Below are 211,193 nucleotides of genomic sequence, written 5' to 3'. Positions count from 1 at the left end.
GTGTCTGCCAATAAAGGCAGAAACTTCTCCTTGAGATGGAGAATGTAAACTCCCTCCCTCCAAATTATTATAGTTTTGAAATTAAGGGGCTCTCAGGCAAAGATATGGGAATTAGGAATAACAGTTCTTTACTAGGAAAATTAAAACAGAAATGCAGTATTACACAGAACAATCCCAACCCTGCCAGAGTCAGAATCCAAGCTGACACCCGTCAGTCAGTCAGGGTGTTGGCACAGTCCCATTCAATGGTGGCTGCATCCTCCTGCAGGGGCAGATGTGGTTCAGCTGGAGCAGTGCTCCTGGAGAAGGTGCAGTTTCCTCTGAAGCTCCAGGGATGATGTGGAAAGGTCTGGTTTTCCTCTGGAATCCAGTGGAAAGAAGGTGCCTTGGTGTCCAAAATGTCAGTTTTTATCTGGGTAGGAAAGGCTTGGCTCCTCCCCTGGCTGGAGCATCTCCCAGTGGGATGATGGAATTTTATCAGTCATGCCCTGGGACTCACTGGCCATTAACAGGAGATATCTCCTGGAGGGAGGATGGGCTGTGGGAAGATAAAGATGATTGCCCAGCTGGTTTAAAGATGGCCCATGAGCAGATAATATGTGCCAGGAGATCAGGGTCACTGTGACAGAATTCACATTTCTGATCACATCCTGTATTGCAACCCAAGACACTGGGCATGGTGGATTTGAAGGTTTTCACCCAAAAAAGGCTGTGTTGACCCAAACCCACCCTGTTTCCAGGGGCTGCTCCTCCCACAGAAGATCTTTGATCCACGTGATCCTGTCCTGCAGGCCTTGAAGGAAGGTGACCTCTCCATCCTCCTGTGCCAAGTTTAATTAGCCTCAGCACTAATTGCATCTCTCTGCCAAGCCCATTTCATCCATTGCCAGCCTCAGGATCTTTGTCACGCCTTTGCCAAGAAATGCCACAGTTCTCTGATCTCTTCCTTGGGAAAAACTATTTGCATTGATGGCACATCTTTCAAATCACTCCTTTTCCTTGGCAGGACAGCAGCACCCATCCACTGGAGAACATTGAATTATTTGTGTCCAAATAAATCCTTTGAATTGGGTTTTTTGGACCACAAGTATCCAACAGCATCTGTATGACTCTGCTTCTCCTTATGTAAAGCAGATTATTGCTTGTGAGCCTTGCCAGGAAGGGCTTTATGATACCTATATTATGGATATCAAACACATGGGAGCTGGAATTGATCATCACCACACCATTTGTCATCACTTTGATGTGCCCTGTCCCCAGCACAAGGGTTTGGGTGCAAATGCCACAGGGTGCAAATCGAAAGTCTTGGAGAAACCTGAATGTGTGACACCAAAATGTCCCTACATCAACAGTTATCCTGAAAAAAAAACCCACCATAAATATGAAGTTTCTCCTAGAGTCATGCAAACAACATAAAAATCCTCAATATTTGCAGCTCTCCCACGTTTTTAAATTTACCTTTTATATCCAGCATTGCCTTTCTCCCACTTTCTGCTACTTCTTTTTTTCCAAGTGCAATGCAAATCTGACACAAGCAATAAATAAAATTTTAAAAAAATTTAAAAAGCTAGAAGGACAAGTTATTTTAGGCCAGCATGAAATGATCCTTTGGCAATAAAATTGGATCTTTGCATTCAGCTGATGGGCTGATGGAGCAGTCTGCAAGGCAAATCCTCAGCAAGGCATTGCTGGGAGGAGGGATGTGTTTAGTGTGATGAACTTGTTGCAGATGGGTTGAAGAAACCTCTAGTGAAGGTTGTCCTTGGAAATATCACATCAATGGGGTTGGTTTTCCCAGGTGTCTTCTTGCAGTTCCTTCCCTCTGGATTTACCATTGTGCTCAGAGAAACCTGCAGCCTTGCTGGGATACCATGTGGGCTGGGCAAATAAATATTATTAAATATCACAAATATATATATGTAATTAAATGAATTAAATATTAAAGGAATAAATGTATAAGTATTTTGGAGGGTGTTGGGCTGCTGGGCATCATTTAAACTCCAAACTTGTGCTTGAGTTACCATCAGCCCTACTGCCATGGTGGGGTTAAAACCAACAATCAGCATGGCTCAGATCTGGCCACTGGATGTGCTTGCTGGGCTGTTTATTGCATTTATTCTTCAACTTCTGGACAAATATCTGGGCTGTGGTGTGGTCCACCAGGATCAATAGCTGGATAATTCAAGCTCTCTGCCTCAATGTCTTGAACTGGCTGGTACTGGCATCAAGAAAATACCAGGCAGCACCAAGACATGGAAAGGAGAAATAAAAACCCAGTCAATATGGGAAGAGGTTAACAAGGCCATTGGAAAAGCTGTGGGTAAGAGGTACAAGAGGAAAATAAGCAAAGGAAAAGCCTTATTGGCTGATGAATAAAACTTATCTCTTCTGGATGAAAAGCCAAAGGATGCAAAAAAATGGCAGAAGGAGAAGTTGAAATCCTGAAAAAGAAGAAATTTGGGGGTTTAGAATCTACCCGGTTTCAAAAAAATCCAAAGAAATGAGAAAACAGAAAAGCAAAGGGAGATTCCCAAACAACAGCAAATATTTAATTTCTTGTGTCCAACAGGAGCAGGAAGCACAGGGAACAACAGAAGAGAAGGAGAGGGAAAAGAAGGGCAGAGATGGACATCACCAAGGGATTGCAGAGGGGAAGAACCCTGCCTGGTGGGATTAACACAGAGCAGAGCAGGAGGGAGTTTGCCACCAAACACACGTTTTTAATATGTTGGCAGCCAGTTGCCACTCTGTGCCAAGTAAAGGCAGGTGTCAGAGACAGTTTGTGTTCTGCTTGCTGAAGCACTTTGTGTCATGCTGGCGACTCTGATTTCATCACAGGGAAAGGCAGGTCGCTGCTGCTCAGAATAATTAACCGCTGGTTTATTCCTCCCCTTGGAAGAAGCGACAGGAAACGCCCACTCAGGTGACATTTCATGGAGCCGAAGTATTGCAGACTTCAAGCAGTTCAGACAGAAAATATCAGAGTTTAGGATTTTTTTGGGTTGACTGGGAGGTGAGCCCAGAGTGCCTGGGGTTGGAACAAGATTGTCTTTAAAGGCCTTTCCAACCCAAATTATTATGAAATTCTGAGATTCTACGATAAAGTCACTCATCAAACCACACTGGTCTGGGTCTGATGGGCAAGATGTGATGGTGAAGAGACTGGATTTATAAACAGGCCGAAATACTTATTTTTAATGGAACTTCCTCTTGTCTTGATATCAGAAGATGCTTGTAGCATTGACAAATCTCCCTGGTTTGGCTTGGCTGCCCCAGACCCCCAGCACGGATGTTCCAAACCCCTGCTGTAGTCCCCATGTCCGCGTTACTGTATTAGCTAAATCTGCCTGGTTTTGGCCCGAAATATAATTGAGGGCGTGGACAGCTCAATTTTTAGGGTTTTGGGGTGAAAGTGTAGTCAGAGGGGCTCCCTGCAGTGGGGTGCGCAGGAGCTGGGTGGTGCCGGACGACGCGAGGTGACGAAGCACCGAGCGGGAGGGAAATTCCCGTTCCACCGGGAGCAGCTGCGAGCTGGGACGGGACGGGAGAGGCTGGAGCGGGATCCTGGGGATGCCAGGAGGGGCGGGGTGCAATAGGGACAGGGTCAGTAGGGCCGGGAGTCAGTAGGACTGAGACCGGGATGGAGATAGGATGGGATGGGGATGGGGATGGGGATGGGGATGGGGATGGGGATGGGGATGATGGGGATGGGGATGGGGATGGGGATGGGGATGGGATGGGATGGGATGGGGATGGGGATGGGGATCGGGGCTGGGATCGGGATCGCGCACTCGGATCCCGGGCGCGCCCCCGCCTCCGGCTCCGAGGGGGAAGCCCCGCCCACCCCTCCGCCCTCAGCCAATGGGAAGCGCCGAGCGAGCCCCAGGCGGGGCAGGGACAGCAGCGGCCGCGCCCCCGCCCTCCTCCCCTCAGCCAATAGACAGCGCGGAGCGCTCCGCGGGCGGCGCTGATTGGCCGGGGCGGCGCGGTTGCTAGGCAGAAGCGGCGGCGCGGGGCGGCATGGCGGGCGCGCTGGGCGTGGGGCCGGGGGTGCTGGCGCTGCTGGTGCTCTGGGCCATGGCGCTGCTGCTCGTGCTGGCGCTGGGGCGCGCCGGCCGCGCCCGGTGAGCGCGGGGACGGGGCGGGACTGGGCCCGGGGATCGCGGGGCTCGGGCCGGGCCCTGCCCGGGGATCGCGGGCTCGCCCCGCCGGCGCTGAGCTCGCCCCGCTCTCCCGCAGGGTCGCCGCGGTGCCGGTGGCGCTCGGAGCCGCCGCGCTCACGGCCGCGCTGCTGCTGTTCCCCCGGGAGGGCGAGAGCCCGGCCCCGGGCGGCGCTGAGGAGGTGAGGCGGGTGTGGGGCCGGGCGGGCGGTGCCCGGGATGGGCTGGAGGGCGGCGGCGGCCCCGGCTCCTGCCCCGGGCCCGGGATCGGCCTTTTCCGTGGGAATGGCCCCGATGGTCTTTGCTGGTCTCTGCAGCCCCGGGAATGGTTCTTTAACCCGGGGATGGTGCCCTGAGGCCCCGGGAGTGGCTTTTTCCTCAGGGATAGCCGCGGTGCCATCCCCGGTGCCACCCCCGGTTCCATCCCCGGTGCCATCCCCGGCGCCATCCCCGGTGCCATCCCCGGTTCCATCCCCGGCGCCACCCCCGGTGCCACCCCCGGTGCCATCCCCGGTGCCATCCCCGGTACCATCCCCGGTGCCATCCCCGGTGCCATCCCCGGTTCCATCCCCGGTTCCATCCCCGGCGCCACCCCCGGTTCCATCCCCGGTTCCATCCCCGGTTCCATCCCCGGTGCCACCCCCGGTGCCACCCCCGGTGCCATCCCCGGTTCCATCCCCGGTGCCATCCCCGGTGCCCGCGCTGCTTTTTGCTCTCCTGCCGCTCCGTCCCCAGCGATCTCCCGCTGGCACAGGCTGTGCCGCTCCTGGAGCCCGTAACTATGAATTTATCTGACTAAATTGCTGGTTTGTACACTGGTCCTATCCCGTGGGGCTCGGCTCCCCTTTGCACTCCAGCAGCCTCTGCTCCCTCTCTGCCATTCCCTCTCCTGATGGTTTCCCTCCAGTTCTGCAGCCTTTCACTTTTCCCTCGGCTCTGTTTCCAGACTAAAGCCCAGTAACAGCTCTTCAGCTCTCTTGTAGGTTCTTGCCGTGCTTGAGCATGAAGCCATCTGCATTGCCAGCCACAGGGATCTCCCCCAGATTTTGGATCAGGCTGTCTGAGCTGCCACCTTGAGCTCTCCCAGAGCTCTTTGGGCTTTGAATACACAAAGTTTTGTGCCCTTTCAGGTGCCGTTTCCTCTGTTCTATTATTAATGCATGTTAATTATTGCTCTGCTGCTTCTTGTTCTGTGTAAATCCCTACTAAAAGATACTTGTAATGTTCTTTTCTTCTCTCTGTGTCACATCTGACCTGCTCGTGTGAAGGTTAGGAGTGAGATGAAGGGCAGCCCAGTGAGTGTTTGTTGCCTGGGAGGCAAATGGAATTGGAAAGCTGATTTTTTTACGGATCTTCAATTGGACTGGACCTGCCCTGCCTATCAATAATACATGACCTGGGCTTTCTGCACCAAAACTCTGCTAATTGGCTAATTAAAAAGTGAAACGTGCAGAAGGAGCCGGCGCTTGGCTCACCAGAGACTCTCTGCAGGAGCACCAGGGCTGAGCTAATGCGATGGATAAAGCTGAGCTGGGGCTGAGCAGAGCTCTGGGGGGTGTGGGGAGCAGAGAGGGGATTTCATAAACAGCCTCCTCGCCATGGGCTTCTCTTTGTCTTGCCTAGCTACCATAGCTTTTTTTTTTTTTTAACTGTTATTTTTTTCTTTTCTCACTATCTCCCTTCTGAAAGAGAATTGGTTTGTGGCTGGGGAGAACTGCTTCAGGGTGTGACTGCTGTCTCTTCCCTGTGCTCAGTTCTGTGTGCTCCACATTAACATTCCCAGTAGCTTTTTGCAGGGATTCTTGTTCTCATTTGCCACACACTGTGCATCCCAGAGAGTGCCCATGCCAGGGATGAAAAGCAAGGGGAGAAATGTGGGGGAGGTTCTTTTTTCCAGGACGTGGTGAGCTCCCTCCAGGCTCCTGGAGCAGGCTGGGGCTGTGACGTGCTGGGATCTTTGTGTTTCTCTTCCTGCAGATTGTGGACACCTTCCTCATCGGCCGCTTCATCCTCCTGGCTGTGATGAGCCTGGTCTGCCTCGGGTGCCTGTTCCTCCTCCTGATTTACCACCTCATGGAGCCTGTGTATGCCAAGCCACTCCACAGCAGCTAGAGACAGCAGTCTGTGCAGAGAGATCCTGATTTCATGGCAGTGAAGCAGAAAGAGACACCAGGGAGCTGTTCTGGAGGTGACCATGAGCTCAGAACGAGCCAGTGAAGAAAGTAAAGTCTTTGCTTCATCTTAAAAAGCAAAGTTTGGTCTGAGCATGAGCCCCTTCCTCCCCAGGGAGTTCAAGCCTCTGCATCTGCAGAGGTGTGTGAACCTCTGAATCCTGCTCTCATTTACAGGAGAGCTGAGATTCAGGCACTTGGTGCTGCTCCTGATTCAGTGCATTGAACTGAACCGAGGTGGTTTGTTATTGTTACCCACAAGAGATGGTTTGTTATTGTTACCCACAAGAGATGGTTTGTTACTGCTCCTTTTTCACTGTGGTTTAATAAAAGTCTTTGAGAAATCCCCGACTCTGGCTTTATTTATTCCACAGGGATGTCACATTTGGCCACACTATGGTGACAGTGCCCATGAGAGCTGCCTTTTTCTGGGGCAGACTTGGGGATTTGAGGAAAAACAAACAAACAAACAAACAAACAAACATCAGTTTGTGGTTGTGGATTGTTTGGGATGGTCCCTTGGACTGGAAATCAGGGGCTTTGGAGTGGGGAGTGAAGAACATGCAAAGTGAAGGCAGAACCTGCTGAACTCCAACACATTCCCTGTCCCTCTTTACCCCTCTTGGGGGAGAAAACTCTCTATGTGCTGCAGGAGCAGCAATGGGGTCAAATCCCATTTTTATCCCTATTTTTGGATGGAGCCAGGGAGCAGTCTGCTGAAACCTTCAACCTGTGCTGAGATGAACCTGTAAGCTGTGCTCTCAGTGGCAGCAGTCTGTTTTCTCACATGAAATCTCAAAAGGCTTTTAAATTGCAGGAGAAAAGCATTTTTGGTGGCCTGAAGCATCCTGTAGCAGGGAAGAAGCCTTTGCCCTCCCTGCTGCACTGGTCACAGAGTGAGGGGGGCTCTGTTGTGGCTGATGCTCTCCAGCCCCACAGGGATGGAGCTGCTCAGCCTTCCACAGGTGAGCAGGCAGCAAGGGCAAAGCCAGTGAGACAGCCCTGAGCAGTGGTCAGGATCAATACAGCCAAAAACTTCAGGGCAGAAACTCTGATTTTTAATTTTTTTTTCCTGTTTTAGAGATTTTTAAAATTTTTTTATTTTGACCTGAAGACAGTAAATTAAAGACCAAACTGGCTTTTTCCAGCCCTGCCCTGACAGCTGTCAGTCACCAAGCAGAGCTTTCAGGACATGAAAGATTGATAAGGCAGAGCCAGTGGGCGTGGAGGTGATGCTTCCCCAGCAGAAAATGCCCCAGAGCACTGACTCAGTCAGCTAAAAAATGTAAGTACAGCCCCAAAAAAAGCAGAGAAGAGGCACTTCTGCTTTCCAAACTGCAGCCATGCTCAATCCCTTCCTGTCCTGATGCCCTGTCCAAGGGTTGAGGGAATGCTGAGTGTTTGTGCAACACGAGCACATTGGGGTCTCTTGGTGATTTTGATGTTATGCCTGAAACAAAATTCATATTTAATTCATCATCTTAATAATATTTAGGAACAGGGAGTTTGGCAGCTCCAGCTCTGTGCCTCCTGTGTTGTTGTGTCCCTGTTTGTAGGGTGATTTTGGGAGCCTCACTGAGGCCACAGAGACTTCAGTCCAATAAATGGAAGGGAAACCACAGCAAAAGCAGCTGGGGCACTAAAACCCCAACCCTAAAAGCAGAAATGTGAGACTTCTCCCCATGTTGCACTGTAATTAAACCCAAAGAAGGGCTTTTTCTGTCCCCTAAAACTGTCTGTGACTAAAATGAGTTGAAAGGCTGATAGTGCAGCAGTTATTTTGGGGAGAGCAGACAGCCATGCTCCAAGAGAGAGAGTAGCTCCTGCTCAAGGAGGCCATTTCAGCATTTTCCCAAAAAGCCCATTAAATGGAGAAAGAGCCTCATGTGCTCTCACCCCCACTGAGACATTCTGAGCTTCATCCTCATCCTTCACAACCCTTGGCAGTGGGGAGCAGCCAGCTGGATGAACTCAACTCTGTGTATTTATTTATTTTGGGGAGTTCTGCTCCTCCCCGCACAGGGGCTTTCCAAACGGTTCCTGTTTATTTTTGGAAGAGGAAAGACCACGTCAAGGAATTGGTATGAGCCAGAGCTGCTTCCCAACCAGCCCCAAATTGTGATTTTTTGCTTCTATCCCCATCCCAAAGCTCCAATTCCTGGAGGATAACCTTTTGCTGCCTCCATCCAGCAGCCTGACCCTTTATTTTGGAATTAATGTGCCACAGGAGGGCAGGTTTGTCTTAAACCCCAACCTCTCAGTTGCTGGTGAGGATTTTGGGACTTTGGAGGATTTATAGCCAATGAGCCCTGCTCCAGCCTAAACTCCAGCCTAAGCTCATCCAGCCTTGCACTTGCAGGATGAGAGAAGCAAATCTGCTGTGTCCCAAGGTGCAAGCCCCATGCAGGCAAAAAGTCAGGCTGAATCTCAGCACAAGAGAGCTGCTGTAAGATCCCATGTGTGCAGGATGAGGGCAGGCTGGCTGCTTTCAGGTCAGGGGGAAAACCAGCCCTTTTTTCCCTCTACATTCTCTGCCCTGTTCATCAGAAATGAGCAGGGATGCCCCTGCACCAGGATGCCAGTGCCCAGGTAGTGCCAGGCTCAGCAGCCTGAGGAGGGAGGGAGCAGTGCCAGAGCAGAGATGGAAGGAGCAGGAGTGTCTGCAGGGGAAACTCCTCTCCTTGATTTAAGGTCCTTGAACGACGGCAATTCCTCATGTCTCACGCTGCTCTCTGCTGGCACTTAATTACCCCCACTGGAAAAACTGCCCTCAGATTTCCACCTTGACTTTGCTGACTTCAGCTTCCCTGCTGCTGGATCCTGATTTGCCTTTGGCTGCTAATTAAAAAGCCCTTCAGCTTTTGCCAGCTGCTCCTTGCATAGGTAATTACAGACTGTGCCCCAGCCACCTCTTCACCTTCCCAGCAGACCAGCAGCATTCCTCCAAAATCTGAGCAGCCTCTTTTCCCAATCTGCCTCCTGGTGAATGGCAGTGCTGAGGGACTGTGGGGTCACTGATAGAAAATCCCAAATTCTGCACTTACCAATCTAAAGAGCCCTTTGGAGGTGGGATTTGTCCCATCTCAGGACAGAGGTGGACGTGTGTCCATGTCAGTGCCAAAGGGGCTCGTGGCAGAGGAAAAGCAGCAGCCCCTTGTCCAGCAGAGGAGGAACAAGGCAAGTTGTCTTCCAGGCTCCTCCCAGAGAAGCTCAGCTCCATTAAAACAGTTTTTTTGGCTTAGGCAAACCCAGGGGATCCCCTCTCTGCCTTCCCACTCACCCTTCAGTTCCAAAGCTCGGTGAGATCTGGAGTTTTCTTTGGCATTTGCCTCTTTATATTTTAAGTTTAAAACTGCCATGGGCTGTGTGCCCTTTCTCCTCACTCCTGGCAGCACAGCCAAGGCAGTTCAGACTTTCCAAACATAAGTGGGACACGGCCCAGACCTAAATTTGTCCTGGAAAAATTGTAAGCAGCTGAAAGAACATGCAGGAGGGGGAAAGGCAAAAAAAAAAAAAAAAAAAAAAAAAAAAAAAAAGGAAGAAAAGGGGGAAAAAAATCCCCAAACCAAAATACTGTTGCAATAAGCCCACATGTGTGTCACGACTTATGAGATTTTTTTGCTTGAAAATGTATTTTAAGGTGCCCCCTCCACAAGAGGATGGTCATTAATGTGAAAGCTCCACCACACATGCACTGACAGAGCCATTCCCAGCCAGTGGCCAGGGCACACTGCAGGGGCAGCTCTGCTGAGGACAGACCCTCTTGTGACACCTCTGCCTGTGGCTCTATCAAGGTTTAGCCCAGCAGGACTGATGTTTTCCTGGGAAAAACAGCAATTTGGGATTGTGGGTTTTTTTGCCTGCTCCATCATTTTTCCTGCTTTTTTTTCCCAAGGCCCATTGAGCATCATCAGTGAGGATGGAGGGGATCAAAGGCTGTGATTGTTTGGCCACCTCAAACCTGCAGCAGCCACTCTCCTGCTCCCCTGTGCCACTCCATCACCTTCAGAGGTTTACAGGGAGCTAGTCCAACTGGCCAGCAAGTTTCCTTCTTTTTTTCCCCCCACCCTTTTTTCCCTTTGCTGATGAAATCAGCACTTAATAAAATCACATCAGGCCCAGATGTTTTCTCCTCGGGTCAAGATCCAAGGAGGTGAAGTCAATTAGAGCTGCAATTTATCCCAGGAATACAGAGCCCCCAGCACCGGGCTCTGCTCTGGGCAGAGAGCTGGAGCCTGGCCAGGGACGATCCCCTGGGTGGAGAGGGGATGAAAACACCTCCCAGAGGATGCACTCACATCCCAGAGCATGAAAACACCTCCCAGGGACTGCAAACACATCCAGAGGACTACAGTCAAATCCCAGGAGATGCAGTCACATCCCAGGGGATGCAAACACCTCTCAGGGGATGCAAACACCTCTCAGGGGATGCACTCACATCCCAGGGGATGCAAACACATCCCGTGGCTTCCAAGCGCCCCTGCTCCGTGCACATCAAAGTCCCCCCCTCCTTTCCCCCCCCCGAGCACACAGCTGGCTGCACAGCTGGCCTGGCTTCAGTCAGTGACACCGTGGGGGTTCTGAGCCCCATCCCCTGCAGCGGCACCGCCTTCACCTCCCGGGGTCCCTCCTAATTAAGCACCGGACCGAGAGCAGGCAGAGCGTGTGAGCAGCTCACCGTGGTGTGGGGGTTGATGCACGTTCTTCTTTTGGAGCCAAACGGTGTGATTTTGGAATAGTAATAATCAGGAAAAACATTGGGTTTAGTCTTTTTTTTTTTTTTTTTTTTTTTGCAGTGGGATGAGTCAAGGAGTAAACCCAGCTTGATTTGGGCCCAGCCCAGGGATGTTCCCTGAGTAGAATAAGCAGTGCTTTGTTGGTGAGGCAGTGCCTGAAGTGATTTGGCATCACCGCCCTGATGCAGATCCTGGAACACCAAGCATCGGGATGGGGCAGGCTCACAAACAAGAGACTGCACACGGAGGAAAGCAGGAAGAGGGGTGTGACCACTGCCCCGAGACTTGGCTGAGCCCCATCAGGACACGGCAAGGAGTGGCCACGCAGGTTTTGCACCTTTTTATTAATAAAACGGCCGATGGTGAAGAACTGACCCAGCACACCGAGTGGCCGGGGCCCTTTGCCTCCCCCTGGCCCGGCTGGGCTGGACGCAGCCCCGGGCGGTGGGTGGGGGCTCCGCGGGCCGGGGCCGCAGCTCCGCCGAGCGCCCGCGCTCCGCCCGCCCCGCTCCGTGCGCCCCCGCCGCTCCTCCTGCGCCGGGCTGGGCTCAGAACTCCTTAAACCTGCGGGGACACAACCAGCGCTCAGGGCATCGTCCCGCGGCCGTGGGATCCGTGGACACTGCGGGGATGCCGGAGAGGAACGGGAGAACAGCGCTGCCCCATCCGCACCGCGAGGAGGAGAAGAGGCGCAAGGAGCAGATCCAGCCACTGTTTTGTCTCCGGCCAAAGCTGAAATGTCCCCAAAAATCCTACAGCGTTTGTGCCTCTCCTCTGCAAGCTGCTCCAAAGGCAGTCCCCAAAGCCCTCAGACATTGCAGCGCTGCCCCAGTCTGAGCCAGCTGCTCCCCCAGCAGAAACCGGGCACGGACGCTGCCAGCCCCGGGACAGGCATGGCCCTGACCAGCCCCGGCAGCAGAGAGCAGAGCCTGGCAGCCCTCCACCGGCACCGAAGGAGGAGCTTTGGGCTGCACTTACCGCAGCACGAGGCCCAGAATTTTGGTGTTTCACCTGCAAACACAAGATATAAGGGACGGGACGTTCGCAGGGGGCCGGGCTCTGGCAGCCCCACTGCCAGGAGGGGTGGTGGCCCCATCGCTGGATGTCACATGGGGATGTTGGTGGCAATCAGAGCCAGGCCAGTGCTGATTTGGGGGTTATTTACACTCGCTGCAGTGATTCACATACAGATTTGATTAGCCAGCCCCGGCTGTGTGCAATCAAGCTCAGTAGTACAGGTGGGCAAAGCCTGTAAATTCAGTTGTTTCAAGGGCATTAATCAATCCCGATCGATTTGGCATCTGGGCCAGTATGTCCTGAGTCAGCTGGACACAAGGATGCACTGCCCAGTCACGTCTCCTTCTTCCTCCTTCCTCCCACCCACCCATCCTCCTGCACTCTTCCCTGGCCATTGCAATTTGATCTTTTGATTCCCAAATCTTGATCTCAGCCCTAAATGATTGGGGGAGTGGCTATTTCTAGGCTGAGCCTGCAAAGTGAAACTCAGAATCAGAGCAGATCAAGCTTGTGTTTGCATTTAATCCTCAAGGCTCGAGTGAAGATACTTACACCGAGCTACTTCCCATCCATCACTGACTCTGTTAGCTGCACACTAGAGCTACAAAGACACAAGGACACTGTGTTTAGCACCCCAGGTGTCTTTTGATGGCTAAAAGCCCCCAGGTGCTGCCTTGGCTGGAGGTGGAAATGTCTCTGTGGCCACGGGAGCGAGAGGTGGGGCGGGCGGCCCCGCCATTCCCACGCGGAGATGCAGCAGCGACAGCAAGGGATAACAAACATCTTTCTGGAGCAGCACCAGCACTGTGTTTGGGCATGGTGGCACTGGAGGCTGCCCCAGGGAGGTCACTACATACCCTCTCTGCCTCGCCATGGGGCCACACCAGCCACGAGCCTCTTTGAGCACCACACGAGCCAGGAGCTGCAAGAGGAAGGGTGGGAGATCACTGCAGGGCTGGTGGCACTGCAGCCTCCAGCCTTGCCCTGAGTACTTCCATCACCAGGGGAGCAGCTCTTCCTAGCAAAGATCATATGAACTAAAGCTGTGCAAGGTGGAGGTTGTTGGGAAAAGCCAAGTGAAAGCAGAGGCTTGAAGTCAATACAGGCCTTTGCAGTTTGCCCTGTGCCTGGATGTCTTCTGAGAACCATCTGTGCCCTCCACCAGTGAGCAGGCAGCTAAAAGCCTGTGACACTGCAGGGTACAGAGAGGAGTCCTACCAAGCAGAGACTCACCAGACAAGCCAGGACATCAGCTGCTATCAACATGTAAAAGACATTATTCCAGCCCGTGGGAGAGATGAGCCCTGCGAGCAGCGGCCCCAGCGCAGCACCTGTGGGACCACATGAGCCATGGTACCCCCTGACTGAGGGGACCAGGACACTCAGCACCCCCTGATTGAGGGGACCAGGACACCCAGCACCCCCCTGATCACACACAAGGAGCCACCAGGACATCCAGCACCCCCTGATCACACACAAGGAGCCACCAGGACACCCAGCACCCCCCTGATCACACACAAGGAGCCACCAGGACATCCAGCACCCCCTGATCACACACAAGGGGGCACCAGGACACCCAGCACCCCCTGATCACACACAAGGGGGACCAGGACACCCAGTACCCCCTGATCACACACAAGGGGGACCAGGACACCCAGCACCCCCTGATCACACACAAGGGGGACCAGGACACCCAGTACCCCCTGATCACACACAAGGGGCACCAGGACACCCAGCACCCCCTGATCACACGTGAGAGGGGACCAGGACACCCAGCACCCCCTGATCACACACAAGGGGGCACCAGGACACCCAGCACCCCCTGGTCACACACAAGGGGGACCAGGACACCCAGCACCCCCTGATCACACACAAGGAGCCACCAGGACACCCAGCACCCCCTGATCACACACAAGGGGGCACCAGGACACCCAGCACCCCCTGGTCACACACAAGGGGGACCAGGACACCCAGCACCCCCTGATCACACACAAGGAGCCACCAGGACACCCAGCACCCCCTGATCACACACAAGGAGCCACCAGGACACCCAGCACCCCCTGATCACACACAAGGGGGCACCAGGACACCCAGCACCCCCTGGTCACACACAAGGGGGACCAGGACACCCAGCACCCCCTGATTACATACAAGGGGGAACCAGGACACCCAGCACGCCCTGGTCACACACAAGGGGGGACCAGGACACCCAGCACCCCCTGATCACACATGAGAGGGGACCAGGACACCCAGCACCCCCTGATCACACACAAGGGGCACCAGGACACCCAGCACCCCCTGATCACACACAAGGGGCACCAGGACACCCAGCACCCCCTGATCACACACAAGGGGGACCAGGACACCCAGCACCCCCTGATCACACACAAGGGGCACCAGGACACCCAGCACCCCCTGATCACACACAAGGGGGACCAGGACACCCAGCACCCCCTGATCACACACAAGGAGCCACCAGGACACCCAGCACCCCCTGATCACACACAAGGGGGCACCAGGACACCCAGCACCCCCTGATTGAGGGGACCAGGACACCCAACACCCCCCGATCACATACAAGGGGGCACCAGGACACCCAGCACCCCCTGATCACACACAAGGGGCACCAGGACATCCAGCACCCCCTGATCACACACAAGGGGGACCAGGACACCCAGCACCCCCTGATCACACACAAGGAGCCACCAGGACACCCAGCACCCCCTGATCACACACAAGGGGGACCAGGACACCCAGCACCCCCTGATCACACACAAGGGGCACCAGGACACCCAGCACCCCCAGCCATACACACCAACAGATCCCGTGCCGTCGATGATGGCCGTGACAGTCGAAAGGGCTTTGGCATTTCCTTTGAGAGATTCATGGGTGCCCTGCAAGGATAAAACAAAAGGAGCAAAAGGAGCTTGGGGTGCACAGCCAGCATATCCCAGAGTGAGGCCAATGTCCCAGCAATTTCCTTGTGTCAGACCCAGCCATGGACAGAAAGACCAAACTCAAATGCTGCCTGCAACAAAACCATGGCAAAAAAACTGGATTGCCAACAGTGGGCAGAAATTCCCAGGGGATCTGCCACCAAATAGTTCCACTCTGCTTGTGTTCAGAGGGAGATGCAGCAAAGCTGAAACACAGTCTTGTGGCCAAGGTGAAAAAGCAACAGGAAAACCCCTGTGTTTAAGGGAGGGTGTGGAGCACAGCAGCAGGTGTGACAGCTCAAAGGTAAAATGGAAAAATCCCAGCAGAGCATCCCCCTGGGAAAGAGGGAACAGGCTGTGGGTGTGCCAGGCAGTGTGGCAGGGTCTGAGTGCACCTCTTACCAAATCTGCTGACACTGCTGTCGTGATGAGAGCGTAGGGCCCGTTCACCAGAGCACCACAGACAATCAGCATGGCTGCAGAGGGAAGAGATGAAATCTTTAGGTGCAGGGAGCAGCAGGACATGGGATCCACCATCCCCAGCCCCTGTGTGGACACTGCTGCCCCATCTGCTGTGCATCTCCATTTTCCCATGAAGATCCCACCCAGCAGGCAGTGACATTCATCCAGCACCACCCTCCCCCTGAGCCTGGCTCAAGAGCAGGAATGAGGGCAGGTGAACCCACAGTGTCTTCCTTTGCCACCTCAGTGACAGAGCTGGCTGCACCAAGCTCCTCACCTATTGATGTGCCAATGCCATTCTGACCCACATGGTTATACAGGAACAGCTGGAAAAGAGACACAAGGTGAACCAGTTATGGCTACTCCAGCTGTTTTACCAAGCAGCACCCTGGGGATGGGATGGAGAATGTGGGGACCTGAATTACTGGGATGGGGGTCTGACTGCACCCCTGACCTCTGCATCCCACTGCCATGATGAAATACCTGGCAGCTGGCAAACAGAGCTGCTGCCACAATTTATGGCCAGTGAGGCTCTGCAACCAGACATAATTTGCCCCAATGATGCTCTTGGGGCCAAGGATGTGATGCAGCCCCTCTGCTTCCCAGCGTGTGCCAGCTCCTTCAGCTCCCATCCCAGAGCCAGCCAGGATTGGATTACAGCTAATTAGCCATGTTGTGGAAGCAAAGCCAAATGAGGTCTGTGCAGGTGTTTGGGAAGGATGTCCAAGCCAAACTCCAGCAGAGCATGAGGCTGTTGGCATGGGGGCTTTGGGATGAAAATCAAAGAGACAAAAGCTGGACCAGCTCGGTGGGACCCCAGAGGCTTTCAGCAGAGTTATGGCAGGATGGAAAAACCTACAGGGCTTTTTTAATTGTCAAGGTCTCTGCAATCCCTTCCCAGCCCCTAGAGCTGGACATCCTTCCTGGGAACCTCTGGGCACGTGAATCAATGCCAGCTCTCCCTCAGCCCAGCGCGTGACCAGCTCATCCCGGGCGCTCAGGGGAGGAAGGCAGCTGTGACTCAAAGGAGCCAGAGCAGAGCAAACCCTCGTGATGGGGCTCTGGGCCTCGTGACAGCTCACCATGGGGGCAGCCACCACCAGCATCACGCAGCACGTGGTGGCCCTGCCGCCTGTGTAGTCAGAGATGAGGCCAGCGAAGATCCCCCCTGGGAGAGAGAGCCACAGGTGTCATCACACCACCCCACAGGCACAGCTTCACCCTGGCTCAGCCCAAAATCCAACGTGATGCTCTTTCATCCCACATCTTCTGACCAGTATGCCCCCAAGGTTAAACATAACAACATGAGAGTGAAGAGCTTTGACTTATCCCTTCCTCCCTGCAGATGGTTTCTCAGCACTTCCATGCTTGCAAACTATATGAAAAGGAGTGCCTGAGCAAGCAAGACCTGGGGAAACAGGCTGTGATGGTCATCAAAACAAATGGATGCCAAAATAAAATAAAATTGAGGGGTGTTTGCTGCCTGCTGAGTGCTGTGAACACTGAATAAACCTCCCAGGGTAAAGAGATGGTGTTGTCTGTGGGGGGGACCAGACAATTGTCTGGATTGTCCCTAAATCACCCCTGATCCACCCCTCCATCCCGGTATGCTGACAAACCTAAAATGCCCCCGACATCAAAGAGGGTGGAGAGGTCCCCAGCTTCCTTGGCACCAAAATGAGCTGTGAGGGAGAACAGAGAAGAGAAGAGCAGAGGGGTGAGGAGATGCTGCCCTTGCAAGGCTCCTCCCACCTCGCTGTCCCCAGAACTCACCCACGTTGACAATGTAGAGGGGCAGCCAGTACAGGAAGGTGTAGCTCACCAGCTTGGCAAAGAGCAGGCACAGGGAGAATTCCACCACACCCTGGGAGGAGAGGAGGGGACATCAGAGGAGCCTCCTTCCCCAAACCTCCTCTGGATGGTTTTTCCCATTTTCTGCCCTGTGGATGCTCTGAGCTGCTCTGGCTTTGCTCTTTCCCCCATCCCAGCACTCACAGGTATCCGAAGTGCCCCAAGGAAGCTGATGGCTTCAGGCTCCTCAGCTGGCTCCTTGGGGCTGCTGGAGTGGTGATCCACACTGCTCTGGCCTGAGAGGCTGAGTGGGCCCTCATTGGAGGTGACTGCTTCAGGATCCTTCTCACTGGTGGTCACTCCCCCAGGATCCTCATCACAGGCAGTCTAAAATCAAGCCAAAATCAGCAGATGTGGCTCTCGTGGCTGGAGGAGGCTGAAACATTGGCTCTGCTGCTGGGGTGTGACCCAGAGGATGCTCAGTGGAAGAGCAACAACCACCCCCTGTGACAGCTGAACATTGCTCTAATTCCTGCTGTTACAACCTGATGACCCAGTTGTTTCACTGTGCCCTGAGTGACACCCAGCCCAGGACAGGCCCCTTGGGAACCAGCACAACTCACATGATGCAGAGGTGGACTGCAGTCAACATCCTCAGGGTCTGCAGGGACAAAGAACACCCTGTGAGGAGAGCCTGGACCAACCCCACTCCACCTGCTCTCCCTCCAGCATCCCACAGGGGCTGGGACCCCCAGATCTAGGCTGCATCTCTGGGTACCCTCTTCCCTAGTAAAAACCCAAAGGACTTCCCTGACATTTCCTAGAAAGACAGGCTCAGAGGAGTGTCTGGTACAGGGGATGAGCCTGCCTGGACAGCCCCAATGATGCTGAGCATCCCCTTGGCAGTCAGATCCACATCCCTGCTAGCCACGGGTTTGAAATAAGTATTTGGTATTGCCAAAAATGCTTAGAGATGGCCGAGTTGGAAAATTGTACACATTACACACGTTATCTACTGTGCCCAAGATCACAACACTCACACTCCACGAGGAAGAAGAAGCAGATGATGCCCACAGCAGTGATGATGATGCCAGGCACAACAAAGGACAGGCCCCAGGCAGAGGAAACCCAGGCACCAGCGATGAGCGACCCTAAGATGTTGCCAACGGAGGTGTGGGAGTTCCAGATGCCCATGATCAAACCTCTCCTGAGGGGACACAGCCGGGTCAGTGGCACTGGGGTGGCTGCCAGGGCCAACAGGGACCAGGACTGGCACGGGGCACGTGGGAGACAAACTCACTTTCCTTTGCCAAACCAGTTTCCAACGCATGCCACGACAGCAGGCCAGCCAGTCGTCTGCACCAGCCCGTTGCAGACCTGGCGAGAGATGGGGAGCATCAGCCACGGCGCAGCCCCTGCAACTGGGCTGGAAAACAGCCGCCCCTACTCTAAAGCTGCTAAGAAAACACCTGGTTTGTTTGGATTTTTCCCTGCTGGGACAATCCTGGCTCCCATGGCTGAGCTGGGAGTGGCTGGTGCTGCCAGAGCAGCTGCCTGCACTGCTCACAGACGGGCACGCCCGCGGTTTCGGCGCCCACGCCACGCACAGCCAGCTCTGGAAACGCTCAGTGCTGCCCTGCTCGGAAACTGGGCCACCCCACACCCAAAAAATTGGATGAGGCCACGGGGATAAAGCCTGGGGCATCCTCCAGCACAACACACCTGCACAATGATGAAGTACCAGAGGACGTGGATGTCCCAGAAGTAGCCGAGGCCAAAGAGGGAGGTGAAGAGCCCGCTCAGCACCATTCCCCCCGACAGGTAGTAGCGCAGAGGGAGGCGCTCCCCAAAAATGCCACTGCAGAGAGGGGAGAGCACGACAGAAGCTGTCACAGGCGATGCCAGCAATGGGCATTACCACACTGAGCCAGTACCTGGATCCTGAGCGGATCCCTGGCTGCTTTCCTGCCAGCATGACCCCATCCCAAAGGAAACCAGCTCCTGCCAGGCTGGTGCCAACTGGTAAATGGAGGAAAAGGCCCGGGGTACCTGATGAACATCCCAATGGCATAGGCCACCAGGAAGGCATTATCCAGCGCCCCAAAAAGTTCCTTGTAGTTGTCCCCATCTGGAAAACAAATATTAGGGCCAGCTCAGCCTGGCCCCCATCTTGTGTCCCCTCCCCGTGGCTGCTGGCTCAGCCTTGTCCCCCATTCCCACAAGCCTGGTGTCCATGGGGACTATGGGGGCATGGCCAGGTGCCATCAGCACTGGGACCTCGTCCTGGCCTGGATTTCACCTCCCACTGCTGCCCTTCAGCCCGGGGCATGGGACACAGTTCATCAATTAATTACCTCCGGAAGCTTAATAAGCAGCTGGCCACCTGCCAAACCCTGGCCACGACCTGGTTTCAGGGAATGGGGGAGCCCAGCTTGGCTGCCACAAGTGTGGGTTTTGGAGAGCCTGGGGGGCTCAGCCTTACCAAAGGGGGCCCAGCTGCACCATGTGGTGCTGTTGGAGTCATTGTGGGGGTTTGGGCCCAAGGCTGAGCAGTTGGGGTGCAGCTGGCTCTGCAGAGAGAGAGAGAGGGGGTGAAATCGAGGTGCTGTCACACCCCCTCCCCATGTGCCCTCTCCAGGCTCCCTGGCCCCAGGCTGGGCTCACCTTGACGATGCTGATGGGTTTTCGGGAGAGGTGGTAGCTGGTGTAGGAGAGGAAGGTCAGCACCAGAGTCAGTCCCCGATAGCTGTGAGAGGAAGGAAGTGCAAAGGTCAGGGACTGTGGGACAGCACCCAATGGGACCCTTCTACTGCATAGGTGACCTGAACCAGCTCAGCTGAGCTGGTCAGGGAGCAGACCCCCCCAAAAATCCCAGGATGTGACTTTGAAAGATCAGCTGAGTTTTGAGGAGAGCATCAAGCAGTGTTTCCACCTCCTCAAGCAGTTCCATTGCACCAAAACACGGGGTGAGCAAGTGCCTTCCTGGTGTCACGAGTGGAAACTGTGCTGATTCATCATCACTCCCAGGGTTAATCAAAGATAAGCAGGAAAAAAAAAGCAGGGGGCAATACCAGCTCCCCTTCCTCCATCAAAACCCCTCCATCCATTCTCTTTGCTTGGACTAAATGCAGGGAAGTGGGGGAGTCTGGGCTCAGGAAATGGGGATTCTGTACCCATCAGAGCTGACAGATAAATCTTGGAGAATCCCAAAAAGGATCTAGCACTCTCTGGAGCAAGATGAGTATCTCTGAAGGAGCTATCCTGCCTTCAGGAAGGGTTTTATGGCAGCACAGGGATGCAAGTGGTCAGGGGCAGCTGCAGCACAGACATGTCACAGGGCTTCTCCAGGTTTAGAAAAAAAAAAACAACTTTTTTTTTTGTGGTTTTGGCCCATTCTGCTCCTCTTTGCAGTTTCACTTCTCCCTGGAGCTGCAGCAATGACAGATGCCCTGCAAATCCAGGACAACTTCCTGTGCTGTGGGGCCAGCTCCAAGGCTGCACTGTGGCTGAGAAACTGCTGCTTCCAACCTCAAAAAATGAATAAATCACCCAAAATCACTGCTAGTGACTGCAGGGCTGATCCAAGAGGAGCAGAGAGGCCACGGTACAAAAAGGGAAGATAAAATTCATATGCAGTGCCCCCACTGAGCCAGACACTTGGGTGTTGGGTTTTTCTTTTTTGTTCTGGAAGGGAAAATTCCAGCAGATGGAAAAGCAGGGGGAGTGTCTGGCAATGGGCTTCCAAAAAATTCAAATATTAATTGAAATTATATGAGCAGCAGTCCCATCACCCCATCAAAAGAGAAGGCAGCAGGGGAGGTCTCTGTGTTGGCCACATCCCACTGAATTTGGAGTGAGGGTCTGAGACATCTGGAGGCTGGTGGGTGCTGCTGCCCATCTCGAGGTTCCCCCTCCCCAGGCCGAGTCCAAAGCCCTGGGCTGCAGTCGGTGTGGGCTGATCCCATCTCACAGTGGCTCCAGTGCCTGAGGGCAATGCTGGACCCTGGGGGAGTGACCCCTAATCCATGTCCCCACCCCAGGTCCCGTTCCTGTCCCAGTGGCAGTCCCCAGACAAGTGGTCTCCAGTCTGGTGCTGGTCCCAGTGCTGGTCCGGGGTCAGTCTCCATCCCAGAGCCAGTCCCAGCTTCAATCCTGGTTCCACCTCCAGGGATTGCCAGTCCCCAGGGGAACGACATCCCCTCCTCCCTAACCCAGGGCTGATCCCTGCACCAGTTCTGGTCCCATCCTGCTGTCGGCTCCTGTCTCCAGGGCCAGTCCAGGAAAGAGTGAGGTCCTTCCCACAGCCTGTCCCAGTCCCGGTGCCGATCCCCTCCCTGCCCGATGTCAGTCCCTATCCCAGTCCCAGTCCCAGTCCCGATCTCAGCGCTGGTCCCTGTGTCCAGTTCCAGTCCCGATCCCGGTCCCTATGCCCAGCCCCAGTCCCGATCTCGGCGCTGGTCCATGTGTCCAGTTCCAGTCTCAATCCCTGTCCCTATGTCCAGTTCCAGTCCCTATGCCCAGTGCCGGCCCCTATGCCCAGTTCCAGTCCCTATGCACAGTGTCGGTCCCGATCCCGGTGTCGGTCCCTATCCCAGTTCCAGTCTCGCTCCCGGTCCTTATGTCCAGTTCCAGCCCCGATCCCGGTGCCGATCCCGCTCCTGGTGCCGGTCCCTATGCCCAGTTCCAGTCCCGAACACGATCCCGATCCCTGTCCCAGTTCCAGTCTCGATCCCGGTCCCGGTGCCGGTCCCTGTCCCAGCCCCGATCCCGGTTCCCCGATCCCGCTCACCGGCTGTCCCGGGGCAGGGCTCGGAGCAGGCGGACCCCGGGGGCGAGCGCTGCCCTCATGGCGAGCGGCGGCGGCTCTCGGGCCCCCCCGGCTCCTTTTCACCGCCCCCGGGCCGCCGCTCCCGCCCCGCCGGCCCCGGTCCCGCCCCGGCCCTGCCCGGCACAGCCCCGGCTCCCCGGCCGCCAGGGGCGAGCCGGGCTGGCCTCGCTCCCTCTGGAACAAAAACCCCCTTCAAACCCGGCCGGAGCGAGGGAACAGCGGCGCTGGGCAGCGGCACAGCCCCGAAAGGACCGACCAGCCCTTTTCATATCCCCTCAGGGCCCTGTGAGCTTCCCCAGGTGCTGTATTTTCCAGCAGAAAAAAAAACTGGATTTAACTTTTCCACTCGCACTCCCAGCAACCCCCGAACAGGCTTCACTGCCCTGATGGTGACCGAACAGCCCCAGACATGCCTCGGGGTATGACGAGCCGTGAACTGTTTATAGTGAATAATGTTATTGTACCTAAAGCCAGGGATTCCAGGAGTCCTTCTCTCCCCCCACCTCCTTTCAAAGTATCCCATTTATCTTGCTAGCAGCAGATTGAGGATGAGGAGCAGCAACTTTATTTATTCCTTTAACTAAGCCCCTTTTAGGATCACTCCAGAGAGGTGGAACAGGGATCCCCAGGGCCTGAACAAGTTCCTTGGGGACTTGCCAAGTAACTGCTTGTCCTCAGCTGCCCGAGAGCTGAAATCAGTTACAAAAAACCCATTTGCAGCTTTAGCCCTTTGCTTCCTTGCCCCCTCACAGGACACATCCTGCCCTTTCCAAACCCACTCCAACACCCTGAATTAGGGCTGCAGCACCTTCCCCTGACGCAAGTGGATGTTTATTAACAGCATCAGTGACCACGGATCCCTCAGTGAATGATTCTCCAAGGGGAACTGAGGAGCAGTTCCTGCTCTGTGCCACCTCTGGACCAGGGGTGGGTTTGCTTTGTGCCCAATGGGATGGCAACAGGGAAAAGAAATGATCCGGCACGCTCGGCCACCCATCCTTCCTGCTGTGGTTAATATTGGAGAGGGCGGCCAGCAAGGACTAAATATTAATGACAGGGTAAGGAGTAACCTCTGCCCAGGACCACAGGCAGCTTTGGGAAAACCCATCTTGCTCCAGTCACTCCTGCAAAGGCCTGCAGATTTTTTTACTAGAAAAATACTCCTTCCTTTCAGGACCAAAGTAAAGGCTATGGGAGCCTGGGTGAGGTACAAAGCTGTTTGGGTTTTACTGGAAGAGAGGTCCTCACATAGAAAAGGAGGAGGGAACAATAAATATCTGGCTCTGGAAGGTGATCCAAATGGCAGGGGCTGGCAGAGCCCTAGGAAAAGGGAGAGAAGGGAGCAGGGAAAGATTAGAAATTCTCCCCTAAGAGATACCGACCCCTGGCACCTCATTTCTCCTTTCACACTTCAAATGAGACAAACAATCCTTGAAAACAGTTTATTCCATAGTCAAATGCTGGAATGCAAGTGCCTGCCATAAACCAACCCCACAGAGCAATTGTCTCGTTTACCTCGACCATCGCCCTGGCCGACTGCACACCTGGGGCAGAGTGGGAGAGGCACAGCACAAACGGTGCTGTGAGAGCAAAGGTGACAGTCCTGGCAGCTGGCTGGAGGGGCAGGCAGGACAGGGCCCAGCCCCGCTCCTGCCACAGCAGGCACTGGGACACCGAGCTGCCCTGCTCACCGGCGCTTCCCCGCACGAGCACACAGAGCAGCCAGCGCCTGCAGAGGCCGGGGGCCTGCGTGGGCGTAGGAGGAGATCACCGACTGCAGCACCTGGCTGTAGGCTGAGCAGGACACAGAAACACTGTCAGGGCACCAGAGCTGCACTTAGGCCTGAAACTGGGCTTGGCTCTAGCCTTTCACCAGAGCCATTGGGCTTTAAGGTAAATCAATATGCCTGTAGCTATCCACACACCCGTTTGCACACTCTGCACTCTCCTGAACATAAAGCAGTACACAAGCCAAAGATTATTTCATGAACCCAAATGCCTCTATTTTCCCTCCCAGATGATTCCCAGTTGCCCAGGTATTTTCCCAAGCTGTGCTCAAGGTCCATCACTAAGGAAGGCCTTTCCACACCTTTGTACATCCTCCCAGCAGAAGATTCAGCATTTAAAGCAGAGGACTGTGTGTCCCTAGTGAGATGCTTTGCAGCATTTTCCTCATGGTTGTGTCCACGTGGCTGTGTCACAGCTGTGTCATTTAATACACTGTAGGGGCTGGTGCCTTGCTGAGGATGCCACTACCCTCCTCCTTAAGGGACAGAGGTTGGGTCAAGCAGCAAAGCCCCTGACTTGCCCTCTCCAGAGCATATTTGGAGGAGCATCTCTGCACAGCAGCCCAGGAGCATGGAAACACCTATCCTGGTTTGATTTCTCCCTGTATAGTCAGGCCCAGATGTCTCCTCTCTGAAAGCAGGAGCTCCTACCTTTGTGGTTTTTGTAGAAGGTGCAGTTATTGGCACAGGTATCCGGGTGGGAATCCCAGAAATCAGACCCACAGGAACACAGTGGGGGCAAGTCGATGTTACAGAATTTGACTTTCTCTCTCATCTGGGCTCTCAGAGCTTCAACATACCTGCAAGGGATCAAACATTCACCTCTGCCAGTGCCACCTGGCTCTGCACAAGGAGTACAGACTGGCTGTACCTGATGTGCTCCTTGTCCCGCTGCTGTCTGTCCCTCACTCTCCTCTCCTCCAGCTGCAGCTGAGCCAGAGCTTCCCAGGCTCCCTTTCCTGGGGAGGGCTCCTGCTGCTCAGCCATGTCTCGCATCCTCTGCTCCTCTGCCCGGCGCTGATCCTCCTTCTGCCTCTTAATCCTGCAGGAACACAAATCATTAGAGAAGGAGCTTCCCCATCCCAGCCTCCATTCCTGCCTGTGAGGTCAGGGCACAGCACTCCAGGTGATGCTGCTGCTTTCAAAGGCAGAAGTAATTCTGCACCAATCACAGCATTAAATACAAATAAATATAAACAAATATATTGGCTTTAAACATAGAATGGTCAAAAAAGCTTCCCAACCCTCCATTCTTCCCCTCATATGGCAACACCAGCCTGTGAATGCTCTCCTGCCCTCAAACTCTTCCTGCCTGCCTGTTTTCTCACCATCATGGACTTCCTCTTCCAGCTCCTTTCTGCATCACATCCACACGTGCTCTTGCCACTCACAGTTCCCCAAAGCTGCATTTCTGTCCTTAAACAAAGCATGTAGGCTGGGCTCTTTAATAACCCCCAGAAAGGATCAATACCTTGGCTTCCCAGCTTCCCACTCTTTCTGATTATGAGGCAGCTTGGATCCCTCTGTAAGCACCTTCCAGGACAGAGAAGTGAGACAGGGCTGGCTGCAGCAAAGACATCCCGAGGATCCCACCTTTACTCCAAAACAGGCTTTAAGATGTACTTTTAACCAAGTTTTCCTATGTTTCCTCAGTTTCTCTTGCACCTACTCAGCTCTCCAGCCCTTTAGTGGGACCTGGGTTGTGTAATTCACAAACACGTTCCCTGACAAACAGCAATCGAAAAGCACAAAGACTTTACACCAAAGTATCCCACATTTTATTCCCAAATGCAACAAAGTGTCCCAGGCCACTTCTTGCCAGGGGGCATTAAAACCAAAATCAAGGCTGGGAAGAAGCCAGGACAAGACATTTCAGACCTTAGTTCATGTAGGGGGTCAAATCTTTACATTCAGAAGGAAAGTGCTGAAGTCAAACTTCTCTGATTGAGTTATAAACTCAGAAATAGTTTTTAAATGACATGTAGAACCTTAAGTACAGCACTATAAATCTGCTCCAGAAACTGAGATCAAGGCCAGCTTGGGGCTTCACACCCTGTAATTACAAACCCAACTCCCCTCTGCACACACTTCAAGGGAAAAAATAATAATAAAAAGGTATCACACAAACTAGGAAGTCCCTGGGTCCTTGCCAGCACTCACAGGGTAGGACAAGCTCTCCCAAACTCCCAAGTGCCATTGGAATGTCAGGATGTGGCTCATGGAACACTGCTTTAGACTTCCCTAAAAAATGCCCATGAAAATCCTGCCTTGTGCTGCCTGTCCCAGTCTTCTAAAGCCTGATCACAGAAGAGCCAGGATGGTAAAGAGAGCCAGGAAAGCAAGGGGAAAAACACAAATTAGAGGATCTTTCCTATTTTGATGTGAATTAGCAGAGCTTCTGCTTAGTGAATCCCTTCACCAGAAAAGCTGAGAAAGCTTCAGCAAAACTGATACTTCTACATAGATACCAAGTGTTCAACTCTGGAACAAACACCTAGAAATCATTTTATTACACTGTGCAAGTTTTTATAGCTGCGAGGGTGAAGGGTTTGATACTAAAAATACCAAGGATAGTTGCAGCTTAGCACAATGACATGACCCACCCCAAAGTTTCTAGACACAGGCTTAGGTTCCCAGAGTCATGATTTGGGAAGGTGCACTTCTTCCAGCCCCATGATTTGGCTCCCAACTCCTAAATGAGCTGCACAGGGACTTCAAACCTAGAGAGAGAAGTGCTAAAGGACTGAACACAGCTCAGGTGTCTCTGCTGGGGGGTTGGCTGTGTGAATCCCACATACATCAGTGCCTGACAAACCCACCAGACTTTTCCAATGCTCTGAAGTGCACTGATGGAGGACACATTAGTGCCTGCTTTACACCAGACAAACCCACAAAACTTTTCCAACCTTCAAAACTAGAGAGAGAAGTGCTAAAGGACTGAACACGGCCCAAGGGTCTCTATTGGGGGGTTGGCTGTGTGAATCCCACCCCAGGGGAGTTACACACCAGTGCCTGCTTTACACCAGACAAACCCACCAGACTTTTCCAATGTTTTGAAGGACACTGATGGAGGACACATCAGTGCCTGCTTTTCACCAGAAAAACACAAAGGACTCTTCCAACCTTCTGTAGTGCACTGATGGAGGACACATCAGTGCCTGCTTTACACCAGACAAACCCACCAGACTGTTCCAATGTTTTGAAGGACACTGATGGAGGACACATCAGTGCCTGCTTTACACCAGAAAAACACAAAGGACTCTTCCAACCTTCTGTAGTGCACTGATGGAGGACACATCAGTGCCTGCTTTACACCAGACAAACCCACCAGACTGTTCCCACCTTCTGAAGGACCCTGATGGAGGAGGTGACCCCAGCACCTGCAGGACTCACTGGGCCACTCTGTGCTGCCTGTCTCGCTGCCGCTGCTGCTCCCTCGCTCGCTGCCGCTCCAGGGCCATGAAGAGGCGCCGGCGCCGCAGGAACTCGCTCTGCCGCTTGGGACAACAACAGAAGGAATTTGGGAAGGATGGCTGGGATAAATATCCAGCAATGTCAGTGCTCAGCTGGAAATGTGTGATTTGCACCGTTTAATTAGCGGCTTGCCTGCAGTTTTCTTTTGTCTTTACTCAGAATCAGGATTAAAAATATGAAGGAGATGAATTTTCTCGTGTTTGGTTGTTTGTTAAATCTTATCTAAAGTACAGAGTTCTGCAACACTTCTAGCTATCAGCTAAAAGTGAGCAAAATGGAGGTGAGTTTAGCTAGTTACAAGGTCTCTTAAAACTAAACAGTCCAATAAAAAATATAACACCTATATAACACCTATATTATTTATACTTTTGACCCAATAACCTAACTCCTGTGACCCACAGTGCAGCACCAACTGTCCAACCAGAAACTACTACCTGAAATCATGAAAAGAAAGAAAGAACACCAAAATAAACAACACCCAAAATTCTCCATCTTGTCCCATACCTATAACTACATTATCAAAACTTCAAATTTAAAACCCTTCACCATGTGAAATCACACACTTCTATTTAACTACACACCCATGACTCTATCTCCATCACTCAAATTTGGAAGCCTTCTCCAAGGCCCCAGGTCAAAAATAGTGTCCTCCAGGGGGTCAGTGCCAGAAAACACAAAATGTTCAAAAATTCCAAGTTTCTGCAATCCAACACTCAGCCTCATTTCTGGAGGATGGAACCTCACTCTTTCCCCAGAAGATCCTCAAACACCCCTGAGTTCCCATGACCCAGGATTGGGAAGCTGGAGAGATGACACCAAGGTAGGAAAGACCAAGTCATCTCAAGAATTGGAGAGCTTTGTATTGGCATCCCTCCACTGTAGCTGCCTATGGATGGAAGCTCTGCCCCTGGCAAACTCCTCAACTCTCACTTCACTGAGGGGAAAAGAGCCAATTCCAACTTCAGCCTGCTTGAATTTGAGTCCACCTGGACACTGGTGCTCCCCTGCAGTGCACTGGAACCCTGTATCTCCTCCAAAAGATGAATGTATGACACCAAGCTGGATTCTTTACATGCAGGAGAACTACAGAGGTGGCAAAACCACTGCTGAGACAAATCCAGGGCCCTGCAGGGAAGAACTCCATATGGATACTTAGGGTTTAGTGTCTGGGTTTTGGCTGATCCCACTGATGCAGCAAGGGCAGGGAAACCTCCTGGCTAAAGCTCACATCAAAAGCCCTCCTGCTGCAGGGTACAGAGATAGTTTGAGCTCCATGACTACCAAAAGTTTAATGCATATATTTTTCCTCATGACTGCCAAAATCTTTGGGCTGAGTTTGTCCACATCACTGGGTGGAGAGAGCCCAGCTGGAGATAAAGGAGGAGAAGAGATCACCAGGCTGCCAGTGAAGAAAACCGGATGGAAAAAACCCAGGCAGAGGAGAGTGCTGCAAAACCAGTTATCTTGGATGGATCAGAGCCAAGGAGATTAAAAGCAAGGGGAAAGGGAACAGCAGGGTTAGGAGGAACAGCCTGAGAAGCCCCAGCTGTTGTCACACTGGCAAGAAACCACAACCATATTTGGGATCAATTGGTTGGAAAACATTTGTAAGAAACAAAAAACATGCACATTGTTCAGAGCTTTATGTTGCAAGCTGCAAGAAAGGTGACAAAAGAAGAGAGAAATGTTCCTCTTCATGGCAGGAGGAAGCAGGAAAATAAAAGTTATTGGCTTCAGGCAGCCAAGACAAACATCATCACTCTGTATCACCCAGATTAGCACGAGCCAAACTGTCCAGGACAGGCTGTAAACCCTCACGGTGAAATCACCCACTTGGCCTGAGGCTGGGCTTGAGGCTATTCCCAAAATCAGAGAAACCTTTCTGTTCCAGCCTTGTATTTACACAAGATAAAGTTGGCTTTGTTCTTTCTTTCTTCTCTTCTTTTTTTAAGCATTTTTGACAGCTTCTTGGACTCTCTGCAACTACAGCAAGCACCCCTTGGTTTTGCCAGGCACAAAGAAAGGAGCCTGTTTCTCCTTCAAACTTCTGGTGTTATTAAGGTCCCAGATTTTGAAGGAGGAGTAGGTAACAGTTGCACTTAATCGGGACAGATTTTAAAAAATAACCTGGTAGCTTTGCCCAAGACCTGAGACACCACAGAAGCTGACAAACTAAACCCAGTAGGGGTTTCTTGCATCACAGCTCCTCTGAGGCTTCTTATTTGAGCCAGAAGCATTCCCAACACCCAATCCCTTTCAAAGAAAACCACAAGGGCTTGGCCCCCCTGGACAGACCTGCTTCCTGGTTTCCTCTTGGTCAACACCAGCCCAGAGTTTGAGGGGAGGTTGGTATTCACTGTGTGGCCTCCCAGGAGGCCCAGGCAGGCTCGAGTCCTTCACTGACCCATCACAGACCTGAGACACAATGGAAGGGAGCAGCATCAGCATCACCACAGCTCTTTCTTATCTTCCCCCAGCAAAATGCTCTTCACTGGAGGCAGGGCCTCTGTGTGATCCCTCCAGACCTCAATGGGATGACCCACCTTGGAAATGGGCTTTACCTGGCATACAGGTTGGCCATGAACAGGAGAGATGTGCCACATCTGAGCACCAAAGCTTAGTCAAAACACCTCTAATGATATCCTTGGAGGAGGGTTCTGGTTTAGTTTAAATATGGATGCACATCTCCCCATCCTAAACTTATTATGAACTTCTTGATGTGTGAAAAAACAAAACTAGATGTAAGGTGAATTCCACAGCCAGCATCTCCCAAAACCTCAGTGTAAACCTCAGCATAAACTTCTGCTGTGTCCCTATCTGCCCAGCCAGGATTTCTGCTGCAAGGTGGATTAATCCCCTGCCATAAAACCTTTGCCAACCACCCCAGGTAATCAGGATGAACCATTTCCACCTCCCAGATGCTCAGAAAAAGCTGCCTAAAAACAAAAGAGAAAAGATAAGTACATCAAGCCCTATTCAACCCCTCCTAGGGCAGGGCCTGCCACCTCCAGGCACAGGGATTGCCACAGCCATCTCCTTCACCTGATACAAAGTTTATGGATTTTTTTGCTTGGTTGTTTTTGTTTTTTTTTTTTTTTTTCCCTTTAAAGGAGGTTTCTGACTGATTTGATCTCTTCCACCCTCGGGTCTTTCAGCATGGTCTGAGCATGGCTCTGGGTATGATGTGACTGCACACCCTGGGTTTCAGCTTTCTCCTGGGCAGCTGCCAAGTGGCATCACAAGCAGGCAGGAATCCAAGGCCACAACTGTACATGAAAGCAGGGAATGGCAGTGCAGACCTCACTGAGCTCCAGTACTGCTCCCAAGCCTGCCCTGAGGACAGCAGGCTTAAGAGTTAAGCAGGCCTGAGGGAGCCACTGCTCTACCCCAAGAGCAGCAGCATCTAATGATCTGAACCTCTTAAGAAAAACTTTGCAGGAGCCTTACTTTTTCCAATTCAATTTTGATGTAGAAGTCATCCTGCTGCCCAGTGCCATTTGCAGCTGTGCCCTGCTCCAGCAGCTCAGCAGGCAGATCGTGGTGTCCTGCCAGCAGCAGCTCCTCACTCTCCTCCATGGGCACCACAGCTCCCAGGCAGGGCTCTGGTTTCTGGAGAAGGAGGACATGGGTGTAAACAAGGAATAGAAATCTGGCTGCTTTGGTGCCAAGGGAAAACTGAACACCCTTGGAGCAGCTTTAACAGACAGGAGGCTGTGTGTGCTGTCACTTGGATGTGATCTGGCAGCACCATGTGTTCAGCAGCACCATGGGCCACCAGAGCTGGGAAATGGGAAATTAGCAGGGTGACTGTGCCCTCCCCAGCTGCAGAAGCAGTGGGACAGGCGTGTGGGGTGAAGGGAAGGCAAGGCAAAAACCTCTCCAGGCATTATTTCACAGTGGCAAGGAGCTGGGATCTCTGAGCAACACCAAGTACAGAGTACACTCCTTCAGATGGGAAGTGGGCAGGCTCCCCAGTGGCAATCCACAATATTTTGAGAGGCAGCAGATTGTTTCCTACAAAATAAAGAATTAAAATGCCAGAAGCAAGCTTGAAGCCAGGATAATTTTTTTTTTCCTTGCTTTCTTTTTTTCCTTCAGCATGGTGGGAAGAGAAGCAAAGGACTGCTGGCAGAGGGAAAGGATGGATGAGTAGGAGAACAGGTGATGCCAAGAATTGCTTGATATGGCTCTGCTGCTGTTTGGGAAGGACAGAGAATAGTCTGGAGTCAGTCTGAACATGGAATTATTTGATAGGCACAGGAGTTACTCCAACTCCATTATGACAGAAACATGACAGAAGAGCTGCTTTGGTAAGGATAAGGGATCAGAGGGGAAGGGTTTGGAAGGTTGCTCTGGAGCACTGAAGGTAGAAACACAAGAAACTGGAAAAACACCACCAACTTGCTGGAATGAGACACTGGGGAGAAGAATTTGGGTGCTGGAGAGCTACAGGTGTCCACCAAAGCCTGAAGGCAAAGACTCAGTAACAGGACGAGCTGGAACACTGGACAGGTCATTTCCAGGCAATTATCATTCTGGTATCTGCTTGGGAAAGCACACAATTAACTCTTTGGATGCTTTTAACTTGAAAAGAAATCTTGGGGAGAGAGAAAGAGCAACAATTTCAGGAACATGGATTATTGATCACAGGGAATGCAATGATTTACAGAGAGAAAGGGAAAAGAATAAAAATGCAGAAAACAGGACTGAAGGAAAAAAAAATCAGCCAAAGACTTGCTTAGAGTTAGTAACAGTAGGGAGAAAAATGCTGGGAATATTATTGGGAAGAAAAAGTCAGGTTATTCCTAAAGCTGGTTTTTAAGGAGGATGGACCTGCCCTGGGCTGCTGCCAGGAGTAACACCTAAGGTGCTCCCTGAAATCTATGGAGGTCCAGAAAAGGGCACAAGGAGTGTCTTTTTTTTTTATTTAAAGGAAAGGAAATGGAAATACCAAATAGAAGACTTTAGCCTCAAGAGTTTAACTGTGACTTTTGAAAAAACAAGAGGAAATCACCTTGCAAACTGCCTGTAAGCCACAAGAAAACAAGATAAGCAGCAACCAGCATAAATTTGTCAAGAGCAAGTCAGGTCAGGCTAAGCTGAATGTCTCCTACAAGAGAAGGAAGAGGCCTCAGGCAATGAGCAGCAGAAGACTCTGGGGTTCAGCTGAGCTCTTGACGTGGCCTAATAAAACTGGGGTAAAGCAGAACCTGTCAGATGAAGTCTGATGTGGGATGCACAAAACTGATTAAAAACATGGCCCAGATTTGGTCTCAGGAGTTCACAGCACAGAAATAGGGTAAGAACTAGGTGGGCTCTGCTCTTTGATTTCATTATCAGCCTGGATGAAGGAAGAAAGAAGAATCTTGATTAAGCTACTGACTCCACTTGCATTGCAGAAGTACTGGGTGAAAAACCCTTGGGTTCAAACCAAAGAAATGGGCTGGAATACAAAGAACAAGGAAACCCAGGGAGCACAAAAGCACAGGCAGCACTACAGGGGGTTAAGTCCATGGCTATGTCTGTGGCAGCCTTTTGCACCTGGAGAGAAGGGAACACACTGCTGTCCTGCCAGGCTGGGAACAAGCCAAACCTTCATACAGGGAGAGATTCAGATTAATATGGGAGCTTTTTTCTCCTCATATATCATGGAGTAATAAAACAGAGCACTGTAATAAATCAATATTTTCCTCCCAGAATAAATCAGTGAAGCTGTTAAACTTCCTTATGTGGATTAACTGTAGCTGCAGTGAGGCTGGGATGGGAAGATGCTCCCAAATCCCTCCCAGTGTTTCTCACTCCTGTGGATGACTTGCCCAGGACCCCCACAGATCTCCTGTAACCCTCTGGCTCAACTGGGCAGTGGCTTTATTATTTATGTTAGGTCATGAATCCACTCATCTTACTGAATATATTAATGGCTCAAACAAGAAGGATGTTTGCTGTTAGAAACAGGTGACAAGTTTTTTGAGACCCTAATTATTGTGTTTCTCTGAGTCCTATTTGCAGAGCTGACTAACTTAATCAGAAATTCAAGAGCACAAATAAGAGGAAGAGCCAGACCAGCCCTTCTATAAAGGGTAGTTTCTAGATAATCAGCAAATATCTATTTCACCTTTGGTGAAGCTGAGAAAGAGAAGGGAATGAAGATTTACAGGATGGTCAGGAAACTGGCTCCAGAGGCAATATGTCAAAACACCAGGCTGGGCTGCTCCTGGTGTTCTCCAAAGTCCATCAGTTTAAGAAAGGTCTTGGCAAAGAGACAGGGAAAATAGCCACAACACAAAGGTGCTCTTGAGAACTGAAGGAGCAAAAGCAGGATGAAATTCAGCAGAACAAAAGGTGGGACTGATCTCCTTCCATGCATTGGTTCAAGGAAAGCAGCTGCATGCCAACCGTTCTCTAGCAGAAGCCAGCCCCAGGTGAGGAAAAACCCTCCAGATCTTTGCCACCCACACAAAACAAGGGGTTGATGCAATGGAAACAGTTGTTGAGGTTTCAAGAAATAAAGGCACCTTAAGGGAAGGCTGGTCATCTCATTCCTCCCAGATACCAGATCACAATCTCAACCTTTAAAATTCTTTTTTGCATTCTTGAGCTCATCTCAGAAATATTTTCACACATTTTATCCTGCTGCCTTCTCTAAAACGGGTTGCCCAAGAGGTGTACCAGGAAAGCACAGTTTATTTCATTCCTGCTGGAGAAACTTCCTGAATTATGGTTTGTATTTTTTAGTTAGAGCCAAACCTTCAGCAGCTTGCAAGGTGATTTCTCTGCCCTCACTCACCTCCTGCCTGCCGGGGGACACGGTCCTGCGGGACGCCAGCCTGCGCCGCACCTGCTGCACTGCCCTGCTGAGCTGCACCCAGGGGAGAGGCAAAGAAAACACAGCACAGGTTCAGCTGCACAGAGACATCTCCCAGTCACTCTGCTCCAGCCAGGGAGCTCCAGCAAGGCAGCACGACCCAACACACAACCAGCCAAGGGTTTTTCTCAGCCGCCCCGAGGTACTGAAATCCTGATCCAGGCAACTCATCTGCTCCCAAAACATGCTGCTGAGATGCCACATCCCAAATTTTCTTGCTTGGTATCCAGCCAGAAGTGATTTTTCACCCCAAGGTGCTTCAATTGGAATAAATCCCATGGTGCTTCAAGTGGAATAACTCAAACTCCTAGGCGAGCACACAGGCTTTCTAAACCACCAAATGCAATATAAACATCACTATTAAAAAAAAAAAAAAAAAAAAAAAAAAAAAAAAAAAAAAAAAAGAAGCTTAAACAGCCCTGAAGGCAGTTTTTCCCAGATTTTGGTCTACACGAGACAAGCTGCAATGAGGTGGCACCACCTAGTGCCACCTCTGTGCCACAACACGGCTGGGAAAACACGGTGCCTGTCAGCAGCCAGACCAGTTCAGCCACAGCATCTGGGACAAGGCACCCAGCTGGATGCTCTGAGGAGCACAGCAATGTTCAGGGTGACAATTCTAGATGTTTCACTCAATATCTAAACCCAAATATTAGGGATGTGCTGTAGAAGAAAAAAGAAAACACGGCCCTGTTCCCCACTTCAACACTGAGGATCCAAAATGCTGAAGCAGCGACGAAGTGCAGGAGGGGCAGGGCTCACCTCGGCAGCTTGCTGCTGGAATGGCTCCCCATGCTCTTCTTCTGGCTGGGCTGGGCCAGAGTCAGCCCTGGGCCCACAGATGATGGGAGCAGGGAGACTCTGCAACAGGCAGGTGTTCTTCCAGGGGGTTGAGTACTGCACAGTAACACAGCTCTCCTTCTCCGCCTGCCAGGAAAAAAACAGTGCGGTCTCCAACCATCACTAGGCAAGGTGTCAACCACAGTGACATTTCACCACCCCTGGGTGAAGTTTCTTGGGAGGGAGGTTTAGGCTCTCCCTGCTGAGAGAACACAAAGAACCATCAGGCTTTTGGGGCTGAGGGCATTTGCAGGCTTCCCGCTTGGAGCTGGCAGTTACATGAGGACATCCCCAGTCAGCCATGGAAACAGCCCAAACACCCCAAGGGTGGCCAAAGCTGGTGACACGTCAGTGCATTCTCTTTTCTGCCACAGTCAGATCCTGGCAAGTCTCCCCAGCACTTGTTTGAGAATAGAAAGAATTAAATATATTCCCAGGATAACCCAAAACAAGCCCATGGGGAAAAAGGGAATGTGGAGAGAGAAAGTGTTATTTGAAAACCATTTGGCTGCTGTGGAAAAGAGATCAAAAAGAGACAGCAGAAAAACTGCTTTGCTTCAAAAGCAGCCAGGACACATCCACATCATTCCCTGGCTGTTTTTTAACTCCAGGCAATGCCACAGAGAGCTTCAGAACTCTGTTCTCCTGCTGCCTGAGGGAGCCAGTAACCTTTCCCTGGGGAGGCTTCAAAGCACCTCCAGCCAAAGTGTCACACTGACCCAGCTTGCCTGGACACTGTTTGCCACCACAGGGTCTGAAACCTCCGATTTTTCTCGTTAAAACCTTGACTTGAGGTGTTGACAGAGTTTGGATTTTTGCCACTTTCTGCTGGGTTTGGAGAGCTCCTCCTGACAGAGGCTCACTTACTGCTTCGTAGGCCCTCTGCAGCTCCTGCCGGCGGCGCAGCCCGAGCTGCCGGTTCACCCTCTGCCTGACCTCGCCCTGGAATCTCCTCAGCCTGGCTGCCTTCCTCCGCTGCTGCTCCTTCAGCTCCTCCTCCACACGCAGTGCTGACACCTGGGACAGGTGGGAGCACATTTCACCAGGTTTTGCCAGACTGTATCCCTGTATTCCCATTTCCCCCATTCACAGTGACCAGGCAGACAAGCAGCACCCAGAGCAAACCTCATGTTTTGTTTCAAAATATGTGGAACAACAGCTTGGACAATATCTACTGGGTTATTATGGGCTGGATTGAGTCTGACTAGAGATACAGAGCATGCACACCTCTGCCTTTGCCTCTCTGCAACACACAGGGGAGGGAGGAAAGAAAAGGAGACCCATGGAGCAGCTCCCAGCTCCTGCTCCCGTGAAAGGGTGCTCAAATAGCCAAAGCCTGGATCCAAAAGGAACAGACCAGCCCCTCATCCTTTTAATGTTCTGCAAGGCTGGAAGCACACCAGGGAAGCAGCTCATAGAGCACAGCACTGCTCTGCAATGTCATTACCATCTGAAGTGAAAGATTAAGAGCAATGACCTGAAAAACCCAAAAACCCCATTTTATTCTCCTTACAATTCTGCCAGCAACTCTGCAATACCACCATGGTTTGAACTAAAACAGCACTGCTCTCCTGGCTGCCAACACAGCAAAAGAAACCAGAGATTGAAGGCAGGGAGGAAAGGGGTCAGGCCAAAGATGAACTTGGAACAGCAGGGTCAGCACAGCCCAAAAAAACTCCAAAATGGGGATAAATCCACACTGTTAGGGATGAAAGCAAGACAGTGCTCCAGGGAACAGCCCAGTGCCAGCTCACCCACTGCCCACCTCAGCAGCAACTCTGATGCATGAGGCATTGCTATGAATTAATTAGAAGTGTACTAAATAAGCTCAGATAACCCTGGGCAGCTTCATTCACCTCTGGATGCCTCACACGGGGGCCCCAGGAACATCCAGGCCCCCTGAAGCTGCCAGGAAAAGTTCAGCTCCCCCAGAAGTTTCATAGAGCCAAGATGGAAGTTCTGAAGAATATGGAGATGATTGATTTCCATAAATTATTGCAACCTTTCAGGATTTAAATTACAATATAGAAATAAATCATCTCAGAAGGGCAGGAGCTTCTATAATGTTCAGACATTAATTACAGGGGACTGAACTCATCATCCAATATTTAATGCAATTTTAGTCCTCTTAGAATAACCCTCAAAACAGAAATCCCTGAGATAAGCATACATGAAGATTTCCTTAAGTGTTTCTAATGGGGTACAGTAGAGATTGGCTCCAGACCTGGAAAAACTCAGCTTAATTTTTTTTTTTTTTTCTAATCTGCAACACAGAATAAAATATCGACTCCCTGACATCCTTTAGGGATGAGTGGGAAAGTGAGAAGCAGCACTAGCTGGATTCTACAGCTGATTAATGTTTAAAATTAATTAATTTCTCCTCACAAAACACAGTTTATTGGAGAGGGATCAACTTAAACGTTGAGGGCTTGTGCATAGGGCAGGTCAGACTACACAGACATCACAGCGGTTTCTGAACCCGCTAAACCACATTAAACCAAATTGGCTTCTCTCAGGCTGTGTATAAGATCACTTTTGGCTCTGTCTACCCCGGGGATTTTACTGGCACATTGAAGGGTTTAAGATGCCCTGGCACACGGTGCCCTCGGCGCACTCACAAAGGCGGGGCTCTGCTGCCCGGGCCCGCTCTCCACCCAGACGCCCACGGGGGCCACGCTCGGGTTCCTCTCGGCCAGCACTCGCCATCTGCGCTGCGGGGCTCCCGCGGGGGGCCTGCCCGGGGGCTGCGCGGCCCCGCGGCGCTGCTCCTTCGTGGGCAGCCCCATCCCGGCCCCGCGGCGCTGCTCCTTCGGGGGCAGCCCCGGCCCGGCCCCGCGGCGCTGCTCCTTCGGGGGCGGCCCCGGCCCGGCCCCGCGGCGCTGCTCCTTCGGGGGCGGCCCCGGCCCGGCCCCGCGGCGCTGCTCCTTCGGGGGCGGCCCCGGCCCGGCCCCGCGGCGCTGCTCCTTCGGGGGCGGCCCCGGCCCGGCCCCGCGGCGCTGCTCCTTCGGGGGCGGCCCCGGCCCGGCCCCGCGGCGCTGCTCCTTCGGGGGCGGCCCCGGCCCGGCCCCGCGGCGCTGCTCCTTCGGGGGCGGCCCCGGCCCGGCCCCGCGGCGCTGCTCCTTCGGGGGCGGCCCCGGCCCGGCCCCGCGGCGCTGCTCCTTCGGGGGCGGCCCCGGCCCGGCCCCGCGGCGCTGCTCCTTCGGGGGCGGCCCCGGCCCGGCCCCGCGGCGCTGCTCCTTCGGGGGCGGCCCCGGCCCGGCCCCGCCGCGGGCCCGGCCCTGGGAGGGGAGCAGAGGTGAGGATGTGTCCCCAACCCGCATCCTGCCCTCAGCCGCGGGCACCCCAGCCCCTCCCGGTTCTCCACTGGGACCGCAGCCCTCCGTGGCTCAATGTCCCCTCTGCCCCCATCCTGCACCCTCCCTGCCCACTGCCCCCACAGTTATCCAACCCACGACACCTTCAGCTCCCCCCTTCCTCGAGGGCCCTCAACCCTTCGTGCTCGAATCTCCCACCTCAAACAGCCCCTCCCCAAGCTCCTCATGGCCCCCCACCCCCGTGGGACTCCCCCTTCCCTCATCTCCTCATCCACCCCAGGGCACCTCCACGGCCTCGGGTCCATCCTTCTATATCCCCCCGCCACTTCCATAAGCCTCAGCACCTTCTTTCCCCGTCCCCCTCCTCGCCCGGCCCCTCGCCCCGCGGAGCCCTCAGGCCGCACCAACCGCCACTTCCGCCGCCACCGGAGCTTTGAATCCTGGCGCCACTTCCGCCGCACGGCCGCGCCCCGGAACCCCGGCCACGCCCCCGGAATCCCGGCCACGCCCCGATCACATCTCGATCACAGCCCCGAATACAGACCACGCCCCCGGGAGCCCCGGCCACGCCCCGATCACATCTCGGTCACGCCCCCGGAATACAGGCCACGCCCCCATCGTACAGGTCACGCCCCATCTCCTCTCGGTCACGCCCCCATGAGTCCCGGCCACGCCCACATCGCCCCGCCCCGCCCCAAGCCAACTGCAGGCCGCCCCCAGCCCCAGCCCCTCGCCGTTCCGATGTCCCAGGTTCGAGTCCCGCCTCGGCTGGAAAGGGGGTGGTGGAACCGTGTTTGCCTCAGAGCATCCCGAAACTGCCCCCTGAGCATCCCTGAACACCCCACACAGAGCAACCCCCTGCAAATCGCTCCCAAATATCCTTATAATGTCTCCCCACAGCATCCCTGACTCTGTCCGAGTATCCCCTTACATCTCCACGCAGCATCCCTCCCCACAGCGTGACCCCAAAGCATCTGCCTCCCTTAATGTCCCCCCAAAACTCCCTCAAAGCCTCTTTCTGTAGCATCTCCCTATGGCGTCCTCCCCAAAAGTCCCCCAACCCCCTGCCCTGTACCATCTCCCCCAAAGCATCTCCCTCCCTCTGGGACAGGATTCTTGGAAGCATCGACCCCTTTTGGGGACCAGGAAATCTCCGGGGGGGTGGGCGGCGGCTCACTGGGGTGATGAGCTTGGCAGGTCTCGGGAGGGGGGTGGGAAATGGCTCCGGGCATCCTGCCTCACATCCCGCTGCCCTATTCAGCGATGCCCGGGGAACGAGCGCTAATTGGCACGGAGCTGGAATGCAGCCTGGATGCCACCAGGCTTCGCTTTAGAGCCTGGGAAGAGGGGGAAAAAAAGCCGGGGGAAGGTCCTTTGGGGTAGGGGTTCAGCTTTGCAAAACACCCCTCCTAAAGAGAGCCCCAGCTTAGCTTAATGGGGTGTTCAGAGGCCAAAATCCCATTGGATTGTCCGCGGAGGGCATGGCAAACCTTCGCTGGGCTCGATGGAGTGATGCCCCCTACCCCAAGCGTGTCCCGAGGACTGGGAAAACCTGGGACTGAGGGTCTATAACCGGGGAAAAACTGCGAATCTGAGTGGTTTTTCCTCAAATAAATGTCAGCTCGAGGCCGCCGAGGAGGCGAAAGCCACCAGGACACAGGGCTCTATTGAGAAAGGAAAGAACAAAAAAAAAAAAAAAAAAAAAAAAAGGAAAAAAATAAATTAGCCGGGCGAAGCGCCAAGCCGGGAGCTCCGAGGGACGTGCCCAGAGTGGGGAAGCGGAGCAATTCGGGGGGCGAGCCTGCCCGAAATGTGGGGAGCGCCGGCTGCCCCGCGGGGCCACCCCGCTCCCCCCGGGCTGCTGCCCGTGACCTGGCTGCTGGCGCTGCACGCAGGTAGGGAGCTCTCCCTTTTTCCCCGGTTTTTCCACCAGTCTTGGGGGTATCCGGATGGAGGACGAGGGCCGGGGGGGTGATGAGGGTGGTGATGCCCTATGGGGGGGGTTGGAGGGAGGGATGTTGTGCTGTGGAGCGTACCCTCTGCTTGGGAGCTGGGAAAAAATGGGGGCAAATTTGGGAACGAAAACTGGGGAAAACACTTTTGTGGAGTCAAGCGGGTCCTGATGTGGGGGAGGATTTGGCACCGCCCCCACCCTGAGTTTCTCCCCAGTTTTTTTTCTTCCCTGAACCCCATTTTTTTCCTAATTTTTTAGCATCTCCGAATATTTTCTCTTACCCATCCTTCATCTTTCCTCAAAAAGTCATTTTTCACCCCATTGCAAGGCTTACCTCATCCCACTGCAACCCTGGTTTTCTCCATTCTCTAAATTGTCACATTTTGGGATTTAATGAGCCCCAAACCTCCCCATCCCAGATCTGGCAACACAAAAAATCACCTTCAACAATTTTGTTCCATTTTGCCAAAGTTTGCACCCAAAAGCAGCCCTGGGGAGGCCCCATTTCTCTTCAGATGAGAAGGATGGATGAAAAACAAAACTGAATTCTTTTCTGGCTTTGATTTAGGCCATAAAAACATCCAGGGCTGCAGCAAGGACACCCCAAAAAATGCTACAGAGCTTAAAAGAAAAAAAAATAGGGATTTGTGCCACAAAATAGTGTGAAAATGAGGATTTTCAGTGGGCTTTTTTCAACAAAAGCCATTGAAAAGGGCTGGGAGATCTCCATCCCTAAGCCAAGGATGCTGTAGGAAAACGAAACGTTTCCTGATTTATTAATGAATTCCCAAATTTCTTTCTCAAGAGTGGAGAAAAAATTAGGAATCAAGGGAAGAAATGGTTAAAGAGCAGCGATTTGGGGAGGGGGAGGGATGCACTGAGGGCCACATCCCCATCCCATGCCTTGGCCTTCCCTGTGGGGTGAGGGTTCCCCGAAATTTGGCGAGTGGGGGCGTTTGCGGGGCCGAGCGCGGCGCTGCCGGGGAGGAAGGACGCAGGGATGGATGCTGCATACCAATAGGTCCCATGACTTTTCGGGCTTGTTTAAGGCCTTTCTTGCTCCTGCTTCACCCAGCCCAGCTGCTTTTCCCACTCTCCCCTCCCCGTCAATATGGGGTTTGTTCGCTGTCGGTGACGGTATCCGTATGGGGCGCTCATGGATGGGATCTCTGGGATGTCAGCAGGGGGATGTTAAGGTATTTTGGGGAGGGAGAATGTTTTGAGGAGTCCCCTCCTCCAGAAAAATCATGTTTTTACACTTTTTCCCTGCCTTTTTTGGCTTAAAACCAGCGATGAGGAGCAATGCACGTGCGCAGACTCCCGTGATGCAGCGTTGCATCTGAGGGGGCTTTGTCTGCATCCAGTGGAGATGGGGGTGGGTACAAAATCCTTCCCCCACACCATTTTTGGGGGAATTAAGGTATCTTTGCACTGATCCGAGCACCGACATTTCTCACTCCCCATGCAGCTTTTGCAGGGCAATGACACAACTTTGCCAAGGGCTGCCTCGACCTGCCTCCCACTCCCTGCATTTTTGAGAGTGATGTGTGCGTTTTTGCAAAGGGTTGCATCGACCTGGCTGCAGGAGCACCCCCCCCTGCATTTTTGGGGGTCATAGATGAATTTCTGCAAAGGGTTGCATTGACCCAGGTGCAGGAGAGCTCCTGCCCAAGCCCTGCACATTTTGGGGACACCAAAGGCATTTTTTGCAGAAATAGCAACAAGAGGTGTGCCATCCACACCTTGTCCTTGCATTTTTGGGGTGATGCATGCATTTTTGCAAAGGGTTGGGAGATCACCATCCCTAAGCCAAGGATGCTGTAGGAAAATAGAACATTTCCTGATTTATTAATGAACTCCCAAATTTCTTTCTCAAGAGTGGAGAAAAAATTAGGAATCAGGGGAAGAAATGGCTGACCTGGCTGCAGGAGCACTCTCACCCCCAATGCAGCTTTGGGGGGTGATAATACATCTTTACATTGACCCACCTCCCATGCCCAAAGCAATTTTGGGGGTGATTCCTTAATTTTTACAACATTGTGTTAATCTGAGTTCGGGGCAGCTCCTGCCCCTCACGCACTTTTGGGGTCACACACAAAGGTTACAGAACCAAGCTGGGCACTTTGGGGGTGCTCAGCCCAGCTCCAGCTTGGGGTTTCCCTGTTTTCTCCACGCTCGCACCCCTCTGTCTCTCCCCACACCCCAAGGTCTGCTGGCAGGGGTGAACATCACCAGCCCCACGCCGCTGGTGCGCGGCACGGCGGGCAAGGCGGCGCTGCTGTCCGTGCGCTACGCCAGCGCCAGCGCCGACAAGCCGGTGGTCAAGTGGCAGCTGAAGAGGGACAAACCCGTCACCGTGGTCCAGTCCATCGGCACCGAGATCATCGGCAACCTGCGGCCCGACTACCGCGACCGCATCCGCGTGCTGGAGAACGGCTCGCTGCTCATCAGCCCCCTGCAGCTGGCGGATGAAGGCGCCTACGAGGTGGAGGTGTCCATCACCGACGACACCTTCACTGGCGAGAAGACCATCAACCTCACCGTGGACAGTAAGGGCAAGAAGGACATCCAGTGGAGACTGGGTTATCCATGGGAGCACATACTGGGAGGGTTTTCTCCAACAGGGAGGTGGTTTGGGGGGTTTAAACCGCCCTATGTAGCCAGCTTGGTGGGGTTTTGGTGTCTCTTTCTGTTCCCTGAGATATGGCATCACCGTGGTTCCTCTTCTTGCCCGCAGTTCCCATCTCAAAGCCACAAGTGCTGGTGGCCTCCTCAACGGTGCTGGAGCTCAGTGAGTTCTTCACCCTCAACTGCTCACACGAGAATGGCACCAAACCCACCTACACCTGGCTGAAGGACGGGCGGCCGCTCAGCAACGACTCCCGCCTGCTCCTCTCCCCTGACCAGAAGATCCTCACCATCACCCGGGTTCTCATGGCTGATGATGATGTCTACAGCTGCCTGGTGGAGAACCCCATCAGCCACGGCCGCAGTGTCCCCGTGAAGCTCACTGTTTACCGTAAGCCAGCCCTTCTCCCCTCCTGCACTCCCAGGTTTGGCCATCCCTTGCACATGCTTTCAGCTAAAATTTTTGGGGGGTTGTCTCCCCTCATTCCTCTCCTGCAGGCCGGAGTTCTCTTTACATCATCCTGTCCACGGGTGGAATCTTCCTTCTTGTCACCCTGGTGACAGTTTGTGCCTGCTGGAAACCCTCCAAGAAGTACGTGTGGGGATGACATGGGAGACAAAGGGGGCTGTCCCATCTTGTCCCATCCTGTCTTGTCCCATCCTGTTTTTTCCCATTTCATCTCTTCCCATCATAACTTGTCCTGTCCCATACCGGCCTCCTCATCTCCTCTTGACACATCCTACCCCACACCATGCTGTGCTCTGCCATGCTGTGCCATCCTATCCCATCCCATCCCACCTTGATCCATCTCTTCTGTCATTCTATTCTATTCTATTCTATTCTATTCTATTCTATTCTATTCTATTCTATTCTATTCTATTCTATTCTATTCTATTCTATTCTATTCTATTCTATTCTATTCTATTCTGTTCTATTCTGTTCTGTTCTGTTCTGTTCTATTCTATTCTATTCTATTCTATTCTATTCTATTCTATTCTATTCTATTCTATTCATTATATTCTATTCGTTCACATCATCCCATCCCGTCCTATCCCATCCCATCCCCCTCTCCCTCCCTGCAGTATTTGACCGTTCCCTGCCTCTAACACGATGCCAGTGCTGCCCCACCCCCTTATCCCTTTCCAGGGAGAAGCGACAAGCGGAGGCACAACCAACCTCTGACTACGCCGAGCAGGATGAGGAGCGCCTGAAGCACGAGGGTGAGTACCGGCCTCGGCGCGGGGGCAGCGGGCTGGGGGAGCCCCAGTGCTCCCGCATGGTGAGCAGCTCCTTGCTTCCACACAGCCGAAGGCATCCCACGGAGCGGCGAGCACGAGCGCAAGAACCCCGTGGCTTTGTACATCCTTAAAGATAAGGTGAGAGCCGGTAGCGCCAGTAGCACCAGTAGCACGCCGGCAGCGTTCCAGCACAGGGTGTCGCACGTGTCCCACGCGTTTCTGCTCTCGGCTTTTGGCAGGACTCGCCAGAGGCGGAGGAGGATGCGCTGCCCGAGCCCCGCGGCACAGTGGAGCCAGGTTACACCAGCTCGCCGGTACCAGCGGCCGGTCGCTCGCCAGGACCAGTGGGGCGTTCGACTCGCCGTTACCACCGCTCGCCAGCTCGCTCACCCGCCTCGACCCGGACCCACAGGTCACCCCCGGGCTCTCCCGCACGCTCCCGCGGCGCCCCGCGGCTGCTGCGGACTGCGGGCGTGCACGTCATCCGGGAGCAGGAGGAGGCCAACGCCGTGGAGATCAGTGCCTGAGCAGGGCGGACTGTGCGCGCTTTGGTGGCAGCGTGCGAGCGAGCGGGGACACCGGCACGGCCACGCTGCCGCCACCGAGCGAGCGGGGACACCGGCACAGCCCTGCTCCCACCGCTGGGCGTCATTCCGCTCGGCGTAAAGTCACTAATTTCCTATTGATCCCACCCAGAGCTCCCCTCTTCCGTCCCCCATCTTCCTGGGACATCGCTTTAATGGCTTTCTCGCCGGGACGAGTGTGCGGGGAGCGTGCAGAAAGCACAGGCGTGTGCGGAGAGAACATGCAATCAGTGCACGGAGGGAGTGCCAGAGGGTGCGCACTAAGCACTGCACAGAGCGGGCATGCATGGGGCGTGCAGGAGGGCGAGGGACTGTGCACATGGCGGGCAGGCACGAGGGTGTGCAGCAGGTGTGCACACAGTGTGGAGCCCGTGGGGAGAACACGGAGCGTGCAGCTGAGACTGCACAGAGTGTGCCCAGAGCGTGTGTGGAGTGTGCAGAGAGACCACTGAACCTGCATGGCCTGTGTGAGCGTGCCAGCACAGGGTGTGTGTTCCAAGTGTGCACAGAGTGTGCATGGAGCACGTGGAGTGAACAGGCACGCAGCATCTGCATGGAACATGCATGAGCAAAGAGGGTGTGTGCAGTGCTTGCACAAAGCACACAGAGTGTGTGGTGTTTGTGGAGAGAGTGAGCACAGAGTGAGCAGTTGAGTGTGCTCAGAGCAGGCATAGGAGTGAACCTGCAGGGCTGGCACAGGGTGTGTGGAGCCTGCAGTGAGTGTGCACAGTGTGTGTGCAGTGTTTGCACAGGGTGTGTGGAGCCTGCAGTGAGTGTGCACAGTGTGTGTTCAGTGTTTGCACAGGGTGCGTGGAGCCTGCAGTGAGTGTGCACAGTGTGTGTGCAGTGTTTGCACAGGGTGTGCATGGAGCCTGCAGTGGGTGTGCACAGTGTGTGTGCAGTGCTGGCACAGGGTGTGCATGGAGCCTGCAGTGGGTGTGCACAGTGTGTGTGCACAGTGTGTGTGCAGTGCTGGCACAGGGTGTGTGGAGCCTGCAGTGAGTGTGCACAGTGTGTGTGCAGTGTTTGTACAGGGTGTGTGGAGCCTGCAGTGAGTGTGCACAGTGTGTGTGCAGTGTTTGCACAGGGTGTGTGGAGCCTGCAGTGAGTGTGCACAGTGTGTGTGCAGTGCTGGCACAGGGTGTGTGGAGCCTGCAGTGAGTGTGCACAGTGTGTGTGCAGTGTTTGCACAGGGTGTGTGGAGCCTGCAGTGGGTGTGCACAGTGTGTGTGCAGTGCTGGCACAGGGTGTGCATGGAGCCTGCAGTGGGTGTGCACAGTGTGTGTGCAGTGCTGGCACAGGGTGTGTGGAGCCTGCAGTGAGTGTGCACAGTGTGTGTGCAGTGTTTGCACAGGGTGTGCATGGAGCCTGCAGTGGGTGTGCACAGTGTGTGTGCAGTGCTGGCACAGGGTGTGCATGGAGCCTGCAGTGGGTGTGCACAGTGTGTGTGCACAGTGTGTGTGCAGTGCTGGCACAGGGTGTGTGGAGCCTGCAGTGAGTGTGCACAGTGTGTGTGCAGTGTTTGTACAGGGTGTGTGGAGCCTGCAGTGAGTGTGCACAGTGTGTGTGCAGTGTTTGCACAGGGTGTGTGGAGCCTGCAGTGAGTGTGCACAGTGTGTGTGCAGTGTTTGCACAGGGTGTGTGGAGCCTGCAGTGAGTGTGCACAGTGTGTGTGCAGTGCTGGCACAGGGTGTGTGGAGCCTGCAGTGAGTGTGCACAGTGTGTGTGCAGTGCTGGCACAGGGTGTGTGGAGCCTGCAGTGAGTGTGCACAGTGTGTGTGCAGTGTTTGCACAGGCTGTGTGGAGCCTGCAGTGAGTGTGCACAGTGTGTGTGCAGTGCTGGCACAGGGTGTGTGGAGCCTGCAGTGAGTGTGCACAGTGTGTGTGCAGTGTTTGCACAGGCTGTGTGGAGCCTGCAGTGAGTGTGCACAGTGTGTGTGCAGTGCTGGCACAGGGTGTGCATGGAGCCTGCAGTGAGTGTGCACAGTGTGTGTGCAGTGCTGGCACAGGGTGTGTGGAGCCTGCAGTGAGTGTGCACAGTGTGTGTGCAGTGTTTGCACAGGGTGTGTGGAGCCTGCAGTGGGTGTGCACAGTGTGTGTGCAGTGTTTGCACAGGGTGTGTGGAGCCTGCAGTGGGTGTGCACAGTGTGTGTGCAGTGTTTGCACAGGGTGTGTGGAGCCTGCAGTGAGTGTGCACAGTGTGTGTGCAGTGTTTGCACAGGGTGTGCATGGAGCCTGCAGTGGGTGTGCACAGTGTGTGTGCACAGTGTGTGTGCAGTGCTGGCACAGGGTGTGTGGAGCCTGCAGTGAGTGTGCACAGTGTGTGTGCAGTGTTTGCACAGGCTGTGTGGAGCCTGCAGTGAGTGTGCACAGTGTGTGTGCAGTGCTGGCACAGGGTGTGCATGGAGCCTGCAGTGAGTGTGCACAGTGTGTGTGCAGTGTTTGCACAGGCTGTGTGGAGCCTGCAGTGAGTGTGCACAGTGTGTGTGCAGTGCTGGCACAGGGTGTGTGGAGCCTGCAGTGGGTGTGCACAGTGTGTGTGCAGTGTTTGCACAGGGTGTGCATGGAGCCTGCAGTGAGTGTGCACAGTGTGTGCAGTGCTGGCACAGGGTGTGTGGAGCCTGCAGTGAGTGTGCACAGTGTGTGTGCAGTGTTTGCACAGGCTGTGTGGAGCCTGCAGTGAGTGTGCACAGTGTGTGTGCAGTGCTGGCACAGGGTGTGTGGAGCCTGCAGTGAGTGTGCACAGTGTGTGTGCAGTGTTTGCACAGGGTGTGCATGGAGCCTGCAGTGAGTGTGCACAGTGTGTGTGCAGTGTTTGCACAGGGTGTGTGGAGCCTGCAGTGGGTGTGCACAGTGTGTGTGCAGTGCTGGCACAGGGTGTGTGGAGCCTGCAGTGAGTGTGCACAGTGTGTGTGCAGTGCTGGCACAGGCTGTGTGTGGAGCCTGCAGTGAGTGTGCACAGTGTGTGTGCAGTGCTGGCACAGGGTGTGTGGAGCCTGCAGTGAGTGTGCACAGTGTGTGTGCAGTGTTTGCACAGGGTGTGTGGAGCCTGCAGTGAGTGTGCACAGTGTGTGTGCAGTGTTTGCACAGGGTGTGTGGAGCCTGCAGTGAGTGTGCACAGTGTGTGTGCAGTGTTTGCACAGGGTGTGTGGAGCCTGCAGTGAGTGTGCACAGTGTGTGTGCAGTGCTGGCACAGGGTGTGTGGAGCCTGCAGTGGGTGTGCACAGTGTGTGTGCAGTGCTGGCACAGGCTGTGTGGTGCACATGGAGAGAACGAGCACAAAGCAGCTGAGCAAGCTTGGGGGTGCACACGCACACGGGGAGCACACATGTGTGTGCAAGAGCACAGTGCCTGCCCACAGTGGCACACCCCCATGCATGGAGCATGACATGCACTGGCACACAAGCTCGCCCAAGGGCACAACATGCATCAGGCAGTCTAAACAGGGGGCTCCTTCCTGCCTCCCCAGCTCCCCAGCTGCAATGTCCCCTAAACGTGGGCTGGAAGCCTGGGCCCAAGCATTGGCCCTTTGCCACGGTAGGATTTTCTGTGAAAATCCCCGGGTTTTAGGGCACACAACGCTGTCTCTCCCCAAGCCTTCATGGGAAATAGGTTTAGGATGAAAAGCAGAGAGTGGCTGGCCGAGTGAGCCAGGCCCTGGGGCACCCGGGGTGGGTGCCAGGGCACCCCGCAGTGCTCGGGGTGCACTACTAACCAATAAACTAAACGTACTACCCATCTGGTGGTGGCACCCTTGGGTGTCTTTGTGGGACAGCGGTCACCCAGGATGGGGGGACACACGAGAAGTGGCTGACAGGTAAGACCACACAAACCCGATGCACCTGGCTGGCACTCCAACTGGCACTTGACCTTGGAATGTTCCCTCTGGTACCTACTGGTGGTGTCCTCAGCTGAGAGCCCATTTCTTCTTAATTTGTCTTCCTCTGAATGTGGCGAAGGAAAAGGGGAATTTATTCTGACTAATTAAATTCATTAACTGCTGGTGTCCCCCACTCTGCTGTGTCCGGGTGCTGCCGCCGTGGCCGGGCAGTCCCAGTGCCGCGGGATGGCCGAGCTGTTTGTGCTCACCGCCACCTTCCCCCTTCGGCATTTCCCGGCCCCCGCATCCGGCTATTGTCCCCCCCCATCCGGAGCCGGCTCCAGCCCCGGTGCTGGCGGGGAGGATCCGGGATTTCGGGAGGAAACGGGAAGGCTGGCCGGGGCTGGCATGGCGGGCGGCTGGGAGACAGCGCTGGGCCTGGGGCTCTGCCTCGCCGCCCTGCACCGCGGAGGTGAGTGCAGACAACAGGGGCCAAAATCCGCTTCACTCTGCCCCCTGCCCCACCCCGGATCTGAGACCACGCCACTTGGGGTGCCTGTTGGCATTCCCCTGCCTCCTTCTCACCCGACAGGCTGCCGCCTCCCCAGCGTGGCCACGGCACCCCAAACGTCACCTGGTAAGCACACCTGGTGGGTGGGTGGCGCAGGTGGGGGGACACCTGAAAATCCTGTTCCCCCCACCCACAATGTGCCCTCCCCGCCGCAGTGCTGCGGGACAATTTCCGCTTGCAGCCAGGGGATTTGGTGATCACAGCGGGGCAAGCGTTGGAGCTGGATTGTGTCCCCCCCTTGGGGTTCCCTGAACCCTACATTACCTGGAAGAAGGACGGGGTGACCTTGGACTTGGTAGGCGGCAGGTACGTGGTCACCAAGGGGAAGCTGCAGGTGGCATCGGCACAACGGAGCGACTCCGGTCTCTACATCTGCGTGGCGGCCAACGCGGCGGGCAGGAGGGAGAGCCGGGCTGCCCGCGTCTCCGTGCTGGGTAAGCCAAGGGTCTCCCACAGCTGGTGGGCACGTCACACCCAGCCACGGTGCCATGTCCTTGATGTCCCCCTGCAGAGAAGCCGAGCATCGTGCGGCACCCCAGCGACGCCGTGGCGGCGGCTGGCAGCACCGTGGAGCTGGGCTGCAGCCCCCGAGGCGACCCGGCGCCGCAGGTGCAGTGGCACAAGGAGCACGGAGACCTGCCCTGGGGCAGGTAGGTGGTGCCAAGGGGGAGCTGTCCCATCCCCAGCGTGGGGATGAGGCTGATGGAGAGCTGGTGACCTGCAGGCACGAGGTGGACCGGGAGCACACCCTGCGCCTCTTCGCCGTGACGCCCGCCGATGCCGGCGCCTACGTGTGCACAGCACAGAGCCAGCTGGGCAGCGCCGCCGCCACCACCTTCCTCCACGTGGAGGGTCAGTGCGGGGCCTCCACCAGCACAGGGCCATCTTGGGGTTCATGCAAGGGGATCCATCTAACAGAGTCCATCTAATGGGGTTCATGCAAGGGGGCCATCCAAGGGCAGTCTGTCCATCCAAGGCCATCCATCATCCATCAAATAAAGTCCATCCAGCTGAGTCATTTGATGGGATCCATCAAAGGGGGTTCTTCCAAAGGTAGGTCCATCTAAACACATCCATCCAACAGGATCCATCCAAGAGTTCCATCTGAGAGGGTACACGTTAGGGGATCCATCTTAGGAAATGTATTGAGGTGGGAGTTTACCCAAGGGGATTCATTCAAGATCACGCACCTAAAGGGGATCCAGCTAACCTGGTTCCTCCGAGAGGATCCATTTAAGGGGATCTCTGCAAGGTGGAAGTACATTAAAGGAGGATAGAACAAGAAGTATCCATCCAAAGGGTCCATCTAAGAGGGACATATCACTGGGGTGTATCATGGGATGCCCTCCCATGTCCCCAGGGGCAGCACATCAAAGGGGACCCATTCAAGAGTTGTCCATTCCAGACAGACCCATCAAAGGGTGTCTGTCCAAAAGGGTGCATTTGAGTGAGTCCATCCAGGGTCTCCACGTGCAGGTATCTGAGGTAGGTGTCTGGGCAGGTGCCAGGGGACCTTGCTCCTCCCTGGTGCTGCCATTCACCCTCTTCTGCCCCACAGACCGGCTGGCAGCGGGCCAGCAGGACACTGCCCCCCGGGAGCTGCTGGCTGTGCGGCTGCACCTGGACAACGGCACTGCCCTGCCCACGGCCGCCGTGCAGCTCCGCTGGCAGGTTGGTGTGGGGCTCAGGGGAGGGGGGATGGGACACATCCCCTGTCCCACATGAACTTGGAACCCTTCCTGTAGCTGCCTGGGCTAGGGTGGTTCCAGCTTCGGGCTGCTACGGGAGTCCAGACAGCTCTGAGGGCTCTCGAGGCAGAGGGTCAGCTACTCAGCTAGCAAGGAGAGACTTTGGGAGTTGCTGTAGAGGTTCTGAAAGTATCTTTATTTCTTTGAAGGGTTCTACCAGCAAAATCCAGTTACTAGCACAGGAAGAGGTCTTAATAGGTTTTAGGGGAATTTAATTTCTAACCAGTAAAATTATAAGTTGAAAACTATCTAATTACTTTAAGATTCTAGGTGAGAAAAGACCAATCATCTGGTAGAGTTAAAGACCAATAGAAATCCTAAATGATAACAGGGGTTTTGGTAGGGAGTGGGGGCATCACTCATGAAAGGTTTCATTGTCTCAGGGCACAGAATCCCAAGGGCCTTTTTCAGGGACTGTTGTATCATCCACACTTCCCATCCCCTGCAGATGCTGATGCCGGTGCCGGTGCCCGTGGGCTACATGGTGCTGTACCGCAGCCTGCTCCCGGTCAGCACCTCCTGGATCCAGCACGACGCCGGCAGGGAGCTCAGCGCCGTCATCCCCGCGCTCCGCAGGGGCTACAAGTACGAGTTCAAGGTGCGACCCTACACTGGAGGGACCCAGGGCTCGGACAGCAACAGCAGGCACCTCTGGATACCCGAGGAAGGTGTGTAGTGTGTCCCCTGGGATGTGTGGGTGGAGGATAGGGAGGTCTGTTGGGGGTCCCAGGGGTCTCAGCATCCCTGTCCCAGCAGTGCCGAGTGCAGCGCCCCAGCGTGTCACCATCCGGGCTGAGACGGGGAATGGCACCGTGGTCGTGAGCTGGGAGCCACCTCCTCCTGAAGCCCACAATGGCGTCATCCAGGGCTACCAGGTCTGGGGCGATGGGGTGAGAGGGCAGGGCTGGAGGGTCAGTCTAAGGGGATCTATCCAAGGGGGTCTATCCAAGCAGGGAACCATCCAATAAGTCTATCCAGGAGGTATTTCAGCATGGGTGTTCATCCAAAAGGGCCAACCAAGGTGGAGGTCCATCCCAGGGCATCTGTCTAGTGGTATCCAAAGCAGTTCATCAAAGAAGTCCAGCCTAAGGGATTTGGCCAAGAGGGTGCATCAAAGGGAGACCCCATCAATGGGGGTCTATTCAAGAAGTATTCACCCAAGGAGGTCCATCCTAGGGGCATGCAAGGGAGCCCATCCAAAGGGGTCCTTCCCAGGGGAGTCCATCAAGGAAATTCATCTAAGGGGACCTATCCAAGTGAATCTATCCATGGGTGATTCATCAAGGGATATTCATCTGAAGAGGTTGATCCAGGGCGGTCCATCCACAGGGGATCTATCCACAGGGGATCTATCCACAGGGGATCTGTCCACAGGAGGGCCATCAAGGCTAACCATCTAACAGGACACATCTTGGTGCCTGCCAGGTCTGGTCAATGGGCGAGGGCTGGCAGCGTCCCACCAACAGGACAGTGGACGGAGCCACCCGCCGCCTGGAGACCCTCCTGCCACAGCCCGGGGCCGAATTCTGTGTCCAGGTGGCAGCTTTCAACAGCGCAGGGCTGGGGGTTCCCAGCAACACCACCTGCGGAGTCCTGGGTGAGCTGGAGAGCAAGGTGGGGTGCTGGTGGGGGCTGGTGAGGTGACACGAGGTGACACTGATGGGACCCTTGCAGGGCTGGCAGCGGGGAGCAGCAGGGTGGTGCAGGCGCTGCAGCAGCCTGCTGTCATCGCAGCCGCTGGCTCCATGCTCTGGCTGGCCCTTCTCGCCCTCCTCCTCCTCCTCTGCCAGCGCCGCGCCAGCCAGGACGCCGCCGCTCGCCACAGGTGAGAGCCACGGGGTGGGGACACGGCAGATCCCTGCTGTGGTGGGGATTGATGCGCTGACAGCAGCTCTCGCCCTGCAGGCTGGTGGCTGGTGACTCGCCGTGGCTTGGTGCTCCCTGGAAACCCAGCTGTGCCCCCCGAAACCTCAGCAGCAGCAGCAGCCTCAGCAGCCGGCTCCTGGGCAGTGATGGCAGGGACCCCCACCCCTCCAGTGAGCCCCCTGGGGACTGGGATCCACCCACAGCCATGGGACCCCCACCCCTCCAGTGAGCCCTATGGGGACTGGGATCCACCCACTGCCATGGGACCCCCACCCCTCCAGTGAGCCCCCTGGGGACTGGGATCCATGGGACCCCCACCCCTCCAGTGAGCCCCCTGGGGACTGGGATCCACCCACAGCCATGGGACCCCCACCCCTCCAGTGAGCACTATGGTTGGGGTCCCCACCTGGTGCTGTAAAGCCCCCACTCTCTGCTATGGACCCCCCAACCACGGCTATGGGACCCCCATCCATCCCATGTGATGCCATTGGATCCCCACCCAGTTCCATGGAACCCTGACATGCTGCAACAGGACCCCCAGCCCAGGCCTAGGACCCTCACAGGGGACCAGCAAAGTGTACCCCAGACCCCCACCCTACTCCTGGCACCCCCAGTGCTATGGGACCCTCACCTTGGTGTCCCCCATTGTCTGTCTGCAGGCAGCAAGGACTTGAGGACACACAGACCCAAGGGCAGAGGGGACAGGGGACACATGTCCATGGGTGCCCTGACCTCTCTCACTCTTCCAGCCCTCTCCTTGGAGCCGCCAAGCCTTGGCCCCCCCACGCCCCCCACCCACAGCAGCCTCCGTGGGGGACACCCAGCGCCCCTCAGGGACATGGGGTGCTGCGGTGGGGGGCACCCCGGGGTGCATTCCTCGCCCAGCACCCCAAACCCAGCGCCCTGGGAGCGTGTACACAAGAGAGGTGGGTGTGGGGGGACGGGGGGGACACAGGGGACACCAGGGAATGGCCCATGGCTCTGTGTCCCTCTCTGCCCCCGCAGAGCTGCACCAAGTGCACAGCACCCCGGTGCTCATAGCTGGCCCCAGCCACATCCCTGGCACTGCAAGTGCAGGCGAGTGCGGGACAGATTTTGGGCTGGCAGCCAGGCAGCCTCAGCAGAGGGGACACGAGGGTGACGCCGCCGCTGCCGTGATGGACAGCAGGGACCCACGGCTGCTGATCTTCAGCTCTCCAAAGCCACCTCGGGGCAGCTCTTCCCTGGCCTCTGGTGACAGCAGGTCACCAATGACACCCCCGAGACCCCCCCGTGCCTGGCACCCCCCGGTGACACGGTGAGTCTGGCTGTCCCCATCCACATGGGGCCCTGCAACACAACCCTTTGCTGTAAAACCCAATGTGTCCCTTGCACCCGCAGGTCCCCGGCCTCTGTATGCCCCAGGGACACATCTCTGGTCTCCAGGCACCCCAAGGACATGTCCCCAGTCACTGGGATCCCCAGGGACACATCTCCAGTCACTGAGAGCCCCAGGGGTGTGTCACCGGCCACCAGGAGCCCTAGGGACATGTCCTTGGTCACTGAGCACCCCAAGGACATGTTCCTGGACAGCAGGCATCCTAAGGATGTGTCCTCAGTCACCAGGACCCCCAGGGACATGTCACCAGCCACCAGGCACCACAAGGATCCACCACCAGCAACCAAGCACCAGAGGGACACAGTCCTGGCCACCAGGCACCCTGAGGACACCTCTCTGGTCACCAGGTGCTCCAGAGACCCCTTACCAGTGGCCAAGTGCCAGAGGGACATCTCACTGTCTAGCAGGCACCCCACAGACATGTCCCCAGCCAGCAGACACCCTAAGGACACATCCCCAGGCACGAGGCTCCCCAAGGAGATGTCACCAGCCACCAGGGACTGCAGGGACAAGTTCCTGGCCTCCAGGTATGCCAAGGACATGCCCCCAGCCAACAAGTACCCCAGGGAGCTCTCACTTGTGATCATGCACACAAGGCACATGTCCCTGTGCAACAGGTACCCTGAAAAGATGTCACCAGCCTTGAGGCATCCCAAGGACACACTGCCAGCCACCAGGCACCCCAGGGACACACCTCCAGCCACCAGGCACCCCAGGGACACACCTCCAGCCACCAGGCACTCCAAGGACACATCTCCAGGCACCAGGCACCCCAGGGACACACCTCCAGCCACCAGGCACCCCAAGGACACACCTCCAGCCACCAGGCACCCCAGGGACACATCTCCAGCCACCAGGCACCCCAGGGACACACCTCCAGCCACCAGACACCCCAGGGACACATCTCCAGCCACCAGGCACCCCAGGGACACACCTCCAGCCACCAGGCACCCCAGGAACACATCTCCAACCACCAGGCACCCCAAGGACACACCTCCAGCCACCAGGCACCCCAAGGACACACCTGCAGGCACCAGGCACCCCAGGGACACATCTCCAGGCACCAGGCACCCCAGGGACTCACCTCCAGCCACCAGGCACCCCAAGGACACACCTGCAGGCACCAGGCACCCCAGGGACACATCTCCAGGCACCAGGCACTCCAAGGACACACCTCCAGGCACCAGGCATCCCGAAGAGGTGTCTCCAGTCTCTGGTCACCAGGACATATTCTTGGGCACCAGGTACCCCAAGGACATGTTCCCAGCTCCCAGCCACACCAGGAACATGTCCCTGGAGACCAGGCACCCAAGGGACATATTCTGGCTGCCAGGTACCCCAAGGATGCTTCCCTGGCCACTGGGCGCCTCTCACCAGCATTCAGTGACGGGGTCCTCACACAACAGCAGGTGGCTGAGGTCCTGGAGATGGACCAGGACACTGCCTGCTGCAGGTATTCCCCGTCCCCCTGCGACACTCCCATGATTGCAGCATCCCCTGGTGCCAGCAGCACCCCACTGTGTTCCCACAGACCCCCAGCACCGAGCACACCACGGTCCTTCTCACCCCTGCACACCTACGGCTACATCTATGGGCCAGCAACCTCTGAGCTGGGTGAGGAGGAGGAGGAGGAGGAGGAGGAAGAGGAAGAGGAGGAGGAAGAGCATACAGCCACGAGGGGCTCTCCAGGAGGGTCACTGCTGAACGGCTGGGGGTCTGTGTCAGAGGACAACTTTGCCAGCACCCGCTGCAGCCTGGTGAGCTCCTGTGACAGCTCCTTCCTCCTGGACGCCAGCTTCGCCCGGGCGCTGGCCGTGGCTGTCGATGGCCTCTGCTGCAGCCTCGAGGACACTGATGGGCTGTATGGGGGTGAGTGAAGGGTCCCTGGCCCCCCCTCTGACCCTGAGCACTGTCACCTCCTCAGGGAACATGGCTCCATCAGATGCCACCATCTCTTGCCTTTTCCCTGCAGGTCTGTCCCCACCGCCGTCACCCTCAGAGCAGGTTTTCCCACCCGGAGGCCACACGAGCACCTGGGACTGGTGGACAGCACTGGAGGTCCCACAGAGGACCAGGACAGAGGCAGCCATGAACAGTAGCTCACAGAACGGTGTGTAGTGCCCCAATGCCAGGGTGGTGGGCACTGGGGGTGGTGAGGTGTTGCAGGGTGTTGGAAAATGTTTCCTTTGCTTTCCAGGTGGCCAGGGGTCAGGGACTGGCAGCCCCTGGGCCAGGGAAGGTGCTGAGCTAGGGACAGGAGCATGGCAGTCCCCAGGGCGCAGGATGCAGCAAGGCCAGAGTCCCCTGGACTCAGCAAAAATCCAGCTTTATTAGGCAGTTCCCCAAACAGGGGCTCTTTACTAGGAAAAGGTAGTGGGTGGGTGGGTGTCCCTCCTTATTCAGCATTCTTGTCCTTCCCAAGTGCCCTCCTCTTCCACAGTGTCCCCATCCCTCCTCAGTGTCCCCACTCCTTCCCAAATTCTTCATTCCTCCACAAGTGTCTGCATTCCTCTAAGTGTCCTTGTCCTTCCTCAGTGTCCTCCTCCTTCCCCAGCATCCTCATTCCCTCTAACTATCCTTCTCCAGCCCAAGCACTGTTGTCCAGCCTATGTCCTTGTCTTTTCCGTGTTGACCCCCTGACCATTCCCATTCCTGCTGACTATTCCCATTCTTTCAAACTGTCCTGCTTTCTGATACTTCAAGCCCTTCCTCAGCATCCTTGTCCCACTTTGTCCATCCTTGTCTCTCCCAAATGTTCTCATCCTTCCCAAGCCACCTGAGTGGCCTTGTGCTCCCTCTAAACGTCCTTGTCCCACCTAATCATCCTCATTCTCAGGCTTCTCAGCCCTCCTGAGTGTCCTCATCCTTCATCAGTTGTTTTGTCCCCCATGCCAAGTGTCCTTTTCCTTCCCCACTGTCCTCATCCCCCTGCAACCATCCTCCTTGTCCCTTTACTACTGTCCTTGTCCCTCCCAAGCAATCTTATTTTTCCGAAGTGTCCTCTTCCCCAGCAATCCTCAATCCCTGAAAATCCTTCCTCCATGTCCTCTTACCTCCAGGCATCCTTGTCCCCCAGCCCTATTTGTCCCTCACCAGCACCTGCTGTGTCCTTGTCACCCCTGTGTAATCTTGTCCCCCGCCAAGTGTCCCCTTCCCTTTTGATCACCTCATCCCTCCCAGACGTCCTTGTCCTTTCCCAGTAGCCTTGTTCCTCCCAGCTGTGCTTGTCTCCAGGATCCTTGCCCCACTAAAGCATCTTCCTCACCCCTCCCCAGTGCCCTCACCCCTCTTCTGCTCATCTGCCCCAACTGTTTCTGTCCCCAGGGTTCATGTTCTTCCCTGAGCATCTTCCTTGTCCCTCCCCAGGGTCCTCATTCCTTGTGAATTCCTTGCCCCACCCCAAGAATCCCTGTTCCCCCTCACGCTGACGCCCACCGGTCGCGACCTCTGTGCAACCCTATTTCCATGGAGCCACTCAGAAATTAAAGCACATCCCTCCGTGTCCCCTGCGTTCCCATCCCCATGTCCCCGACTCCGTCACCGACTCGCCCTCCCTTTTATCGCTTCTCGTGCGGCGGGCAGGGATGCGGGGCCCCTCCCCTGCGGCCGTGGCCGCTCCCCTCGCCGCGCTCCGCCGGTGTCCGGCTGCGGCCCGAGCCGTGCCCGCGGGAGCTGCCGGAGCCGCGGGACGAGACGCTGCCGGTGGTGGAGCAGCTGCCGGACACCGGCCCGCGGGGCAGGCAGGAGGCTTTGCTGTAGGGGACGGCCTCGTCTGCAGGGAGGGCACAGGGTCGGGGCTCGGCGGCGGCGGCGCAGCCCGCGCGTGGCGCAGCCGGCGGCTCTGCCTTCCCGGCGCGGGGCGGGCGGGCGGTCACCCTGCGCTCAGCCCCGCTCGGCTCCAGCTCCGCACGGGGCCCGCGGCTCTCTCCGGGCGGCGGCAGCGGCGGCGGCGGCAGGTCTGCGGCACAGAGGGGCGAGAGGGCTGAGCTCCCCCGAGCCTCCCCAGCTCCCTGCTTCGAACTCCCACTCACCTCCCGTCTGCTTTTCCCGGCGGTAGCGGCTGCATTTGGGCTTCAGGCGGCTTTTGGAGATCGCACCGCGGGTTTTCCCTTGGGGGGGTGGGGATGGCAGCGTCAGCCCTCCCAATAGTGGGGGGCAACGAAACCCTCACCCACCCAAACTGGCCCCTCAGGGCTCACCTGTGCCAGGGGGGCAGCGGGCTCGGGGCGGGTGGCCCTCGCTGGGCTCCGGAGTCACCGAGGGACTGGGTGCCTGCGGGGGGGTGCTGACGCCGTGCGGGGGTCTCCTGGCAAAGAGGGGGGTGGAGTGAAGCCAGGGTAGGGGGAGTGGGATGGGGGCTCAGTGACCACCACAGTGCTGGCACAAGCCCTCTAGAGCTGTGCCAGAACTGGGAGAAGCCACGTGGAATTGCCACAGCTGGATGGCCCTGGGCTGAAGCATCACAGCTGGATAGAAGTGCCACAGCTGGATCACGGCTGGGGTGACAAAGTGGAGCTGGGTGAGTGCAGTGGCACAGCGAGGGTGGAGGACCACAGCCTGGCAAGGTTGTGATAGCACGGCAATGGCACATCTGGAGCACAGCTGGGTGGAGGCTGCTCAGCTGGGATTACAGCCACACAGCTGGATTGCAGCAGCACGGCTGGGTCACCACACATCTGGATTGCAAGCACACTGGCAGACTGCAGCTGCACAGCTGAATCATGACACACCTAGATCATAGCACAACTGGATTGCAACCATGCAGTTTGCAGCTGCACAGCTGGGTCATAGCACAGCTGGACTGCAGACATGGAGCTTGATTGCAGCTGCACAGCTGGAGCGCAGTGACATGCCAGAATTGTGATGGCACAGGTGGATCATGTCAGAGCTGGGTCATGACAGCACAGCTGGGTGATGATGGCCCAACTGTCCGGTGATGGGGCAGCTGTATTGCAATGCCCCAGTCAGCCCACAATGTCATGGATGTGTCATGACAGCATGGCTGGAGCACAGCTGGAGAGCAGATGTGGATGGTGACACCATGGATGGGTCACAAAGAGACACCTGGACCGTGGTAGGACAGACATCCAGACCCCAATGGTATGGCCAGACCATGGTGGCACAGCAGGACTAGATCATGATAGTGGGGCTAGATTGTGATGGGGCACCCAGGCCATGGTGGGACATCCAGAGCCTGATCCAGATCCAGGACCTCGGTGGCATGACCTTGGTGACAGCACGGATGACACATCTGGTCCATGACAGCACGGCAGAGCCAATGGTGACAAAATGTCTGGGTTGTGATGGAACATCTGGACCATGGTGAGGCATCTTGACGCCAACAGAACATCTGGGGCCCCAGTGAGACACCTGGACCCTAATGACACAGCTGGACCATGATGGCATGGCAGGGCTGGGGAGTGACAACATGGCTGAATCTCAATGGAACACCCAGGCCATGGTGGGACATCTGGACCTTGGTGGGACATCTGGACCCCAATGGGACATCCAGACCCCAATGGCACGGCCACAGCAAGCAAGGCCCATCTCCTACCGGGGCAGGAGGGAGCTCTCGAGGTCGCGGAGGCGCGGGATGTCCTCCGTGGTGCGGGGTGACGGCGTCAGCGTGGCGGTGGAACGGCAGCCGGAGGACGTGGTGGGTGAGGATGCAGCAGTGGCACAGGGGATGTCCTCACCAGGGTACCACACCTCCATCCCCAACCTGCAGGGTGCAGAGCACAGGGTAGGTGCTGGGAGCAGCATGCCCAGCCCCCAAGCCCCCACACTCACCCTCCGGCTGCCTCTTCCTCTTCATCCTCCTCTTCCTCCTCCCTCTCCTCCTCCTGGGCACACTGGCTGAGCTCACTGGCTGAGGGTGGCGGGGGCAGCAGCTCTGTCCAGTTCACTGCCGGCGGTTTCACTGCTTGCCCCAGCTTTGCTTTGGCCCCTGTGCCAAGGAGGGATGCTGGGGGGGCTGTGGGGAGGGCACCGCACCACGAGCACCCACGTGCGCCCCCACCCACCCGACCACCCTACCGTGCTCAGCCCGGCCACGGGGCACCTGGCAGGCTGCAGCATCCATTGGCTGGGAACCGCCCCCAGGGTAGGAGGTCCCATACTGTGAGAAGGGACGGGGGAATGTGCAGGGCTCCTCACTGTCAACCTCGATGGTGCTGTAAACCGGCCCCTCGCCAGCCCCCGCTCCAAACTGTTCCGTCTGGGCGATGTAACGGGTGATGCCGGCATCTGCAGAGGGTGACCAGCATCAGCAGGGCAGATCCTGACCCCCTCAATCAGAGCCACGCAGCCCCACGCTGACCCCTCACCGTTGTAGTATCTCTCAGTAGACCCCAAGCAACCGGCAGCGCTGGCTGTGCTGCCACCATGCCACGCATCCACCAGCCACGGGAAAGCAGTGCCGGCAGCTGCCCTGCAAGGGGATGGGGTGAAGGAACGCTGCTGGTCAGCCCTGGGGCTCCCGAGGGGCAGGGGATGCCGGGGAGCGGGGGGGGGGGGTTACCTGGGGTTGCTGCGCGCTGGAGCAGGGAAGGAGACTGTGGAAAGAGATGGGGGTGAGGGCAGCGAGAGGCCGAACTGGGACCCCGCAGCACTTACGGGCTTACCGGTGGGTGTGTAGGCAAAGGATGCTGTAAAGAGAGGGACGGTGGGTGTGGGGTTCTTTGGCTGAGGGGTGAGGGGTCCCAGGGGTAGCACCGCCCTGTACCAGTGAAGTGGCTGAGCTCCTTCTTCCTCCGGCGGCGGCTGTAGAGCCAAGCAGCAAAGGCAGCGAGGATGACCCAGCAAGCACCACCAACACCGGCAATGAAGGCTGGCTGCCTGGCTACCTCTGCTAACTGCTCAGCCAAGCTACTCCCGCCTGCTGGGGCCGCATCTCTCTCCACCAGGGGGGCTGCAAGTGACACGGGGAAGAGGGACAGACCTGCGGGGTGCCAAGGAGCCACCCCCAGCACTGCACTGGGTGACCCCATCATGCCCCACCCACGGGTGCAAGTTGTGACAATGGGGGACTCACCGATGTGGATGGGGACAGGGGCACTGCGGGCACCCACACCAGCACTGGTGGCAGCAGCAACTTCAGCGCGGTAAGGGACCCCGGGGACCAGACCCTGCAACACTGTGGCCAGCACCGTCCCCTCCACGCTCTGGTTGATGTGGAAGCGGCTCTCATTGCCCAAGCACCAGATCTGGTGGGGACCAGGAGGAAAAGATGGGGAACACCCATAAGCGCGCCGTGACATGGTGTGAGGAGTGGACAGAGCGGACCTGCCACCTCCCTGCTGCTGTCCAGGCTTACCCGGTAATCACGGATGACACCATTCTGCTCTGCCAGAGGTGGTGGCTGCCATGAGATGCGGACGCTGGTGCCGTTCCCAGCCACACTGACAGCTCGTGGCGGGGCGCTGGGGGCTGCCGGGGGAGGACACACGGGGTGTCACCTCCAGGCTGTCCCCGGGGAGCCACACCCTGCATCCCTGCACTCACCCGCCTCAGGGGTGCGCAGAGCTCGCACCGCGCTGTCGGGACCATGGAGGTGATGGAAATAGGGTCGGACCTTGACCTCGTAGTCCTGGCCCCGGCGCAGCTCGGTGAGCAGGGCCCCCCGCTTCCCCGGCGCCCACACCGTCCGCGCCTCCTCCCAGCGCCCGCCGCGCTGCCGGTACAGCACCCGGTAGCCCTGGAGGAAGGGCGTCTGGTGCTCCACCTGAGGACCCGAGGGAAGGGTGGGATGGGGGGATGATCGACACTGGGAGCCCTGTACCAGTAGGGAGGCTCAGCACTCACGGTCCAGGTGAGATGGACAGTGCCCAGTGGCAGCACCATAGGTTCCTTCAGGTGCACAGCCACTCGTGCCAGCTCCTGCTGCACCTGCTCAGGATCCAGCCCTTGCTGCATGGGGTTGGTATCTGCTGGAAATATGAGAGGGTGGAGGGTCCATGCACATCTCCACTGGTGTCACCAAGGGAAGGAGCCATGGTGACAGCACATACCCATGGCAGGTCCATGGGAAACTCCACTGCCATCACTGGGCAAGGATGGACCCAAAGATTTTGGGTGCATGGGCACCTCCATTGGTGTCACCAAGTGGAGATGGACCCAAGAAGGGTGGGGGGTTTGTGACACCTCCACTGTCACTGCTGGGTCTCACCTCGGGTGCGCACAGGCTCCGAGGCGCCGCTGGGGTCGCTGAGCCCGTGGGCGTTGACCGCCCGCACCAAGAACAGGTAGACAGTGTCAGGGACAAGGCCGGTCACTGTGTGGGTCTCACCCTCCACATCGGCTGCCACTGTCTGCCACGGGCCACCCGCCGCCTGGCTGCCGGGGGACAGGGGTGACTCGTGACAGGGTGGTGCCAGGCCACCACATCATCCCTGCAGCCACAGAACAGGCTTGTGTGATACCTGAACGCCTCCACTATGTAAGAGGTGACATCGGTGGCACCACTGTCCTCGTTCGCTTTCCAGCTCAGGGTTACACTGCTTTTGGTAACATTGGTGACCACAGGGGTGGAGGGTGGCCCAGGGAGGAGACCAGGTGCAGGGGAAGGCAGGGAGAGGTTGGATTCATCACCTGCAGGGAGATGCATGGAGGTCTGGAGTGGCTTTGTCCCCAGTGCCACGGTGTCCCCGCTGCAGTGACATCTCCATGACCCACCTTGTACCTCCAAGGAGATGCCCCAGCGTGTCTCGCCCTCTGGGCTGGTGGCCACACACTCATAGAGCCCGGAGTCTCTCACCTGCAGGGGGAAGAGCTCCTGCCCCATCACCCTGAGCACCCATCACCTCGGCACCCACCACCCTGAGCACCCACCACGCTTTGCACCCGCCACCCTGAGCCCCAGCACTGCTTGCACCCACCACCAGAAGCATCCACCTCCCTTTGCTCCAGCCCCTGCCCCCCTCCCTGCCGTGCCCCACGGTGCCCCTGCCGGGGCCGGCTCACCCGGAGGCCGGTGATCTGCAGGGTGCCGTTCTCCAGCAGGCTGGCACGGGGCTGGACACCTACCAGGGCACTGCCATCCTTCAGCCACCCCACGCTGCCTGGGGGGTCGTGGGCCCCTGCCCCACAAGGCAGCCGCACCGTGGCCCCCCCTGGCAGCACCGTCCGGTTAGTGGGGAGCAGGCTGATCACCGCTGGGTGCAGTTCAGTGGGTGCTACAGGGACCAAATCAGGAATTGTTGGGTGCTGGGGTGGGTGTCAGTCATGCACTGAATGTGCCAGCTCTCCACTGGCACTGGACTTACCCCCTGTCACCTCCAGGCCTGCCCTGGCCAGGACACTGCCGGCCACGCTGATAGCCTGGCACAGGTAGTGGCCAGCATCACTGGGCCGGACGTTGATGATGGTCAAAGCACCGCTGGGGCTCACCCAAACACGGCCAGAAGGGACTGGGGGCTGGCCCGGGAACAGCAGGGTCTGAGAGGGAGGGGCATTAGTGGGGGGATGAGGGAGCGAGAGGATGAGAAGCAGGAGATGAGATGAAGACAGGGTTAGGGGTGCGATGGGATGGGATGGGATGGGATGGGATGGGATGGGATGGGATGGGATGGGATGGGATGGGATGGGATGGGATGGGATGGGATGGGATGGGATGGGATGGGATGGGATGGGATGGGATGGGATGGCATAGCATGGCATGGCATGGCATGGCATGGCATGGCATGGCATGGCATGGCAGCAGGGATGTAACAGGGATGGTGAGGATAGGTAGGAGTGAGGATTGGTACTGGTGTGAGGTTGAGATGGGATGAGATTGGGATGGAGATGGGGATGGGGTGGGAATTGGGATGGGGATTATGATGATAGTGGAAACAAGATGGAATGGAAATGGTGATGGATTGGGATGAGGACTGGGGCTATGATTGGGTGTGGGGTCAAGGATGAGGGAAGGAGACAGACCTGGCTCCCCTCCTTCTGCCAAAAGACAGCAGGTGGCGGGTTGCCCTTGCTCTGGCACTGGAAAGTCACGCTCTGGCCAGGGGTGACAGCTTGGTCGTGGGGCCCAGTGACAAGCTGGGGGGGCACTGCAGCAGTGTGGGGAGAGATAAGGGCTTGTCTGGGCACTGCAGCAGCACCCAAGGGCGCTCCCCAGGGCCCCCTTACCGTGCACAGTGAGGGTGCCCGATGCCTCCGACCTGCCCACGCTGTTATCAGCCACGCAGGTGTAGGTGCCCTCATCCTCCACCTGCAGCCGGCTGATCCGCAGGGTGTTGTCTGGCAGCACCTCCCACCTGGGGAACCCACCAGGCTGTGGCACCAGCACCGTGCACCAGGAGGGCGTGAGGTGCCATGGGGTTGGGATGTAGTGAGGATGCAGGATGTGATGGGAATGTGGGATGTGATGGGTACAGTGGAAATCTGGGATGCAGGAAAACAGGAGATGCAACGGGGATGTGAAATGTGGAGGTGTGAGTGTGATGGGGATGGGGGATGCAATGGGAATGTGGGTTGCAGTGAGGATATGGGATGTGATTGGGATTTGGGATGTGATAAGAATGTGGGATGCAAAGATGTGGGATACAATGGGGATTTGAGGTGCAAAGGGGGATGTGGGATGTGATGGACATGTGACAAATGGGAGTGTGGAATGCAATAGGGATGTGGGATGTGCTGAGGATGGAAGATGGGCCAGGGTTATGGGATGCAATTACTTGATTCTATGAGGATGCCAGGTGCTCCAAGCACACCAGGCTGGCACACACTGATGCCACCCAGCTGCACCACAGAACCCTGGCTGCCCCTGGTGTCCCTGAGCCACCCCCCTCGCCCCTACTCACCTTCCCAGGGGCATTTCACCCTCCTCCTTGCGCCAGCGCACCGCTGGCTGCGGATCCCCCACCGCCTCGCAGGCAAACTCCGCTGTCCCCTCCACCAGCACCACCTGGTTGTGGGGCCTCTTGCCAAATGCTGGGCGCTCTGTGGGGTGGCCATCAGTCCCACCAGGATAGCACCCAGCTCCCTTACACCCCCAAAATTAGATCCCCACGCACCAAAGACGACCAGCTCGGCCGGCTCGCTATCCCTCTCCCCCACCACGTTGGTGGCCACGCAGACATAGACACCAGCATCGCTCTTGTGAGTACTGGCCACCATCAGCTTCCCACCACGGATCTGCAGGAAGTAGAGCTCATCCCACATCCCCATCACATCTCACATCCACACTATATCCCATGTCTGCACTGTATCCTGCATCCTCATCACATCCCACATCCCCAGTGCATCCCGTATCTCCAGGACATCCCACATCTTTGTTGCATACATACACATCACATCTCCCATCCCCAAATTCTGCACCCCCATTGCATCCTGCACCTCCATTGCATCTCATACCCTCACTGCATCCCAAATCATCATTGCATCTCTCATCCTGACTGCATTCTGCATCCCCATCACATCCTGTACCTTCATTGCATCTCACATTCCCATTGCACCCACACCATCATCACATCCCGTATTTCCATTGCATCCCAAATTTCTGATGCATCCCATATGCCTATCCCATCCTACATCTCCATCTCATCCCGTATCTATCACATCACTCAACCCTCTGCTGCATCCCACATCCCCATCACACTCACTGCATCCCCATCCTCACTGCATCCACATCCCCATCGCACCCTGGATCCTGTAACATTCCCATCTCCCTTGCATCACCTTCAGCCCCGTTCTGCCCCTCTCACCGTCAGCCGCCCGTCCTTGTCGCTGACCCGGACTCCGTTTTTCTTCCAGGAGACGCTGGGCTCGGGGTGCCCGCGGGGCGGGACGCACTCCAGCACGGCCGGTTCTCCCGCCGCCACCACCACGTCCCCGGGCGGCTGCCGGAAATCGTCCCGCAGCACTGCGGGGACACAGCGGCCTCAGCCCCGCAGCCCCGCGCCCCCGGGCTGGGGCAGCACCAGGGCCATCGTCTGCTTTTCATTTATCTTCATTGATTTTACTTTCAAATTGATTTACTTTCAAATGCTTGCAAACATTTTCATTTGTTCTCATTTGTTTTCATGTATTTCCAATTATATTAATCTCTTTTCATTTCTTTTACCACGTTTTCATCTATTTTCACTCCTTTTCAGTAATTTTCACTTATTTTCATTTATTTCAAATTGTTTTCAGTTTTTCATCATTTCTCTTCATTAGTTTGCACTTATTTTATTTTTTCATTTATTTTCACTTACTTTCAGTTATTTTCACTTTCCTTATTTAATTTCTCTTTTTTTCCATGTTTTAATTTATTTTCTGTTATTTACATTCATTTTCACTCACTTCCTTACTTTTATTTTCATTCATTTTCTTTTTTCATTTGTTTTCACTTAGTTCCATTTATTTCCAATATTTATCACTTCTTCGAATTTAGTTTTATTTCTTTTCACTTATTTTACTTATTTCTAATTATATTCAGTTTATTTTCATTTCTTTTCCCCTCTCCCCTTGGCAGCAGAGAATGTGAGAGCCCCTTGTTAAACAGCCACTGGAGCAGGCTGGGCTCAGGGATGATACCAGAACCTCAAATCCTCCCTCCCGACTCACCGGCCACCTCCAGGGAAGCATTCCTGCTGGTGGCCTCCCCCAGGTAATTCCTGGCCACGCAGACATAAACCCCCTCGTCGGGCTTTCCCCGCCTGCCGTGCAGGATCCGGAGGAAGAAGAGGGATCCTCCCGGGAGGAGCGTGCGGTGGGAGCGGGGATCCTCCCGGTCCGTCTCCACCCTCTCCCCGTCCTTGTACCACTCCACCACCGGGGCCGGCCGCCCCTCGGCCTTGCAGCTCAGCGTGGCCGGCTCCCCCTTGGACGCCAGCACATCCGTGGGGTGCTCCACGATGCGGGGAGCCGTGTCCTCCAGCTGGCTGTGGGATCCTGCGGGAAGATCAGGAGGGGTAGGGATGGGGTTGGGGGGATGAGCATCCTTGGTTTGTGTGGTGCTTTCCTGGCTGGCTCCAGACCCTGCTCTGCTTGGAAGTGAGAGATGAAGAGTGGCCAGGTCCCAGCCCAGCATATCCCAGGGTGGTGCCGTGGGGAGGGAGCAGGATAAAGGAATCACAGGATCACCAGGTTGGAAGAGACCTTCAAGATCATCGAGTCCAACCCAGCCCTAACACCTCAACTAAACCATGGCACCGAGTGCCACATCCAGTCTTTTTCTAAACACATCCAGGGATGGTGATTCCACCACCTCCCCAGGCAGGCGATTCCAGCACTTTTTTCACTCTTTTAGTAAAAAACTCTTTCCTAACATCTAATCTAAATTTCCTTGAAGCAGCTTAAGATGAGATGGGGAGGGTGTCAGGAAAGGCCAGTGGGAAAAAGCAAACTTCCCAGTAACGGCCTTTTCCACCCGGTTTCCAACTGGGCTTCCCTGAGGAAATGGGACTGGGGCTAAATTTGCCCCAAACAGGGATTTTCCATCAGCTGCAAGTGACTTTCTGTAGCAGAGCTGGTCATTCAGTGCAGAAAATGCTTAATTTTAAGTCTTAAAGAGCCCCATATTGGGGTTGTGGTGCTGTTCCAGAAAAAAAAGGCCTGGCAGGACACGGGAATTGATGGATGGTCATTAATATTGGCATAATTAATGCTCATTAATGCTGGGGTGTGTTGGTAGTTCGGTCCCCAAGAGTCACAGTGGCACAGGCACACATGCAGCTGTGCACAGACACACGTGCAGCCATGCACTGCGTGTGTTTGCGCACAGGTGCATGCATGCACACATGGGCAGCCATGCAGGGATGTGCACACACACATAGAGGCACCCACACACAGGTACATTACACACACGTGCATGTGTGCACATGTGCATTACAAGTGCAGGGGGGTGTGTGTGCACACATGCATTGCACACACAGATGCATGTACATGTGTGGGCAGTCATGCCCACACGCACACACATGCAGTCACACACAGAGCTTGGCACATGCACATTCACATAGCAGGGGAGTGCGTGCCCTGACATGCACAGATGCATTCACATGTGTGTTCATGCAGGGTGTGCACACACACACCTGCACACATGCATGTATTCAGGTGGCGGGGTGTCCGTACACACACATACGTGTGTTCAGGCATGCAGAGGCACATACACACATTCACACAGGAGTGTGCATGGACACGTAGGTTGCACGTGCACCGGGGCACACACAGGGACATGCACATCCATGCACATCCATGCACATCCACACACACTCAGGTGGGGCCATGAGCCTACACTTGCACACACATGCACACTGTACAGACATGCACATGCTTGCACACATGCACACTGCACTTAAATGCATGCATGCACACTGCACACACACTGCACAGACATGCACACACATGCATACTGCTCATAAATGCACACATGTATACTGTACAGATATGCACATATATGTACACTTCCCAAAAATGCACACACCTGCACACTGTACAGACATGCACACACATGCACACTGCCCATAAATGCACACATGCACAAATGCACACATGCACACTGTACAGATATGCACATACATGCACACTGCCCATAAATGCACAGATGCCCACATGTGCACGCTGCACATACACACCACACACGTGTCTCCTGTTCCCCCACACCCTGGGGCAGGGTGTGGGCATAAGGGGCTGCGATTTGGGGTGCCCATGGGGTTGCCATGGGGATGGGCTGTGGCTGCCATGGGGACGGCAGCAATGCTGCAGGGTACTGGGTACCCCCGGGGGGCACAGCAGGAACTGAGGGGGCCGCAGCTGGGCCCGGTGACTAATTGGGACAAGCAGGGGGTCAGGGCAGCCCCCTTCCTGTGCCCGGCTGGCTATGCAGGGGTAGGTGGTCCCGTGAGGTTTGGGAACACCCCCGCCCCCTCACCAGCCACCCAGCGCCAGCTGGAGGGGGACAGACTGAAAAGAGGGGAGAAGCTCAAAAAAGACTCAAAATCCAAGCAGATATCCCCTCCCTCACTCCTCCTTCACCCCACTCTGTCTCAGTTAGGGGTCATGGGGCTGGCTGGGGGACATGGGGAGGATTAGGGCACACGGAGCTGTTTGGAGGACACCGGGATGGTTTAGGAATGTAGAGACAGTTTGGGAACACGGAGCCAGTTCCAATTTGCAGTCTGGGGACTGACTTGGGGACACAGGACTGGTCTGGAGACATGGAGTCTCTCCTAACTGTGTCTAGGAATTGGTTTGGGCACACAGGGACAGTTTTGGGACACAGGGCTGGTCCTGGTTTGGAGACTGGGGATGGATGTGGGGACATGAAGGCTGTCTGAGGACACCGGGTTTCCCCTGGTTTGGCATCTGGGGACTGGTCTGGGACACGGGGACAATTTGGGGATGCCATGTCTGTCCCAGCTCGTGGTCTGGCAGTTGATGTAGGAACACGGCATAGTTTGGGAACAGAAGCTGCTTGCAGTTCAGGATTCGGGAACACAGGACTGGTTTGGGAACATCGGGACTGTCCTGACTTGGGAAGAGTGGACTGGTGTCGGTTTGGGGTCGTGGAGACGATCTAAGGACACCGCATCACTCCCAGGAGTCGGTGTGGGGACAGGGAGCTCCCGGAATGGGGACACGGGGTTGGTGCGGGGACACTGGGTCAGTTCAGGAGTTGGGACATGGGCAGGTCCCGGTTTGGGGATAGGGACAGGTTGGGAATCCAGTGTCGGTGCTGGTGGGATCCCAGCTGGGGCTGGGGTCTGCGGGCTGCTTCCAGCATCGCGGCTGGACCAGGAGCAGGAGCTCCGGGACAGGGGACAGAAAGACCGGGGACCACGTACCGTTACCGGGGGCGAGATCGGGCAGGTGCAGCGCGGCGATGGAGCGGTTGATGCCGAGCAGGAGCGAGGAGTTGGAGCCTTCGGCTCCCAGCGAGTCGGCGAACAGGTTCATCTGCAGCAGCGTCTTCAGCAGGTACCGCAGCATCCTGCCCCGGCTCTGCCCGGCTTGGCTCGGGTCGGCTCTGCACGACACTACCCGGCACGGCAAAGACTGGCTCAGCTCAGCCCGATCCGGCTCAGTCTGATCCGGCTCAGCTCAATTCGGCTCTGCTCGGCAGGCTCGGCTCAGTTCAGCACAGTCCGGCTCAGCTCAGCCCGGGCAGGCTCAGCCCGGCAAGACTCAGCCCGATCCGGCTCAGCTCAGCTCAGCTCAGCTCAGTTTAGCTCTGCTCGGCTGGGTTTGGCTCAGTTCAGCCCAGTTCGGTTCAGCTCAGCCCAGTCAGGCTCAGACCGGCAACACTCAGCGCGATCCGGCTCAGCCCGGTCCAGCTCAGCTCAGTTTGGCTCTGCTCGGTTGGGCTCGGCTCAGTTCAGCCCAGTTTGGCTCAGTCCAGCCCAGTCCAGCCCGGTTCAGCCCAGTCCGGCTCAGCCCAGCGCGGCTCAGCCCAGCCCGACTCAGTCCGGCTCCGCTCAGCCCGGCTGGGCTCGGCTCAGCCTGCGGCACCGCCCCCGGGTGGGGGCCGGGCCGGGGCGGTGCTGGGCGGGGTCATGGGGTGTCCCTGTGCTCCCTCCCCGTCACTGAGAAGCGGGATGGGGATGAAGGCGGGGGGTGTCCCGTGTGGGGTGGGGGCTTCATGGTGGAGTGGATCTGGGATGACTTTTGAGGGGACAGAGGAAAGGGGGGCCCTAGAGCTGCAGGGGGAGAAGGAAGAGACGCAGCAGCTCCCTGGCTTCACCCCAAATTACGTGACACCACTTGGGGCTGCTGTCACCCCCCACTCGGGACCCCCCCTCACTGAACCCTGAAAGGCAGCATCACCCCTCGCCTCTCGGGGTTAGAGTGAGTAACGCACCCCAACACCGGGGTGCGCAGGTAGGGACAGGGACATTGTGGGAGTGCTGGCCTTGAATTTGCTGGGTGGGGAAGGTTCGAAACACGAAGGAATCAGCACATGGTTCCATTGGATCTGTAAGTAGCAATTGGCCACTTAATTATTGTGTTGGGGCTGATGTGGAAAGCAAGGAGCCTCAGCGAGCCCCCGGGTGGGGGGGGGCATTTGGGGGAATTTGTTAGGGAGGTTCATTATGGGTGGGGATGCTGTGGGGGCTCGTTATGGGATTTTGTTACAGCGGCACTTGGAATAGAAGAAAAACGGGAAGTCGGGAGTGTGGGGAACTTGGAGGGGGGTCAGGGAAAAAAAGGAGCTGGGGAGGAGAAGGGGCAATGTGGGAGGAGTGGGGGGGACATACCTCTGGGTATGCACAGATGGAATATTGGGAGGGAGAAGGGACCTCACATACGCATGCACAGCAGCAAGTGAAATGTGCCCACACGTGCTTGCACATCTGGATCCCCAAGGGCATTCACATCTGGAGGACTCTTGGAGCACAGCTGGGGAGGGGGGAGGCTTTTCCACACACATCTGGGGCACCAAGGATCTCCAGGATGTTCGCATCTGGGAGGATTGGGTGGTCTGGGGGATGCAGCTGCATTCAGACCAACAGCTGGAGAGGTCCCCGATGTCACAGCTGGGCATACAGATGAAGGCACAGGGATGCTCAAGCACAGCTGGGGAACCAGGTGGTTTCTGTTTGTGCACATCTGGAGGCACAAGGTAAGCACACATCTGGAGAGCTTGCCAAGGCTTGTTTTTTCACACCCAGAGCTGTGCTGAGGCTGCAGGTAGGTGCACATCTGGACTCAGCCTCACCAGCATCCTCTGGGCTCTTCATATCCCACTGAATCTGCCAGGTGTCCAGTGGGCAATACATTATTCATCTGTCCCTTGGAGCCGGGCACAGAGAAAGTAAATAAATATTAATTTAGTGGGAGCACAAAGCTTTTCCGCTTCTCCTGCTGGCAAAGTGGCAGCACAGGGATTTCTCAGTAGGATCAGGAGGAAAAATCGTATCCAAGGAATAACAGGTTTATCCAAATATTACCCGAATAATTCTCTGGGATGGGAATTGATGGCAGTGCTGGAATATCTAAAGCTATGTTTCCCTGTCTTCTTCTTTGTGTCCCTCTGAAAAGCTGACCTGAGGAATGGGACATCTCCAGCATTGAACTACAGGATAGAAAAGAGTGTTAATCCCAGGAAAGCCTTTGGGCCTCTTTTCATTGAGTTCTTGGAAAATGGGAGAATTTTTAATGGGAATCCTGGAGGTTTTGGGGGCCTCGGGGATTAAAGCACCTCTGTATTAATCCCACTAAGAGGCCTGAGGCTGCAGCGATGGGGTCCCAGGGGTGACACACGCGCATCCGATCCCTCCTCTGAGAGAGCTTGTGATGGGGAATGGAGACAAAGGAGCCGCCTCATCCCGATGGATAATCCCCCTCAGATTCATCCCCGTTAATCAGCTGGGCAAACAGCGAGTGCGGGGGCATCGCCTCCTTGTTAGCAGATTTATTCTCACTGCCACGGCGTTTAATTGATGCTTGATTTGGCGATTAGCGGCTGTTTGCCCAGGCTTTGCCCAAATCACCCTCCTCAAAGTTTTTAAATGGGGGGAGGCTTCCTCCACACTTTGTTATCCTCATTATTCTACATTGGTTTTGCTGCTTTCTTATTCCTCCTCTTTCTTCCCAACCCTCGTTAGGCGGCATCGGGGGGCTGGAGGGGAAGGGGGGGAAACTGAGGCACGAAGTTTGGCCATAATGAGGAGCGACAAGATATTTGTCTGGGCAAATGAGCGGCTGGGTCCCCCCTCCTCGCTGCCAGGGAGGAATCCCTGGCAGCCCCGTTATTAACATTCCCCCCGGGAGCCCCCCACCCCAAGCCAGGCGCTTGGCCGGGAAATGCGGCTTTTTGAATATTTATAAAGGTTGTGGCAGCACTTGGGGTGGGGAGGAGGGAAAGGGGGGCACGGGGACTGGTGGGGGGGTGGGGAAAAACAATGTTGAAGATTGAGGGTAGTGGGGATGGCAGGGATGGAGCTGGAATCCTTTAGGGATGACACTGGTGTGGTGTAGGGAATGATGCTGGGATGGTGTTGGTGGTGACACTGGGATGCATTAAGGGATGGCACTGGGATGCTGTCAGGAATGACTCCGGGATACTGTAGGGGATGATGGTGGCATGCTTGAGAGGACAGCGCTGGGATGCTCTAAGGAATGATGGGATATTTTAGGGGAACGTAGTGGATGTTCTAGGGGATGAAAGTAGGATCCTTTGGGAGACGAGGATGGATACTTCAGGGAGTGACAAGACTGGGATTGTTTGAGGGATAACAGTGTGATGCTGTAAGGAAAGATGCTGAGATGTTTTAGGGCAGCATATGGGAATGACTGGGATACTTTAGGGGGTGGTACTGTGATGATTTAGGGGATGATGCTCGAATGCTTTAACAAATAATGCTAGGATGTTTTAGAGCATGGAGCGTTTTGGGGGGCACACTGTCATGCTGTGGGGGATGACACTGGGATGCTGTAGGGGATGATGTTGGGATGGTTTGGGGAATGGCACTGGAATGGTTTGGGGAATGCCACGGGGATGCTGTAAGGAATGACACAGGGATGGTATGGGGGATGACACTGGGATGTTGTGGGGGATGACACTGGGATGCTTTAGGGGAGCAAACTATTATGCTTTAGAAAATGTCAATGGAATGCTTTACGGGATGAGTCTGGGATGCAGGGAGGGATGCCAAGATGTGTTAGGGGATGATAGTAAGACACTATGTTGTAATATACTGGAATGCTGCAAGGAATAATGCTGGAATGCTGTAGGGGATGGTGCTGGGATGCTTTAGGGGAATGATCCTGGGAAACTTTAAGGAAGTGCACTGGAATGGTTTAGAGGATGACAGTGAGAGGCTTTAGGGGGCAATTCCAGGCTGTGTGAAGGAATAACGTTGTTCAGAATGAACATGCTGGCATGATCTAGAAGATGACACTGGGATGTTGTAGGGGTTGATGCCAAGATATTTTAGGGGATGGTGCCGGAATTTTTTAGGGGATGATGCTGGGATGTTTTAGCAGAGCTTAGTGAGGTGCTCTAGGGGATGACACTGAGAAGATTTAGGGGAGCACACTGAAGTGCTTTAGGGGATGATGCCAGGGTGTGCTAAAGGATAAAGCCGGATACTCCAGGAAAGTGCGCTGGCATGCTTTAGGGGATGCTGCTGGGATGCTTTCAGTGAGCAGATTGAGATGCTTTAGGGGGTGACCCATGGAGCCTCTGTGCAACCGTGTGGGGATGCCTCAGAGGACGGGTGTCAGTCTGTCTGTCCTCCGCACCTGGCAGGCGCAGGAGGCCGGTGGGTCGAGAACTCCTCGCGGGCATCCCAGCCCGCCTCATTACCAGCATCTTTGGAAAGCCGGAGCCCATGTGTTCTCGAGACGAGCGGCTTGGGGTATATTAACATCCCATTTCCACCTCTTTAATATAGAGTTTGTCGAGATCATTTATCAGCCGAGCCTCCCTTCAGGGCCAGGGGAAGCCGGGCAGAGCTCGGCAGCTGGGTCATGGCGAGAGGCGAGGGATGCTCGTCCCCGAAGGAAGCCGATGCCGAGTTTAACAGGTAGTGGCTCATGTGCGAATCGCTAGTTTGGGACCGCCACATCATTGGGAAAGGCTTTATCAAAGCTGGGCTTAATTGGGTGGAAGGCTTGTTTGCATGGCCGCTAATGGGGGATCAGAGGGCCGGGGACCCAGCGCTGACGGCCTCACAAAGGCAAGCAATTACTTGCTTGTCTGCATTATGTATTAACCCATCTGGGGTCGGGATATTGGCTGTGAAAGGGAGACAAAGAGGGGGGCGTGCCGGTTGCCCCCGCGCCGAATTAGCCCGCCTGGGTCCCCTTTGTGCAGCGGGCAGAGCAGCTGGATCGGGATGCAGGCGCTCAGGATGCTGATGGGCACCGGAGCGCGGCAGCAGGGCGCTGCCTCGCTCGGCATCCCCGCGTCCTTCCAGATATTGCATCGAGCGTCTTTTCTCTCCTTTCATCAGTTTCCTGCCTGCGGCCACATCTCAGGATAATGACAGCTTTTGCTTTAATTAGCCACCGCCGCCACTAATAAGTTTATACTTCTTTTCAGCAGCGTATTTTGGCGGCAGGAGGTTAATTACAAGCAGGTCAGTAAATTGCAGAACACACTGCTCTGGGTCTAATGACTTGTCCGCTCGGCTTTTTGGCGGACTTTTAATCAAGCCTATTGAATTGGAAGGTTGACTGGAACGAGACGGCGGGGGAGAGTTGGGGACCAGGGTGTGTTTCCCCACTGCTTCCCCAAGCTGCTTGTCCCGCCGTCCGCACCCAGAAGCTGAGAACGGCCACGACTCATTACATGCGTGAGTCCTGACTGAGAAGGGCCAGAATTCATTCTGCAGATGACCCCTGGCTGAGAATACCCAAAAATCCTTGCACAAGTGAGTCTGGGCTGAAAAGAGACACAATTCACTGCACGGATAAGCCTTGCCTGAGAACAGTCCCAAGTTATTGCACGGGTGAGTCTCATTTGAGAATGGCCACGACTCATTGCGTGGGTGATCCTGGACACCCGCAGCCCATTTCACAGGTGAGCCCAGCTGAGAACATCCATAACTCATAGCATGGAGCGATCGTGGTTGAGAACTGCCGCAGCTCACGGCAGGGATGAGCCGTGGCTGAGCACAGTCCAAGCTCAGGGCAGGGATGAGCCCAGGCTGAGCGCGGCCCCGGCTCACGGCAGGGATGAGCCCAGGCTGAGCGCGGTCCCAGCTCACGGCAGGGATGAGCCCAGGCTGAGCGCGGTCCCGGCTCACGGCAGGGATGAGCCCAGGCTGAGCGCGGTCCCGGCTCACGGCAGGGATGAGCCCAGGCTGAGCGCGGCCCCGGCTCACGGCAGGGATGAGCCCAGGCTGAGCGCGGTCCCGGCTCAGGGCAGGGATGAACCCAGGCTGAGCGCGGCCCCGGCTCACGGCAGGGATGAGCCCAGGCTGAGCGCGGTCCCGGCTCAGGGTAGGGCTAAGCGCGGGCCCCGCTCCTTCCAGGAATAACTGCGGAGGTGCTGTGGGTGAGCCGGGCTGGGGGGGGGGGCCCCACGTCCCCCCGCTCAACCCTCACCCCCCACCCCCATGTCATTAGCGTGCGGTCAAATGGCGCTGCCGGGACTCGGAGCTGCATCGCAATCAGCTGCTCTCGGCCGTAATGAGTGTTCAGGCCCTAATTAACCGCCACCCTCATTTGCATCCGGCCCGGCCCCCCTCCCTCCCCGGGTCTCTAATTGTGGTCTGGCCGGCTCCGGGAGGCTGGGGGGTCTGCAGCCGCGGGCACACTGGCAGCTCGTATGGCAATCTGAGGACACACCTATGGAGACCCTGTCCCCAAGGACACATGGAATGGCGGTGGGTGCAGCCCTCTGGGGACACGCAGCAGGACTGGCTGTGGAGATATCCCCTTGGGGACCTGCCTCAGGAGGGGCAGTGGGGACACATCATTGAGACACCCCTTTGAGGACACTCCAGGAATGTGGGTGCATACCTTTGGGTATGAGACATCCACTTGCAGTCACACCGGCAGTGGGGACATCCTTTTACGGACGTGGTGGTGGTGGCAGGCACATCATTTTGGGGACATCCTGTGGGGCTGACACTGGGGACATCCCTTTGGGGACATGCTGACAGTGGGAACATCCCTCTGGGAATACACCAGTTATATGTCTGTCTGGGGGTAGGTCACAATGGTGACAGTGGGTGGACATGCTGGCAGCAGGGACATTCCTTTGAGGACATGCCAGGGGAAGATGTATCCCTCTGGGGACATGCCACAGGACTGCCACTGGAACATCTCTTAGGGGGCACGCTGGCTCATCACACCCTCAGGGATGTGATGACAACAGGGACACCCCTTTGGGGACATGCTGGCAGTGGGAACACCCCTTAGAGGACACTGGGGACACTCCCTGGGGACAGCAGCTGGTGACAAAGAGCCCGGTCGGGGTGGGGGATGGAGTGTGGGGTTAAGGCTCCCCCCCTACACCCGCAGCCTCGCGCCGCCGCTAGCCCCTAATCCCGCTAATTAGAGGGGTATAATTACACTCCTGATCGCTTCGCACCGTGCTGCGGGCAGGGACAGGGACAGGCAGGGGGGATGTCCCCTTCCATACTTCCCCCTCCCCCCCTCCATTTGTTTAACCAACACGGCCCTAATTAAAGCGTTTAATTAACCAGCCCGGGCAGGGATCCCATAGGACCTCTCTAACCACCCCCTTGGATAGCGGGGGGATTTGAGGGGGTCTGGAGAGGTGGAATCTCCCCGATGCTCGTTAGTCTTGGCTTAACGAAGAGTTGGGGCGCAGCTGGGGTGTCCCCCCCACCCCCCGCGAGCTGCGCCCTGGCTCATCAATCACGGGCACCGTTAATTGGGGTCCCGGCGTTCCGCAGGCACCAGGGCCGGGTGGGAAAAGAGAGGTGTCCGCCCCCCCTGGACTCAGCTCAGCGCTTGGGGGATGCTCAATAACCACGTTTGGGAGTCCTGGAAGTTCAGACATCAGGGGTGCTCCACACCAGGGACGCGGGAAGTGCTAGGGCCGGAGGGGCGAGCTCAGCTCCAGTACCATGGGAACGCTCTGCCCCAAGGTTGGGAGTGCTAACCTCACGTTTGGGATGTTCTGCCGCATATTTGGAGTCCTCGGGCCAAGGCAAACCCCGGGCGATGGGAGGGAGGAGTGGAAGGGTCCCAGCCCTGAGAGGTCTGAGGGGACCCTGCCCGGTGGGGGCCACGCCCACCGCAGGGCCGCGCCCACCTCGGGTGGTGCTGAGGGAGCGAGCCACGCCCACAGTGACGCCCATTTTATAACCACGCCCACTGCGCACCGCCCCGTTCACGCCCCTTCCACAGAACCACGCCCTCTGGTTATGGCCACGCCCCCTATGTGGCCACGCCCATCCTCTCGCCAAGGTCCCGCCTCTCCCGGCACCGCCCCCGCCCCAGCGCTGCCGGAAGTTCCTCCCCGGCTCGTCGCGTCACTTCCGCCCGCTCGGTGCGCACCCCCATCATGGCGGCGCCCTGCGGCTCCTCGCAGCTCCCGCCGGCCGAGCCTCCGCTCCGCGTCCCCAAGATGGAGGTGCTGTCGCCGGGCTCACCGGGCGCGCTCAGCGACGGCAACCCCAGCCTGTCCGACCCCTCCACGCCCAGCGGCGCCTCCCCGCTGGGCGCGGGGCCGGCGGCCGGCGGGGCCGCGCTGGGCGCCCGCGGCGGGGCCTCGCCCTCCGTCTCCTTCTCTCCCGGCGGTGCCGCTGCCGCCGCCGCGGCCGCCGCCTGCCGCGGGATGTCCTGGACGCCGGCGGAGACCAACGCGCTGATCGCCGTGTGGGGCAACGAGCGGCTGGTGGAGGCGCGGTACCAGCAGCTGGAGGGTGCGGGCACGGTGTTCGGCAGCAAGGCGCCCGGGCCCGCCATGTACGAGCGCGTGTCCCGCGCCCTGGCCGAGCTGGGCTACGAGCGCACCCCGTCCCAGTGCCGCGAGCGCATCAAGGTACCTGGGACGGGCGGGGGCCGGGTCCCTGTGCCCGCCGCTGCGGGAGCTGCCCCGGCCGGGGCTCACTGCCCGCAGGGCTGTTCTGAGCGTTCTGAGCGGCCAGACGCGGCTCTGGGGCTCCGTGTGGCGCGAGTTCAGTCCCTCAGCATCTGTCCTGAGCGGCCTTTGGCGCTGCTTGTGGGCGTCCTCCTGGCTCAGCCTGTGTTTTGGCTCTCGGTTTAGGAGCACCGTGTCCCCAGGGCTTGGCCTTTCGGCGTCTCCATGCTGCTGTTTTCTGGCAGGGTTGTCCCCAGGACTGAGCCCAGCCCTTGCCCATGGGATACCCTGGTTGCAGGGTATCCCATTCCTTGTCTCAGCTGCTTGGCTAACACAGTTCCATTGTTAAAATCTGGGTTCCTCCCTTGCTCCCATAGCCTCCAGCATCACCTTTGGGACAGGATAATTGCATCCCACGGGTTCAGTTCCTCTCCTGTGGGTGGGCTGTGGCAGCATCCCATGGTCCTGAGTGCAAAGGGCCACAGCATCCCAGTTGTTGTGTCCCCTTATGGGGACAGCCCCAGCAGGATTTCCCCCCTGGGTTTTTGGACCACCACATCTGCTGGGTTTCATCCTTTGGCCCTGAGTGTTGTGGGTGCTGTGGGTGACTCTGTCCCCTCCTGTCCTGCATCATGCTCTGTCCATGGGGGGCTGGCACTGGCTGCTCTCTGTAGTCCCCTTGGGAAAACAGGGCTCCCAGTTCCCCCAGTAACAAGAGGTGGCTCTGGTTGGTCTTGCACTCCTGGCTCTGTGCTTTGCTGTGGAGTTGTTTTATAGAGTTTGATGGCTTCCCTGGCTCTACAGGAGCTGTTGTGGTGTCCCAGACCTATTGAGTAATTGATAAACAGTCTCATGGGCTGTATTTTCCAGAGAAGTCTTTCCAGTTCCATCATTCCCTGGGGAAAAAGGGCTGGGTTTGGTTCCTGGTTTGGGAGCAGTCACTTTGTGCATCTTGCTTTTCCAGAGAGGAGATACTTGGATGATGTGGATATCACTGTGGGGTTTGAGTTTGTAAATGTGGATGATGTTTGGAAGGGTGAATTACATGCTCTGATCTCCCTCTGGCTCTGATTTCTCCTTTCCTGACCCTGAAATGCTGATGGAGAGAAAAAAGGATGTGTTGTTATTGCTGGGGCTCAGTGGACTGGTTGTTTCTCCCTTCCTCTCCCATTCCTTAAAAATGCCTGCTAGCCAAGCTGGGCTGGGCTGTCCAGGTGTGTACACCTGGGCTGCCTTTAATTTGCAAAATACATGGAATAAGGGATGCTGCAGCATCAGGAATGCCTGTGAGTGAGAGATTTTCACTTTGATCCCTGTTGGTTAGACAGCCTGTCCTGGAAATAGATACTCCAAACAAACCCGCTTTCTACAGAAGTTTTGGGTTCTCAGTTTATTTTTCTCATGTCTGTGTATTTGCTGCTCAGGGATCTTTTTCCCTTGAACACACCCAAATGTTTTTGGAGAGGAATGCTGCTGCACTGAGAGCCCTCTTCAAGTTCCTCATTTTCCTGGTGGTTTTCAAGGTGCTTGTTGCTTGAATCACCTCTTAGCAAACCTGTGAGCTTTGCTTTTCTGCATGACAGAAAAGTTCCTTGAGGTGGTTTGGCTTTGTCCAATGGTTTTGGGCTGTGATGAGACTCAATGCAATGACTTGTTGAGGCCCCCAGCCCCAATTTTGGGGCATGCTGGCAGGTTGTGAGGTGTCATCTTATTGTTAGAACAGCCCAGAACTGGCTGTTTGTGTTTGGATGGAGCTGATTGCAGGAGCATTTTGGTGATTCCCAGCAGTTTGAGCTCCTTGCAGCTGAGTATTCTCCCACTTTCCTTTCAGAAGTGGGGCTTGAACACATCATTGCCCCTAAAATGTTCAAGCTTGGAAGAAACCACCTGTCAAACAGCAGAAAAAGAGCTCAAGTCTGATACTTGTCTGTCAGCAGCTGCTCTTGGTGATCTGTTAGATGTTTCTAGATTGCAGAACATCATTGTGGGCTCTCCTTCAACACTGCAGTGCCCAGCTGGGAGGGAGTTACCTGTGTTCCACCCATGAGTGTTCTGTGCTCAGCTTGGCCTCTGGTCAGGCTGTGTGCAGGAGAGGAACAGCTGGATAAATACTGCTGTCTCTGGCACCACACACCCAAACTTTGCATAGCTTGGATCCCCACAGTGAGGGCCTTCCTCAGCACAGTCATCCGGAGCAGCAAAAATGTGGCTTTTTCCAAAGCCTTTGGGCTCTCAGTGGGTTTTGGCCTGGAATTGCTAGGAAATGAGCTCTCCTGAGTGTCAAGAATTTACCTTGTTATAAGGGTTATCAAGATAGTTGTGGTAGCTGTTGCCAACCCTAAAGTCCCAGTTTTTGTAAGATTCCAGGCAGAATTGGCTGCTTTTCATTTTCATGGTCCACCACAAACAAAAGTCACTTCTGATGTGGAAGGGTCATGCATGGATTCTTCTCTGAGACAGAGCAGGACTGTCATGTGCTGCAGGAACAAGAGGAGGGCACAGGCACTTTGGAATCCCCCACACTGAAAACAGGACTGGGGAGATGGTGATGAAGGAGCACATGGCTGCATTGTTCCATTTATTACCCAAAATGTTCTGTGTTTCCATGATTTTGTAGGATACTCAATGCCCAACAGGGGACAGAAGCTTGAGGCTTTGCTGGTGCTTCAAACATTGCAAGTTCAGCTGGTTTTTAAATGAATTTTAGATAAGGATGCTGTACTGCATTCCCTGGACACAGCCAAATCTTGAGCCTGGGAAGGAACAAATCAGCTTGTAAGCAGAGGGTATTCCAGTTGTATGGCATGGATGCATTCTCTCTTAATTCAAACAGGATGTGCAGAAAGGTCCTGATGCAGATTTTTGCCTGTCTCTCACCATCTGCTCGTGCTTTTCTGCACATCAGCAGCTGGAAGGAGGCTGCTGTCAGGTTGGAGCCACTCTGGAAGGGTCTGTTTCAAATTTAGGAATTGCATGTAAACATTCCAGCAGCTTTTCCTTTGGAAAGAGACCCTTGTGTCCAGCTTGGTGGCTTGGGGAGCTCCAGGAAAAATGGAGCATCTTGATTTCTGTCTGTTGCATTCCCAGAAAAGCTGTCTTGTGTGCCACAGCATCCCCATCCCAACAAGTCATGTTCTATCCTTAATCCTTGCTTGTTCAGTGACACTCTCAGTTCTTTTCATCCAGCCCTTTCCTATTCCCTGTGTTCCTGAGCAAGGATTTAGCCTGGTTTTCTATCCTGAAACTCATGACCTTCCCACAGCACCCACATGGAAAGCTTCTTGCTTTCAGGCTTGCCCTGAAAGCTGGGATTTTAAGGCAGCTGATGGAGTATTTGGCCAAACCCTTTCCAACCTTGCTGGATCCTGTGCCCTGCACTGGGTGATGTGATTTCATCAGGCAGCAGGAGATTTGCTGGGAATTTAAACATGGCAAAATGAGGCCTTGCCTTGTGCTGTGAAGGCCACACAGCTTGGAGATGGCAGTCCATGGGGTACATGGAACATGTTCCATAGGTGTGCTGAAACTCCATCATTTCATCCCCTTCCAGCCACCCCTGCAGTGACAGGATGCTCTGGGAGAGCTTGGGTGCTGCAGTTGGATCTGTGCAAATCAAGGAGTGTTTTCACGCAGTAAAGGCATATTTTGTTTTACAGAAATGTTCTTGAAATTATGGGCTCCAGTTGTTTCTTCAGTGCCAGATTTTAGGCCTTTCTGTAAAGCCATGGGAGATTTTCTGCTTCTCTTGCTTTCATCTCTATGGAAGGTAGAATCAAAGGCTCATCCTCCTGCTGGCACATTGCTCAGTTGGGCTGAGAGAGCATTTCAGGGCTGGAAATCCTCTGGCTGCAGTGCAGCTGGAGAGCCTTTCCCCAGCACAGACAAATCCCTTCTTAGAAGTTGCTGTTAAGACTAATTTGGGGGCAGTTTTAAAATGCCATTTTTTCAGCTACTGCAGAAATAGGAGTTCTGCTTTTATTTTGCCTTTCCCAGAATCAGTGCCAACCCATTGATTCAAAGAGAAGCAGTTCCAACATCTTAACTCCTGATGGGAGGGATTCCCAAATATTACTGCCAATCCAATTCTGCTGCTGTTGGTTTTTCTGCTTGTAGCAGCCTCCTCCTCCCCCTGACTGGAGGTTTTGGCTGGGTTGTGGTTATCCACAAAAGTAATTTGTTTTTCAAAAGGAAGATAAATACCTTGAAGATGCTGGTTCAGTGCTCAGAAAGAACAAAGCTGGATGGGAGTGCCACAAACCCACATGAAATGGAAGGGATGGAAAATCACACCTGATTATCAGCTGTTGGCATTTCTAGCTTTAGGCAACACTAATGTGGTGATGGCAAGGCTTGTTTGTAAGTGGGCTGTGGTTTTAGCTGCTCAGTGATGTAAACAATCTGTTTGTAAATCTTGTATGGAGTTGTTTTTTAAGGCAGGAAAAGCTGCTCCAGCAAAGCAATGCTTGCTGTTATCTAGTGTGAGCTGCTGGATATTAGAGGATTTCAGCCAGAATTCCATCCTCGGGTCCTGTGAGTGGAGTGGCTGTCTTTGTGATTCCAGGATGTCAAATGATGGAGCATTGGTGCATTTCACAGCAACCAGCCAACCATCCACCTTCAGAGCAACTTTGCCTTTGATTTGAGCTGACAGGAAGGATGGAGAGGGACTTTCTACAAGGGTCTGGAGTGGCAGAGCAAGTGGGAATGTCTTCCAGTGACAGGGCAGGGCCAGATTGGATATTAGGAAAAAAATCCTCCCTGTGAGGGTGAAGAGGCCCCAGCTGTGACTGCCCCATCCCTGGAAGTGTCCAAGGTCAGGTGGACAGGGCTTGGAGCAAACTGGAGTAATGGAAGGTGTCCCTGCCCATGGCAGGAGGGTTGGAACAAGATGAGCTTTAAGGTCTCTTCCAACCCAATTCCACGATTCTGGATTTGTATTTCTTTTGGATGTGGTTTACCTTTATCTTGAGTTTATCTCAGTCCCAGCTCCCCATCCCATTAACTCCCTGGTCTGTGATGTGTGTGAGTGTTCAAGTTACTTCCCATTCTTCCTTTGGCTTAAATAGATTCAAATTCTGGGTTTTCCAGGCTGGGCTGTTTCTTGCCATTCCCCAAATCCTTCCCAGCAGCCCAGTTTCTCACTGGAGGATCTCATGTGCTCCAGTAGGTGGGAGCAACTTTTGTTGACATTTACAACTGGAAAAAAATAAACCCTTCAGTGACAAAGAGCAGATTTAATTGTTTCAGTCCTTTGTGGAGCTGTGGCAGAGGAGCATTTCTGGGATATGAGTGTCATGTGGAACAAACCCTCTTGGATTTGCTCTTAGCTGGGTATTTGCAGAGTGCTGTTGTGCTGGTAAGAATCTGGCTTGAATTGCATGTGCAGGATGAGTGTCTTTCTGATCCAGTGACTTCTGCAGCCATGTTCTGTGTCTATAATACTTTGGTCCAGTTATTCTGGTTTACCTGGGCCATTCAGTGCTCCTTCCATGGGTGCAGAATGATTCCCAGAGGGAGCTGGGAATGAGCTGGGAGGTTATCTTGTTGGGACAGAAACAGTTGATGGTCAGAAGGACAGCTCTCCTTGCAGGAAGACAGCTTTGTGAAACTTGAGCATTAAATCTCCTCTAGGGAGATTAGTGACCATTGAATCCTAAGTTGGGCACACACAATTTTTTCCTGTAGTGCTCTCTGAATATGGAGGACTTGGGGAGATGTTAAAAATCCTCCTGATTCTTGCACTGTGCATCAAGTACTTCAAAGAGGCAGATTCCTGCTTACCTCCCTCTTGCTGAGTGTGTAAATTTGGGAACCAGGCTGACAATGCTTTCTGGACTGCTGTGGTTTCACCTGTTACCAAACCTTTCACCGCTAGTGGTGAAAATTTGGGTTCAAACCACTTTTAGTATTTCAATTCCATTTTTTCCCATGGATTTGGAGCTTGGTCTCCCTGATAACATTTTTGCAGCCCAGCTGAAGTGGTGTGAACCTTCCTCTAGAGACTGCAGGATCACACATGGCTGGGACACTGTTGGATGTCAAGTTTTTTAGGGTTCTGAACTACACAAGCCATTTCCCTTGTGATGCTGCCCATGCTGATGCTTTCTGGCACTTCAGTGAAGCTCATTTTGGAGAAGGGTGTTTTTCCTCCCACCTGTGTAATGATTTGTGCTGTTCTTCCTCTGCTGGATGGGCTTGTGGTCCCACTCCATTCACTTGAGAGTGAGGACCAGCAGGGGTTTGAGTCTCTGGTCTCTCGAGGCTTGCATGGATGTGACTTCTTTAGTACATCTCAGACCTCTTTTCATCCAGGCTGCTGCAGTTTGAGTTTGCCTTAAAAGTCTTGTTTTGTGTGTGATGTAATGGTGTTTGTCCTAATCACAGTAGATGCATGCAGCTTGAAGTTTGGTTTTTGGTATGAACTTGTTTCTGAAGGCAAGGTAACCTGCTCAGGTGTGGTTTTCATTGCTCCAGACTAAGTAATGTTTGAATGGGTTGTGCTAGGAGCAGGTTGAACCTTACTCAGGCATCTCTCATCCATAGGCTGGATATCAGGAAAAGGTTCTTTCCCCAGAGGGTGGTTGGGTAACTACACAGGCTTCCCAGGGAATGGTCATGGCCCTGACCTTGCAAGAGCTCCAGGGGCATTTGGGCAACACCCTCAGACACATGGTGGGATTGTTGGGGTGTCTGGGCAGGGCAGGAGTTGGGCTGGATGATCCTTGTGGGTCCCTTCCAGCTCAGCATATTCTGTTAGTGATCTCTGCAAGCTGAGCTCTGGCTGGAGGACCATCCACTACATCTAAACTCTTTACAAAGTCATTGGCTTGGTGGCTCTGGAGGAGGATTGTGCTTCTCTGCCTTCTCAAGCTCTAACAAGTTTGTTCCTATTCTTTTCATCTGGTGCTGGTTTAAGAAAACCAGGAGCTCAGAGCATCAACAGAGAGAGGTGCCCAGCTGCCAGCCTTTCTGCAGGCTGTGCTGGAGTCTCCTGTCTAGGTTCTAGTTCTCCTCAGGTTCTGGCTCAATTAGCAACAAATCCCTGAGAAGGATCTGAGTATCCTCAGCATTCTGATAGCAGCAACCAATGGAGCATCTTCCCAGGTTGTGGATTTGAGCCTGCAGCACTGTGGGGTCTGTTGTCACAGCACCACACGTCACTGGGGCTCAGCCTGCTAAACCCCAGCTTTGTTCACTCTTGGCTGCTGGCAGAGTCCTGTCTCATGGGGGCTGACCTCTGCAACTGGCTGTGGAGCTTCTGTAAATAATTCCTGTCCAGGCAAGAGCCTTTTTTTTTTTTTTTTTTTTCGTTTTATATTTAACTGTGATTTAGAAATCGGCAGTGGTGGCTGTGAGCTCTCCCTTACAAAAACCTGTGTCTGCTGTGCCTTGACTGATACCCCCCTACCTGTGTCTGCCAGGGTGACTTTGCTTCTTCATTGTCCAAAGAGATCTCTGTTCTTACCTCAGTCAACACTATCAACTTGTCTATATTTACCCCCCAACCCTTCTCCCCTCAGGGCATTCTCATCACTTCTCTTCTGTACTGGAGCCACATCCTTCAGGAAGTCCTTGTGTGTTTGGGTGAATCAGGATACAGCCAAGGCCTTGTTCTTTGGTGTAGGGAGTCATTCACTGTGGCAGCTGTGTGTCCCCAGTGCTGTGCTCAGACAGATGTGCTGCCAGCTGTGGGGTTGAAGCCTGTGCAGGCTGGGCTGTGGCTGCTCCTGGGACTGACCCTGAGCTCTTGAGGGCCTGTTTGAGTGCTGGGCTCTCACCTTCTGCAGGGAGGTATTCCTGTTTGGGACCTCATGCTGGAGATGCATTGATGTCATCAGCTGCCTTCCTGCAGTGGTGTGTGGCTCTCCCAAGAGTTTGAGGTGCTGCTCTTCTCCTTTTCTTTTTGATAAACCACAGCAATGGGGTTTATTGAGGCTATACCCCATGTAAGTCTTGTGTTCTCCTGCCCTGCACATAGCTTTTAACCTAAAAGTTTGTGAGCTGAAGCCATTGCACAGATTTGTTACCTTCCACTCCCAGGAGCTCAAAAGTGGAGACTTCAAGACCTTTCACTGTCCCCTACAACCACTCCAGGCTTCAAAAGCTGTTTCTTCTGTGCCAGTGTAGTTTCATCTTGTGTTACCTGTGAATATGATGAGGGAGGGAGCTGTTGGGTACTGCTGTTCATAATTCAGGATATAAAGCTGAGAGCTCCTTGCCATTAAGTAAAAGAGCATCTTTGGAGCTGAGTGTTGTGCTAAGTGGTGCTCTGGGATATCAGGACCCCTTTAGGCTGCTATCAGTGAATCAAGTTAAACAGATGAATGTGGATACAGCTACAGGCCACCAAACTGCTCTGCAGAGCCCATAGCTTCTCCCTGAGTAAGAGCATGTTTCAGATCAGGGATCTGGAATTCCATGTTGGATGACCTCAGGTTATATGCAAAAAGCTTGCTGTGGTCTGGTTCTCCTTCATCTTATTTTTTTGCTGGAAGGAGGACTATGTCTGCAGCATTCCTAAAGGTTTTTCTCATCCTCACCCTGCAGTTCCTGCAGAGCTCCAGGTTCTTCGGTGGCTTCACTTGTAGAGATGAGGACTCGTGAGTTAGAAATGGTGAGAAAATCCACATTGAGCTCTGTGAGTGTCTCCTCCTTTGGTTTTCTTAATTATCAATTAAGTGGGGATAATATGTGTTCGTGTTGCAGGCAGTGTTGCAGAACAATAAGCAAAAGCCTCGGTCTCTTCCAGTCTGAGCAGTCACTGGGCAGTGATCAGGTCTGTTTTCAGTTACTTGTCCTCAATTTCCTGCTTTCTGTATCTGTATCAATCTGTGTATGTGCATTCAGGAACCACGGAGCAGGAGTTGAGCTGGACACCGGGAGGAGTAGAGGAGGTGCGTAAGAAAAAACCAGATCTTAGATCCTGGAGATCAGAATAACCTGGGGAGAGAAAGGTTAAGGAGTATAAAATGTCCAGGTTTCCTGAGGTCTGAGCAATTGTTTAGGTTTTTCCAGGCTCTCTGAAGAAGAGAAGCCTGTGGGCTTACTTGAAACAAGGCTGGCTCGTGGTGTTTGGAGGGAATATCAGAAGTTGTAAGGACTGCCTGTTGGAGACACTGGGGAGAGCCTCTGAGAAGAAAGAGCTAGCAGGAATCTTGATTCTCCAGCACACAAAACCAAGGAGCCACCAGCTGCTTAGCCACAGGCCTTTTGGTGCTTTGGAAAGCCCTATATTTGAGATTATCTCCCTCAAATTTTAGGTTATTGGCTTGCAGAAGCAGAGGTAACACAGCCAGGTGAGCATCTGGGCAGTACCCCCAAAAGTATCTCAACCTTTAAGACTAATGAGCAGTCACACTATTGCTTATTTATTTTCATCCCCCTTCCTCTGTTGCTCCCTCTAGTTTTTCTACTAGTCTGCACTGACTTGCTGCTAAATTATTTTGATAGTAAAATAAGCCACATTGCAGCCTGACTGAAATAATTAATTACTACTAGGCTACAACCTAGTGTGGGATCCTCCATAACCCCTTTGGTGGGGAGAGGTGTTTGAAGCACACGCTGAAAATAGAGTGTGAAAATAGAGTGGCTGAGGGTGTCAGGCACTCCCAGAGGGCTTGGCCAAGCGTAGGGATGCTTTGGAAACACTTTGTTTCTCTTGAAGGCTGCTAATAAATTCAGCTGGAGGCTCTAAATCCACGTTGAACTCTTTTGGATAAGCTGGGGCAGATACAAGAACTGGGGTTTGGGAAATATATTTTGAAAAATCTAACTTGGGTGGATTTGAGAAAGAGTCTGGGAGTGAAATGACTTTGCCCTTATTGGTCAGTGACATTTGAGCTGAAAGGAGAGAAATTGGAGTGAGAAAGCTGAATTCTAACAACCAAATGTATCTATACCCCAGCCTGAGGGAACCCTCTTTACTAGGCTGGGTTTTGGTTCTAGGTTGCCATAGCAGGTTTTTTCCCACTCTGCCCACAGACAGAAAGTTAAAATGTGCTGGTGTCCATCCAAAGAGGATCTGCCTGTTTGTACTGAGGTAGTTATGGCAAAAGAGGGAAGGATTCCACCTTAAACTGTGGAATAACTCATGCCTGTTGCTGCCTGTGTGTTTATATGGGTTATTTTTTATTTTGTGTTATTTTCCTGTGTTTTTGTTTAAAACAGCAGGGTAATACTGATTTGCTGCTTAGCGGTTTTGCTTCTGCCCCCAGGGCTCTGAATCTCAGGAGGAAACTGGTTAGAAATGTATCCCTTTGCTGCTGATGCTGTTAAACCAGTGTATGAGGAGCATTAGGTAGGTTCCAGCTTTCTGGAGTTTTAAAAGTTCCTTTCTTTGGGGGGAAAAAAACCAAGTAGTTTTTGTAATGATGTGTCCATTACAGTCCTGTTGCAGAAAGCAAGGGAGCAGGACTAGTCCTTCCCAAATCAGTGCCTCTCTTGAATTCCAGAGACAGCTTTGCCATTCAAGTTAGAACCTCAGCAATCTCATAAAGTTAATTTTTAAAAAAGTTAATGTTTTCTAGCAGTTTACCAATCTGAAAAAAATACCTGAGACCCAGAAAACCTGGGGCATTTTGTCTTTCAAAATCAGAGCAGTGGTAGAATTAAAACCACATTGAGGGTTGTGTAGAAAGCTTTTGTTTTTTTACCCCCAAGTAGTTGTCTTTTGCTCCAGATTAGGGGGAAAACATGGATGGAGGGCTTATCCAGCAGCAATGAAGTGGCTTAGCCCTTGATGTGGGATGTCAAAGGGATCACCAGAACTGGGTGAAGCTTTGGCATCTGTGTGGGAGGTTCTGCCCCAGCTGTGTTTGAGAAGCTGCTCATACCAAGCCACCTCAGTGCTGTTACTTACTTGATGCTTGATATCAAAGTCTGGGAACTGGGAGCATTATTGATTTGACCTCTTTTAAATTTCAGCAGCTTCACAAGAGACAGAGTGAGTTAGTAAGGAATGCAAAAATATGTAAGTAATAAATACTTTCCTAGCTAAATAGCTTAGGTGTTATCCATTTTGTACTTTGTGTCTTCTTACCAGAGTAAGGAAGGTTGGACTGTCTTTGCTTTTGGGGGAAATCTTTCTGTTTTCCCTTCTCTCTCCTCCCTGCTTCCCCCTCTCCAAGCTGTGAGCACAACACCAGCTCTGCTTTCTCCTCCTCGTAGTAGGTGTGCATTTTCCTGGCTGATTGGTGTCTCTGACTGGGGGGCTCTTGGTATTTTTATTTTATTTTTTTCCCTGCATCCATAAGAGATCCAGGGATTTTATTTTATTTTTTTTAAGTAAGAAAGACAATAAATCACCCAAGTTAAATCTGAGGAATCTGTAGCTGCTGCACAACTTGTCCTGTGTCACTGATGTTAATGCTAAGCGGGAATGTCCGATTTATCTCAAGCTTCTTGGTGGGTGTAGATTAATTTGGGAGCATTGCTCTTGAGCGTGGGGCAAATATAACCAACAGAAATAACCCCAAACCCTAAACTGTGCCTGTGTGTGAGTGCCTGTGCTCTTCCAGCCCCACACCCCCTGGCTGAGCTGCTCCTCTCTCTCAGACCCTGCGCAGGTGCTACAGCCGCGTGAAGGAGCACGGCGTGGGCAAGAGGAAAAGCAGCTACACGTTTGAGCAGCTGGAGCAGGTGTTTGGGCAGGGAGGATGGGACTCCCAGCCCTGCCAGCCTGTCCTCATCAACAGCAGTGGCTTGTACCAGGAGCTGGAGTCGGATGGCAGCACGATGGAGGAGTTCTCTCAGGAGGACTGGGGAAACCACAGTCAGGAGCTGCACTGCTACCAGACCGGCGAGCAGGAGTTGGGTAAGAGATCCCATCTTGGCACATCTCCATCCTTGGGTTTACCTGTGCTCAGAGCTGTCTGGCACACACATTGCTCTGTACCAGCTTTCATGTGTTCACAATAAAACACATGCTTGGGGAGAAAGGGGACAGAAATTCTTCCATTCATCTAAAGCAAACCGTGGTTCTTGAAGTACTTTAGGATCAGGACTGGAGGAAAGAAGGGCTGTATGGCCTGAAACAGTGGAGGTGGCACCTTCCCTGTCTCTTCTTTCACTCTCAGTTTTGCTTTCCCTCATGGGATTCAGGAGATATTTTCCCTTTCAGTGGTACCTGGGTGTTACCATTCAAACACCATTTGCTTAAATTGTGAACAGGGCTTCAGCCTACTGCTGGCAACACCAACAACTGTAAAAACTGTTGCTCTTTCTTATTTACCTTGATATATTGACATTAAACATGACAATATATTTATATCCAGAGTTGTGGCCTTTTTAAAATGAAAAAATAGCAAGCACACTCACATTTGATGTTTGAGACCTAAACCAAACTCCTCCACATGCTTTTCTTGCCTGAATTATTGCTGTCTCTGCTTAAAAGTCAGTATTTTAATTAATTTGGAGGTTTAATTGTTGCTCATGGCTTTTTGAACTTTGTTAAACAGATCTACAGTGTGTAGAAAACACACTCCAATCTGAGCAGTTCTGGGAAGAAGGGGTTTCTTGAGGTATATTCCTGTCAAGCTGTATGTGTTCCTCCTGTGCCTGAGCAGGGTTTTTTCACAGCAGATGCTTTAAGTTGATCAGATCCAAGGGAGACACAGGTGAAGAAGGTGAATTGTATAAAGGTTTTTTTCCCCATTTGTAGGATGAAAGAGGGAGAGGAGATGCAGTCAGGTGTCTGTACACATCTGTGTTTGGGGGACTGGTGAGTCAGGATGCTTTGAAAGAGCCTTAGATCGCAGTTTAATGTTAAAATTTGCAAGTTGGCTGTTAACCACGTTCCAGTTCCTCACACTCCTTCCCTGGGGGATTTAAAAGTCAGAAATATGTGGGAGAGAAAACGTTACAAAATGTATGGAAATGATGGCTAATTCTGTCTGCTGTGGCTTGTTGTGGTGAGTCAAGCTGGGATCTCCTGGTTTGTCACCAGTTTCGGGGACATTTGCGTGCGCCTGGGCTGACAGTGCCCTTCACGCTCAGGAGTTGTGAGCTGAGCACTTGGCACACAAGGGCTGAATTGAACACAGATGCAGTTCTGCTGCTGCTTCCTCTTGAAATGTGCCATTAGAAGCAGAATTGCTTTTTCTTCTTGTTTTTCCTTGAAACAATGCAGTTTGCCATTCAGTCAGTGTGTGATTTAATAGCAGGGATTGGAGCCTTGTCCATGAAAGATTTTGCACTTGCAGAGAGAGATTCAGACCTTAGCTGACCATATCTCTTTCCAAGTTAAAGAAAAACCTAATCAATTACAGAGGGTGTAGGAGCTGGAGCTGTCTCATGCAGAACTCCAGCAGACTGCCTGGCTTAGGAAGCAACTCAGATTTCTTTTTTATTTAATTTCAGTGTCTTTAAAAAAAAAAATGAACATTATTTAAAATCTAATTATGTGTTGGAATTTTACCTTTCAGATGAAATGCCTACCACGAAAAGAACATTAAAGATAAAACAAGAATCTTCAGAAGACACGCAGTAAGTAATTTATGAATGTTTTACCCTGGAATGTATTTCCCTGGGGATGTTGTGCAGGAGGGGAGGATATTTGAAACTTCTGTTTATAATTATAAATACATTGTGCAAGACTATTCATACAGTTGAATCTGCTTTATGCATTATTCCCATTACCTCAGAGCAGCTGAAAAGCTTCACAACTCTTTCTCCTTGGCTTTGCCATTCAGCAAACAAAACGAGACTTACTACATGGATGTGAGGACTTAAACCATGGATAGAATCCACAAGAGCAGCTCCCTTCCTTGGTGGGAAGGCATGCCAGAGCTTGGGAGTCTCTGATTTTCATTTTTATAATTTTCCAGACCTTACTTGTAACCTTTTGGCTGGGTTTAATCTAACAAACACTGGAGCCTTTTGAATGCTTTGAGCATGCGACTCTCCCTTGCCTCTCCAACAATAACACAGAGCATTCCCAAAAATGAAAGGAATTGTGCTGTATTTACTCTGTCCAGGGCTGCTTTCTGCCAGCCTTTGGGTCTGTCTGCAGTGGGTGTGACCCCAGGCTCACAGGGTGACACTCAGGAGCTCCCATACCAGTGGCTTTTAGTGTCACTGGGATTTTCCATGGTGGAAAATGAGCTGTTCTAGGGTAGGAGGTCACCAGCACTGGGAAAAGCAGCAGAACATCCCTGATGAGTCATATAGAACAGAGGCTTTGTAGTGTAACTCAATCCTCTAAAAAATGTAACATAAATATAAATAAGTCAAAAGAGAAATAAATTTAAAATGAAATAACTTATGAAAATAAAAATAATTTCAAAAGAAAAATAATTAACAAGAAGCTTCCATGTCAGTGGTGTAGCTATGTCAGACTCCCCACTTCAGGTGGATATTCACATAGCCAAAGGTGACTTTTTTCTTCACATGGAGCAAATTCAGTTTAACAACTCTGGTAAACCTGGGAAAAAATAGCTTCTTTCAGTATAAACTTTCTTACTGCCACTTTGAACAGTTTCTTTGTGCTGTTCTGGACTAATTTTACCTTTAAAGAGCTCCATAGCAAATAATCCTGAATTTTCTGAGGTGATGGCTTGGACCACATGAATCTTCTCTTTTTAAGTTTTAATGTGTACATGAACAGCTGAATTAGATTTTGGTAAATGAGACCTTTCAGAGTTTTATGGTCATTTTTCCCCCCAAATTCCCTCTACAATGCAATGGAGTCTCTGAACTCTGGGGTATTTTGTGAAGCATGCCAGTGATAAACTTGTCCTACGTGTGGAGTGGAAGCACAGAGCATTTTCCAACACAGAGATTTGCTGAAAGCTGCTTTTTCCCTTGTCTGTGAGGAGAAGGAACTTGTAAACTCTGACTCAGTAGGTTAAAAGCAGTCAGCAGATGCATGGCTGATACAAAGATAAGCTGGCTATTTATTTATTATCTTAAAAAAATAAAATTTCATCTAAAAGCCACAGTAGATAAATAGTCTAATTCTTTCACCTCTTTGCACAGCAATTTAAAGTGCAGATAGCCTAGTTCAAAGTCTGGTTCATCTGCCTTCTTGGTCAAGATTTTCAGCAGAAAATGTCTCCAGAAATCCTTCAAATCCTGGTGAAACTGAATCCTGGAGAAACAGAATTCTAGAATGGTTTGAGTTGGAAGGAATCTTAAAGCTCATCTCATTCCTGCCCCCTGCCATGGGCAGGGACACCTTTCACTATCTCAGATTGATCCAAGCCCTGTCCAGCCTGGCCTTGGGCACTGCCAGGGATCCAGGCTGGTGACACAGAGAGAGCCATGGGCTCCTCTAGGGGGACATGGCAAAGCCAGAGCCCCTCTGCTCTGGAGCCAGGCTGGGAGAGCTGGGGGAGAGAAGGCTCCAGGAGAGCTCAGAGCCTCTTCCAGGGCCTAAAGGAGCTCCAGGAGAGCTGGAGAGGAACTGGGGACAAGGGGTGGAGGGAAAGGACACAGGGAATATCTTCCCACTAAGGAAAAACAGAGTTAGATGGGATATTGGGAAGGAATTGTTTCCTGTGAGGTTGGGCAGGCCCTGGCACAGGGTGCCCAGAGCAGCTGTGGCTGCCCCATCCCTGCAAGTGTCCAAGGTCAGGCTGGACAGGGCTTGGAGCAACCTGGTTAGGGGAAGGTGTCCCTGTCCATGGCAGGGATATGGGAATAAGATGAGCTTTTTAGGTCCCTTGCAGGCCAAAGTGTTCTGAGTCTGTGACACACAGGGATTTCCCACCTTTCACTTTATTTTTGGCAGTGTGGGAAGCAAAGGGCAATAGGTAACCTGTGTCTATGTCCCATCCTCCATCAGGATGCTCCTTCCCCTGTTGGCTCTGCTGTTGCCTGCCCTTGCCTGTTGTCTCCAAATAAACTGTTTTGAAAAGTGAAATATTACTTAGAGACTTTGAGAAGTAGTTTGATTCACTGCTGGTTTTGGGGAGATGAACTAGAGAAAGCTTGTGGATCTTCACTGAAAGCTGCTGTTCTGGAGCCTTTGAAGTCTGCCTGGTTTGGAAACAGCGCCTTAGAACAAATTTGCACCTACTCTTGTCTCAAGTCTTTCTTCATTTGAATTGCAAAAGCTTCCAAGGAGGAAGAAATGCAGGTCCCTGACTCCAGCAAAGAGGTGATGGTTTGATGATGAGGGAAAATCCAGCTCTAGGGCACCTTCTGCAGATGAAAAGTGAGATTGTCCTGAGACACACAACAGCTTAAACCCTCTGCTCCCATTGTCCTCCTGAAAAATGAATCATATTAACAATATAAATAAAGCAAATACATAAGTACGTGTTTAATAAATAATTTTAAATAGTTGGATGAATTAAAATTACATTTGACATTAATAAATAATTAAATAACAGTAATTTTTACTGCTTGTGATACCTTTGCTTGGCTAAGTCATCGAGGTCCTGGATACAGCCTGGGAATGCAAAGCTCAGCCAAGTCAGGTCCTGGCAAAAGAAGATGCTAAACCTGAAAAGCAAAACTCCTTAAAATTTGTCTTTCCCTGTTTTCCTCTGTGCTGGAAGCAGTGGGCTCCCTGTGGAAAGCCCTTCTCTGTCTGCTGCTGCAGCTCTGCTCTCCCAATGGTTCCCTTCCTGCAGGAGCAGTCGCAGTAACTAACACAGCTGAGCTCAGGCTCTGGATTGTGCTGAGCTAAACCCAGCAGAGTATTTATAGTGCACTTAATAAAGGTGGGGGCTTTGCTTTCAGTTCCTCCCTCTGCTCCTCAGCTGTTGAATGAAAACCTGCCCACGCCCTGCTCTCCTGTCTTGCCTTGGGAAGGGAATAACTGGAGCTCAGCTGCTGTCAGGAGTCGAGTGCAGGTGCCAGTGCAGGGACACTGAGCTGTGCTCCAGCTCTGCCCTGTCCCCTGGGCTGTCCCACCCCCTTGTGCCCAGAAGGTAAACCTGCACTTCAGAAGCCTCAAAAATATATTTTCCAAGCGTGGCAAAGCATCAGGGAAGCTTTGAATCAGTTTTGCCGCAGTGTTTGAGTAAATAGAAATGGATTTGGGGTAAACACACATTCTTCTTGCCTGGGATTTCTCTCTGTTGCTGCTGGGTGGTGAAACTGACTCCTCAGGAATAACTTGCAGTAAGAAACAGAACTTTGGTGCTGATGGAATGATTGTTTTTAAGAACCCCTGGCACAGACAGGGCTCTGCTTGTCCAGACTGTCCATCCTCAGTGCTCAGTTACACTCCAGTTGTGGTAGAAGTGCACTTCTCAAAATGCCTTTGAAGGTCTTTTCAGGGAACTTCTGGCATGGTTGTTGCTACAGGACAGGTGAGACAGATGAGGTGGTGATGGATGCAGTGCCAGTGTCACTGTGAGGGGGGGAAACTGTCCCAGCCTGGATGCTCAGAAATGCTTGGGGGGCTTGGACAGCACAGGTGAGGTTTGCAGATGGTGTGCACCAACCATCATATATCAAACCAGGACTGTCCTGAGTGCCCCCAGCCTGCTCCAGGGGCCTCCATCACCTGCAGGACACCCAGCAGTTGGAGAACCTTGCCAGAATCACATGCCTTGCAGTTAGACCTGTAAAAGCAGGTTTTTTGGGATGAAAGGCTCTAAAGTGGGGCCTGTCCAATGCCACAGGAAGGCTCTGCAGCTCCCTTTCCAGTTTTCCTTGAACCCTTTTATACATTATGATGGAAAAAGACCTACTCCCCATAGGGATGTATTGGGCAGGAATGCATCTGCCAGAGTCAGCCTTGCCTGTGGGGTCTTGTATCTGCTCTTAGAGGCCTTCCTGTCCCTCACCAGTCTGATGCTGGACTCCACTGGGAAGCTGTTGGGAAGGGCTGGTTTAGGAAGTTCAAGTAATCTTGAGCAGGAGGAGGGAAGTTTGCCCCACAGAAGAAAACCTGTGTCACCTGGTACAGTATGTCCTGCTGCTGGGATGTGGAAGAGGAAAACATCCTCCTGGGAGTGCAGTGGCCTCCCCAGTTCAGCTTTCCAGATGTGGCACAATGGACAAAGGAAGGAGAGTTGCATGGGAAGATCTTTTACATCTCGTTTGTTGGACCAAGAGAGATTTCTCTGTTAGCAAATGAGTTGCAATATTTTCCTACAGCTTTGATTATAGGACAATAACTTCCCAAATTAAGAGTTCTCCCTACCAGCTAATTACACCTTAATGGTCTCATTTATCCTGGAGGAAGCTGTTCCAGCTCCCTGCAGGTGCAAGTGGATGCTCTCTCCTGATGTAAACCCCTCTCTGAAACCTTGCTGCTGGGAGTGAAAACAGATTTTTGGGGAGCATGGGATTTCTTTATTGGCTGTCTGGAGGGATTGCTGCTGTCCATCCCACAGCATCCAGGATGTGTCTGGAGCATCTTCTGCTCCAGGAAGTTGGTTCTTTGAGCTGTGTTTCCATCCCAGCACTGGGACAGAGCCCTTGGGAATGGCTTCATGCTCCCATTGGACTTCTACAATTACAGTTCCATTGGCTGGCATTAATTTGGGGATAACAATGAGGCAGAAGCATTTTGAGTGGCAGTTGTGAGTTTGGGAGCAGCTCATGGACCATGTGCCAACAGAAGCCCAGGATTGTGAAGAATGACCCAGTAGTGGAGTGTGTGCCAGACACGTGCTTCCTGGAGATGCTTTGATATCAGGAGGAGTTTGGGTTGGGTTTGTTTTGGTTTTGTCAAGATTAATTTAAAATTTCCCCATCAGGGCGTTGTTACAACCCATACACTGGTTACTGTATAGAGTATATAAAGAAATGTATGTAGTAGTAAGAAAAATCAGGCAAGAAAGCTGATGGAGATGATGTTTTTCTGAAGGTTTTTCAGTTCTGATGCCTTTATCCTTCTCTCCCTGTTTCTTAATTTCCAGGAAGCGTGACGTCATGCAGAACATTATGCAAATCTTGGAGTCGGTCCAGTTGAAGTGGGAGCTGTTTCAGAGCTGGACGGACTTCTCCAGGCTCCACCTTTCTAACAAACTGGCCATTTTTGGCATTGGGTACAACACCCGCTGGAAGGAGGACATCCGTTACCACTACGCAGAGATCAGCTCCCAGGTGCCCCTCGGCAAGCGGCTCCGGGAATATTTCAACTCGGAGAAACCCGAGGGTCGGGTGATCATGACCCGAGTACAGAAAATGAACTGGAAAAACGTTTATTACAAATTCCTGGAGATCACCATCAGCGAAGCCAGGTGCTTGGAGCTGCACATGGAGATCGACTGGATTCCCATCGCTCACTCCAAGCCCACAGGCGGGAACGTGGTGCAGTATTTATTACCAGGAGGGATCCCAAAAAGCCCTGGCCTGTACGCCATTGGATACGAGGAGTGCCACGAGAAACTCCCCTCCCCCTTGGCCGAGCACCGGGCGCCCGACCCCAGCAATGAGACTCCAGGGGAGCTGGAGGTCCCCTCGCCACAGGCCTCCCTCCGGGTGGACATGGAATCCGCCCGGATTATCTACTGTTACCTCGGCATCGCCGAGGTCCGGACTCTCCAGCAGTGCCTGTTTTTACACTTCCAGGCAAACACCAAAACCTTCAGCAAAGATTGGGTCGGGATCAACGCCTTTTTATCTCAGAACTGCGTCGTAGAGCCCGGTGTCTCACCCAAATCCATCTACATCAAATTTGTGGAAGTGGAGAGGGATTTTCTGTCTGCTGGCTCTTTGGTAGAGTGCCTGGAAAAAGCCATCGGGTACCCCTTAAAATTTAACAACTGAGTCTCGTCCTTCATAAGGATCAGGGCTTTCCGCCCCATTTTCCATCTCACTGGGATCCTGGCCGCTCCCAGCCGGGCACACACGGGACATTTCGGCCTGGAGCGCGTTTTGGGGTGCGGGGGCTGCGGGGCGCTGCCCCCTCCGGTCCCGGCTCCGGTCCCGGCTCCGGTCCCGGCTCCGGTCCCGGCTCCCCGGCGGGGGCGTGGCCAGGAGAGCGCCCGGCCCCGAGACGACTGTCGGTACATTCCACATGGGACAAGCTCGCACAGGCGGCGTTTTCACACAGACTGAGGGTTTGGGCTTTCCTTTATTCCACGGTGTCTCATTTGGATGCATCCGTCTCTAAGTGTTATTCTGGATCTGACTCAATAAGCAATAGATAACGGCGAGGGAACCCCCAGCTCCCGGCCCGGGGACTGTTTTTCAAAGCCACCCTTAGATATCTTGTATATAATTTAGAACTTCACTTTTTTCACCATCGAGTGTTCTCCTCTCTCCAAACAGTGTTGCCTGCAAAGACTTTGGGTTCCGTGACGTATTCCACATCCTTAGTAGTGTTGCCATATCTGCTTTTATTTTATTTTATTTTATTTTTTTAACATTAAAATAATTCCTGGCCTTTTTAATTTTTCTTTGTTTTTTTCTCATTTTTTTTACCCTATTTTTCTCTTTTTTGTCTTTTTTATCATTATTTTTCTTTTATTTCTGTCGTTTTTCTCTTATTTTTCTTTTTCCTCTATTCCTTTTTCTTCTTTTTGATCTTTTTATCTTGTCTTTTCAGTTTGTTTTTTTTAAATGTCTTTATAATTTTCTTTGTTTTTCTTTTGCTTCTCTTAATTTTGTTTTTTTTTATTATTATTTCTATTCTCACTTTTTACCCTTTTTTTATCGTTTCTTTCGCTCCTTTCAGTGTCCTCTTTTTTTTTTTTTTTTTTTTTTAAATCGAGTTCCAAAACTCTCCGTGAGAATAACCTGGCAGCTGGGAAAACACGATGATTATTTTTATTTGTTTTGTTGTCGACCCATTGCTTATGGATACAATCAAAGCTGTGAGAAGGGGAAGGTGGGGAGGGGGAGGGGTCGGGAGGGGGTGGGGGAGGACGCATTTAAGCCTTTTCAGCGTGTTGCTGCTCCAGCCCCGCGCTGCCGCCGGGGCCGGTGGGTTTTATTTCCTGGAGCTCATCCATCGGTGACGTTGTGACATACGATGAATGTGTCGGTCCTAATAAAATCAAACAAACACGTCCAGAGGCTCCCACACATCCTTCTCCTTCTCTGGGGGAGTTTGGGGAGGTGCTGAGCTCTTCCCTGTGGATATTCCCGTCAGGGTTTTGTTCCTGGGGTCGTTGTTATTTTTGTTATGTGGGGTGAGCACCAGAGGTTCCCAGAATCCTTGAAAGAAGTGAGGATCCCTGCCCGTGTGGATGTTGGCATCGCCTCGGGATGCAGCTGAGCCCTGAGGTGGTGGAGTGAGGAAGAGGAGCAGGTCACCCTTGGGTCACCAAAGCGCCCTCCCCGCTCCCAGCCTTCAAAGCAGAGAGAGACCAAGGTGAGTTGGGAGCATCGGACGCAGCAGAGGGTGAGAATGCTGTCAGGGGTCCTGATGGGATCAAGTCAGGTCGATCCCCCAAAGCCTCCTTGCTCCTGAGATCCCGCAGTCCGGGAGGCCAGGCGGGATTACGGGGGGTGGCGAGGGCGAGAAGGGATTAATTCTGCCCCCGCCGCCTCCTCCTCCTCCTCCGCCACTGTCTAATCTCCGCTGGGGCTTCGAGGTCTGACCCTGCTCTGATCGAGGACCGGGATAACCCTGGCTGAGCCGGGCAGGATGCACCCGGGGCTCCCGAAAACCAGGTAGTCAAAATCGCCTTTTTTTGGATATTGTGTTTATTTTTCAGGATAGATGCGTTTGTCGGAAGGGTGGCGGGGGATGTTGGACGGGGCTGTGAGGGATGCAGGACGGGATTTCCCACCCTGCTGGCGTGGGACAGATGAGAACGGGGAGGGTTTGGGGTCCGTGTGCATCCCTTGGCGGGGAGTGACATTTGCCATCGAGGTGCCACCCTTACCCCCAGCAGAAGCAATAATAACCGATGAAGAATTGCGCACTGGGGGGGAGGGCTGTGCTGGACCCCGGGGGGAGGGTCAGTGCGGGGACGGGACACCCACTCGGGGTGTGGTGGGCCCGGCCCCGCCCCCACCTGCCCGGCGCCGCCCCGCTGCCCCCGCGCCCCCCCGGCACCTGCTGCGGCGGCGGCTCCGGCCATGGGCGCGCTGCGGCGGGCGGCGCTGGCGCTGGCGGCGCTGCTGGGTGAGCACCGGGGGGACGGGCACCGGGGGGACCGCCGGAGCACCGGGGGATGCGGGAGCACCGGGGGATGCGGGGCTTTGGGGATGCGGCGGGGCTGGCGCGGGGGGATCCGGGGGAACCGCTCGGGACGCGGTGGTACCGGAGGGGCGCCCGGCGGGACTCGGGAAAAGCGGGATGAACGGGGCAGGACGAGCGAGAGCTTTTGGGAGGGCATCGAGCAGGAGCCGGAGATCCGAGGGGGTCACCGGGCAGAGTGTGGGAGCAGCCGGAGGCACCTCGGAGCCCGGCACCGCCAGGCAGGAGCCTGGGAGGCGTTCGGGTGGCACCGGGAAGGACCGTGGGGTACCGGGATGCGGGTCACAACACCCGCCTGGCTCTGTGTCCCCACTCTCCTTCCTACACCAGCAGGCAAATTGGCGTGGGGATGAGGGGGGCAATCCATCCCCCTCCCCTTTTAGGAGTGCTCGGAGTGGAGAAAATCTGAGTCTTCCCTGGAAAAGCCATTTGTACTTTTGGAGCTGCCAAACAGCCGCTTCCAGCACCCCCAAACACAAAGTTCCCCCATGTGGGGACACACCAGAGACTCCGATGTGAGAGTCCACAGTTCACTCCCTGCGTGGCATTGAGAGGAAAAATTCCATTTGTTTTCCCCTGTTTACTAGTGCTCCACAGCCATCCCAGCTGGTTTTGAGACGAGGGGTCTTAAGCCTTCTCTGTCCGTGGATTTTCCCTTCTTCCACCCCTAATTTCCCACCCTATTTGAGTTTTTTTGGATCTGCCACGGTTGCTCCGAAAGGAAACACCCTTTGACGTTCCCAGCAAAGGAGAGGCCTTTGGAGAAAGGAAACGGCCCCAAAAACAATGGCAGCAGCATTTCCTTCCAGCAGAACACTGGGTGGGGGTCCTGGAGACGCCACTTGTTCCTCCTTGAAGGTTTTCTTCCTTGATGAAAGTTAATTAAAGCAAGTTGATGTGAGGCTCAGGGGTCACTCAGCCCTTAAATCCCACCAGGGCACTCCTTTGCCGCATCCTGATGGCATTTTTTGCATGGAATCATGATGGATTCCCACAAGAAAAGTCAGGCTTGAGCCCTGGGATGTGACATCACGGTCACTGACAGCTCAAAAATGCAGCAAAAAAGACCCTTTTGAACCTCAAGTGTGTTTTTCCTTTAGTTTTGCTTTCAAGAAATCCTTCCTCATCCCGTGGGATCCTCATGGGATTTTGATGGGGAAAAGCAAAATGAGGGATGTTTGCCATCCCTGTTCTCTTCCCAGTCCCGATCCCATCCCATCCTCAATCCCAACTCCTTCCTCAATCCCATTCCAGCCTCATCCCCTGCCCATCCCATCCCTATCCCATCCCATCTCCGCCTCTCTCTCCCACACCCAGGGGTGAAGCACGTTTCCATCTATAGCAAAGTCACATATGATTATTGCATTATTTAATTTTTTTTCCCCAAATTTGGTCTCTCTGGAGGATAGGGCACTTTCTGCCCCCCCCCTTGCCCCCGGGGTCGTGAGAAATGCCGCTGTGGATTTTCCCAACGGACACTGCTCCACAGCCCGGCATCTCCTATCTGCCCGTTTATAAATAGTCAAAGTTAAGGGAAGAAAAGGAAAAAAAAAAAATCCCCAAAAAAATTTTTTAAAAAAGAGAAAGCTGCGTTGCAGCGCCGAGATGCTCCTTGACCTTTTTCCAAGCTTTTTCAAGGGTCCCTTTTCCGGCCAGATTCCCGCTGTGTATTTTAAATCCCAAGCTTGGTCTTTTGGGATTTAATTTGGGTCTGGGTTTCACATGACTCCAGCGCCTTAATCCTATCAACCGGGGTCATCAAACCCCAACCGCCCCCGGGATTTAATTCCTTGTACAGTTAATGGTTTGGTGATTTGGGGAGGGGGCTGGAGGGGGAGTTTGCTTTTTTGGGGGTTCAGTGCCAGAAAAAAAGCTTTTTTTTAAAGGGTGAAATGATGCCATTTTAGATGAGGATAGGGTGATTGATATCAGCACAGGGATTAATGTTAAGATTGCAGGGATTTAAAGGTGATTTTTTTCCATAGGGAAAAGATTCAAAGGGAAATTTAAAGCAGTTTTTTTATTTTTTTCCATGAGGAAATTTAAAGTATTTTGGAATGCTAAATTGTAAGATATTTATTCCGTAGAGGGGGGAAAAAAATATTATATCTATTTTTAAAGGTAAATTTAAGTCTATTTTGTTTCTCCATATGCAAAAAAAATCCCAGCAGATGGGCTGGGGCGGGGGGAAAACACCCGGGCAGGTGTTTAGCTCAGGGCAGCTGGATAAAAATCCAGGTTTTGAGCCCAAAGAGCAGCGGGAGGGGCTGAGCGCCCCGCGCCCCCCCGGGTCCGTATGAGCACCGCGAGCGGCTTAATTTTTTCGATCTGGTTAAAGCATTAGAGGATTTGGAGCGTCGAGGTGGCCAAAGCCAGAGCTGTGCCAGGGGGTTCAGTCCCGTGCCTGCAGCTCCACCAGCCCTCTCTAGGGTCACATCTGTCCGATGTGAGGAGTTTGGGTGAATTCTGCAAGAAAAAGGGGATTTGGGGGAGTGAGCAGATGTGGATCCATCTCCCTCTCCGCGATATACCGGAGGGGAGAGGATGGAGCCGGGATCTCCTGCTGCCCCAGGGGTTTCAAGGATGACAGAGCAGAGCTGCAGCCCCAGAGCACAATTAACATAATTAACGTGGTCATCATTAAGTTAACACGGGAGCTTTGAGGCACACGGGGCTGTTTTAACGCCTTGGGGTGCCATGGGAAACCTCTGGCTGGTGCCAGAGCATCTTTTCCCTCTCTGGAGCCTGGATTTCCCCAGGAATCCCCAACACCCTTTGGCCCAGGACCTTTTTTGTGCCCAAAAAGTCGTGCTGATGGAGAAGGCAGGATGAAAAATCTGGATTTTCCCAGCTGTTGGGGATGCAGAAGCTGTGAAGTCATTTATTGATGCCATCTGCATCATTAATGAACTATATTATGAATAATATTCTATTATCATTATCATCATTATACTTATTATCACTCTTTTATTACTATTATAATCTTGCTATGATAATAATTTTTATTATAATTATAATCACTATTATAATTGTTATTGTAAGTGTTATAACTCTTACAATTATTTTTATTAAATTAGAAATATTCCATAAGGTCTATTACCTGTTACCTCTAGTATTTCAAATAGAAATTACAATGCACTTATTGAATATAATCTATTTTATTCTAGATTATCACAATTTAACACACTTTTGTAATAATGGAGGATCTGGGCTGAAAACACCTGGATTTTTGCAGCTGTTGGGAATGCAGGGAGGATTAGGGGCTGTGCCATCTGCATAATTAATTAATATTAGTAGTAGTAGTAGTATTAGTATCACTATTATAATTATTATGACTGTTATCATTATTGTATTGGAATAATTGTTACAATTATTATAATCACTATTACAATTATTTTTATTATTAATATCACTTTTATCATTATTATTCCCACTTTTATAATTATTACTCTCACTTTGATCATTACTCACCTTATTCTGAGCACTATTATCCCTATTCTTATAAAAATACACCTATATTTATAACCATTACAAATTACATGTTCTCCATGATCTATTTTGTTCTGGAAATTCCAATTTAATGAGTCGCCATCCCGTATTTCTTTCCACTTTCTCTAAATTTAATACAATTATCCGTATAATTACATATAAATACACTATAATTACCATTCTTTTTCCCATACTGTCTATTGGATCTGGTACCACAGCTTTATATCCTTAATAAATAATATTATCAATGATTTGGGACCTGCAGGCGCCTCCAGCATCTCCCCCCGCCCAAACCCTCCAGGATTTAAAGGTTTATGTTCTTAGCCTGAGTGAGCTATTTTTACGCATCCTCACCAGACTGGGCCTTATTTCTCCCAGTTTTTCACCAGAGAAAGGAAATTTAATTATTTTTTTTAATTCCTGAGAAGACTTATCAGCCGGAGCAGAGTTTCCTGCCTGGAGCTGGAAGGCTCCGTCCGGAAATGGCACCAATGCCTTGCCAGGAGGGGGGATGAACGGATGCAGGAGGAGGCTAAAAATACCCCCCAGCGCCTTGTTTTCCTCTTCCCACCCTGGAAAAATCCAATTAAAACCTCTGAGCTCTTAGGGAAAAGTGCGAGGTTATTGAAAGCTCCCGAAATCCTTCAAATCTCCCCAAACTGAGGGTTTGGGATGGTGGGGTAGCATCATCCTTTCCCCCCCTGCATCCCAGTGTGGAGCATCCCTGGGGCACTGGCAGGAGCGGGGCCAGCCGGGGCCATGGATCGATGGGGGATGCAGGGATGGAGCTGCTGGGATGCAGGGCCTCGGTGATGTTCCCTGGGGAAAACAAACCAGCCCCAGCACAAACCCAGCCTCGCCTGAGCCGATTAATTCTGTGGCTGGGCCTTACGGGCAAAGCTGGGGAGTGATCTTCCCCCAGGAGCTGAGCATCCCTCTCTGTGGTACCCACTCTTACCCCATCACTCCTCCCAGTGGGGCTTGGGGGATGCTGGGATGCAGGGGACAGGGGATTGGGATGGGGTTAAATGAGATGGGGCACCAGAGGAAGCCACTCGTGGATTATCCCAGTTTACTGCTGGCAGCAAAAAGGGGGGATGCTGGAGAAAGTTTGTGGGGTGCATATGGGAGAGCCCTACAGATAAATCCCATGGGATCTGGTGCAGCATCATGGGGGGCTGGGGGTACCCCAGTACTGAGCTAAGGGAGTGTGCTGTCTGCCTGCTGGAGGCAGCTCTCTCCTGGGAGGGGGGACTTGGGCCTTAGGAATTCCCAAGCTGAGTGTGGGGCGGAAGCTGGGATGGGAGGGAGCAGCAATGTCCTGCATCCTCTGGAGCAGGCAAAAAGCCCTTCCTGCAGCAGGGACGGAGGCAGAATGTTCTCCTGGCCCAGCTTCCTGCTGATAACCTGGGATTGTTGTTTTGTCTTGGGAATGGGGTTTTTTCTCACAGTCGGTGAGGTTTTGTAGAGAAGTGGCAGCTGGGGTTGAGTCATTTCCTGGTTTCTTCCCTCTCCCATGGGCAGGTGTCTCCTTGGCCGTGCTGGAGGTGCACGTGGGGACCAGCCTGGTGTTCTCCGTGGAGGGGCAGCAGGCAGTGCTGCCTGCCTGGTACACCAGCCACTCCCAGAACAAGCCCTACGTCAGCTGGATGCTGAACAAGAATCCTAGTCCCTCCCAGGTGAGAAGAGGGCAGGGGCTGCCAGACAGGAGATGGAGGGGGCCAAGCTGGGAGGTGACCGTGGAGGGGGTGCTGGTGGTGCCCATGGTGGGGGGAAGATTATAGTGCCCACTGTGTGATGCTCGTGATGGGATGACACTCGTGGTGCCCAAGCAGGGAAGATGCAGGGGGAACCTCATGGTGTCTCACAATGGGTGTGTCCATGGTAAGGACGTGGTGCCCGTGATGAGGAGATGCCCACAATGGGGAGATGCTCATGGTGGGGACGTGCCCATGGGGAGATGTGTGTGGTTCCCACAGTGGGGGCATTCTTGTGGTGCCCATGGTGGAGAGTTGGCCCATGGTGGGGTGAAGTTGATGGCACCCACTGTGGGGAGGTGACCACCGTGGGTGACCTGCTCATGGCATACCCATGGTGCCATCCCCACACCATGGGGAGCTGCGTGTAGTGCCCATGATGGGGTGGTGTCCACGATGGGGGAAGCTCATGGTGCCCACCATGGGGGATGCCCTTGATGAGGGGTGCTCATGGTGATGTGTAGATGCCCATGATGAGGTCAAGCCCACAGTGCCTGCTGCAGGGAGGTGCTTGTGGTGCCCACAGTGGGCAGAGAAACAAGATAGGGAGAGATCCAAGATGGGGAGATGCCTGTACAGGGAGGTACAGGTGGGAGATGATTGTGGTCCTCATGATCAGGAGGTGCCCATTGTGCCCATGAGGGGAGATGCCCACACTGGGGGCACGCCCAGGGTGCCTGCAATAGGGAGGTGCTGCTTGTGCTCACGATGGGGAGATACCCGTGGTGGGGAGATGGTGTCCACAGTGGGGGCACTACTTGTGGTGGGACTTGGTGGGACAGTTCCTCATGGTGCCCATGCCAGGAGTATTTGTGCCTGTGGTGGGGAGCTGCCTGCAGTTCCCATGTCCAGCATGCTCAGGGCAGGTGAGGCTGGAGGACTCATACAGCAACCACTGCTCTACAAAATTTGGGATTTGGGGTTTTTTTCTCTGCAGCAACACCTTCCAGAAGTGAAAACGTGTGTTTTTTTCCTTTGCAGATCCTGTCATACCTGGGCGGGAAGGTGAAGGTGGAGGAGACGGAGCTGAAGCCGCGCATTGGGTTCCTGTACGACATCTTCAGCCACAACATCTCGGTGTTCATCAACGCCACCCGCGAGCAGGACTCGGGCCAGTACATGTGCTCCGTCAACGTGGAGGACGACACCATCAGGTTGGACAAGAACATCGGCGTCATCAACCTCACCGTGCTGGGTAAGGCTCTGCCGGTCTCCCCGGGGGCTCCCGCGGGGCCCCTCGGGACTGACACCGGTGCCCACAGTGCCGCCGGCCGTGCCCACCTGCCACCTGCAGGGCAGCGCCGTCGTGGGCGCCAACGTCACCTTGATCTGCTCCTCCAAGAAGGGGAAGCCCTCGCCCATGTACCAGTGGCAGCGCGAGCCGCCCACCCTGCAGGTCTTCTTTCCCCCCGCCCAGGGTAAGGTGGTGCCAGCGTGGGGATGGGATATCCTGACAAGATTCAGCTGGGGGATTCTTTGGCTTCATCCTCTTAACCGCTTCCTGCACGAGGAGGTGGAGGGTGAAGGGGTGGCTGTGAGGCAGCGCCCAAATTTCTCACCTGCAGACCGGGCCAGGGGCACCCTCAAGCTGACCAACCTCACCCTGGAAATGTCGGGGGTCTACGTCTGCAGGGCTGAAAACCAAGCAGGTTCTAAGAACTGCAGCATTGTCCTGGAGGTACACTCAAGTGAGTACGTGTCCACAGGGTTGGAGAGGGGGACACATGAGATGTGGGAATAAGGAAATAAGGGAATCTCTGTCTCTCTCTGGCAGCAAACACCAAAGCAGTCATTGCTGCCGCCGTGCTGGGCTCCCTGGGTGCCCTTGCCACCATCATCTTCTTTGCCCAGAAGATTGTTGGCTACAGGAGGAAAAAACGTGACAGCCAGGAGGAGGGAGCCAACGAGATCAAGTGAGGCACTCTTCCTATGGAGGGGGTTCAAATCATCATTAGGTTTCAGGTTAACAGGCGAGGAGGGTGTTTCCACCTCTGGCCTGTCATTTCTCAGGTTCACAGTTAATTGTGGAGAAGAGTTCTTTATCTCTGGCCAGCCATCAGTATGCTCCAGAGGTAACAATCAGGAGGGAAATTTCCACCTCTGGCCAGTTGTCATTAGGTTTCAGAGCTAACGAGGGCATTTTCCACCTCTATTTTCCCCTTGTGCTTTTTTCCTTCTGTTTGGGGGTCCAGGATATCTGCACAAGCTCAGGGCACACTGGGGCGGGGAATGGAAGGGCTCCCAGAGCCCATCTCTCTGACCCTCTCCCCTCTCGGCAGGGAAGACGCCGTGGCACCCAAAACGCCGACGTGGGCGAGGAGGCCGGCTTCAGACACCATGTCCAAAACCAGCACCCTGTCCTCCATCGCCGGCACCCGGCAGCCCTACGGAGCCCGAGCCCCCTCGGACACCGCCTCCATCCTCACCACCACCGGCAGCTACCGGGGCCCCCCGGCCCGGGGAGGGGGGCGGCCCCCCAGCCTCTCACCCCCTGCCGTTAACGGGACCCCCCGGCGCCGCCAGGACCCCCCCGCGGGCTCGCTGCCCCCCTCCAGCCTGGCACGAGCAGGTGCCGTTCCTGTCATGGTGCCAGCACAGAGCCGAGCTGGCTCCTTGGTGTGAGCAGCCCCCCAAAAAAACAGGGGTGCCCATAGCCAGCCCACCCCGCTCCCTGCTTCCTGGGGTGGTTTTGTCCCTTTTTGGGTTTCCTTTTCTTTTGAACAGATGCCTCGAGCAGCTGGACTCATCGTGGGCGTGTTTAATGGGTGCAGGGGCTCTCTGGGTTTGGAGGGACCGAGTCTCCCCATAAATATCACTCCCCAAACCAGCCCCAGCTCTGCCTCAGGGGGGTCCCCTTCTTATTATTTTTTTTCTATATCTATATATCAGGTGAAATGAGGGATTTTTCATAAAAGAGCATTAAAGGTGGGGGGGTGAGTGATGTGGCCACACACACACACACACACACTTTTTTTAGGGGTTTTCTGATTAAAAGCTGCTGCGCTGCCCAGCACCGGCACGTTGGGTGAGTTTGTGCTGATTTCGAGGTGGGGAGGGATGTCCCACGACTTTCTGGGTGATGTCATAGGGCAGGGTGACATCACAGGCTGAGGTGACATCATGATGCCCGTGTTGTCGCACCCCGTGATGTCACATCCTGTGTCGGGAGGTATGATGTCACAATGAGTGTCTGACATCACAGCATCAGACTGATGCCTGTATGATGCCATACAGGCATGTCACATGTCCATCAGGGATGTCATGTGTGCCTGCATGATGTCACACTCTCTATCACGCAGCAGTGGTGACGTGACATGTGTCTGTATGATGTCACACCCACAGTCACACCTAGCAGTGACGTCACACACAGTGGAATGATGTCACTCCAGCCACCACACACACCTGTATGGCATCACACATCCAGCAGTGACATTACACACACATGTATGGTGTCACAGCAGCCATCACCTGTCCAGTGGTGACATCACCACCCATCTCATCCAGCACCTCACAAGTCATCTCCTGCCCACAAGTGATGTCACACCACACCCTGTGATGTCACGCCAGCTGTCACACGCCCGGCAGTGATGTCACTCGTGCCTGTATGATGTCACACATACACGTGGGAGATCACTGCTGGGCCCCACCTGCCCCGCACCCCTCCCCCCCGCCCGCTGTGACCTCACCGCTCTGCCGGTGACATCGAAAGGCGCCGAGGACAGGCCGGGGCTCTGGCAGGGGCGTTTATTGGGGCGGGGGGAGTCTGGGCTGGGGGGGGGCAGCCAGGGACAGGGGCAGGGCCTGGCTGGGGGGGGACCCCGGGGGGCGCATGCTGGGGGCAGGGGGTGAAGCGGGGGCTCCTGGGCCTCGGCGGGCGGCGGCGGGAGGGGGTCGGTGAGGGGGTTCCGCTGAGCAGCTGGTGGCCCCTGCAAGCAAGGAGAGAGCGAGTGGTCAGCCTGGGTCTGCCCTGCCTGTGCCCTGCAGCCTGTGCCTGCCTGTGCCCTGTGCCTGTGCCCTGCCTGCACCCTGCAGCCTGTGCCCTGTGCCTGTACCCTGCAGCCTGTGCCCTGCCTGTGCCCTGTGCCTGTGCCCTGTGCCTGCCTATACCCTGCAGCCTGTGCCTGCCTGTGCCCTGTGCCCTGTGCCTGCCTGTACCCTGCAGCCTGTGCCTGCCTGTGCCCTGCCTGTGCCCTGTGCCCTGTGCCTGCCTGTGCCCTGCAGCCTGTGCCTGCCTGTGCCCTGTGCCCTGTGCCCTGTGCCTGCTTGTGCCCTGTGCCCTGTGCCTGCCTGTGCCCTGCAGCCTGTGCCCTGCCTGTACCCTGTGCCTGCCTGTGCCCTGCAGCCTGTGCCCGCCTGTGCCTTGCCTGCACCTGTAGTGCTCTCTGTACCCTGTGCCCTGCCTGTACCCTGCAGCCTGTGCCCTGCCTGTACCCTGTGCCTGCCTGTGCCCTGCAGCCTGTGCCCGCCTCTGCCTTGCCTGCACCTGTAGTGCTCTCTGTACCCTGTGCCCTGCCTGTACCCTGTGCCCTGCCTGCACCCTTAGTGCTCTCTGTACCTTATGCCTGCCTGTACTCTTCACCCTGCACCCTATGCCCTGAGCCTTGCCTGTACCCTGTGCCCTGTCTGCACCTTTAGTCCTCTCTGCACCCTGTGCCCTCCTGAGCCCTTCACCCTGCACCCTGCCTGTACCCTGAACCCTCAGCCTTGTTTGTAGCCTGTGCCCTGTCTGCACCCTGTACCCTTTGCCCTGCCTGTACCCTGCACCCTGCACCCTGTGCCCTGCCTGCACCTTGAGCACTGTCTGCACCTGTGCCTTGCCTGCACCGGGGCCTTGCCTGCACCTGTGCCTTGGCTGCACCCTGCCAGTGCCCTGTCTGTACCTTATCTGCACTCTGCACCCTGCCTGTGCCCTACACCCTGCCTGCACCCTGCCTGCACCCTGCTCATGTGCTGCTGCTCCAGCCTGCACCCTCTCCATGCCTTCCCCCTGCCCACACCCTGCCCGTGCCCTACTTGCAGCCCGCCCACACTCTGCCTGCACCCTTGTCCTGCCTCCACTGCTGCCCACACTCTGCTCTCATCCAGCCCAGGAACCTGGGGGGGACCCCAGCCTGCACCCCCCTAGTCAGAGCACTGTGGCAGAAGGAGGGGAACCTGGCTCCCCTGCTGCCAACCTGCTTAGGCCCCCTAACAAGGCATCCCAAAGGAACCTCTGGGCCCTAAGCAGCTGCACAGCACCTCCACTTAACAGCTGCTTTCCCACTGCAGCCCTGTGGCATCCTTACTGCAGCCCCAGTGCAGCCCCTGTGCATCCTCACTCAATCCTCACTGCAGCCCCAGTGCAGCCCCTGTGCATCCTCACTCAATCCTCACTGCAGCCCCAGTGAATCCCCACTGCTTCCCCACTGCATCTTCAGTTCATTTGAACTGCATCCTCACTGAATCTCTGTTGCTTCCCCACTGCATGCCCAGTTCATCCCCACCACATCCTCACTGCATCCCCTTTGCAGCCCCACTGCAGTCTCACTGTTTCTGCATTGTCCCCACTGGATCTCCACAAAATCTCCACTGCATCCTCAGCTCATTCTCATCCCAGCCCCACTGAATTCCCTCTCCATGCTCATTGCATGCTCACTGCATCATCACTGAATCTCCAGTGCATTCTCACTGCATCCCCATTGCTTCCCCACCACATCTCAGTTCTGTTCCCACCGTACCCTCAGTTCATCCCCACTGTGTCCCAGCTGAGTTCCCGTTCCATCCCCTCTACACCCTCGGTTCTTCCCACTGCAGCCTTGTTGAGTCCCCACCGCATCCTCACTGCATCTTTCTCTTCCTCCGCACTGCATCCCCGCTTCAGTTCATCCCCACCGTCTCTTCACTAAATCCCCACTGCATTCCTCCTCCACCCTCACTGCACCCCAGTTCCATCCCAGTTCCATCCCAGTCTCATCCCAGCTGCATCTCCAGCAGCCCCGCCGCGCTCACGTGGCCGAGCCGGGAGCGCTCCCTCCCGCCGCTAACCCCGAGCCAGCCCCGCCGGTACCCGGGGCCGCCCCGCGCTCCGGCACCGGCTCGGCTCAGGGCACGGCCCGGGCACGGCGCAGCCACCACCCGGCCCCCAGTGCCACGCGGCCTCGGCACCGTGGGCGCTTTTTAAATTTACCTTTTCCTGCCAGGAGACTGTGACACAGGCTTTTAAAAATAGCATGTGCTGAGGCGAGGCGCTCAGGGTGGTGTTGCTAAGGGAGAGATTCAATCCAAATCTAGGGCTGCGCCTTCCCATCCTACTTCCCATCCTTCCCAACTACTACGGCGCGCACCCAAAATTAGGGCAAGGCAGGGGCTGCCTGCCTGTGTGTTTCCATCTCCTGGGAGGAAAAACCCCTTCTCCACCTTGAACCAGCGCGGGGAAGGTTGCTCCATCCCAAATCTGCACAGGGAGGATGCTCCATCCCAAAGCATCTTGGGGAAGGATGCTCCATCCCAAATCTGCACAGGGAAGGATGCTCCATCCCAAATCAGCTTGGGGAAGGACGCTCCATCCCAAATCTGCACAGGGAAGGATGCTCCATTCCAAATCTGCACAGGGAAGGATGCTCCATTCCAAATCTGCACAGGGAAGGATGCTCCATTCCAAAGCATCTTGGGGAAGGATGCTCCATCCCAAATCTGCGCAGGGAAGGATGCTCCATCCCAAATCTGCACAGGGAAGGATGCTCCATCCCAAATCAGCTTGGGGAAGGACGCTCCATCCCAAATCTGCACAGGGAAGGATGCTCCATTCCAAATCTGCACAGGGAAGGATGCTCCATTCCAAATCTGCACAGGGAAGGATGCTCCATCCCAAATCTGCACAGGGAAGGACGCTCCATCCCAAATCTGCACAGGGAAGGATGCTCCATCCCAAATCTGCACAGGGAAGGATGCTCCATCCCAAATCAACACAGGGAAGGACGCTCCATCTCAAATCTGCACAGGGAAGGATGCTCCATCCCAAATCAGCTTGGGGAAGGACGCTCCATCCCAAATCTGTGCAGGGAAGGATGCTCCATCCCAAATTAGCACAGGGAAGGATGCTCCATCTCAAATCTGCACAGGGAAGGATGCTCCATCCCAAATCAGCTTGGGGAAGGACGCTCCATCCCAAATCTGTGCAGGGAAGGATGCTCCATCCCAAATCAACACAGCAAAGGACACTCAGAGCAGGATCCTTACAGAAATGACCCGGTTCTGGGGGGACTCAGCGGGATTTGGGGTGTACCTAGTCGCCGTTGCGGAGGTCGCCGCCGCGGGTGCTGTTGGCGCACTCGGCGTCCTTGGTTTTCCGATCAATCTCACCCCCTTTGATCTTCTTGCGGGTCATATGGCCACGGAAACTGGCCTGGATCTTGGCAGCTGCCGCGTTGGCATCAGGATCGTCCAAAGGGATGTCCAGGATGTCCTCGTCCAGCTTTGTGCAGGCTCCCTCCTGATGGTGGACACGGCAGGGTTACAGCTGGTGGGACCGCAAACAGCACAGCCCCCTCCCCAAATAATCCGTTCAAGAAGGTCTTAAATCAGCCCCTGTTCTAAAAATTAGGGGGAGGGCTGCTAAAAATTAGGTTTACTCATTAAAAATTAGGCTCCTTTGCTAAAAATGAGAGGGTTTGCTAAGAATCAGGGTCTCTTGCAGGTGTCTTGGGGAAATGGCAACCAAAGCTGCAGGTTCCTGCTCATCCCTAAATCCCACCCAGGATCACACTGCTGCATCCAGCCAGGGTCATCATGCAGGGAGAGGAGAATCCATGGGAGCAGAGGAGGGGTTCTGGGGGATATTTTTGGCACAGGGCTGGGGTCATCCTGCACAAAATGAGCTGGTCATGCCTCAGTTTCTCCTTTCCTCGTAGCCTGTTGCATCCTTCTGCAGCCCTCCTCAGGGCTTTGGTTGAAAACACCAGGAAATTTCAGAAAGGAGTGATGCCAGAAGGGAGAAAAAGCCCTGCCAAGGACAAATCACCGTAACCCATTCCCCTCCTGCCACATCCAACCAGATCTGTTGGACTCAGCACCAAATTCAACAGGGAAAAAAAAAAAACAAAACCAAAAAAATTGGGAAAATGAAATGAGGTGGAAATGAGCTGGCATTGGATGATCCAGTGCTGGCAGCTGTGGGGGTGAAGCCTTTGTGCTGCCCCACGAGGACTTGAAAGGACTTAAAGGAGTTCTGGGGGGCTTTTTTGGAAGCTGTAGATTTGAGGGGGAGGAAGCTCATCCCATTGGAGCGTGCCATGATTCCACAAAGTTGCTCGGATTGTTTTACCATTGTGAAAGGTGAGGATGGGTCCAAGGTGGAAATGATATGTCCAGGGTGGAAATGTTATAGCCAGGGCTGGAAATCCTATAGCCAGGGGAGAAATCCTATAGCCAGGGAAAGGAAATCCTATATCTAGGAAAGAAAGCCTATATTCAGGAGAGAAATCCTATATATGTGGAGGTGGGGGAGAATAACCTATATCCAGGGGAGAAATCCTATATACAGGTGGGAGAAACCTATATCCAAGGGAGAAATACTATATCTGGAGAAGGGAATCCTAGAGTCATGAGAGAAAACCTATACATGGAGGGGTATATCCTATATCCAGGTGAGAAATCCTATATCCAAGAGAGAAATCCTATATTAGGAGAAAGGAAATCCTATATCCAGGGGAGAAATACCATATACAGGTGGAGGAAATCTATATATGCAGGGGCATTTCCTATATCCAGGAGAGAAATCCTATATTCAGGGAAGAAATCCTACATACAGGTGGCAGAAATCTATATCCAAGTTGAGAAATCATGTCTATAGCTAGGAAAAAACATATATTCAGGAGAAAAAAATCCTATATCCAGGGGAGACATCCGATATTCAGGGGAGAAAACCTATAAACGGGGGGCCATATCCTATATCAGCAGGAGAAATCCTACATCCAGTGGAAAAACATCATATCCATTGGGTGAAAACCTCTATGCAGCTGATGAAAACTTGTATCTAGGGGAGAAATCCTATATTCAGAAGGAGAAATCCTACATATCAGAGAAAAAGTCCTATTTATAGGGGAGAAATCCTATATCCAAGTCGAATAAATCCTATATCCAGGGTGGGCTTTGCCTCTCTGGAGGTGCCCAGGAGGAGAGATGGGGGCTTTTCCCTGTGCTGCTGTCTTAGCAGGAGGGGGGAAACGAGGGAAAAGTGGGGAAAGAGGAAAAAAAAAGGGGAAAAGGGAAGCAAAAGGGGGAAAGGGGAAGGAAAAGGGAAGGAAGAGGGGGAAAGGGGCAGGAAAAGTCAGGGGATCAGGGGGAAAGGGGAAAAGGATGTGGTTTTCTCCCCAAAACGGCTGGTGGCCAGGAGGGAGGGGAGTTCACCCTCGGTGTGGAGAGAACCCCAATTAAGCCCTTTATCCATACACAACGCCCCGATCCCACCTGTAGAGCAATTGTGGGGTGGGGGGAAGAAAAAGCTAAATAAAAGCTGGATTCGAGGACAGGGGGCTTTTCCTCAGTGGGCTGCGGGGCGCAGATGCTGTGGCCCCGGTGGGACGGATTCCGAACTGGTGTGGAGGCAGCAGTGGGGATTTGGGGGGTCGCGGAGTTGTTGAGCTCTTGGTGGGTGCAGCGCCCATCGCACCCCCCGCCCCCACCACCCCAAAGCCCCCGGCCGCCCCCGGCCCGGCGCAGCAGTAAGGATTGAAGGCAGGAGCGGTGCTGGGGGTCGGGGAAGGGGCACCTACGTTGCAGCAGTCCATGGCGGAGGGCGGGTGGGCGGCCAGCGGCGGGCAGGGGCTCCGGCAGGATCGCGCTTCCCCGGCGGCTCTCCCGGCGCAGGTGGCAAGTTGAGCGGAGCCGCTTGCCTACGTAATGCGCTTTCCTCCGGGCGAGCCTATCAGCCCGACACCCCTGCCAGGCTTTTGGGGGGGAAGGAGGGGTGCCTTATTTTTTTTCTCTCCCTCTCTCCTCTTTTTTTTTTTCCTTTTTTTTTTTTTTTTTAATTTTTTTTTTTTTTTCCCTCCTCCAATTTTATTTCGCAGCCTCCAACTCCCTCCTAACACTTAAAGGAGCCGGCAGCTCGCTTTGGAGTTTCGTGGAACACAACATCACATGCAGAGGATGCGAGCCAAGATGTGATGAGCCTTGCCTTCGGCGTGGAGAGTTTTTGGGGGGCAAAGCTACAGCAAGTGTGGATAATGGGTTCATTTTGGGGGGGTACATGACCCACAGTGATGCTGGGAGCAGGTTTTTCCCCACGGGCTGGTTTGCACGAGGGTAAAAAACCTTCTTGACCTACTTAGGACTTGGTCCTGAAGGAGGGTGAGGATGAGGATGAGGATGAAGATGGTGAGGAAGGGTGGGCATGGTGGGACACAGCGTCCCACCGAGCACCCGCAGAACCCCGGGGGTGATGTGCCCAGCTGCAGGCTCCAAGCAGAGGAGTGGGCTCCACTTCTGGGGTCTGGGGGTCCCTTCCCCGCTCATAGGAGCATCTGACCCCCCCACATTTGGGGTGTTCTCCAACCAGACCTGCAGTCCCCGCCACTTTCCCAGCCCTTGGTGCTCCCTGCAGACCCTGCTGCCACCCTGGACCGTGCCGAGCGCTGGGGCTGGCAGGGTGAGCTGGGGCACCCCGGGAAGCAGCGGGACCCCCAGGGCAATGCGGGGGGCCGCAGCCCACAGCCCCCCCATCGCCTGCCTCGCTCGCCTCTAATCCGGGTTTGGGAGTTGCTAAGCAACTGCACAAGTCGCCCGTGGGCTCGGCGCCGATGCTGCTCCAGCCAGCCCCCAAAACACAGCACGGCCCCCCCAAGGCGGGCACCAGCACCCCCCGACCCACCTGCACACTCGGGCCCCACTGGCTCTTCCTGGACAAGCTTGCTCACAAGGGTCATCTTGTCTGGGGGCCTGGTGGCACTGACCTTCCTCTTGCCACCACCACCATCATCATCTCCATTAGCATCCCAGTCCCACTGACATCACCATTTCTGGCACTGGAAGGGGCACTGTCCCCACTGCTGCCACCAGCCCTGTCCCCATCCCTGACCTCGTCCCCATCACCTCCGCCACATTCTCTCTCTGCCACTGTCTCTGTCCCCATCTCTATCACCTTCCCTGCCATGATCCCCATCCCACTTCTTGTCCCTATCCTCTTCATAATGCCAATCCCTGCCCCATTCCCAGTTTCAACACCATCATCTCTGTCCCTGTCCCTGTCTCCATCCCCATCCCCACTCACATCCCTGGCCCTGTCCCTGCTGTACCACCATCCTTGTCCCCATTCCCATCCCATCTCCATCTCTTTCTCCAAGGCCACTCCTGCTGGGTGCAGGTGGTGGCACCTCCTGTCCCCTGACACCTCAGCTCCCCAGGACACCCACACACCCTGCTCCCCATCCCACTCCACCCCACCCCAGGCACATCCCACCACTGCCACCTCCCTCCTATTTCACCCACACTTGGAGGTTGATGGGGGTCACCCTGCCCCAGCACCAGCCAGGCACCCAAATTCACCCCTGGGAAATGCTCCCAAGCATCCCTCAAATTCCCCTGGGAGCCACTGGCACCCATCTCTCCCCACTGGAGCCACTTTTCCACCGTCACTTCTTCCCACCAGCACACCAAGATGGGGGGGGATGGGAATAGCTCTGCTCCAGAAAACCCTGCTCCAGCTTCCAGGAGAAGCCTTGGCAGCTCTGCTGGGATTTTTGATGGGAAGAGATCCTTTTTCCTGGATGTTAGACCCTCAGATCCATCACTGCCTGCTCCAACGGGAGAAGACCGGGTGTTTTGGGCGAGTTAAGCACGAAGGGGTTTTGGGGTGATTCATCTGTCATGGATCTGAGAAGTTAGCCCCCAAATTAGGATTAGTCCCTCAATTAGCCCCCAAAATCTGCTCCATCCGTGGCACCCAGGTCCTGGCAGAGCCGCTGAGTGCCGCCGTCTCCCGCAGGCTGCGGCTGCGGAGGAGGGACGCGAAATGCCAGAACATTTCTAATCATTAATGGCGCGTTTGAGCTTGTTCCAGGCTCTGCATTTTTCCTCCCTGGACCCCTTCATCTGGATGCTGCTTTTTCAGGTGCTCCAGCACCTCCAAAATTCGAATTCAGAGGAAACAACTCAGATTTTGGAAGGGGAGAACGGGAAGTGCAGCTGGTGAGACCTGCTGAGAACATCCCGCCGTCGTGGTTTGAGATGGTGGCACCGAGGTGCTAAAAAATCCTTTTAAAAAAGGGAAAAAATCCTTAAAAGAAAAGGGAATTGGATGCTGGAAGGGTGCCCTGGGCGGGCAGTGTTGCCGGCTGCCGAAGCAGGAGCCGGCAGCCGGCGAGGCGGTGCTGGAGGGGGGGTCAAGGCGTAGCTGGTTGGCATCAGCCCCGGCACGGGGTCCCCGCCAGCTTTTTTTTTTTCCCCATCCCTCCTTCCTGTTTTTCCCAGGGGAGCCGCTGTCATGCCCCATGCCGTGGGCGAGCACCACATATGGCGATGGAAAACAGGAAAGAGGGGGTAAAAACGGGGTGAGCGTGGATGGGGGGGCTCAGTCCTCTCCAAAAATAGAGCAGCCGGCTTCGACACAAACCCCACTTTTTGGGGGGGACTTTGAAATCGCTCTGTGTGGGAAAATATGTATTTCACAGGTAGGAATGGGATGGGGGGCCCTTGTGTGCACCCCAAAATTCCATGGAGGTATCTCAGTGTATGGAGTGAAGTAGGAGAAGTGCAATGTCACATCATTCCTTCATACTGGGATGTTATGAAGTTTCTTCCAACCTCCAGGGATGCAGGGGCCTAAATATAGAGGCTAAAAATATCATCCCGTGCTCAGCTCAGCCCCAAACCCAGGATTTTTCGGGGAGAAATCTCAGGTGATCGGCGCTAATAACGGCAAGGACCTCGTTAATGAAATTCCTCATTAAAACAGCACCTCAGGGGCGAGATGGGAGTGCAGCACCTGCCCACGGGAAAAGGGCAGGAGCCAGGGGAGCACCAAGAGGTTTTTTTTAGTTTTGGGGTTGGATGGTGGGAAATGGGGGATTTGGGGCAAGTGCTGCAGCTGCATCTCCGGAGAGGTGAACCAGTTCATGAAGGTTATAAGGACGTGCTCCCCTTCGGCTCCTCTCCACGCATTTTGGGGCAGAATCACGGTGATCCAGAGCTGTGTGTGCTGCCTGCTTCCCCTGGTGCTGCCTACTTCCCCTCTGTGTCCTTGGCCTCCTTCAGGGGGAGGAAAGAAGAAAATTAGGATGATGTGGCACAAAGGTGGCAGGGACAGGGTGGGAGCAGGGAGCCAGTGCAGCTCTTGGCACCTCAGACTCTCTGGAGGGGCCTGGAGTGGAGGGCAGCCTACCTGGGAAGGGGGCCAGGTGCGATGGTCATCCTCCAGCATGGCTCCCCACGCCACCGGGTCAATGCCACCAGCTGGGGAAGGAGGAGGCTCGATGGCACATGCAATGGGCACCTGGTACCATGGGTGATGGGCACATGGGACAGGCACAACACCCTGGGTGATGGCACAATTGGTCCACCAATAGGTGGTGGACATTTGGGACACCATAGATGGTGGACAATGGGACAGGCACAAAGCCATGGGCAACGGGCACAAGGGACAGGTTTGATGGCCTGGGTGATGGGCACAGAGGAGAGGCCTGATGCTGCGTATGGTGGGCACAGGGGCAGGACTGACACTGTGCAAGGGACACATGGGGCAAGCCTGATACCCTGGTGATGGTCAACAGAGCAGGCAATGCAGCATGGGGCAGGGGATGGCAGTGTGGGCGTGGGTGCTGGGCAAGGCCACTCACCCTCTCTCTGCTCCAGCAGCTTTTGGAAGTGCTGAGCTGCAAAGGCCACCACGTTGGTGGGCTGCTCCCGCAGCACTTCCCGCGCCAGCCCCTCCAGCAGGTTCCGGAAGCCGGCGGGCACCCTCATGCTGGTGTTGGAGGCGGCGATGGACATGGTCGCTTCTCCCGGACTCTCTGCAGCGGCACAGCCCGGGATTAACCACAGCCCTCAGTCCCCGGTGCCACCGGGCAGCGCCGGGACTCGAACCCTCAGTCTATGGGGGGGCCAGAGCCGCCGCTAGGGGGCGATACGCTCCCTGCCCGCCGCGCACGCGCGCAGCCGCCTCTCACTGCGCGCGCGGGGCCCCGGCCCGGGCGGGCTGAGGAGCGAGCGCGGGGGGGCGGCGGTTCCCGTCCCGCGGTGTGTCCCGGCTCCCCTCCCCCGGTGTGCCCGGGATACTCCCCCCGCAGCCCCGCAACCCTCCCGGCCTTTCCCTTCGGCCTCTCCCGTCACACCGGACCGGGCAGCACCGGTGCCTCAGCCCGTAGTGCGGACGCCGTCGCTTGGCAACCGCCCCCCACGGGGCGGTGCGTGCGCAGGCCACGCCCCCCGCGCTGGGCGGGGCCCGCCTGAGGGGAGGGCGGGCGGCACAGGGCGGTACCGGCGGCATCGGGCGGTACCGGGGGGCACAGGCCGGTACCGAGGAGTACCGGCGGTCCCGGCGCCCTCACAGCCCGTTGTCCCCTCAGGATGGCGGCGTGGGCGCTGCTGGCGCTGCTGGCTGTGGCTCCGGCGGCGGCAGGTAAAGGGCTGGGGAGGGTCAGCCTCCGAGACCCACTTCGGGGCACTTGGCACCGCCAGAACCCCCTTGACATCACAGCAGCCTGGCTCCGATGCTCAAGGAATTCCCTAAGCCCTCCCAAGCCCTGGTTTCGTGTCCTTTGCACACTCCGAGCCTCTTACGTGCATTGGCGCTTCCCCAGCCCCGCTTTTCGGGTGCCACTCTTGGCACCTCCCGTAAACCCCCCCAGCCCCACTTTGATACCCTTTGAACCCCCAGACCGTCTTTGATGGTGTTGGCATTACTCTGAGCCCCACTCTGGGGCCCTTGGTGCCCTCCCAGCCCCACTTTGATGTCTTTGGCATCCCCTTTAGCCCAGTTTTGATGCCCCTCACCAGTCTTTCACACTCTTTGCACCCCCAGGCTCTGCTTCTATGCCCTCTACACTCCCAGAGCCCCAGTTTGATGCCCTCTGCACACCCTGAGTCCCACTTTGACACCCGTGGCATCTCCCCAAGTCCCAGTTCAATGCCCTTCGCGTTCTCTGAGCTCCACTTTGATGCCCTTCACACCCCCAGCCCCTCCCCAACGCCCTTGGCCTGGCACTGCTGCCGTGGGACGATGCTTTACGTAAGGTGGGAGCCGCATGCGGCTCCTTGGTGGTGTCTCGTGGGCTCTCCTCCCTTCCCTCCTCCCTTCTTCTTCTCTTCCCTCCTCCCAGCTGCTTTTTATAGCCTCCACTCTTCCCTGGCGTCTCAGTTTTAATTTTTTTTTCTCCTCCGACTTGTTTTTTATATAACTCCCGGAGCCTCGTGGCATGAAGCAGTGGGACCAGCAATGCAGCTGACTCCTGAGGGGCCGAGGACATCTTTCCCTTTCCCTTTCCCTTTCCCTTTCCCTTTCCCTTTCCCTTTCCCTTTCCCTTTCCCTTTCCCTTTCCCTTTCCCTTTCCCTTTCCCTTTCCCTTTCCCTTTCCCTTTCTGGAGATGAGCCTCCATGCGCTCTGATTTGGTCTCTGGGGTTATCTGCCCAGACCACTCATGCATGCTCCTGACCCTCTTTTCAAACATGCTTTTCTTTTCACACTGCAAAAATGGGGCCTTTGGGGGTGTCAGGGCTGAGCCTTCTGCTTCTGTCCCCACTGAAGGTGCCTTTGCCAGTGCTGCATACCCAATGTTTTCCATCCCACCCCTTGACAAACCTTTTTTCCAAGGTAAAAATACATCAGAACATTCATTAGCAAGGCTGGGCTGGGAGAAACACTCCCATGCTGTTATTAGAGGAGTTTTTACCAAAATCTGTATCCAAATCCGTATGATACAAGATGTAACGCTCCCTGTGCTTTGGGAGGTGAATTCCCTCTTGTGGACTTTAAATTCTGCCTTATCCTCTGCTCTGTGGCGATTTTAACCATCTTAAAGCTGACCAGAAAGCTGTAAATTAAGTGGGATCTCAAATGATCTGTATTTCAGAGGGGGTCAGAGGCCATGCTGAGGGTATTTTTTTCTCAGAGCTGATGTTTGCACTGTTTGCTGTTTCCAGGGGGAATGCTCAGCTTTGCCTCCTACTATGGTGACCACATGGTGCTGCAGAAGAAGCCGTCGGGGGCTGTGGTGTGGGGCCACGGGGAGCTGGGGGCCATGGTGACTGTGACTCTCTCAGGGGCCAGTGGCCTCATCATCATGGAGAAAACAGCACAGGTTAAAGGTCAGTCCCAGCCTTCCACTAGAAACTGGGGCCGATGGTTTTGCTGGCCGCAGAACTTGTCTGAGCCCAAATGGGAGCCGATGGTGGGGTGAGACAGGGTTTGGCACCACCCCTGTGCTTGTCACAGTGCTGTCCTGGGGCTGCAGAGGTGCTGGTGACATCTCTGGCTCATGCTTTTCCCTCTCCAGGAGACCTGGGGGGGTTCAGCCATTCCCCTCCCCAGCAGTGCCAGCCTTTGCTCACTTTGGTTCCCAGCAGCAATCCCGTGGGCGCCCAGCGGGAGCCGAGCTGCTGCTGGAGTGGGTGGCACCGCACAGGCTGGAGCCGAGCGATGAGGCTGTGGAGGGGAGAGGGGGACTTCAGCTTCTCTCCCTGTCTAAACCAGGTCTGAGGAATCTCCAGAGCACTCCCTTCTTCTTTTTGGATCTGTGCCCCCTTGGAGGACCTGTGGGATCTCTAAGCCCTGAAGGATGTTGTCTGTGCAAGCAGAGCCTTCCTGGAGCTGGAAGGGCTCAGGGGCACCTCAAATCCTGGCTACATCCCTGCCTGAAGAGTTGGGAGGGAGCTCATCACCTTTGGAGGGTAAAAGTGCTGCCCAAGGGCACCGCCATGAGATGAAGAGCCTGGAGGTGTCTTGTGGGAGAGCAGCAATCCAGGAGATCTGCAGGATCCAACCAGAAAATCCACACTAAGCTCCAGCAGAATATCTTTACGCTTCAATTTGGCGCCTCTAAAATTAGCTGGAGACATGTCAGTGTCACACACACCAAGCTGCTCCTGTAATCCCAGTTCCTCCCAGCAGCTTCTGCTCTGACACACATTTGTTTTCCAGGTTTTCTTTTTTAACCCATAAATTCCTGCAGGAGGAAGGTCTCTCTGATGCCAGAGAGCTTCTGAAATCCATTTCCCCAACCTGTCTCTGTGGTGGGGAAGCTTTTCCCTGTTGGCTGTCCTTCCCCACTGGTTATTGGCTGCTCATCCAACATCCTGGTGAAGGTCTTGAGGCCTGGAAGATAACCACCATCCTCTTCCTCCAGGATCTTCTGGGACTTGGATAATTGTCCTGGACCCAATGGATCAGGGTGGTCCCTATGCACTAATGGCTGAGCAGGGCTTGGAGAATGTGACACTGCGGGACGTCTACTTTGGAGATGTGTGGCTTTGCAGTGGGCAGAGCAACATGGCAATGACAGTCCTGCAGGTAAGGCCCACAGCACAGACCAGGCAGGACCAGGTAGGGATCAGGCAGGGAAGTGCCTTGCATGCTCCTGGCCCTTCTTCAGGTGGCCAATGCCAGTCAGGAGCTTGCTGCCGCCGCTCGCTATCCCTACGTCCGTATCTTTGCTGCGGCGCCTGCCCGCTCCGATGTGGAGCTGGAGGACCTGGAGCACATTGACTTGCCATGGTCCATTCCCACAGCTGGTGAGTGAATGTGCCTCCAAAAGAGAGCTTGGAAATGGCTTTTTCCCCACTGCTTCCCTTTCAAGCCTGCTGTTTCTTGAGCAGAAAACCTGGGCCACGGGAATTTCACCTACTTCTCGGCTGTGTGCTGGCTGTTGGGGCGTTCCTTGTATGAGGCTCTGGGGTCCCCCATTGGGCTGGTGGAGGTGGCCTGGGGGGGGACACCCATCGAAGCCTGGTCCTCCCGCCGGGTTCTGCAGGCATGTGGCCTCCCAGAGGACACAGGGAGGTGAGAGAAGGTTCTGTGGAAACACCTGCCCAGTGCCACGCTGCTTTCAGAGAGTATCCTCCTGCCTTCCCACCCCACCTCCTCTCCCAGAGCCTCACAGGCCCCTCTATGCATCATTATGCCCCCTCTGGATAAAAGCGTCTCCCATGCCAAGAGCATAAGGCACATCTGGGTGGATAAAGGGGGAAGAGAGGGACCCCAGATCTCTCTTTGGCATGGTGCTTGCTTTAACCTAAAGCCTGCCTTGTGCTTTGCACCCCTCTTAAACCTAGCTTTGTCTTCCAGTACCTCCCCACATCAGTATCTCTCTGGCCCACAAACGCCCTCCGTGCTCTGGAACGCCATGATCCACCCGCTGCTCAACATGACCCTGCGGGGTGTTGCTTGGTACCAGGGTGAGCCTCCATTTCTTATCCCCCAGGATAGAGCAGCCCCCACTGTCTCTTACCAGCCTCTCTTTTTGGGGGACAGGTGAGGCCAATGCCTTCCTGAACACAGACCAGTACAACTGCACCTTCCCCGCACTCATTGCTGACTGGCGCCGGGCGTTCCACACTGGATCAGCCGGACAGACAGAGCCACTTCTCCCTTTTGGCTTTGTGCAGGTGTGGGGGGCTGAGAGCCAGGTTGTCCTGGGGGTATGTCCAGGGAGAGGATGCTGTAAACACATGAATGCATCCTGCCAAGTACTGAAAATCCCAGGCAGGGACCACAGTGGCCAGTCTTGGGATCTGAGCCACTCTCCCATTTCCCTGTGGCTCACAGCTGTCCACCTACCGCCATCGGAGTGCAGACGACAGCTTTGCCCGGCTCCGCTGGCACCAGACAGCCGACCTGGGGCTTGTTCCCAATGCCAGGATGCCCAGCACGTTCATGGCTGTAGCCATGGATCTGGGTGATGAGCACTCTCCCTACGGCAGGTGAGGTCTGAGCCAGGGTGAGGGTGTAGGGATGGAGTTTTTTGGTACCAACCCCATCTTCCTTCTCTTCCCTGGCAGTATCCACCCCCGGGACAAGCAGAATGTGGCACACCGACTGCTGCTGGGTGCCAGGGCTGTGGCCTATGGGGACAAGGATGTCGTGTTTCAGGGACCATATCCCACCCAGGCTATCCTGGAGGTGGCCAGGGGGCTGCTGAATGTCACCTACAGCCAGGAGCTCATCTGCCGTCAGAGGGTTGCACAGGCATTTGAGGTGAGGAGTGGGATATCCTCTCCAAAGAGCTGCTAAAAGGGAAGGCAGCTCTGATGGGGTTTTGTCTCCTCCCTAGGTGTGCTGCTGCAGCCAGGCATCCCCGTGCCAGTGGCTGCCAGCACCGGTGGTGGCAGTAGTGTCCCGCACGGTGACACTGGCCCTGAGTGGCTGCAGGACGCTGGTGCTGGGCCTGCGCTATGCCTGGGCCGAGTGGCCCTGTGAGTACCAGGCCTGCCCCCTCTACAACCCCCAGGGGCTGCCTGCACCCCCCTTCCTGCTGGACACCCTCCCTGCAGGGAATGCTGCTGGAGGGAGGGAGCTGCTGCTCCTCCCCGGCTCCAGGTTCTCTCTAAATTAGGGAGATGAGTGAGCTCAGGCCTCTGGCAAAGCACTCATGGCTCCTGGCACTGTCCCTTCTCAAGCCAGGGAATCAGAGGCTTCATTACTACCTTATTAATTAAACAATTTTTCAGCTCCTCTGTGAATTCAAGCCAAGGCTATGGGGTAGGGGGAAGGGGAAAAATACAATTTACAATTAAATATATGAGAAATTATGTAAGGAGAAGCAGCAGGACACACCAATGGGAGCTAAACCCCTCACTGCTGCTCTCTTGCCCATGGAGCTGGTCCTGGCCCCCCAGACACCCCATTTCTTTAGGCATGAACTGCTGATTCCCAGGGTAAGGTGCTCACAGGATCCAGGGATCAGCTTCCAGCTGCAGGGTGGAGAGGGGGAGAGGGGGAGAGGGGAGCTCTGCCAAAAAAAACACAGCCAAACACTGAGGCTAGGCTGGGACAGGGAGCTGTGGAGGGCTGCGAGTGCCGTCCACCTCTCTTAATAAACAGTTAATAAACCACCTCATTTCTGGATCCATTTTTTCCTTCAGAGGAGCATTCCTAATCCTCCATTCCCCACCTCTTGCCATAAGAGCTGGGAAATTTGCGTGGAAGAGGCACAGTGTGGCACCCAGCACTTAGAATAAGAGACCTGAGAGGTTCTGCACAAGACATGCATTGTTTAACCCTTTTTTTGCTGGACAAATGTACATAAGAAGAGAAAAGCCAGCCAGCCAGCCTGGCTGCTGCAGGACAGCTGTGTCAGAAAAGTGGATCCTGGGATCACAGGATCCCTGCCTGCTGTCTGCTTCTGGGTCAGGCAGAGCCGAGCGAGTCCCGTGAGGCTTTTCCCATCGTTTCCATTCCAGGCTTTGGTTCTAGAGAAGGAGAGAAGAGCAGCTAGTTAATAAGCTGGGCAATGGCAGACTAGGATCTGGGCTTTTTCCAGCACTGAGTAACTGGCCCAGGAGCCAGCTGTGCTGGCCCTGGGTTGCCGTGGTAACGAGGATGCAGAAGCCAGCTCAGTCTGTGGATTTTTTTAAACCATAATTCAGACTGTGTGTTCAGGGTCAGGAATGAAGTCCAGGCCTCTCAGCTCCTACCTGTGGGTCTGGGCTATCTCACATAACCTGCAAACCACCTGCCATGGGTGCCAGAGGACCCTGTGATACCCCAAAAGGAGGCATCCAGCTCCCCAAAACCCAAAGCACGTGGGAGAGGGAGCAGTGCAGGTCCTGAGAATGCAGCTCTATCTTGGAACCCATCTCCACGTACAGCCTCACTGTGCCCACCAGTGCCATGCGAACGGGAGAAGGGGGTGGGCATGGCATCCTTGGCATCAGCCCCCCAGGATTTAAAACTCCCAACCCCACTCCCAGCAGGACGAGCTGCCAAAAACAGGGACCCTCCCAGCCCTGCAATTTGCCCAGAGCTTGGATTTAAGCAGCAATCTCTTGGCTTGCTGTTCCTATAGCAACCCCTGCCCACACCTTGGATTGAAGTAGCATCACACTCTGGATGCCAGAATCCCTTTCAGGATTTGTCAGCCCTCACAGTGACCTACAGCTATGCCCCAAACACCTTAAGGTCTTGGCAAAGGATTTTGTGTGGTCCAGGATGGGATCTTGTGGTGTGGGAGTCAAGAGAAGAGGGAAGAAGTTGTCTCTACCCAAAAAGCCTACCTAGGGCCACACCATTGGAGAGGGCTGTATTGCCTTCAGCCTCAGAGGTACAAGCTTGGTGTTTGGGCTTGGTGGTCTCCAGCCCAGCCAGCAGCGTCATGAAATCGATGACAGTGTCGATGTCCTCCTTGTTGGCAGTGGCTTCCCTCAGGGCACTGACGGCATTGAGGCGGCTGAAGGAGGTCAGCTCGGAGATATTGGCACGGAGGAAGAGCAGGATGATGTTGAGGTCGTTGAGGGGGCAGGTGAGCATCCTGCGGCTGAGCAGGTCGAAAGCAGGCAGCATCTCATAGACAGAGAGCAGCCCCTTGTCCCACTGGCAGAGCTGCAGGGCATTGTAGATGACAACGGGGATGAGGAGCACATAGACACTGCCAATGGAGAGGCTGATGATCTGGAACACGGAGAAGAAGACCAGCTTGCAAGGGATGAGCAGGGGGATGTGCGGCTCTGCCTGGAGCAGCCCCGTTTTGATGGAGCAGCTGAACTCATCCTGGAAGAAGATGTTAAGGTGGAGAAAGACCAGGTAGAGGCAGGTGGCAACCAGGAACAGGAGCAGCAGCAGGTTCCGCAGGATGTAGGTGAACACCAGGGCATGGGCGTGCTGCTTGCAGGTCAGGTACCGCTCCAGCAACGGGAACTCAAAATACCTCTCCCGGCGGGCCCTGGCGGGGAGGGAGACAGGGGGAGTGAGAGCCACCCCCCATTTCACCCACACCCATCCTGGGTGCAGCCACCACACCACATGGAGGGACTCCAAGGGCCACAGTGACCTGGCCTGGCCTCACCTCTCATACTCCTCCCAGAATTGCTCCGGCTCGGCACTGGCCTGCTGGACCTTCTTCATGTGCTGCACCAGGCGCACGGAGCGGTTGTAGGATTTATCCAGCTCGTCGATGATGAAGAGGAGGTCGCAGTGCAGCGCGGGGGCGGCAGCGTATCGCCACAGCAGGTACGGCAGGTACATCAGCACCGCCACCACCAGCAGCGAGTAGGGGAAGACCTGGGCAAAGATGAATGGTCATTGAGGATGTGGAGTCACTCTTGCTGCGGACATCCAGATGGGATGCAGGGGTACCCAAATTTGGCCTCTGACCCTACCTTGAGAGCCCAGAGGGATTTGGTGATGGCATGGCCATCGGCATCAAAGCCATGGTGGATGAGGGAGTCCCAGCAGGCCGTGTCGGTGTAGGCGGACTGCTTCCCCGTGAAGTTGGTGGGAGAGAAGCAGCTGATATGGGAGCCTGGGGTAAGGAGAAGGAGAGCAAACTTCAGCCATGGAGGGTGGAGGAACGCTCCACAGCCACAAACCAATGCCTTACAGGAGGATAATTACATCTTAGGCATTGCTTTGAATTAAAAAAAGCTTTCTTCATGGTCACTTTGGAGCTGCTGTGTTTCTAGCGAGGACTTTTCCATCTCTTCCCAAACACAAACCCTTTGTATGTAGTGGTGTGTACACAGTGTAGGGAATTATAGACTGACCAGCAGAAACTGGACTAAAACCAAATCCTCAGGGACAGCAGCTGGATGTTGGCCGATGCCAGATTTAGCCTGAGGTCACAATGCATCTCTCCGTGCTGCTGGCACCCTCCTCCTCCTCCTCCTCCTCCTCCTCTTCCTTGGAAACAAGCCCATGGCACCCAAAGGTGCTGGGCACAAGCAGCTGAGGCTGGGTATTGACTCAGTGCTGCTCCTGGGGTTAGCACAGCTGTTCCCAGGCTCTCCCAGCGAATTATGATCCATTAAAAACAATCAATAAACACCCATGAGGCAGAACAGCTCCTAAAACCAGACTTCCAGGCTGTTCCACTTTGGATCACAACACCATCGAGAATACAACGGGCTTGCCACAACAACCAAACCACTGCTGGTGATTGCCCACAACCTGAAGAAGACATTGGAAAAGCCACAACTCACCAGCAGAGAACTCCCGGGCGAAAGCCAGTGAGACGAGGAAGAGGGGCAGCCCCACGGTGACAAACTTCAGCAGGCGATCGCTCGGCAGCTCCAGCCGCAAGCCCTTGGCTCGGGAACTGCTGGGATCCGGGAGCAGAGCATCAGAGAGCATGTACTCAGCAGCCGTGTGCGAGAGGGACATTTTGAAGCGAGGAAGAGACACAGGGAGCACTGCCTGAGGTGTGAGTGGCTCAAGGAGAGACTTTGCCGAGCTGGGGAGTCCCTGCTGAGCTGTGTCCGGCAGCTGTGAACGACAGCTCAGACAGGGCGTTAAATCACCTCGTAATTACAGGGGCAGCCTTTTCACAAACAGAAATAGAAAAACCCACCCCAGCAGCCACAGCAGTGAGCTGGGAAGGCAGCAGGCTGGGAAAGCAGCTTTCCTCCCTGACAGCATTCCTGCAGGGCAGCGTTCCTGCCCGGCCGAAGCCGCTCCTGGCTCCCCGTGGTTTTATGTCCCTCTCTCATCAGCCAACAGATTTCTGGCGCTGTGGCCTGAGGGCATGGGGGTCCCCAGCTATTTTCAGCAGAGAGACAGGGGACTGGGCCCTCCCACAGCAAGAAGCCCCAGCCAGACACATGGTGGGCCCTTGGGGTACAAAAAGCCCTTTCCACCACCCAAACCAGCCACAGCGGCCAGAGAACATCTCACTGCCCAGCCCCAAGCTCCTCAGGTCCAGAACCTGAGGGAATTCTGAGGCAGAACATCAAATGCAATTCCCCAGATCATCAATTCCTCCTCTTGCCTCCCTCTCAAGGGCACAGGGGGAAGAATCTGGCTCCAAGGGCAGGGGATCCCAAAAAGGAGTTCTAGAAATAAGGGGTAGAGTAACTGAAGGAGCGGTGGGACAGAACAGTTTCCCAGCAGCACAGTGCTGAGAAACCCACACCAATGCTGCTGGCAGCACAGAGCAGGGGCAGTCTCAGAACTGCTCAGCCCAGCCAAGCCGAGGAACTCCCTGTGCAGTCTCTCAGCACAGCAAAAAAAAATACCAGAGCCACTGCCAAATTGCACTTTCGATGGATTTTCCAATAAAGGGACTCTCCAAATCTGAGCTAAACAACTCTGGAGAGACAAGTGACAGTTCCAAAATCTGGGAGGGGTGCAAGCAGGTCTGCTCAAACCTACACAGGGACTGAGTCCCACCTGGCCAGAGCACAGAGACACACGTTTCCCTCAAGAGAACTGGAGCTTTTATTGCACAGAAACAAGTTCAAAACACAAATCAGGCAAAGCCCAACTTCCACCCAGCCTTGTTCGTCTCAACTAGAGGCTCTTCAGTGTGTCCAGCTTTCCTGGGCCAGAGGCACATGTAGGCACCAGCACAGAGACTGCAGGCTTCAGCCCACCACTGGCTCCAAGGTGGGCACAGCTGCTGCCACGCACTGGAGATGTGAGATACACGGCACCATTCCAGTCCTGCTTTGTCAGTCCTTGGGGATGTCCAGCTCTAGCTTCCTCAGGGTTTTTTGGAAGAAGAAGGGTGGCTTGCAGACAAAGTCTAAGGGCTGGCCCAGGGGCAGGCAGAGCCGGTGGGCGTGCAGGTGCAGGGGCAGGTGCCGAGCCTTGCTCTGCTCCAGCTTCAGCCTCCTCAGGGTGAGTTCTGGAAGCTTCTGCAGCAGACAAAACACATTCCCTTCAAAACTGCAGCCTTTCAGCTGGGACTTGAAATGCCCAGCCCACAAGGAGCAGGGGTACACAAGGGGCTGTATCCAGCTCCAGCTGCTCCCCAGTGCAAGACCTGCCTTACCTGGGGTGCCAGTTTGCTCCAGTGTGAGTATTTGTGATCCCCCAGGATGGGGCATCCCAAGCCATAGGCCAGGTGAACCCGGATTTGGTGCTTCACCCCTGAGGAGAAAAAAAGAAGAAGAGAAAGGTGACATCTAGCTGTGCCAGGCCTCAGCACCCACCATCCTCAGTGCTGGACAAAATCGCTGGCAGCTGGCAAACAGCTCGGGAGCAAAGCATTGCCCCAGCAGGGCTTATTCCCAGAGCTTTGTCCCAAAAAGGATTCCAGTCGTGTCTAATGACAAGTTCCCCCTTCCAGAGCTGCTGCTGACTGCAGAGAGAGCAGACCCAGCCCCGGGGCAGCCTCACTCACCGGTGATGGGCTGGAGCTCCAGCAGCGAGCAGGCGGAGGCAGCGGCCAGCCGGCGGTACCGAGTCACTGCCCTCTCGGCGCTCCTGTCCCTGCGGATTTTCACCACCTTCCCATCCTCCGGACGCAGGCGGTAGTTGGGAGCCAGTGTCATCTGAAGGGTGGTGAGAGGGGGAGTTGGGGGAGGCAGGAGGGGATGCTGGGGCTGAATGGCATCTGAGGGAACATGGGACTCACCTTGTAGTGGGACTGGTGGCTCTGCACCTCCTTTTCCACAATGGGGATCTCCACAACGCCCTCAACAGGGTCTGGGTCCCCCAGGACTATTGCCCTGGAAAGGGAAAGCAGAAGTCTATGGGGTGTTGCTCTCACAGGATGAGGATCCTCCCCTCAGCCCCTCTCCCATGACCCAGTCCCACAAAATGGTGCTGAAGGAGGAAGATAAGCAACACCCCCTACTTCCACAAAGACCCCACACCCCAGGGATTGTCCCCTCACCCTTTTTTTAAACACCTTTTACAGCCCCTTCTTCACTCAAACCTTTCCTACCAGTAGATCTTTTCCACCTGACGGGTTTTGAAGAGCAGACGGATCTTCTCCGCTGCCTCCTTGCTCCGTGCCAGCACCATCACACCTGTGGTCTCCTTGTCCAGCCGGTGGCAGAGGTGGAGGGGCTCAGCTTTCATGTTCTCCAGCATCTTGGCCAAAATGGGCAGCACATCAGCGATGCAGTTCTTGATGCCGGGGCCACCTGCGTGACCCAGGGCAGCAAGGAGTCTCACCTCTTGTACTCCCCATGCACCCTAAATCACCCCAAAATGCGATGGGAAGGCCGAGATCTGACAGTGGCCAAGCCCCTGGAGCTCTTCCTGGGAAGGAAAACCCCAGGGAAGGACAGAGACAGAGCCATTTCCATTCCTCACTCGCCCTCACCGTGCACAGGGAGCCCATAGGGTTTGTCTATCACCACAATCTCCTCATTCTGGTATACAGTTCTCTGCTTAAGGATCTTGGCCAGGACATTGGGGTGAACCTGCTGCAGCTGCTGGCTCAGTGCTGTGAGTTCCCGGAGCCATCGCTGTGTTGGGTCCTTGGGGATCTGAGGAGAGAATGAGACACCAGTGGTGGGGTTTAAACAGCCCTTGGCTTTCACACAAACCTGCACTGTGACCTGCAGCAACGTGCTCGCCTTCCATGTGCTCCTGCTCCATGACTGAGGAACAGTGTGGAATCCAGAGGGATCAGGACAAGCTCAGTCAGTGGCCTTGGGGAATCTCATGGGGTTCAACAAGGCCAAGAGCAGGTGCTGCACCTGTGTTGGGGTAACTCCAGAATCAATCCAGACTGGGGATGAAGGGACAGTGAGCAGCTCTGGGAGAAGCACTTGGGGTGCTGTGGGGTGAGAGCTGGCCCAGAGCCCCCCTGTGCTGGGCTGATCTCCAGCGTGGGCAGCAGGGGAGGGGGATTCTGCCCCTCTGCCCCACTCAGGTGAGACCCCACCTGCAGAGCTGCCTCCAACTCAGCACAGGAAGAACCTGGAGCTGTTGGAGCCAGGACAGAGGAGGCACCAAGATGATCAGAGGGATGGAGCAGCTCTGCTGGGAGGAAAGGCTGTGGGAGCTGGGGGTGTTCACCTGGAGAAGGCTCCAGGGAGAGCTTAGAGCCCCTTCTGGTGCCTAAAGGGGCTCCAAGAGAGCTGGAGAGGGACTGGGGACAAGGACCTGGAGTGACAGGATAAGGGGGAATGGCTTCACACTGATGAAAGACAAAGTTAGAGGGAATATTGAGAAAAAATTCTTCCCTGTGAGTGTGGTCAGGCCCTGGCACAGGTTGCCCAGAGAAGATGTGGCTGTCCCATCTCTGGGAGCGCCCAAGGCCAGGCTGGAGAGGGCTTGGAGCACCCTGGGATAGGGGAAAGCGTCCCTGCCCATGGCAGCGGGGATCTCTCCCATCCCAGCCGATCCCTCTCACCCGCGAGTGCCGCTCCCCATGACTGCCCGCGCTGTGCACGCCGGGAGTTGTAGTCCGGAGGCCCAGGGCGCAGCGGCCCGCACTCCGCTCACCTCTCGCTGTTGTTCCTCGCTCTTCCGCAGCCGCTCCGCCAGCTCCTCCGCCCGCAGAGCCGCCGTCGCCCGCCCGCTCCCGCAGACGCCACGCACCGCCCGGGCCAGTCCCACGCCGCTCCGCCAACAGCGCCTGGCCGCGCCTCCGCCCGCTGCCATCTTGTACCTCCTTCTCCGCTTCCGTCTTCCGGCCAATGGCGGCGGCGCGGGTGCGGCACCGCGGAGCGGCTGCCCAATGGGAACGTGCCGCCTGCTGAGCGACAGCCGCGCCGGCCAATGGCGGCTCGCGGGGGTGTTTAAACCGCGGCGGCGGTTGCGGGGCACAACGGAGCAGCGGGAGCGGCGCGGCCGGGCCGGAGGTACCGGGGCGCGGGAGGGGTGGGACGGGACAGGACGGGGTCCCAGCCCAGTGCTGCCTCGGTGCGCGCCGGGGGCGCTGAGCCCCCTCCCACTGCCCCCAATCCAGCACACAACACCGTTACACCGCTTTTCTTCAGATTTATAAAAAACAGCAATGAAAAAACGCTTTTTTTTTTTTTGTTCAATAACAGTGGTTTTAAAAAAGGGTGAAGCGTCAGCTGGCCGCATGCCGAGGTGCCTATCACTCGGTGTCCACACAGATCCTCTTGGGCAGCTGCTCGGGGGCTCCGCTGCTGCCCCGCTTGCCCTCGGGGGGCTCCCCGGCCCCTTCCCGCGGCACGCCCGGACCCTGGGGCGGCTCGATGCGGCCCCGCCGCACGAAGTGCTCGATCCGGGCCTCCAGCCCCTCGCATCTGGGCCGGGCCAGCAGGGGCTTGTAGGTGCGGGCTTGGACCCCTTCCACGAAGCCGCTGATCTGGCTGTGGAGTGGGGGCTGCAGCTCTCCCCAGGGCACCAGGCTGCTCCCTGGACCTGTGGCATCATGGAAAAACAACAGTTAATTGTCCCGTCCTTTTTTTTTTTTTTTTTTTAATCAGTTAATCCTCTGTAAGTCACAGAATCCCATAATGGTTGTGTTGGAATCCTTAAAGCTTATCTCGTTCCAGCCCCTCCCATGGGCAGGGACACCTTTCCCTATCCCAGGTTGCTCAAGCTCTTCCAGCCTGGCTTTCAACACTTCCAGGGATAGGGCAGCCCCAGGTTCTTTGGGTACTCTGTGCTAGGGCCTTCCCACCCTCCCAGCGATGAATCTTCTCAATATCCCATCTAACCCTGCTGTCTGTCAGCAAGCATTCCAAGTATTCCCCCCCCAAATTCCTCTACCTTTTTTGGTGGCCATGGGAGCAGCATCCAGCCCTGCCAGCATGTCCTGGAGCACGTGGGTTTTGACGGCATGGCTGGCCCAGAGCTGCTGCAAGTGTGTCACGTTGAAGCTCTGCACCTCTGGGTCGTAGAGCCACTGCAGGTCTGGGAACTCACAGTTGTACAGGACCAGAGGGAACTCAACTGCCATGCTGGGGACAAGGACAGGAGGTGGGACCACTAAAAGGCTCAAGAACAATGGATCTCCCAAAACCAGCCCTAATATTCTCTGAACTTCCTTTCTGAGTAAAAAGTGACATAATTTTACCAATTATCAAGGACTATAGCTATCAAAACCTTGCTCAAGAGCAAGAAAACAGAGATCCTTGTGGATGCATTCCAGTGAGGCCACTGACAGCCTGCTTCCATGCATAAGAGTGCTTGAAGTGCTGGCATGGCTTGCCAGCAGCACTCCAGGCACAGCTGTTGCTCTGAAGAGCAGCCCACTGGGTTTTGCAGACTGATCCCTACCTGTACTGTGGTTTCCGAGGGTTCTTCTCCACGTTCAGCAGCTCATCGATGACATCCGGGCTCTCCATGCCCTGGCCGATGAGGAAGAGCACGGCCATCATGCAGCGCACCTGGTGGTACAGGAACGCCTGTCCCGTCACCTCGAACTGGCACAGCCGGAACGGATCCCGTGGCCCGGCTTCTCCTCCGCCGTCCACCCACGTCACCCTGGCGCTGAGGATCGTCCTCTGGAAGTTGAGCACGCCGTTGGCCACGTCCATCTTGCAGAGGTTGCGGAAGTCGTGGGTGCCCACGTAGCGCTGGGCCGCGCTGTCCATGAGCGCCACGTCCAGCTGGGCGCAGGGGAAGAAGTAGCGGTAGGTGCGGCTCAGGCAGCTGAAGCGGGCGCTGAACTCCGGCCCCACGGGGGCCCAGGCCAGCACCCGGATGTCGGGGGGCAGCACCCTGTTCAGGATGTGGGTGTAGCGCAGCTCCTCCTGCTGCCCCTCACCCTCGTGGCCGTTGAGCTGCTGCCCCTCCGGCAGGCTGGAGCGGAGGTCCAGGGAGATCACCTGCAGAAATGAGGAAAGCCAGGATTAGAGTGTGGATGGATGGGCGCAGCAGCGCGTGGAGCCAAGTCTTCCCACACCTCTGGGAAATAAATTCAGGATCTCCTACAGATGAAGGTGGCTTCAATCAGGCAATCCTGCCATGGCAGAGCTGCGAGTGCCTCTGAGGACCCGAGCAGATGCCATGGATTCCATTAATAAAACAGAGAAAGTTGCAGGCTGCCTACGTAGCACGGTCTCGGAATGGCTTCATCTTTAGTCACTGGGTTATAATGTGCTTTTTTTTCCCAAGCTGGAGGTGATGACTTGAAGGCAGTAACAGCCTGCTTGGCCAGGACATCGGGTGTGGGAACAAGTTCATTCCCACCGTGGGTGCCATGTGCTGAAGTGGTGCAAGAGAAGGCACCAAATGCCCTGATTTCATGTGACTTATCCTGTGAAGGAGAGCAGAGCAGCCATTTAAAGCTAAACCTATGCCAGCTTTGCTTTCTGTGCTGAGGGGGAAGAAAGGAGACCCAGCCCTATGGTGAAGCCACCAAGGTTGCTCTCTCCCCAGTGTCTCAGCCAGCCGGATGGCTCCATGCCCACCCAGCAACATGCCCAACTTGCTTCCCTCCCTCCAGCTCCCACTCCCACGCTCCCTTCCGCTGGCTGCAGCTCCCCTCAGACCCTTCTGTGCAGAAATTCAGCTGCCTGATGCTGCAGGAAGTGAGCCAGTTCCTGGAGATTTTGGGTTTTTGTAGGGTTGCCATTTAAATCAGCCAAGAGCAGGGCATCACCAAGCTATTGGGGAATCTGCAGCTTAAAACACGTTCTATCCTCTTAAAACAGGGCTCTGGAAAACAATAACATGGGGGGAAAATGGCACTAAAAAGGCTTCAGAGGTCTGAAATCATCATTGCACATGCAGGAAGCTATTGCCAGGTTCATGTCCAGGGTTAAGAGCTGATGATTTTTAAAGAACAAATCCAAGCTGTGCCGTGGGACAGAAATCCCATCAGACCTCCATCCCACCCAGGAAAACCGACAGGAGCCTCCATGGGGCTGCTGACCTGCCCAAAGGCACTGACACCCTTGTCCGTGCGCCCGCAGCGGTGGTAGTTGGACGTCTGTCTGTCATCCACCAGCCTTGTCTTCTTCAGGGCTTCAAAGAGCTTCTCCTCGATGGTGTTGGGGGTGTTTTCCTGGCTGGCAAAGCCCTGGTAGCCCCAGCCCAGGTAGGCAATGCGCAGTGCCACGTGTCTGCGGCTGTGGGCACCGAAATCAAAGGGCCGTTGTTGGCGTTTCCTGCCTTTCCCAGGGGCTGGAGGAGCCTCTTTCTTCCCAGAACCCTCCTTGTCCTCCCGGAGCTTCTCCTGCAGCCGCTTCACCTCCACTTCCAGCTCCTGCACCCGCCTCAGCAGCTGCTCATGGTCAGTAACTGTGCTCTCCTCAGCCATAGCCACCACTTTGGAGTGTCAGTTTGCTGCTGGTGGATCCCTGGGGTCTGCAGGGAAAGAAAAAAAATGGTGGATTTGCATTTTTATGTGGTTTTTATTAGATCTCTAGGATTGTTCTGCAAAATAACTGTTACCAACAGTCAATCTTTATTGTCTGAGCCCCTTGGTGTTCCCAGGGGAGCACAGGCAGGGCAGGGCCGCTGGTGCTTAGCACGGGGCAGCTTCATCTCACTGGAATCTCTTTTTTTGGACTATTCAATCACTCCTCTTCCCCCAGCTGACGGGATCTGCTCCGTCAGCAGCAGCACGTTCCTGCGAGCCGTCACGGAGCCCCTTCACTTTCACACCTGCATCCCCACTGCAGACAGCGTGCTGATGGCTGCCACTCATCCCGCCCCACCATCTGCTCCCACTGTTCCCAGCGGCACCAGCAACACTTATGGCTTTTCAAATCCCCCTAAAGAGATCCTAAACCCGTGCTGAGAGTGGGATCTGTGTCTGGATCCCTTTTTGTCACAGGGCTGGAGGTTTACTATCTCCACTCATAAATGAGCATCTAAACACACTGCACTGAGCCCTTCCCTCCTCTGAAAGTAAAACACCCTCTTGGATGTCTCCTGATTAAATTATGACTAAATATTGTGGGTTTAGAAGTAGAGGTACAAAGAAAGACCATTAATCTCTCGCCCAGTGCATGGAACCTGCCCTGTGTTTTTCCATCAGTACTTCATTTAGCACATAATTAATTCTAGTGTAGATTTCTAGCAGGAATTTAGGGGTTGTGTTTGTGTAACTGTAGGGAAGAGCCTTCTGCTGGCAGCAGGAGATTTAGCAGTGCACTGAGGACACCCCCAACCTAAACTTGGGCGTTAGAGCCCCTTTGACATCTTTAACCAACCTGAGTGTACTGCAATAAATTAACCCTGGTTTCTTTTTCTGCAGAATCCACCCAGTTTGGTGGGAACCATGGAGAAGGTGCCAGGAGCAGAGAGTGAGGACGAGCTGGCAGCCTATCTAAACCAGCTGCGCGCCTGGCAGGAAGACAGTGGGGGACCATCGAGTTCCTATGATGATCCCTATGCTGACTCATCCATCAGTTTTGGCACACAGTCGTCCCTTCCCATGTATCAGAGGGAGCCCAGGAGGCCAGTGATGAAGAGGAAGGTGCTGAGGCACAGACCCGATGGAACGGTGGAGGTCTCTGATGAGTCACTGAACGCCGAGCCATGGAGCCTGGGGTATTCCAGGGCTTTTATGGATGACCCCATCTCCGATACAGAGACCAGCAGCGACACCTTGAAGAACTGGCTGCACTATGATGTTGATGATGATGATGATGACGACAGGCTCCGTGAGAAGACCCCCTCCTCTCTCCTCGGGGATTTTGAGAGCGACACTATATCCGAATACCCTGTGCCAAGGCATAGACCAAGCTTGCCCACAAACTACATCGCTCCAAAGGCTCTTAGAATGAAGAGAACTGACCCAGTGGCCAAATTAAACAAGTATAAACAAGACTGGGAGAGATTCAGCTTTCCCGGGGAGGATCCCCACGAGAGCCTGCGCAGGGCCGTGCACAGGCAGATCCTGCAGACGGGGCTGCCGCGCCGGGCGCAGAGGGGCGTCTGCGTCCCCAACACCTACGAGGTGCCCACCATGAAGAAGCGCGACTCGCTGCGCTTCGGCGTGCGCTGGGACCTGGCCCACCGCCTCATGCCCCGCCGCAGCACCGCCTGCTAGAGCCCCAGCCCGCTGCTTTCTCCTCCTCAGCACCCCCCAGTCTGGAACATCCCCCTGCTGCGCTGCGAGCACAGGCTCGGTTTTGGTGTGGAGGAGGTTCTCTTTGCAAGGTCTCGGCAATATCTTCTCAATAAAGCATCTGCAAAGACTCCTTATTGTTCTGTGGGTTCATTAGAAACACTGCAGGCAACACCCATTATTCCCAACTCATGTCTGCATCACTTGTCTGCCTTTGCCTTGTTTTATCCCATCTTTAAAATAAATTAGCTTTAGGATGGAAACAAGGTATTATTAGCACTACTAGTAGTGTTATTATTATTACCAGTGGTAATTTTTTTCCAGCTATGGGAATGGATTGAACAGGCAGCAGTTCTGGTGCAGGAAAGGATCCCCAAAAAGCTCAGTGGGATGGCTGGAAAACAGAGTGGGATGATGGGAAGCATGAGACAGCTGCAGCCTGGAGTCCTGAGTCCAGCTTCCCCTGAACCTCCCCTGGAGGTGATCCCAAGATGGGGACACACAAGCTTGAGGACCTGGCTGTCACCCCACAATGCAGGGGTTCTGGCATCTCAGGAGCCCTTCCAGATTAGTGGTCCCTGGCTCTCCAGCACTCTGTGGGTCCCCATCCAGCTGTGAAGGGGTCTTTGCCCCACAAAACCCTTGAAACTCTTCCCAAAGCCCATGGGGGACAGCACCCCAACCCTACAGCTTCCCTGCTCCTTCAGCATCCATGGGCCCCTTCCCTCCCCTCTCAAACTGTGTGAGCTCTGTGTCTGCAGATGATGGGGTCCCTGTCATCTAACTCCACAGAGACCCCCAAAACCTTGTGGGGACCAGTGCTGGCACCAAGAAGGATCCCTCTGTGCAACTGGGGACCCTCACTGCCCTATAGGGTCTGTGATGATTGACAAATGATTTGTGTTAATCATAGAAGTTTTGGAGTTTATACAAACCAGAATACTTAAAATAAGAAAAAAACATAGACCTAGATAAAGGGAAATATATGATTAAACCCACTCTGTTTAAATCCCCCTGTTATGAATGTTGTGTATACCAGTTTGTAAAAGAAAAAAAAAAGGGATTTCCATAGTCTGAAAGGTTTTTTTGCAGAATCAGATTTCCTGCGGTTGTGTAATCAATCGCAAACTATCTGCTAAAGATCAGGCTTCCCATTTCTTCTGTTTTTTATCTGAAACCAGATGGTTACATGACCAATTGTCCCAAGAGCTGTCCCACAAAAGTTTGGAAGTTTCTTTGACCACCACTGCTTACCTTGCAGAATTATTGCAACAAAAAAATAACAATTATTCATTACTACAAGGAAAACCATACTATAAAAAGGGAGCTGCAAACCAAGTTCGGTGGAAGCGTGGAGTGGGCGGTGACCCCTCACGTTTTCCCCAGCGCTGCTTGCTCTGTCCATAAAATAAAGCAATCTAAATTTTTCTGAGTATCGAGACTTTGTTTCTCATTTATAACAGGTCCCTATCCCCTAACACCCCAGGGACCCCCAAAGCCCCACGCGATCCCTGCATCTCCATCACCCTGGGGACCCCTCCTTCTGTCTTGGTGTCCCAGGACTCAGCATCCTACGGAGCGGGGGAACACACACAGCCCCCAAACCCTGCGGGGTGCCTGCCTAGAGCAGGGCACCCTCCCTTCTCCACGCTCCTCGTCCCCGGCTCCCCAGGGCTTCCCCGCGCCCTGTGCCACAGGCTCTGTGCCCAGGAGCGCCCTAAACCTTACGGGGCGAGCCTGGCTGCCGGTGCGCTGCGGGTCCCTCCCCGGCCCGCGAGGCGCGGTGCCCGGCACCCCGAGCTCGCCCACCGTTCCGCGGGGTCCGCGCTCCGCCGGCCGCTCCCGCCGCGCCGCCGCCGCCGCTGCCGGATGTTCCCGCCCCATCCGGCGCTGCGGGCCGGCTCCATGGCGAGGGATGAGCGCGGGCTGGCCGGGCTGGGCCGGGCGGGCGGTGACCGCGGCCCCGGCTCGGGCGGCGCCGGGCTGGGCCCCGCGGTGCGCCCGGCTCCGCGCTGGGCCGCGCTGCGCTGCCCCGAGCCGCTCGGCCGGGTCAAGGCCCGCGGGCTCGGCCTGCTCCGCGCCGGGCCCGGCCCCGCCGCCGACAGCGAGGAGGAGCAGGAGAGAGGTGGGTCCCGAGGGGGTCTCGGTGTCAGCCCCGCCGAGGGAGGCCCGGCCCTCAGTGTTCAGTCGCCACCGAAGGGCCCGGTGCAGTGTGTTTTCACACTCAAGGATGGTGATAGCCTGCAGTAATCAGTGTTTCTAATGAACCTACAGAACTATAAGAAATCCTCCGGAGAGAGGATTCTCAGTACAAACGTTTTGTTGTAAACTAAAACACAAGAAGTCCCACCTCAGCGTGTGGAAGAACTTCTTGACACGGAGAGTGGCAGAGTGCTGGGACAGGCTGCCCAGGGAGGTCCTGGATTTTCTCTGTTTAGAGACATTCCAGACCTACAGGAACACGTTCCTGCTCCAACTGACCCTGCTTTGGCAGGGGATTTGGACTGGATGATTTTCAGAGATCCCTTCCAACCCCAATGATTCTGTGACTCCATGTCTTTTATTGACGGAGTTGCTGCCTTTCCCAGTGCCGCTGGCAGAGCTGTCACTCATGAACAAGTTGATCCACACATCCCTGGTGGAATCCCAGCAGCACGTGGAGATCCTGCAGCGGGACCCCAACTCCCCACTCTTTTCTGTCAAGACCTTCGAGGAGCTGCCCCTGTGAGTTGCCACAGCCCTCGGCCCCACCACGCTTCAGAATGCCAGCCTCCTTCTCATGGGCATCCATGGGATGCTTTGTTTCCACAGGAAGAAGGAGCTCTTGCAGGGGGTTTACATGATGGGCTTCAACAGACCATCCAAAATCCAGGAGCAGGCCCTGCCGCTCATGCTGGCTTACCCGTGAGTAGGAACTCAGCCCTGGCTCCTTGTGGCATCCCAGCACTGAGGTGGCAAGCAGGAGCACCCTGATCCCTGCATTCCTGTAAGCTGCTTTTGCCTTGCAGGCCCCAAAACCTGATTGCCCAGAGCCAGTCAGGGACAGGGAAAACAGCAGCTTTTGTCTTGGCCATGTTGAGCAGAGCCAGTGCCAGCGAGAAATATCCACAGGTAACGCAGGACAGGGGGAGCTGCTGCAGGAGGGGGTGGCCCAAGCACCCAGGACACTGCCAGGGGCAGAGCTCTGGGCTTTGTCCCTGTTCCTGTGTGACTTTACCCACTGGAGTGGGATGATAAACCACCAGGGCCCGTCACGGTGGCAGGTAGGACCAAAAGCACGGTGTCCACCTCAGGGAGGTGCTTTGACTTGCCAGAGTGGATCAATCCAGGCTTCAGTTATCCTGGAATTTAGATTTTGAGGAGCAGCTGCAGACACTGCTGGTCTCTGGTGGTCAGATATTCCCAGTCCCCTCTGTGGGTGCAGAACCAGCTTTGCCAGCTGTTTCCAGCCATGTAAGATCTCCTCTTGTATGTATGGACAGTGTGACTGAACTAGGGCACAGGAGCAAGCTACACCACGCTTCTGAGGAATTTCCTTCTCAAAAAAACAGCAGCAGCAGCTTCTTTCTGCCCCTTAGGCTGGAGCTGGGAGCACAGCCCAGCTCCTGAGCCTCCAGCTGTGCTGCACTGCCCCGTCCCCTGTGCCTCAGTGCTGTGGGATGCTCCTGAGCTCCTCTTGCTGTCCCTGCCCGTGTGCCCCACCTGACAGCTCCTTGCTCTGCTCTCCTGCAGTGCCTCTGCCTGGCTCCCACCTACGAGCTGGCTCTGCAGATCGGGCAGGTGGTGCGGACCATTGGGAAGTTCTGCACTGACATCAAGGTGAACTATGCTGTCCGGGGAAACCGAGGTGAGTGCAGCCAGCACAGCTACCAGCACTGCTCCAGAAATGGGAAGGGAGCACAGGCATCCCCTCTTAGAGCCTGGACCTACCAGGGACTGCTCAGACATCCATGAAGGGCAATAAAGTAGTGTCAGTCCCCCTCTCCTGCTGAAGAGTTTTTTCCACATCACTGGCTGCTTGCAGACTCCCTTTTCCCATATGGGGTGGTTCCCATGCCCCAAGGCTGTAGGGCAGTGTCATGATGACCCCTTGAAGGCACCATTGAGTAGCCAGGGTCTGAGCAAGCCAAGGGAAAGCACAGAGAGCTCCATGCCTGGAGGCAGCCAAATGCCTTTTGCCCCCTTGCAGTTCTGAAGGGCGCAGCGCTGGAGGAGCAGATCATCATCGGAACACCGGGCACCACTCTGGACTGGTGCTTCAAACAGCGCATCCTGGACCTGGCAAAGATCTCCCTGTTCGTGCTGGATGAGGCTGACATCATGATCGACATGCAGGGCCTCTCCTGTCAGAGCATCCGCATCCACAGGTGAGGGTTGCTGCATGCTGGGGTCCTGACTCCCTGCTCTCCCTTCTCTTTAGCTTTAAAGGAATCTGTCACTCTAACAGTGTCCTCATAGTGCCAAAGAGTCTTGTGCACAGGTCTGTCTGTGAAACTGCGTGCATTGGACACACAGGAAGACACTTCACCTCGTTTAACTTTCCTTTGAGCTGTTACAGGCCTTGGATTGACTCACAGAATCATAGAATGCTCTCAGTTGGAAGGGAACCTTAAGGCCCATCTTGTTCCCTCCCTGTCCCATGGGCAGGGACACCTTCCATTAGACCAGGTTGCTCAGAGCTCCATCCAGCTTGGCCTTGGACACTTCCAGGGATGGGGCAGCCACAGCTGCTCTGGGCACAGCACCCTCTTGGCACAGGGAAGAACTTCCTTCTAATATCTAAACCTGTTTTCTTTCAGTGTTAAGCCATTCCCTCTTTTTCCTGTCACTTCTTAAGAGTCCCTGTCCAACTTACTTGTCAGCCCTCTTGGCTTCCCTTTCCATTGAAGGCAACACAAAATCAGTTTAAATTAGGGTTTCTGTCCTTCTCCTGGGCAGCAGCTGCTCTCTGTGGCTGACAGAGCTTTTTCCCTGCCCCAGGGCTCTTCCCAAGAGCTGCCAAGTGCTGCTGTTCTCAGCCACTTACAAGGAACCCGTGCGGGCCTTTGCTGAGCGGATCATCCCTGACCCCATTGTGATCAAGCTGCGTGAGGAGGAGCTGACCCTCAGCAACATCAGGCAGTACTTCATGGTGTGCCAGGGCTTGGACGAGCAGTACAGGGCCCTCTGCAACCTCTATGGCAGCTTCATCATCGGTCAGGTCATGATCTTCTGCCAGGTAAGGCCCCTGCCTGGGAGAGCCCTGCACTGCCCCTCTCCTGTTGGGAATAGCAGGAATGGGCCATTTTACAGTGTGGACAAAGTGGGCTCCTCCCAAGACCCCCAAAACAAAGGAGCAGACCCCAGGGGAGTGTTGAAAACCACCATGAGCTCCCTCAAAAGGAGCAGGGGACTCTGGAGAGGGAGGTGTTGGCCTCAGCCTGTCCCTGTGTGTGCAGACCCGCAGGCTGGCAGTGTGGCTGGCAGGGAAGATGAGCCAGGACGGGCACCAGGTGGCCATCCTGACAGCAGAGCTGACGGTGGTGCAGCGGGCCAGCGTCATCCAGCGCTTCCGCGAGGGCAAGGAGAAGGTCCTGATTGCCACCAACGTCTGTGCCAGAGGTATCCCGGGAAACCCAGTGCCTGGAATGCATTGATCCTGTGGGACAGGCTATCCTGTGAGGTTCTTGCACCTCCAGTGCTCTTAAGGCACCTAACTCCAGAGCTCTTGGCTGCTACTCTGAGCTCTTGGCTCCTGCTTCGTCTGGTTATCTTAAATAAGCAAAGCAGCTGATAGTTAAAAAGGTTATTTATTACAAAGCACATCTTATTACAAAGCACATCAGTCTCAAAAAGCAAAGGCAAAAAGCAATGGCAAAGCAATGGCAAAAGCAGTGGCAATAAGTGAATGGCTAAAAGCCACAATGGCTAAAAGCAACAACTCTCCCCAGTACATACTCTTATATAGGGTTTTTCCAACAAGCTAAGATGCAAACTCAGATCACCACTCGTTAACCTATTAGAATTCTAGTTTCTTAGCACACCAGGTTACATATAGAACTATGCATACATTGTTCTAAGAAACGTCAGCAATATTCTTACTATAGCTGTATTATGACTAAGTCCTGTCTACAGCTGTGGGCCTGGAGCCTCTTGCTGAAGATATCAGTATGTTTCAACCTTCACTAGAACTCACTCTGTTGGCATTTGAAACCTTTCACTTACTAAAAGCATTAGAACTCACCCTAAAACTTATTAACTTACTAACTTAAATATCTGCTTTATGTGTGAGTGGCATAATATACTTCAATCCATCCAAAGGCTTTAATTCAATCCCTGCACTCTGATTTCTCTCTGAAGAACTCAGAGAGACCCCTGACTCACTGACTCTGAGAGGATCCTCTCCCTCTCTTGCAGGCATCGACGTGCAGCAGGTCACCACGGTGGTGAACTTTGGCCTGCCGGTGGATGTGGACGGCGGGCCGGATTTTGAGACCTACCTGCACCGCATCGGGCGGGCAGGGCGCTTCGGGCACCGCGGCATCGCCTTCAGCGTGGTGCAGAGGGACACCGTGCCGCTCGTGCACAGGATCGAGGAGTATTTCCGTGAGCATCCACACTGACCCACTGCTCTGGGAGGCGGGGCTGGGGCTCTGATCCCCTCTAGCGCATTTCCATAGTCCTTGTCAGGCTGCTCCTCTCCCCAGGGTTCATCTCACTGGGAACAGGTGACAGATACAGCTTCTAGGGTGATTTTTGCTCCCCAAGAAACAGCCCTGGAGGTTGTGTGCAGCTTGCAACGGACGTTACTGGTACCCAGGATGCCTCAGCACCTTTTTTTTTTCCCTCCTTCAGGCATTTTTTCTGCCTTTCCTTGCACACCTTTGTCCCAGGGGAGCTGGTGCCCCAGCTCAGCCCTGGCTGTGGGAGAGGAGATGGCAGCTGTGGAAATCTTTCCTGAGTGGAAATTGATTGTCACTTGTTAACCTGAAGAGGATTTTCATGGGATTTGCCAGATGCCAGGGCTGCACTGATGGCTTTTTGAATCCGAGTGCCTGTTTTCCCTGTCATTTTTAGAGGAAAGAGGGTTTTATAACCCCTTCTGATGGGCAGGAAATGGTGTCCCTTCCTCATCTCTGGCCTCAGAGCCACTCAGCCCTATTGGTTCCTTTAAATGTCCACCTGTCATTGGGACCTGGAGTGAGCCTGAGGCAGACACCAGGCGGAGAAGACACGAGCCACACATTCTGGCTAAGATTGTTGCCGTGGAGTAGAAGCAGTGAGCAGCTGGAACAACTGTCTTGTGGATGAGCCCAAGCACAGCCCTGGCCAGAAGGATCCAGTGTGAGGATGAACTCCCAGCGGTCTGACTTGTGCTTTTCACGTTGTGATGTTGCAGTTGGAGGGTACAAACCTTCCCTGTCCTGCATGGCTGTGGAGGTGGGAACAGGGAGTTGGGGCACACCAGAGGCTGAGCTCTGTGCTCTGAGCTCTCTGTGGGGCTGCTGCTTGTGCTTGCTGCCGTGCCTTGGCTGCTGCCCTGATCCAGTTCCCCTCCTGCTTTATCCCAGCTGATTTCCCCACTGACCCAGTTCCCCCTGCACTTCCTCCCAGCTGATTTCCCTGCAGAGGGAAATGCTGCAGTGAACAGTCCAGGAGCTTCCCAGCTGGCATGGGGCACTCAGATGGGGCAGGCAGCACTCAGGGGAACGAGCTCTGTGCTCATGTCCCAACAATTTCTCTTTCCTTCCCACAGAGACCACAATCAAGCAGCTGGATCCGTACGACATGGATGAGCTGGAGAAGCTTGCAGCTGAGTGAGGAGCAGGGATTCATTCTCCCAAATCCAAGTTCTGGTTTTGAACAGGAGGAAGAGTTACAAGGGAAAACTTCCCGGTTCTCTTGTATCCTGAAGCTGTTGAGTTTTTGTTGTGTTGCCTGAGGAGAGGCTGGAGCGAACCTTGTCTCGCTAGATGGCAGCAGGAATCCACTGCTGCCATCCCAGATCCCGGGGCAAAACCCAAGTGTTCAGGGTCCTGGCAGTGCAGGAGACAGGTTGGAGCCCCGGGGGTCTGAACTCCAAATATTTGGGGTCCCCGCAGTGTGAGGACAGAAGTTGGACTCCAAGGATGGGGCCGTGTTTGTGCCTTTGTTAATCTTTAAAAAATACAATTGTTTGTAATCACCAGGATGGCTCCTTCTTTACCAGAATTCTCTGAAAGGTATCAGAGAAATGTTTTATTAGGTCAGTGTTGGCAATGATGTCATTGGTCTTGCTGGCTGCTGCCCCCTGCTCTCCTCATCCAGATTTCTACCCAAACCCAACCTGAGCGGGCACAAAATGTGATGAGAGCCCAGCCAGAGGCACGTAGCAGTGAGAGCAAGACCTGGTGGTAGCAAAAGAGGGCCTGGCCCTGGCTGTGCTGCTCCTTGCCACCAGCTTTAACCCTTTGGGGCATTTCAAGCACCAAAACCTCTGTGTGGGGAGTCTCACCTTTGTTATCAACAGGGCGATTTTGGTAACAATCAATGAATTCTAATTAAAGGATCAGTGAGGGAGATGGGAGGTGGCAGGTAGTTTTCCAGACTTTGCTGAGTGTTCCCTGATCCCCCTTCCCATGTACACCCCAAATCCCCCCTGGTTTGCTCCAGCCCCCTGGCATTGCATTACTGCACAGCCGCCCCTATGAATGTTTGATGGTCTGGGGCGTGGCAGACACTGGGAGATGAAATATCAAACCTTGCTCCTTGCCTGGCTTCCCCAGCTCCAAACCCCCCAGCTCTGATCACAGGGGAGTGGCAATGTATTTTCCCCTCTTTCAGTAAAAAAAAAATTCTGTGTGGAGAAGGGAACACTCAGGAATTAAATTCCCACGTGGGGAGAACGCAAGGATGCTGCCATTCACAAAGCAAGCACGTCTCCTCAGGCCTGAGATTGCAGGGCCCAGGCGGAGGTGGCGTCGGGTTCCCCCTGTGCTGTCAGCTTGATAAATAATTAACAGTTAATCAGGGCTGGGCTTAATTACCTGGGGGTAACCGGAGAGCAGGTCGGCGGAGAGCGCAGCCCTGCTTCGTCGTGCGGGCGCTGGACATGGCGCCATGGAGCGCGGCCGGGCACCGCCGCCTTGGAGGGGGCCCTGGATCCTGTGCCTGCTGCCGGCGCTGGCGGGGGGTGAGCACTGCTCTGAGCCCCCGTTCCCCGGGCGGGGGGCGAGCGAGGCCTGACGGAGGCGCTGCCCCGGGCAGGGCAGCCGCTGGCGGCGGGCGAGGCGGCCTACGAGGAGTGGCGGGCGACGGGCGTGCGAGGCCGGGCCGTGGAGCTGAGCTGCGGGCCCGTGGCCGCGGCCCCGCCCGCCGTGGTCTTCTGGAGCTTCACGCCGCAGGGAGAGGGGCTGCCGCGGGCCGTGGCCGTGGGCTCGGGCAGGGAGGTGGCCGTGGCCCCCAGCACGGGGCTGCTGGGCCGGGTGACGCTGCGCAACGGGACGCTGGAGCTGCGGGAGCTGCGCGTGGCCGCCCAGGGCCGCTTCCTCTGCCAGGGGCTCTTCCCGGAGCGGGGCCGGCTCCGCGTGGGCTACGCCACCGTCCTCCTGCGAGTCCTGGGTAAGTCCCTGGCTGTGGCCAGCCTGGGGGGCCCTGCTGGCCAGCAGCAGCCAGCATCACACTGCCCTAGATTGCGGTCAAGCCCAGCCCCTTGCCCAGTAGCCAACAGAGCCATCCACTGGCCAACAAAACATCCCCTTGGCCACCAAAGGGGCTCAGTAAAACATCACAAGCCAGCATAGTGCCCCACTAGCCAATGTAGAGTCCCACTAGCCAACATGGTGGTTCACTAGCAACTCTAGTACCCCATTCACCAACAAAGCACCTGACTAGATAGCAGAGTACCCTACTTGCCAACATAGTCTGCCACTAGCCAGCAAAGCATCCTGCTAGCCAACATAACACACTGCTAGCCAAGATTGCTCGACACAAGCCAACATAGCACTCATCAGCCAACCCAGGCCCCACTAGCCAGCACAGGTCACCATTAGCCAGCAAACCTCCCTTGACTCCAACTAGTGTAGCCCCCTACCAGCCAACATAGCAGCCCACGAAGCCACTCTCATTTCCTTGCCCTGGCTACCCAAGCATCCCAGCATCCCAAACTGGTCCCAGTAGCCACCCCAGTTAGCACCCATGCCCACAGCCAGGGTGCCCCTCACTAACCTGCAGATGTCCTCACTAGCCATTCTACTGCTGCTGTGGCCCTTCACTGCCCGAACAATCTGGGCAGGGGAGATGGGAGGGCCCTGGGGCGTTCTGCTGTCTGTGGGGGCCACTCACACTCGGTGCCCCCAGTGCCCGTCTCCAAGCCCTTCGTGCGGCCGACGGCGGCGGCGGCAGCGGAGGGGGCGGCGGTGGCCCTGACGTGCACTGTGCGGGAGGGGACGGAGCCGCTGAGCTTCTCCTGGCAGCACCAGGAGCCCCGGGGGGGTCCCTCGGTGACCCCTGCGGGGCCGGGGGGCTCCAGGGCAGAGCTGCAGCTGACGCCTGCCAACCGCAGCCACACGGGCTGGTACATCTGCACCGTGCGCAACGAGGTCAACAACCACACCAGCGACCCCGTCTACCTGGACATCGTCTGTGAGTGCCCTGGCTGCCACCCACCTCAGCCACCAGCTGGGGGGGCATCTACGGGGCTGGTGACATCCATAGCATGTCTGTGGCCACCACAATCTCCATGGCTTGGCCATCACCGCTGAGCACCCTGCCACCATGGTATGTCCATAGCTATCATGGAACATCCATGGACATCATGTATCCTGCCACCGTGATGTCTCCGTGGCCACCACTATGCCTCTATGGCCACCACGGTATGGCTTGTTGTTGCTGTGATGTATTCATGGCCATCATACACCCCACCAGCATGGCCTCTCTAGCCACCATGGCCACCGGGTGAGCTGCCACCACGATGCATCGGTGGCCACTGTGCGTCATGGTGGGCTCTCAGCCCCCGTGGTGCACCCTTTCTAAGGGGGCTTTGCTGCCCTGCTTCCCACCAGTGGGAGGAAGCCCCAGGGAGGGCTGTGTCCCCTCTGTGGGGATGTCCCTGTCTAAAGGGCCCCGTGTCCCCGCAGATGGCCCTGATGAGCCGGCCATCCGTGTGGAGCCCTTCTCCCCCGAGCAGGGGGGCTTCTCAGCGGGCGAGCGGGAGGATGTGGTGCTGAGCTGCCTGGCTCCCTCCAACCCCCCCAGCCGCTACGTCTGGCTGCACAACGGCTCCCAGGTGCACATCGGCCAGACCTACGTCATCACTGCCATCGCCCGCGCCCAGGCGGGCACATACACCTGCCTGGCCGAGAACAGCCACCTGCAGACCCGCACCCAGGCCACCATCGTCCTCACTGTCTACTGTAAGTACCCCCGCGGGGGGGCCGGTGAGTCCCCACGGGGTGAGACGGATCAGCGCAGCTCCCTGGTGAGGATGTGGGTGGGAGCGGCACTTTGGGGTGGGGCTGGGGGGGAGCTCACAGTCTCCCCCAGTGCCGATGGTCTGCTGCAGATCCACCAGCCGGGAGCCCCAGCTGCTCTGCCCTGGCCTCCGAGGATCAGCGGGATGTGGCCCTGCGGTGCCGCTGGCTGGGGGGCTTCCCCCTGGCCCGGCTGCGCTGGGTGGGCCCCCAGGAGGAGGAGAAGGAGGAGGAAGAGGGGTTGATGGGGACCAGTTTTTCCATGGCCACCAGGATCCAGTCAGGGGCAGCCACCAGGAACGGCAGCTCCTTCTCCTGCCTGGCCTCCCACCCTGCGCTGCCACTGGGGGCTGCCTGTGGGACCACCCTGTGTGAGTAGCAATGGGCCCATCTGCCCCCCAGCTCCCTTTCTGACCCCCCGGTGTCACAGCAGAGCGGCAATGACCCCGGGCCGTGCCCAAACCATGGCACGGGCACTCCAAGGTGCTGCTGCTTTTCCTGGGACCTTCACACCTCCAGCTTGCTCCAAAGCGGGCACGCTGAGGCACAGCCGGGATTGCCAAACCCCCCTCGCCCTGGGGATGGGGTGTCACCTTTTTGGGGTTGCTTTGGCACAGCGTGGCAGTCCCCCGCTCTGACGCCGCTCCATCCCACAGGGGTCCCGTCCGGCGGCCCCAGCTGCGCGGCGGCGGCCACCAAGGGTGACGAGTACGTGATGCTGCAGTGCCGGTGGGAGGGGGGCACGCCGCTCGTCACCCTGCGCTGGCGGGACAGTGCGGGCCGCACCTTGGGCGACCCCGCAGCCTCCAGCGCCGTGCTGGTGCTGAGCACCGACGGCAGCCTGGGGGGCCGCGAGTTCGTCTGCGTGGCCGCGCACCCGCTGCGGGCCGCTGCCGCCGAGTGCCGCCTGCGCCTGGGTAAGCGGGACCCGTCCCCAGGGAGCCCACCGTGCCACGACGGGCTGGCACCTCCCTGCCCATACTGTCCCCCCTTGTCGCCGAGCAGAGGTCCCCGAGCTGGAGGCGGAGAGCGAGGTGGCGGTGCTGGAGGGCGGCGAGGCGCAGCTGGCGTGCCGGCAGCGCGGCAGCAGCGCCAGTCTCGGTGCCACGGTGGCTTGGTACGACCCAAAGGAGCGGGAGGTGACTCCGGGGCTGGCCAAGTACCGGCTGGAGCAGGGAGAAGCGTGGGTCAACCTCACCGTCCGGGATGCCGAGTGGCCGGGGGACAGTGGGATCTACCGCTGCACCGCCACCAATGCCGTGGGCACTGCCAGCCTCCCCGTCCGCCTCCGCGTGGACCGTGAGTCCTGGGACGGGCAAGGGTGGGCTGGGGGCAGCGAGGGCGGGCTGGGGGCATCCAGCCCCTCCTGCCGGGTGCATCTCGCCGCAGGGTACCCAGCCCCGCCCAACGTCACCATCAGTAAGCTGCGGTACACGCGGGCGCGCACCGAGGTGCGGCTGGAGTGGCGGACGCAGGGCGCCGGCAACCTCACCGGCTTCGTGGTGCAGCGGCGCCAAACCAAGAAACCCCTCCGGGAGACCCCCAGCCCCTGGGAAACAGCCGCCGGCGACATCGAGCCGCACTCCCGCGACCGGCGCCTGGGGGGGCTGGACCCCGCGGTGCTCTATGCTTTCCGCGTCCTGGCCGTCAACCACCGCACGGCCGGGCACCCCTCCGAGGTGCAGACGCCAGGTGAAGTGGGCAGGGGCTGCTGCTCCGTGGGGGCACAGCAAGGGTTGAGTGCAGAAGGGCAGCGTTTCCATCCTGGCGGAGCTGAGGAGCCGAGTGTGAGCAGCCGTCAGCAGGTTTCAGGCACAGGCTCGCACCTTCCCTGGGCTCTGCCCGTTCCTGCTGCCTGCCATGTTCGCTCTGCTCTCTTCCAGCCGAGCCTCCCTTCGAGGCCTACCCGGCGGTGACGGGGGCGGCGGTGGCAGGGATGCTGGTGGCCACCGCAGCATCACTCCTGGCCGTGCACTGCATCGCCCGCCACCGGGAGACCCTCCCACGTGAGTGCCAGGGCCGCGGGGGCTCATCGGGGGCCACACCCGACCCCTGGCACCCACACCTCACACCCACCCCTCTCCTCAGGGCTGCACGACCTGCTCTTCCGCACGTGAGTGCCCAAACCCCAGTGTCCCGCTGCTCCCGTGCCCGGGCACCAGCCACACCCAGCGTGTCCCCCAGGGCTGGTCCCGCCGCCCAGGAGCCCGTGGGCACAGCGGAGGATGCTGAAGCGGCCGCAGGGGAGGAGGAGGCAGGGCCAGCACAGGGAGACCCGTCTGTCCCCAGCACGGCAGCAGGAGCCGGAGCAGCACCGGCACAGGGAGACCCGTCTGTCCCCAGCACGGCAGCAGGAGCCGGAGCAGCACCGGCACAGGGAGACCCGTCTGTCCCCAGCACGGCAGGTACTGGGGCGAGCCCAGGGCTGAGCCACCTGCCCTGCTGAGCCAGCACCCACCTGGGCTCCCCCCACCTTGCAGACCCACTCTCAGCAGCACCAGGCACCACCGAGGACCCACCAGACAACGTCACCATCGCCGTGACAGCCACACCGTGACCTCTCCGGCTTTTGCTCTGTATTTCCCTTTCCTCCTCTCGTGCACACCACGGGACGGCAGCACCCACCTGTGCCGTGTCGGGCTGGAGGCAGCTGGCTCCAAATGCACCCAGAGAAAGCCCCTCCAGCTCAGCCTCAGGCTGCAGTTACTGCTGGAGCTAAAATAAATATTTAGGCTACAATAAATAGTTTCTCACCGATGGCAGAAAAAAAGCCCAAGGGCTGACACACCGCTCTTAGCCCCAGGGCTGGCATCGACTGGGGATGCTGCTTTGGGACTGTGCTGAGGTTTCTGTGGTGCAAAAACAGCCACAAAGCTTTTTGTGGAAAGGGGCCTCATCTTCACCCCAAACTCCCCAGTTTCAGGCCAAACCGCAGGAGGTTGAAAACAGTGATTGGAGATGGTTTTTCCCTGCATTGGTGAAGCACAAAGGGAAGCAGGGTCCAAGGAAAGTGTCAGGCAGTTCCCAGCTTTCCTGAGTCCTCATCTTCTGGTGTGTGTGGAAATAAGGGGACCTTGGGCCATTTTTTCCTGTACTTGGTTAATAATAACCCATTGGGAAGTAACAAGCACAAGAACCAACCTGCATCAGTGCCCACAGAGTATCAATCCCCACACCAGCCATAAAGCAGCATCAATCCCTTTGTCAAACCAACCCCAGAAATCCCCTACACAAACCCCCTGCAAAACCATCACTTCCAAACATGTAACATTCCAAAGGGATATTACAGCTTCTCTGAAAAACAGAGTGTCTTTATCTGACACACCCACAATACAGGAGAGATTTAAGCAAGGTTGTTTAAAACCATGGTTAAATTTCAGTGTTTGGGGAAAACAAAGCAGCCAGAGTTAAATCCCAACCACTCGCCTGCCAGTCTCTGTTGGAAAGGGGAAAGCCTTGCAGCAGGTCCTACAAAAGAAAAATCCAGGCTGTGAGGATGAGATAAACAAAAAGAGAGGAGGGAGATCTGTGGTGGCTCTGGTGTACATGGCAGTGAAAGCCCATGGGTGTGAAGTCCATAGTGTGTAGAGAACTTTGGAATAAGCTCTAGCTGGGAGGATGCACAAGCCTAAAAAAAAGGCAAAAAAAACAATATAACCACAAATAATGCAATAGAAGAGAAGGCTTTGGGGAGAGCTAGTTGTGGCCTTCAAGTACCTGAAGGGGGCTTATAAAAAGGAGAGAGAGGGATTTCTTACACAAGCAGATAGTAACAGGACAAGGGGGAATGGTTTCACACAGCCAGAGGGCAGGTTTAGATGGGATATTGGGAAAAAATTCTTCCCTGTGAGGGTGGTGAGGCCCTGGCACAGGGTACCCAGAAAAGCTGTGGCTGCCCCAGTCTTGGAAGTGCCCAAGGCCGAGTTGGATGGGGCTTGGAGCAGCCTGGGATAGTGGAAGGTGTCCCTACCCATGGCAGGGGTGGAATTGGATGAGCTTTAAGGTCTCTCTCAAATCAAACTGTTCTGGGATTCTGTGAAACATAAAAACCCATCCCAACACTCGGAGCAGCCCACAGAGGTGGATCTCAGGGCTTCCTGCTCACACAGACATCACTCACCAGACCCTGTTGCTGGCAAAGCTGCAGCAGTATTCCTGAGCTCCCCAGGCCTCTGGAGCAGCTGCAGCCAGGCTGGCCCAGCTCCCTCCCTTCCCAGACTGGCAGGGACACGCTGCTCTGGGCTGTACATGTCACCTTGGGGTGACCATCACTGTAAATTGTGCTTCATTTCACTGTGACTCGTGTAGGGGGAGGGAGTGCTTTGCAAGCACTGGTTTGGTTTATTTACTGAGATTAAATTTGGAAAGGAAAAATTGAAACACCCATCCAAGCCCTGCAGTTAAGGCTGCAGCACTTCCATCGTGCTGTGTCCAGGATGGGTGGGTTCCTCACAGCCATGCCCAGGGCTGGTGGGAGCTCCTTCACCATGACTGGTTTCATTTCAGAGCTATCCACACTGTCAGCAATCCCTCAAACCAAGGGCTGAAATGAATTTTGTCTTCTGCAAGTGGGAAAATGAGACAGGCTGGATTTCCACCTGTCCTTCTGCAGAAGGGTTATTGAGCACCTAAAGACACAGTCACTGACTCAAGTTCTGCTTCAAGCTGCACAGGACAGACTCAACGGAGGCTCATTTTTCTTATAAAGCTTCTTATTTCTTCATTGGGATCTTCCCAAAGCAACCAAAAGAGGCCAGGAGGTGTTCATGGAAAGAAGAGTTCAAGTACCATGTCACTGAGCTGCCAGGGAGGTGCAGCTGTTGGTCATTTCAGACCTGCTTAAATCCCTCTCTGGGGCTCCCCAGAAGTGCTGGTAAATTGCCACGGAAACACACTCCACATTTCCCATCCTCATTCTTTATATTATTACAATTCTTTTTTATACACATAACCAGGCTAGTTTTGTGGTGTGTGGGGGGAAGAAAAAAAAAAAAACAAACCAACAAAAAAAGGGATTTCAAGGCATAAATAATATAAAAAGGCAACCATTTTGAAACCAAGATACATTCATATGACACTACTACAAAAAATAAATAGTGACTCTCTCTGTTATAATTAACATCCCCCCGTGACTCCCTTTCAGCGACGCTGCGGTGCAGTTCCTGGCCTTAAGTGGGGACAATGGTCACTGCCTCAGGTTTCCCGCAGCTGGAGCTGACAAAGGTCCCCAGAACCATTTAGGGTGACTCTGGATGAACTCCATCCTGGTTTTTCCTTACAGTCCTTGGAAACAGGCTGAAGAATGAGGGGACTCCAACTCAAAATGTGGTTCGATGTTTCCGAGTGCACGCAGCTGCCGCCTGCAAAGCAAGAGCAGGGTGGGTGGTTGTGGGGGGTTTTCAGGAAATTGTCTGTCAGCTCAGCAGGCTCACATGCCCCAAAAAGTCTTTAATTCCAGTGAGTGGTGCTCTTTGGGCTCAGGCTGTTTCCCACCATACCAGGCACAAGCACAGGGCATAGGCTCTATCCCAGCATAGCACCCATATGGAACAGCTCATGCTGAGGTCAGCCCAGCACTGCAATAATAAAACCTGTTCTGAGGTGCCTACTCCTGAAAACAGCTATGAAATAATGCTGAACCTTTAGGATTTGTTTGCACGTGGCCACAATTCACATAACTGCTGCATTCACCCCAAATCAGCAACAGCTCCAGGCATTTGGTGGAAATGGCTCAGTGAGGAATTTGAAGCACCAAAGCCACATTGCTGATCTGGCACACCTTGCCAGAGATGTGTCCACCTGAACCTCCTTACCCCTGCTGCCACGGGAGGTGCAGAGGGAACTGCCTGATTTCAGCACACAAGGTGCAATGATTCCAGGCTGGGATGAGGAACAGGTTTTTTCTCTACCAACAGAGAGCAGGTCCCTTTCCTGTGCCACCTGCTGCCTCCAGGATGGCTCTGGAATGCCTGTGTGCCCTGTGTCGGGGCCAATGGGTGTGCATCCATCAGTCACAGCCTCCTTATGTGTCAATGAGCCCTTTTTAGAGGCATCAATCACAAGGGCATGACAGGACCAGGCACTGGAGCTGCTCTGCTCCCACCTTCCACGATGGGAAAGGCGGGACGCCTCACCTTCCTCCAAGCCTGCTCTTACAAGGGTTTAATTACTGCCTTCTCTGCAATAAATTAAGCTCCCTACAGATGTCCTACAGAGTATTCCCACTTCCCAGGCAGGTGCAGGATGCCTCACCGTCCATGCAGTCCCCAGAGAGCTGGCTGATGCCCTCCCTGCAGCAGGGGTGCTGCGCCGGGCGCTGCTCCGCGCTCTCCCTGTCCTGCTGCAGCCGCGCGCTGCACTCGGGGCTGGCCGAGGCCAGGCACATGGCCACCATCACCTGGGGGCTCAGGGGCTTCATCTCCACACCATCCTGCTGGAAAGGGGCTCCCAGGGGCACCACGGGCAGCGTGCTGCTGCCAAAAGTGCCGTTGGTTTTGGTGAAACACCTGCGGGAGGCACAGAGGCCAAAGTTACTCAGAGTGACTTCTTTCCCCTCCTCCTCCCCCCCTCAACGTTTAAGTGTTTTATCACATCAACAATCAGAGCATTTGTCAAATCAGTTTTTAATATACTTGTGGAACAATTCTGACATTAAGAAAAGGATTGAGTGTCTTTTTTTTTCTCCCAGCAGACAGCTGAAAACATTCAAAACACGCTCAGTTCCTTCCCCCATCGATTGAGACCCAATGACCTGACTTGTGAGTCCATTTCTCCATCAAAGCAACTCCATAAAACATGTTTTCACTGCCAAGATAAAGAGCTCAAATTTGAAACCCAAGCAGCACACTTAAGTACCTTGAAAAATAAATACTAAGTGTTATTGGAGTGAATGCAAATTAGAAAAATAGATGCAATATAAGAAATTTAACCCCTCCCCCCTTCTGCTGTGTAAATCAGATTGTGGCCCTGTAATACCTGTGTAAAGCTGTGGAACTGAAGTTAAAGTGCTGAATCAATTGTTACAGCTGAGGTATTTAAGCTTTAAACAAAAAGGAGCAGGACTTTGACACACATACCACTGTGGAATGAGGGAAAGAACCTCAGTGTTTGCAGCACCACGAACAATGTGGCCTCAGGGAACATTTATAGAAACAATTCCTACCTAAGAAAGCCATAACTAACCCAAAAGTAAAAAGTTCACTTGCACAGCTACCACAAACTTTGAGAAACTACACACCAAAATGCTCCATGTTAAGTGGTGCAGGACAGAGATAGATCCACAGATAAACACATGGAAATAAGGATGGGGAGTGTTCACACCCTCCAGTGACACCCCAAAATGCTCCTGCAAAAGCTGAACAGGCTTCAGGCTTCAGTTGCAGATACAACTCTGAGCAGCCTTCTTCTCCTCCTACCAGATGTAAACCCATCCCTCACCTGCTTTGCTCACAGCCCAGTGCACTTGGAAATATAAAAACTGATCCCTGGGTCCTGCCTGCTCAGCTGCTGCCTCAGCAAGTAGCACCATGTGCTGCTCCAAATTGATTCTGGCCCAAAACTGAGCAGAGCAGATGAAAAATTGCTGGAAAAGGAGGAGAGATGGACTGGGACACCAGCAGTGCCAGGGCAGCAGCCAGAAGAGCTGACCTCGACAGCAGCCCAGCACTGAGCTCAGAAGGGTTTAAAACCAGGACATGTTAAGCTTGGCAGCCTCAGTTAAGTCCTGCCCAAGTCCCAGAAACCACTTTTATGCCATTAAAAAAGTCATGGCAATAAGGAAAATCATGACACTGGAGGGACCTGTCCTAGAGCCCTGCCTAGAGCCTCAGTTCATTCCTGAAACCTGATCAAAACCTGGGATCAATATTGCCAGAGCTAAAAGAGCAACAAAACACCCAACAACACTAATAAACTTGTCAGAGGAGGAACTGTAGTGAGCTTCCCCTCCAGCAGTTGCTTCACCTGCAAAGCCAGAACAGGACAAATGGGTTTCCTCTGGAACCTGCTCCCCTCCCAAAAGCTGTGAGGATGGAGCAGCACCAGGCTTCAACCTTCAATCTCCTATTTTGTCCTTTTGCTCCTCTAACTGCCTCCAAAATCATTATTCCAAGTACCAAAATACCACAGAAGCCACTGGAGAATCCACATGAAACACATCTGGTTCTCAAACAAATCCATTTATTAGTTTGCCTTTCTCTCCGCAGAGGTTTTGACTGCACTCACTTATTATTTCAGAAAAAAGGCTCAGAGAAACCCATCTAAATGTTTGGGTTTGCACATTTCTGGGGGTTTCTTCTTAAAGATACAGAGGTCAGAGCAGTTCTCTATATTATTGTAAGAGCTTGAAGGATGTTTCAACACAGCAGTTCAGCCTTCTAAGCTTCAAAAACCACATTTTGATGGAAACTAGCCATGGGGATATCCAGAGAAGAGTGTGGAGGAAGAGTGATGTAAAATCCCTGCTGTGGAAAGCACATCTTCTATCAATTCTTAATACTGAAACCCTACTAAACTATAATCTAAAAAAAATAATAATCTAAATGAAAAAGCTGGAAAAACAAACTGATATTCTTACATTTGAATTGTGCATTTCAGATTTCTGATCAAAATACAGTGATTTTGCAAAGGAGAGAGATCTGCAGAAGTGTAAATTCCTCTGCAAACATCAGGTATCTTGAGAGCTTTAGCACAAAGGCACAAGAGAAGAAAAAAGATCAATTCTCAATCCTGTCAACCACAGGCTTTGTCCACAATAGCAAAGCAGGTCTCCAGTTTTCAGCAGCTTCTCCCTCTGGCAAGGCTCCACCAGCAGTTATGAGGGATAAAGTGCTAATTTAAACAGAAGACCCAGGGATTTCAGCACTGCAATAATAAAACCTGCTCTGAGATGGCTATTGCTGAAAACAGCTATGAAATAATGCTGAACCTTTAGGATTCATTTGCACGTGGCCACAATTCACAGAACTGCTGCATTCACCCCAAATCAGCAACAGCTCCAGGCATTTGGTGGAAATGGCTCAGTGAGGAATTGAAGCCACATTGCTGATCTGGCACACCTTCCAGAAGTGTGCCCACCTGAACCTCCCTTCTCCTGCTGCCATGGGGGGGATGCAGAGAGAACTGCCTGATTTCAGCACATGATTCCAGGCTGGGATGAGGAACAGGTTTTTTCTCTACAAACAGAGACAGGGCCAGGGGGACAATGAGGTTGAACAAAATGGGGAAAATACTCCTGTCTCAAATTCCCACTTGCCAAAACCTTCTGAGCTGACTGCACTAACCCAACAGGCCTTCCTCCTCCTCCTCCTCCTCCTCCTCAGCCTGCCATACCCCAGCTCCCTGGTGTAATGCTGAGGCACGTTCTGGCCCTCTCCATTCCCCTCTCCCATGTCCTCTTTCCATTCCCCCAGCGCCAGGACAGGAACAGAGCAGTCCCTGCTCTGCCAAACCGAGGTTAATGATCCCCTCAGGGGCAAGGCAGCTGTAAGGGACAACTTGTTTCTCTGTCAAGCAGTCAAATATAGAATGGGGCTGTGAAAACTCAAAGGTCAGGCCCTGCTGATGACCCGTCTGGGAGGAGCAGTGCAGTTGCAGAGGACAGAACTCTTTCCCTCGCTTTCTTAGGGGAAAAAAAAAAGAGCAAATAAAAAACTACATGTGTTTAAAACTGGAAGCAAGCTCTTAATTAGAGTGTAACACATATGGCATGTTCCAAATTATGGGGAGTCTCAGACATCCTGGTGAGAGCTGCTGCACAGCCTGCTCAAAATCACAGCAGTGCTGTGTGAGGGAACAAATTGGGCTTTCCTGAGACCTGCCAGGGACACTGAGCCAGGCAAGGCGTGCCCAGCTCCACCTGCAAGCAGCAGCTTGTCTGCATTACACTGTCATGCACATATTTATGGAAGGAAGAAGGATTCAAAGCTCATTATAAGTGGTATTTTAAAAAGTAAAACGATGAAAATTAAGTGAACTTGTTTTCTGCCTTCAACAGCAGCTTTATTGTTCAACAGGGGTTAGACTCAATGATGCTTGTGGGCCCAACTCAGAATATCAATGATTCTATGATTAAATTCAACTCAGCTTAGCCAGATGCACACCTAAAGGCAGCTGAAGATTTTAACAATACTGAAAAATCAAAGTATGATTGAAAAAAAGCCCAGAACACACCAGTCAGAGCAGCCCAGCTTGTCTAACTTTCAATCCTATTTCTAATCATTAAAATAACCAGGGATCTAGTCAGAAGCCTAGAAGGATAATAATTCCAAAAATGAAAACTTAACAATTTTTATTAGGTTTCTGCCTGTCAGCTACAATGCAGAAGATTGATTTTTCCCTTATTCTACACAAGAATCCTTTTTCCCATTTAAAAAATGCATCCCACTCTGACAATGGCTGGTCAATCAACTCCTGAAGGCCTCAGAACCTGAAATCCCACATTTTACAAAGAATAGCATTGTGAAGGCAAAGGGGTGAGTTGGTTAGTGCTCTTAAGGGAATGTCAGGAAGTGTAAAATATAGAAGACAAATTAAATCCAATTTGACAAGCTCCATGTGGAATGATTTTGTTATCTCAAAACTGAAGAAAACACAGGAAATACAGATAAAAAAAAACCAAAACAAAACAGTGCCCAACCTGGAGAGATCCTAGAGAGCATCAGAGGAGCATGTTGAGCTAAGTGAGCTCTGGGGCTTTAACAACTTGTTTTATTTTTGTTTTGTTTTTTTATTCTGTCCTGTGGACAATCCTCAACTGCTCTCCAGGTCATCCATGGAGATCCTTGTGTCAGCCCCAGCTCCACCCCAGCACACAGAGGGAGGGCTGTTCTCCAGCAGGGCATTTCTCACCTGTTATTGTTCCGACAATTCCGGCAGCTGATGCACTCCGAGGGGTCAGCCTGAGGCACTGCCGTGTACAGCCCACCACCCTGCAGCAGGAAGGATTAATCATAAATAATTAGAAATCAAATCACTATTGGGACAGCCAAGAGCTCTTTGACTCAGTTTCCCCACTCTGATCTCGTTATCGATGCCCTGCTCCGGGCTGTGCGTGGCATGGCAACACTGAGTGATTGTCCAAAGGCCAGGGGAGGGCTTTGCCAGTGTGTGTGTCAGGGAAAAGTAAATAACTGCAGCTCAGACAAGTATGTGGTCATTTCCCTGGTCTGTTTTCAGCTTAATATGCTGAGGTTTAATTTAATAAACACACTGTAAATATATTTATTTTTAACGCTGATGACAGACACGAAAGTGAATTGCTGTTCATTAGCATGCAAGGCTTGTTTAGGGAGACAGAGGATTAAATTTGGAGGGCTGATGTCACATCCAAACCCATCCCACTTTCCTGTAATTACTCCGATTAGATCAGTTTACTTCACTACACTGATTTTTGAACCATTCTGTATTTGTACAGATGGGGTAATTCCTCAGCCAGCAATGACTCCGGGTGAGAGGGATTTTGTGTTGTTGGTTTTGGCTAACGGGGCCATTACAAGCCAGTTGAAATGCCCAGATTAACACATACCTCATTGTTAGGGACCAGGCAGACAGTGATGGGGGAGCCACTCACACGGGCTGCAGAGCCAGGCTCCCGCACCGGGCTCCAGGAGGGAGCCAGGCTGGGAAGGCTCACCTGGATTTTGGCAGCTCAAGTGGTAGGGAACTTCTAGCAATCCCTACCTTTGCAAAAACAGAGCTTATCCTGAAGTTTTTGAGGGATAGGGAGCACTGAGGAAATGCCTAATTAGTCTTGATTGCCATTCTGGCCAGTTTCTCCCTTCCCCATTTAACCCAATCACTGAAACAATAAAGAGCAACCCAACGAGGATCAGAACATCCTGTTCCTCTGGTAGCCTCGCCCTCCTGCCAGTCCAGCCCTTCTCCACGGGCACAGATCGTGTGACATCGTGTGACTCAAACTTTCTACAACAGGGAGTGGGAAAGGAAAACTCAACCCTGTCACCTGCTCCCAGCAAGACAGCAGCGTTGGGTGGACACCTCACGGCACAGAGGAGCTCCAGGCACCAAGCAAGACCTGTGTCATCACACATATATTTCTTTCTTTCCCCCCAAAAAAATAAAAATGGGAGGGACAAAACATAATGCAAACTCCCAGTCTTTCTCCTAGGCAAGCCTTTTTGAGCAGTGCAAATGTTAAATCCCTGAGGGATTGGAGATTTTTTTACAGTTTCACCCACTGGGAGGTTGGACAGGTCAAAAAACTCCAGTTTGGGCCTTGGTTGCTCTTGAAAACAACCAGAAGTGGGAACTTCTTGCTACATGGGTAGGCCAAGGACAGAATAGGGTGAAGAACTGACTGGTCTGGGCTCAGACTGGAGGGAACTGAAGTGGCAACTACTGTGCAAGTGCTAATTTGTTGTTCAGTAAAATGAAGTGCTTGTGCTCAATTACCAACACAAACAATAGACCCGTTTTTTTTCTCCAGAAACAGCATGGGTTATTCAGACTTTTGAACTTTTTCTTTCAGTTTTCCTGGGCAATGTTCACAGTTTTGAGTAAGTTTAGTAAGTTTGAATGCAAGCCATCTGTTTCCATAGACAATAATGAAATCATTATTCTCTCTTGGAAACAGGACACGTTTCAGCAAATGAAGTATTTTTCCACAGCATACAAAGGCTGGATGGCAGACTGAAATTAGTTTTTAATTTTATTTTCAATTTCAAAACAAAAAATGAGCCTGTCTCAACAGTCACAAACAGGGGACTGAAAAAAAAAAAAAAAAGGCAGCGTTATTGCTGTGCTGCAGTTCAAGATGTATGGGGCACTTCATTCCATGGAACCTCCTGCGCCATTCGTGCTTTGCCATAATTAATAGCATTGCTCAGAGTTACAGATCTGAAACAGGTGGGGGAAAAACGGGTGATCCATAAAGCTGCAGAATAAGCAGCTATAATTAAATATATTTAACTTGGAGATTGAGAAATACCATATGTACAAGTAAAGTATCTCAGCCCAGCACTGAGGCATTCTCAGAGCTTACATGCTGTTAGGAGGAGGGTAGAGGCAGATTTCCCAGAGTCAGTGGAATTCTTGCTGTCATCTGATATTCTCAAATGAAAACCATGATGTTTGTATCACAAATATCAGCCCAGTTGCTTCCTCTGGGATAAGGAATTCAGTGGAACTGGCTGTTATCAATGGATAAGTATTCCCCCACCCAAATTAAGCCTGCTTCCACAGCCCCTGAATGAATCCCAAGGTCTGTGCTGAGCCTCCCACCCAGTGTAGGACCTTACGTTCACGAGGTGATGGGGATGTTCGTAGTCCACGCGTGTCCTGGACAGGGAGTTGGTGTGCCCTGGGTACAGTCCTGCTCCTCCTCCACTCATGATCCCATTGACCCCATTGCCAACTTTGTGGTGGACATGGGGACAGCCGTTGCTGAGGCCGTTGCTGAGGAAGTTTCCGTGGATGCTGCCGTTGACTCGGCTGGTCCCGGGTAAGGTCGTGTACTCAATCATCTGCCCATTGATATCTGCACCTTGGTACAGGTAGCCAGGAGGGTCGTATTCTGCAAAAGACACTACTGCTGAAAGCACTTCTGCTAAATGAGAGGCTAAACAAGCATGCCTAAAAAATAAATAAACTTATTTTTTTCTTTCTCCAGCTTTTGTGAACTAACTCTGATATCCAACTGCTTAGGATACAAATGTAGGTGCGGAAAACAGCCACATCCTGGACAGGAGACCAGAAATGTTGGTCTGGAAGGACTTGGCTGATGCCATTCACTGCAACAGCATCCTAAAAACAGGCCTTTTGCATCACCAACAGCCCCTCTGCTATATCTGCTGTAAGCAGCTTCCAGACCTTTCTGGGCTGCAGCTGAAGACACTATCTTATCTTGCAAGAAGTTTTGTTTCATTTCTCTCTATAGGAGAGTAAGAGCACTTAAAAATAACCACAGGCCCTGGCAAGAGCAAGGCTGATTTATGCACAAGGAGCAGAAAAGACCAGTGCAGATATTCTGGCTCCAGGTTGTTGGTGGGTGCAGAGCACCTTGCAAAGCTCCTGCTCCAGGCTCCTGCTCACTAATGAACAGGTTTTCCTTATTAACACCTCTCTAGAAGACTTGGCCATTGAATGCCATCTCATTGTGCTGGGACTAAGAGCTAACAAGGGACTTGTCCTAGAGCAGCAAGTTCTCTTTTTTCCCAGATGCAGTCAAGAAAGGGAGAGATCCAGGGTTTAACTCTCCACAATTTTAACAAGTGATTATGATTATACACGTTCTGCCTCTGCAATCATCAGAGACCTATGCAGGGGCCTAAAGTTAAACACAAACTGCAGAAACTTTACTCAGACCTTTCCCACACCACACTCTGGGTGAAACTGCAACACAATCCTCCAGGGACACACGAGGGACAGGGAGCATCAATGTGAAGGAACCAAGCAGACATTGCTGCTCTTCAAAACCCAAGGCTGCAGCTAAGGCACACCTGGAAGTAGAAGTCTCTACAGAAACACCAGTTGGCTCCTAAGAGGAAACTGCTTCCCATCCATCAAACACAGCATGGGCATTCCTAATTTGACCCTGGTGATATTTTCCTCAGCCCCCACTCACTCTGCATGGCGTTCTGCTGCCGGTTCTTCCAGAGGCACATGGCGATGAAGACGATGAGGATGAGCACCATGACGCCCAGGACGCAGCCCACGATCAGGTAGAGCATGTCGCTGCTGCGCACGGGGCCGCTGGCGGGCACGGCCCCGCTGCCCCCCGCCCTCTCGGGGGGGTTGGGGGGCGTGCTCAGGTCTCTCACTGGATATTCAGATGCTCCTGGTGTTCGTTTCACTGGATGAGTAGAGACAAGCACGTGTACATCCACTAAATGCATTTTCTAAATGTGTTTTTTTTTTTGTCGTGAAATAAAATAATTACTGCTGGGTCTGAGTCCCGTTGCCTCGCAAAGAAAGCTTCCAAGTCAATATTAAATCGTACAATGAGAATGCCAACTCCTGTTGGGTAATCAGTGTTTGCCTTGGAAAATGGTGATTATCCTGCCTGCTCACCCGCTCTTTGAGGTCACTGGAACTTTAACGAGCCCACGAGGTACCCGTGGCTGCAACTGCTCTAACTCTCAACTTGAAAGAGCACAAATCTTTCCACTTCTGAGGTCAGGAAAAACCACAAGACGCATTTCTCTCGCCCAGGCTCTGCCAGATGACCTACTCTTATCTGATGTGAACCCTGCTAACCCCCTTTCCAAACCACACAGTTGAAGATCAACCAAGAGATGAACAGAAAATCACTTAAAATGAGATGCTAGTTTAACCTAGGAATTACATTTGCATTCGTTTCCAGTACACCACGGTTCAGATTTATTTCATTTGACACTAAAAACCTAAAATAGGTGCCTGGCTTAGGAGTGAAGCTGGTCAGAGAGATACAAACACCTCCGTGCAGGTATGTTGGATAAGCTGGATCGCCCTTATAAGCCTGGGGGAGATAAATTTTAAGGAAAAGGCAGTGTGAATGACAGATTACATCTTGCCCATTTTAAAATTAGAGAAGAAAGTTCTATTCCTTGCAGGAAGGAGACCAACTGTGTGTGCAGCCTTGCAGCCCTGCAGCTCCTACTCCTTCCTTCAAAGGTTTCACTACTCACTTCACTGAATTTTGATGCTTCCTCTCCCAGAGGGCTTTTTTCTTCTTTTTTTTTTTTTTTTTGAACATTTTTTCATAGCACTGCATTTGAAGTTTACTGTCTGCATTTTCCCTTTACAGCCTTACTTGGTTTTAGAGATTAAAGGAGACAGGAATTCTTTGCAAAATAAATGTGACTGCCATATCTGACACTTCCCGAGAACAGTACAAACTTTGTGCCAGAGGCATGCAGGATTAGGGATGGAGGCAGCCAACACAGCCATCAATTGCTGTGGTCTGCACTTATACAACGTGTCACAGAGCCCTGAAGACATAAAACAGATGTTCAAATCAATTCTGTCATCTTCAGGCACACGGTTGTCTCCTAAGGAGAGGCAGCAGCGCTATCTCTGAGGGCAGGCAAAGCTGCAGAACTCTGCTGAGAGCCTCAGGATCACTTTCCATATGTTCAAAACAATCCCAGCTTTGGAAGACAAAACAATCCCCCGAAACATTCCAGAAAATTACGGTCATCATGGCAGCTGACTTTTGTGCTGCACAAAAATTCCCCCAGCGGATCTTTCCCGCCCCAAAGGCCGCTGGGCTCGGCCCCGCAGCCTCACCTTTGGTCTCGCAGATCATCACGTTGCTGTACTCGCTCTCCCCTCCCTCGTTGTAGCACTGCATCTTAATGTCATAAGAGGTTTCAGGCTGCAGGTGATTTATCAGGTGCCACTGCTTTGTACCTGTGGGGGGACAAAAAGTAAATTGACTGCAGTTCAAATACCCACAGGAGCCAGAATTATGGATGAGTTCATCACAGGGGCCTTTTCTACCAAATGTAGGGGCACTGCAGCTTCTCTTGTTAGCACAAAAATGTTCAGTAACACTTTATGGACTTAGCTGAAGCCATGGTCCATGAGTGGCATCCCTGCTCATGGCAGAGGGTTGGATGATCTTGAAGGTCCCTTTCAACCCAAATTATTCCATGACTCTCTAAGCCTTGCATTATCTTGTAAAATTGATTATAAGAAAGACCTTTGGATGAATTAAGGTGAGGGTTTTTTCAGTATTTTATTTTAAAGAAAGTCATTCTCTACAAAAACCAGAACTCACTAAACTCAAAACCCAGACATACAAATGCCCACATGTGCATTCAACAGCAGCCTTGTGCACCCTAAACATGGAACTGCCAAAGGATGGGTTTAGGGTGGATTATGCTGACTATTTACAGTGCACTGGGCAAATAACAAGAACTACTGGCACAGAGAGCTTGGGACAAGGAAGAACTCTTGGGACAAGGAAGAACTTGGCTTTGAGCAGACCTTCTCCAAGTGTGAGGCACCACTGCAGCCATCAGTGTAGCACAGGAAGGACCCATCTGGGCTGCTCAATTTGGCCAAAACCCCAAATAATTGAACATGCATTTTATGAACCATCCTGGGAACACGGTGAGGCTGTCCTGGTGCCACTGCCCCTGCAGAGCCTGAGCCCCAGCCCCAGCAAAGCAATCTTCTCTAATAGGATGGTTTTGTCATCTCTGGCCCCTGGCCAGTATTTCATTTAGACACCCTCCTGAAGTACTGAGCACTTCAGGATAAATCACTCCCAGTTTTTACTTTCACGGGCTTGTGACAAATTTTACTAAACAGCGACCCTTTTTTTTTTTTTTTTTTTTTTTTTTTTTTTTTTTTTAAGGGAGTTTAATTAACTGTTTGAGTGCTCTTAATCCCTCTTGGAAAATACCACCTTGAACTGTTTCCACTGTTTCTAAGGAACTGTCTACCACCTACTGATTTAAGCATTAATAAAAAGGCTCGGGAGTGCTCGGCGGGCAGGGGCTGTCACCGTGACGCTGCTCAAACTCCTCCGGGACCCCAGCCCAGCTCCAGCAGGGCGGGGGTACCGGGGTACCAGGAGGGTCCCCCGGACCAGGGGATGCCCAGCGCCGTCCGTGCCCAGCTCTCGCCTGCTGCACGTCCCGGGGAGGGCGGACCAGCCCTGCTTGAAGCTGGGACCGCCTTTCCCTAAATCGCACGTTTTCCCAAGATTCAGGCTCGGTTTTCCCGGCGCCCCCACCCCCAAGCATTCCTTTCGGTAATTACTACACCAGGTTTTAGGTTTCCGCTTCAAACCATTAGTGGAACTGGAATCAGTACAGGCACTTTAACTGTCCTCTCCGTGCACCATTAGCAAGGGAAAACATTTAAACAACTGACATCAGACTGCATTTACATTTAAAATTCAATCTCCAGGATCCTCGAAACAGAGAAATTCAGAGCAGAAACAGAGAAATGCAGGGCATCGCTGCAGGATGGGTGATTTTTTCGCTTTTGCTTAAAGAGCCTGAGAGATACTGAGGAGCCATCAGAGTCAAGCTTTTTGCTTGTTTTTTCCTTCAAATAAAATCTGATTTTGCCTGTAGCGGCATTTATAAGGAAAAAAAAAAAAAACAAGGTTTCTGCAGAGTTTTGAATGTCTCGAAAGACAAGACTTAACAGGAAGCGGTGAGGAAAGCCTGCGGCAAGCACTTAGCTAGCACAGGCATCACAACACTTTTTCCACAACTCATGCAGTCATTTCAAGATAAAATTCCCTGTCAAAAACCAGATTAATTCAAAGGTAACCAAAGGGGAAAAAAAGTGAAGAACAAGTGATTTATGGCAAAAATACCTTAAGTCACATGTTCCTCTACATGTTTCACATCAAGTGCTTCCAATCACAACTTAATTGAAAATAGTTCTCTCTCTTTTTTTTTTTCCCCTCCTGAAAAGCTAATTTAGGGGAGCACAGTAAAGAAAAGTTGAAGTTTAAATCTTTCCACCAACTGATTTCTGTTGCAGGCTCTGGCAGAGCAGAGCAGCTGCTAATGGTTTCAGACTGCCACAAAGAGTTCAATACACACACGCTTGGAAAAAAACCCCGAAACAAGCTAATTTCACAGCACAGTGGAGCCCACTTAAACAACTAACTGCTCAGTGTATAAGATTTATAAACACATGAGTTCTGTCTAGCAAAGGCTAAAATACATTTGCAGATGAAGGTGCAGCCTGCATAAGGTTCTTTAAAGCCTCTGAGCTCAAACTCTGGATCTTTAATAGCTTTATAGTGTGCAAAAGCTTATGTCATGCATCAAAGTACTATGTGCAGTATTGTCTGGCAGGGGAAAATTTTCAAAATAAAGGTCCATTCCTCTTGTAACTGAATAAATGAGGGGGAAAAAAATAATTAACGTCATTGGGCCAGAATGAGATCACTGCGTTTGCTCAGCCCAAGCAATAAGGACATTAAATAAAATATTTTTAAAAGGGTTTTCCACTTCTGGACTAATATAGACATTATCTAATAACTTCTTCCAGGAAAATGATGATCTAATATGCACAGGGGAAAAAAATAACTTGATTAAAAGGCAAAATGAAGCACAAACATACTTGCATTTTCAGAGTGCTACAGCACTTGAGGCTAAAAGCAACTTCCTTATGGCAGGAGAAGTGATTAGGCGAGGTGAGAGAAGGGCAATTACACACAAGGTACTACCAGCTTAGAAAGTCCATGCTGGGGTAAATAATTTTAAAAGCCAACTAGTTGTTACTACAGTCTTTAACTCAGATGTTTTTATCCTGGGTTAAACCTCATTTACACTGCTTTCTCTTTATACAACTCAAAGCTACACCAGTTTAAATAGACCTTCATTAAGGATTTGCAGCTGTGTAACAAGCCAAACTTAAACCCAGTATTTAGTTCTCAAGCTTCCACGTCCAAGAGGCTTCAGAAGGAAGAAACCAGCTCATGTGTGGGCAAAACCTGACGTTAGGGAGTTGAGATAGCTCCTTCTGCGAGATATATTATAAAGACTGCTTGGGAAAAGCAGTTTAGATTTCATATAAACACAGCCAACATGGCTACAGGGTGTCCTTCCCCCTCCCCAAGCACCGTACCGTCCACGATATCGCGCTTGTAGTCGCTGTCGTTGTCGCTGTCCGTGGGCCGGTAATAGATGTAAAATCCCTGGATGGGTGTGTTGTTGTTGCTCGACGTGATGTACTGCAAAAGAATTTTAAGAGACTGCATGAGAGGAGAAAAGTTTTAACAGAGTCCTGCTGAGTTATCATCACTGAGTATCTCTGCAAATATGAATATTTTTAGTAAGGTTGTGTAAGTAAAGGTGGCTGAACTCCCAGGAGTAGCCAAAGAGTAGGATGGGGACAAGAAACTGAGCTTGGGCTGGCACTTTCTTCCCGCTTCACTTCCCAAACTCTCAGTTAGGGTTTGACCATGCACAGCCTGAAAATCTGCATGATTAGTGGAAATGGAAAAGTTAAAACCATAAAACTCTTCAGAAAGAGTTAAGGCCACACTAAAAATCAGCTCAAGAATCTTTTACTTTAAGTTATGCAGCCTCCTGAGGAACCAGAGGTTATTTTAAGTTTATTATCCTTAACATCTCTTAAGGCTGAGCTAGCTGAGCAAACTAACACTGGGAACTCTACACATTAAATCCTCCAAAGTATACCAGGGGGTTAGATTTCAAAACAAGAGCAAAGAATTTCTGTGGGTTTCAATAAGGACTTTAAAGTACTTGTTTACAATAGACGAGGTAACAGGGGAAAGGAAAATGTTTCTCTAACATGAAACCTCCACTGGATGTGAGGGAAGACGGCGGGTTTGAAACACGCTCCCAGCCACCCCAGCCTGGATTGACAAAAGCAGCAGGAATTGCAGGAAACAGAGCCAGCTCACTCACAACTCATGGCATGAACAGGGCTTGGGACAGAGTTAAGCCCACTGGTGCCTCTGATATGTCTGTGCCAGAGCAGGTGGACTGGGGCTGCTGCAGCCTCTCACTGGAGCTGCCAGTTGGGCACATCTGGCGTAACCCGAGGAGGGGTGTGTGGGGTCCCCGGAGAGCTGGAAGGGGAGTGCGGTGGAGGGAAGCTGGGAGAGGGTGCAAAAGGCAACAGATAATTGACAGGGCTGCCTCCGAGCGGGAAAAAGGGTCTGGAAATGGGGGCAAAGGAGAGAGGCACAAGTGCCATTAACTCCTCCAGTTATATGGACATGAAGTGCCTCAGCCCCATCCTGGGAACACGATCACCTCCAGGAAAAGCCTCGCTCAGCACTCTGCAAACAGCTCTTAACCCTCAACTCTGCAGCATGACCCGTGAGAGGGGCAGACTGCTGTACCCACCGTCCACTTGAGCATGATCTGGGTGTCGCTGACGGCCTCGGTGTAGGCGATGTGCGGGCCGGCGATGGGCCGGCTGGAGAAGCGGCCGCTGAAGCCGGCCACCTGGTAGGGGCGCGACGCCGCGCTGCGCGGGCTCTCGCCGTACGTGTTCACCGCGATCACCCGGAACCTGTACATCTCTCCTTTTAAGGCAAAGAGGGGAAGAAAGGAGCCCTTGTAGCAAAACAAAAGAAAGGGGGTTCGAGGAGAGACTAAACAGGTTAGGAAGTGCTTTTTGCACAGAGTCCAGTTAGAAAAGGACAGAAGTCCTTCCCACGGGCTGATGTGGAGATATAAACAGCTTCTAGAAGTCACTCAAGGAAAATCCTCAAGGAAAGGCTATTGGACACACAGATGGAGATGCCTCCATCAGCTCAGGAAGTCCCTAAACTGGTGGGCACTGAGAAGATGCTTCAAAAGATCGCTATCACCATCCATTCCATCTTCTTCTGTGCTTTTTGCCTGAGTTTTCAGGGCTGGGCACTTGAAGAAGTCAGGACAGACATTTTTCCATTAATGCATTTTTCTCTACATTCTGAGTGTTCACTAGAAGGACAATTAAGTTAAAAATAGCAGTGATACACAACCCTCCTCTCCACATGAGCAAGCATTAAATTATGGTGGGGTTTTTTTCCACTTGGAAAGCCAGAAATCAACTCGAATTCATGTAACAAGCTCCTAGGCCCATACACAAAACCCAAACCTAATCGAGCAGAAACGGGGTAATCCAAGCAGAAGCTAAAACGAATAAAAACTGCAGGAATGAAATCTCATTTCTGATACCTGGCTCCAAGTTCCGAACTTCCACAGACAATTTGGAGGGAGAGATGTTGCCAGCTGCCACGAGCCAGTCGCTGTTGCGGGCCAGCCGTTTGTACTCCACTTTGAAGGCAGTGATGGGGGAGCCCCCGTTGGCACGGGGGATCCACGTGACGTAGACGGACGATTCCGATGCCGTGGATATCGTGGGTCGGTCAGGAGCTTCTGGAACTGGAAGGGGAAATTTGGTTATAAGAGGATTAGAGTCAGCTGAGACTTAATTTTCACTAACAAGAGATTAGACTTGTTGCTGATGATTATGTTGGATTTCACATATTAACAAGGAGAATCTTAAATCCTCCTGAAATCACCACTGCCCTTACTCTGCTGGAAAAGATGGATGATGAGCAGACAACATCAAAAAACACTGGAGGCAGACCTGAATGCTGTGGATTATCAAAGGTTATGCCACAGGTTTTTGTTCAACTATTTTCTTCTACAGCTACCACTCCAAGGCTTTTATTCCCCCAACTTTTTTTTCCTCTATTTAAAGAGGAATTGATTATCTCATCAATATAATATTAAAAAATTACATGGCATTGCACTACTCCAACAATTTCTACATGAAAACAGACACATACACTAAGTGAACAGGAAAAACATGGTTATTATTTTCAAGCCCCCAAAATCCTACCAGACCTAATGAAACTTCAACCCATCTGCATTAATGAGTGCTGGAGAAATGAGAAGGAAGAGAGAACAAAGCATGCACCAGGATGTACTTACGGAACTCACTGGAGTTACAGGCAGCAGTGGGACAGAGAGAAGGGAAAGAGGGGTGTTAGTAAATCTGGTTGTAAGAGCTGTGAGGCTTTACTAAACCAGCCTGGATTCATGAACATGGAGCTGGTGCTGAGGAGTGGAGCAAGGAGCAGCAGGCTGGCAGCTCTGGGGCATGAAGCAGCTGAGAATCTGCAGCCAGGCACAAGTAAGGCCCTTGTGTGCCTCCTCTGACCTTCAGTGCTGCCATAAGCTCAGCTCCTTGCCTGTGTTATTAAACCTCTCCACTCACCTTTGGCTTTACCCCAAAGAAACCTTTTTAGAGACCTTTGAGATCTCAGCCCCTGAGTAAATCTGCCTGAACCAGGCCAAGGAGTTCAAAGGCTGGGGGAAGGAGGGGTGAGAAAAAGGACTATAAACGTGCTCTTTTCACTGGAAACCAGGCCAAACATTGTATCTACTGGGAAGTGCTTATATCTCCTCACCATCAGAAATAAACCTATCCCTGGGAAGCCACAGGAGAATATTCAGAACAGATACCACACACTTTGAGAACTTGAAGCTGTGACACAGCCATTTCCCATTTCCTCTTCTTCTGGCTCTTTCTCAGTGGAAGAAAAGAGAAAACCAGAGTATTTAGCAAAAAATAACTACAGGTTTAAAAATGAGCAGTAAGAAAATGGGTTTTAAGTGAAAATTATCTTGTTTTTTGAGAATCACGCAGGCAGCAGCATCCTTGGAAATATCCTATTGAACAGAGTAACCTCCAAATAAACATGAAATAGAGGAGGCAATACAAGCACCTGGAGCAGTAATAAACACAGGTTAACTCAGCTCTTTGCAACACAACTTTTAGTGCCTGAATCACAAACCATCCACACTCCTACCTCCACTGTGGCGAGACAGGTCTGGAAGGACGACACCAAAATTATTTGTGCCTTCAGGAACAACAGGATGTTTGGGGATTCCTACGGGTGGAGAGGGAGCCTGTGTGTTCTTCGAGGATGATGTTCTTTCTGAGAAGATTTGACAGACAGTACATCAGTGGAGGGCAGGCATAAGGAAATGCTGATTGTCAGTGCACACTCTACAAGGTCACCGTGCTGCCCTGGTTCCAAATCCCAAGCTGAACAGTCAGGATAGCAATCAGGGAGTTTTTCTGGGAGACAAAGAGAGATTTCCCACCCAGGCACTCAGCTGTGGGTGAGTGACTGTCCACCTGCAGTACTGACATCCACAGTGCTTAGTGCTGATGCCACCAGCTCCTGCCTGTGCTGCCAAGCCCACTCATAACATCATCACCAGGTGGGGAAGATTACCCACTGAAATCCACGTCTAGAGAAGGAGTAAAAATGCTGTGGAAGCAGCTGGAGCCAGTACACCAGGCTGAGAGGGCTTTTGAGCTGTGGCAGTAGGGGTGCAGGACAGGATGGAGCAGGGGTAGGGGTGGCAGTACTGACTCCTCTGAATTTGCCAGGGACTGACCAGAGGACAGTGAAAAGAAAACATCATCTGGGTTTAATATGATGGCTGTGACAAGTGGCTTTGCTGGTGGGAAGTTTCCTCAGCCCCCTCAATAAGCTGGGAGGGTTAGCAGTAGGAGGAACATGAGCATGAAAACGAGAATGTCTTTTATGGAAAAGTATGGGTGGAATGGGATTGTGCCACAGTTTGACACAATACCCTGGGGGTTGTTTGAACCTGACTTGTGGAGGAAGGTGGGGAGGAGGAATGTGCACCTGTGATGATAAAGGGAGGAGGTGTAGCACAAAAAATCAGCTAAGTGTGGGGTTTTCTACAGAGAATCCTCCTCAGACTCATCCTCTGAGGGTCTGTGCAAGGAAGGAGATGGCTGAGAACAGGCTGGGGATGGGTGACTGTGGCCTCTCAAAATGGTGTTTGGCCTCATGGTAGGACACTATCTATGAAGGTTTGTGACACAGGAGAAGGACTCCTGTGCTAGAGGTTTCTTTGTGTAAGTAGGAGCCATAGTAGAATCCTCATCCAGATAAGGAGGATGAGGCTCCCTTTGGAGCAGGTGAGGGACCAATCAGCCATACTGAACATTTCTGTGTCTGGGTGAGGGCAGTGCAGGCTGGGGCTGTGTCTGCTGGGCCATGTAGGGCAAAGAGTGGGTCAGAGATTATTTAAGTTGTTAGGCAGGTGCCTGGGAGGAACCCAAAATTTCATCAGGCAGAGATGTTCTGGGGGAGTGGGTAGGTCACAATTAGGGAGTTGTTGAATTTTTTTAGAGGGGGGGGAGATTTTCAGAGGTTGGGGGCCATCAGTTTTCTGTTCATTGATGAGAATGGATAGGGCAAAGGATCTAAGTATGTTTCACAAATTTAATGAAGGCATTAAATTCTTAAAAAATATTAAGCTGTTATGTCCTTCATAGAATTCCAGAAGGGTTTGAGTCAGAAGGAACCTTTAAGCTCATCTTGGTCCACACCCTCCCCTGGGCAGGGACATCTTCCACTATCCCAGGTTGCTCCAAGCCCCATCCAACCTAGCCTTGGGGACAGGGAGGGGACAGCACAACTTCTCTGGGCTTCCTGTGCCAGACCTCACCACCCTCACAGGGAAGAATTTCTTCCAAATATCCCATCTAACCCTGCCCTCTGTCACTTAAAAGCTGTTCTTGGACAGTAGTACAAAAAATATCTACTTGTTTGTGTGCTAAAGAGCACAGGCACCAGTGTCCAAGTTTGAAAGAAAAAAATGCTCTGATTAGGAATGTTGTGCTTGTTGCTGTCTGCACACAACTATCAGAACAGCTGGCTTGTAGTCAGCAGAGATTGTCACTGAGGTGTCTGCAAAGCAAACCAGGAACAGCATTGTTGATACATGAAAACTCAGTGATGCAGAGTTTCTTCTGTGATTAAAAACCTCAACAAGGACAGGCCGCTTCTGACTTTGCTCCTTAAAGCAAGAGAAACCTTACAGTACAAATCTTAACAATCACCACAAAAATAATATTATCAAGCTTTTAATAGCTTCTACTTACCAACAGCCTCACACTCAGGGAAGTTTGCCCTACAGCGATTTTAGCTATTAGAGGCTGTTCTTTAGCAAATAAATTGCAGAATATTTCACATACGGCTTAGCAGATGCCATTAAAGGACTGATGTCATTCAATAAATGTCTCTGGAAGGCCAGGACACAGGGCACATTGTGCTGCACCTACCCTTGCTGGTGCGGAAGGTCAGCATGGCCGGCTGGCCCTCGCCAGCAGCGCTCCTGGCCACCATCAGCACTTCATAGAGGCTGGAGGGCTCCAGCTCGGTGAGGCGCAGCTCGTTCTCACTGCCCGGCACCCGCACCGTGTGCCAGCCGCCCGCCGCGCTCACGCCGTCCTCCAGCTGCACACAGAGAGAGACACGGCTGTTGGACAGGGAGTGATCACAGCCCGCAGCACAGCCCGCAGCACAGCCCAAAGGAAAACTGTCCTCCTGCATTTAACCATGGTTTGTATCCAGCTGCACACGGGAGAGACATGGCTGTTGGACAGGGAGTGATCACAGCCCGCAGCACAGCCCAAAGGAAAACTGTCCTCCTCCATTTAACCATGGTTTGTATCCAGCTGCACATGGGACAGAGACATGGCAGTTGGGACAGGGAGTGATCACAGCCCACAGCACAGCCCGCAGCACAGCCCAAAGGAAAACTGTCCTGCATTCAACTATGGTTTGTCTCCAGCTGCACACGGGAGAGAGACATGGCAGCTTGGGACATGTCATTGGGAGTGATCACAGCCCACAGCACAGCCCACCCCACAGCCCACATCGCACCCCAAAGGAAAACTGTCCTGCATTCAACTATGGTTTGTATCCAGCTGCACACAGGGAGAGATGTCAGCATGGCATGCTTGGAACTGGGACTGCTTCTACCCTGCATCACACCTCAAAGGAAAAGTGTTCTCCTACATTTAACTATGGTTTGTATCCAACTGCACTCAGGGACAGACTGGCAGCAAGGCAGGCTTGGAACTGGGACTGCTCACACCCCACATCACACCCCAAAGGAAAACTGTTCTCCTGCATTTAACTATGGTTTTTATCCAACTGCACACAGGGATAAATGTCAGCATGACATGCTTGGAACTGGGACTGCTCATGCCCCACATCACACCCCAAAGGACCTCTGCTGTTGTCCTACATTTACCTATGGTTTGTCTCCAACTGCTTGTACTACCACTCAGCAGCTTTGCACCCACTTTCACAGCATTCCTTGGATAAACTTATTTTCCCTCTCCACGCACATACACACAGTTGGTTTTGACTGGGTGGTTTTTTTTCATTTTCACTTGTGGTTAAAACTACAAGACCTCAGATGATTTTCAAGCCTCCAGTCAGCCTTCAGCTGTGTGCTACTAATGAGAAGGAGACTTTCCCTGTAATAGTCCATCTTTCCCTGTACTTCAGCATTTAAAAATATTTATTGGCTAAACAAGCAACAAAAAATATCTTTGTTACTCCTTCTGGATAGGAAAAAAGCAGAGAGACCAAAGATTTGGGTTTATCAATGCATGTTTCCTTTTTTTTTTTTAAACAAAATCACTTTTTAACTTAGTAGTGAAACCACCAGCTCCAGACATTCTGGGTAGTCTCTTAATGCTTGACCTTTGCAGGAAAACATTACCCCAAATCCCAAAGGAAAAGACAAAGATTCCACCAAAAATAAACTACTAAACAATATAAGACTTTAATAAAACATTGGAGGCAGATCTAAATGCTGTGGATTATCAAAGGTTATGCCAGAGGTCTTTGTTCAACTATTTTCTTTTATAGCAACTACTCCAAGGCTTTTATTCCCCCAACTTTTTTTTTTATTTCTCTTTAAAAGAGGGAAATCAATAAAATAATTTAATGACACAATGAGAGCACCACCCTAAAAACCAGGATAAATTTACTGCTGAAAAATGCATGAGTGAGCACATTTAATGTGGAAAGGATTGGTGTGAGAGAAGGGAAAGCGTCAAAAAGGTCAAAAAAGCATTCAGAGCTTCCAGGGCTTATGTGAACCAACCGCCTTTGAATGAGAAATTATCACCAACAAACTCTGGCACTTGGTTTTCAGGATCCAACAGGTCAAAAATCTAAGCATTCCCTCCAGGCTAAGACAAGATCAGGATGTAGAGGATTAAAAAGCTTATGAAAAATAAATCAAACAGCTTTGCCACGCTGAAAACTTGTTTGCCTTGAAGAACAGATGCAAACATTGCTTGGTTCTGATTTTAGAATCACAGAACCTCCTGAGTTGAAAGTGGCCCACAAGGATCACAAAGTCCAGATCCTGGCTCTGCACAAGAGACCCAGGAATCCCACCACATGATGTCAAGCAGAAGAGCTTGGTGTTGACACACCATTTTTAATGCTATTGTAGGTACTGCCCTGCAATTTCACTTCTCTCATATTTGATAACTTCAGTTTAATCGAGTCTCTTTGGGACCCAGAGCAGCAAACTCAGTGATGTACTATGGTAAAACTCAGCTTCCCTTCTGCTCTCAAACACAGATTCAAGCTGGCTCACATTTAAACGCATTTTTAACCCCACTGACTGCACACAACACGCCCTGGAGCCTCATTCCCCATAATGACACTGTAAAGGACAGAAAACCCTGGATAAACCTCACTTAAAACTAGATAGAGCAGTGTATTGGTGACAATGTCAGCCACCCCTCAAACAAACTGTGTGGGCACAGGAAGGTTGTGCTTCAACTACAGGCTGTGTTCTGCCATGTCCTGGTGTCTTAGGTTGCAATATAGGATGTGACTAAACGTATTCTATCACCATCTGTTGAAACAAGATGGGGCAGTGATCCTTATCTTCATGGGAGATATCTTCTGCTAATGGGCTATTTGTCAAAACCAAGTGGGGCAATCATCTTTGTCTTTTCTACAACCCATCCTTCCTCCAGGAAGATATTGTCTGCTGCTGGGCCATTGAGTCCCAGGGCATGACTGATAAAATTCCATCATCCCACTGGGAGATGCTCCAGCCAGGGGGAGGAGCCAAGCCTTTCCTACCTAGATAAAAACTGACATTTAGAGCAGCCTTTTTCCACTGGGTTCCAGAGGAAAGCCAGACCTTTCCACATCATCCCTGGATCTTCAGAGGAAAACTACACCTTCTACAGGAGCACTGCTCCAGCTGAACCACATCTGTCACTCCAGGATTGGCAGCCATCATTTATTGGAACCGCTACCAACACCCTGTCTGACTGACGGGTGTCAGGTTGGATTCTGACTCTGTCAGTGTTTTGGGATTGTTCTTTGCAATACTGTATTTTTATTTTAATTTTCCCAGTAAAGAACTGTTATTCCTATTCCCATATATTTGCCTGAGAGCTCCTTAATTTCAACATTATAATAATTTGGAGGGAGAGGGTTTATATTCTCCATTTCAAAGAGAAGATCCTGCCTTTCTTAGCAAGCACATGTCTTTCAAACCAAGACACCTGGTTAACACCAGCACTGCTGGTTCTTTGGGAAACCTGCAGAACCACGCTGGGGGATGGCTGAGGGTGGCTGGGGACGGTACCTTGCGGTATTTGACAAAGTAGGCGTTGATGGGCAGGCCCCCGGCGCGGCCCGGCCTCCACACCAGGCTGTAGGTGTCGGGCTTGGGCGTCTGCGGGGGGCTCAGGATGATGGGGGCCTCGGGCGGGGCGGCCGCGCTCGGCGCTCTGTCCACGGCCGCTGCATCCAGTGGGGATTTGGTTGGAGGCGAGCTCGGAAACGCCATTTCTGCAGCACCATCGCCGCCGCTCTCGTCGCTCTGGGCCAGCTCCAGGCGAGCTGTTTCTCCTGCTCTCGTGCCAGCTGCTGAAGGAACTGCAAAGGGAGGGTCTGGTTACATCCCCACCATGACGTACGTTCGCCCCACGCTGCGGGGACGCTAAATCATTCCACAGTGACATTTCCAAACAAGCCCTGCTGCAAAACGCCAGGTCCAGAGGTGCCCACACAGGTCTGAGCCTGGTGCCAAGCTGCGGCCTGGGTGTTTTTTCAGGGCACAGCAGTGGGGTTTGGTTTGTTTTATTTGGTTTGGTGGTTTTTTTTGCAGTAGCAAGGACAGAAAACCTGAAACTCAAGGTCTACAGGCACAGTTTGACCATATCTCTACTAAATTAAGTCACGGCAATGCATGTGAAAAGAAATAAATAAGTATATAGCTAAATTTGTGAGACAAACAGAGTAATTTGTACGCCGTTGTACAAGGAACTTTTCATGGCCTGCACTGGCATGCACACAAGAGGACATTCTCCTACCCCAGTTTCTGAGGTTTTAGCTGTAATTTAGAGAAGCTTTGAAAGCTGCACAACTCAACTACTTCATTTGAAAATTTATGCTGAGAATAAACTCAGTTTACAGGAAGATCTACATGCAATTTAATACCAACGCATTTCTAGAAATCCCTCTCCAGCCTCCTCCATCCTATTTACTTTTGCTGGTATGAAAAAGAAATCTATATAGTATCAGTAGTCTAAAAGAGGCCACAAGACAAAAAAAAAACCCTGTTTGGCTGATGCAGGGCTCGTCAGAATCCCAGGCAGGAAAAGGATGGCAGGTTGGACATCTGAGATTATCCAGGACTAGAAAACATCAGTACTTAAAGCAAGAAGGTTTGGGAAGCAGCACAGCCCCTCAAGGCTGCACACGGCAGCAGCAGGACAGCCAGATGTTCGGAGCCCTGTCCGTCCTTTCAGATTTGTGTAGGTTTATGTTACGTGCCGGGGTCTGGAAGGGGAAGGGAATGAAGGGAACTTGGTTTACAAAACAAACAAATTCCTTGGTAATGTAAAGCCTAGGCAGTGTTAGCCTGGCTGACTCAGATTCCTTCAAACCTCCATTAAAATACCAGCAGCAAGTGTGGCTGCTATTTTTGGCCACTTTTTAAAAAGCTGGGAAGGAAAGTTCTCTTTTCAAATTGAAGACACACTCTCGGCAAGCATTCCTTGTTTGTTTCTTCTCATTTATTTAGCAATGCCACAAAATTCAGAGACAGGAAGAAGGCAACAACATGGGGAGGATGTCCCCAAAGCCCAGATGGTCTTAAAATGCCAGACACTCCCAGAACAATCCCTGAGAGAAAGGGCATCTCTGCTGTCAGTGGAGCAGCGGGAAGGGCGTGACATTGGAAACAAATGGGAGGAGGTGGAAGGCCCTGAGCAGCGTGGTGGACCCCGAGGATGTGGGTGGGCACAGCTTGGTTTGACGCCTGCTGGCACTGGGGACACTCCACTGGAGTGGAGAATGAGTTGTGGTTTCAGCTGGTGACAGCAGACCCACAGCCAGCGCTGTGTTTATTGCTGCAGGAGGGGAGTCGTCAACAACTGCAGGGTTGTTGTATTTTTGCTTTGGAAAACAAGCCCTGGGTAACAATTCCCATTAAGTAATTCAGATCTAAGCTCTTTTTGCAAAGTTTCTGGTATAATTACTACCCATATAACCCAGCACATCAGCCTTGTCTCTGCTGCTGTGTCATTATGCAACTGTTTTTGGCTGCTGCTCTCAGTGCCATCCCTTTCCCTTTAGCCATGGAGATGTTTCTTCCTTAGCTTCCCAATCCCAGTGGGAACACCAGCAGTACTGAGCTAAGTCAGGCCAAAGGCTACAAGCACCCAAAATCCTGATCCCACCAGACACCAGAGAAGGACTGAATGTCCCAAATTTGGACATTAAAATAATGTATTCATAGAATCTTAGAATTATTTGGGTTGGAAGGGACCTTAAAGGCCATCCAGTTCCATGCCCCACTGACATTCTACCAGGCCAGGTTGCTCCAAGCCCTGTCCAACCTGGCCTTGAACACTCCCAGGGATCCAGGGGCAGCCCCAATATCTCTGGGCACCCTGTGCCAGGGCCTGCCCATCCTCACAGAGAAGAACTTCTTCCCAATATCTCATCTAACCCTGCCCTCTGGCAGTGGGAAGCCATTCCCTATGTCATGTCACTCCAGACCCCTGTACAAAAACTCTCTCCAGCTCTCTTAGGCATGGGAAGGGAGTCTAAGATCTCCCCAGATCCTTCTCTTCTCCAGGATGAACCATCCCAACTCTCCCAGCCTGGCTCCAACCCACACATTCCACAGTACCCAGTACTCAACTGTCTGCTGTTATTCCTCCCCTTCAGCTGCCTCATTTCAAAGGGGAAGAGCCCTCACTTTTTCAGCCTCTTCTCCTGCAGAAGCCTTTCCCCACCTGCTGTGTTCCACAGCACCTTTGCTTGTTCTGCTCCCCTCCTGACCAGGGTACAGCCACAGCAGTGCAGCAGCTCCAGGCTTTATCTCTGCTGTGAGAACAGGTCACATTCCCAGGCACTTCTTCCCTGCTTCTTTAACAGCCAGAGGATCCTCCCAGCTTTGCAAGCTCTCCAAATACCTCAGCACAGGCTGGGAAAGTGCTCTGAAAACCTGAACCAGCACATCAGTGAGGTCACCCACGCCTGGCACATGTTTCAAACCACATCAGGACTTCTCAGAGCTTCTCTAAGGTTTCTGTGGGAGCAACTTCAGCCCATTTGCCCCTGAAACACCCACCTGCATACACTAAATGCTCCTTGTGTTTTTCACTCTCTCTCCTGCTATTCAGACTACCTGCAGTGTATTTTCCTCCTTCATTTCCACTAGATGAAGTTATTTTTGAGATTTAACATTGTGTTCAGTAGCTCTGGGAAGCTTCTGCCATGCAGGCCAACCCCACAACTGTCTAAAAAAGACTTAAAAAAGGGAGGGCCGTGGGTACAGGATCCCGAGGCATCATTTTACATTTTGGTGGTTTCTCACTATGATGGCAGCTGAAGTTGTCCTGCCTGCTGTAAGTCCATGCAATGAATCACAGCCTGGAACAGATCCAGCAGAAGGGGAAAAAAAGAAAGTTATATTTTTCAGCCAAATGGGCTGTCTTACTGTGTGCAGGGACAAGGCAAATTACAGCTACAGGTACTGAGGCTGAGAGGTGCTTAAGATGATCCTTCTACCGAAGAAATGCACTGGAATCCCAGGTGAAGTCATTCAGGTGCTTCGGAAGTGTTACCTGGCAGGAATTCTTCATTAAACAGCTGAGTGTCTGAGCATGTCTTTGGCATGGCTGGGAGCTGTTCTAAACCCCTAACAGCTCCCAGAAAGTCCTTGGGGACTTTTATATCAAAACCAAATGCCTTAACCACCCTCCGTACCATAATCAGCAGCCAGTACAACGTATTAGAAACCGATAAAAGTTAATAAACAAAGCATTAAAATTGAACTCACTGCCATAAAATTCTGAGGCAAAGCAGTGGGATTTTTCTCTTTAACACAGACTGAATTCTGGGATGATATTTAGTTTCGTGTTTCCACTCAGCAAGGTCCAAAAATAACTGATTTATAAAACTACATGATGGGATCACTTTCTTGAGGTTTCTTCTTTCTTTTTTTCCTCTAAGTGAACCTTTAAGCATCTTTTCATGTTATTTACAGGAGTTTTAATCTCTAACCAAAGAACTTTAAATATGGGACCACATATTAAATCCCACTGACCTGAAATCTCCCTGGCATTCAGCTAAATTAACTAAGGCAAGGTGCTGAAAGAGCTGAGAAATTTAAGTAACTTCATGTAACTAAAAATTTGTATCTCAGTTCTTGTGAAGGGAACTTGGGGGAGGTCAAACCTCTTATTAATGTCACATAATATTTCAATCTGAGGAAAGGCTCTTTCCCGTCTTGCTTTAGTGTCTTTTCCTAGTAGCAATTTCAATACATAAATAAAAAGTACCACCCTCAGATCATTTTTATCACATATAAGATGCTAAATCCATGCAATGCACACAGCATTCCTCCTTTGCCTAAGGTGGGAGGGAGGAACTGATCCATGGAGACAATTTAGACTCTTCTGCTTCCTTTCCCTCAGACTCCACCTGCCACGCATTTCTTATTCTGAGGTGTTTCTCACCTAACTCAGGGAGCCAGGAGGGAAGTCTGGGGTGTCACTTACCCACTGTGAGGAAGGCAGTGGCCAGGGCAGAGCCGTGCTGGTTGCTGGCCTCGCAGCGGAACTGGCCGGCGCGCTCGGGGGTGACGTTCTGCAGCCGCAGGGAGCCCCAGCCCAGCCGGGGCACCGAGGGGCACCAGGGCCCTGGCCCTGCCTGGGGAGGGCTCTGTGCTCTGGGGTGCAGCCCCTGGCTGGGGGGGCTGATCTCGAGGCCTCTGCTGTCGTACCAGCGGATCAGAGGAGCGGGCAGGCCGCTGGCATTGCAGGACAGGGTCACGTCTCCACCAGCCACCACAGTGGTGTTGGCTGGGGAAGAGATGATGATGGGGACAGAGTCTTTGCCTGGGGGGAGATACAACCAAAGAATGAATTCAGCTAAGGGATATGACACTTACTGTCAGAAGCAATCAATACAATTTTAAAAATCACATTCTTTCTAACCATTTTAACAATTATTTCTTCTCTAGACTGTCTTTCCAGACTGAAGAGATCAGCACAGACTCCTCCTTAGAGAAGGCTGATAAAAACCTACACTCAAACCACACTCTAAATTCTCTAAATGACAAACACTTGACTGTCAGTCAGGAACACAGCACACACAAGACTGGCTTAGTCCACTCCACACACACAGAGGCCATGAAATCTCTGCTCAGCCAGGCTCTGCACAGCTCACACCAACCATAACTGGGCCAGAGAAGGTTCAAAGCTTCAGCTGTGCACAACAGGGAGACAACAGGGACAGCAACAATCTTGCCAGCATCCTTGTGCCAGCAGAAATCAACTTCTCTTGGTATTAGAAAGTATCTTAGAAAAGAGATCAAAAAGACTCCTGGTACCTGATCCTGCCAATCTGATAGAGGTGAAGTGTGCATTAACCCCAAACCTGATGATTGTTGTGTAAACCTGATTACAGAACAGGCTTAACTACTCAGCAGCCAACACTACTAGGAGTACCAGCTCATCCAGCACAACAGGATCCTGATTCTATTTAAGAATAAATCACATCAAATCCAATCATAAGCTGATTTGACTGCAGCTGATAATCCAGGTTGTAAGTATCGAGTAGCCACACTACTCCAGAAATCCCTACATCTCTTAAAATCCAGCTGAAAGCACCTTCTTTGTAAGATTAGTGGCCAGAAACAAATTAATACATAATCTAGGGGAAAAAAACCACAACAGAATAAAGCTTAAAGAATAAATGCTTGATGTGAGTTCTTGAGGGCTGCAAGTGCTCCTACCTGGCTGGACACGGAGTCTCCCCGTGGACTGCACAAACCCAATCCCATTGTTTGCCACACACTGGTACAAGCCAGAGTCCTCCAGGGTGACCCCACAGATGTGCAGGTGGTTTCCTGTGGGGAAATGTCGTGGGGAGGGCTGGAGAGGAGCAGCATTGTGGAGCCAGGTGAGGCTGGGAGCAGGGCTGCCACCAACATCACACCACAGATGGACGCTCGCCCCGGCAGCCACGGTTTCATCCTGCAGTCCCCTGGAGAGTGAGGCAGGTTCTGGAAAGGGAAATGATTCTACATTAATGACTTAGACTAAGTCCTGAAGAAGCTGCTGTGAAACATTACACAGGCTTATCACATCCAAAGGCTGAGCAAGTACCACAAACTGCACAGCCCGAAGCTGGTCTTCCCACACATGGGCTTCTTTAAATGGTTTCTCCCTTTTATTCCAACAGCCACATCTTTGCATTGATCTTGTAAATAAAACACTTCTATTTTCAAAACAATTAATTAGTGACATCCCCCAAAAAGAAGTGTGTTGCAAGTCAACACCCTGTTTTCTGAGTAACTCCAACATACACATTTTAAAACCCAAACAAAATCTGTCATGAATGCAGAAAAACTCAAATACCAAGAAAATCTTCTACAATGGAAAGAGGAGGTGAGAAACAACGAGCAGCCAAACAAAAGAGGCCAAGTATATGATTCTGTTTCTTTTGCTTTTGTTTATGTTCTCATCCAAACATATCACCTTCCCTCATTAGATTTTTGTTCACATACAACCTCCAAAGAAGCAAATCTGGTCCCTGGCACATTATTGACACTGGCACTCTGCAGGAAAATAAATGGATCAGTTCTTCTCTTGGAGTTAGTTATTTTTATAACAATTATTTCATTATTTCTGACTGCAAATGGTTTGAGGAGATAAATAATTACAGATTTTAACTTGGGAGAAATGATGGGATACAGTCATTATAAACAGATCTGTATTCTTAATTTTAATATGCTTAAGGCTGAGAAAGAATGCAAGGCTGTTTGGAAGCAGATGCCAAAACTAGCAGGTAGACGAAGGGTACATTTGTTGCCTGGATGTGAAAATGTCTTTACTTCTTACCTGCTGGATCCCAGAAACCTGGGATTTTTGAGCTTTCTGTGCTTTCTGGCACTGACCCCCTGGAGAGCCCTGCTTTTGATCTGAGGCCTTGGAGAAGGCTTCCAAATTTGAGTGATGGAGTTAAAGTCACAGGTGTGTAGTTAAAATAGGAGTGTGTGATTTCACATGGTGGAGGGTTTCAAAATTGGGGTTTTAGTATATAGTGATAAGTATGGAACAAGATGGTGAATTTTGAGTGTTGTTTCTTTCTGTGTTCTTCCTTTTTTTTCATGATTTCAAGAAGTAGTTACTGGCTGGACAGTTAGTGCTGCACTGTAGGTCACAGGAGTTTGGTTATTGGATCAAAAGTATAAATAATATAGGTGTTAATTCTCTATTGGACTGTTAGCTTTAAAAGGCCTTGTAAGCAGCTAAATTCACCTCCATTTTGCTCACTTTTAGCTGGTAGCTAGAAGTGTTATAGAACTCTCTGTACTTTAGATAAGATTTAATGAACAACCAAGCCCAAACATGAGAAAATTCATCTCCTTCATGTTTTTAATCCTGACTCTGAGTAAAAACAGAAAAAACCTGCAAACAAGCCACTAATTAAGCAGTACAGACACTACCTTTACACTTACCAAGTACAGCAAGTGAATAGTTAACAGATTTCACTGTTCCAGAGTCACTTCCCACCAGGCAGGAGTAATTTCCAGCATCCCATGGCTCGAGCCGGTCCGTCACCAGGTGAGAGTGCAGCAGCTTCCAGCTGCCTGTCCTCAGAGCATCCCTGCCATCCTTCAGCCAGTGGATGGGGGCTGACCCTGACCCACTGACCACACACTCCAGGGTCAGGGCGCTGTGCTGGGGCACTGCCAGGCTCTGGGGAGCCACAGGGTGGAGGATGTGGGAGCCCCCTGAAGAAGGGCCTGGAGGGAAGGAGATGAATGGTGGAATAGAATTACAGAATGGTTGGGGCTTCTGGTCACCTTCCACTAGGCTGGGTTGCTCCAAGCCCTGTCCAGTCTGGCCTTGAACATTTCCAGGGATGGGACAGTCACAGCTTCTCTTGGCAGAGAGCCTCACCCAATATCTTATCTAAACCTACTCTCTGTCAGTGCCATTCCCCCTTGTCACTCCAGGCCCTCTCTCTCCATTTTTCTTGTAGGAAGGTCACAATTAGGTCAACCCTAAACCTTCTGTTTTATAGGCTGAACAATACCAATTCTCTTAGCTTTTCCTTGCAGGAGAAACTAACCCAGCTTGTAAACCACATCCTCCCATCCCATTCTCTGTCCCTCTCCATGTCTTTAAAACACTGCACTTGGGACTGAGCACAATGTTGTAACACTACCTTCCAAAAGTCCTGCTCCAAAACAGATCTGGGGACAGAAGTATTAGTAGTATTCCCTTTCCTCAGGTGACTGCCTGGGATTTGAAAAGCAGTCATGCTGCTCCTCCACAGTGAGGGGAAATAACAACTGGATGTGCAAAGAATGCAGGAGATATCTTACTGTGGTGTTGGAGGCACTGATAGGCCCTTGCTAAAATCTTTAGGGATGCAATTTATCCTGTTTGAGCTGTATTAATTCTGGAAAGCTGAACTGAATACTCACGTGTGACTGTGAGCTTCTGTCCAGTGAGTTCTACTCTGAGGTCGTGAGTAACTGGGTTGTACACTGCACACTTGTAGGAACCTTTGTCTTCTAAAGATACATTCAAAATTTGCAGGTTTCCAGATGGAAGAATTAGGTAGTTGTCTAAACAAACAGGGAAGGGGAAAAAAGGATTAAATTTATTTTAGTTTCAAAAGATATCTTCTTTTCTTAAATTTTTAAAAATTTGTCAGCTATACCTATTTATTCTAAATATAGGATGAAAAATAAATCACCATGCAAAGGAGACTCATTTCCAAGGGTAGGTTTAGATAAAGTGATTTGCACAGCAAGTTCTGCAAGTTTCCAGAGGACTTTTTTCCAAGAAAAAACTCCAGGCAAGCTTTTGTCAGACACTTATATTGCACAAAACACCTCACCTGTTGATTGTTCCAGCCATTTCCCCCGCACTTGGAAGCGAACCTGTGCTTTGGGGTGACTTTCTGGCACTTTGCACCTGATGAGAGCTGTACCTCCTTCCTCTGCTGCAACAGCAGCTGTCCCCAGAGCAGCAAAGTCAGCTAAACCTGGAGAGAGTTGGGAACAGGGTGAGAGCAGCATGGCTTGGGAGAGGGGAAGGGCAGTAAGTTCAGTATTTGTGTTCAGAATCCTGGTCTATCCTGCAGCCCAAAACAGCATAAACCCTTCTTATCAACTTCCTTACTACAAAAAGCACCAGCTTTTACATGGGAACAGTGAGGAGAAAAAAATAATTCCTACATCCCCTCAACTGCTCCCAGAAAAGCCAGCAGAGACACTGGAAAGGCTGCAGGACTCCTCACAGGCTCTGTGGGCACTAGAGAAGACAATTCCCACTGACAGCAGGAAGTCTGTCCATAAAAACATGGGATTGTGTTTCTGGGATGATTGTGAACACAGCAGTGCCGTGAGGCAGGCACAGAGCTCCCACCACCTTCCTGTGTGTGCCAAAACCTCCAAGGGAGGAGGGAAGTGTGAAAGCTGCTCTTCTACTGCCTCCATGTTCAAACTTATTTGAGGCTGTGAAGTTTTCCTATGTTGGCCACCCTTGGAGCTCTCTTGAGAGGGGCTGGCCATGGGTCAGTACTTTACCAAAACACTTATAAGAGATTTTCCTCCCAAGGGGATTTTGGACATGCTCCATAGATGAGGTACCCTTCCAGAGAAATCACTCAAACCCTGCTTGACAAAGACCTGATTCAGACCACAGATCCCAAGCAGACAAATCACGTTCATGCAGGAATATTGTACTCCCATTGTCAGCACCTCATCGTCCTTTCCATGTGGAAGACATTGTCCTTCCTCTTCCAAATCTCTTGAGGTCACATAATTTACAGATCAAGCATCAAGGCAAAGACTGATCAAAAGAACCAGTGCAACTAAGAGAAGGGAGGTTGTCCCTAAGAGGAGAGAAGAATGTCTCCTCCTGAAGAACATCAACGCTGGTTTGATCAAATCAAAGGAAAATGAAAATCTGCATCTCCCACTTAGTTCCCAGGCAACAATTCCCACAGATTTCTCCTCAACTCTCAAGCATGCTTCTGCAATGGTGTGGCAGCTCAGCTGCTTTTTCAACATCTTTTGTGAAGGGAAGCATTTGGGAATCTTGTATTTTCAGGCCAATTCATGGAAATGAGTATTATTATTATATTATATTATATTATATTATATAACATATATATATATATAATATATATATATACATATATATAATATATATATATTATTATATAACATTTGTGCTTGCTGAATGAGACCCTTAAGGTCCTTCAACTCAAAATGAGGCTGACACCAACACTAAATCCATCAGGTATGGTTTGGTCTAGCTGAGGCTTTAAAAGCCTCCAAGGATGGGGACTCACAAGCTTTCTGGGGAATCTGTTCCAGGGCTGCATCACCTGACAGGTCTCAGATTATGTAATTTAAAAAAAGGCAAGAAGTGGATAATCCATCACATTGTACGTACTGGCTGAGGAAAAAAAACCAAAAAACAACCCAAGCATTTTCTAAAAGTCAAAGAGAAACTAACCATACAAGGCAGCTGAGGTCTACAGAACTGGCAAGGAGCAGAGAACAGAAAAGCAGATGAACTTACTGCCCATGGACACCGTGGCTGGCCGGCTCAGCACAGCACCCACACTGCTGCTCGCCACGCACTGGTAGTGCCCACACATCTCTGGGCTCAGGGACACGATTGTCAAAGATCCTGACTGGATTTCCACCTCTCCCACCCTGCTGTCCAGAGGCTCCCCATTAAACAGCCAAGAAATGTGAGCTGAGGAGGGCTCGGCAGAGCAGCGGAGTTGGACGGGCTCTCCAGACTTCTGGACAGTAGACGAGGGCTCAGAAATAAAACGAGGAGTTAAATCTAAAAGAAAAAATACACACATATTGAGTTAGAGACCAGAATTTTGCATGGACACAGGTGATAAGGTTAGCAATGAGCTGACTGGTAGGAAAGATTCACCACACAAAGGGTCTCTAAACTCCGAGTTCAAAGTGATACTCAAGCAAGTGCTGCCTTTTCCTTGGCAGGAGGAACTCAGGAGAGATTCCTGCTCACTCTCAAACACTGGGAAACCGTCAGGATTCAAACCCCTCAAAGGGGGTAACAACAGTTAAATGGAGGTAGGTGCAGTAAGGGGGAGGTACATCCCCAAGTGTGCACAAGGCAGAGGCGTCACACTTGCCAGGGCCAGCAGAAATTGGAATCCCACTGGATTTATCCAGAGGAAAACAGCACCCGTCACCTGAAGAGACAGAGCACAGGAACACGCAGCTGGAGCTGATCTGTCCCATATGAAGCAGGCCCGGACGTGACTTGTAAAATGCTAGAAATGGCAGGAGCCTGCCAGGTATTTACACAGAACCGTCTCCGAGTCTGCAGAACTAATTAAAAATAGCCGGATAAAAAAAGCTGGATGAACAGCAAAGGCTCTTGGTAATTCCAAATACATGGACTTCATCAGGACAAGGATGATGAATTGGGCATCCATTATCTTTACTGAGTAAAGATGAACAGAAACAGGAAGAGCTGCTAATAAATAAAAGGTTCAGTTCCACAGAACTTGGTTATGAGAATCCATGTATTTGCCAGAAGAAAATTCCTGCTTGTTGGAAGAGATTTTTTCCTATCCTGGCCAATGAAACACTGGGAAGTATTTCCATTTGTTTTCTATTGAATTCTCCACTAAAGATTTTGCATGAAGGAAGCAAGCAAAAGGCAATTAACACCAGCAAGACTTAATTGGTTAGTAACATAAATTAGGAGAAAAAACTAAATTCAAAATAGACACATTGGCAGGGAAAAACAACTTCTATTTTGCAAAGGATCTAAGGAATTCCAGATAGTACGGGTCAAGATGGTATTAAATGACATCCAAGTCAGAGACAGTTTTCTTATAGGTGGGGCCCTGGGTTCATGCTTTTCTTCTCAAGTCAGTCCATCCCAGCTCTGGTTATGAGTTTCAGATGAGAAACTGCACATTTTTAACTGAACCATAAACTATCTGCATAAACATAAAATAAAACTGGAAATTAAAGTGTGGCTTCACTTAACTAAAAAAGATGAAATCCATAAAAATGGTATCCAAGCATTTCGCAGGACTCCAGATGTCCATTTTTAGCTTTTAATTAGAAAACTGTTTTTCCTATTAGTTCAGTTTGAATTTCCAGGGATAAGAGGGAAGCACTGACCTTTCTGTTTGCTTGCCACCAATTGCTATGAAATCATACTGCTACTTTCATCTTCGCCTCTGCCCTCACTTCTGACACCAACACTGCACTTCACGCAAAAGGCAAAATTGGTAGCAGTGACCCTGCAGCTGGAATTTATCTCCTAGGACTGCTTGAAAAATAAAATTTATCCCATTTGCTCATAACGATTGGCTATGAAGTGCTAAAAGTAGTAAAAGCTTCTTTTTTGTGTGGTTACGTTAAGACAAGCTGACTACACAGAGCAGATGTGTCAATTAAAACCATCCCTCTTCTTTTTTTCTAACACCAGAGCTGTTCCAACTGCAGCCACGCATCAGCTTTCGCATTTCAAAGGGCTGATTCCCCTCTCCCCCTGCAAATCCAAACCCCTCCCGACCCCTGGGAACACAAGATTCACTGCATGCAGCAGAATCGGCGTCCAGCTGAATCCACCGAGATCCCAAGGAACAAACCCATGTAACCCAGAGTCTTCCATGTTCTGGTGCTTGTCTCCAGCCAAGTTTTCACAAGCAAAGTCATATACTGAGTGTAAGGCTGTGTTTCAGTGCTCCATGCTGCCTTAAAAGCAGCTTATTGACAATATCCATTACACTTGGCCACTTTGTAGTGCACTTCCAAGTGCTGTTTGTTCCAAAGCTTGGGCTCAACCCCGAAACCTCCAAGTCCCCAGCTTGGGAGAGGCCTTACCTGTGCTGGTGACAGTGACAAGGCTGGTGGCAGTGATGAGGAGCAGTGCCTGGAAGCGCCCGGGGGCTGGATGCATAGCGCCAGATTATCCAAATTGAAAGCCCAAAGCTCCAGACTAAGACGAGGCACGGAAACAGCTACAAAACAAACAGGCACATGTCTACTGTGAGTTTCAGGAGTTCGTCTTTTAACTCTCTTACAACAAAGTGTTTGGGGTTTAAAAAAAAAAAAAAAAAGGAAAAAAAAAGCATAACCAGGAAACAGCCAATATTCTTTGCAATATAGAAACCATCTGTAAAAGTGAGTTAGAGCTGAACTTCACTGTGGTTCCAAGTACTATTCTTAACGTAAGAGTTTTTCCACAGCTGGGGCATGAGGCATCCGCATTGAACCGCTCTGCCTTGACAAATTAGACTCCGTTCCACCCAGAGGAGCTGGAGTCCAAAGTAAACAGCTTATCTATTGGAGATAATATTGTTTGCAAACAATAATCATTTGACCATCTATCATCAGGCCGTTCTTGTTTTACAAGTTTCTATGAATCTACTACTACAATGCTGCTACTGCTCACAATTGCTCTAAACCTGCTCACTGAGACCTGTCATCTGCTGGCTCCTTCTGCTGGGCTTTACAGCCAAACCATAGCAATGAAAACACACCAATATTAGTCTTGTTCTCATTTATATTCCAAAAAAATTGATGCTGTCTCCTATATTCTTCTGGGGCATCCATTACATCCAGTTTTACATCACTTTTATCTTCTAGAGAGGGCAGCCCTTTCCTTGGCCATATCACACACAACCATTCAGCTATGTGAGATCTCACTTTCATCATCAAAAATAAAATCTACATCATTAAACCAGCAAAACACAAGCTAAATATGATCCCAGAGGTCTTTTCCAACCTAAACGACTCTACAATAAATTGTTAAAACCAGAAAAATACAAACCAAATCATGGAACAAGCAACCAAACTTACAAGAGGTGAGTCTCAAGGAAGGGTATTTCTGACATTCTGAGTCTCAATCAAACACTGGTTTCTCCAAGAAAACAATAAATCCATAGCTGTCATTCGTGTAAATGTCCTATTGGCCTTGTGTAATGGTATGATGGATAAGATCTGAGCTCATTTAGCACAGTTACTTCATTTATCAGCCCAACCATACAATTCCACTGCTGATAACACTCAACACAGACTTTAAACATCTCATCTATCAGCTGTGTATATAAACATGTATCCAGCACACACAATAACTGGGAGTTTTACTTGAGCACAGAAACAAGTGCAGCAATACACATGCTTGGTAGGAATAAGTCCCAGTTTACTGAGTGTTCACAGAGCTATTTGCTTTCCAAGAAGCTGGATCCAGATACCAACAGCAAAATTATTCCTGTGGTTTATTTTAAAATAACCATATTTTATCATCACAGCATCACTGTGAAGTATACATGCAAATTAAGCATCAGGAAAAGCCTCCAATCATAATTAAAGAATCACTCTGGATTTTATGGAGCTGTTTGCTCACTGCCACTTCTACCCACAAACTGCACTGACAGCTCGAGAGGGCAGCAAGTTCTGCTGAGTTCTGCTCCCGTTTCTGGGCAGTTTGATCTGATCTGGCAAATTTCTTTCAGCTGTTGGGAAGACCCAGGATCCTGTGGCCCAGGCTGGTTCCCAAGGCGAGCTGGGGCTGTTTTGGGAAGCCACAGATGGCAGAAGAGCCCAGCTGTGCTAAGGGGTTGGTTTATTTGAATTCTCCCTCGGTTCAAGGGCAGGAGCGCCGCTGCACCAGCACACACAGAGGACAAAGTAAACACCCAGAGAACTTGTTAACATCAAACACTTCGCTGAAGAGGGCTGGGGGCAATGTTGCTTTTTGCCAAATCTTCCCTCCACTATTTATTTATCAAAAGCAATGAAACGTATATTCTGGGTCAACTTTAACCCCAGCACATGGAGCTACTGGGTTATTTTGCAGCTGTCTTTTTAAACAAGGCCAGCTCATTATCTTTAACTAAACTTTATCTTTGGAGATCTACTTTATCCAGGCTCTGATTTCCCTCTGTTTATCTTTCTCCTTACATGTTCCTCGCTGCCAGTGTCAACAGCTACTCCTCTTTTGACCTACCAGTTTGGCTTTTGCAGGCTTGTGGAGTGGTAAGATCAACTGCAAAGCAGTGAGTACACACAGCGAGCCACAAAGACCAAAGTTCTCTGACTGGGGGGAAAAAAAGGAAAAATATTGGCTTTAACTGGAGTAGGATTGTTCAGCATCAACACTCTGGCTTCTGAATGAAGCTTCTCAACATCTGCTTCTGAAGGGATGGCAGAAAGATCTTGCTTACTGGGGAAGATAAGACCCAGCAACACAACATAAACCAAAAATGCTTATTTCTTTTTCTTATGCAGATGGTGACACTCCAGAAGCCCCTTGTTAACTACAGAGAAGAGGGCAAGACCACAGCTCATAGTTTTTTGGCCTTTAGAAATCCCGTGGAGAAACTCTGCCTCTTTATATTTAAAAAGCCCTAGGAACGGAAAAACATGACTCTTCCCCTTTGCCATCTTTTCAATAACCCTGGGGGGTTATTTTGACAGCAAATTTGGGTCATTTTGACAGCAAGTACCAGTCACTGGGGTCCTTTTGGATCTGAAAGAGGAGCAGCTTGGTTAGATGTGACTGCATTTTAGTGCCCTAGACCCCAAGATGAGCTTTGCTCAGAACAACTCTGCCCACTGTTCATTGTTCCTAGACTGAGAGGAGGTATCTCCATCACTTGTGCATCAAATAGTCAAAATTATTTTGGAGTAAGCGGTGTCACTGTCTGAGCATTTTAAACAAAAAAATGAGTTATTCATATAAATAATGTCCAAGGTTGAATAGAGAAAGACATGGTTTTCATGGATCAGGAAAATGTACATTTATTTCACTTTCACTGGCCATTTCTCCAACCCAGCAGAAAGGCACAACATGGCAAAGGCCACACTTCTCCTACTTCCACCCAGAGCCCTTCACCTAAAGTCATCCTCCAGTTATCTTCATGCAGCACTTGACCTCCTTGTCAGCTCTAAAAGTAGGTTATTGCTCATGGATCAAGGGAAACAGGGAAGATAACAGACTTGTGCAGGGGGAGGGGTCATCCCATGGAAGCATGCTGCACACACAGGGGCACCCAGAGACGTGTGCCTGGTACTCCTGCACATAATTAGTAAGACAAAGTATTTCTGCACATGACACAATTCTAGCTGTGTGCCTCATTTGTCACAGACCCTTTATGAAAGAAACCCCTGAGCACAGAGCTGTGGGGACAGGTGTCCAGCAGCTCCCAGTTTCAGCCCTGCAACCTCCGGAATGCTGTGCACAGGCAAGAAAATAAACCATCACCTCTAACTCCAGGGAGAGGGGAAGGGACAGCTCAGCAGTGGTTTCCCAGCTCAGGAGCAGGGCTGTCCCCAGTGCCAGAATGGCACCTCAGCCTGGCACACAGGATGCTGCAGGGCAGCTGGCACAGTGCTGGCACAGCCTGGAGCCCTCACCAGGATGGACATGGGTCATCCAGACCAGGAGCAGCCCATGGGCTCACTGAAGAACCCTACTGAGCCAAGATGGAGAGCTACAAGCACCAGAGCAGTCAGGATTTCTGAGCCCTGGCAGTGACCCTCTTGTCTCTTCACATAGCTTCATGTTCATTGCTGTTTCTCCAGAAACCAGTGGGTTTCAATCTACAGCTCCACAGGTCTGGTCCTGGCACTGTAACTTCACTCTCACCTCCAAATTAACTCACTCCTACCCATGTTCACCCCCAAATAAGGTTTCACACTCTAAAAGATGACAAAATGCTGTTTTCCATGCATTCCCATGGTGCTGAGCTCCAGTGTCCTTCTAAACACAGCTGAGATCCTGCCCCACTTATTTACTGGACCGTGAACTTCTCCTCTCCACCCTTGCAGCTGAGGGCAGAGTGACTATGAAAAGAGCATTATCTCATCCCCATTTCGGTTTAGTTCCCTGAATCATCTTCCTGCCATCTCAGACCAGCTGGCAGGACAACACCAGGACCTCCCTTCCCAGCAGCCAGCACCCCATGTCGATCTGGAGCACTCCTGCCCCATCACTCCCTGCTCCAACACTCTCCCAACCTTCAGTGAGCTGTTCCACGAGGAACAGCTAAATGAGGAAGGGCTTCTGCACTAGCCAAATGCTCCAGGTCCTATAAATGTTGGGTAGAGCAGAAGGAGGAGGAGGAGGAAGGAAACAGCACGCTCGGGAACAGAGGGAGTTATTCAGGTTGCCCACTCCACCTCCAGGAGCTGACAGCCTTTGCTAAGAAGCCCAAGGAAAAAGTGACTGAGCCTCAGGGGCAGCACTGCCCAGCAGCAGCACTATGACAGCCCTCTGGAGTGTACCAGCTCTGGATACACAGATTTACCATTTTTCCTAAACAGCAGCGACTCAAAATTTATTCATCCCACCTCACTTTATAATGCTGTATATGATTTAACACCCAAAGCTCAGCAATTTGGCTTTTTTTTCCCTAGGTAATTTATTAGAATTATTAAGAAAAATTTCATTTTTACTTGCTATCAATACAACAAACCCCACGAATTTTGAAACCGCCTATATTTAGAGCAAAATGAAGCCCCTTGAATTAACTAAAATACTCTGGCTTCAGCCTGAGCAAGCTGAGTTAGATCATTAAATCTCACACCAAGACACCTTAAAAAAAAAAAAAAAAAAAAGAAAAAAAAAGGAGGTATTGAAGCCTGTGGCATTCCAAGAGAAAGCAATCAGACATTCCTGCCGCTCGGCTCCTCAGTGATCTCCAGAGCCTTTGATCACTGACTGTCTTCATGCTGTCCTCCTGGGGTCTGGCAAAATGAGTGTAACAGCTGGCACATAGACTTCATTAGCTTTCCTGGGCTGGGAGGAGCGGGCTCCGTGCTGCCGGGAGGCACCGGGCGGACCCGGCCGGTTCGCTCCCGGCGTTCGGGCCGGGACAGCGGCGGTGCCGCGCAGGTGAGCGCGGAGCTGTCCCCAAAGCAGCGCTGCCCGCGGGATGCGCCCGGCGCGCTCCGTGCCAGCCCGCAGCGCCAAAAGGCAACGCAGCCGGCCCAAGCCTCGTTTTTATGAATGCCTAATGACCACTCAATCATTAACATCAACCTTTAAAAAGCAAATGCAGCACCTACAGTGTTCATTACCCTCCCCCTCCCCCCCTTTCAGGGTCTCAATCGAGTCAGTCAAGCGTGCAAACCGATCCTGTCGCCAGCAAAAGCATTTCCTTTCACTGTGGTCAGCCAAAAGCAGGGGAAAAAAATGGAAGTGACTTGGAGTTATGGCACCAAAAAGGCCAGACAAGCAAGGAAATAATCAACTCCACATGAGCCACTTCGAGCCCATCACAATGAAAAGGGCCTACGACTAACCCCAGGAAAGGTCAGCGGGACTATGGGGGTCAGAAGCTGAAAAAGGCAATAGCGAGCAGCTGCCAGCTGCAATAAGAATCAATGTGTTCCTAATTACACTCCGAAGAGAGGGCTCGAGCGCCGGGAAACGCCGGGCTGTAATCACAGCTTGGGCAAAAAACATTCAAGTGCTCCCGTTTTACTCTTCTCCACCTCGAGCGCTGGAGCTGCAGCTTGTGTGCTACTAAATCACAGGAAGCAGAGTGCTGGAGATAAGGAGCCAGGCAGTTACAGAAGGGTTGGGGATTTTGCAAAAAAAAAAAAAAAACAAAAAAAAAAACCCGTAATTAAGCATTTGTGTTGGAATTATGGCATCGCCAAAGAGAGGATTTCATGAGTGTATGCAATAAAATAATATTCTTCAAAGGGATTTTGAATGTGCTTTTAGGAAACACACGGAGCTCTGCTGAACAGTCCCATACACCCGGGATTTTCTCAACCCCAAAAATAAACGTGAAAGAGAAAACCCCAAAAAAGCAGTTTGCTGATAGTAACCCCATAAACCAAGTGTGAGAGACACAAACGGACGCCAAGGGATCCGCAGAAAGACTGAGTGGAGAGGCAGTCAAAAATTACAAGAAAAGGCATCCTTTGATGTTCTGTTCATATTTATTTATTGCATTTTAAACAAATGAAAGTGCACCCTCCAGATCCTTATCAGAAGGATAAGGATCTCCTGAATAAAAGAGAGAAATTACACTTGCTCAAATTTTGCAATCCTTAGCCTTGGATGTCAGTTATGCCTCCACATCTCTGCCCATAGCTCTGCCTGGCACCCACACCCAGCACTAAGTGATCCAAGTGCTTCCTATCCCCATTTTCACCTAAAGATTCAAGTGGTATTTTTACTTCTTTATAGGTAAGATATATTTTTATAAACAGCCTTGCATGGAGCTTTCTTCTTGCTTCGTACCATTTAAACCTCCCATGAAGCAGTGATGGACCCAAAGAACAATTCTGGAGACTAAAGTCTCTTATAAATTGTGCAGCAATTTCGCTTTTCATAGAATGGCTTGAAAGGGACCTTAAAGACCTGAAAGTTGGTATTTTTGTCAAAATACAGAGCAAGTGTTTGCTCGAGTGGCAGATGGCAGGAAAAACAAACAGTGCTGAGCAAATGAGACAGTGACTGAGTCCCAGAGAGGACAGGGGATCCCACATCCTGATGGCCTTCCTCAATAATCAAGCAGATGTATTTCCTACAAAGCTATAAAGCATCCTAAATAATATCATTAATTTACTCAAACAGCTCTAAGTAAGGTCCAGTGGCACAGGACAAAAATGAGCAAACAAAAGTAAGCAACTGAGAAAAAAATAGCAGTATTAGCCTAAACCATGGCCAAGAGGCTGCATGCCTCAAAGATGGAGAAGGAGGTATTCTTTATTGGATTTTTCTATTTTGCTTTCAGGCCTGGAAAGTCTCATAGTTGGTATCAGCTGTTGGACTTGGATCAAAGTCTAGCCTTCCATTAATCTTTTGAGTTATATGTGAGGCTGATAGAGATTTTTTTTTTTTTTAGAAGACAGTTAAGATTACTCAGATACTTAATTTGCACTCCAATATTTCAAAAACACCTTGACTTTAGAACCTTGGTCTTGGCGTACATATGGTCTTGATAGAAGAGCGCATGCTTTGGCATGGACTGGAGGAATGGATTTGGGAGCTGAGGGAAGGAAATTTAACAGTTTGTGTACTGTGCCTCTGCACACACAGATGAAAACACTCCCGAGTCACGACTCTGCTCCTGAGACACATCTGTGCTCTGAGGGGGGAGAGCTGGGGCTCCCATCCTGCCATTCCAACACCGGTCACAGCAAGACAGGCATCAAGAGAAAAATAAATAAATCATCCCAGAAGCCACACTTTCCTCTCCACAAACAGGCATAACAATTAGTTTAATTTGATTATTAACATCAGGGAAAAAAAAAAAAAAAAAAAAAGAAGGGCTGAGACAGTCCCCCTGCTACCACACTAATGAAGTAGGAATGGCTCCTGCCTCCTCTGGCCTCAGGGGAAGCAGAGAACAGAGCATTAGCCTGATACACAGTTCTGCTGGGCTGCAATTATGCTTAAATGCCTAAATCAGGGCTTTCAGCCCCCAAGGGAGCTAGAGGTATCATTAGTTTAACAGTTCCATCACAGTAGGCCAAATACATACAAAATTCTCACCCTCTGCTCTTCGAGGCCCCCTCAGACCTCCCCTGTCTTGATCTCTCCTGCCTCATGTTTCCATTTTCTTCCCCACATTTAGCTCAACACCTGTGCCACACCACTGAAGGGACACCTGTGACAGCTCTGCTGCCTTCAGCCATGTCTTCAAGGGCCCTTGGGCCAGCACTCCCTCCCCTCCTTCCTCAGGGCTGGCTTCAGCCTCGGAGAGAGGCGCCTGCTTTACTTCTTCAGCTCTGGTTTTCAGCAAGAATGAGATTTCGCAACCAGTTTTTCAGCCAATTTAAAGATGGGCTGCTGCCGAGGAGGGCAGCAACACCTTCCTTCAGGACCTGGCTTGCATTCTCCTATCTGCAAAGGGATCCTGCGGCCAGCAAGTGAGTCAGATCTGCTGGCAGATCCAGCTGAAAACTCAGCCAGACAAAAAATGAGGTTTAGTTTTCACCTGGATGAGGGAGAAGTTTCAGCTCCCCATGCAGTCCTGGAGCACCAGCCCAAAGGAGGGGCTGGGAATGGACATCCAAGAACAGGAACTTAGCACTTGAACAGCATGAGCCCTCAGCTCAACTCAAGAAGCACCACCCCAGTATGTTGAATAAACCCTGGACTGCAAGAATGTGTGCAAAAATGAAGAAAAATATACAAAGCCAAGCTGCAAGTGAGCCATGCCCCTTTTCTCATGGGAGCTACGGAATTCACCATCCTAATTGTCCAAGCTACAGGTGCACACACCACAGCAAGGAGTAACTGCCTCAGGGGTGTTTTCTCCCTCCAAAAAGTTTGCATTTTGCATGTCAAGGATCATGACCCATGATTATAATTTTTCTATGGTTTCTAAAACCAGAATCCAGCATGAATAAAAAATAAAGAGGACTAGAACCACAGTCTTGTTCTGGGCACCAGAAAAAGCTGTCAGACTCTCAGACAAAGGTGCTTGTGTCCACACAGGCTGCCTAAAAGTCCATTTCCAGTGGCACTCTCACACCTGGGCAGTTCAGCCGTGAGAGAACATTGATGGAAAGAACTGGAACCATGGCTGAGCTCTGTTAGAGGACAGCAAGCATTCCCCAGGCAATTCCAGATGAACATTGACACCTCGTCCTTTAGTAGCCTCCAGCAAGCAACAGCTCTAAAAAACGCAGACAAATGGGTTCTTTTAGCTGTGCTAGCCCGAGTCCAACTCGGTCTGTTGTAACTTGCAGGGATCCATGCTATCCGTGAGCCCTTAAAGGGAAGCACAGCCATTAAATCCACACCTGCAGCCAGAATTTATAGCAACCTCATCTACTGCTGTCTTACATCATAGGCAATTAGGAGCCTGTGAACTCATGGCTGCAGGATATGGGAGGTGCACTGGAGCTGGAGAGCCAAGCCTGTGTTACAGCACAGTTGTTAGTCACCTTAGAATTCACCGTGCCTGCAGACGGCTGGAACTGTGCACACATTGGAGCAACAGACCCATTTGGACTCTGCTTTCTAAACAAAAGTGCTGCCCTGCACTCCAAGTCACTGCTTCCCCTCTTGTTACAGCTGTCCACACGCTGTCACAGGCAATGCCAACACTCCCTGCTGCTGGACCCGGGCTCCAGGCAGAACAATGCTTATTAAAAAGCAAAGCAGCTAACCAGGGACAGCTGAGGGAGAGAGCAGGAAAGACCCTGGCCTTTCCTCCCCCGATTAAAACAAGCCTTCACACAATCCATCCTCCAGCCTTACAGTAATTCAGTTTTACTGCTCTCCTCCCCTCCCTTCCCCCATGCTCAAAAGACCAAACCTGGTTTCAAAATTGAAGTCCGAGCTCTCCGGCAAGCACACACTTCTGCACTTCTTCACCTCCAGGGAAAGAATCCTGACACAACTGACAATATTGCTGAGCAAAAGGAGCCCCTTTGCCTCAGGCCCACATAAAAGCAGCAGCTAGGCAGAAAAATAAATGACAAAATTGTGTTGGTCAGGCTAGGTTTGCTACAACAAACCAACCTGGCTCCTAGGCAAGGAGAGGGGCAGTGGAACATAGGGGAAAGAGAGGGAGGCTTTGGGTTGGCTTTGCTCAGTAGTGTTGCACAACCCAGCACCGGTGCAGCTTCCCGCCTCCTTCCTCATGCCAGCAGAGCCGAAGGAGAGCGCTGATCCAAGGCAGGGAGGCAGCAGTCATCACAAAGCTCTGGCCTGAGGGTTTGGCTCCTCCAGCCCTCCTGCTTCACTCACTGCAGCCAAGCTCGAGCCGCTGCTGGCTCAGCCCTGCCAGCAGCAGGGACCCCTGCCCAGGGCTGGGGGCACTCGGGGCAGCACCCTCAAGGTGGCAGGTCATGAGTCAGAGCCCAAACCTCCTCTTGCAAACCAGGGCCATGGCAGCTGTTCCCAGAAGAACCAGTTCAAACATGAGCAACTGATAGGAAAGGAGTTAAGTTTCATCACAGGGACCAGGGAGAAATTTCCGCCAGGTTCACCTGACTGTGCCCTGTTCTCACTCGCTCAGACACATCCCGCTTTGCCGAACAGGATTTCTGTTCGGATGTCCAACAGCAGGCTGGCAATTCCTGAAGACACCTTCTCAAAGGAAGAAGGATGCCACAGCCAGAGCTCCATCACATAGGAAGAAAGTTCCAGACTCTCCATAGCACATCAACTCCCCCACGAGACTTTAATGCCGAGCTCAGCAACATGGGGGCCCTGCAAAGATAACCGGCTGCCGGGATTGATTCCATCCCACGTTAGCATCCATCAGATAGCAAGAAAAACAAGATTAAGCAGCACCACGGCATTAGTCTTCATTTAAACTTGGCAAAGCAAGCAAATGTTTCTTTTTTGTTGGCTTCTCTCTGTGTGTTTTATAAAGCAGTCCCAGGCTCAGCCAGGGAAAGGTGCCTGGACTGTTTAATGTTGGGGGATTAGAAGGGACAACACTTGTACACTCGCCAGAGCCCAGATAAGCAGTGAGTGCTTGGGTTAAGCAGGCGAGCATCTGCCTCCTGCAATATATACATTATCCCAGTGAAAATAAACAGCTTCACACCTTTGGCTCAGAGAAGGACTTGAGCTTCTTCTGCATCCTCAACCTGCAGCCTCTCCACTTGAGGACGAAGGGTCAGAAGGGTGAAGGTTACTCACAGTTCCCTTATTCCAAGTCTAAGGTTGGAAGCTTTCTGTCTCCTCTCACACTGGGTAGAGTCTTTGCTGCTGCACATCAGATCTGGTGTTGCTTCCTTGTGTTCCCTGTGCCCAGAGCTGTTTCAGACCAACTCTGAACAAGTACACTTTCTACACGCGCTGGTTACTTCAAGGCACGACAAACGCACTAATTAGGAAAAATGCTAACTTGGAAACTGGACCCTTTTTTAAGTGCTCAGCCACAAAGTCCATAATCTAGAAAACCACACCTCAATTTAATGCTGCCACCCCAATCACTGGAAATCACAGGGGTGAAGACTCCAGCCATACCACTGCAGTACCCACCACCTGCAGGCTGCTCCAAACTCCTCTCTGGTCCATCTCGATGCACAATTTGGAAGTGCAATCTGCACCCCAAAACCATGCCTCAGTCTGAATAGCTGAATTTAAAATTATATCATTAAGTTTGAAATTTCAACGTACTTAGAGAGTTTTGATAATAGCATTTTTGATTACATCCGTTGCCAGCTTCCTTCTACACCCTGACAGAGATTTAAAGTATACATTCCTATTTCATTCTGCAACAGAGATTAGTGGCAGGAACAGAAAACATCTTCTGTTCCAAAAAACCCTCGGGGTTTTCCTCCTTCTCTTGCATTTTATTAGAGGAGTCTCAAATCTCCATCAAGCTGTGATACACTGTCACTGCAAAGCATTTCAGGCAACAAGTAACTGAATGCTACATTGAAACACACCTTCAGAAAAAGCTGCTGAGAAACAAAAGATTTCCAAAGCTATCCCCAAGGTGAAAGTGCTCCCCAGCAGTAACAGCCCTCAGCAAGCTTTATGAAAATTTGAGCCTACGCTCGAGCGTATGGCACGCAGAGCCCTAATTCAAGAACTGTAGTGAACTCTTTTTGTGGGGAAGGGGGGGAACAAAGGAAAACCACATGCTATTGTTTATTTTGACTCTGCAATACATCTAATCTACATGGAGTTGGAACATTACACAGCAAAACTCCTCAGCTCCCAGAAATTATGTACAGCCAACAGCAGCAAAGCCTATTCTCCAAAGGGAAAATGCCATTTTATGTTATCTTCATCCCACAGAGCACAGAAACTCTCCAAAACGCAGCTGAAAGCTGCTACCAACGCTTCCAATCCCACATCCCAAGAGCATGGGATCAAGGCAAGGCTACTGGCACTCATGACACAAGAAAAAGCCAAAGCTGGGGACTTCCACCAGCTTGACCTTGAGCTAACAGATTTCTCAGTAAGCCTGTGACTGCCTGGGGGGGTCCCTGAGCAGGAGGAGCCCCAGGCATCTCACACCCTCTTTGAGCCTATCAACGGGAGCAGACTTCGATGCATTCCAAGATGTCAAAGCAACAAGACCCAGCATATGAGCTGCCAAAGAATTATTCCAGTGTATCCACAGGGATGATAACAGATCTCACTACAGGGATTCCACTGCTGTAGCTGCACAACTCCCTTCCAGCCTAGTGCCATACAGTCCTTGTTAGCACACCTCCAGTAGCACTGAAGGGCTTTGGTGTCCGGCTCCAGGACACGCCCAAGCAGCTCCAGAAGCTGTGGCTCTGCTGATGAGTTACAGATCTGCCCTAGCACAACTGAAGAATCATCTTCCTAAACATCATATCCCTTGTGCCCAGCAAGTTCACTCCCCCAACCCCAATATTCCAGCTCCTTTACACAACTTCTCCTGGACACAGAGCCCCTGCCTCATTTTGGGGTACACATTTTGGTGCAGGCTCACCCCAGGCAGGTGCCAGCCCCAACACTCTCACCTACAGCCAGGAGAACGTGCAGACAGGTGATGTCATGGCCAGAGCAGACAGGTGACATCACAGCCCCAGCAGCCCACAGGCACCTTCTCTCCATCCTGGTTTATCTTCTCCTGCACCTGGGAGCAAAGCCCTTTGGCACAGCCCCATCCTGGCCCTCTGCAGACACAGGTTGCTGTGAGGTTTCAACAGGCTGAATGAAACAGTGAAGAAAGATGCTTTTCAGAGGGGGAGGGGAGGCACACACGTACTGAACAAATCATCTGTTTGGAGCGCTGGCTCCTACTTGTTCTCAGTTATATTATTCACTCAAGGGTGGATTAATCCATCACTGCAAAGGAATCTCCTGATCTCAGAGATAAAGGCAACAAGTCATGCACTGACTGTCTGTGGATCCTCCTGGAAATGGCCAGCCTTTCTCATGGCCTTATTTGGGCCGGTCTATCAGCTCTCAACTAACAACAAGCAAGGAAAAAAAAAAAGAAAAAAGAAATTAAAAACTGAAAACATACCACCTGTCTACAGTAACTTCAAGGGGATTGATCTGGAAGCAAGCAGGGGATTTCAACTCCAAACAATCACTGCTTGTTTCAGAAGGGGCCAAATGAACTGTCCCCTTCCCTTGTTGTTCCCCAGGAGAAGAACAGTCACCTGGCTTCTTACCTTCCAAACTGGCATAGAAAAAAAAGACTAATTTCTTAAGAGACTCTTTAGGTTGAGGCCTTTTACCCAGATAAATGGTTTCTTTTACTCACTGGGGAGTGGGAAACAACCCCCTGGTGCTATCCCTCTGCAGGAGCATCTCCAGCTAGAGCAGGCTGCACTCAGACACAAGGTGCCTACACAGAATATAATATAACAGCAGCTCCAGGAGGTTGCACATCCTCAGCATGTCTGTACTTTGGTGCTTCAGCAGATGCCACAGAGCAACTACAGAGACATTCAGGATCTGTCTGTTCTTTGCCTAAGATTAAGGGGGCTGAAAAGCTCCCCACAGCTCCCCTCTGGCTGGAGCTGGCAGCCCAAAATGCCCAGGGCTCACCAGCACACAGAAGGTGAGCTGGCAGGGAATACTTCACAGGCAACATAAACCTCAAATACCCTTGCAGAGACAAAACACCCTCAAACCCCTCCAAAAAATGTAAATCTGTGGTGCTCAGCCTCTTTGCCAGGACTGTTTCAATGACAAGCTGCTCATGGCTCGAGCATTTTAGTTCTTGTCCTGGCATTTTATAGGTTCACTGCAAAGAAACTCACGGGCTGCGAGGCAGAGCCTCCATACACTGCGAGGTAGGAAGCATTAAACTTCTCTTTACATTAAACAAATAAGACTCAACCACTTGCTTCATTATCAGATTCAATGGTTGGAGTCTGCAGGAAAACTACACAGCAGAAGCCAGGGTATAAATCAAAGACGTGATCAGAGAGACAGGTGAGGCCAAAGGTGTGGTTTCAGCTCTCAGCTCAGCCACTGCCAAAGGGATGGTCTCCTTCTCCTTCCCTGGCATGCTCAGCTCCCCCGCCCCAGCTCCCTCCTGCTGCCAAGCTGATGGCAATATCCCAGCCAGGCTGGTCGCGCTCACTCAGAGCTTTAGGGAATTATTTTATCCTTTTCCCATGCTGTTTCTGTGAGCTGGACTGGGTCAACTGGGCATTTCCAGAGGCAGGAGAGGCAGGGAGCTGGCCAGAACCCCTCCTTCTCTGCAAGGAACCCACCCTTGGCTCAGCAGTAGAGTGAACGCAGAGAATCAGGAGACAGCAAAGCCAATTTAGAAGCCAGTGCTGCCAAAAGGGGCCATCCCCCCACCAGCCCCCCAGGGCCTCCCTAGTCATCCAAGTGGAAGATTTAGCAACTCTAACTGCAGGGCAAGATCCAGGAAAGTTTGGGCCTGGGGTACTTTTTTTTTTTTTGAAGGGTTAGCTGGAGTCACTCCCCTGCGGCTGCTCCAGTGCTGGATTCCCGCAGCGAGGAAGAGGCAGGAATGTACCTGCCACCTCCTGCAGCAGCGAGTCCTCAGATGGAGCTGTAACGTGAAACTGCGCCCAAGGAGCTGGGGAGGGGGAAAAAAGGGGGGAAAAAGGAAAAAAAAAAAAATAGTCCCACCTGGCTAGAAGAGCTCCAAGACATCTCATAGGTATGGAAAATGGGAAAACAACCCACCTTACATGATTGTTTTCCCTCCTGTTGAAAGACAGCAGATATTTCTCACACAAAAAGAATGAGTATGGGCTTAATGGAAATGGCAGGTGGTCTGGATGTACAAGGCTCAATTCCTTACTGGGCTGAACAAGCATTTCCCCTAAAGTAAATGTTGTCACTGGAGAATCTTCATCCCCACCAGAAAGGGAGAAGTGAGCTGGGGAACGTTTAGTGGAAAACTCTGAGACACTCAGCCCTGGAAGCTGTACTGAGCCATCTACCAAGGAAATTACTGGAAGAACACCCAACTGAAAAAAAGAACATATATACATACACACTCAAAGGAAACTATCTAGTCTAGGAATTCTTGGGCCAACATAGTTGGAGACCTCCCACCAGCCAAAGTAATACAGCAAAGAGGTTTTTGCCAAAGACAAACACCATCCCAGAGCAAATGATGCAGGATAAGGGGACAAAGAATAGCAGGGTTTGCTCAGGGCGGCCTCCAGGAGAGCAGAAAGCAAGTAGGAAAGGGAAAACACCAGGAGAACTGACCAAGTGTCAGCCCAAACAACAAAATAGGTCAAAATAGTGGACAGAGAACACAGTTTGGTGCCCATGTACCAGCTTTAAGAGTCATGATTGTAAGGCAAGCTGCAAATTCCCATTTAAGGAGGAAATTTGGCCAGTTCCACTTGAAACAAGGTTTTTAGCTCAGTCTCACCCCAGCTGCAGATAGCAACTGGCTCTGAAGCTCCCCAGCCCACTGAAACACTGACAACCAGAGAGCTAACAGCTAACCACTGCAGTGAGGAGGAAGGGGCAGGACTCAGCTCAAAGGAACCACTCACTAGTCAGCAGCTCATAAGCAAGGCAGGAGACAAAAACCTGACTCTACATACAAAGAGCAAGTTTACAGTATCAATTAATTTATACAAATGAGATGCTGCCTAACAAAAGACATTCAGCAGGTTCCCGAATTGCAGATTAAAGTGATTCCGTAGAAAACATTTCCTGAGATACCCAATCCCAGCAGGTTTGTGGGTGAAGACCTGCTCAGTCTCAGGGCTTCTGGTACTAAACCAAAGGTTTCAAAACCTTTTGGAAGCTCAACAGGTTCACCACATTTCCATGTCATTTTGTGTAGACTGCGTGCCAGGACCTCAGCACTGCAATGAAACCCCTCAAGAGTCACATCTGCGGACACGGGAACAAGGAAGATGCAGAGCAAGAGTTTTGCCACCACATGCTAAAAGGCCTGGCAGAAAGAGAGGAGGCAAAGAAGCTCTTGGAGAAGGTGTGGAGAATGGGTGTGGTGGGAAATCCAGATGAAGTTCAACGCCTTTTTACACAGAGAACTAGAAACAGCTCTCATGACCTGCAGGAAACCTTTTCAATATAGCTCATTCTATGTGTACATACAAACACTCAGAGATCAGCCCCTGACCCACAGCTCCTCACACCCAGCCCTGCAAACAACCTGAAATCACAGCAGCTGGTCCTGTACACACCCAGTCACACCAACACCACCAACAGCCGCATCTGTACCATCACATCAGAGAACAGCTTTATTCCCAAAATCATTTAACCATCACATGCTTCCCAGTTAGCTTTTTGGAACTGAGACTTTGCTGGTCTTGCAGTTCATGGTAGTGCCTCATCTTGAGCACCCACCAATTAATGCCCTGGTCATGGTACACCCGAGGCCTCGTTAGGCAGAGCAGGTCTGCTGTGGGACAGGCAGAGGGGGATTTATGAGATGCTGAAGCCTGACGTGGCTGTGCACTCACAATCCACTGCTTTGCTTCCCCATTTCCACATCTGCAGAAGCAGTCTTTAAACAAGCCAGGGTATTTTTAAGCTCTGACAGTTAAAATCCTCAAGTGACATCACCTGAAGTCAGAGCACAGCTGCCTTATTCCTCTGGCACACCAGCAAGCCAAAGTAAGCAGGAGCCTCATTTATGGGCTTACAGCACACCTTGAGATAATGAAAGCACTGGTGGGACTTGCCCTGCACAGTCAGGCCTCTCCTTGCAAGGCTTTTTTTTTTCCCCCTCCTCAGTTTTGGGGAAAAACTGAAAAATTTTAGCACCAGAGCAGCAGCAGTGATCCACAGGGGGGGGGCACCCCAAACCCCACTGCCACTGTCCCAGGGGTTTGGTGGTAAAGAACGCAGAGCTGGTCTCCCACCAGAGAAAAAGGATGAAAAATCACCAAGACTGCACGAAGGATGACAAAAACCAACCCCTCAAGCTACTTCCCGCGGTGTACCCGAGCTTGCCCGCCCACACTTCACCTTGCACACACGGGCACGGCAGTTTACGAGTGCTCGGAGCAGCTTAAGGGTGTAAATCACATTAATCCAGGCGACAAAGCCACCGCGCTCATCCTCGGGTGAGTTACTAATCCCTCCACACCGCAGCAGTTCCCGTCTCACTTCCTACCCCTTGAGGAGAGAAAAAAACCCTCTTAATATGGTAGGTAACTCAGTGGATCCCACCTTCTATATGAGCCCAGCTTCCAACAGCTTTGAGCAACAATCATGGGTCTCCCCACAAGAGAAACTCATGATTCTCTCCAGAAAATGAGGATTTTCTGGGATACAGACCAAGCCAGTCAGAAGTGTCTCTCTTCTTATGGAAAAGAGACTACAGGTCAAAAATATTTATTTTTTTTTAATCACTCCATTACCAAGTCCTCCCCACAAGACAGGCTTTGAAAAAGCGGTGTTTGGTTTCAATGTGTTTGACTCATGCTCTCAACACCTATTTTAATTTGGTGGAACAAAAGCACGCTGGTTGTAATTAAGGCAAATAATATCAAGTTCAACAAAAACGCGTTAAGAAATTGTGCCGGGAAACATTCACTATGAATTTTTGGAATATGGAAGGGGCTGGTCGTCACCCGCAGCAACCACTACCACGAAAGCACTTTTTCTCCTTAAAGCAGCTACATACATGCCATAAATCGCAACTGTCAAAACACCCGGGTCCTGGGAGATGAGGAGAGAAGCAAACAGACTCCACACAGCACCCCAGGATTACCTGCTTTGTTCAAGGAACACGCCGGGCCACGAAGGATAAAACCCCGAGAGTCAAAGTTTCCGCGCTGCCGGTAACCTCGGTGACCGCGGCCGCTGTTTGGGTTGGTAAATTGTATTTCTGGTGCATGTGTGAAAGATACAACTCACTGAGTAAACAGCCCTTCAGAGCTGACAGCTTTACAGCCGCAGGCTCGGCGCGACTACTCCATCCCAGAGGCAGCGAAAAAGCAGTAAAATAATAATTAAAAAGAAAAAGCTACATAAAGCCATCACATTTACCCTTTCACCAACCCTTTACACAGTTATGAGGCGGGAGCAAAATAAACATTGCCTGTTTTCTGCCCGACGGTGTGTCACGGCTGAAAAACACATCCCTTTTGGTTTAAAAAACATCGGTGTTGGAAGCATGGGATAGACGACTGGAAAGTTCCTCCATGAGAAGTCAGGAACTATATAATTTATATTTGTTTTTGGCAAAGAGACAGACAAAGCAAGGGAAAGTAATTTAAAATTCAAGAATCGTGTGGCTTTAAGAAGGTAGGCAGCTTAATGCAATAAAAATAATAATAACAGAGATAAGATGTCAGGATGCTTTACAGCCAGAGACCTCAGGCATCACACACCACCTCCTGCCTTAGGGACTGACTTTCCACCGCTCTAATTGCAGAGAAAAGTGACCTTACAGGTTAAAAACATCGAGATTAACCATTTTAAGGCGGTTAAGAGGCTGGACGCGACCCCAAACCCATCCCCTACGGCACCTCCTTCAAGCAGAGCAGCGTTTAAATGACAAATAGAGCGGAGTGGAGGCGCGTTCCCTGCGAAATGAGACCATAAATCAGAGGCGGGCAGGGCTCGGAGGGCTCGTCCCGCTGCCGGGAGCGCCGTGCACCGGCTCAGCCCGGCGGGGTGACAGCGGCGGCCACCTGCGCGCGCCCCGCGCTCGCCCCTCACGGAGGGGCCGCGCTCGCGCCCCCCCGGCGCGCGCCCGCCCGCGCCCCCCTCAGCGCCGAACGGCGGGAAGCGCGCGCGCGTTACCTCTGCGCCGCGCCCCCTCCCTGGTCCCGGTCCTGGTGCCGGTGCCGCTCGGCGGCGGCTCGCCAGGACATTCCAGGCTGGGGCGGGCGTCCCGGCGGGCGGGAGCCTCCATCCAGCGCCGCCCGGCCGCTCGGCGCCGCTTATCTCCCCCCCAGCGCTGCGCTCCCCGCCCCGCTCCCACCGGCGCCCCGTGTCGGGGGAGGTGCCGCCGCCCCGCCCCGCCCCGCGGAGCGAACCAACGCCGGCCTGCGGGGGGAGCGCGGCTGCCCCGCGGGCGGACCCACCGCCCGAGGAGGGGAGGGAGCGGGCGGCGGTGAGCGCGGGCCGAACGGGCGGCGGGCGGGGCGCTGCGGGCCCTTTAAGGGAGCGGGAGGGGTGGAGGGGATGCACGTGCGCGAGGGGTCCCTGCGCTGCCGGGCACAGCGCGGCCCCGAACCGCCGGGACCGGGTCCCCGTGTGAGCCGGGACCCGCGGGACCGCGACTCCGAACCGCCGGGACCGGGCACCCGTGTGAGCCGGGACCCGCGGGACCGCGACTCCGAACCGCCGGGACCGGGCCCCCGTGTGAGCCGGGACCCGCGGGACCGCGACTCCG

The 211,193-nt window shown here is 52.8% G+C and overlaps 17 protein-coding genes across 34 annotated transcripts; 9 read left to right on the top strand and 8 right to left on the bottom strand.

Annotated features, from left to right (window-relative positions):
* Positions 1–4,015: 4,015 nt before the first annotated feature.
* TMEM218 (transmembrane protein 218) lies at positions 4,016–6,682 on the top strand. Its single transcript, XM_056509585.1, has 3 exons — positions 4,016–4,124; positions 4,240–4,342; positions 6,138–6,682. The coding sequence occupies exons 1-3, from the start codon at positions 4,021–4,023 to the stop codon at positions 6,270–6,272; spliced, it is 342 nt and encodes a 113-aa protein (XP_056365560.1). The 5' UTR covers positions 4,016–4,020; the 3' UTR covers positions 6,273–6,682.
* Positions 6,683–11,392: 4,710 nt separating this feature from the next.
* SLC37A2 (solute carrier family 37 member 2) lies at positions 11,393–22,181 on the bottom strand. Of its 7 annotated transcripts, XM_056509607.1 has the most exons (20): positions 22,063–22,179; positions 19,938–20,019; positions 19,756–19,843; positions 19,323–19,401; positions 18,996–19,131; positions 18,574–18,650; positions 18,314–18,480; positions 17,897–17,934; positions 17,478–17,660; positions 17,256–17,346; positions 17,102–17,164; positions 16,565–16,650; positions 15,760–15,808; positions 15,423–15,496; positions 14,900–14,978; positions 13,318–13,415; positions 12,942–13,006; positions 12,637–12,685; positions 12,046–12,078; positions 11,393–11,631 (listed from the first exon to the last, which is right to left on the bottom strand). In XM_056509607.1, exons 1-18 carry the CDS (start codon positions 22,119–22,121, stop codon positions 12,643–12,645), a joined length of 1,557 nt encoding a protein of 518 aa, XP_056365582.1. In that variant the 5' UTR covers positions 22,122–22,179; the 3' UTR covers positions 11,393–11,631; positions 12,046–12,078; positions 12,637–12,642. The 7 variants fall into 7 exon arrangements, 6 of the variants coding, with proteins under 6 accessions (XP_056365582.1, XP_056365583.1, XP_056365585.1 ...); XR_008842121.1 differs by having other exon boundaries at positions 11,740–12,078; positions 12,637–13,006; positions 22,063–22,181; XM_056509608.1 differs by lacking the exon at positions 12,046–12,078.
* Positions 22,182–23,529: 1,348 nt separating this feature from the next.
* CCDC15 (coiled-coil domain containing 15) lies at positions 23,530–38,831 on the bottom strand. The gene is made up of 11 exons (XM_056509611.1): positions 38,790–38,831; positions 37,686–38,345; positions 35,935–36,084; positions 34,990–35,154; positions 34,150–34,221; positions 30,810–30,971; positions 29,658–29,777; positions 27,282–27,385; positions 24,760–24,930; positions 24,540–24,688; positions 23,530–23,895 (listed from the first exon to the last, which is right to left on the bottom strand). The coding sequence occupies exons 2-11, from the start codon at positions 37,851–37,853 to the stop codon at positions 23,789–23,791; spliced, it is 1,368 nt and encodes a 455-aa protein (XP_056365586.1). The 5' UTR covers positions 37,854–38,345; positions 38,790–38,831; the 3' UTR covers positions 23,530–23,788.
* Positions 38,832–40,132: 1,301 nt separating this feature from the next.
* Positions 40,133–48,798, top strand: HEPACAM (hepatic and glial cell adhesion molecule). The gene is made up of 7 exons (XM_056509750.1): positions 40,133–40,276; positions 42,543–42,884; positions 43,073–43,354; positions 43,462–43,555; positions 44,111–44,184; positions 44,270–44,340; positions 44,442–48,798. The coding sequence occupies exons 1-7, from the start codon at positions 40,192–40,194 to the stop codon at positions 44,727–44,729; spliced, it is 1,236 nt and encodes a 411-aa protein (XP_056365725.1). The 5' UTR covers positions 40,133–40,191; the 3' UTR covers positions 44,730–48,798.
* Positions 48,799–48,837: 39 nt separating this feature from the next.
* ROBO4 (roundabout guidance receptor 4) lies at positions 48,838–57,671 on the top strand. The gene is given in 20 exon segments (XM_056509749.1): positions 48,838–48,884; positions 48,886–48,935; positions 48,938–49,078; positions 49,199–49,243; positions 49,333–49,611; positions 49,689–49,827; positions 49,902–50,029; positions 50,736–50,848; positions 51,374–51,593; positions 51,682–51,800; positions 52,351–52,522; positions 52,600–52,750; positions 52,831–52,961; positions 53,541–53,717; positions 53,797–54,088; positions 54,172–54,696; positions 55,503–55,622; positions 55,701–56,038; positions 56,142–56,279; positions 56,367–57,671. Coding segments are annotated over 20 exon segments (3,447 nt in total). The 5' UTR covers positions 48,838–48,852; the 3' UTR covers positions 56,504–57,671.
* Positions 57,672–57,699: 28 nt separating this feature from the next.
* ROBO3 (roundabout guidance receptor 3) lies at positions 57,700–70,264 on the bottom strand. Its single transcript, XM_056509748.1, has 25 exons — positions 69,931–70,264; positions 66,713–67,039; positions 65,869–66,026; positions 65,179–65,299; positions 64,966–65,104; positions 64,292–64,419; positions 64,088–64,212; positions 63,433–63,604; positions 63,131–63,342; positions 62,843–62,924; positions 62,590–62,758; positions 62,337–62,503; positions 61,973–62,097; positions 61,673–61,892; positions 61,485–61,597; positions 60,894–61,374; positions 60,690–60,816; positions 60,496–60,599; positions 60,206–60,415; positions 59,960–60,116; positions 59,724–59,891; positions 58,369–58,475; positions 58,201–58,278; positions 58,015–58,127; positions 57,700–57,936 (listed from the first exon to the last, which is right to left on the bottom strand). The coding sequence occupies exons 1-25, from the start codon at positions 70,073–70,075 to the stop codon at positions 57,727–57,729; spliced, it is 4,158 nt and encodes a 1,385-aa protein (XP_056365723.1). The 5' UTR covers positions 70,076–70,264; the 3' UTR covers positions 57,700–57,726.
* A 7,807-nt stretch (positions 70,265–78,071) lies between these two features.
* On the top strand, positions 78,072–98,856 carry MSANTD2 (Myb/SANT DNA binding domain containing 2). 5 transcript variants are annotated; one of them, XM_056509475.1, is made up of 6 exons: positions 85,414–87,484; positions 88,805–88,887; positions 89,514–89,559; positions 90,144–90,402; positions 92,012–92,072; positions 97,409–98,856. In XM_056509475.1, exons 3-6 carry the CDS (start codon positions 89,548–89,550, stop codon positions 98,259–98,261), a joined length of 1,185 nt encoding a protein of 394 aa, XP_056365450.1. In that variant the 5' UTR covers positions 85,414–87,484; positions 88,805–88,887; positions 89,514–89,547; the 3' UTR covers positions 98,262–98,856. The 5 variants fall into 5 exon arrangements, with proteins under 5 accessions (XP_056365448.1, XP_056365453.1, XP_056365450.1 ...); XM_056509476.1 differs by having other exon boundaries at positions 85,414–88,887; positions 89,517–89,559; XM_056509474.1 differs by having other exon boundaries at positions 85,414–88,887.
* Positions 98,857–100,464: 1,608 nt separating this feature from the next.
* On the top strand, positions 100,465–108,903 carry LOC130262392 (endothelial cell-selective adhesion molecule-like). Its single transcript, XM_056509484.1, has 7 exons — positions 100,465–100,569; positions 105,658–105,812; positions 106,872–107,085; positions 107,153–107,308; positions 107,456–107,578; positions 107,665–107,803; positions 108,170–108,903. Exons 1-7 carry the CDS (start codon positions 100,524–100,526, stop codon positions 108,510–108,512), a joined length of 1,176 nt encoding a protein of 391 aa, XP_056365459.1. The 5' UTR covers positions 100,465–100,523; the 3' UTR covers positions 108,513–108,903.
* Positions 108,904–113,154: 4,251 nt separating this feature from the next.
* Positions 113,155–119,945, bottom strand: LOC130262406 (sperm surface protein Sp17-like). Its single transcript, XM_056509499.1, has 6 exons — positions 119,702–119,945; positions 119,248–119,318; positions 119,092–119,114; positions 117,811–117,859; positions 115,643–115,762; positions 113,155–113,361 (listed from the first exon to the last, which is right to left on the bottom strand). The coding sequence occupies exons 1-6, from the start codon at positions 119,853–119,855 to the stop codon at positions 113,155–113,157; spliced, it is 624 nt and encodes a 207-aa protein (XP_056365474.1). The 5' UTR covers positions 119,856–119,945.
* Positions 119,946–120,297: 352 nt separating this feature from the next.
* Positions 120,298–125,910, top strand: SIAE (sialic acid acetylesterase). Its single transcript, XM_056509482.1, has 10 exons — positions 120,298–120,483; positions 122,005–122,169; positions 123,207–123,370; positions 123,453–123,591; positions 123,676–123,859; positions 124,145–124,254; positions 124,331–124,464; positions 124,625–124,779; positions 124,858–125,053; positions 125,130–125,910. Exons 1-10 carry the CDS (start codon positions 120,432–120,434, stop codon positions 125,409–125,411), a joined length of 1,581 nt encoding a protein of 526 aa, XP_056365457.1. The 5' UTR covers positions 120,298–120,431; the 3' UTR covers positions 125,412–125,910.
* A 165-nt stretch (positions 125,911–126,075) lies between these two features.
* PANX3 (pannexin 3) lies at positions 126,076–129,742 on the bottom strand. Its single transcript, XM_056509489.1, has 5 exons — positions 128,992–129,742; positions 128,173–128,315; positions 127,860–128,074; positions 127,072–127,736; positions 126,076–126,267 (listed from the first exon to the last, which is right to left on the bottom strand). Exons 1-5 carry the CDS (start codon positions 129,170–129,172, stop codon positions 126,206–126,208), a joined length of 1,266 nt encoding a protein of 421 aa, XP_056365464.1. The 5' UTR covers positions 129,173–129,742; the 3' UTR covers positions 126,076–126,205.
* Positions 129,743–130,207: 465 nt separating this feature from the next.
* On the bottom strand, positions 130,208–133,386 carry RPUSD4 (RNA pseudouridine synthase D4). Its single transcript, XM_056509486.1, has 7 exons — positions 133,193–133,386; positions 132,063–132,228; positions 131,679–131,880; positions 131,367–131,460; positions 131,133–131,283; positions 130,782–130,879; positions 130,208–130,644 (listed from the first exon to the last, which is right to left on the bottom strand). Exons 1-7 carry the CDS (start codon positions 133,349–133,351, stop codon positions 130,459–130,461), a joined length of 1,056 nt encoding a protein of 351 aa, XP_056365461.1. The 5' UTR covers positions 133,352–133,386; the 3' UTR covers positions 130,208–130,458.
* Positions 133,387–133,432: 46 nt separating this feature from the next.
* On the top strand, positions 133,433–138,820 carry HYLS1 (HYLS1 centriolar and ciliogenesis associated). The gene is made up of 2 exons (XM_056509487.1): positions 133,433–133,551; positions 137,874–138,820. Exon 2 carries the CDS (start codon positions 137,898–137,900, stop codon positions 138,669–138,671), a length of 774 nt encoding a protein of 257 aa, XP_056365462.1. The 5' UTR covers positions 133,433–133,551; positions 137,874–137,897; the 3' UTR covers positions 138,672–138,820.
* PUS3 (pseudouridine synthase 3) lies at positions 133,679–140,542 on the bottom strand. Its single transcript, XM_056509483.1, has 5 exons — positions 140,418–140,542; positions 136,545–136,978; positions 134,945–135,495; positions 134,435–134,625; positions 133,679–134,083 (listed from the first exon to the last, which is right to left on the bottom strand). Exons 2-5 carry the CDS (start codon positions 136,929–136,931, stop codon positions 133,794–133,796), a joined length of 1,419 nt encoding a protein of 472 aa, XP_056365458.1. The 5' UTR covers positions 136,932–136,978; positions 140,418–140,542; the 3' UTR covers positions 133,679–133,793.
* Positions 140,543–140,551: 9 nt separating this feature from the next.
* DDX25 (DEAD-box helicase 25) lies at positions 140,552–146,853 on the top strand. 5 transcript variants are annotated; one of them, XR_008842116.1, is made up of 11 exons: positions 140,563–140,814; positions 141,278–141,413; positions 141,501–141,593; positions 141,698–141,800; positions 142,422–142,536; positions 142,879–143,056; positions 143,670–143,907; positions 144,128–144,290; positions 145,086–145,274; positions 145,524–146,012; positions 146,425–146,853. XR_008842116.1 is itself a non-coding variant. In XM_056509481.1 (10 exons), the coding sequence occupies exons 1-10, from the start codon at positions 140,559–140,561 to the stop codon at positions 145,652–145,654; spliced, it is 1,602 nt and encodes a 533-aa protein (XP_056365456.1). In that variant the 5' UTR covers positions 140,552–140,558; the 3' UTR covers positions 145,655–146,853. The 5 variants fall into 5 exon arrangements, 3 of the variants coding, with proteins under 3 accessions (XP_056365456.1, XP_056365454.1, XP_056365455.1); XR_008842117.1 differs by having other exon boundaries at positions 145,524–146,074; XM_056509481.1 differs by having other exon boundaries at positions 140,552–140,814; positions 145,524–146,853.
* A 79-nt stretch (positions 146,854–146,932) lies between these two features.
* VSIG10L2 (V-set and immunoglobulin domain containing 10 like 2) lies at positions 146,933–152,838 on the top strand. Its single transcript, XM_056509488.1, has 12 exons — positions 146,933–147,840; positions 147,915–148,268; positions 149,007–149,291; positions 149,786–150,061; positions 150,211–150,489; positions 150,775–151,035; positions 151,124–151,417; positions 151,508–151,810; positions 152,002–152,124; positions 152,207–152,231; positions 152,303–152,523; positions 152,599–152,838. Exons 1-12 carry the CDS (start codon positions 147,768–147,770, stop codon positions 152,673–152,675), a joined length of 2,571 nt encoding a protein of 856 aa, XP_056365463.1. The 5' UTR covers positions 146,933–147,767; the 3' UTR covers positions 152,676–152,838.
* Positions 152,839–154,423: 1,585 nt separating this feature from the next.
* On the bottom strand, positions 154,424–210,755 carry CDON (cell adhesion associated, oncogene regulated). 4 transcript variants are annotated; one of them, XM_056509727.1, is made up of 22 exons: positions 210,599–210,755; positions 209,562–209,678; positions 208,814–208,963; positions 191,824–191,960; positions 189,515–189,787; positions 187,821–187,967; positions 187,402–187,545; positions 186,427–186,714; positions 184,699–184,968; positions 183,461–183,799; positions 179,029–179,321; positions 175,673–175,847; positions 173,373–173,501; positions 171,730–171,936; positions 170,908–171,089; positions 169,658–169,763; positions 166,343–166,465; positions 164,700–164,927; positions 163,375–163,649; positions 160,967–161,046; positions 156,371–156,624; positions 154,424–155,478 (listed from the first exon to the last, which is right to left on the bottom strand). In XM_056509727.1, the coding sequence occupies exons 4-22, from the start codon at positions 191,897–191,899 to the stop codon at positions 155,312–155,314; spliced, it is 3,756 nt and encodes a 1,251-aa protein (XP_056365702.1). In that variant the 5' UTR covers positions 191,900–191,960; positions 208,814–208,963; positions 209,562–209,678; positions 210,599–210,755; the 3' UTR covers positions 154,424–155,311. The 4 variants fall into 4 exon arrangements, with proteins under 4 accessions (XP_056365702.1, XP_056365701.1, XP_056365704.1 ...); XM_056509726.1 differs by lacking the exons at positions 208,814–208,963; positions 209,562–209,678; XM_056509729.1 differs by lacking the exons at positions 208,814–208,963; positions 209,562–209,678; positions 210,599–210,755 and adding an exon at positions 201,234–201,325.
* Positions 210,756–211,193: the final 438 nt, after the last annotated feature.

This window comes from Oenanthe melanoleuca, chromosome 24 (assembly GCF_029582105.1).
Source record: "Oenanthe melanoleuca isolate GR-GAL-2019-014 chromosome 24, OMel1.0, whole genome shotgun sequence".
NCBI lineage: Eukaryota > Metazoa > Chordata > Aves > Passeriformes > Muscicapidae > Oenanthe > Oenanthe melanoleuca.
The sequence above is the reverse complement of the archived record's forward strand: the minus strand, read 5'-3'. Positions and strand labels throughout refer to the sequence as shown.

What these genes read in the sequence shown, in the direction of transcription:
- MSANTD2 (XM_056509473.1), top strand. Translation starts at nt 78,072, where the DNA reads ATGGCGGCGCCCTGCGGCTCCTCGCAGCTCCCGCCGGCCGAGCCTCCG. An exon ending in AGTGCCGCGAGCGCATCAAG is followed by an intron (nt 78,552 to 90,143) that starts GTACCTGGGACG and finishes CCTCTCTCTCAG; the next exon opens with ACCCTGCGCAGGTGCTACAG. An exon ending in GAATCTTCAGAAGACACGCA is followed by an intron (nt 92,073 to 97,408) that starts GTAAGTAATTTA and finishes CTTAATTTCCAG; the next exon opens with GAAGCGTGACGTCATGCAGA.
- RPUSD4 (XM_056509486.1), bottom strand. Translation starts at nt 133,351, where the DNA reads ATGGCAGCGGGCGGAGGCGCGGCCAGGCGCTGTTGGCGGAGCGGCGTG. An exon ending in GCCACCAGTCCCACTACAAG is followed by an intron (nt 131,284 to 131,366) that starts GTGAGTCCCATG and finishes ACCACCCTTCAG; the next exon opens with ATGACACTGGCTCCCAACTA. An exon ending in GGAGCTCCAGCCCATCACCG is followed by an intron (nt 130,880 to 131,132) that starts GTGAGTGAGGCT and finishes TTTTCTCCTCAG; the next exon opens with GGGTGAAGCACCAAATCCGG.
- LOC130262406 (XM_056509499.1), bottom strand. Translation starts at nt 119,855, where the DNA reads ATGTCCATCGCCGCCTCCAACACCAGCATGAGGGTGCCCGCCGGCTTC. An exon ending in GCGGCTCTGCCAGGACCTGG is followed by an intron (nt 115,763 to 117,810) that starts GTGCCACGGATG and finishes CGCATTACGTAG; the next exon opens with GCAAGCGGCTCCGCTCAACT. An exon ending in CCGCCATGGACTGCTGCAAC is followed by an intron (nt 113,362 to 115,642) that starts GTAGGTGCCCCT and finishes GTCCACCATCAG; the next exon opens with GAGGGAGCCTGCACAAAGCT.
- PANX3 (XM_056509489.1), bottom strand. Translation starts at nt 129,172, where the DNA reads ATGTCCCTCTCGCACACGGCTGCTGAGTACATGCTCTCTGATGCTCTG. An exon ending in AATCCCTCTGGGCTCTCAAG is followed by an intron (nt 128,075 to 128,172) that starts GTAGGGTCAGAG and finishes ATCTTTGCCCAG; the next exon opens with GTCTTCCCCTACTCGCTGCT. An exon ending in CTCCAATGGTGTGGCCCTAG is followed by an intron (nt 126,268 to 127,071) that starts GTAGGCTTTTTG and finishes CTCCTTCTCTAG; the next exon opens with AACCAAAGCCTGGAATGGAA.
- PUS3 (XM_056509483.1), bottom strand. Translation starts at nt 136,931, where the DNA reads ATGGCTGAGGAGAGCACAGTTACTGACCATGAGCAGCTGCTGAGGCGG. An exon ending in GTGTCAGTGCCTTTGGGCAG is followed by an intron (nt 135,496 to 136,544) that starts GTCAGCAGCCCC and finishes TCATTTCTGCAG; the next exon opens with GTGATCTCCCTGGACCTCCG. An exon ending in CCTCGGAAACCACAGTACAG is followed by an intron (nt 134,626 to 134,944) that starts GTAGGGATCAGT and finishes CCTTGTCCCCAG; the next exon opens with CATGGCAGTTGAGTTCCCTC.
- DDX25 (XM_056509481.1), top strand. Translation starts at nt 140,559, where the DNA reads ATGTTCCCGCCCCATCCGGCGCTGCGGGCCGGCTCCATGGCGAGGGAT. An exon ending in TGCTGTCCGGGGAAACCGAG is followed by an intron (nt 142,537 to 142,878) that starts GTGAGTGCAGCC and finishes GCCCCCTTGCAG; the next exon opens with TTCTGAAGGGCGCAGCGCTG. An exon ending in CAGGATCGAGGAGTATTTCC is followed by an intron (nt 145,275 to 145,523) that starts GTGAGCATCCAC and finishes TCCCTCCTTCAG; the next exon opens with GCATTTTTTCTGCCTTTCCT.
- HYLS1 (XM_056509487.1), top strand. Translation starts at nt 137,898, where the DNA reads ATGGAGAAGGTGCCAGGAGCAGAGAGTGAGGACGAGCTGGCAGCCTAT.
- SLC37A2 (XM_056509604.1), bottom strand. Translation starts at nt 22,121, where the DNA reads ATGAGGGCAGCGCTCGCCCCCGGGGTCCGCCTGCTCCGAGCCCTGCCC. An exon ending in GGTACTTCATCATTGTGCAG is followed by an intron (nt 18,651 to 18,995) that starts GTGTGTTGTGCT and finishes ATCTCTCGCCAG; the next exon opens with GTCTGCAACGGGCTGGTGCA. An exon ending in CAGCAGTGTCAGCAGATTTG is followed by an intron (nt 14,979 to 15,422) that starts GTAAGAGGTGCA and finishes TTATCCTTGCAG; the next exon opens with GGCACCCATGAATCTCTCAA.
- SIAE (XM_056509482.1), top strand. Translation starts at nt 120,432, where the DNA reads ATGGCGGCGTGGGCGCTGCTGGCGCTGCTGGCTGTGGCTCCGGCGGCG. An exon ending in ATGGTCCATTCCCACAGCTG is followed by an intron (nt 123,592 to 123,675) that starts GTGAGTGAATGT and finishes TTTCTTGAGCAG; the next exon opens with AAAACCTGGGCCACGGGAAT. An exon ending in GAGCACTCTCCCTACGGCAG is followed by an intron (nt 124,780 to 124,857) that starts GTGAGGTCTGAG and finishes CTTCCCTGGCAG; the next exon opens with TATCCACCCCCGGGACAAGC.
- ROBO3 (XM_056509748.1), bottom strand. Translation starts at nt 70,075, where the DNA reads ATGCTGCGGTACCTGCTGAAGACGCTGCTGCAGATGAACCTGTTCGCC. An exon ending in GGAGCTCAGCCACTTCACTG is followed by an intron (nt 60,817 to 60,893) that starts GTACAGGGCGGT and finishes CTCTCTTTACAG; the next exon opens with CATCCTTTGCCTACACACCC. An exon ending in GAGGAAGAGGCAGCCGGAGG is followed by an intron (nt 59,892 to 59,959) that starts GTGAGTGTGGGG and finishes TGCACCCTGCAG; the next exon opens with GTTGGGGATGGAGGTGTGGT.
- CCDC15 (XM_056509611.1), bottom strand. Translation starts at nt 37,853, where the DNA reads ATGGGGCTGCCCACGAAGGAGCAGCGCCGCGGGGCCGCGCAGCCCCCG. An exon ending in GGCAGCAGAGCCCCGCCTTT is followed by an intron (nt 36,085 to 37,685) that starts GTGAGTGCGCCG and finishes CACCTGTCCCAG; the next exon opens with GTGTCAGCACTGCGTGTGGA. An exon ending in TCCAGCAGCAAGCTGCCGAG is followed by an intron (nt 34,222 to 34,989) that starts GTGAGCCCTGCC and finishes CCCTGGGTGCAG; the next exon opens with CTCAGCAGGGCAGTGCAGCA.
- TMEM218 (XM_056509585.1), top strand. Translation starts at nt 4,021, where the DNA reads ATGGCGGGCGCGCTGGGCGTGGGGCCGGGGGTGCTGGCGCTGCTGGTG. An exon ending in GGGCGCGCCGGCCGCGCCCG is followed by an intron (nt 4,125 to 4,239) that starts GTGAGCGCGGGG and finishes GCTCTCCCGCAG; the next exon opens with GGTCGCCGCGGTGCCGGTGG. An exon ending in CCCCGGGCGGCGCTGAGGAG is followed by an intron (nt 4,343 to 6,137) that starts GTGAGGCGGGTG and finishes CTCTTCCTGCAG; the next exon opens with ATTGTGGACACCTTCCTCAT.
- HEPACAM (XM_056509750.1), top strand. Translation starts at nt 40,192, where the DNA reads ATGTGGGGAGCGCCGGCTGCCCCGCGGGGCCACCCCGCTCCCCCCGGG. An exon ending in GGAGCGCCTGAAGCACGAGG is followed by an intron (nt 44,185 to 44,269) that starts GTGAGTACCGGC and finishes GCTTCCACACAG; the next exon opens with CCGAAGGCATCCCACGGAGC. An exon ending in TGTACATCCTTAAAGATAAG is followed by an intron (nt 44,341 to 44,441) that starts GTGAGAGCCGGT and finishes GGCTTTTGGCAG; the next exon opens with GACTCGCCAGAGGCGGAGGA.
- CDON (XM_056509727.1), bottom strand. Translation starts at nt 191,899, where the DNA reads ATGCATCCAGCCCCCGGGCGCTTCCAGGCACTGCTCCTCATCACTGCC. An exon ending in TGTCACTGTCACCAGCACAG is followed by an intron (nt 189,788 to 191,823) that starts GTAAGGCCTCTC and finishes TTTTTCTTTTAG; the next exon opens with ATTTAACTCCTCGTTTTATT. An exon ending in ACAGAAGCTCACAGTCACAC is followed by an intron (nt 186,715 to 187,401) that starts GTGAGTATTCAG and finishes CCTTCCCTCCAG; the next exon opens with GCCCTTCTTCAGGGGGCTCC.
- VSIG10L2 (XM_056509488.1), top strand. Translation starts at nt 147,768, where the DNA reads ATGGAGCGCGGCCGGGCACCGCCGCCTTGGAGGGGGCCCTGGATCCTG. An exon ending in CGTCTACCTGGACATCGTCT is followed by an intron (nt 149,292 to 149,785) that starts GTGAGTGCCCTG and finishes GTGTCCCCGCAG; the next exon opens with ATGGCCCTGATGAGCCGGCC. An exon ending in CGTCCGCCTCCGCGTGGACC is followed by an intron (nt 151,418 to 151,507) that starts GTGAGTCCTGGG and finishes ATCTCGCCGCAG; the next exon opens with GGTACCCAGCCCCGCCCAAC.
- LOC130262392 (XM_056509484.1), top strand. Translation starts at nt 100,524, where the DNA reads ATGGGCGCGCTGCGGCGGGCGGCGCTGGCGCTGGCGGCGCTGCTGG. An exon ending in GGCGCTGGCGGCGCTGCTGG is followed by an intron (nt 100,570 to 105,657) that starts GTGAGCACCGGG and finishes TCCCATGGGCAG; the next exon opens with GTGTCTCCTTGGCCGTGCTG. An exon ending in CATCAACCTCACCGTGCTGG is followed by an intron (nt 107,086 to 107,152) that starts GTAAGGCTCTGC and finishes CGGTGCCCACAG; the next exon opens with TGCCGCCGGCCGTGCCCACC.